Genomic DNA, 288,358 nt, shown 5'->3' with positions numbered 1-288,358 from the left:
TTCAGTTGATTGGCTTCAGAGAGCTCTAATGCTGGCCAGGCATTTTGCTGCAACCCCATTTAGACTCAGCAGGAAGAGCAGATTTAAAAGGCAGATTACGTTTTTAGCTTTTTAAAACCTGCTTTATTAGAGAGGCTAAAAGCCACAGTGGTGGTAAGCTGAATTCTTTTGAAATACAAGCAACTTCAAGACATCTAGGGAGCAGTTCCTTGCCTGTGGGGCTCCTCCCTTTGGGTTTCAATGATGGCAGGGACCAGCTGGCTCCAGGCATTATTCTTAAGGGTCTTTGTGGGTCCAACAACAGAATCCATAAAAGCACCAAAGAGGTTTCATTTAAGGGTCAGAGGTCTTTTAAAAGCAGCTCACCAAGATTCCCACCCCTGGACTTCTAGTAGGCCATTTTGTGTGAAAGGGTTGGTTAGGTACTGGCTTCCATTAATTATAGAGGTTGGCCAAGGGACAGTAGATAGAGAGGCATGGTGAGGATGTGAAAAGCCACTTAGAGAAGAAGAGAGAATACCTGCAGGCCAGACTCCTATGGCAGGCAGCTAGGAGTCTAAATGGATGGGTAGATAGATAGATAGATAGATAGATAGATGGATAGATAGGCAGTTAGATAGGCAGTTAGATAAATAGAAGCCATAGCACATATCACCTTAAAACAAGTTATCAGTGCTTTCTCTTTCACTTATTTGGAGCTCTGTTTGAACTATACCAGGAGCTGCTTGTAAAGTGGCTGAGGGCCTATGAAAGGAGGTGGGAATAATGAGATTTCAAGAGAGTCAATGAGATTCCAGAAGGTTTTGTTTAGAGGTTTTGAGATGAGATGAACACTACTGGGTTTCAAGAATGTTTACGGAGAGAGTGCACTGAGAAGCAGCCTGGGTCCTATTTAAAGGCAAGATACAGGCTTAAAGCAGAGATGCAGCTAATCAGAGAGGACAAATACATGGCATCTGTGCTGCCACCCACTCCCTCTGCGGCCAAAGAGAATATCAACAACTAATCGTAACTCCTGTGCCAAGCCCAGCCGGCCTTAGAATCCTTCTCAGCAGGCTGCTGCAGTCCTGGATTAGACTGCGGATACTCCTAAAGGTGTCTAGGGATAAGTTTAGAACCCAACACAAGTTTCCGTGGGTGGGGCAAACAGGTGACAGAACTGAGTGGAGCCAGCACAGTGGGGACTATCAGGATGTCCTGTGGAGGCTCCATGCGAGCAGGGGCAGCAGGTATTCAGCTCCAGATGTTACCCCACAGGAATCTGGGACCCGTGTCACCAGATTTTTCAAGAGTAAATAGAAATCCAGTTTTGACTCGGAATCTCTTGATTTTTGAATGTTGGATCCAGAAAGAGAGGGAAAAATGGGTGCTGTGTGGGCCAAACCGAATACATATGCAGAAAAAAATAAAATTAAAATACACCGGTGGGCTAGCGTAGCTTCCAGGCTTAGATGAACTCAAGGAAGATTCCAGTTTGCTCTTATCTTGCCTGAATTACCTTGCTACCATTCGCAGCTTAAAAACAAAAGAAAACCGTCTCACCAGGGCTTGAAGAGGGCATGTGACAAATTGCAGAAAATTATAGCCAGCGCTTTGTGGTTGCTGAGCTCCCCCAGGTTACACACTAGCAGAGTCCTGAAAAAATAGGCAGACTTCAAAGATCAAACTTTCCACGGCTTCAGAAGGGACCTCTCAACGAGCTTGCTTTTGTCCGGATCCTCCCTTACCCCAACCCTTTTTTTTCAATCACAAAGCAGTTGTCTCAAAGCTCAGATTCTGATATTGTCAGAGGCTAATGACAATGTCAGAGGCGTTTGCTCCTTGCTTATTTCAGTATCCCAGCCCTCTCAGTCTTGGTCTCCCTTTGGGCTGTTTACATACAATTTCCTTCTGGGTGGAACTTTGTTTTTCCTTTCCTTCTTTTGAGGCTGTTGTTTTTTCTTAAAATAGGAGGTCATTTCAGGCAGAAATGTGTTTTCGTCTCCTTGCTTCCTCTATGGCTGGGACTGGGGCCCTTTTGGAAAGAAGGAAATTTCCACTTTGTTTACAAGGAGGGATTGGTTTTCTTTGGATATCCCATTAATTTGCTGGGTAGGGAGTTTGGAGTTCCTAGGATTATCTAAGGAGATCAGGAAAGTTATTTTAAAGGCATTTCTTTGATTTTTTTTTTTTAATATTATACACTCTGCTTTTCTTATTCTTTTTCTCAAACCAGTTCATGTTTTTCCAATGAATCTAAGCTTCCCATGTGTCTGTCCCTGCATTTCAGCCTCTACGTTGTCTTCCCAAGATCTTTAAGCTTTAGTTGTCAATCTGGATAATTTGACCAACATTCTGGAACAATTCCAGCATGAGTCATAGTTTTATACTCTGGGTTGGAAAAGTAATTTTCCCTTTCCCTTCAAAATGCAGCCATGACCCATTACTGTTACTGGAAAAGACAGGCTTGATCATGCATACCTTTCTTCACCCCATCCTCACATCTTCACAGGCTACATCTGTCAAGCAATCCATTGCCCATGTCAACTAATGTAAATATGCACCCAAGTGGGTGTTCTAGGCACCATTGAGAGTTTAACCTGGACCTCTGGAAGAATACATTCTAAGACAGAACATTAACTAAAAAAAATTTTCCAAGCATCCCAAAGCCAAACAGAATAAAATTGCTCTAGGTGAATCTTGTGATGACTTTAGTAGGTTTGATGCAAAAGAAATATTAATTTTAAAATAATTTATTCAAGGCCACTCCCAATATGTGATTTATTTAAAGGACCATGTTCACTAACAAATAATGCCCCAAAACCTCATTAAATGGAGTCAAACTATCAGATCTCAATTTTGATTTTTCAGTGCCATTCCATTTCATAAATGCTTTGTTTATTCTAACCCTGAGAACAAAGGTAAATAACGAAAAATAGGATAGGTGATAAGAAGGGTTGAGATCAGGAAATATGTGACCAAACTGGCTAAGGATGGAGGTTAGGACCATGGATTTGGAGCCAGACAGGTGTGGGATGGGTTCTCAGCCACAGTGGTGCTAGCTAAGTGGCCTTAGGCAAGTTACTCATTTTGTCTATTTAATTTTCTCATCTGTAAAATAAAAATAATAGTAGTACCTGCTTCACAGAGTTGTTGTGGATTAGTATGTTAAAGACATAGTTAAGTGCTCATCACCACCAATACAGAAATAATTCTAACCTTTATAGGGCACTTACCATGCATCAGGTACTGCCTTTACTTGAATAACTCTGTGAAGTAGATATTATTATTATTATCCTAATTTTACAGATGAGAACATTAGGGACCCAGAGAAGTTAAGTAACTTATCCAGGGCCACAGAGCTACTAAGTAACCAAGCCAGGATTCCAACCCAAGTGGACTGGCATTGAGCCTAAGCCCTTAACCACTATGTAGATTTTATTATTAACGTCTTTTTAATTTGTAATGAGTCTTCATTATTCTAAGTGATGTTCTAAATGTTATTTCTTCGTTAATTCAATTTCTTATGTTGCCTGTGACTGTATATATAGTGTTGTACACTGAACAGAGAAGTTCAAAGTGTCAATTCTGTTCTCCAAAATATAATAATAATCTCTCTCTCTCTCCCCCCACCCCCTGCCTTCACACGCACGCAAGCACACACACATATACACACAGAGATTTGGTTATCCTCATTGGGCTCTACTTCCTAAATCAGAGAAGTAAATGATGTATTTCAAAAATATTGTCTACAGTATAAAAAAAGAAAGGGGTTTCTAATGCATTTTTGCCTTTTAGTTAACCAAGAATAAGTTATTTAAAACCTCTTAATCCTCTTAGCATTCTGGTTAACAGAGATTTTTCTGTGCAACAAAATAAATACACATGTTTGAAATTACAGTCAAATAGCTTCAATTCCAAAAGGTACAAACTGCTCTAATTTTTAGTTTTTAAAGAAGCGAACATTTTAAAGTAAATTGTTGGTGAAAGTCCAGTTTTCATTGTTCTGAGCAATGAAATTTGAAGAATTGGAAGGAGTAGTAAAGTATGACATCAGAAACAGAAATATGAAAAAAGGCCAGAAGTTTGTCCCAGTAACATATTCTAATAATCAAGAAATTAAACATCACAGGATGTGTTTGCATATGTATAACAATACGCTGTCCTTGAATAAAGCTTACATTTTATTTTACATTTTACTTTACCATGTGTGACCTCATTTGATTTCTACAGGAGAAATAATATTTAATATTAGGTGAGAAGAGAGTAGAAATAGTAGCAATTCATTTTATGTAGGAGGAAACTGAGGCTCAGAGATCCAATTGCTTGACCTAGGTCACACAGCTGGTTACTTGCAAAGCCAAGACTTATCATTTCCTGCTATTTCTGCTAAATCACAATTCCCACTGGCACTTTTGCTGAACTTAGTTTGACAGTTTATACTAAGACCAGGATGGCTGTTCCCCAAGGTGTGGGAACCAGGAATAATTTCTGTGTGGAAAAGTCCAGAAAAAGAGGTGGTAATGCATATGGGTACACCACTCCCAAACCAGTTCAGAAGGCCCAAGGCAGTGTTGGAAGAAAAGAGGTCACTGGCAGGAGAGAGAGACATTACAAAGGGCAAGTGTCCCAATTTTCCCACATCTGGCTACGCTCATCCCAAATTTTATTTTGTTTTAAAACTACTGTCTCTCCAGTCAAACTGCAGGGATTGAATCCTGGTTCCACTATTGTAACCTCTTTTTGCCTCATTTCTTTGTTGGTAGAATAGGATCCATAATAGTACTGACTTTGTGGGGTTGATGTGAGAATTCAACAGGAAAGCTTATGTAAAAGGTTTAGCATTGTAACTGATGTGTGGTGAGTACTTAAAGAACACCAACAATTGTCATCATAATTATTTCATGCAGAGATATAAGTGGAGGAGCCAGAATTTGAACCTAGTCAGCCAAACTCCAGAGACCATTTTCTTAACCACAGTCCTATACCACCTTTGTACTTGCTCTGTCCCTCTATCTGGAAAGCACTTTTCCTAGATACACATCGACATGGCTCCCTTCCTTTCTCCATTCAGGCCCCTGCTCAAATGTCACTTCCTCTGAATGACCTTTCCTGGCTGCCTGATCTAAAACAGTATTCCTGGTGACTCTCTATGCCTTTAATCTGCTTCATTTTTTTTATCACACTCATAGCAACCTGATACAAGATTGAATATTAATTTGATTGTTCATGGAAGGCTTTCTCCACCATTAGAAAGCAAGCTCCATGAAGGTAGGGAGCTTGGTTTGGCTCACATCCGTAGCCTTATTGCCTAGAATACGTCCAATTATTTGTTGCATACATGTATACATTAATAAGGAAAACACTCATTAGCAGCAGCAGCTAACACATTGAAACACTATCAACAGATGAACCAAAATATGGGTAAGATCTGGTTTCTACTCTTAAGGGACTTGCACTTCAGCTGGGAAGGGGCTGTGGAAAGGTGGACAGAAACACGCCTAGCCACTATAATAGGGCATGCCAGGCTGGTGAGTGGTGCCAGACCTCTGGGCACTTACATCCTGAGTCTTATCTTCTTGCTAAGGTGCTGACTTCTCCACCAAGTCAGTCTGATAGTCTAACCTTCCCAAATGAACAGTTCTGGAAGCAAATCTCATAAAATCAAATGAGATAATTTCGGAAAGCCATTTCAAAAGAGTTTAAGTGCTCAACCCCACTGTCTCTATGAAATCAGACATATCATTCTCTTGGGGGTGACATTCCCCAGAGAGCCGCAGATAAGGTACATTGAGGTCTACTCAAAATACATTTCTTCTCTGTCTAATCTACCCCCAAGAGTAAACTGGGGAAATAGATACTTTACAGTTGCTAAAGGTCCTGGGAGAGTGAAAAGCAAAATAGGCAGTCAGCCTCATTCAGCCCAAACTACTGGACCTTGTCTCCCGTGTGTGAGTCATTAATCAATCCCATTAAGTTCTAATCCTTTGCCAAGCTAAGAAAACACAACCCAAACAGTAGCGAACATTTCCTCCCCTTGCCACTTACCCCTAAATAGGAAGAGCAGCCTTCTAAAAACTTCAGTCTTCCTGAGATAAGCAGGTCTGCAAAATGTCCATAGGATTTTCCGGAGAGAGTATGTGCCACATTCGATGAAGTGAGAGAACACTGCTTGATTCTGACCACTCACACTCGAAACTATTTCCATAGCCCAGATAAAGCAATGCAGAGCTACACAGGATGACATGACTAAAATAAAACAAATCATTTAAAGCATGATTTCCCGCTGAGTGGTATTGTTAGCCGTCCAATGGTGGATAACTGTTAGCTAACACAGAACAGACCCCAGGCTCTTGAATAGCAAATCCTTTTATATGACAAATGACACTGTGTTGATGAATGGTGACCACAGGAAAACAGCATGATATAATGGAAGACTACACTGTATTTCATCAGAGAAGATCACCTTGATCAGGTGTGATGGACCAAAGGGATAAATAGCCACTGGGACAGTCAAATCCACACTCCCAAGCAAGGGCATAGCAGGGGCCTGATGTGGTTTATTTAAAGGGCAACACAACACAATGGAACATAATTGGTCAAGGGTCTGGTATATGCAACGTTAAGGGTTAGGGGTTAAAGAGATAAAGATGCACACGACACATGCCTGCTATTAAGGAAGACGAAAGTACTAACTTAAAACCTTATTTAATTTGGTTCTTATAAGAATCTAGTAAGGTAGACATAGCAGTTCTATAAACCCCATTTACAGATAATGAAGCTAAGGCTCAAAGTGATAAGTGACGTGATCAAGTCTTACCCTGAGTGAGGTCTGGAGCTGGGACTTGGCTCTGAGTCCTGGGCTCTTACTACTAAATCACCCTGCATCTGGCTCCATCTTTAGACAACTGGAAAAAAGGAAGCCTTCCTTCAAACCTAATCCTGAGGTATGTTAGAATCTGACAACTCTAAACTTTTAACCACTTCAATACATCATTGCAAACATTAATAACTTTCTTTCATAAAACTGTAGTATGCTCACATGATCAAAATAGCCAGATGATCTCAAAACAGAAGCTCTGGGCTTCCCTGGTGGCACAGTGGTTAAGAATCTGCCTGCCAATGCCCGGGACACAGGTTCGAGCCCTGGCCCGGGAAGATCCCGCATGCCGCAGAGCAACTAAGCCCATGCACCACAACTACTGAGCCTGCGCTTTAGAGCCCGTGAGCCACAACTACTGAGCCCGAGTGCCACAACTACTGAAGCTTGCACGCCTAGATCCCGAGCTCTGTAACAAGAGAAGCCACCCAATGAGAAACCCGCACACCGCAAGGAAGAGTAGCCCCCGCTCGCTGCAACTAGAGAGAAGCCTGCACTCAGCAATAAAGACCCAAGGCAGCCAAAAATAAAAATAAATTAATTTTTAAAAACAAAACAAAACAGCAAACAAACAGAAGCTCTGCTTCCATTCACAGTACAGTTCAGGATCCAAGGATGGCAGGCTGGATCCAAGGTGCCAGGGAGATCAGAGGGCTCCTGCCCTGGGTTGGATCCTAATCAGTTATAAGTGGCCCAGAATTAGTACATTTACTCTCTATGGTTTATAGTTGCATCTGTTTTTCACCTCCTTTACCTAGATTCCTTTCAGTGAGCTTTTATTGCACTTTTGGTTCAAATGCCATTTCCTGACATCTTTGATCATCAGAAGGTGTTGTGCCTTCATCATTGTGATCATAGTGGCACTTTTATCTTTACTTCTATTTCTAGTGAAACAATGTTTTCTACCCTGTATTACTGTTATTTATGTATTTGTTTATGTCACCTCTGAACATAAAAGTCCTTGAAAACAGTATCTGTAATCGAATATTATGTCTTAACTAACCAGCACAGAGTCTTGAATTTGGTAAGTATCCAGTTTGTTGAATAAATGAATGAATACTTCTCTGGTTTCCACTCACCCCTATATCTTCTTCCAAGGACTTCTGCCTGACTTGAGTCCAGTCTTATCTACAGAAGGTCTCTTTTTACTAGTTGTCCTTTTTATTTCTCCAGCTCCATGATATTTGTTTATTTTAAGCATTTCTTGAGCCCATCTTGAGGAAAAGTTTATAAAATTTCCAATTCTCCCAAAATGTTACTGATCATCCAATCAAACCAGGATCATCATGAGTAAAGAAAAATTGCCTATCAGTATTTGAAGCAGAGATGCTTTTCCCCAGAGTCTTGAAATGCCCCAGTGAGCAAAGGTTTTAGATTTCCCTCAGTCCTGAATCTTTGGATCTACTGGCCAATTAGGAATTCCTGGCAAAATACAACATAAGGAGAGAGATGGGTGTTGGGAGAGATAGTAGATCATGTAATTCAATTTCATCATTTTACATATGAAAAATAGAAGTCCAAAATGGTCATGTAATTTATCCAAACTTACCCACCTCCTTAGTGAAAGGCCCAGGACTAAAACCCAGTTGTCCTACCCACTGGTCCTCTGGGGTATATATTTTTTTTATCTACCATCTCATACTAATATTTTACTTCCTGTTTTTACTGGATTGGTTTGGTTCCTTGAATCCTCCTCCTGTTCTCATGCCTGTCCAAAGCACTAGGCCACTGAACTAACAGCCCAGTCCTCATGGCTCCAAGAAGCCCCATCTAGCGAGAAGGCACTCATCTCACTCCTTTGCGCAGTACCATTTTCCCTACTTAGACAGGAGATCCCTATTTTAAATCTGTCAGCCTGGAGTCCTACAATAACTAGCAGAGCTAAGAAATCATGCCCAGACTTATGTTGGCCAGGTAGAAACTAATCTACAACCTGTGGGTCAGGTAACGTTACACTCACTCGGGCATACCTTGATTTAAGAATCAAATAGTTTTATCAGAGTCCTTTGTGATTATATTACCATCTTAGCTACCTCATTTTTCTAGTCCTACCTTCTATTTTTTAATAGAAATATGCCTTTCTCATATGTAGTTTTATATTTATTCACTTTGAGATGTGATTATTTTGTGGACTATTACTTGAATTTAAAAGAAAAACCAAAAAAAAAACCCTATCTATGTAAAAAGGATGAATTTATCAAATTCAATATATTAGAGCAAGCTCTGGTCAAAAGAGCCCTAGATCTGAAATCAGAAGACTGGAGTTAAAATCCACCCTCTCACCAGCTCTGTGACTTTTGTCGATGACTGAACCTCTCTGAACCTCAGTGTGCCCATTTGTAGAATGGAGCAAATAATCCGATGGCATAGAGTCTGGGAAGTTGAGTGAAAAGTCATTCAATGGGTCAAGTGTGGTGCCTGTTATGGTACATAGGCTCTCACTACATTTTGACTGAATCTGAAACTGCAGGATTTTCAGGAACATAAGAGCAATTTATCAGTTTCTTTCACCGTTGCTCTGGTTTCTCTCTTCATCAGCACTTTCCATAGTGTTTTAGAAATGCCAATTAATTTTTAAAAATCAAATTTAAATGAAATGGAAAGATATCATGGTGCATATTACCAAAAAACTTATTACATATGTACCTCTTAAGAGCTTAGTAAAGAAAAGTATTTATTCAAGAGAAATAGACTAAATAGTTGTTAAAAAAAATAGTTGTTAAATTCAGGCAGGACTTACGTGGTGGCAGAGTGGTTAAGAATCCGCCTGCCAATGCAGTGGACATGGGTTCGATCCCTGGTCCGGGAAGATCCCACATGCTGCAGAGCAACTAAGCCTGTGTGCCACAACTACTGAGCCTGCGTTCTAGAGCCCTTGAGCCACAACTACTGAAGTTCGCGTGCCCTAAAGCCCACATGTCACAACTACTGAGCCTGCGTGCTGCAACTACTGAAGCTGGCACGCCTAGAGCCCACACTCCGCAACAGGAGAAGCTACCGCATCGAGAAGACTGCGCAGCGAAACGAAGAGTAGCTCCTGCTCGCCGCAACTAGAGAAAGCCCGTGTGCAGCAACGAAGACCCAACGCAGCCAAAAAAAAATTCAGGCAATATTGCACTTGTGAGGGCAGAAATAGAAGTTTGGATATCATTCAGAGAAAAACATTAAACAGCGTGAATACAATATCTTTCAGAGTGTATTAGAAAATAAAAAATCTACACTAAATTGAATGTTGAAGAGGTCCTGGATTCTTCTTCTTTTTTATGGGGATCAAAATGGCAGCTGAACAACCATTTTTCAGACTGAAAAAAAAGCAACATTAATGTTTTTAAATGCAATTCCAAAATAGTATTAAAGGTAATGTTATCAGCAAGCACATGACCACAATCCCCATATGTTACTACAGTTTACCTTCTGCGTGTACATAGATTTCAGATAATGTGCAATCGTATTTTGAATTATACTAACTCTCCCTTACATTATATTATAAATATTTTTCATTTATTTAAATGACTGCATAACATAGTTCATCATGCTGCTGAGTCTAAATTTAAGTAACTCCTCCCCTAATCCTAGACATTTATTTGAAAGTTCAATTAAATTGGGTGATTAAGAGGTGTATAAATAGTTCTTATAGATTTCATGTCAGAATTCCCCTGCATTCCCAGTCCCAGTGGCCATTTCAGTTATGCAGAGTATGACAGTGACGTGTAAAACAAAGAGAAGTAGAAGATAAGCCCCTAAAACTACTATTATGGTGGGGGGGGCAGTGAAGAGCAATAGAGGTACAATAACAAACCAAAAAAGCACCTTCTTTTAATGTTTGTCTTCAGTTATTGGACTAAATGATTATTTGGTTTCCTTGTGGAGATTTATTTCACCAGCCACTTTTTCTAATTCTGTATTCCTTTTGGCCAGGTAGAAATAGACTAAAAATATGTGCAGGGAAGAATTCTGGACATATTTTAATGTGTGTCTATCTGCATTGGTTTATGTCCTGTCTTGTTATAAAAAGGATTTAAGGCAGCTCTGAAGGACTTAAGGTCTTTAACAATGCAGTTTTCTCTGTTTTTTTTCTATTCCTAGAGCATTTCCATCAGTAATAGAAGTTGAATTATACTTCTTAGAGTCTTACCTCATATTACTAGTACATAATATTTTGATTCCTTTTTATTTTACTCTCTATAGAAATCAGCTGGACGTGAACAGTTTCATATCAACATTCAGAGGTTATTACAAATGGTCCACATTTGTCTTTGTTATATCTCTTGTGTAATTACAACCTGGATGGAGTATTATTTGTTCAAACTTCTGAGGTCACAGAGCAGTCTTTTCTGGTTTATGTCTGTGCTAATCAGCTAAGAAGCAGTGGGTTAAGTTATAAAAAAATAAAATAAAATAAAGGTAAATGTTGAAGTTTTCTGAATGCAGGCCTTGACAATAACATGCAACTAGCTGGGCTTTGGAACTCCAACTGTATAGGACTAGGACTATCCCATTGGTTGTTGCAATGTGAGATCATTCCATCACAATATTTGCTCTATAGCTGCATGATTTTTTTTGTTTCTTTGTTTTAGTATTTACTGTGAGTCAACCTTTTGTATTCTGTGCAGTGGCAGAGTGGCGTTTAGGAAATGGGAGGAAAGGTATCTGATCTCTAGCAAATATAAATCTTTGCACTTGTATGGAACTTTAGAATTGAAAGAATGTTTTCCACCTATGGCCTTCACAACAACACTGTGAGAGACATAGGAAAGGAATGATTATCCTCATTTTATAGGAATGAAACTGAAACTCAGGTTTTGTGACTTACTCAAATCCATCACAACTAGAAAATGGAAGACAATGGGCTCCATCCCAGATATTCCTGTTCCTAATCCAACCTGCTGGATTCCACCATTCACAGCTGTAATTAAGACTTTACTAAGTAATTTCCCCCTTTGAGAGTTTTCTGTAATTTCTAGTTGCAAATTAGTTTTACAACAATCCAAGTCAAGGACAAATCCGTGTGCTTATGAAATGACTTCTTCCTTTGATGTACCTTGACTCTCCATGGAATGGACCCAACAATTAGTTCTCTCCCCCACTAAAGAGCTCATGTTGTTTGTTGAGATGGTACCCAATAGAGAGTGAGACTTCTCAAAGCAGCTAATAGATTGGCTAAACCACATCTTGAGAGTCAAGAAACATTACCCTCCCTGGCTGGTGGTAAATCTTCAACAAATTCAGGTGGCTCTTCTCCTAGGTTCCCATATTTCCTCTCTTCACTCAGCCAAAGTCCACATTCCTTTCCCTGTCACCACACACAGTTTGACCCCAGACCAGCATGGCAGTTTCCTCCATCCCTTTGAGGTCACAGCCAGTGCTGCTCTGTGGACTCCCTGGCAGTGGGTATTTGGGGACAGCCACGGCCCAAGCCTTCTGCAGCAGCTCCTGAACCTTATTGACAATGATCTTGTGTTCTCCTTGGCTCCCTGGGAGGAAGACTCATCCTGCTCAGCCCAGGCCTCCCACCAAGTGTGTTACTTGAGGCCCTCAACCCAAACAGGATGGTGGTTGAGTGCTGGAAGTTACTTGACCACCATTACCTCCTCCTCGCCCCCCAGCTGCTCAGTTCAGCCAAAGATGTCAGGAACCCACATCAGAAAGGTTTGAGTTTACTGTGAAAAACTGTGAATATCTTCTAAGTCTTTTTTTGCCCCCATGCTGCTTTGAAAAGACATATGAGATAGGCCCAGTGCAAAGAGGTATTTTTGCATCTAGTCTGGGAAAAAAAAGTCCTTGCCCAAATAGCTGAGAACATTTTTATTATGAAAACCTGGGAGGAACAACTATGAGGAAGATTGATGTCCCCATCAGCAAGGTATACTGGACAGAGGACTGAGTTCCTTGGTGGTGGTCTGTGCAATGGCCCTGAGGAAAATATGGCTGACACTGTGGGCTAGTATACAGAAAGAGAGGCCATAAAAGAGGACCCTGCCACTTCTACCCTCAGAAAATCCCACAAGAGGCAACTGCTATGGGGGACTGTTCCCAAAACAAATTCCAGATCTTGAGAGGCACCCTTAAAAAAATTAAATTTATTCCCTATATATCCATACCACCACCATCTAGGTACTCTCATTTTTATGAGGCCACCTCCACCATCAACACTTATTAAACACCGTCTCACCTTGACACCCACATATTCATTCCTTTATTTATTCATTCAGCACCAGACTCTTTGCTAGGCAGTAGGGCCAAGTAAGACCTAACATCAAGCCTTTCTGTGGGCATCCAGGATTGGGCCTGGGCAGGAACCTCTGTTCCCACACTTACACTATCAACTTCCTTTCAATTCTTGTCTTTGCCTTCATTTTCCCTCTGAGATCTGTTCTCTGCCTAGTGGAATATTGGGGTGACCATATAAATTAACCAGGCTGCTATATTAACCAAGTAGTATATTTCTTCTCCCACGTAAATTCAAACTCTTGGGTCCTTAAGGCCATTCAAGAATTATCCTAATGTTAAGATCTTCAGGCAATTTGACAAATACAGGGAGGATAAGGGTATAACGTGTTGGATCTATGTCCCTCAACCAATCATTGTAGTCAGTGGCTGCCTTTTTAGTTCATGCAAATGGCCAGCTCTGGTCAACAGGTTAAAACACACAAAAAAGCTCAAATTTCCTTAGGCAGAATTACTTGGTATGAATGTATCTTTTTTTATTTTCCATTATTAATGAATGTGTGTGTAAAAATGTATAATCAAATCTTTAAAATCAAGTAGGCCACAATGATATCATCAGGAAGAGAAAATAAATAATGTTAATACTGAGGCAGAATACCTCTCTGCAGATGTTGGGAAAATGAAGGGAAATAAATATCTGAGCCATATCCACTCATTATTAGAATAAACCTTCTCCCAAATAGAGATTATTTGCAGAATCATAGAGGTTAATTGCCCAGGACTTCCTAACACTCAGATGAGGCAGAGTCCAAAGTATGGTACAGACTCAAGGAACTAAAAAGTTTTCAGGATCCCCTCTTTTTATGTCTCTCTAAGAGTCAAATCAACCCAGACCAATAATAGCAACCTTATTATTAAACATTTTCTAGGGAAATTGATTTTATATGTTGTTTTATAGTCCCATTGCAGTAGTTAAAATATATGCATCATCAAAAAATATTTCTTAACATCTAATTTAAAGCTCTAGATTAAACTTAAACCTGTATTCTGGGGGGGAAGGGGACTGAGAAGAGTAGAATAAAGATGGAGAGAAACAATCAGTTAGCCTCTTCTTTGTTATAGCACTTGTATTCTTTTTTTTTTTTTTTATAAATTTATTTATTTATTTATTTTTGGCTGTGTTGGGTCTCTGTTTCTGTGCGAGGGCTTTCTCCAGTTGCGGCGAGCGGGGGCCTCTCTTCATCGCGGTGCACGGGCCTCTCACTGTCGTGGCCTCTGCCGTTGCGGAGCACAGGCTCCAGACGCGCATGCTCAGTAGTTGTGGCTCACGGGCTTAGTTGCTCCACGGCACGTGGGATCCTCCCAGACCAGGGCTCGAACCCGTGTGCCCTGCATTGGCAGGCAGATTCCCAACCACTGCGCCACCAGGGAAGCCCGAGCACTTGTATTCTTGAAGCCTGTGTCTAATTCCATTTATAAAAATTTCTTTTCCATCATAAGTAATTCTAGATTAATAGGTTGGTTCAAATTAGCCATTGTCTCTTCAACTTTTCTTTAAATGTGTTAATAATAACTCACAGTGGTATGGCAAATTCTAGTCACAAAGCACCTTCTTAGGCTTTATCTGTTGTCCTTTCCATTTATTCAGAAAAAACTGATGGGTGCTTTGAATATTTGTGGACAGCTGTTAATTAATCCTTTCACTAACTTGTCTCATTAAGAGTCACGGGTTTCATAATTTGAAAAGATACATGCATCCCAATGTTCATTGCAACACTGTTTACCATAGCCAAGACATGGAAGCAACCTAAATGTCCATCGACAGATGAATGGATAAAGAAGATGTGGTACATATATACAATGGAATACTCAGCCATAAAAAAAGAATGAAATAATGCCATTTGCAGTGACATAGATGGACCTAGAGATTGTCATACTGAGTGAAGTAAGTCAGACAAAGACAAATATCATATATCACTTATATGTGGAATCTTAAAAAATGGTACAAATGAACTTATTTACAAAACAGAGATATAGTCACAGATGTAGAAAACAAACTTATCGTTACCAAGGGGGAAAGGAGAGGGGGATAAGTTGGGAGGTTGGGATTGACATATACACACTATTATATATAAAATAGATAACTAATAAGGACCTGCTGTATAGCACAGGGAACTCTACTCAATACTCTGTAACGACCTATATGGGAAAAGAATCTAAAAAAGAGTGGATATATGTATATGTATAACTGATTCACTTTGCTGTACAGCAGAAACTAACAAAACATTGTAAATCAACTATACTCCAATAAAAATTAATTTAAAAAAAGGAGTCACAGGTTTCAAATTAAGCCAGTTGATTTATATTTCTAATGTCTGAAAAAGATGTGGAATTTTGAGATGATGGCAGTAGTGTTGGTAGAAATAAGATTCTCCAGTTGTCTACATATTTTGAAAGGTGTTTATTACATAGAAGGGCAGTTTCTGTTGAAGGTAACTCTCCCATTTGTTATAGGATAGGTTTTCCTCCTGTCCTGGAGTTTCTGTGTTTGAGAGTCTGGAACAGGAAGTCTATCATCCACACTGATTCCTGCCTGCAGCTTTAACTTTCTAGAGATCAAAGTGGATCTCTTTTCTATGTTGTCAAGAGTGACAGGCCATCATTGTACAGCACAGTAGATGAATTCTTAACACAAAAATAATAGTACTTCTTCCTTAACTCATTCAATAATATCAAAGTGATGGTCTCAAACAATTTAGTTTCATCCTTCAGGGGCAAGTCATTGAGATTAGTAATCTCTAAGATTACTTAAGAGAGGGACATGTTGTGGTATAATTGCTTCTGGATTAAACATTTTCCCCGTTATCCATCAATTTAACCCTATTTTTGTCTGCATCTAATCATCATTTGAAAATATAGGTCATGTGAATATTTAAAAAATAAAAGAATGAAGGGAGGGAATTATTCTCAATGAACAAGGATAAGGTATTTGTATTCCTTAAGTTTCAAAATAGTTGTGAGCCTTAGAAATCCACTAAGTATTCCAGCTGGGGACCCAATCATATGGTTGTGTAACCATTTTCCTTAAGTGAACTTTTCTGGTCAGTTATTACCCGTTTCAGAGCATTCAGTTTGGTCCTTAATCAACAAAGACCAAGCATTTTAAAGTCAATAAAAAAGCATTTCCAAGAAACAATGTCATTCTTTTTTCTAATAAAATCCAAACCTTTCAGTATTTCCATACCAGATGCCACATATTACTACTATACGTCGTACCAACTTTTCTCATAGCCAATACTAAAACTGCACATGTGTGTACAGTTTGAGTTCCACTTTAAGAAATATATTCAATAGAAATAATTGGGCACTACACAAAAATATATGTACAAAAATGTTCATCACACTATTGTTTATAAAGGCAAATATTGGAAAAATTAAATGTCCTTCAGTGAAAAAAACCGATGATACATTCATGAATTGAAATACTGTATAACCAAAGAAGATGATGAAATCTATCTCTATAGACAGTGAAATATGTATATGTGTGTGTCTGTCTATGTATTTTTTTTCAGGATATGTATGTATTCAGGATATCTATAGTTGCATAAATAAATGTATGAGGTTATTTTTTTGCTTTTCACAAAACATGTTTTACATGATATGTAGCAGAGTGTGTGCATAGAAAAAGACTTCAAAGAAATATGTGGAAATGTTAACAGCAATTATACCTGATGTCATACACCAGCAGTTGTACCTGGGATCACAGGTAAATTTATTCTTCTACTTTATATGCTGTATAATTTTTTTTTAAAATATCTTTAAAAACTATGAAAGTAAGCATGTGTATCTTCAATAGTTTGTAAAGCTATTTTCACTTTGGAGGAAAAAGAAACTCTTAACAGAAAATATTTTATGAGGGTTTTGTTTCTTTAAAGGAAACCACTCAAGTCAGGAAAAACTTCTATGCACAAAATACAGTGAATTTTATTCATCAGGAATAATTAAAGAATGGGGCATTATAGTTAAATGAGAGTAACTACATGTACTTTATGGGAGTATAGGTCATGGGCATATCAAAAAGGGCACTACAAAGTGGCTTTCATCCAAACTTTTAAAACCTTCTTTTTAAAATTTCAGCTTACTTTGTTTTATCTGAAATAGTTTCTTTTTTTTATTGAAGTATAGTTGATTTACAATACTGTGTTAGTTTCAGGTGTACAGCAAAGTGATTCAGTTATATATACATATTTTTTCAGATTATTTTCCATTATAGATTATTATAAGATACTGAATATAGTTCCCTGTACTATACAGTAGGATGTTGTTGTTTATTTTATATGTAGTAGTGTGTATCTATTAATCCCATACTCCTAATTTATCCCTCCCCCCTTTTCCCTTTGGTAACCATACATTTGTTTTCTATGTCTGTGAGTCTGTTTCTCTTTTGTAAATAAATTCATTGGTATTATTTTTTAGATTCCACATATAAGTGATATCATATAATATTTGTCTTTGTCTGACTTACTTCACTTAGTCTGATAACCTCTAGGTCCATCCATGTTGCTGCAAATGGCATTATTTCATTATTTTTTATGGCTGAGTAATATTCCATTGTATATATGTACCACATCTTCTTTATCCATTCATCTGTTGATGGACATTTATGTTGCTTCCATGTCCTGGCTATTGTAAATAGTGCCGCTATGAACATTGGGGTGCATGTATCTTTTTGAATTAGTTTTCTTCTTTTCCAGATATATGCCCAGGAGTGGGATTGCTGGATCATATGGTAACTCTATTTTTAGTTTTTTAAGGAATCTCCATACTGTTTTCTATAGCAGCTGCAGCAATTTATATTCCCACCAACAGTGTAAGAGGGTTCTCTTTTCTCCACACCCTCTCCAGCGTTCATTATTTGTAGACTTTCTGATGATGGCCATTGTGACCAGTGTGAGGTGATACCGCATTGTGGTTTTGATTTGGATTTCTCTAATAATTAGCGATGCTGATCATCTTTCCATGTGCCTGTTGGCTATCTTTATGTCTTCTTTGGAGAAATGTCTATGTAGATCTTCTGCCCATTTTTGATTGGGTTGTTTGGTTTTATGACATTAAGTTGTATAAGCTATTTGTATATTTTGGAAATCAACCCCTTATCAGTTGCATCATTTACAAATACTTTCTCCCAGTCCATAGGTTTTCTTTTCATTTTGTTTGTGGTTTCCTCTGTTGTGCAAAAGCTTTTAAGTTTGATTAGGTCCCATTTGTTTATTTTTGCTTTTATTTCTTTTGCCTTGGGAGACGGATCTAAGAAAACACTGCTACGATTTATGTCAGAGAATGTTTTGCATATGTTCTCTTGTAGTTTTATGGTGTCATATTTTATATTTAGGCCTTTAAACCATTTTGAGTTTATTTTTGTGTGTGGTGTAAGTGAGTGTTCTAATTTCATGGATTTACATGAGGCTGTCCAGCTTTCCCAACAACACTTGCTGAAGAGACTGTCTTTTCTCCATTGTATATTCTTGCCTCCTTTTTCGAAGACTAATTGACTGTAGGTGTGTGGGTTTATTTCTGGGCTCTCTTTTCTGTTCCATTGATCTCTATGTCTATTTTTGTGCTAATACCATGTTACGTTGATTACTTTAGCTTTGTAGTATTGTCTGAAGTCTGGGAGGGTTATGCCTCAAGCTCTGTTCTGTTTTCCTTAGTATTGCTTTGGCAATTCTGGGTCTTTTGTGGTTCCATATAAATTTTAGGATTATTTGTTCTAGTTCTGTGAAAAATGTCATAGATAATTTGATAGTGATCACATTAAATCTGTAGAAAGCCTTCTATTTTTAATGACTGGACCAAAACCAAAAATAGGCATCTTTGGATTCAGCAGTTGTTACTAACGTGCATTGATTGGCTGTAAACATACCCAGTTCCTCCTCTCTCTTCTCACCCACAGATTCTCATATATGAAAACGACTTGAAGGACTCTAGCCAGTGGTATTCATGCTGGGTTTCACAAAGTTGCTGACCTGGGCTTGTCAGCAGAGCAGAGAAGGGCTGAGGTCCCTCTTTTCCATCTTTTTAATCCTAGAATGATGCATAATGCTTCTTTTGAAAGAAGGGGTCTATGGCAACAGCAAAAACAGAAAGCTTTGAGACACACCCTCATACTACAAACAGGGAAACTGATGCCTAGATGGACTAAGTTACTTATTCACCAGAATAGAAATGCCAGGACAAGAATACAGGATCCCTGACACTTGTTCTTTCAGTTACTATTTTCACAGCACCAATCAGGCTCCTCACAAGAAAGAATCTCTATAGGACAAGCAAAGAACAGAGCCAGTGAAAGAGGAGTGTCTTTGTCCCAAATCTGAGGTATTCATATTCTGGCTGAAAATAATTAGCAGTGTTTCAAACTATTAAGATTCCTATGGAAGGCAGCAAACCAAAATATGAAAGTCTTTAAAATATCTAATGCAAGACCTCTGAACAGCCATTGTGTTAAATGTCACAAGAGATTTTCATCTTAGTATTTAGTGGCTGGCAGGAGATGACTCAGTGCCATGGAATTTAATTTTAAATCATTTTCAAATAAATTCACAGAGTCCAATAGCATGAAACCTTGGAAGGTGACGGGGTGGCTTTAAAGATTTGAGAGTTTTTAAAGCCATATATCAAAGGTTACCTCTGACAGTTATGGGGATTTATCGTGTTCTCAACCCCAATTGTTTCTAAAAGCTCTCAACCATGATTCCCTGTGCAAGAAAATTAAGTTTGGATATCTTGCCATCTTCGCCTGCCTGGGACCTCAAAATATCTAACCCCATGTGCCTAGAAACTGCTCAAACATTCCTTTCTGGGGGCTGTCATTAAATCCCCATTTTCTGGATGGGGACACAGAGGGTGCAACCATTGGTCAAGGTTACCCAGTGAGTCAGCGGCAAAGCTGGGAATGCAACCCAGACTTTCTGACTCCCTTGCCCGTCCTCTGACCATCAAACCACATGCTCCTGACCAGGATGAAACAAGCTTGTCTGTCTCAGCGTTTGGAGGGAGCTGAGTGAAACTGCAGTTTATCCATTTCCCTTTCGAACATTCATATGCCATTTATTTCATCGGCTAATGGGCAAATGGCTCCAGATCATTTTTCACTCTAAAAAACTTATTCTTTATTAATTTTTCAAAGAAAGTCTATCTTAATTTGGAAAAGCAAGAAAGACCACTTTCCGCGCCCCCCCCCCCCCCATCGTATCACATTGTGTAACACTGGCAGTGTGGCTGCTTCGAAAACCCACAGAAGCTGCTTCCTTTGCCCTGCCGATGGCCAGTTCCTTTGCCAGCTTCTCCATGTGGCCTTCCTTGTACTGGGGTCGGGCGTCCCGTGGTTCCTGGCAAAAGCAGGTCCCATGGACAAGCCAGGCCTTGACGTGGCTGTTCCTTCTCCTGCTCTTTTTTTTTAATCTTTGGCTGCATTGGGTCTTTGTTGCTGCGCGCGGGCTTTCTCTAGTTGCGGTTCGCGGGGGCTGCTCTTCGTTGCGATGCACAGGCTTCACATGGCGGTGGCTTCTCTCGTTGCAGAGCACGGGCTCTAGAGCGCGGGCTTCAGTAGTTGTGGCACACGGGCTTAGTTGCTTCGCAGCATGTGGGATCTTCCCGGACCAGGGCTCGAACGCTTGTCCCTTGCATTGTTAGGTGGATTCTTAACCACTGTGCCACCAGGGAAGCCCTCTCCTGCTCTTTTGAATGCTCCTTGACCACAAGAGAACCCAGTTCTCCCACCAGCTACACCCCACATGCCACTTGAAATGTAGTCAGTGGTGACGATCCAAAAGGGCGCCAGCCAGAGTCCAGAGCAACTTTACTAGGGACTAGGGAAAAGCAATACCAGGTCTCCTGCCAGTGAGTACCATCTGCTGCCAAAGACCACAGGGGGGAGAAAGGTTTTTAACACTCTGAGCAGGGGTAAACGCTCTCTCTTTTTCTTGCAGCCCATAAAATTGTTTCTCCCAGCGTTTTATACCTGTCATGTTTAATCATAAATATTTCTTCCTCGAAATGAACTAAACTGTTTACTCCCAAAGACCTGTTGCCACTTGGGAGACAACTTTCCAAACTCTGGGTTAGGGTTTTTGACCAGCCTGCTCCATGCCCTCTCCTTCTGTTGGCAGCTAGTCATCATGCTCTGCCATGACTTTGCTCCAGAGGCTGTCAGCAGCAGCGTGGAGCAGAGAGAAATGCAATCGGGGAGGAGAGAGGTGTGTCGTTATGGTGCTGTCTAGGCTCCTCTTTCTCCTCCCTTGCCTTCGTTAAACCTGTCTAGTCCAGGCCAAGCAGGCCGTGGTCTGGTGACATTCCCTGAAGTCTCCTCAAAATGCAGTGCTGTCCCCTAGTGAAGTGCCGCACCTTCCTCGGCGCCCAGCTGCCTGTCCTCTGACTGCAAGAGACTTGAGGGCTGAGGCTATCTCACTACATTTCAGAGCAAAGTCCCCACAGACACACAGGGTGGCCCGAAGTCAGTCTCCCCAAAGGTCTTAAAATTGTAAACACTTAAAAAGCTGATCTGCTTGTCATTCCCTTCACACATGGCTCCAAATGCATCGTATCCTCCTATTCTCTAGCTCTTTCTGCACAAGCCATCAGGCACTGTGGTCCCACGAGAAGAAATAAGTTTGCTTAATGTGACAGCACTGGGATGTACTCCAGGGAGAGTGACAACATAATTTTGTTTACTATTCACTCCAAGTTCTAAAGAAGTAAACTTCATTAACTTTTCTGATAAAGCACAAAGACTCTATTATTTGCCTTACCCACAAAATTAAAAAAGGAAAAAAAATAACTTTGATGTCTCCAAGAAAGCAGGCTTTTTTTTGAAGTTTCTATTGCTCTACCCAGGTGATCTAGAGGCTGATATTGCTTCAGTTGGCCTCTGACCTGTGATGGAAACGCCCAGGTCGGGGATTCTGTGCAGTGCTCAGCCGAAGCCTGTCTGCCTATCCATGTAGATTTAATGGTCCACCTGGCGGCTCGACTGCTGGAACAAAGAGGTTTTACATCTCTGGCTAATATTATGTATATATTTATATAAAGAGAGATATAGAGATATGCATTTAGATAGAGATTTTTCACTCACAGGGTAACAAAACTATGCAGATAGGTATTCAAAGCAGCCTCTCAATCAGAAAATAAGGGACTTAAAAATATACCATGGCCCATGGAAGCCTGACTTAAGTCATAGACGGGCCTAGAGAAACTGAAGCCCCACGAGGGGAGAGTGGGGAGGACAAATCAGCCTGGCCCTCCACCTTCCAAATGTGATAGAAGAACTTATGGGCCCTGTTTAGGCTTGTGTCTTCTTGATTCTCTGTCCACAGGGTGGAAATCTGCTCTTACGATAAAAGATCATGGGAAAAACTATCTGGAAAAATGATAATTTTTAGAAACTGCTTTCAGTTAAAAAAAATTAGCTAGAAAACGAAACCAAACCCCCAAATTAGATATTGGAGCAGATTACTTTATTTTTTTATACCCCCTTTTTTTTTCTGCTGTAAGGAAACGGTCGTGTGTATGAGTGTGTCAGCAAGCACAGGCCCCAGCCTCTGCTCAGAGAAATTAAACTGCTTTCAAAGGGAGTAGCAGGCAAGACAGCCCAAGAAAAGGAGTTTAAGGCCTTTTGCATTCATTAAAATTTATTTGGAGCACGATAGATCTCCCATATATGTCAAACAGTCATCTTTTCTCCTTTATTTTAAAAGCAGCATTTGAAGATGTGAGAGTAAAGAACAATGTGGAAGTTTCTTTCACAGAACTTGTTCTTTTTCTTCCCCCAGCCCCCCAATGAAATGGTGTTTATGGCTTAATATTAATAGTTGGAAAGAAAGGCTGTGAGTGGGAAGGCATGGGATTTAAAAATCTACAAACTGTAGGAATAGAACTATATTTGGAGGTCGAACTTTTTTTAAAAAAGGCAAACTTTGTTTTTTGATTTTATTTTTTTACTGTGGTAAAAAAAAATATATAACATAGTATTCATCATTTTAGCCATTCATAAGTGTACAATTCAGTGGCATTAAATTCATTCACAATGTTGTATAACCATCACCACTATCTATACCCAAAATTTTTTTTACCATCTCCAATAAAAAAATCTATGCTCCGGGAATTCCCTGGCGGTCCAGTTGTTAAGACTCGGTGCTTTCACTGCTGTAGGCCCAGATTTCATCCCTGGTCAGAAACTAAGATCCCACAAGCCGCGTGGCACAGCCAGAAAAGAAAAAAAAAAAATCTCTGCTCCTAGTTATTATTTAACTAGCCCAATGCCCCTGGTAACACCTCTATTCTTTCTTTCTCTATGAATCTGTGTATTGTAGGTAACTCATATAAGTTGGAATCATACAATATTTGCTCTGTGTCTGATTTATTTCACCAAGCATAATGTTTTCTAGGTCCATCCATATTGTAGCATGTATCAAAATGTCATTTCTAAAAAAAGCAAACTTTCACCTGTAAAGAGTCAGAATTTTGATCTATTTTCTTCTTATTTGCAGCCCTTGTTCTCTGGAGCTTGTTAATGCTCCATAAAGGAAAGCAGAGGTCTTTGATCTTATAGGGCTTTGCTTTACTTACAGTCTTCTGAGCACTTGCAAGTCTTTCCTTGTTGACTGAGAAGCCGAAGAGGTTCTGGATTTTGTTTTTATTTTGCTTTCAGATCTTCTGGTATTGTGAACTGACAAACTCCTCTCTTAAAACCAAACGACTGAAAAATCTGACACTGAGGCACTTACGGTCAACCCCAAAAGCACATTTTTTGACCCTCCTTGACCTGAATACTTGTAATTTTCCTTCAGTTAAACTGAGGAGGGGTACAATGTGTAGGCAATGGGCATTTTACACAACCCACATTCATGACTCCTCCCTTTTTTAATCACCTAGTGATAAAAATGTCTAGTGTTTCTCAATCCCAATGGGACAAATGCCACCTTTTACAAATATTTTGTTAATCCCCCTTTAAAATCGTAAAATGAAATTCATAGGCAATATAACCTATATACTCCTATTACTTTTTTTTAAAAAATCAAGACAATGCCTTAAGCATGATATAAATTAGAAATAAAAGAACAATAATTTCTAATAAAATGATATATATTCCAGTAATATGTTTCCCAATTTGCTTGGGAATAACTACATTGAAAGACATAATAAAGTAGTCAGAAGCTGGCATTTAGAGGGAGAGTCACTCTTGAATTCAACAACTACAGATACAAATGAAGACAAATGTGTTATATAGACAACTAAATCCCTTGAGTAATGTTGCAATTTTCCAACAGTTATGCAAATTTCCAAATCAATGAACAACTTAGAAAAAACTTCTGGACAGAGTATAAAGTTTTATTCTTAGAAAGTTTAGGATATATTAAAGCTGTAATAAATATATTGTGCTTGTATGTAAAATGGAGTTAGATTTTCAGTTCAAATAATGCCTAAGTTTGTCCACATTCATGACTGTCCAGCTGGACATACGAAAGTCATATATGGAATGCAGAACAATTCTTTGTGCAGGACTGCCCCAAACTTGCATAACATTGACATCCCTAACATTTGCCCAGTAAATATGAATGGCCCCCAATCAGTGTGACAATCAAAAAACCCACAATTTAAAAAAAATAACCCGGAGGTAGAAGTATAACTGGTCTAGTCTTTTTAGAGGTGGGAAGCTAGCAGATAATTTTAAGTGCCTCTAAGAATTCCCAAGTATGTTTACATGCCCCATTTCCAGAGTGGGGTCTGGAGAGAGAAATGCTCCAGGGACAAATTCGGCAGGGAGGCTATTTGGGTAGTTGCCGTTTTTGGAGTGATTTTCTCATGTCCTTGCCCATGCCATGGGCCTGAGAGCTTACCCTTTGCCTTTCTCTTTAGACGCTCTGTCCACCACCACCTTTGCCAAGCTTCATAAATGTAGGAAAGTACATAAACAATTTTACTGTGGCATGGTGGAAGCTCTGGGGTTGAACATGCAAATTATGTCGTTACAGCTTCAAAAAAGGTTCAGGCTCTTTCCTCCATTTCATTTTCCCTTCTAAGTTCACCCTTAATTGCAGACTCCAGACCGAAGCTGCAAGTCTTGGCATAGCTCCCATACTATTAAAAACTCTAAGAATTCCTTTCTATATGTGTCTCCAATCCTACCTCCAACTTGGTTCCGTGCCCACACTAGTAGTTTGTCTGAACCAAACTTGGTGGCTTCCTGCATTCTGTGCTACAGTCACCCTGGAAACTGTACTTTCCACTCTCCAACAGGACAGCCCTGGGCATCTCTCAAACAATCTTGCCACATTTCAAAAATATGTTCTAAAAGAGCCAGATTCCTTCTATGCCTCCGCAGAATCTAAAATTTTTCTCCATCCCCCATCACTTATGTTGTCTGCTCAGATCCTCAAGATAATCCTGTAAAGTAGATCAGGGAGATAGCATCTTATCACTGAGGTCACTGAGGTACAGATTAATTGATTTGCCAAAGTTACACAGCTAATAAATAGCAGAACTGGGAAAATAACATAGATTTTGGGTTGCTTATTTGTTTTTGTCTTTAATTTTTTACATTTAATTCAGTAGGATTTTCAGGGATTATTTCACTAACTCCATTAAAATAAAAAACTCTTTGGTGAACTATGTCATATTTACCCTTTCCATACTCATTTGAAATTTTGCAAATCTCTCCAAAAGCCTTCTTGCTTTTCTTGCTGTCAGTACAGTCGGAAAACCCCTCATTTTCTAGTCTATCATCATATCCCCAGAAGTGCCTCTGCCCTTCAGATGGTTTAAGGTGCCCTTCCTTTGACCCTTTTCACCATTGTTATTTTTTCTGGATACACAGAAAACAGAATTGCCACACTGAAAGATATGTATGGCCTACATTTTGGTAACAGAGGAGTGATAATATTTTCTTTTTTATTTCTGAAGCATACTGTAGGCAGAAGAATACTCTGGACTTGAAACTTCTCAGAACGGCCATTACTCTGTTCACCATTCACTGAGGCCCCAACTTCCCATGCATTTCACCCTGTTCCTAAAGCCCTGACTGCTCTTCAGCCTTCTCCTGTCCTAAAATCCCACAAGACTTCAAGGCCTAGTTTGCGTGCTGTAGCCTCTATGAAGCTTTCTTTAAACTTCCAAAACAATCCCCCTATTTCTCACATAGCACATTGTTTAAAACCTGTTTACCACTTATTTAATTCTACAGGATATTATAATTAAATGCTCACAAAGTTTGTTTTATATTCATTCTTATTTTTGCTTTGCATTAAATTTCACACATTTCCCTGCTCATCATTGCAATTGTATCTCATTGCTTCTTCCTGACTTCATGTTTCTTCTTCCTTCCAGTATAAACTGTCTCTGAGAGGATCTGTAAATGGTAAATTTCTTGAATTCTATGTTTCAATTAGGAAATTTTTGGCTGCAAGTAACAAAAATCCCTACTCGAATTGTTTAAAAACATAAAGGAATTCAATTATCTCACTTACCACCAGGTCCTGAGATAAGTGCAGCTTCACAAGCAAAGACATCACATAAAGGAAAGTTTCTTCTCGCCATCCCACTCTGCCATCCTCCACCTTTCTATTCTGCTCTGGGGTTGACACCCTTCTTGGCAATGGCTGCCACAATCCCAGGAATCACTGGCAAACATGACAATGTCCAAGGGAAGGGCACTCTGCCTCTTTTCCCTATGATCTCTTGACAGGAAAAGAGACCTTTCATATAAGGCCCCTGGCAGATTTATCCTCACATCTTATTGGCCAGGACTGAGTCACCCAGCCCTTTCTATATGTACTAACCACTGTCAAGGGGAATGGGATTACTATGATTGGTATAGACTAATTAAGATTTACCCTTTGTCAGGCCAGAAGGTAGGGTAAACAACGCTATCAACTTGGGACATAGATAACACTTGGTTTTTGCACAACACTTACAGGAAGAACTTTCCAGAATGCACTTAGTCCCCATAAGAGAGTTCTTGAACCAGGCAAAGCAGGATGCACCATGGGTAGTGCCCTGGGGCAGAGAGCTGGTGCCTGTGCTGGTTTAGCATGTATAAAGAAGCGAGGGCAGGAATACTTAACCAATCCTATAGCAACAGTTTTCAGTCAGAGCACTGGTCTTGATGGTGAGAATATGTGGAAGCAGGACAGCAGCCGCCTGGAGGAGTTTTCTTTCCAGTTCTGGTGTCAGCTAGAGATCTCAGAGTTCTCCTCACTGAGCTAGCTTTTTGCTCGGTTACCTAAGGGAACAGGGTGAGAGAATTTGTCTTGCCTCATCCCTGAATCACATGGAGGAAGAATGTACACCTCAGTAAAAAGAAAAGGGCTCTACCAGCAAGAGAGAAAGCTCTTTTCAGTAGACTATTGATGTGCCTTATACCTTGAATACTTGAAACCCTTACCGACTATGGTTAAATCTTAATTTTAGAGTCAAAAGTTCTTTTCCTTCAATTCTCTGATGATTTTGCTTCAGTGTCTTCTCTTACCCAGTACTGCAGATGAGAAATCTGTGGGTTATCTGTTTTGATTCTCTGGAGGAGCTTTTGCAACTTTTTAAAATCTTTTAAGTAAGAAAATGTCATAATTTTGTGTGAATTTGTGAGGTTGTTCATCCTGTTTGGCACACGGTGTTATCTTTCAATCTGAGAGCTCTTTTTTTTCAGGTGTTATTTATTTGTCATTTACTTGAAGATTTCCTTCATTAGCTCTATTTTATTCCTTCAGACTGGCCCAGGGGAACCATGCATCATTAAACAGGCTTTAGAATTTGCAGATATCTCATCCAAGTCTCCCAACTTCTCTTGAACATTTTAACCTATTTGTTGTTTATGCTCTCTGCTGTAAGGACAGTTGACCCAGTTTTTAGCTTATTATTTAGCTCTTTAGTTTTTCTTTTCTGCTGTTCAGTCCTCCATTTAGTTTTTCTAATAAACCTCGTTATTGAAATATAACATGCATAAAGAAAAGTGAATAAATCCTAGGTGTACAGGTTGATGAAGAATCACTAAGTGAACACACATGTGTAACCCTCACCGGTGAAGAAAGAAGACAGCACCAAGAATGTTGTCTTTGCTTCTTTTTTCTTTTTTAAATTAATGAATGAATTAATTAATTTTTGGCTGCACTGGGTCTTCTTTGCTGCACGCAGGCTTTCTCTACTTGCAGTGAGCAGGGGCTATTCTTCGTTGTGGTGCGCGGGCTTCTCATTGCGGTGGCTTCTCTTGTTGCAGAGCACGGGCTCTAGGCACGCAGGCTTCAGTAGTTGTGGCACGAGAGCTCAGTAGTTGTGGCACACGGGCTCTAGAGTACAGGCTCAGTAGTTGTGGCACACAGGCTTAGTTGCTCCACGGCATGTGGGATCTTCCCAGAGCAGGGCTCAAACCCATGTCCCCTTCATTGGCAGGCGGATTATTAACCACTGCGCCACCAGGGAAGTCCTGTCTTTGCTTCTTTAATATATAGGGTATATATTTCCGATATGGAAACTTAGTAGATTGAAAAAATAAAGAGACAGTGGAAAGTACTGCTAGAATCATCTTTAACTTAGTTTGCAATTCAAGCCAAGTGTTCATTCTATAAGTACAGCCATTCTGGTCCTGAGGCAAAGAAGAGTTTTTGTTCAAATGAGATAAATGTGAGATCCTCCATCTCTATAATGATCCAGTTCACAATGATATTGCTGACAAATTTTCTAATTATTCCATCTTGCTCATATGATTATTTTCTCACTCATCTTCCCTCTCTATAATATTAGTTCATGATTTTTTTATGGCCAAACCAAAGAAAGTGGAAGTTTCTGACCACACCCTCTCCTAAAAATCTAAGGATGGATTATTGTGCGAGGACCCTGCTGTGGCTAAGCTCCAGCCTGAAAAGGGGAGTTGGGAAGGTTAAAAGAAAATGACTATCTCCTCTCAGTAAGAGATACATGGAAGTGTCCACTCTCCCTAGACCATCAAGTAAACTAGCTCGCCCATGCCCTCAGGAGTAATCTGGGAGGAAATGGTAGAGAGGTATACTGTCTTCCAAGTCTAATGCTCTGCTTGCTGCCCCCAAAGTTATCGTCATTCATTCTTCTTGTTGAGGACTGACCATCTCAAGAGAAGAAAGATCTCAAGGAATTGATCACAACTTGCAGCTCTTATGTGGATTCAGTGAAGTCTCAACAAATATCCAGGTCATTCAGTGGCTGGAAATCTATGTGATTAGTTCAATTCAACAGATGCTTTTTGAACACCTGTCATTTTTTTTTTTTTATTCATTCAACAAATATTTGTCAGTCACCTACTCTGCACCAGGCTCTGTTTTAGGAGCCATATAATGGATACAATAAATAAGATGAGACCCTGCTTTGAAGGAAATTCCAATTTAGTTGGAAGGAAAAGGCACACAGAAATAATGAAAACCAATAACAGGAATAGGCATGTACCCTGGAGCCGTATAAACAAATGACACTGGGGGCAGGAGGAGGGAGGTCAAGAAAGGGAGATCATACTCAGATCAGTAAACCAGGATGGCTTCATAGACGATGGCATTTAACCTTGAAGCTAGGTAGGAATTTGACAGAGATGCAGGAAAGAAGAGCATTCCAAGAGAGAAAACTGCATAAAGAAAGGCATGGAACTGAAGGTAGGCAAAATAGTTGGGTGTGGCTGGAATGAGAATAGAGACAAATAAGCAGAGGTAGATTGTTTTTTAAAAAAGAGAAAAAGTTGGTCTATGTGCACCATACGTATAGATCACAGTCCTAACCAATAGTCAGTGGAAGCTGTAACATCCTAAACAAACTATTTTATAGAAGATATAGAGCTCCTGGTTAAAGGTAAATGATATTTTTGTTAATCCAATATAACCTGGGTTAAATGCAAAGTGCTAAGACGAACGCTTTCCTTAAGGAATCCTCTTTTTAACAAGTGAATTAGAGGAACCAAAAACTTGCCCAGTTTTCCTAGATAAAAATATGGATAAGTTAAAGTAAACATTAATGATTGAAGGGTTAGTTCTCGCTGAAAGGAACATGGAAGGCTCTGTGGAAAATGCACATTTAAGCATGGTTTTGAATGATGGGCCAGGAGCTGGAGAAGATGGAAGTGAAATCAAGCTCCTGGTTCTATTTGTAATGCTCATGGACAGCAAGCATGGAGCTTGTGAATCACTTGCCCTCCATAGACATAGCTACAGAAGCACTCTGACCCAGCCAATTAACTGTGGGTATCTAATGAACGTTTCATTAGCATAAATTACTATGATGGATAGAAACTTTATGAATCCTATGCAGCTCTCTAGGCATTTAAATAGGGGCTTTGTTTGTCTTCTGAAATCATTATTACAAACTAGAGGAATATTTACAATACAGTAGTAGAGGAAGGCTAAAGGGGGGTAGTGACCATAGATGAGGTATGAGCGACATGTTCTAAGGCCTTAAGTGCCATCTTAAAAAGTTTAGCTCTTATTCTAAAGACAATGGGAGTCATCAAAGCATTTTGAACCAGGAGCAGGCTTTCACTTTAGAAAAGTCACTCTGGCAGTTGGAAGAAAGAAATGAGTGGTAGGTGGGCTGAAGACCTAGCACCCAGTCAATATTCCACTATAGCTGGGCAGCCGTGGCAGGGTGGGCTCGTAACATGGCATAGTAACTAAGACTGGTTTCAGAGCTGGAGAAAGCACTTACTGTGAACCGTCTGGTTATGTCATTAGGGTCCCTCACCACCCCTTGTTTGTCAGAACACTGCTCAAGCCAATTTTTTAAACCAAAAGGCTTAGGAATAAGAATATCACATGCACTGAGGAAATTTTAATTTAACTTTCCTGAGAGTGGGAAACCAACCTCTTGCAAAGTTCAGCACATTCCTCAAAGCTGCTCTCACTTTCCTGCCTCGCTGAGTCAGGCAGCAAAAGGGTTTCGTTGCTAAGACAACTCCATACAAGGCCCTCCATGCTGCGCCGCCCTCTGCAGCCATCGCTGGCCAAACCCTTTGGGGTTGCTTGGAAAATTACAAACCGAAACTAGCAAGCCTACTTCTTCACATATCTTTTACAGAAATCCCACTTAGATATCCCTTTCTATCAACCACTTTATTTCTGTTGTCAGTCTCTCCAGCCCCAAACTCTCTCTTCTTTGAAAGGAAACATGGGCTTTCCAGGCAAATAAGATTTTATTTCCTGATATCTTCAGACCTCATTTCCTATTCTTCTGTTTGTTTGTAACTTATCTAAGGAAGGAGTAGAAAGCGAGGGAGAGAAGCTGCATCTGATCTACTATACGTCACTCAGGGCTGGGTGCTCTGATGCATGAAAGTACCATATTTAAATGCATTTCCTTGTTGAAACATATGACATCATATATTGAATAAGAGCAATATAGAGCATCTGGCTTTCAAAAAGGTATCTGGCAAAGTTTCAGGTTAAGGAACAAGGTGAAGAAATGGGGACTGGATAAGGTTATGTGGTTAGAATGATTCAAATCTGACAATACCCAGAGGATGTTGATTAATGAACCACTGACATTTTGTAAGAAGGGCTCTATTCTTAACCCCCTCCTGTTCATCAAATTCATAATCGCTTGGATAGTAACATACGCTGTTAATTTTGCAGATGACCAAATACATTTAGTGCAATGCTAAGCACTTAGTAACTGCTCAATAAATGTTTGTTGAATTTAATTGAGAGGAAACTGTTGATACTTTACATGACAGAATCACAATTCTAAATTAGTTCGTTAGGCTGAAAGAAAGTAAAAATACAAATACAATAATATTGAAAAGGGATGGATGAATTTTGTGCTCTTGGGCTCAAATAATCAATGTTACAACGGTAGGACTGAGAAAGCCCAATTTAACATATGAAAAAAAAATTAGAATTTAGTTGACGATAAGCCAAATATGAATTAATAGGCTGCTTTCCTCTCCTTACAAAAGTAATACAGGCTACATAGCATCATGGACAAATCAAGGGAGATAACAGGGTTTGCCATTGCACTATTTAGACAACATCTGGAAATTGTGTTTCATATTAGGCACTGGGTTTTAAGAGGATCATTAATCAAGAAACTGTGTCCAGATGAGAATGGGCATAATGGAAAGGGGCTCCCATGAGAAAAATGTAAAGACATTTGGATTATTTGTCCAAATTATAAAACAAAATGTATGCAGGTGTAAGGGTAATGATAGGAGTCTTCATGATAGCTACTTGCACATGTTGAAAGGCTATCATATACAAGCAAGATTCACATTATTCTTGGTTGCTCCGGAGGGCTTAGCTTAACTAAACTAAGATTAACATAGCTTAACTAGGACCTTGAAAAGAGTGAAAACAAAGCAAAGTTTGGCTGTTGATAAGAAATAATCCTTTACCAAATAAAATAGTCAACAAATGAAGCAGTGAGTGCTACAAAGTAATATTGAAAATCAGGTTACTTTTAGAGAGAAGTATCACATAAAGTAGTTTGTTGGATTTTTAAAAGGACTCTATATTTTGAAGTCCCTTCTGTCTCTAAAACTGCCTGATTGTGATTATAATTATATTGTCTGAAAGCAAAAAACAAATAGTGGTAAACCACCATCAATCAACTAATCATCATGCAGATCAATATGACACATGAAATATTCATTCAGCTGAATTCCACAAGTAATTTTTGACTGCTTCTTTTGTACTAAGCACTTTGTAGGTACTAATTTTTTAATTGAATAAGACTTAGTGATTTACCACAAGAAGCTTACAATCTTGTGGTGAAGAATGACCTAAATAGATAACTTCAACATGTTTCTTAGGCACTTGCACTAGTTTCCAATTGCTCCTGTAATACATTACCGAAACTTAGTAGCTTAAAACATCACAATTTTATTGTCTGACAGTTCTGAGAGTCAGAAGTCTGAAATGGGTGTCACTAAGTTAGAATCAAAATATCAGCAGGGCTGGTTCCTTCTGGAGGCTCTAGGGGAGAGTCTGTTTCCTTGCCTTTTCTAGATTCTAGAGGTCACCCATATTCCTTGGCTTGTGGCCCTATTCCTCCAAGTTCAAAGCCAGAAATGTCAGGCATAGTCATTCTCACATTGCTGGTTCTCTATATTCTGCCTCCCTCTTCAGAATTTAAGGGCACGTGATTATGTTGGGCCCACCCAGATAATCCAGGATAATCCCCGCATCACAAGGTCAGCTGAATAGCCATGTAGTATTTAACTCAGTATTGTCACATACTGTAGTTTTTCAAGGGAAGCTGTAGATTTGGATAGTTATATATAAAATACCAGAAAATTTTACACTGCAACTCTTATAAAATACATCCGTGGACCAGATATGGCCTATAGGCTACTAGTTTGCAACCTCTAGTCTAAGATGAAGAAAGTTTTTGACTGATTAACCAGCAGTTCTTAACCTGGAGTCCAGGATAGAATTCAGGAGGCCAGGAGCCTGAATGTGGAAAAAAATTTATCTCCATTTTTATTTATATAACACGAATTACATATCTTTTAAATATCTTTATATTAAATAATAGAATATAAATTATATGCTTTAGTTTTTACTAATCTCTAATAGAAATTTAGCAACTCCTTATTTATGAATATCAGCGACAAACCACAGTAGTATTAGGAATACCTGTAGCTATCACCCATGGAAATTACAAACACTTTTATGTTACATTACAGTGTTGCAACATTTCAAAATATCTTCTATGCTCACCACTACCTTGAAATTATGGCAATTTGTAGATCCATCCTAGATCTAGTTGTTTAATGTATTAATAAAGAAGCACATATAATACCATTTCACGAATTTGCTTTTATTTAAATATTTTGATAACTGTATTTCATCATATTTGGTTACCTTTACCATGCTGTTTTATTTTATATATTTAAAAAGATTATTCTGAGAAGAGTTCCATATGCTTCACTGGACTGCAAAGGAGTCCATGGCACGTGCAACACACACACACACAGACACACACACACACACACACCCTTGAGCCAAATGAGGGGAATGAAGGAAAAAGGCAAGGAGAAATACGACTCAAAGCCAACACTCACAACTGTCCAGCTTAGTTTACACTTTGATAAAATGTTAGTATGTGCCCAGGGGGCACTTGTCAATCCCTGTCACTGAGGCAGTGACATTAACTCTTTCAGGCTTCGCAGGTACTGCAGTTAAGTCTAATTTCAACTACCAGGAGTGACTTGAGTCTTGGTGGAAACTGAAGCCTGCTGTTGTTAAGCTCTATTATTAAAGTAATAGCATCTTGTTCAGTTAATAGGTCGCACAGGAACGTCATGTAGTTAGACATGAAGATTTTTTGTTTAGGGCTGGCTGGGCTGAGGAGCTACTGAGTGTTTGCTCGCATCCCGTTTAACCAAAGCCTCTCTCTGCTGGTGGATGATGGCTGGTTGCTTTGCAGGTCTGGGAAATGTGTTTGGCCTACTCCAATCTGGGCTGTCTGCTCTGCTTGCTTTGGTTTTGCAAATCTGAGCTCAGCTGTGGGTTTATTTAGTTCCAGGAGACTGGCGTTGGCTTTTCACATTCCTAGGTCTCGTGTGTCTGAAGACCTTCAGTTTGGCTTTACAAATGATCCTATGGTGTAACACTAGCTCCTGAATGGTAACATAAGTTTGGTAATAATAATAAAACAGAAATAGGGAGCTATCAGAGATTATTAGTACTGGCATATGAATTAAACCATATTGCAACAAATCTGTTTCAAGGGTAATAATCTTAGTTTGGACAGAATTGAATTCAAGACCTCAGCCTCGCTGGCATTTCCCACATCCACTTCCTCTAACTTTGAAGATTTCCAGATCACTTAAATGGTGTACGCTCTCCGCTAGTCTCCAGATAGTCCTCTAAAAGGAAGTCATTCCTACCAAGCTCTGTTTGCAAATGTCTTGACATTTTTTGAGTTGCAGGTAGCTGAATGCTCCCAAAGTTATAAACAAGAGGGTCTCCATACCTGTCTGTGGTTCCTAAAGGCAGATATTTGTCTCTTTTGTTCATTGTGGCATCTCTGCCTGGCACACTGATAGGTGTTCAAAAAATATTAGTTTAGTAAATAAATGAATCAATGCAACACAAATACTTATAATTACAATGCTTCCTTCAGAGGTTATTGAAAGGATTATTTAAGATACCATGTTAAAACCTTCATAAACTCCTAAGTCCTACATCAGTGAGTAAATTGAATTCACTACTGCCATAAACCATGGTTAACCTCATCCCCTCCCTTCATGTTAAGTCCAACGAGAAATGCAGAAAATACATTTATACTAACTTTTGGTTGTATAAGAGTCTTTTGGTTATATAAAAGTCTGTCCCTAAGCAAAACTGTATAATTGGCATGCTGCCATTCCAGTCTCCTTTTATCAAGACTTTTGGGGAGCCCCCAACTTCCAGGGGTACAGGGCCTCCCAAAACCTTGTACATTTGACATAATTAGTTTTGAAGATACTTCCATCCTTATTCCAGACACAACACTTCTTAGCATTGCCGCGTCACCATCAAAACTTTTGTTTCCATGTACTATTCTTTCTCAGCATTACAAAGCTAACCTGAAATCCTTAATGTGTATCAGTGTGTCATCAGCAGGTTTCTGTTTAATGTGATATCTTGGGTGGTGCCCATGTCTTTCATTAGGATCAGATACTTCAGCTATCCTGGCAAAATGGTGGGAGAATATTGGCTCTTCAAGATCATTTAATGTTATACCACATTGGCCCACATTGTTATACCCATTTTATCTGTGCATAGATCCAACTGGGTAACACACGCTGAGGCTTATTTTGCCTCTGCTCTGCCCTCGGACACTGGGAGACTTGGGCAAATTGCCCCCCTCTCTTTCTGCCTGAGCTACTTTATCTAGAAATTGAAAAGGGAGGAGGGGAGTGCCCCAGATAATCTAGTCCTGTCTGCACCTAAAAGAGCAATAATTCTGGGGTTATCTGTACTACGCTTCAGATGAAATAAATCAGGTTAAAAGAGAAATTTATAAGAGATGCTGCTGTTTTTCTCACCTTCACTTGGCATCACACCCTTAATGAAATAGAGTAATTCAGGAGCCAAAGATACGATATATATACATACGCACACATACCTATATCTTAAAGCGATAAGAAGACAAAAAATGATTTTTGATTTTTGAACAATGACCAAACTCACATTCTGCAAAGAGAACTATATAAATTTACTGAACTAGAAAATATATACCTCACAGTGTGTTCTCATAACTGTTTTTACTTCCCCCACTTTCAGAATCTTGTGACACTCAGAATGGTTCTTCAGGCCAATTACTACCGGTCACACAGTTCTGCTGCAGGTTTCAGTATGTCTAGCCTGAGCTGTCTGAGTCTTCAGTCTCATCAGGATTATCATCTTCACTACCCATCAATGGGACAGGAAGGTCTAAACTCACATTTGTTGTGGAGGAATTACTTCCTACTTGAGATTCCTTCAATATGCAAAAGCATGGATAGCACCATACTTCCTATTTAATAACATTAAATATGCCTGTCATATTTTATGCCTGAAGAGCTTGGAGTGCTATTATTCAGTTGCTTTGTGTCCTGCATAGTGTACGCACATATACACATTTATGTTAGTGAGAGTAAGGCTAAATTTCTGCATCAAAGAGACACCCCCCCACACACACACAAAAAAGAATTAATGGCTTAAAGAAACAAATTGCCTTCTCGATCATGTACCAGCCTGAAGTAAGTATTGCCAGTTGGTGAATCTGCTTACATGATAATCATTCAGAAACCCAGGCTAACAGTGGCTCAGCTGTCTTCAGTATTTGCCTCCAAGTAACACCCTAAATTCCATTTATGACCTTAAAAATAGACCGCAAACTGATAATTTTATCACTTTGTAGTTTAAAATGTGACCCATAAATCTACCTATCTCCGCCTAAAATTTGCCTCTTTTTATTTTAAAATTTATTTATTTATTTATTTTTGGCTGCATTGGGTCTTCGTTGCTGCGCACGGGCTTTCTCTAGTTGCGGTGAGCGGGGGCTACTCTTCGTTGTGGTGCGTGGGCTTCTCATTGAGGTGGCTTCTCTTGTTGCAGAGCTCGGGCTCTAGGCACACAGGCTTCAGTAGTTGTGGCCCACGGGCTCAGTAGTTGTGGCTCACAGGCTCTAGAGTGCAGGCTCAGTAGTTGTGGCGCATGGGCTTAGTTGTTCCGCAGCATGTGGGATCTTACCGGACCAGGGCTCGAACCTGTGTCCCCTGCATTGGCAGGCGGATTCTCAACCACTGCGCCACCAGAGAAGTCCCTAAAATTTGCCGCTTTTTAAAAAAAAAAATCATGGCATAGTGACTAATTTAACGCTTCAGTTGTAGTGGGCAAACTGTTGATAAAACAGAGAATTTCCGTTTTTATTAGCTCCATTGACAACCTAATAAATGAATCTGGAGGCTTATTTATTATATATACAATTCTTCTTTATTATATGTATGATTCTTCTTCTGTTCAATAAAAAAGTCAAAATTGGTAATAAAGTCTGTGTTTTTTAACATCTTTTTTTGCAATCATGTTAATATGCCAATGTCAGGCTGTCCTTTCTATAGAAGGAACTAAACGTCAAAATATAAACAAAGGAGTGAGTTCCTTTGTGTTTCATTTTTGTCGACACTGAATTTTCCTTCTGAAAAAAAATAAAGTCCTTTTTTTCTCATAAGTAGTGACTTTAAATTGACCAGAAAGGAAAAATAAAAAGACAGCGATGTGTTGGCAAATGCCAGGAGACAGTGGTGACTGTTTGTATTTTTATAGTGCATTGTGAAAGACATTTAACGAAAAAAATTTGAAAGAATACTAAGAATAAATACTTCTAATGGTCTCTGGCTCCCTTTTAAAGAATGACTTGAAAGATGATCAGCATTCATCTTTGATAAATAGATAGTCAAGATAAATAGGGATAAATAGAAAGTCAAGAAAATAAATCAGCTTATAAATGAGCATATTTACCAAAACCCAGAAAATTTAAAAAGTTATGCTAGTCACATTGATAGAATACAAGTTTGTTTACTGCCATGGAGAGCCAAGATATTTTATTGGATACAACTGCCGTATGGTTTCCCTGCTGGCCTAGATCTCTTAGGCAAGTAGACCCACAGCAGCTGAGCAAACACTCTGGAGCTTTATGTAGCTCAAGACCACCGCAAGGTCTGCTGGAGGAGCGGAAGGCAGCCACCCTGTGGAATCTGAGGGAGAGGCTTCTGAGAATGAGGTGGTCTTGGGGCGTCAGAAGCCTGCTATGGACTGAGTGCCAAGGTGTTGAGATTCCCAGATGAGCAAGGTCCCATTCTCACAGACCCCTGAGATCAGATAAAGTCTCGGGACCCCTGCTTGCCTGTGTCAGACAGCCAACGGCACTCGGTGCTAAGTCCCAGCGAACTGCTTCTCCGCCCTCCCACGGCCCTCCCACAGTAGTTTTGGCCCAGTTTGTTTCCTGCTACATTTTCTTTCTCCATTGCCATGTAGAGAAGTGTGATGGGGCATGAAAAATAGTATTGCAAGCCAAATAATACACTCTATTTGAAATGACTGGCCTGGTATCTTTAAATAAAAAATAATTTTGCTTCTAATCTCAAATGCCAGTCTACAAACTTGCAAGCAACCCAAAAGACCACAGGATGGGGTGGTATAGACTACAGTGAGGTAGAGAACAGAAAAGGGAGATATCATAAGAGCCTGGGGAAAATGTGGATAATTAGAAAATGTAGCTGCTGTGTTGGGCTTTGAAGGCGTTCAGCTGTAACCAAGGCCTTCCCATGACACAAAAGTGCGAGACAAGGTTAGTTACACATGTAATCCCTGCTTCTATTAAGTTCGTGAAAGTTAATTATACCAGTGTAGCTTTTAATCTTTTTTAAAATGTGTATTTATTTATTTATTTATTTATTTATTTTGGCTGTGCTGGGTCTTAGTTGCAGCACATAGGATGTTTGTTGCAGCATGCATGATCTTTAGTTGCGGCATGCGGACTCTTAGTTGCGGCACACATGGGGGATCTAATTCCCTGACCACGGAGAGAACCCGGGCCCCCTGCATTGGGAGCGCGGAGTCTTACCCACTGGACCACCAGGGAAGTCCCCTAGTTTGTATTATTAAAGACAGTGATGATGCAGCCTGAAATCTTGTAGTGTATCCAATATTAACAGAAATAGTTGCAAACTAAGGTTATCAAATATATGAATACATAATCAATGCAAAATATTCTTTTTTTTTAAATTTATTTATTTCATTTATTTTTGGCTGGGTTGGGTCTTCGTTGCTGCGTGCAGGCTTTCTTTAGTTGTGGAGAGCAGGGGCTACTCTTCGTTGCGGTGCGCAGGCTTCTCATTGCTGTGGCTTCTCTTGTTGCAGAGCACAGGCCCTAGGCACCCAGGCTTCAGTAGTTGCAGCATGCAGTCTCAGTAGTTGTGGCTCACGGGCTTAGTTGCTCCGTGGCATGTGGGATCTTCCCAGACAAGGGCTCAAACCCAGGTCCCCTGCATTGGCAGGCGGATTCTTAACCACTGCGCCACCAGGGAAGCCCAATGCAAGATATTCTTGTCAGGTAATTCAGTTGGAAAGCAGTCACTCTCTTCTTCTGTAGCCTGTGCCCACATGTGCACTAGCGTGTGTACACACATGCAGAATGCTCAAGGAAGGACTGAAAAGAGAAAGATGAGTATAGAAAAATAACTAAGGAAAATGTGAGGCAGAATTGGAAATCAAAACAAACTTACATCTGAAATGATGTGATTAATTAAATGATGTGGCCCTCAAACATCAAAGTAATGCAAGAACAGGGATGTTTTCCAAAGCTCCTTTGTTGAATAAGGGAATCATTTCACTGTATGAATTACAATATACACGACACTAGTCCTCCTTACTAGTCATAACAAAAATTACCTGAAACATATACAGAGTGAAGGAAAGAATTTTGGTTTTGAATACTGAGAATTCAAGAAGAGAGAAGTTATTTCCTCTAAAGGCTGAAAATTTACCATATATATATATATATATATATATATTCTGTGACTGTAAGTAACATTTTTTTCTCCTTTCCCTTGAGAGTCTGAAATAATTTAATCTTTTTGTAATTATATTTTAGAAAACAGACTGTAAACATTCACATTATTAAATATATATTTAGTGGATAGAAAAGAACAAGAACAAAAATTTCAGCTGAGGAATTTCTGCCAAGAAAAGATCTGATTGAATTTTCATGATGCTTAGAAAAATAGAGTAGGCTGTATTCTGTACATTAATGCTCTTTGGAAAGTTATAGGCTAGATTTTAAATCCATTTTATGATAATAATGTCACTTTAAGTATTGTCATTATATGCTGTTAATTAAGTTAACTATAATTATTTAAATTAAATCATAAACCGAAGTTTCCTTCTTTTAAAATAGAAAAATCTAGCAGTTACCCCTTAACAAAGTGGTCAAATGTAGCATCCCTAGTAATGGGACAAATCGTCATGATGTTACTATTGATGGGATGCTATTGGAAGTACATAATACAACCTACATAGTATTCTCACCAAAATGTTTACCCTGAACATATTCACAAGAAAAAAACCAAATCTAGATTAGAGGACATTCTCTAAAAGAATTGGCTCTGACCCTTAAAAAAAAGTTAATGCCATAAAAGACAAACAGGAGACGGGACTATTCTAGATTAAAGAAAACTAAAGTGATATGGCAACCATATGTAAATGCATAATCATTGACTGGATCCTGGATCAAAAATAACTACAATAAAGATTATTTTGTAAACAACTGGAGAAATTTGAATATGGACTCTATGTTAGATAGATCGTTATTAAATATCTTGGGTGGTTTTGTAGAAGAAATAAGAAATACATTCTTAAGAAATACATGTTGAAGTGTTTAGGGGTAAAGGGTCATGTCTGCAAGTTGCTTTCAAGTGTATATACAGACGTGTGTGTGTGTGTGTGTGTGTGTGTGTGTGTGTGTGTGTGTGTGTGTGTGGAGAGAGAGAGAGAGGTAAAAGCAAATGTTGTAAAATGTTAAGAATTAGTGAATCCAGGTAAAGTGTATATTGTACTATTCTTTCAGCTCTTTCAAATTCAGTGGATTTGAAATTGTTTAAAGACACTGGGTTACTAAATCATAGATGAACGCTATTTCTCTTTAGAAAGCTTTCAGGTAATAAATGAAGGAATGATAGAATTAGACTGTCTCCATTTTGTAATCTTTAATATACTCATATATCTAAGCATTGAGCATCAATGGTCATAAAAGGAAAAACAATCAGATATTATACGCCTTTTAAAAGAACACACCACAATTATAAAGTGGCTTTGACAAAAAATATCAAACCTGAAACTAACCCTCTAGTTCAGCTGGTCTAAAACATCAGCAGAATCAGAATCACCTGAAACGCTTGTTAACCACTGATTGTGGGATTGAAAGCCCAGGGTTTCTGATTCTGTAGGCCTGGGGTAAAGTTCAATAATTTGCAGTTCTAACAGGTCACTGGGTAAAGCTGAGGCTGTGGTCCAAGACCACCCTTTGAGAAGAACCTCTCTAGATCAACATACTAATTTACAGGAGCTACAAATGACAGAGGAACATGTCAAATAATATCATGGAGATGCTATCAACAAAACCAGACTGTGGGTAAGTAAAGGAAAAAACACTGTTTCTTAAATAAATCAATTGCAATTTAAATAAAGATGAAGGGGAACGTACAGGTTAAAAGATATACCAATCAACTGCAATTGTAAATTTTTACTTGGATTCTTATTTAACTGCATTTTTAAGTATTTATTACATTTATGATGTTTAGAAATTTGACTATTGACTGGATGAATTATGGTTAATGTTTTAGGTGTATTATTGGTATTTTTTTAAAAGAGTTCTTATTTCTCAGATATACATATTAAAATATTCACGAATGAAAAAGTTAGAGGGGAAAAAAGTTTAAAAACATAAATAAAGGCAACAAATCTATAATTCTCAGTAACTTCACTGATTTTTATTCTCCGGCAAGAGTATTGTTATCCTGCTTGTTTCATCTTTAATATTCCTATTTAGCTTTTTTCTATCTTCCTTTCCCCTGCTGGTGACTCAGCTCTTGGAAATCTGACATAGCCATCACAATTATTTTCACAGCTAAATTCTCTTTGCTAATCTATGGTACACATGTATTGATTTCCTCATAATTTTGACATTCTTAAATGTCAAAATACTAAAACAAGAAGTACACCCATAATCAATATAAGTTCTATTTTAATTACAAGCAAAAATATCAAAAATTAAGTTTAGTTTTATTGTGAATATCAAATATAAAGCATGTATGATGAACATAGAGCTTAAAGGATAACAAATGATAACCTGTGCATCAACCACCCAGCTTAAGAAATAGGATATTATCAGTACCCCTAGAAGATCCCTGTGTGCCCCCATCTAAATCACCTCCCCTGAAAGTAACCACTATGCTGAATTTTGTGCTAATTATTCCTTTGCTGTATTATATAATTTTGCTGCCTAACACTATAGTTTTGTCTATTTTGATATTTATATAAGCAGACTCACACCATAGTCATTCTTCTGTGTATTTGTTGTTGCTGCTTACAACTTTATGTTTTTGAGATTCAGCCATAAAGATAGGTACAGCAGTAATCCATTCATTTTCACTGCTGGATTAGTATTCATGTGTACAGATACGCCAAGATTTATTTATCACTTCTTGTGTTGATGGATATTTTATCTCTCTTTCCAAATTTTGCACCTCCTTATTTGATTGTACTATTACCTCCATTACAAGGTTACCCTAAAATGGTGATGCAGAGCTACTTTTTAAAGTCAGTTCTTCCTAACTTGAGTAGCATGGCTGCAGTTTTTCCCCTTAATTGTGGTGCTGGCTTTTGGGCTCAAATATATATTTATATCATGTTAAGGAAATATTCACCTATTCTTATTTAGTTGAATGTTTTTGTCAAAAATCATTGCTGGATTCTGTCAGGTACCTGTTGAACATTTATGGAGATGATCATGTGATATTTCTAATTAGTTCTTTCAATTTAATAGTTTTTTAAAATATAAATGTTATTGATTCATGAAGTAAAGTCCCCTTGTTAATGATGTTTTAATCTTAAATTTTGTTGCTAGAGTTTATTTTAGAGTTTAGTACAATATTTATAAGTGAAATTGGTCAATAGGCCTTTTTTTATATAATCTGTCAGATTTTGGAATCAGTATCACTTCGTAAAAATAATTTGGAATAGAGCTTTTTTTTTTCTTAATGTTGTGGCTATCTAAATAGCACTGTTATTGTATTTCCTTTAAAGTTTTGGTATAACTTTCCATAGAGTCAAATGGCCCTGGAGTTTTTCTTTGTTGATTTTCTCTATTTCTTCTAAGGACATCATTTTTTTTTTTAAGTTTTTCTATATCTTCTGATCAGTTTTGCTATTATATTTTCCTAAATGAAAGTTATTCTGTTCATCCAAATTTGCAAATATATTTTCACAGAGCTGAGTGTTCTCTTATTTTTCTTTTAATTTCCTCTGTTTCTGCCATGATTTCTCTATTACCATTTCTTTTTTATTATACAATACTCTGTTAGTTCCTGGTATACAACATAGTGATTTGATATGTCTGTACATTTCAAAATGATCACCATGGTAAGTCTAGTTATAATATGTCACCATACAAACATATTACATAGTTATTGACTATATTTCCCACAATGTACATTTCATCCCTATGACTCATTTATTTTGTAACTGGAAGTTTGTACATCTTAATCTCCCTCACCTATTTCTCTCCTCTTCCTACTCCCCTCCCCTCTGGCAACTGCCTGTTTGTTCTCTGTATCTATGACTCTGTTTCTGTTCAGTTATATTTGTTCACTTGTTTTGTCTTTTAGACTCCACATATAAGTGAAATCATACAGTATTTGTCTTTCTCTGTCTGACTTATTTCATGTAGCAGAATACCCTCTAGGTCCATCCATGAGGTCACAAGTGGCAAGATTCCATTATTTTTTATGGCTGACTAATAGTCCATTGTGTATATATATATACCACATCTTCTTTATCCATTCATTTATTGGTGGGCACTTATGTTGTTTCCATATCTTGTCTATTGTAAATAATGCTGCTAAAAACATTGGGGTGCATGTATCTTTCTTATATAGTGTTTTCATTTTGTTTGGATAAATGCCTAGGAGTGTAATTCCTGGGACATATGGTAGTTCTATTTTTAATTTTTTGAGGAATTTCCATACAGTTTTCCAGAGTGGCTGCACCAATTTACATTGCCACCAACAGTGTACAAGTGTACCCTTTCCTCCACATCCTTGCCAAAACTTGTTATTTGTTGTCTTTTGGGTAATAGACATTCTGACAGATGTGAGGTGATATCTCATTGTGGTTTTAATTTGTATTTCCCTGATGATTAATGATGTTGAACATCCTTTCATGTGCCTGTTGACCATCTGTATGTCTTCTTTGGAAAAATGTCTATTCAGGTCTTCTGCCCATTTTTTAATTGGGTTGTTTGGGGTTTTTTTGTTTGTTTGTTTGTTTTTTGATGTTAAGTTGTATGAGTTCTTTGTATATTTTGGATATTAACCCCTTATTGGATATATCATTTTGCATTTCTATACACTAACAGTGAGCTATCAAAAAGATTAAAAAAGAAAACAATCCCATTCACAATCTCATCAAAAAGAATAAAATACCTAGGAATAAATAATATAAATAAATAAATAAATAAATCTAACTGAGAAGGTAAAAGACATGTACTCAGAAAACTGTAAGACACTGGTGAAAGAAACTGAAGATGACACAAACAGATGGAAAGATATACCATGTTCCTGGATTGGAAGAATTAATATTGTTAAAATGATTATACTACCCAAGGCAATCTACAGATTCAGTACAATCCCTATCAAAATATCAGTGGCATTCTTCACAGAAGTAGAACAAATAATTCTAAAATTTATATGGAAACACAAAAGACCTTGAATAGCCAAAACAATTTTGAGAAAGAAGAAAAAAGCTGGAGGTATCATGCTCCTTGATTTCAAACTATATTACAAAGCTGCAATTATCAAAACAGTATAGTACTGGCATAAAAACAGATACATAGATCCATGGAACAGAATAGACAGCCCAGAAATGAACCCATACTTACATGGGCAATTAATCTATGACAAAGGAGGCAAGAATATACAATGGAGAAAAGACAGACTCTTCAATAAATGGTGTTGGGAAAACTGGACAGCTATATGCAAAAGAATGAAACTAGACTACTTTTTCACACCATGCACAAAAATAAATTCAAAATGGCATAAAGACTTAAATGTAAAACTTGAAACCATAAAACTCCTAGAAGAAAACATAGGCAGTAAGCTCTTTGACATCAGTCTTAGTAATATTTTTTTTGGATATGTCTCCTCAGGTAAGGGAAACAAAAGCAAAACTAAAACAAATGAGACTACATCAAACTAAAAAGCTTTTGCACAGCAAAGGAAACTATCAACAAAATGAAAAGGGTACCAACTGAATGGGACAAAATACATTCTTAGGCCTTTTATTTATAAAAATGTCCACTTACATGTTCTCAGTAGAAACAGAGAAAAGGTAAAAATATGTAAAATTTTAACCTAGGGTAAGCAATGATCTGAGTGTAATTGTATATTGCCTAAGAAAGGCAACAAATATTACTTTAACCAAGTTTCCCATGCTTTTTGACAACTCAGCTAATTTTGGTTCTTTTGTTTTACTTGGCTAAAATATTTATTCTTGTCCAGACATTAATCATTTACTATGTATGTTACCTCCTTGTCAGATATTGCTCCTGCTCAATTTATTTATTTGTAACATTAGGTAGATAATATAATGATACTGAGTAGTTTTCATAAGTTAACAATCCTAGATTTCAATTTGCTTTAAAAATAATTAGTTAAAAATTATTTAAATTTTTAAACAAATTAGTTAAAAATATTTGTTCTGTTATCTAAAGTGTAGTGTAGTTTTAAAGCCACAGTATCTGGTCTTCTGACTAAGGCTCAAGAAATACTTGTTGATAATATGATGTAATGAGAAATAATCCAAAGTGATTTCCTTAATTTTGCGGGGTTACAGATATTTCATAGACTTTCAAATAAGAGAATAAATGACCACTGAAAATAACAGAATAAATACCACCAGCAGGAATTTGTGAGGAAAAAAGAGAGTAGTTTGAAAAAATGATGTTTTCCAAATGTTCCCCATATTTCGTTCAAGGCTCATCTCTCATTCACATTACCTTATTGTTTTTAAAAATGTTTTGTGCTTTTTTGTGTGTGAAATACTGAAGGTTACTTGGTTGATGAATTGTTTTTGCAAATCAAATGTTTCTTTAAAATTCAACAAATTTTCAATGAGGGTTAATTAGGCAGAGAAATGGTTCTGAACTCATTTTAAAACATGCATGATAATTAGGGAACATCAAAAAGTATTGTTAAATTCTAAACAGTAAACAACCTACTGTTAATGATTTAACAAATTCCAAACACTAACCCACAGAACAGAGAACTGACCTTGTTTTTTTAAGGCAAGTATAGATTAAGCTAATGATTTACTCAATTCCTCTTCTCAAAAAGTAGTTTCACCAAAGACTACATTTATCATTGCAAGGGTCAAAGTTCATGGAATTTTGGAGCTGAGAGAGACATTAGGTATCTTCCCATCCACCAGCAGATCTACCAGCAGCTGAGGAAACTGACATGGCCAATTCATATTTGGTTACCAACAGGCTGAACTAGGACACAGTTTTCCTGGCTCTCAACCTAGGTTACTTTCTACTATATTTTGCTGTGTCTGTATTAATATATGTAAAAGCACTCACAACACTATCTAATAAGTTTACTGTGGTGTATTATTTTCTTAATTGACATTTAAAAAATATTTTATGTTGAGAATCACTGTGATAAATAACAGGGATACACCAATGAATGAGAGGGAAAGTTTCTCTCTTTCAGGAGTCCATGTTCTGGTGGGAAAAGAACATACGCTTGATTAGAAAAGCATTAGAGCAAGAATGGGAAATCTTGCTAGGACTGATTAGTTTTCTCCCCTGGGCTTGTTAGGAGTGGTGGAATCTCTGGCTCATTATGTCGTTTTTGCCCCAAGATCTACCACATTTTAATTACAATTATAATCCCTTAAACTTCTGTGGCCCTTTTCAGATTTAAAAATATGTCTCCATTACTGTATCTGATTCTTACAGTAAAATGTGACACAGATATTATTATCTCCATTTTCTAATTTAAAATCTGTAGCTAAGAGTGGGTGACTTACCCAAAGCCTCACAGCCAGAAAGTTGTAGAACCGGTTCTAGAATCCCAGGCTTCTGGCCTTTAGTCCAATGAGTTGGTCATAATATTAATCAACCTGAATTTCCAAAATTCCAAACATTTAGTTTTCTGGGAATTCTGAGGTTACTTTAGAAGGAAGATCCTTCAGTGGAAGTTTGGGTAACCTAAATATCCAAATAATAGCATGCTTTCTTGGAAAAGGAAAATAGTAGCACCCAAAAATTCCATGGAAGTGCTTGTGGCTCTTAATGAACTGTGAGGATGGCGTTTTGCTAGAAGCGTGAAACCACAGTCAGCTTTGAGTTCCTCGGTTTGTTTGTTCCATTTCTTGTCATGGGGATAAGGAAACTTGAAAATAAAATATCACTGAAATTAAATGTGTCTGGAAAGAAGTTTACCAAAATGTTACCAGTCTCTGGGTGGTTGGATTACAAGTTAATTTCATTTTCTTTTTCTGCACTTTGCACATTTCCTACAATAATTGTTATTTTTATAATCAGAAATTATATAATTCATCTATAGCTATATATGATTCCCAACCTATTCAAAAAAGGAAAGAAATTTAAACTTTCTTAAGCTGGATACTTGGATGGACAGATATTTGGAAACTCTCCCAACAAATGAACACCCTTTAAAAAAAAAAAATCAATCTGTGAGTAAGCTAAAGAATTCATTCATACTCCAATAAAGATGTTAAAAAAAAAAAAAGAGTCTTTTCGACTCTGATGTCAGATGCATGTTTACTATATTTACTTACATTTCTTTTGTGGATTTTGAAAAACATGTTAATTCTTTAATGCGTCTGAAATCTATTTTGGCATAGGGGTATGAAATAGGGAAATACCTTTTGTTCTAAGTTATTAAGCAATTGTCCTAGTATCATTTAGTGAATAATTCAAACTTTTGCCATTGATTGGAAATCAGAACTTTATAAAAACTCAAGTTTTATATGTAACAGGGGCTGTGTTTGGGGTTTCTGTTCTTCTTCATTGACTGTTTATTCTTGTGCCATCATTGCTTTGGTAATTGTAGCTTCACAATACATTTTAGTGACTGGTGGTGCCCATTACCCTTCATTAATATACATTTTCAATTGTCCATGTCACAAGTATTTCATTCTTTCATGTGGACCTAACAATCATTTTTTTAAATTTCAAAAATAAATTCGTTGTTTTTTGTTAAAAAAAAAAAAAAAGAATTCATTCAGGCATTCATTCATTCTTATCTAACAGATATTTATTGAGCACTACAGTGTGCCTAGCATATGGCACATTGTAGTGGGACTGGGAATATAGCACTGAACAAAACGGATAAAAATTCTTGCCTTCAAGGACCTTCCATTTTAGAGGGAGAGACAGACACCCCCCAAAAAGATGAGTTTAATAGAACATGTTAAATGGTGCTAAATGATTAGAAGAAAAATTAAGCAGGAAAGGAGAATGGAGTACTTGGGGTAAGGGCATTTTGGATAAGGGTATTCATGGAAGGTGTGACTGAGAAGGCGACCTGAAAGAGATGAGGTAGTGAGCCAATGGGTTTCTGGAGGGAGAGAAATCCAGGTCGAGAGAGCAGCAAGTACAAAGGCACAGCGCAGGACTGTGCTTAGCATGTTCTAGAAACAGCAAGGTAGCCAGAGTGTCTGGAAGACCATGAGCAACAGGGAGAAGAGTAGGAGATGCCATCAGCAGGAAAGGAATGTGATCTGACCTATGTTTTCGGATCACTTTGGCTGTTGCGGTAAGGATAGATTAAAGGCAAGCAAAAACAGGCAGGGGGAGACAGACTGAGGACCGCTGCAAGACCTCCGCAAGTGGTGTTGGTGGCTTGAACCAGGATGGCAGGAATGAAGGTAGTGAGAAGCAGATAACCTCTGGATATATTTTGAAGGTGGGGCAAACAGGATTTGCTTATGGATTGAGTGAAGGTTTTAAGAGAGAGTTGACAGTGACTCAAAATTTCCAATTGAGCAACTAGAAAATTGGAGTTGTCATTTCCTAAAATAAGGAACACTATGGGAAAAGAAGATTTGAGGTAGACGGAATTGAGAGCTCATTTTTTGCCATGCTAAGTCTGAGGTGCCTATCCTCTACCAAAGTAGAAATGTTGATTTGACACTTGAATATACTCGTTGGGAGTTCAAGGGAGTAGTATGAGCTAGAGATAAAAAGTTGGGGAGTTGGGAGCACAGAGATGACATGTAAATCCAAGAGGCCAGGTAGGAGCAACAAGGAGCAAGTGACACTAGGTAAGAGCAGAGACCCAGGGAGAGCCCTGGGTCCCATCTACATACAGGGAAATGGGGAAAACCAAGGGACAGCACATTCCTGGAAACCAAGTGAACAACAAGTTTCAAGAAAGAGGACATGATCAGTTGGTGGTAAGTCAAATGCAGCTGAGAATGATTGTGCTTGAGGCCAGTTATTTCTCAGAAAAAAATGGATAGTGTCTGTTCCAGGGATTAACGATCCATAACAGTTATGCCAGAAGAAAAGCATTTTAGAGACTATGGTATCACTTCTTGACCTTCTGACTAAGATCAAGTGTAGAGGCCATGGTATAATGGAAGAATGAAAGATGGAAATATGGATTTGAGGACCAGCTTCACCACTTATTGGCCGTGTGATCTGGAAAAGTCATCTAAACGTTTCAATCCCAGGTTCCTGCGACTATAAGGTAGAAGCAATATTAGCTATCTCATTCTGTTGCTATGACAAATAATGGAAATAAAACTCCTATCACTGTTCCTAACAAACAGTAGGCACTCAATAAATGTTAGCTTCCTCTTTGTTATTAAATGGCATAGTTGTTGAGGTCAATGTAATGGGTAGGTGTATGGACAGAGCCTATAATATATTTTGGACTCCATGAAATTCGTCCTTGGTGATCCATCTCCCCATTTCTCCCTCTTTCTAATTATTCAGGTCCCAAATATGTGTCCCTTGCTAAACTTTTAACTTGGCTTCTAAAACTAAAAATCCCAAACTGAGGAATATTCATAAAATAATTGCCTAATGTTCTCCATATTCTTCATGAAAACAAAGAAAGGTTTAGAAACTGTTCTAGATTAAAGGAGAATAAACAGACATGACAAATAAATATGATATGTGACCCTGGACTGCTATTGGAGAAAAGGGGGCTGCTCTGAAGGACATAATAGGGACAAAAATGAAATATGGACTATATATTTGAATATGTATTTTTAATATGTTATTAATGCTAAATGCCCTGAATTTGATAATTGTGCATGGATGTCTATGAGAATATCCTTGATTTAGGAAATAGCACTAAGGCACATCAGAGTAACAATCATTAAAAGTAATTATATATAGAATGGAGAGAGAGAAAATGAAAAACAAAAGTGACAAAATGTTAAAAGTTGGTTAATCTGGGTAAGGGGTATTTCTGTATTATTCTTGCAACTTTTTAAGTTTGAAATGTTTTCAAAATAGAAAGTTAAAAATATCCCTGGAATATGCTTTTAATCACTTCATGCAAAAAGCTTCTTTCCCAGATCAGTTTTGGGACAATTTTTCTTTCACATACATTTTATATATTCTTTTATATATGTGGCAAATTTCACAACAACAACAAAATAAAAAATAATGAGGAATGTGTAAATGTCTGAATTTACATGGAAATGTTGTTAGGTGATGCAGGAAATTGTAGATCCTTGACTTGAACCCCTTTGGTTAAAGAAACATCACACAGATACACACACACACACACACACACACACACACACACACACACACACGCTAGTTATGCTCAGTTAATGTCTGAAAAGATACAAAAGTAATTTAAACAGTGATTACCTCTGAAGAGTCCAATTGTAATTTTCTCTCCAAAACTTTCTTTCCCCTTTGAATTTTTAAAATGATGATTGCTTTTCTAATTTAATATTTAATTTAAGGTGGTTAATAAATGATACTATTAAAATTTGAAAGCCAAATATCACTGTTAGAATTTGTGACCCAATAAGAAGGGAGTGGTTTTGAAAGAGAGAAGCAGAGCATTTCTCCTGCTGCAAATATAAAAATAAGAAAAACTAGAATTTGTCAGTCTTTGCCTTTTGCCTAGGATCTCACTGTGGCAGGAAGCAGAATTATCACCAATCATTGACAAAGCAACTGTTATTTAGGACTTCAAATGTTTAGGTAAATTATTCTGTACCCACAATTTTCTGGCTTCTGAAAATCCAAGCTTCCCCATGATTTCTGCTAATTCCCGACCTTCAGATCCTGTTTTTCTCTGCTCCTCCATCAAGAGCCACCTTGTTGCTGCCTAGAGTTGCTTTGCTGCCTTTTATGAGGAATCTCGGCACGTTCATGGTTTAGAATTGAGTAACTTGAGTAAAGGCTTGAAGAGTGGTGGAAGCACCTTCACTGGGCATTGCCAAGCCTTCCACTGTCCTCCTCTTTCACATTTCACTGACTTCCAAAAATGTGAGTCCCCACCCTGTGACACTGCAGATGTGTGCCTACACTCAGAAGTGCAGTCAAATTCTAGGCTTCACTTGTATCTCCCTAGTGGACCAGCCTGGCCCAGCCAACCTCCCAGTCCCAACTACCCTTGGAATTCTGGTGAATAAAGTGCTTGTCAATGAAAGTTTATGATTATGGTTTGTAAATGAAGCATTTGATCAGGCACAATTGTGGCAGGAAGGGAACTAATTCATGGAAGCCAACAGGTCTTTGAGTCATCTAAACACTCTTCCTGAAATGCCCTGTATCTCCTCTTCCCTGACCTCATCCCTCCTCATTCTTTAGGACATGAGTCTGGGCTCACTTTTTGCTGGAAGCTTTTTGTAACTGTCTTCCCCTTCTTCAGGCCCATCATCTTTAGACACACATATTAGTTGAAATCATGCAATTAAATGGGATGGTCCAAATGGTGCATGAAATACAGAACAGCAACAACAATAATAAAAATGAATAACTTTGTGATTAGAGATGCAGGCTATAGAGCCGAGCTGCCAGAATTCAATTCTGGATCCCCTACTGAATAGTTTCATCACTCAGACTTTTGCTAGACTAAGAAGAGGTGAAAGAGTACTATACATATTCCTTTAAAGATTGTGGGGAATTCATTTTATTTATTTTCATGAAAATGAGGATATGTAGGGAGTTGGCAGAAGTTTATAAGGATATGTACTGACAACGTTTAATAAGTCTTCCAATGAATTGCTGGCCTTGTTTCTCGTCCTTAAGTATTCCATACCTATTCTTCATCCTTTTCACAGTTACGGTCATTGACCAAAAACATCTGTGTTTGTCTCTCACCAGACCAGGAATAAAAAGTCATGAAAGGTCTTCAAAGATCTGTCTTAGTGGGAGTCTTGTAGCTAATTAAAATCCAAAATAGAGGGGCTTCCCTGGTGGCGCAGTGGTTGAGAATCTGCCTGCCAATGCAGGAGACATGGGTTTGAGCCCTGGTCTGGGAAGATCCCACATGCCGTGGAGCAACTAGGCCCGTGAGCCACAGTTACTGAGCCTGCGCCTCTGGAGCCTGTGCTCCGCAACAAGAGAGGCCGCGATAGTGAGAGGCCCGCGCACCGCGATGAAGAGTGGCCCCCGCTTGCCGCAACTAGAGAAAGCCCTCGCACAGAAACGAAGACCCAACACAGCCAAAAATAAATAAATAAATAAATTAATTAAGAATCTGTGCCTTTAAAAAAAATCCAAAATAGAAGAGTTAATATTTGCTTCCAAGTTGACATCTGTCCTATCCATCTCAACTATGAAACTCCTCACCAAGTATGGTAGGCAGAATAATGGCTCCCCAAACATGTCCTCATCCAAATCCCTGAAACCCATGAATATGTTACCTTACATGGCAAAAAGGAATTTGCAGATGTGATTAAATTAAGGAGACGGAGCGATTATCCTGGATTATCCAGGATAATCATAAAGTCCTTATAAGTGGAGGTAGGAGAGTGAGAGTCAGGGAAGAGATTTGAAGCTGCTGTGCTGCTGGTTTTAAAAATATTAGAAAAAGGAACTATGAGCCAAGGAACACAGATGACCTCTAGAAGCTGGAAAAGGCGAAGAAACAGATTCTCTGCTGGAGCCTCCAGAAGGAACATAGTCCTGCCAATACCTTGATTTTAGCCCAGCAAGATCCAATTTGGGCTCTTCTGAACTCCAGAACTGAGTGATGATAACTTTGTGTTGTTTTATGTTACTAAATGTGTGGTAATTTGTTATAGCAGCAGTAAGAAACTAATACACCAAGTCACTTACATTATTTCCTTCTCATACTTCTCTCTAGCTGAAACTTTGTTGTTCAGTTGATTGGTTTGTTAGTTGTTTCCACACCACTCCACTCCCTCAGGAATATAAACTCCACAAGGTGAGGAGGGGTAGCCCTCAGACTGAGCCCACTGCCTTTCCCACTGAGTCAAAGAATTACTAATGATGTTGTCAAAATTGTTTGACATTACTTACTAACACCAGAGAGCAGGAACATGGTATTCATTCTGATGTGTTCTTAGGAATCTACTGTGTCCAGGGACATGGGAAGCATCTGGATGAAGAGAGGTATAAACAGCTCCTGATACCCAGGAGATATCAATCCAATCACATGAAGTAACAAGGTAATAGTGAGGTAGGATTTGTTTGAGCAATTAAAATGCAAATAGAATAGCAATGTTTTAGAAGTCTGTGGTTTAAAAGAAAGGCATGATGGGGCATAGTGGTGAAGAGCAGTGGCTTTAGACTCAAGGCATTTAGTTGAGAATCCTGTCACTTCTTTCCCCAGGGTGACCTGGGGTACTTAATTTCTCCAGCCTGATATCCTTGTTAGTAAAATGGGGACGATGAGATCCATGCCACGGGTTGTTGCGATGATTATTATAAATGAGAAAATGTATACAAGAGTCTTTAGTGTAATGCCTGCCATAAAATAATAGCTCAATAAATCATAACTTAAAAGCCTGAATCATTTCTCAATATTCAAGAGCAATTTTTACGGAACTAGATCGTTTCTCAACATTTCCTCATCAGGATTCTCTAGAGCTGAGTTATCTTATTTTGAAGAGCTCTCCTTCCTTCCCACATCTCCCCACTCCTTTCCCCACTCCCAAATCCATAATTTCTGCTCAGTGCTGAAATGATTTGCCAAACCAGATTCTGTCAGTTAGAGTTTCCCTTTGCCTATTTTCCTTCAAGAGATGGACTCCAGCCAGAAAAAGGGTTTTGGAGGTTAGTTAGGAGACTCTCCAACTAAAAACACAAATGTGGTTTGGGGAGGGTACCATAAGAAGGCAGAAATATAAGACACAATGATTCTTTCTTTGTGGTCAAGATGGATGAGCTATATTTGTTAGGGCAATTTTGTTTGCCTATGTTCTTTTTTTTATGCTGTATATCAGTATAAAATCCCTCATTGTTCATTTTCTACTGGACCTTTCTCAATATAACTTTCACTGTTTTCTTTCCAACACCTCATTGCCAAGCTGATTAGAAAGGCAGCTGATTCTACCTCTAACTGTGCAGTTAAACATATATGCAAGATTTTCTCTTTAACACATAAAAATGCTTTGTTTTATTTCTCTTCCATCTAACCCAACACACAAAAATACTCAATCTCATATTCTGAATTCTCACCAGCTAATGAAAGGAATAATTAAGAATGATCAACAGACAAATAGACCTATGGAACAGAATCAAGAGCCCAGAAATAAACCCAAGCATATATGGTCAACTAATATTTGACAAGGAAGCCAAAATACTGAATGGAGGAAAGACAGTCTCTTCAAAACATGATGCTGGGAAAATTGGATATTCACATGTAAAAGAATGAAACTTGACCCCTATCTTACACCACTCACAAAAATTAACTCAAGTGGATTAAAGACATAGATGTAAGACCTGAGACCATGAAACTCCTCGAAGAAAACATAGAAAAAATCTCCTTGACATGGGTCTTGGTAATGATTTTTTTGGAAATCACACCTAAAGCACAAGCAACAAAATAAAAAATAAATAGATGGAACTACATGAAACTAAAAAGTTTCTGCACAGCAAAAGAAACCATCAACAAAGTGAAAAAACAACCTATGAAATGGGAAAAAATATTTGCAAACCATGTGTCTGATAAGGGGTCAATATCCAAAATATATAAAGAATTCACATCTCAATGGCAAAAAATCAAATAATCCAATTAAAAAATGGGCAACGGATTTGAATAGACATTTCTCCAAAGAAGATATATAAATGACCAACAGATACATCAAAAGATGCTCAACATCATTTGTCATTAGGGAAATGCAAATTAAAACCACAATGAGATATCACCTCATGCCTGTTAGAATGGCCATCATCAAAGAGATGAGATAACAAATGCTGGTGTGGATGTGGAGAAAAGGGAACCATTGTGCACTGTTGGTGGGATTGTAATTTGTACAGCCACTAGGGAAGCAGTATGGAGTTTCCTCAAAAAATTAAATATAGATCTACCCTATGATCCAGCAATTCCAGCTCTGGGAATATATTCAAAGGAAATGAAAACACTAACATGAAGAGATATCTGCATCCCCATATTCATAGCAGCATTATTTACAATAGCCAAGATGTGGAAACAACCTAAGTGTCCACTGATGGATGAATGGATAAAGAAATTGTAGTGTGTGTACATACACACACACACACACAATGGAATATTATTCAACCATAAAGAGAGAGGCAATCCTGCCATTTGTGATAACATGGATGGACCTTGAGGGCATTATGCTAAGTGGAATAAGTCAGACAGAGAAAGACAAGTACTGTATGATCTTACCTACATGTGGAATCTAAATAAAACAAAACAAACAAGCAAAAATGAACAAACAAGAAAAACTCACACCAAACTCAGAGAAAAAGAAATCAGATTTGTCGTTATCAGAGGTGAGGGTCAGGGAGGGGGAATTGAAGGAAGGTGGTCAAAAGGTACAAACTTCCAGTTATAATATAAATAAGTACTAGGAATGTGATGTACAACATGATAAATATAATTAACACTGCTGTATGAACATAGGAAAGTTGTTAAGAGAGTAGATCTTGAGTTCTCATCACAAGAAGAAAAATTTTTTCTTTTCTTTTTATTATATCTATATGAGATGATAGATGTTAACTAAACCTACTATAATCATTTCACAATATATGTAAATCAAAATGATCATGCTGTATGCCTTAAAGTTATACAGTGATGTATGTCACTTATTTCTTAATAAAACTGAGGGGAAAAAGAATGATCAAATCCTTTGATTCTTAGAGGGTTTAAATGCTGTTATTACACGTGGGGGCAGATGTATCTCCTTTCGTTTGTTTCCCAAATATGAAGAAATCAGGTAGCAGTCCCAGTCCTAAAGCCAGAGCTGTGCAATGGGAGTTTTCATCTGTAATCTCCTCATATGCTGGAGTCTTTCAGAAAATCCAACCTTCCCACTGAGTGAAGGGTCTCAGTAAATATGGCATCTCTCCCCCATTTATTTTGGCAGCTACCCAGAAATCTATAATAGGGTCATTTTCCTTTTGGAGAGGTGGGAAATTTGAGGAGAGTAGTCTGTGGATTCACGCTTGGAAGGATAGACCCCTTGAAGAGCTCTCGTAATTTATAATGGGTAGTGGCCGGGGGCTACTGTTAACCGTGGCACAGCCGCCCCCGGAGAACACAGTGACTCTCCAGTCGGCCTTTCTGGCTCGCCTGCTGAGACCCACGTGGAACCTCAGTAGGCGCAGTAGGTGGTATGTAATTCCTGGTCTCTCAGAAGGCAATGGAAACCAACTTCAAACGCTTGCAAAAGAATTCAGGCTGTTTAACAGTGGGGATCTTCCAGTGGAGGCGGGTGAATGAATGTCAGCCTCTCTCATTTAGAAATATAAACCGTGGTATATATTTTGCCAAGTGTGTTAAGTGTGTGTGAAGACTGGAATCTGTTCCTATCTCAGGCAACTAAATTCAGTTCAATTCATCATAACTATGTATTGAAAGCTTTTTGTGTGTATAGCTCTGTACATTATTTTGTGGCAAATATAGAAATGAGTAATGAAGACAGAAGGAAAGGAAAGTCATATTTATAGAGTTCATTCTATGTATCTGCTTTAATTAAAAAGAATTTTTCTCACAACAACAGTGAGAGGCTGGGCAGTTTAGATGAAAGGTCCAGACTCATGTAATAGAGGGTCAAAATTACAGGGAGTTAAATAAAGTAGATATTTCTCTTTTTTCAATGTCAGAGTCCAGAAGTAGGTGCTCCAGCACTGGTATGATGGTTCTGTTCCAGGGACCCAGACACTTTCTACTTGTTGCTCAGCCATCTCTAGGGTGTTACTTTCATCCACGGTCCAAAATGGCTGTCCACCCCATCTACATTCCCACCCCTTGCATACATCGGTTCTGCTCACAGCCTGTTTGCCAAAGATTAGCCTCATGGCTAAATCTACCTGTGTAATATAGACTTCATTATGGGCAGTCTCAGGCCAGGCTAAAAAGCAGAAATTCATTTACATGAGAGAAAAGGCAAAAGATACTGTGGAACATAGGTAGTTACGATGATTCTCATTTTACAGTTATGAAACTGAGATTCATACGGGTCAAATAACCTTCCTAAGATCCACGACTTCACTATACTATACTGCCTCTCTGCGGTGCTGCGCCATAGTCACTTTAGGCTTTTGGTTAAGCTATTCCTGCAAGAATAGAGCCCTGAAATGCCAGAATTATGCCTTTCCACAATAAGTTCTGTATCCTTTATGTAAAGGGAAATAACGCTGCAATGGAAATCATTTAAGGTAGAGATTTAAGATGCTCAAGATCTCTCACTTAGCAAAGGAAAATAAGGTTTTAAGTAAATGGAAATTCCACTGAACTATGGGAAGAAGTCCAACAAACCAAGCAGCCAGGGCAGCAAGGTGGGTGAGACTTGCCTGGGAGAAGTCAAGGCAGGGCCCTCCCTCTCTATGGTTTTATACCCTCATCGTGACAGTGGTCACTGTCACGACTACTCAACTCTGCCATTGTAACATGAAACCAGCCATAAATTAGACAATACAAAAGCAAATGGGTGTGGCTGTGTTCCAATAAAATATTATTTGTGAACACTGTTATTTTGCCTTTCATATGATTTTCACGTCACGAAATATTATTCATCTTTTGATTTTTTAAAAACCATTTTAAAATGTAAAAATTATTTTGAGCTTGTCAGCCGTTTAAAAACAGATAATGGGTGCATCCCTATAGTGGACTATAGCTCAGCAATAAAAAAAACAAACTCTTGATACACGCGACAACTTGGATGGATCTCAAGGGCATTATGGTGAGTGAAACAGTCAATCTCAAAGGTCACAGACCGTATGATTCCATTTATATAACATTCTCAAAATGACAAAATTATAGAGATAGAGACACATTAGTGGTTAGGGGTTAAGCGTTGTTGGAGATAGGGACATGGTTGTGACTACAAAGGGGTGGCATGAGGGAGATTTCTGTGATAATGAAATAGTTCTCTGTCTTTCTTGAAGTGGTAACTACATGAATCTAGGTAGGCATGTGATAAAATGGTACACACACACACACACACACACACATTGTGCCAATATTAATTTCCTGGCTTTGATATTAGACTATAATTATGTAAAATGTAACCATTGGGGGAAACTGGGTGAAGGGTACAAGACATCTTTCTGTACTATCTTTGCAATTTCACATTTATAATGAACCTATCATTATTTCAAAATAAAAAGTTAAACATAAAAAATTCAAAACAAAGAGTGGTTTGGATTTGGCATGTGGGCCATAGTTTGTCAACCACTGGACTAGAAAAAAAATTTTCAGAATATAATAGGAAAAAATTAATATGCATAAACATAGAATATATAAGTCAATGAGGGGACTTCCCTGGTGGCGCAGTGGTTAGGAATCCGCCTGCCAACGCAGGGGACACGGGTTCTGGTCCGGGAAGATCCCACGTGTCACGGAGCAACTAAGCCTGTGCACCACAACTACTGACCCTGCGCTCTAGAGCCTGCAAGCCACAACTACGAAGCCCGCGTGCCTAGACCCCCTGCCCCGCAACAAGAGAAGCCACTGCAATGAGAAGCCTGGGTACCGCAACGAAGGGTAGCCCCAGCTCGCTGCAACTAGAGAAAGCCCGCGCACAGCAGCAAAGACCCAACACAGACATAAATAAATAAATAAAATTTTTTTTCTTTTTCCTTTTTTTTTTTTTAAACATAAATTTATTTATTTATTTTTGGCTGTGTTGGGTCTTTGTTGCTGCGTGCGGGCTTTCTCTAGTTGCGGCGAGCGGGGGCTACTCTTGGTTGCGGTGCCCGGGCTTCTCATTGCAGGGGCTTCTCTTGTTGCGGAGCACGGGCTCTAGGCGCACAGGCTTCAGTAGCTGTGGCACACGGGCTCAGTAGTTGTGGTGCATGGGCTTAGTTGCTCCGCAGCATGTGGGATCTTCCTGGACCAGGGCTTGAACCCGCGTCCCCTGAGTTGGCAGGCAGATTCCCAACCACTGTGCCACCAGAGAAGCCCATAAATTTTTTAAAAACGACAATTTGATAGTTTCTATGAAAAATTTAAATAAGCATCCCTTTGGTCCACCAATTACACATCTCCGAATTAGTTCTATGAAGATACTTACACAGGACCACAAAGATATGAGTATAAGGATGTTCACTATAGTATAGTTGGTTTTTTAAAAAGGAAGCTTTATTGAGCTATAATTTATGTACCATAAAATTAGCTCATTTAAAATATACAAGTCAGTGATTTTTAGTAATTTACAGAGTCATACAACCATTACTAAAATCCAGTTTTAGAACATTTCCATTACCCCCGAAAGATACATCCTGCCCATTTTTAGTAGCTCCCTGTTTCCACCCCTAGCCCTAGGCAACCACTAATGTACTTTTGTCTCTATAGATTTGTCTTTCCTGGATATTTCATTTAAGTAACAAATTTTAGTTTTAATTGGGACATGCTCAATACCCAACAATATAAAATTTCTTTCACTAATGCTCTAGTACCAGCTATGGATACGATATTAAATCATGCTTAAATTTAGCTTAAAGGCCTCAAGAATACAGTTTCAATAGGGAGGAGATTAAAGGATATTAACACCATGTAAGAGAAATTGGTATTAACCCATTTGCATGTATACTGTCTTCCTTTAGAATTTGATAAGCAAAATCAGTTAAACTTTGTCCTAGAGAAATATCATGCAGCTGTTACACCGTTCCCCATTCATAAGGGTTGCAAAATTGATCTCTGTATTTTCAATGTGGGAGGCACTAGTACTTTGACAGAGTTCTGTTACAGTGACAGTATTCTGATTATGCCAAATGTCTAATGTACACCTAATGATTGTATTATACACAGAAAGCTGCTATGCACTGATTACCAACTGCTGTTTATAATTTTTTGAATACATTTTTCTGATGCTGAAAAAAGGATGGAAAAAGTCACAAGAGGGAGAAAATGGAAAAGAAAGTGGTCCATAAACAATGGGGCTTCATATAGCTGCATGGGGCTACATCAAGACTCATGATGTCTGAGAGTCTCTGACAAGTTTTAAGCGCATGATAAATGTCTAGGTTTAATAGCAATAAGCAAATAGTAGCCTCAGATTTAATATGTACATGGGTGTCAAGGTTATTGTAACACTTGATATCATGAATCCTTGGCGACTTAGGCCTGCTGGCAACTGCTGAGCCTACTACGCCCCAACCATAAATCATCAGTCAACATAATCAATCAGAGATCAATTATTTTCCTGTGGGGAAACTGCTTATTTAAATGTTCAGCGCTACTTTATATGTTTGTTACGATCCAATTATATTTTCAAATATTTGAGATGTTCAGTAGAGAAGGAAAATAAAGGACTTGGTTCCTTTGAGCAGGGTAGGTGTTATCAATACGGCAAATTAAGCCATCATGTGAGGAAAGCAAGAAGCAAAGGGTAGTCCCAAACGGGACTAGATTCTGAAACTCTACTATCTCCTTTCCATGTGGCATTAGAAGGCAATCATTTTAGAAGAAAGTGAAAGAGTAGTAGGAATAGAGGAACATCTTCCCCGTGGTGTGAAGAACATCTTCCCCGTGGTAAGAACCAAGGCAAGAGAGTGGGGGAAGAGTTTAAGAAACTGAAATTAGTTCAGCTTGACTAAAGCAGAGGTTGCAGTAAGGAAAGTGGCAAAAGATGAGGCTGAAGTGGTAGACAGAGGCCAGTAATCCGTGTTAAGGTCCTAGGAATTTATTTGAGGACACTGGGGAATTATTAAAAGATTCTGAGTAAAGGAGTGGCCTGATGAGATTTGGATTTTTAGGTTTCCCTTTGGGTACAGGGTGGAGAACAGTGTGGAGGAGAGTGATGTTGGAGGCAGGGAGCCCAGGTAAGAGATTCTGTCGAAATTCCCGGGAAGAGGTGGTCTTGCTCGCACTACCACAGTGGTGGTGTAGAGAGCAGAGGTAATTACATGAAGGAATCTACAGCACTTGAACCTACAGTGGCTGAACAGGTGCAGAGGGTGAGGGAAGGAGAGGAGTCACGGATGACCTCCATTTTTCTGGCTTGGGGAGTAAGGTGGCTGATGGTGCCGTTCACTGAGGCAGAGATCAGAGGGGAGGAATTGGTTGGGATAGTGTCCAATTTGGACATATTACAGTATTAATGACCAGAAGGCAAATACGTAAGTAATTATTATGAGTCTGAGGCTCAGGAAGAGAGATAAAGAAAGAGGTTAAAGATTTGAGAATCAGACGTCGAAGCTACAGAGGTAAATGAGATGAGACAAGACTGTAGGGAATCTGGGACCTAAAGAAGGTAAAAATGTCACAGAGATAACATTATTGGACCTGGGAGCACAGCCCAGGCCTTCAGACTCCCAGTAGAGTGGTCTTGCCTAAGAACCAGGTGGGAGAACAGCCCGACATGGTAGTTGAGAGCCCCAAGTCAGGAAGCAGAGAGAGAGCAGTTTGAATCCCAGCCTGGCTACACATAAACCAAATGATATTAGACAAGTGACCTAGTCTCTTTAAACCTTACTTTCTTAAGTTATGGTAAGGAGATAATAATAATATCAGCCACAAGGGTGCTGGAGATTAAAGGAAAAAGCATTTCTAGAGCATCTATCTCAGTGTTTGACATATAGCAGGGAATCAACAAATAATCTTACTATCATGTCCAATAAATAGAAGGAAAAAGTTGGTATTATATATAAAAACAATAAATTTCTCCAGAAAGAATAGGGTCTATATCTGGAGGGCAAAGTGCCAACAGCATGGCAGTACTGTTTGATATATTTTGGGGAGGAATAGGCCCATCCAGAAAGAAAATGATAAATATGCTAAGTTTATACAATATGTGCTCAGTGATAAATATTCTAAGCATGTACTTCAATAATTCTCTCATCAGAGCAGCCTTGTTACCCCCACCAGATACTGATAATTAATCAACTGAAATGAATCTTTCCAGAATAAACAAATCTGCTATACATGAATGATGATTATGTCTCTCTCAGTTGTGAAGGCTTTTCATAACTTATTCATGCCAATGTTACGAAGAGTTTTCCCTTAGGGAACAAAATCTTCTTTTTGGTGAGACCTCCTTTTAGACTGTTTCTGGTGATCATTTCAGCCATATCCACAGGATGTAGGTAATTGTAAGGATCCTAAGGGGGTTCTGGGGTGCTAGACCACTCTGTTCTCCAGGAGGCAGAGAGTGGGCCCCTTAATATGTTTCACAAACTCTTGAAGTCCTGTTGGCAGAGCTGGGATGGTTTGCCCTAACTGCACTCATGGACGTGGACACCACAACTATTGTGTCCAGATGCAAGCAGATGGCCCTACTGAGAAATCTCTGCATAAGCTGCAAAGGCATTCACTTCTGTGGCTAAGGAATATGGAAAGAAAGTAGATTGTGCCAGACAAAAAGAGACCTCAGCTTGGTCCTGAAGAAAATAACAACAGCCCCATGAATTAAATGTACACATACACTCTAACTAGTTCCTAATACCATCTTCATGCTCATATTAAAGAAAATTCTCCACAGGTCTCTTGCATTTTTGCACATCTTATGAGCAGAGGCTCTGATGGCCTTGCTCCAAATTATCTTATCAGTACATTTGTATAACAAAGGGCCTTGGAAGCTCCTGGACACAGAACAGCATACTTACTGTCCCTTATAAAAAGAGTCAGTTTCCCTAACTAGGGTTCCCCTCCTGTAATGCAACCCTCTGCTTGTGCAGGTATCATGTGGCCTCTTTGCATTGCCCTGTGGGAGTTTGGGTTTAGGGAAACCAAAGCTGATATTCCGGCTGTTGCTTTACTGTGAGTAATAATCTGTTCTTTGTCTCTGACCCAGGAGTCTCATGTCTTCTGCCAGCATCCATGAAACTTGCTAGCTTGCAAGCAGACTAAAATCTCAGACCTTTAACAGTTCTTAACACTAGATTTCACCATGTCTAATATTTAATATGAGTCATTTTCAGTTTTAATGTACTTTAAAATTTTGCCTTTGTGTGTTCCAGTCCTTCTAAAATGAAATTTAGGACACCAAGAATTGATCTGCAGGCAGTAGAAAGGAAAGATATTTCTGAAAGAGACGTGGAAAGCCAAATAGTCAAAGTATGTTCTAAATCATCCACAGTATAGAAAATAAGAAATCCTTGTCTATATTGTCTTTGACAAAAAAAAAGCCCAAAGAATGAAAAAAATAGAGGAATATTTTTCTAAAGAGTCAGCCATAAAGTTCAGAGTAGGAAAAGAACTTACAAAGTTGATTCACTGACGCCCTCCATTTAAAAAAAAAAAAAAGACTAACTCTCATTTTCTTCCTTTGCATTCTCCATAATGGCTTTTATAAACTTCTTCAATTTTCCTTAGAAACTTAAAAATTTGATGTACAAATGTATTTATCACATTCTACTTATGCTAGATAAAAGTGATGAATGACTTAAAACACCCACCCATTAGAGAGTGGTTGAGATGCTGGTAAATTCTTATGATATAATATTAGGGAGCCATTCATAATTATGTTTTTCGAGAATACTTCATAGCATGATAAAGTTTTTATGACATATTGTTAAGTGAGACAGTAAGATACACAAATTATGTTACCCCAGTAACATAACACATCGTTATAACACACACTCATGCATACAAAGAAAATGATGGGAAGAAAATTACTTTAAAATATTAAATTAGTTAAAACTGGGTTAGGGGAATATGGATGATTTTTTTTCTTTGTTGTCTTCTATGTTGTCAAAAATCCCTTATAGTCTAATCAAATACTTTTTTTTAATTTCCCTTATACAATAGAATCAAAATCAAAATCTTATTCTGGGATAAATAACTTACACTAAAGTTCAATCTTTGTTTAATCCACCATGGGGCTCATTTTAGCCTTTCTCCTTTCCATTTGTAACCCTCCTCACAGTGTGAAGTGCCCTGGGCAGTGCAGTTTTTAGGAGTGGGGTGGAGTAACGCCATCTAACTGATCCCTTGGCCTCCTACTCCGTCCTGCCCCTCCTACCCAACTCATCATACCCTATCCTCATGTGAAGTCATATATATGGAAAATCCCTAGAATTCCTACCCCTGGGAACTCCAGCCTGTGCCCTGGCATTGCCAGATTTTTCTAAGCTGGCTGACTAATGGTGCAAATGAGTGCACATTGGGGATATACTAGGCAAAATGTCTTTGTGACTCACTCCCATCTCCTCCATCAATCTTTGCTGCATCAACTCCTCCACTTTCTCTCTCTCTCCACACACACACACACACACACATAACTCTAGCTCTAGAACAGCACGATTCAAGAGCAATATAATGCAAGCCCCTAACTAATTAAAATTTTTCTATTAGCCACATTAAAGATATTAAAAGAAACATATGAATCTTAAGAATATATTTTATTTAACCCAACATGTCTAAATTATTACTATTTCAACATGTCATACATTTAAAAATTATTTAATGAGACATTTTATATCTGCTTTTCCATACTAAAATCTCTGCAATCCAATGTGTATTTTATATTTTCAGTACATCTCAATTCACACCAGCCATGTCTCAAATGCTCAGTAGCCACATATGGCTTGTGGTTATACTATTGGACAGCAAAGATCTGGAGAGATCTTTTCCCTCTACAACTTCTGTCCCATGTCCCTTAGCCTGGGGCTTCCGAAAGTGCAATGCCTCATGGTAGCTTTTGGGACCGGCTCCACTAGGACAGCTATCTACAATTAACCTGGGGCTTTAGAGGAAATTTCCTGCCACAGATTGTGACACACACCCCGAGGGAAATTGGGGCCTTTTGTGGTTCTGCCACCCAGAATAGGCAGTCACCTATCTGACCTATGAAACTTGCCAGGGTGGGGACTGGATCAAGTGGAGGTCTGTTCCCTTATTAAAGGACACTTTGGAACTTAAGTACAGAGGCCATCACTGTCCTTAATCGATACCACCCATCCCACCCTCTCCAGAGTAAGAGGATTCCTCTTCTTCTACCTCATGTCTGAGATTGGATGGCTGGCTGACTGGCTGGCTGTCTAAGCAAATCAGGACAAGGAGAATGTAAATTGATTGAGCCTCTTCAAAATCAAGTGCGCTCATTTCATTGGTGAAGCAACTGAGTGCTGGAGAGGAGAAGTGATTTGCCCACGGTGGCACGGCTGCTAAGTGGCAGAATTGGATTGGAACTACAGATCTCCTGACCCTCAGTCCATTACATCAGGCCTCAGGTCACTTGTTTGCACAATGTTGATAGAGCTAATGAATAAGGTCACTTACTAGCAGAAATTCCAGGATCTACCCCAGAACTATAGGCCATTTACCTGCCCCATCTAGGTCAGTTTCCCTTTCCCAAGTCATCTTTTCACACCAAAGTTAAGAAAACAAACAAACAAATAATTACTCATCATGATAAGTGCCAAAAGGGCCAGAAACAGGATGCAGAGATAGAGAATAACAAGGAGTTTCCTGCTTCAGAAGGGAGGTCAGGGCAGGTCCCTGAGGACCTGAGGGATGAGAAAGAGGGTCTGGAAGAAGGGCTGGCAGAGCTCCAGACAGAGGGAACAGCAAGTGCAGAGGCCCTGGGGCAAGAAAACAGCCTGTAGAGGAACCAATGGCAGTCAGGAAGTGAGGGGTGGGAGGACCTAAGAGGAAGGGGGGGGCCATGTTACATGGAGTCTTACACAGAAAAGCTAGACATTCAGTTAGAATTGGATTCTCCTGCCTCTTTTGATACATGGTGAGTTTCATTTTAATTTTAAATGTTGATGTTTAAAGATCTTCTTTGCTGTATTATGACCTTAAGAGAATTATCTCTGCCACCTGAAAGAGTCCTTGGGGGCTGAATGTGAGGGCCTCTATTTCTAGCAGTGGATCCCTAATGGATTCAGGCGGTAGTGGCAGGAAAGAAGATAAAGCACCACAAAAGCTAGTGGCCCTGAAGCTGGACTTGTGATTGTGTCCAACTGACAAACAAGTTCAGACATGAACGATTTGATCCAATCTCTTCAAATTGGAAACTGAGAACTAACACTAATAGGTTGTTCTTAAATACTCAAGTACTTTCATGTTCTCTGCCTCATTGGAGTTTCAATCTCCAGCTTCGAAAGTAGATTTTCCAATCTTTGTAAATTGATTTACCTCCCTCTCTTCCCCCACCTCTATACTTCCCTACCTTTAAAAGGTTCTGAGACAGTGAGCCTAGGCATAAATAGTCTTCATTTGTGTGATAGAAGGCTCTTAGAAGGAGTAACATACAATAGAATTATAGAATACCGGAGCTAGAAGGAATCTCAGAGGACAGCTGCTCTGACCCTCTCATTCTATTATTATTATTATTTGTAACATATTCCTATGTGCCATATGATTTATATACATTCAATTCAATATCTTAGCAACCTTGCAAAATGGGCGTTTTTATTTCTCTTTTACAGATCAGGAGACTGAGGCTCAGAGAGGTTGATAACTGACCAAGTGTTGCACAGCCATAAGTGGCAGAGCTGGGACTCAAATAGTCTGTCTGATTTCTTTTTATTTTTTAAAATTTATTTATTTATTTATTTATTTTTGGCTGCGTTGGGTCTTCGTTGCTGCACGCGGGCTTTCTCTAGTTGTGGCAAGCGGGGACTACTCTTTGTTGCAGTGCGCGGGCTCTCATTATGGTGGCTTCTCTTGTTGCGGAACACAGGCTTCAGTAGTTGTGGCACGCGGGCTCAGTAGTTGTGGCTCGCGGGCTCTAGAGTGCAGGCTCAGTAGTTGTGGTGCACGGGCTTAGTTGCTCCGCGGCATGTGGGATCTTCCCAGACTAGGGCTCAAACCCATGTCCCCTGCACTGGCAGGCGGATTCTTATCCACTGCGCCACCAGGGAAGCCCCATCTGTCTGATTTCTAACTCACCATGCTAGCTGAAGCTAGTTAGACAAACAGATAGAGAGATAGATCGATAAGGAAATAATAATAAGAGCCAGTGGTAGAATCTACATACTCCAACTTTTTTTCATTGTGATTAGCTGTAAAGAAGAATACAAAAGAGAAATAACGTCTGTGTAGGGTTTTACTGTTACTGCTGTTGCTTTATTTTTTTTAAATAAAAACATAGGTCTCATTAAACCAGTTTTGGTAAGATTGTCTTGCTGAGCATCTATTTCTTCAAAGATTATAGAGCTCCTGATAGTTTCAGGAATTCTTGCAAAAGAAACTGCTGCACTGGAAGCAATGCTGCAGGTGGCCAGGCCCGAAGAACTCACTGTATGAATCGCTGGCTGTTGCTCCTTCCTGCTGGTCAGACGCTGGCGGACTGAAGCACCTGCCTCTTCTGATATGTCCCTCCTGAGTACACTGAGGGGCCAAGGCGGCCTAAGCTTGATTCGCCACTACTTTGAGTGGATTGCTGGGCCCAGAGAACCTCAGCCAGATTCACAAACACAGACTTGGACTTGGTGCAAGACCCTGAGGTTTTCTGCTTCTGGGCCATAGAAACTGGGCTCATCCTCTTTAAAGACTTTTGATGTAATTCCCCCCCCGAGTAGTCAGTTTTGCTTTACTGGGATTGTGTGGGACTGTGGTAAAAGGTACCAAATATTCTACTCTAAGAACTCTCATTTCTCTAGATTTGCTACGCCAGTGAGAGCATTATCAGAACAAGGTGTGTTAGGCAGAATCATGGCTCCCCAAAGACGTTCACGTCTCTATCCCCAGAACCTGTGAATATGTTACATTACATGGCAAAAGAAACTTAAGGTAGCAGACGGAATTAAAGTTGCTAATTGCTATGGGCTAAATTGTCTCCCCCCTCAAAAGTCATATGTTGAAATACTAACCTCTAGTGCCTCAGAATGTGGCTATATTTGGAAATAGCCACACTCTGAGGCTAAATGTGGCATTTAAATTGGTAATTAAGGTTAAGTGAGGTCATTAGGGTGGACCCTAATCCAATATGACTGGTGTCCTTATAAGAAGAGAAGATTAGGACACAGATATGCACACAGGGAAGACCATATGAACACATAGGCAGAAGATGGCCATCTACAGCCAAGGAAAGATGCCTCGGAAGAAATGAACCCTGCCGATACCTTGATCTCAGACTTCTAGCCTCCAGAACTGTGAGAAAATAAGTTTCTGTTGTTTAAGCCACCCAGTCTGTGGTATTTTGTTATGGCAGCCTCAACAAACTAATTAATTGACCTTAACATTGGAAGGTTATCCTGGATTATCTGGGTAAACCTGATGTAATTACAAGGGCCCTTAAATGTAAAAGAGCCAAGCAGAAGAGGAAATCAGGGTGATGTGATATGAGAATGAAACAGGAGGGAAGGGAGCAGGGCACAACTTTTAAAAGAATGACATAGGGACTTCCATCGTGGTGCAATGGTTAAGAATCTGCCTGCCAGTGCAGGGGACATGGGTTCGATCCCTGGTCCGGGAAGATCCCACATGCTGCGCAGCAACTAAGCCCATGTGCCAGAACTACTGAGCCCGCACACCACAACTACTGAAGCCCGTGTGCCTAGAGCCCGTGCTCCGCAACAAGAGAAGCCACCGCAATGAGAAGCCCATGCACCACAACAAAGAGTAGCCCTTGCTCGCTGCAACTAGAGAAAGCCTGCGCAGAGCAATGAAGACCCAATGCAGCCAAAAAAAAAAAAAAGAATGACATAGCCATAAGACATGACTAAAACTGTTAAAACTAACTAGATCAAAATGGCGGAAAATTTGAATTCCAAATTTGAATTCCTCCAAACCTTGAGCCTCATTATACACTCATTGTAATACATTAGCGTCTAAATGACACACCCACCAGTGCCATGACAGTTTTGAGGCTGACCATCAAAGATCAAAAAGTGGGCGGTGGCCCAATTTCTGGAAATCTCTGTCCCTTCCCCAAAATAACTGGAATACTCCTCTCATTCATTAGCCTATGAAATTACCCACCCCTATAAAAACTGACAGCCCCGTACCCTCAGGCTGCTCTTGCCTTCTGAGATGGCCCACACTCTGTCTGTGGAGTGTGTTTCTCTCTAAATAAATCCACTTCTTACCTATCAATTTGTCCCTCACTGAATTCCTTCTGTGACGAGACATCAAGAAGCTGAGCTTCATGGACTTCCCTGGTGGTCCAGTGGTTAAGAATCTGCCTGCCAATGCAAGGGACATGGGTTCGATCCTTGGTCTGGGAAGATCCCACATGCCGCAGAGCAACTAAGCCCGTGAGCCACAACTACTGAGCCTGCACTCTAGGGCCCATGTGCCACAACTACTGAGCCTGTGTGCTGCAACTACTGAAGCCCACACGCTCTAGGGCCCACATGCCACAACTACTGAGCCCGCATGCTGCAACTACTGAAGTCCACATGCCTAGAGCCCGTGTTCCATGACAAGAGAAACCACCACGAGAAGCCCATGCACCTCAACGAAGAGTAGCCCCTGCTGCCTACAACTAGAGAAAGCCCGTGTGCAGCAATGAAGACCCAATGCAGCCAAGAATAAATAAATAAATAAATACGTACATACATACATACATAAATAAAAATTAAAAAAAAAAAAAAGAAAGAAACTGAGCTTCATTAAGTCCTGAGACCAGGTGTGTGATCTCAGTTAAAAGACTGTGGTTCAAGTCCCAATCTGGGTTCTGGCTGGTTCAAGTCCTGGCCCATGGGTTCAAGTCCCAATCTGGGTTTTGGCTGGATTCGAGTCCCAGCCCTGGGTTCAGGTCTCAATCTGAGTTGCACGGTTTCAAGAAGAGTTGGACCTGCTGTTGCCGGTTTTGCAGATGGTGAAGGAAGGTCATCAGCCAAGGAACGTAGGTGGCCTCTAGAAGCTGAAGCAGCAAGGAAATGGATTCTCTCCTATAGTCTCCAGAAAACAGCACAGCCCTGCTGATACCTTTATTTTACCCTTTTTGGCCTTCTGAAATATAGAACTGTAAGATAATAAATTTATGTTGTTGTGGTTTTTTTTAAATTGAGTTTTGTTTATTTACAATGTTGTGTTAATTACTCCTGTACAGCAAAGTGATTCAGTTATACATATATATATATATACATTCTTTTTTTAAAATATTCTTTTCCATTATGGTTTATCATAGAATACTGAATATAGTTCTCTGTGCTATACAGTAAGACCTTGTTGTTTAAACACTAAATTTGTGGTAACTTATTATAGCAGCAATAGGAGACTAATACTGTTACTGACTACAAGTTCATGTGCCTGATGCACAGTGAGGCCAAACAAACCAAAACATTGTTGTTTGGAGCAGAGAAAGGTTTATTGCAGGGCCAAGCAAGGAGAATGGGTGGCTCACGCTCAAAAACCCCTAACTCCCTGATGGTTTTGTGGGAGAAGTTTTAAAGGCAAATTTGGGGTGAGGGCTGCAGGGTGTGTGACTTTCTTCTGACTGGTTGGTGGTGAGGTAACAGGGAGGTGCTCCAGGAATCTTGTGCTGAGCCTGAAGTTACCATCTTCCACCTGGGTGGGGGCCTTAGTTCCTACAGGAGAACTCAAAGATATTATGTATATTATTTCAGGAGGAACTAGGACTGTGTTCCAAAGCTGTACTATTGTTTCTTGACTGCTTCTCCCTTGTTTCTGCATTCCCTCCCTTCTCTGATTAACAACTGTTTATTTTTTTATAAATAAATAAATAAATAAATAAATAAATAAATTTATTTATTTTTGGCTGTGTTGGGTCTTCATTGCTCTGCACGGACTTCCTCTAGTTGTGGGGAGTTGGGGCTACTCTTTGTTGTGGTGTGCAGGCTTCTCATTGCAGTGGCTTTTCTTTTTGCGGAGCATGGGCTCTAGGCACACGGGCTTCAGTAGTTGTGGCTCGCGGGCTCTAGAGCGCAGGCTCAGTAGCTGTGGCACCCAGGCCTAGCTGCGCCACGGTATGTGGGATCTTCCCAGACCAGGGTTCAAACTGGTGTCCCCTGCATTGGCAGGCGTATTCTTAACCACTGCGCCACCAGGGAAGCCTATTAAATTTCTTTTTTTTTTTGGCTGCATTGGGTCTTTGTTGCTGTGCACGAGCTTTCTCTCTAGTTGCGGTGAGCAGGGGCTACTCTTTGTTGCGGTGTGTGGGCTTCTCATTGCGGTGGCTTCTCTTGTTGGGACTTCCATGGTGGCGCAGTGGTTAAGAATCCTTCTTAGCTTCTGGTGGTAGCTGTTGACCCTTGGTGTCCTTTGGTTTGCAGCTGTGTTACTCTAATCACTGCCTTTATCGTGTAGCGTCTCCTGGTGTGTTTCTGTGTCTTCTTATAGGGACACCAGTCAGTGGATTAAGGGCCCATTCTACTCCAGTATGACCTCATCTTAACTAGTTACATCTTCAATCTCCAAATAAATCACATTCTGAGGTCATGGGGATGTGTTTGAGGGGGACACAACCCATAACATGGCCCCTTCAGTCAAAATTCAGTGCCAGCTACTTTTAAATGGTAGGGAAGAGGGTGGTCTGGGGACAGACAGGAGGGACAAGTATGACACAAGTCACTTATCAGGAGGGCACCTAAGCCTGTCAGGGCAAGACAAAGTAGCAGGTGCCCAGCCAACTTATACTTTATCCTTTCAGATGATGTTTCACATTGTTTATAGGTCATGTGGAAGTCAAGGAGCATCCTTCCTATTTCAGGGCGTGTGACAGTTTAACTTTTCAAAAATTTCACATTTTGAGGAATTCTAGAAGGAAGAAGAAAGCTTAATTAACTGAGTCTGACTCCAAATATAAGTTGAAATACACTTTTATTCATATGTGGTTACATTTGCATCCATAGTGTGGTAGGTTTGGTGGGTGGACTAATGTCTCCCCCCAAATGTCCACGTCCTAATCCCTAGAGCCTATGAATGTTACCTTATATGGCAGAAACTTTTTTGCAGATGTGAATATGTTAAGGATATGGAGATGGAGAGATTATCCTGGCTTATCTGGGTGGACCCTAAATGCCATCATAAGTGTCCTTATGAGAAGGAGGCAGAGGGCTATCACAGACAGAAGAGGCAATGTGAGGGAAGCAGAGTCAGAGAGAGAAGATGTTATGTATGCTGGCCTTGAAGATGGAGGAGGGGGCCATGAGCCCCTGGAAAAGGCAAAGAAACAGATACTCCCCTAAACCTTCTGGAGAGAGCACAGCCCTGCTGACACCTTGGTTTTTAGCCTCTTAAGACTCACTCTGAAATTCTGACCTCCATAATTGGAAGAGAATAAATTTCTGTTTTTGTAAGCCACCAAGTATGTGGTCACTTTGTTGAAGCAACCATAAAAAACTTACATACAGAATGTGATTCCTTGTATTTAAATTCAAATATGACTCTCTCTACATACACACATAAAGACATCAAGACTTGAAGAAAACAACAGTAAAATGTTAACAGTAGCTAACTGGTGGAAGAAATGTGAGTGATTTTCTGTCATTGCTATGATTTCCTGAATTTTCCAAGATTTCTAGAAAACATCTACAGATTCTTGATTCTTTTTCTATTTTTTTCTTTAGAAGTTAAGGGAATATTATTCAGTCTTTAAGAGTCTTGCAATTCTGACACATGCTAAAAAACAGATGAACCTTGAGGACACTATGCTAAATGAAATAAGCCAGTCACAAAAAGACAAATACTATATGATTCCATTTTTATGAGGTACCCAGAGTAGTCAAATTTATAGAGACAGAAACTAAAATGGTGGCTGCCAGGGGCTGGGGGGAGGGAGGAATGACAGTGGTTGTTTAATAGGCTTAAAGTGTTAGTTTTGCAAGATGAAAAGAGTTTTCGAGATTGGCTGTGCTACAATGTGAATGTGCTTAACACTACTGAACTGTACACTTAAAACTGGTTAAGATAGTAGATTTTATGTCATGTATATGTTATCAACATTAAAATTTTTTTAAGTTCATTTATATTATAAAAGGAGAGCTTCAGTGATACCCTGAATAGATATGCAGTATTCGATGTGATCTTGGTTACATGAGGTTGTATTTTCTCTGCACCTTTTAAAATCCTTTACAGCAGCCAGGGCTACCCTGTAAGTGACCTTTAGACTTGTCCTGCGCTATCCTTTTCTTTATCAGTTCTCCTGTTTTTGCTTTTGTCTTTATTCTTTCACTCCTTTCATCGTCTTTCTCTGCTGCCTATGAACACATTCGAGGCTTTTGGGTCTTTGTTAGACTTCTTGAGAGTATGTTAATAAATCACTCTTTTTTGAAATGCTTCTTTCTTTGGCTTTTACAACGTCATTTGTATATTTCACATACACTCTCCTTACAGAGAAGAGGCACACACTTCAAAACACTCCTCCTGTATTACTGATGGCTGGAGTCTTTCTAACATCTACACCGGAGGCCACTGTGAAAGACTGGGTGAGTTCCTTTCTCTCTCCCACCCCCACATAAAATCAGGCACCACGCTGACTAATTTTACCTCCTATGTGTTCCTCTAGCCCTATCCCATCTCTGGTTTCAGGCCCTCAGCCTGTCTTACCTGAATATTCCAATAGTTTGGTCTTACCCCATCGTCTACACTGGAAGCAGAGGGATCCATCTATACTGTAACCCTGGCCACACCACCTCCCTTAAAGCCCTTCAGTTAAGGTGCACACCCTTCAACATGGCACCCAACATCCTCCAAGACATGGTCCCAACCTGCCTGCTCAGACTCTACTTCCACCAGTTCCACAGCCTGTTACCTTTCATGACCAATCACTTTCATAACTTGTTGTGTTTCCTCAGCAGTTTCTGGACCTCCTGCTTCTCCTTATTTTCTCTGGCTGGAAAGCCGTTCCCCTCCACTTCGCTGGACTGATGCACGTCCACAGCTTCGGCATCATGTACTCTACGAGGCTTCCCCAGTCCTCAGCGTGCCCACAGTGCCCTGGGAAAAGGTTGTCGCCTTAACAGTTTATATGGACATTAACTGTTTGTGTGCTTGCTTTCCCACTAGCTCTTTAAGGGCTGGGACCATCTCTCAAGTCATTCTGGGGTTCCAACTCCTAACGCAGTGCCTGGCATATAGTAGGCACTCAGTCAGTGTTAATTAATTAAAATGATTAGTAATAAACACTTTTGTTGATAGGTTATATCCATAATCCACAAAACATTTAAAGCCCTTTTCACTGACCACCATTGCCTTAATTATAAATTTTGGTAGCAGGGACAAATGAATGAAATTCTTATAAAGAGGAAGAAGACCTCTGGGGATTATACATTCGATTTTTCCATTAAAATTTTGACCTGTTTATTTTAGTAGGGCCTATTTGTGGGCGTGTGTCTTTGACTTCTACCGCCCTACTATGCAGGGCTGAAATGAAGTAGCTCCATGTTCTGCAGTACATACAGCTGTTTGGTACTTCGGGTTTGCCAGATCTGACCTAAAAGTAGACTTGCCAGAGGCATTTATTTTGCTATTTCCGATCGACTAGTCAATGCTTCGGGACTCCTTATAACAGAGAGGAGCCCCTCTGAAAGGGAACACCTGGCTACACACGGCACCAAGTGTAGTTCTCAACTTCCCCAGGCTGTGTGCCCCGCCTGTGGGTCTCGAGGGCCCTGGAGCAGCCCCGAGAAGGAGCCGAAGCCAACAGCTTCCCTCGTGAGGCCACCTGATCCCAAGAGACAGGCTTGCACCCCGCCACCGGCCCTCGGCCCCGCTGCAGAGGTCGCCGTTGCTGGACAGCGGTGCCGGGGTCACGTGCGCCGGTCCGGTCCACCGCCCCCAGACCCGGGCCCGCCCCGGCAGAAGGGCAGAGGCCATCGGGATCACGCGCGCCCCGGCGGCCCTAGCCGGGCCCAGCCAATGGGCTGGCGGCGCCCGCATGACCCGCGCCGGCGGGAGGGCGTGGGGAGGCAGGCCGGGCGCGCACGCTGCCAGGCTGTATCGCCGCTCCCGCCGCCGTCGGGACGGGAAGTGAGCGGCCCAGACCCGCAGCGCCAGCGAGCCGGTGAGAGCGTCCCGCAGCCGCCCGCGCCCGGTGCAAAGCATGGCGGCCGCCAAGGTAAGCGTCGGCCCGTTGGCCGGTTGCCCCGGGGGGCGCGAGGGGCCCGGGCGTTCACGCGCCGGGCTGGTGCAACCGGGAAAGCAGATAGAAAGGGGCGCGGGGCAGCTGTTCCACCTTGCAGCAGAGGGAGGAGGGAGGTGCCCGCCCCTCCCGGGCAGCACAGACGGCCGGTGAGAAGAACGGGGACCGGGGCCCGACCTTGCAGCAGAAACTTTGCTGGCTAGACCCTCCCACTTGGCCCGGGCGGGGAGTCAGTGCCTGGCCTGCGCCCGGCGGGCTGAGCCAAAGCCGGTGAGGAGGAGCAGGCACGATTGCGTCCCGGGGCGGGGAGGGCTCGGGGTCTGCACGTCCGCTCTGCCACCCCAGCGCACAACTGCTCCTGACCCTGGTAGTTGCTGACCCGAGCTGCTTCCCGGGGGCACACACCGCGCAGAAGCCTAATCCAGTAGGTTTCAGAGGCTCCGCCCTCCCACGGGTGGGGAAGTCACCTTGACTTCCGTTTTGGAGACTGCTTGAGAGAGTTGGCCTGCGCGTGTGTGCGTAAAAACTCCAAAGCACCCCCATCCCCCCAGGCCCCCCGCTTCTCGTCCTTCTCTCCGCAGCTGACAACACTTACATACCGGCCTCGAAGCGTTTGAGAGGCTTCTTTTTAGAAATGACAAAACAGATTGTCTTGGGAGCCTGTAACTCCTGTGAAGTTCTACTTAAAAGGAATTCTGCGTAAGGTGACTCATTCACTAACCCAGAGGAAAGGCAGCTCCGACAGCTTGACCTTTACCCTTTTACCATTTCTTGAAACCTGGACACCATTTCAGTTTCTTTGGACTCCATTTCAACTTTTCTGGCAGAGTACCATATTTAGTCCCAATCACTTGAATCATTGGAATTTATTGCTTTTAATTTTAAGTTCACGAAGGCAGCCCTTTAATCAAGCCTATACAACTTCTTAGCTCATTTTAAGTGCAGTGAACTTAAATATACCCAACATTTCAAACATTTGTCCTTAATCAAAACTCTGTGATAACCCTCAAGAGGAAAACATGGCCAACACATCATATTCCTATTTATTCCAGCAAACTAATCACATTTGCAATGGAAATTGTAAGCAGACAGATATATTTAAATGCTGTTCTATGACTTAAGTTTCTCTAAGCTTCCCGGAATCTGCAGGCTTTTCGGTGTTCCTAGATTATGTGGCCTAAGTGGCCTCTTTTCCTTAATGACTCTGAGTTCCATCCTAAGGAGTGTGCTCTGGGTATGCATGTGCAGACACATGGGTATGTATATAACTGTTTTAGTTAGAGTCTCTGAGGATCACTGGGATTCATTGGAACCTACATTAGCCCTTTCAAACCCAATAGCCCTTGACCTTTTCTTTGCATTAAATTTGCATGCAATCAGAGTACAAGGCATGAATTATGTTCCCTCAAGGTGACTTCTTCCAGGAGAGTAGGTGGGAGTAGATACCCATACTTTACTGTCATTTTTATGTCTGTAGATGAGTTAAATAATTTTACTTAATTTGGAGATAAAGTGAGGAACTTACATTGAGGAGTATGCATGTAAATGGAGTATAAGACTGATTAACTAGTTTGAAATAAAATAAATGACATGGAGGGAGGTTTAACTTTTGGGTTGTATTTTTATTAAACTGTCACTTCATATCAATAAGTGCAGTTGAATTTTAGCCAAGTAGTGAGAGTCAGGGAAAATGAAACATTTCATTTTTACTCTTTGAGAACTTGTGTTTTTGTTTATTTATTCATTTAAACTTGCCTCTTTTCAAGATTTCTGATGGATCATGTCATATATACATATATTTATAAACCAACAAGACATATCAAAATCAAGTCAAAGTAGATGAGAAAAACAGGATAAACGGAAAATAAGATGAAGCCAGGACTAAGGTTACTGGAAAATAAGGATGTATGTACTTGCTGGAGGTGACTGAATTTTCTAGCAGCCAAAGCAAAGAGGAAGTGATCCGTGAGGTCAGTTACATGGGAGAGAGGTCTCCTTTTTCTGCTATCTGAGGGCAGTTTCTCCCCATCTCTTTTTATATGCAGTGAGCAAACTGCATTCAGAACTACCTCATGACCACAAATGTATGTTTGTGGATTCCATAAGGCCATTTCTTATAGTGTTTCTCATTTTAGCTCAAGGGCAGTAAATGTAGGTCCCCAGATGAGCTGTGCTGGTCCACCTTAGTCCAAGAATACCCCTTATTTAGTTGCCTTTGGACTCTTATTAGGGTGAGGTGATTCTGTCCTCTATTAGGCAGTGCTGGGCAGCCCCAATTAAAGGCCATGCTCTTTGCTTTTTCCTGGAGCACAGATATTCCATATTGAACACAGAGCCATAGGCTTAGCAATCTTATCTGGGGGTAGGATTGACATCCCCTCGTAAAACTTGAGGAGCCTGACTAGAAGAGAATCCCATCTCAGTGGAGTGTCTAAGATTCTGGAGTGCCCAGAATCAGAAACTGGTCTTTTATTTATTCTTTTTTTTTGGCCACACTGTGTGGCTTGCGGAATCTTAGTTCCCTGATCAGGGATTGAACCCAGGCCCTCGGCAGTGAAAGCGCAGAGTCCTAACCACTGGACCTCCAGGGAATTCCCTTTTATTTATTCAAACGTAACTAATTTTTCATGTCCCTCTTCCTTTAAATAGTATAAATAAGAAGGCTGAGAATCTGTTCTTTGATCTGCTTTTATTTTGATTTCTGCATGATGGTTACTACTTAATGCAAGCGGTATTTGTTTTTTCATGAAGTAACATTGATCTGAAACTTGGTATTTTGAGATGAACTCAGAAAACTTCCATTCTCTTGCTGCCGCCTTTTGTAGGAATAATCCTTATGGGTTCCCTTGATAGATGGTAGATGAGTATTTCTTTAAAAAACTTCCAAGCACTGCTCTACATGTATTGAAATGAAAATGAGTTTTTAAAATTCTATTTTATATATTTCCATAAAAAATTCATTTTTAAAAAGTAGTATTAGAGAGGTTATCCTTTTCTTGTAGTTGTAGTCAACATTCCCTTTTTGTCACTGGTTGAGTTTATCCATTAAGAATGATGAAATTAAACTAGGAGAAACTGTTAAAAGTTAGATATTGCTCACTGGAGTTCAGGTGTGAGAGATGTTCAGGTATAAAACTGGACTCCGATAATTTGGGTGAAATTAGCCTAGAACTAAAAGAACATTTGGAGACAAGCTAAAGCATTCATAATCATGAAAATTTGGTCTGTAGTGCTAGTACACTTAGTATTGCTATTCCATTGTTGGCTGAGTTGTTGCCATGATCGTCGACTCATTTAGAATTGTGTGTATTGTGTTCTTTCTAATGTTGCAAACGGGACTAAACTAAGGATATGAAAATGAACCGGACTCCGTTTGGACCCTCAAGAAAACCACAACCATACCACAGGCTAAATCCTCTCATGGAAGTGCCCCAAGTAGGGTTAGTGCCATAACAAGGGCTTATGGGAGCATCAGGGAAGGAGCCCGTTTCTGTCAGGGGAGGGGAGGGAACGTCTGAAAGGTAGTGGTATTTCAAAAGGAATAGTCAGAGGAAGAGGAAAAGACCATTCCAGTGACAGGAAACAGCAGATGAAAGAAAGAGAGGTGAGAGCACCTGCTGCTTTTAGGGGATAGCAGGTAATAAAATAAATAGGAGAGTAGCCAACACTTATTGTTTACTAGACGTGAGATTCAGTTCTAGATGCTTTTCATATTAACTCGCTTAATGCCCCTAACAGTCCTATGAGTTACATACTATCATTTCTGGTTTATAGATGAAGACTGAGACACCAAGGGGTGATGTAAGTGGCCTAAGATCTGATAATTAAAAAGTGAAGAAGCTGGGTTTCAAATCAGCCAGTGTGGCTCCAGGGTCTTTGCTCTTACCCTGTCCACCATATTGTTTGCCTGGTAGTTTAGCATAATGGAGAGTAGAGTTTATGGGAGAAGGGGGAGATGGCTTGGGAGGGGAAATTAGATGCCTCTTATTTAAGACTTTTATTTAGGTCTTGTAACTGTAAACCAGACTTTTATTTTTGAGAACCACTTACACAGTGCTTACTGTGTGCCAGGCACTTTCCCAAGTGCTTTACAAATAATAACTCCTTTATTTTTCATAATACCCAAAGTAGGTGTGGTCTATTTTTGTCCTCATTTTACAGGTGAGAAAACTGAGGTCTGGAGAGGTTAAGTAATTTCCTCACGGTTATACAGAGAATAAGCAATACAGCTTGGATTTGAACCCTGCCAGTCTGTGCTCAGAGTCTCTGCCTCACCTGCCCAGGCCTTAAAAAGAAGTTCCATTTGCAGAGGTGCATGTGAGAGTTCACATGTTATCAGTTATGGGCATGTGTATTTCCTGACCATTCCAGTCCAGTAGTTTGTATCTGTAGAATGCTTTGGCACTCAGTATATGCTTCATTGTTAAGTGGTTTTTGAACCAGATTGCACAGGCCAGAAATTGTCATATACTTTTTTTTTAAACAACTTTATTGAGATATAGGTCATATGCCATACAAGTCACCCATTGAAAGTGTACACGTCAGTGGTTTTTTGTATATTCACAGAGTTGTGCAACTATCATCGCTGTCATTTACCTTTGTAAAAATTTTAACCCCGTGTTCACTAATTAGGACTTGGGCTATATATTTAACCTCCATGTTTTTCATGCTTCTCATCAATAATAATACCCTCTTCAGAGGTTTGTTACTGAGGATAAAATGTGATTGAGTTTATTAAGGATATTCTTCAGGTTGAAGGTTTTCTCTCCCATATGGTAAAAACTGCTAGGTATTTGGTGGTATAATAATAGTATAATAAAACAGATCAGTTTTTTGTACTGGACAGGAAGGAAAGAATGTTTGAGTTGTTTTTATGCAGCCACGATGCTGGTAAGTTTCTGTGCTTCCACTGATGTTTGGATTTCAGGTTTCTTAAATTGATGGTGCTGGATAGGCCTTGGGGTTTACATAACACAATGTTCCTCACTCCTCCCCTCGTTAATCCTGTTCCCTTTTACCAGGTGAAGAAATGGAGTCCCGGAAAAGTTTGTAATTGGTCCAAGTTCCCTTGAAACCCTTTTGCTTTTTGCACTATTGTAATCCAGGGGTTCTCAGCACATTATAGTCCTCTGGACTGGTATAAAAGTGCTGATGCCTGGGTCTCACCCAGAGGTTCTGATTCAGTTGGACTTAGGTGTGGCCTGAGCCTCAAGGTTTCTGAAAGCTCCCCAAGTGAATCAAATCTGCTTCTGAGGCTGCCAGCCGCTGCTCTAGGCGGTTTTCGTGCTCTTTGCTTCAGCTCATCCTCTGATGATTCCTTCTTGGAATAAGGAAGGAATGCAGTGAGATAAATGCAAGTCCCTGGTGTGTCAATTCAAAGGAAGGATACACAGGGGTCCCTACAAGTTCTCTTCTTTCTTCACAATTTCTTTTCAGTCCTTCTGCCCCGTTTCACCTTCGTGCTTAGGCATCAAGTTTATATAGTTTTGTAGTTATCCTAGAATATGGGTTTTATCACCAAAGTGATTGAAAGCTCCTTTTGTCTCCTGTAAGTCTCAGTGGTTTTCTGTATCAGTGTAGGTGCTTGAGTGGGGAAGTGTTGCAAAGAGCAAGGTTACCCTGGTCTTGCAGCCTTTTCCCTGGCTAACCTAGTTGGGTGCCCATGTGTTGTCAATGTTCCCCAGTTGGGTCACAGGGCTTTACAAGTGTTGTTTAGCAAATAGAGAACTGGGAGTGGAGAGAGGGATGGGAAGGGTTGAAAGCCCTGTAGGGTAAGAAAATCAGGGAGCAGGTCTTCTTGGATATGGAGTTCTTTTATAATTGCTGGAGGAACTCTGACTCCTTCCGCCTCTTTGATCTTTTGTCCTACGACTGGCCTCTGCTTTTTTTTTTTTTTTAAATGGAAACACATCATTTTTTTTTTAATTTTTATTTATTTATTTATTTTTGGCTGCGTTTGGGTCTTCGTTGCTGCATGCGGGCTTTCTCTAGTTGCGGCGAGCAGGGGCTATTCTTCGTTGCGGTGCGCGGGCTTCTCATTGCAGTGGCTTCTCTTTTTGCGGAGCACGGGCTCTAGGCGCGCGGGCTTCAGTAGTTGTGGCGCGTGGGCTCAGTAGTTGTGGCTCACAGGCTCTAGACCGCAGGCTCAGTAGTTGTGGCGCACGGGCTTAGTTGCTCCGCGGCATGTGGGATCTTCCCGGACCAGGGCTCGAACCTGTGTCTCCTGCATTGGCAGGTGGATTCTTTTTTATTTATTTATTTATTTATTTATTTATGGCTGTGTTGTGTCTTCGTTTCTGTGCGAGGGCTTTCTTTTAGTTGTGGCAAGTGGGGGCCATTCTTCATCGCGGTGTGCGGGCCTCTCACTATCGCGGCCTCTCTTGTTGCGGAGCACAGGCTCCAGACGCGCAGGCTCAGTAATTGTGGCTCACGGGCCCAGCCGTTCCTAGGCATGTGGGATCTTCCCAGACCAGGGCTCGAACCCGTGTCCCCTGCATTGGTAGGCAGATTCTCAACCACTGCGCCACCAGGGAAGCCCCAGCCTCTGCTTCTGTTGAGTTCTTAGATGGAGGCATTCCTTCCTGTGTTCTCCACTCTCTGTGAGGATTAGCTCTGCTGAGCATGGTCCATTCCTACTCACCCTGCTCATCATTTGCTGCTTCATAAGCACTTATCTTTCCCACCATGTTTTCTTGGATCCCTTTGTGTGAATCTGCTGATGTGGTTCTTCTGCTTGGGCTGTGCCCTTGTCACAGTGATGTAATTCTCTTGGCAAAGTACTTAATAGCAACTGAGCAAACCCTTTTTTTCATGGCCTATTTAACCAGACCCTCTTGTTAGGTCAAGTCAGCCCCATCAATGGTGGCTCTGGTCTCTTAGCTCAGAATTATTCCCAGTGGCTGATTTGTAGAGTGGTGGTCTGGTTTGTTGGTTGGAAACGTTTAAAAGATAGAGTACTCGTACTCACCATTTCCTTTGGAAATTTGCTGTGTAGTTGCATGAGTGAATATAGGCCTGGTGATTTCTTTTGACTTTAGGTGCTGACAACATAGCAAAATTGGCAGTGTTGAAATTCTTAGCAATTCAACGTAAATAAACCACTCTATTTAATGGCTGTTATTAGGTTGGTAGCTTTGTCTTGATTTCCACATGTAGTCCCAGTTTCCACATGTTTTCCATGAAAACTGTTGACTTGATATGAAAGTCAGATATTTCAATATACACTTACTGTTTTATGGTAAAATGTCTTTTGCATAAGACATAAGACAGTAAAATTTGTAAGAAAATTGTCTAAGTAAGTGTAGGGGAGGAAGAAGTTTCCCTCAACTCTCTTAGGGTCCCTGGCTGGGTCTGAAAATTAAAATGACAAAGACAGATTAACGAAAGAAAAGTATACAAATTTTGCTGAATTTTTATGTGTTCATGAGAACCTTCACAAGACAATGAAAGTGACCAGAGCAGAAAGCTTTAAAACCTTTTGGACAATGAAAAATAAATTTGTAAAGAATTGACAAGACAAAGGGGTTTGGGCTAGGGTAGTAAATGGTGAAGAAGTAACTAGGAAGATAAGGGTGGGTTTAACAAGGTTTGTGTGTGCAGGTTTTTCGGCCCCAACTTCCCCATCTTTGGTGATGAGATTGTCTCCCCTCCTCCTGGAACAGGGACGGTACCCTTTGTAGGGGAGTTTATGACCTGTTTCAGGAAAGAAGGTTGGGGTTGTGTGTGGGGATGGTCAGAGTGACCTTCCTGTTTCTGCTGTTTTCTTAAACTCCTTCAGCTTAAGATACTGAATATGCCAAGGTGCCGCATTTTGGGGGTAGCATGTCCTGAACCTCGTCATAATCCTGATTTGAACAGGTTTTTAGACCTGGGTGCATATTTACTGGTTTTTCTGAGTTGGACATGACTTGTGTCTGTCTGATCCCAGCCACAGTTGTACTCTGAGATGTAGACGACACCCAACTGCTCAGTCAGCGCCACTTCCTCATGTGGGAAAACGCTTCAAGAACTTTTTTTTTTTTTTTAATTTTAAATTAGTAGCTCTGGTTTAGTGAAAGAGCCCCGGACTAGAAGGCAGGAGGACCTAGATTACAGGTCCAGTGCTTCCACTGATGGTGAGGACGTGGACAAGTCTACCTTCTCTGGGTGCTCTGGGCCGTCTGTGACGAGCAAATGAAGTATAACCTGGGAAAGCACTTTGGGGATTATGAAGTGCTCTAGGGACTGTCAAGTGATGTCTGTTGGAGACTGTGGGACATTTCTACCTAACTGAAAACTAGGGACGTAGGTATTATTTGACCTACCTGAACAAAAGATGGTGTGCTTTTCTTAAGCTCGTGATCTACTAAATAGTCACCATAATGGCTAGCCAGTCTGGCTGCTTCAGTAATCAGATTCTCTGAGTGGTCCCTTCCTGGAGCCTTGCTATTAGAAGTTTATGGTCCAAGGACCAGGAGCATTGGTTTTACTCCGGAGCTTGTTAGAATTGCAGCATCTGTGGACTCATCCCAAATATTCTGTTGCATCAGAATCTGCATTTTAAATGGATCCCCAGGGGATTGTGTACACATTAAAGTTTAAAGAATATTGGTCTGGAACTCTCATTACTGTGTAATTAAATGTAGCTGCCTTTCTAAACTAAGGGTACAGTACTTTTTGATTTGGTTGTAAGTCAGTCCAACTTTTTGCAGAATTAAATACATAGTGATAAAACCCAGTATAAATTTTAGGATTCTTTGGGTTAATTTTGATTCCATTGGGGCCAGGGTATTATTTTGGATGGTGTCTCTGAATTATTATTTAAGGGTTGTACTCTTCTCCATTTCTTTACTACCCACCTGTACTTAAAATTCCTGAAAATGAACTTATGCCTATTCTGTTTTTTGACATTCTCTCCTTTGGGCCACCAGTGACCTCTGTTCTAAAACTGTTGGCCTGTCCTCCTTATCTCTGGCCTCACAGGACCCCGTGTCCCACTCCTTCCTTCCTGGAGCGCCTTCTGTCAGCTTTCATGATGTGCCCTCTCCTGCTTGGTCCCTTAACTCATACTTATTCTCCTTGGCCGGCTTCTTTTTGTCCTTCTGGTCTCCCCTGAAATGTTGGTGTTCCCCAGGCCTCTGCCTGAGATCCTTTTCCTTCTGACAGGTGATACTCCATGGTACTCCCCATGGGGCAGCTCTCTCAAGCACTGGCCTTGCGTTTTTGACTTTTTGTTGGAAATCTCAACTGGTTTGTCTCAAAGATATTCCAAACTCTATTTACTAGAATTGAATTCATCTTCTTGGTCACTCCTTACTTTTAGCTGCAGTTTAATTTTCCTACTAGTTAAAGTTTCTGGTTAGTTCGCTGAGTACTTGTGTGGGCGACCAGGAGAGACATCATTGGCAGGAACTTGGATATGGGCAAAGAGATGGGTCAGTCAAACCCTTCTCATTCCCTGGAGCAGGTGTGTCCCATCTCCTCCATTTATGTTCAGGTCCTCATTCCTTTTTAGGTCCAGCATTGCCATAGCTCCAAGCTGGTTTTGCCTTTGGTCTCTTCTCTGCACTTTCCTCTCCATTCTGCCCAGAACTGTCAAAGGAAGCTTGTAAGATTGGCCCTTGTGTCCCTGTTAAGAGCAGTCCTTTGTTCATGAGCACAGCACTTAACAGTTTTTAAAAAGTGCATTCAAGTGTGTTATTGATTCCAACTATATGCCAGCTCCTATACTGAGTGCTGGGCTTCCCCAAACGAGTAAGCTATTGGACTTGTTTTCAGGAACTCACAATCTACAGAGATTAAAATGACCAGATAATGTGAAGACCCAAGCTTCATTATTTGATCTTTACAATCATCTACAAGATAGCAGGGAGGGTGTCATAACCTCATTTGACAGAGAAACTTATAAGGTTCAGAAAGGTTATGCAAGTAACAGTGACATCAGCAGCTAACACAAGCCAGATACTGTTCTAGGCACTCTGTATGTGAAGTAATTTAATCTTCACAACAATCCCACGGCATGTAAGCGCTATTATTGTCTCCATTATACAGATGGGGAAACTCATCTGTACAGAGTGGTTAAGTCTCTTGAGGCACAGAGAGATTACATGACTTGCCCAAGGTCACACAGCCTTCAGGTGGCAGAGCTATGACTGGAACACAGGCAGCCTGACTGCAGAGTCCATGAACATAACCACTGTACTACATTGCCCTCTTTAATTTACCTTGCTGCACAGTGTGGCGTCATTATGCCTAATATTATTAAGAATAATATTTAATCTCATTAGTCAGTTTATGCCTCTTTGGTCTTGGCTGTTGTCTAACTTTTCCAGTATTACCTCATGCCCATTCCCTTCTCATATCCTTCACAGGGGTTTGTAAATGTGACATGTCCAACCCCTGTTCAGATTCTGTGCCATAAAGCTATGGCAACAGTGTAGCAGGAAAAAAGGGAGCCTGTTTGTTTGTTTAACTTAGAGCTCAGTCAGAGACAAGAATGTTTCTTGTCATTCCTCTATATTGGTGGGCAGATTTTGTTTGTTTTTTAGTTCTTTCCTTCAGTTTTAGGGAAAGCGGTCTTAGTTTTATACCGTCATCCCTTGAAGTATCTGTAAGGATGTTAAATCCCATGTCCTAGTTTTTATAGTTGGTTTGTTCTAATCAAGATTCAGACACAGTCTGCGCATGGCATTTGGTCGATACGTCTTTTAACTCTTGTTAATCTCTAGGTTTGACTACCCATCTTTTTTTGTGTTTCCTTGCAGTTTATTTGATGAGTGAATTGGGTCATCTTTCCTGTAGTTTCCCACAATTTGGGATTTGCTGATTGCACCCCCCTGATGTTCGTCTGTCCCTAGTGTTTCCTGACAATTGATAGTTAGGTCTGGATGCTTGATCAAGTTTAAGGTTTTATTTATTTTTATTTTTTGTTTTTGGCTAGAATACTTCCTAGGTGGTTACTGGCTGCCTCTCTCAGGTTACTGGATCCTTGGTACTGGATACGCCCATCAGGAGGCACGTAATTCCTGGTTGTTTCCTACGTTGTTATGTTTGGTGAGTGGGTTTGGATGTTGCCTTCCTGCTCCACCAGCATTTTGCGTAATGGTTTATTTTAGTTGGCTAAGTTTTCATATTCACAGTTGTTCTTTGTGGTGCATTGTGATGTTCATCCTTTAAAAACACACACGTGTGCCTGTGTGTATACACACACATATATATATATATATATATACACATATATATTACAATGAGTGTGTATCACAGTTACAACAAATAGTGGCTATTAAAATCAATTGGATATTAATTAATGGGTACAGAGTTTGTGTTTGGGGATGATGAAATGGATAGTGCTCATGGTTGTACAACATTGTGAATGTCCTCAGTGCCATTGAATTGTACACTTAAAAATGGTTAAAATGTTAAATTTTATGTGTTTTATCACAATAAAAACAAATCAATTGAAACTGGATTGTAACATACTGAATTAAAAAAAAAAAATCATTCCATGACTATTATTCTTCCCCAAAAAGAGTCAAAGTGAGATGGAGGTGGGGAGGTGAAATTCTTATTTACTGAAGAATGCCAACTAATCAAGTAGAAGGTATGATAGAATTAGAAAAAGAAGACAAATTATTTGGCAACCTGCAGGTAATTGATTCAGGCACGTGTCCTCAGTGGATGCTAAAACCTTCAGTAAAAGATTGTTGGAATTCTCCCTGTCTCAAAGTATCTCCCTATAAATTACTAACTACAAAGGGGAAAAAGTACCGTTATAAGGGAGGGCTCGGCCTCAATCTGTGATCCAATTTAACATCATCAGAAAGAGGGAAAAGCTAGCATGGCGCACCCACTGGTGTGATGCGATGAGAAGTATACAGCGTGACCTTTAGAGATTTCTTGCCAAAAATGTTGAATCTGAATCTAATCATGAGGAAACAATTAGACAAATCCAGAAAATAAGACGTTCTGTAAGACCTCTGGTCTGACTTTAAAAATGCCAATGTTATGAATGAAAAGGCTAGATTAAAGGAGGCTCCCGAAGAGATATGACAACCAAAATGCAGTGCTTGAACGTGGATCCAAAATAAATAAAACAATGGCCCTGTTGGAGCAACTTGAATAAGGAGTTTATATTAAATTATACTGTAATAGTTGGCTAGGGCTGCCATAACAAAGTACCACAGAATGAGTGGCCTAAACAACAGAAATTTATTTTCACACAAATCTAGAGGCTAAAAGTCCAAGATCAAGGTGTTGAGAAGGTTGGTTTCTTCTGAGGCCTCTCTCTTTGGCTCATAGATGGCCTTTGTCTCCTTGTGTCTTTACGTGGTCTTCCCTCTGTGTCTGTGTCCTAATTTCCTCCTCTTATAAGGACACCAGTCTTAATGGATTAAGGCCCACCTTAATGAACTCATTTTACCTTAATTACTACTTTATATATCCTATCTCTAAATACAGATTCATTCTGAGGTACTGGGGGGGTTAGGGCTTCAACATATGAATTTTGTGGGGACACAGTTCAGCCCATAACAGATATTAAATCATTTTTAAATTGTCTTGGGTGAGATAGTGAAATTGATGTTCTGAAGGAAAATGGTCCTTGCTGTTTCTTGTATTTTATGTTTTCCACTAGATTTTAAACTGATGACAGGGACCTCAAAGTACCTGTTACATAACATTCAGACACTGTTTGTTGAATTGTTCTTTTACTTGGGGGAGCCACCCATGGCAAAGTGAAAGGGAGAAGGAGATTTTCTGCTGCATGCGTGTAGTTTGTTGGAAACTTCTCTTTTTCTAGTAAACCATTTTCTCAAGCCCCTCCATCCCTCACTAAACTAAAAAAAATAATAATTTGGAATACTTGAGGAGTTGTGCATGGGTAACCTCCAGGAGAGCGCATGATGGAGAATCATAGCTGCGGAGTAAACCTCGGCAGGGATTGGGCTGTTCAAGGTAGATGAATCTCCATGACTACAGAGAAGCTGCTTCAGAAGGAGGCTCCTGGAGAAATGTGCTTCCTTTTGACTAAGAAGGTCCAGCTGCGTTATAGCGAGACATTCCCAGCAGGTGCAAACAGTATGTCTGCTGTTTCAGACCAGCTGGTCCCAATAGCATACTGGGCCCTCCAGGTGGCTTGACAGGAAAGGCTGGTGATATATCCGGTCTCTTATCTGACTCTGCCAGGCCCACTGGCAAGGACTTTCATTCCTTGTGAGTCTTCACGAACTTATTTTATTGCAGGTTGCTGTTGACTCTGTGTTTCAAGATTCCACTTTCTTTCCATTGTGAACTGAGATGGGAATATCAGTTCCAAAGTAAAAGCTCAGCTCCTGGTTTCCTTATGGTGCTTCTTGGAGGTTTTTGTTAGCCCATTTTGGTGTCCACCAGCGGTTTAAGAAGAGCCTGGTCTTGACCTTTGCCCAGCTTTCCATTGGGTTATTTGCCTTCTCATATTGACTTGTTCTAAGAGCGCTTTTAAATTAAGAACCTTGGCCTTTTGTCCTGTTACACATTATTTATATGTTTATTTTTTGCAGTTGTTTGATGTTTAATGGGTTCATACACACTTTTGATTTTTAAAACTTTTTATGTTACATATTTATTAATCTTTTCCTGTATGGTTTCTGCATTCTGGGTTGCCTATCATGTTTAAACACAGCTTTCCCACTTAGTATTACATAAGAAACCACTCATGTTTGATGTCAGATGAAAGGTAGGAAACCAGTTTAATTTTTGTTGTTGTTGTTCAATCCCAGGAGGTCATGAACCTTCACTAGTGCCATTTCATCAGCCAGCGTGACCTGCTGCCAGACCCTCAGCCCAGACCCTCTGCTGGCTCAGATTCTTAAGAGGAACTCTGATTAGTTCAGAAAGCAAAGAGAGCCTTCCCGTAGGGCTCAGCTGTCCACTGATGACTCAGTCAGCTGGGCCGCTATGAATATGGAAAGGATACAACAAACTGGCAAGCAAGGCACTGCTAGATCCTGTCCCAGCGTATGCTACTTTCATTCAATCCTGATTCTCACTCACTCTCTCTCTGTAACAGGTGAGAAAGTAGGAAGTCATATTGCTGGTTAGCAATAGAGTCAGAATTCAGACATCCGTTTGCAAAGTCCATAAAAGTAGGTGTAAATAGCATTCTATGAGGGAAATCTGGTTAGAGAATCTGGAAAATCTTCCAGGAGGAATTGGCATTTGACTTAAGCCTTAAAAAAATAGTAGCATTTTTTAAACTTCTCATTATGGAAATTTTCCATAAAAAATTAGAACAGTGTAACAAACTCCCATGTCCCTTTCTAGCCAGTTTCAGTAATTATCAGTTTATGGCAGATGTTGTTTAATTTATACTACACCCTCTCTTGTCCTCTTATCCCTCTGAATTTTTCATAGCAGATCCCCAACATCATATCTGTAAATATCACTGTGTATATCTAAAAAAGATTTTTAAAATGCACAACCAAAATATCATTGTCACATCTAAAAAACTTTTAGTGCTTCCTCAATATGATCAAATATCTATTCTGTACACATTTTACATATTTCCCCTATTGTCTTACAATTTTTTAAAATTGTTGTTTGAATTGTCATCTAAATAAGGCCCAGGCATTGCAATTGGTTGATGTGACCTAATTTTCTTTAATCTCCAGGTTCTCTGCTTTCTTAATCTCCTGTTCTCTCTTTTTTTCCTTCTGAAAGTCATTATCACATATGATTAAAATCATGGACTCTGTTCAAATTATGGCTCTGGGCAAGTTACTCTACCTCTCTGTACCTCAGTTTCCTCATCTGTAAACAGGGCATGGTTGTTTTTACTTCCTGGGTTATTGGGAGGGTCAATGTGCTCATGTTTCTAAAGCTCAGAGCCGGGCCTGGACATAGTAAGCTTTACGGAAGTGTGGGCTTCCAGAGGGGTTTGGAACCAGAGCACTTGCTCAGAGTCATGTTGAAAATCGTGGGAGAGGAAAGAGGAGGGGTTGCTCCAGTGAAGTTGTCCCCAGTCTTTGGGACGAGGATCCCGGCTGTGCAGAGGGCTCCTGTTCATTTTCTTTTAACTTCCTCCTGGGTTCTTGACTCTTCTTCAATTATATGATGTTGACGCACAGCAGAATTTTGAACAGGTAAGGTATTATTTAGTGAAAGCAACTTTCTGTTGTCCTTTGATTTGCTGCTCTCTCTTCTCTGCGTTTATTAAGTTAGCTATTCTCTCTCAGCCATTTTACCTTTCTGTGGCATTATCTGGGCTCCAGCAACTTGTGATCTTCTAAGTAGAACCTTTCAGCACTTTATAAATATGTCATATACTTTTTATATTCCTTTGTTCCCCATCAGGAACATACACCCCAGTCTTCAGAACAGCACAATCAGTTTTTATTCATTTAAGGAGCAGTAGTCATTTGACACTTGCTAACATGTAACAAATTATATTGGGAGTGGTAATTACAATTGCAGCTGGTTGCTAATTACACTGTAACCTTGATGCTTTAAAAAAAAATGAGACTGAGTTCAGCATATAATACTGAGAATAATATTCTCCATTAGGTAAATCTGGCTTCCACTGAACCACGGGTATTTATGTATGATAATGCCAAATCAGAAAGACTTTTTTAAGTGGCTTTCACCTGTAATGTTGTCCAGTAGCACCATTCATAAGGATAGCTTAAAGTCCACATCTTTGATTGCCAAATTCCTGGCACATCCTCCAGGTAGTATAATTAGAATGAAGATGACCTGGGCTCTAGGGTCATTTTTGGCTCTATGATTTACTACTACTCATTGAAGACTAAGTGTCTTACATGCCGCAACTTCCTCATCTGGAGACTGGGATGTTAATGACTTTTCACCTTGAATAGTTTTAGTAACGTTTAAGTGAGATCAGGCATAAAGCCTTTAGCACATGCCTAGCATAGAGTTAAGGGCCCAGTAAAAGTTAACTGGTCTGTGTGAACTGCTGTAATCGGTAATAAATAACCCAGCTCCAAGACCTTACCTCTGCCACCCCTGACTCCAAGAGTTACCAGAGTTACCACTCTGATTTGTGATAGCATATAGCATCACACACTTTGTACCAACCACTCGTTGATAAGTCTGTCATTCCCCCTCAGGGGGCAGGGTCTCTGGTTATTTGGCGTTGTCCCCTCAGTGCCTGGTACATGGTAGGCTTCCCATAGGCGATCGTGTTGCGTGAATGAGCAAGTAGAGCAGCGCTGTCTCAGGCAGTGGTTCCCCACTGGGGGCAGGGTAGTTTTGCCCCCCAGGGGAGATTTGGTAATGTCTGGAGACACTGTTGGTTGTCACATCTGGGAGAAGGGGTTGCTACTGGCATCTAGCGATTACAGACCAGGGATGTTGCTAAACATCCTACGATGCACCCGACAGCCCTCTATAACAAAGAATGATCTGACCCCAAACAGTACGGCCAAGGTTGAGAAGCCCTGGTCTAAGGCAACTTGACTGTATTAGGTTGTGGCCCTGGGGGAAAGGCATGGGGCCTGGGGCCCATCAGCTCTTTGACCTGCAGTTTTCTTAACTACAAAGGAAAAGAATCCAACCTACTTCAAGGATTCAAAGAAAGGGAGATTATACAGATCTGTGCCTAGTGACTCTGCCTGCTTAGTTTCATCTTGATGGTCCTGGCTACCCATGATCTTTCTTAAAAATAGACTTTATTATTATTGTTTTGGAGTGGTTTTAGGTTCATAGCAAAATTTAAAGAAAGGTTCAGAGATTTCCTGTACTCCTCCTGGCCGCCCCCCGCACATGCATAACCTCTTCCACATTATCATCATCCCCCCCATCAGAATGGTGCATTTGTTACAATTGATGAACCTACAGTGACATATCATTATCACCCAAAGTCCGTGGTTTACATTAAAGTTGACTCTTGATGTTGAACAGTCTGTGAACACATTTTATAATGATATGTATCCATCATTATGGTTTCATACAGAGTCTTTTCACTGCTCCAGAAGTCTGTGCTCTGCCTGTTTTTCTTCCCTATTTGCCAACCCCTGGCAACTACTGATCTTTTTACTGTCTCCATAGTTTTTCCTGTTGCAGAATGTCATATAGTTGGAATCATACAGTATGTAGCCTTTTCAGATTGGCTTCTTTCACTTAGTAATATGCATTTAAGTTTCCTTCATGTCTTGTCATGGGTTGATAGCTCATTTTTTAGTGCTTAATAATATTCCATTGTCTGGGTATACCACAGTTTATCTACTCACTGACTGAAAGACATCTTGGTTGCTTCCAGCTTTTGACAGTTACGAATAGAGCTGCTGTAAACATCCATCCATCGAGGTTTTTGTGTGGAGATAGTTTTCAACACCTTTGGGTGAATACTAAGCAGCATGAATGCTGGATCATATGGTAAGAATATGTTTAGTTTTGTAAGAAACCTCCAATTTGTCTTCCAAAATGGCTGTGCCATTTTGCATTCTCAGTGATATTGTCAGTGTTCTGGATTTTGGCCATTCTAGTGGGTATGTAGTGGTATTTCATTGTTGTTTTAATTTGTATTTTCCTGATGACTGAAGATGTGGAGCATCTTTTCATATGCTTATTTGCTATCTGTATAACTTCTTTGGTGAGGTGTCTGTTAAGGTCTTTGGCCCATATTTTAATCTTAATTGGGTTGTTTGTTTTCTTTTTTTTTTTTAAAGATTGATTGATTGATTGATTGCTATGTTGGGTCTTCGTTTCTGTGCTAGGGCTTTCTCTAGTTGCGGCGAGCGGGGGCCACTCTTCATCGCGGTGCGCGGGCCTCTCACTATCGTGGCCTCTCTTGTTGCAGAGCACAGGCTCCAGATGCGCAGGCTCAGTAGTTGTGGCTCACGGGCCCAGTCGCTCCACGGCATGTGGGATCCTCCCAGACCAGGGCTCGAACCCGTGTCCCCCGCATTAGCAGGCAGACTCTCAACCACTGTGCCACCAGGGACACTGGTTCTTTGTATATCTTGGGTAACAGTCATTTATTGGCTATTCTTGTGCAAATACTTTATCCAAGTGTTGGCTTATCTTTACATTCTCTTGACAGTGTCTTTCACAGAGTGGAAATGTCTATTTTAATGAAGTCCAGCCTATCATGGATCATGCCTTTGGTGTTATATCCAAAAAATCATCATCAAACCCCAAGGCCATCTAAGTTTTCTCCTTTGTTGTCTTCTAAGAGTTTTACATTTAGGTCTGTGATCCATTTTGAGTTAATTTTTGTTAACGGTGTAAGGTCTGTGTCTAGAATCATTTTTTGCATATCGATGTACAGTACCATTTGTTGAAGAGACTATCTTTGATCCTTTGTCAGAGATCAGTTGACTATATTTATGAAGGTCTATTTCTAGGCTTTCTATTCTGTTAGATTGAGGATAATTATGTCTTTTTGGAGAATTGACCCCTTTATCATTATATAATGTCCCTGTTTATCCCTGTTAACTTTCCTTGCTTTAAAATGGGCTCTGTCTGAAAGTAATATAACTCCTCTGCTCTCTTTTGATTAGTGTGTGCATGGTGTATCTTTCTCTGTTATTTATTTTGATCTATATGTGTCTTTATTTAAAAAAAATTTTTTTGTAGATGGCATATAGTTGGGTCTTATTTTTTGATGCATTCTAACAATCTCTTTTAATTAATTGGTACGTTGATGTTTAAAGTGATTTTGATTATCTTCATTGGTGTATCTGATCTTTGTGTATCTGTGGTTTGGTATCTGACATTGATTGGGTGGAAATTCTGAATCATTATTATTTCAAATATTCCTTCTGGTCCTTTCTTCTCCTTCTGGTATTCCCATTACATGTATATTACACTTTTTGTAGTTGTCCCACGGTCTTGGATATTGTTCTGTTTTTTGTTTATTTGTTTACTTTCAGTTTTTTTTCTCTTTGCTTTTCAGTTTTGGAGATTTCTATTGAAATATCATCAGACTCAGAGATTTTCTCCTTGTTGTATCCAGTCTACTAATAAGCCCAGCAAAGGCATTCGTCATCACTGTTACAGTATTTTTGATCTCTAGCATTCTTTTTTAGTTCTTCCTTAGAATTCCCATTTTTCTGCTTACATTGCTGATCTCTTCTTGCATGTTGTCTACCTTATCCATCAGAGCCCTTAGCATATTAATCATAGTTGTTTTAAATTCCTAGTCTGATAATCTCAATATTCCAGACATATTTGAGTCTGGTTTTGATGCTTGCTCTGTCTCTTCAAATTGTGTGTTTTTGCCTTTTGGTATGCTTTGTAATTTTTTCTTGGTAGCCACACATGATGCACTGGATAAAAGGAACTGCTATAACTAGTCCTTTGGTAATGTGGGCATAGGGTGTAGAGGGAAAGGAAGTGTTCCTAGTCCTATGACTAGGTCTCAGTCCATTAGAGAGCCTGTGCCCCTGGACAGTGTACTTCACAAGTGTTTCTCAATTTTTTCTTCCCCTCGGGTGGGAGAGGATGGCTGGAGGTGGCTGGAGTTGGGTATTTGCCTTCCCTCTGGTCAGCTGGCTCTGGTATTAACCCCAGCAGGTTAGACTCCTCTGAAATAATTTCTTCTGAGGCAGACCTTCTTATAAAGAACAGAATGCTCTGATGCATTTCAACTTGGTTCCTTTTCCTTTCCTCCTACTGGAAATGCCAGGTGATTTTTCTCTGATATTCACTGAGAACCAGGTTGAGTTCCAAGAGGTAACATTCACAAAAGTGTGGGGAATCCACTATGTCTAGGTCCACCTAGAGTTTTTTAAGTCTTTTCTTGTCCACACTGAGCCTCCAGCAGTTGGTCATTGTGATCCTCTGGTTCTGCCTTTCTGTTTCTCCATTTTGGGGGACAGTGGTTTGCTTGGTGACATCACTCCTCTGATGGATCTGGGGAGAGTAGTTGATTTTTCAATTTTTAAGCTTTTTACTTATTTTTAGGACAGACTGGCAACTTCTAAGCCCCTTACATGCTGGACTGGAAACCAGAAGTCTCCCCATCATCTTTTGACTACCTTTCCTGTACTGGAGAAAATCCCCACATTACAAGGCCTGCCTGCTAGAACATATGAGTCAGAACTCAGTTCCCATCTTTCCCTGCAGCCAGGGCACAAGCATGTGATCTAGCTTTGCCAATTGGATGCTCATGTGTGACTTTGATTTGGAAGACAGCAACACAAGGAAGCAGCTTGTGTGTGAAGTTTCCATTTTGGCTGACATGATAGGCAGCCTAGGCAACCTGCTTTTGTTGTGGGATCTGAGGTGCATTTCTCACCAGGTGATTCTGGGATAGTTTTGGGCATCACTGGTGGTGCCTTAGCCTTAAGCTGATTCTCCAGGCTTCCCAACATGACTGTGATCATCTAATAGAATTTTAATATACTGTTTTTCTCCTTAGCCTGTTACCTTTTATTGCTTATTTCTAAGTTCGATACATGTTGGACCTACCTCCTCATCTTCCTTTCGTATTTGGGATTAGAAATATATAACTTGTGTTTACAGCTTACATTTTTTAAGAGTAGCTATTAATCACTACCAACCTTATGTATCATTTTAGGATTCACAGAGCACTTTTTCTTCATTCTAATGAATCCTTAAGATAACTTTATGAAACAGATAAGTAGATTTTGTCATTTTGCCCTTTTTATAGATGAGGAAACTAAAACTTGGAGATGTTAACTGACTTGTCCAAGATCACCAAGTTAGCAATACATTGGAACCCAAATCGTTAAACGTGGTGATGTTTGCTTATGACAGGGTGAGCAAGCATCTCTTTCACCATAAGGAGTTGAAAATATAAACAGACAAATGTCTATTTCAGAAAAGACTTATACTGTCTCTTGTCAAATTTTAGTCTTGGGAACATTTACTGGAATGTTAGCTTTAGCTTAATAACAATAATAATAAAATCTAAAATTAGAGCATTTAAAGTTATTTTGGCCTAACAGAACCCACAGCTAAAACACCACTGTTCATTTAACTGCTGTACTCTTCTTCATACAGAATTTTAATGGTGATGGCTTTATTACTGTTTAATGTTTGTCTACAACACATTTCACAAGCTACTGAATCCTTCTGATAAATATCGCCAACATCCCTGAAATTACCCACTTGCATAATTACTCAGCAGGTTAACATTTGTGGTGTGTCTGGTGCTTTATAAGTCAACTGTTGAGTGATATGAACATTTGAGAGTTGATTACACAGTAAGGTTGTGGTTTGAAGAATGCTTAACATGGCATCTTGTCTGTATATTAATTTATATTTCAGTAACTTTTTTATAATGACTGCTCTTCATTTATTTATTTTTTAACATCTTTATTGGAGTATAATTGCTTTACAATGGTGTGTTAGTTTCTGCTTTATAACAAAGCGAATCAGCTATACATATACATATATCCCCACATCTCTTCTCTCTTGCATCTCCCTCCCTATCCCACCCTTCTAGGTGGTCACAAAGCACGGAGCTGATCTCCCTGTGCTATGCGGCTGCTTCCCACTAGCTATCGGTTTTACATTAGGTAGTGTATATATGTACATGCCACTCTCTCACTTTGTCCCAGCTTACCTTTCCCCCTCCCCGGGTCCTCAAGTCCATTCTCTAGTAGGACTGCGTCTTTATTCCCATCCTGCCCTTAGGTTCTTCATGAGCATTTCTTTTTTTTTTTTAGATTCCATATATATGTGTTAGCCTGCTGTATTTGTTTTTCTCTTTCTGACTTACTTCACTCTGTATGACAGACTCTAGCTCCATCCACCTGACTAAAAATAAGCCAATTTCGTTTCTTTTTATGGCTGAGTAATATTCCATTGTATATATGTGCCACATCTTCTTTATCCATTTATCTGTCGATGGACACTTAGCTTGCTTCCACGTCCTGGCTATTGTAAATATAGCTAAAATGAACATTGTGGTACATGACTCTTTTTGAATTATGGTTTACTCAGGGTATATGCCCAGTAGTGGGATTGCTGGGTCGTATGGTAGTTCTATTTTTAGTTTTTTAAGGATCCTCCATACTGTTCTCCATAGTGACTGTATCAATTTACATTCCCACCAACAGTGCAAGAGGGTTCCCTTTTCTCTACACCCTCTCCAGCATTTGTTGTTTGTAGATTTTTTGATGATGGCCATTCTGACTGGTGTGAGGTGATACCTCATTGTAGTTTTGATTTGCATTTCTCTAATGATTAATGATGTTGGGCATTCTTTCATGTGTTTATTGGCAACCTGTATGTCTTCTTTGGAGAAATGTCTATTTAGGTCTTCTGCCCATTTTTGGATTGGGTTGTTTGTTTTTTTAATATTGAGCTGTATGAGCTGCTTGTAAATTTTGGAGATTAATCCTTTGTCAGTTGCTTCGTTCGCAAATATTTTCTACCATTCTAAGGGTTGTCTTTTTGTCTTGTTTATGGTTTCCTTTGCTGTGCAAAAGCTTTTAAGTTTCATTAGGCCCCATTTGTTTACTTTGTTTTTATTTCTATTTCTCTAGGAGGTGGGTGAGAAAGGATCTTGCTGTGATTTATGTCAGAGAGTGTTCTGCCTATGTTTTCCTCTAAGAGTTTGATAGTGTCTGGCCTTACATTTAGGTCTTTAATCCATTTTGAGTTTATTTTTGTGTATGGTGTTAGGAAGTGTTCTAATTTCATTCTTTTACATGTAGCTGTCCAGTTTTCCCAGCACCACTTATTGAAGAGGCTGTATTTTCTCCATTGTATATTCTTGTCTCCTTTATCAAAAATAAGGTGATCATATGTGCATGGGTTTATCTCTGGGCTTTCTATCATCCTGTTCCATTGATCTATATTTCTGTTTTTGTGCCAGTACCATACTGTCTTGATTACTGTAGCTTTGTAGTATAGTCTGAAGTCAGGGAGCCTCATTCCTCCAGCTCCATTTTTCTTTCTCAAGATTGCTTTGGCTATTCGGGGTCTTTTGTGTTTCCATACAAATTGTGAAATTTTTTGTTCTAGTTCTGTGAAAAATGCCATTGGTAGTTTGATAGTTATTGCATTGAATCTGTAGATTGCTTTGGGTAGTAGAGTCATTTTCACAATGTTGATTCTTACAATCCAAGAACATGGTATATCTCTCCATCTGTTTGTATCATCTTTAATTTCTTTCATCAGTGTCTTATAGTTTTCTGCATACAGGTCTTTTGTCTCCTTAGGTAGGTTTATTCCTAGGTATTTTATTCCTTTTGTTGCAATGGTAAATGGGAGTGTTTCCTTAATTTCACTTTTAGAGTTTTCATCATTAGTGTATAGGAATGCAAGAGATTTCTGTGCATTAATTTTGTATCCTGCTACTTTACCAAATTCATTGAGTAGCTCTAGTAGTTTTCTGGTAGCATCTTTAGGATTCTCTATGTATAATATCATGTCATCTGCAAACAGTGACAGCTTTACTTCTTTTCCGACTTGGATTCCTTTTATTTCTTTTTCTTCTCTGATTGCTGTGGCTAAAACTTCCAAAACAGTATTGAATAATAGTGGTGAGAATGGGCAACCTTGTCTTGCTCCTGATCTTAGTGGAAATTGTTTCAGTTTTTCACCACTGAGGACAATGTTGGCTGTGGGTTTGTCATATATGGCCTTTATTTGTTGAGGTAAGTTCCCTGTATGCCTACTTTCTGGAGGGTTTTTATCATAAATGGGTGTTGAATTTTGTCAAAAGCTTTCTCTGCATCTATTGAGATGATCATATTGTTTTTATTCTTCAGTTTGTTAATATGGTGTATCACATTGATTGATTTGCATATAATGAAGAATCCTTGCATTCCTGGGATAAACCCCACTTGATCATGGTGTATGATCCTTTTAATGTGCTGTTGGATTCTGTTTGCTAGTATTTTGTTGAGGATTTTTGCATCTGTGTTCATCAGTGATATTGGCCTGTAGTTTTCTTTCTTTGTGCCATCTTTGTCTGGTTTTGGTATCAGGGTGATGGTGGCCTCGTAGAATGAGTTTGGGAGTGTTCCTCCCTCTGCTATATTTTGGAAGAGTTTGAGAAGGATAGGTGTTAGCTCTTCTCTAAATGTTTGATAGAATTCGGCTGTGAAGCCATCTGGTCCTGGGCTTTTGTTTGTTGGATGATTTTTATTTTCAATTTCAGTGCTTGTGATTGGTCTGTTTATATATTTTTTTTTCCTGGTTCAGTCTTGGAAGGTTGTGCTTTTCTAAGAATTTGTCCATTTCTTCCAGGTTGTCCATTTTATTGTCATAGAGTTGCTTGTAGTAATCTCTCATGATCCTTTGTATTTCTGTAGTGTCAGTTGTTACTTCTTTTTCATTTCTAAGTCTATTGATTTGAGTCTTCTCCCTTTTTTTCTTGATGAGTCTGCCTAATGGTTTATCAATTTTGTTTATCTTCTCAAAAGAGCCAGCTTTTAGTTCTATTGATCTTTGCTATCGTTTCCTTCATTTCTTTTTCATTTATTTCTGATGTGATCTTTATGATTCTTTCCTTCTGCTAACTTTGGGGTTTTTTTGTTCTTCTTTCTCTAATTGCTTTAAGTATAAGGTTAGGTTGTTTATTTGAGGTGTTTCTTGTGTCTTAAGGTAGGATTGTATTGCTATAAACTTCCCTCTTAGAACTGCTTTTGCTGCATCCCATAGGTTTTGGGTCGTCATGTTTTCATTGTCACTTGTTTCTAGGTATTTTTTGATTTCCTCTTTGATTTCTTCAGTGATGTCTTGGTTATTAAGTAGTGTGTTGTTTAGCTTACATGTGTTTGTATTTTTTTACAGAATTTTTCCTGTAATTTATATCTAGTCTCATAGCGTTGTGGTTGAAAAAGATACCTGATATGATTTCAGTTTTCTTAAATTTACCAAGGCTTGATTTGTGACCCAAGATATGATCTATCCTGGAGAATGTTCCATGAGCACTTGAGAAGAAAGTGTATTCTGTTGTATTTGGATGGAATGTCCTATAAATATCAATTAAGTCCATCTTCTTTAATGTATCATTTAGAGCTTGTGTTTCCTTATTTATTTTCTTTTTGGATGATCTGTCCATTGGTGAAAGTGGGGTGTTAAAATCCCCTACTATGGGTTGAGAATCTGCCTGCCAATGCAGGGGACACGGGTTCGAGCCCTGGTCTGGGAAGATCCCACATGCCATGGAGCAACTAGGCCCGGAGCGACAACTACTGAGCCTGCGCGTTTGGAGCCTGTGCTGCGCAACGAGAGAGGCCGCGACAGTGAGAGGCCCGCGCACTGCGATGAAGAGTGGCCCCCGCTCGCCGCAACTAGAGAAATCCCTCACACAGAAACGAAGACCCAACACAGCCAAAAATAAATAAATTAATTAATTAAAAAAAAATCCCCTACTATGATTGTGTTACTGTCGATTTCCCCTTTTATGGCTGTTAGCATTTGCCTTATGTATTGAGGTGCTCCTATGTTGGGTGCCTAAATATTTACAATTGTTATATCTTCTTCTTGCATTGATCCCTTGATCATTATGTAGTATCCTTCTGTGTCTCTTGTAATAGTCTTTATTTTAAAGTCTGTCTTGTCTGATATGAGAATTGCTACTCCAGCTTTCTTTTGATTTCCATTTGCATGGAATATCTTTTTCCATCCCCTCACTTTCAGTCTGTATGTGTCCCTAGGTCTGAAGTGGGTCTCTTGTAGACAGCATAGAGATGGGTCTTGTTTTTGTATCCATTCAGCCAATCTGTGTCTTTTGGTTGGAGCATTTAATCCATTTACATTTAAGGTAATTATCGATATGTATGTTCCTATTACCATTTTCTTAATTGTTTTGGCTTTTATTTTGTAGGTCTTTTCCTTCTCTTGTGTTTCCTGCCTAGAGAAGTTCCTTTAGCATTTGTTGTAAAGCTCGTTTGGTGGTGGTGTGTTCTCTTAGCTTTTGCTTGTCTGTAAAGGTTTTAATTTCTCTGTCGAATCTGAATTAGATCCTTGCTGGGTAAAGTAATCTTGGTTGTAGGTTTTTCCCTTTCATCACTTTAAATATGTCCTGCCACTCCTTTCTGGCTTGCAGAGTTTCTGCTGAAAGATCAGCTGCTAACCTTATGGGGATTCCCTTATATGTTATTTGTTGTTTTTCCCTTGCTGCTTTTAATATTTTTTCTTTGTATTTAATTTTTGATAATTTGATTAATATGTGTCTTGGCATGTTTCTCCTTGGATTTATCCTGTGTGGGACTCTCTGCACTTCCTGGAGTTAACTATTTCCTTTCCCATATTAGGGAAGTTTTCAACTATAATCTCTTCAAATATTTTCTCAGTCCCTTTCTTTCTCTCTTCTTCTTCTGGGACTCCTATAATTCGAATGTTGGTACGTTTAATGTTGTCCCAGAGCTCTCTGAGACTGTCCTCAATTCTTTTCATTCTTTTTTCTTTATTCTGCTCTGCAGTAGTTATTTCCAGTATTTTATCTTCCAGGTCACTTATCTGTTCTTCTGCCTCAGTTATTCTGCTATTGATTCCTTCTAAAGAATTTTTAATTTCATTTATTGTGTTGTTCATCATTTTTTGTCTGCTCTTTAGTTCTTCTAGTTCCTTGTTAAACGTTTCTTGTATTTTCTCCATTCTGTTTCCAAGATTTTAGATCATCTTTACTATCATTATTCTGAATTCTTTTTCAGGTAGACTGCCTATTTCCTCTTCATTTGTTAGGTCTGGTGGGTTTTTACCTTGCTCCTTCATCTGCTGTGTGTTTCTCTGTCTTCTCATTTTGCTTAGCTTACTGTCTTTGGGGGTCTTCTTTTCACAGGCTGTAGGTTCGTAGTTCCCATTGTTTTTGGTGTCTGCCCCCAGTGGCTAAGGTTGGTTCAATGGGTTGTGTAGGCTTTCTGGTGGAGGGGACTAGTGCCTGTGTTCTGGTGGCTGAGGCTGGATCTTGTGTTTCTGGTAGGCAGGTCCGTGTCTGGTGGTGTGTTTTGGGGTGTCTGTGACCTTATTATGATTTTAGGCAGCCTCTCTGCTAATGGGTGGGGTTGTGTTTCTGTCTTGCTGGTTGTTTGGCATAGGGTATCCCGCACTGTAGCTTGCTGGTCATTGAGTGGAGCTGGGTGTTGGCGTTGAGATGGAGATCTCTGGGAGATTTTTGCCATTTGATATTACATGGAGCTGGGTGGTCTGTGGTGGACCAATGTCCTGAACTCGGTTCTCCCACCTCAGACGCACAGGCCTGATGCCCGGCTGGAGCACCAAGACCCTGTCATCTACATGGCTCAGAATAAAAGGGAGAAAAAAGAAAAAATAAAGTTATTAAAATAAAAAATAAAAGATAATTATTAAAAATAAAAAAACAATTTTAAAGTAATAAAAGAAAAGAATGAAAGAAGAGAGCAAGCAAACCAAAATACAAATCCACCAATGATAACAAGTGCTAAAAGCTATACTAAAAATACCAAGAAAAACCAGAAAGATGGACAGACAGAAACCCTAGGACAAATGGTAAAAGCAAAGCTATACAGACAGAATCACACACAGAAGCATACACATGCACACTCACAAAAAGAGAAAAAAGAAAAAATATATATATCGTTGCTCCCAAAGTCTACCTCCTCAATTAGGGATGATTCGTTGCCTATTTAGGTATTCCACAGATGCAGGTACATCAAGTTGATTGTGGAGATTTAAGCCGCTGCTCCTGAGGCTGCTGGGAGAGATTTCCCTTTCTCTTCTTTGTTCGCACAGCTCCTGGGGTTCAGCTTTGGATTTGGCCCTGCCTCTGCCTGTAAGTCGCCTGAGGGCGTCTGTTCTTCGCTCAGACAGGATGGGGTTAAAGGAGCAGCTGATTCAGGGGCTCTGGCTCACTCAGGCCGGGGGGAGGGAGGGGTACGGATTCGGGGTGAGCCTGCGGCGGCAGAGGCCGGTGTGACGTTGCACCACCCTTAGGCGCACCCTGTGTTCTCCAGGGGAAGTTGTCCCTGGATCACAGGACCCTGGCCGTGGCGGGCTGCACAGGCTCCCGGGAGGGGAGGTGTAGATAGTGACCTGGGCTCACACACAGGCTTCTTGGTGGCGGCAGCAGCAGCCTTAGCATCTCATGCCCGTCTCTGGGGTCCGCGCTAATAGCTGCAGCTCGCGCCCGACTCTGGAGCTCGTTTAGGCGGCACTCTTAATCCCCTCTCCATGCTCACCGCAAAACAAAGAGGCAAGAAAAAGTCTCTTGCCTCTTCGGCAGCTCCAGACCTTTTCCCGGACTCCCTCCCAGCCAGCTGTGGTGCGCTAACCCCTTCAGGCTGTGTTCACGCCGCCAACCCCAGTCCTCTCCCTGCGATCCGACCGAAACCCGAGCCTCAGCTCCCAGCCCCGCCCTCCCCGGCGGGTGAGCAGACAAGCCTCTCGGGCTGGTGAGCGCTGCTCGGCGCCGGGCCTCTGTGCGGGAGTCTCTCCCCTTTGCCCTCCGCACCCCTGTGGCTGCGCTCTCCTCCGTGGCTCCGAAGCTTCCCCCCTCTGCCACCCGCAGTCTCTGCCCGCGAAGGGGCTTCCTAGTGTGTGGAAACCTTTCCTCCTTCACGGCTCCCTCCCCCTGGTGCAGGTCCCGTCCCTGCTCTTTTGTCTCTGTTATTTCTTTTTTCTTTCGCCCTACCCAGGTAAGTGGGGAGTTTCCTCCCTTTTGGGAGGTCTGAGGTCTTCTGCCAGAGTTCAGTAGGTGTTCTGTAGGAGTTGTTCCACATGTAGGTGTATTTGTGGGGAGGAAGGTGATCTCCGCGTCTTACTCTTCCACCATCTTGAAGCTCGGATCTGCTCTTCATTTATTAGAATGTAGGGAAACTGTAGGATGAGGAATGAGTGACTCAGTGAAGTCAATGAAAAATTATTTTTCTTAAATGTGATGAGACCCCTCTTTCTTTTTTCTTCTCCAGTTAATGGTAACTGTGTTTTTGGGGAATTTCTTTTAGAGTTATTGATTCTATCAGTCAAGGGTCACTTGCAGAGCACAGAATTCACACTTTATCTTTCTGGTTTTCCTTGCCGTACTTCCCACTGCCCCCCTTTTAAACCAGTCATTGAAGTTATGTTATTTTTGGCTGTTTTTATTTTTGTATTTGGGATGTACCTAGCTAGTTTATGTGTTTTGCAAATGCTGTTGCTGTTATTTATAATGTTTGTCTTATCAAAAATTTTACATATTCAGTGATCCTCAAATTCTGCCCCGTGGAACATAGATTTGGGGAATTGACCTGAAATTTCTATACTGTCTTTAAACAAAGGTTAACTTCTCCCAGTTTATGGAAAAAAATATAATGCGTAGTTTTTCCAGTTCTACCCCCCTTCTCCCTTAACCTCCACTTGGTGTGAATGTTATGTGCTTGTGTATAAAATTCTCTATTAAGTAGCAAATGGTGATAATTCATAGTCATCTGCCAAGAATCCTTTTTCTTCTTGGTGATTTACTCCCTAACTATGTTTGAAAATTACTTTATTTAAATCTCTTGATATAAAAATTTTGTTTTAATGGTGGCATCTATTCTTATAAATGCAAATTCAGAAGAGTAATGATAAAGCAAATCAGGCAATCATATTGTAAGAATAGTATCTGTAAATATTTACATGCTATTAGTATATGAGAAATATATACATGTATATAAAACAATGGAAGTCAGCCTTTTGGAAAAAATCTAGAGTTTGATGAATCTTCCAAGAAGCCCAATGAACTAAGGATTGTCAGGTGATGCAACTTGCGCTTGCCGAGCAGGTGTTCTGAGTTGGCTTAAAAAGGGAGGCTACATTTCTTGGCTCCCTTTTTCCAGCTCACAGAACTTGCTAGCTCCTGGTTTTGCCACCAGGTAGACTTCATCTCAGTACACCTTCAGAACGCTGGCATGTCTAACTGTAAGTTAAGTGTAACTGTAACTTAACTATAACTATGAAGTGTTCTGTGCACATTAGGTGACCTGACTTAAAAGTGCTGGGCCACTCTATAGATTGTTTTCTCCTGTGCCCTCCACCCTGGGAGAGTTACAGAGTGAAAGCTTTCTTTCTCTCACAGAGGTGTAGTCCTGGTGGTGCATTTTGGGATTAGTAAGTAGAAGAACGCTGTGGGAATTTAGGGCGGGGGAAGTTCACTCTGAAACTGCGTTGCCCAGGGAAGGCTTTATGAAGTGTGTGGCATAGTGAATTAATTTGATTTTAAAGGATGTGTTATTCACATGGAGCAAGAATAGTTCACTTTGTGGAAACTGACCTTTGCTTTTAAAAAGAAACCCAATTAAGTGCTGAGGGTCACCATATGCCTTTTAAAAAAATGTTTCGGTCTTGAGATGTAGAACTCGAAGGGAATTTCTTTGCTTTTAAAGGAGAGGATAGAGGCATTTCATGCTGGCTCATCTTCTCCAATAGTGTTTGTCCTACCCCACCTTTCTCAGAATATAGACCCAAAGGGAGGGAATCTTCTGAGACTCTTAGCACTGTCATCAATCTTAGGTTGGTTAGCAGTCTGTTTTCTTCTTGTTAATTGAACAGCAAAGAACGCTCACTAACTGAGGATTTTAACGAGATTACAAATTCTTATGGATAAAAATAGCATTGGTGGTTACAAGTAGTCAGCTGAAGTTAAGAGTTATCAGTCTTGCTTTGGGAAACAAGGTGAGCAACTAACTGGTTTCAGGAAAACTACCTCTCCTATTCCAGTGATTAGTTAATAAAATTATTCCTGACAGTGGCAGGCCAAGAAGCTCAGGCAGTTACATATTTCGAGACAGAGAACCCATTGTCCAAAGATCTCAGAAGAGCCTTTGCAAACACACAGAAAGGATTTAGAACAATTTGCATAAACCTCCTCATGGATAAGCGACATGGCTCCAGTATTGGGGGGTGGTTCCAGGAACCCCTCCTTGGCTGTATCATGGGGTGACGCTGTGCTTGGTGAGAATTCAGTCTCCTGACGGTTTTTGCCAGCAGGATGGGGTGATGGGACGCTGAATAAGCCTACTGTTTGGTTCCACATAAGGACTCTTTTGTGTTGGCCTGGGGCAGTCATGTTCAAGTTTGTCTTCTTTTTCCCCAATGATGTTTTTGGACTTTGTGGGCTGGAGAATTAAGCACAACACCTATTCTGAGCTAATCTGTCAAACTTTGCTCTGAAAGGTAACCATAGCCCCTTGTATTCTAGAATGTGGTAAATAGTAGTCATACAAATGGAGACAGGATTTTTTTTTCGTTGAAGTATAGTTGATTTACATTATTAGTTTCAGGTGTACAACGTTGTTATTCAATATTTTTTATAGATTATACCCCACTTAAAGTTATTACAAAACAATGGTTATATTTCTCAATGCTGTATAATTGGAGACTTCTGGTTTCTTAAAAGTCGGAGAGAGGAGGAGACTGCTTGGCGTGACCAGATAGCTGGGCATTCACACCTGTCCATTGTGGAACTGTGGGAAGTAATTCCCTTCTGTTAATATTGTTTGCCTTACTCACTAACTTCTCTAAGAACTGTGTTCTCTTGCATAGTTAACGAACAAGTTGTACTTTAATATTCGCCCATGAAAGGTGTGGGTCACTCTGGAGTGTAGTTTAAAATGCCAGGTGGTTACAAATCTGTTTCAACTTTTCTTTTTTTCTTATTCATTTTGGGAAAAAAATGGTATATATTAAACACTACATATTAGGAGCTTTACTGGTTTCTTGCACGGAATGTTATCATTCTAGAAGCCACATAAGGAGTCTAATTTAAAATCCAGAGAGTAGTTTATGCACTGGGGAAATTTAGTGCCTTAAGTGTAAAAATGAAATCCACTGATTTCTAACCTGGAGTTTATTTTCTTTCAGTCTGCTAGCTTGATTTCTCAGCTTTGTTCTAATAATATAAACATTTTTATATTTATTTATAGGTGGCTTTAACCAAGAGAGCAGATCCAGCCGAACTTAGAACAATATTTTTGAAGGTCAGTATAAAGGAATCTGTTTTGTTTTTTGTTTGATTTGTGTTCTGTAACTTTGAAGATTATTTTTGAGCAGCTCTTAATTTCATTGTTATATTTTTAAAAAATCCCCCGAAGTGTCTTAAGACTTATAAAAGAGATCCTTTACAGTTATATCTATTTTTTAAAATGTATCAGACAGATCCTTGTACGCGACTGTTTGTGATGGCCGCATGGTTTATATTTTACTTTCTTTTGTCTCACATGGTATTAGGTATTGAAACAGAGTTGCCGGGGGATGTAGTCTCACAACCCATTTACCTTTCCAGGATTGACTTGTGCAGTTTGATGATACTAATGCTTTTCCTCCTAAGAAGTTTCAAGCTCTTTGTAAACATTTTAGTAATCCTTCTTTCATCCAAAGGGGACTAGCCTGGTCTCTCCTTAGAGATTGTTATTGCTGTCATCATCATCATCTTCATCATATCATTTGACTTCAACTGTGGTGCCCTTGAGGAGGTCCCAGTATGAGTCACAGTAGATACTACATCCCAACAGACACCACACAAGTTTATTTCCGTAGTTTCTTATGCTTGCACCTACTTTGTGATATTAGGCACTGAGTGATTAATACTCTAATAAAAGCCTACCTCAGGTCCCAAACACTGGACCACTTTTAAGGTTATTTAACTGGCAATGAAGTACGAAAAAAAGAAAGAAAAAGCCGCTTTTGTAAAGAAAATTTAAAAAAAAATATATGTGGACCTTTTCTAAACATGGTGAAAAGGTAGCTGTGCCATATATAAAGAGGATCAAGCCTTCAAGTGAGAAACTTATTATACTGCTATGTATCACATATATGGCTTAGGAAGTTATTAATTCTGTGAGCATCACTTTCCTCATCAAACTGTGTCACTATTAAAAAATTGAGGAATCAAGGAATTTGAATACTGATAGGATTATTTGATATTAAAGAATTGTTACTAATTGATTTTTTAGGCCAGGTAATGGTATTCCGAATATGGGAACTATAGAGTCTTTTTCTTTTAGAGATGTACACTGAAGTATTTACAGATGAGATTATGATATCTGAGATTTGCTTTTAAATAACCCAGTTTTGGTGAGGTGTAGGAGAAGTAAGTGGGCAGTATGAGGATAATTTTTGCAATTGGGAAATGGAATATTGGGTTTATTATACTATTCAGTCTACTTTGTATATATTGATATATGAACATTTTCATAATGTCATAAAAATTTGTAAAGATTCAATGAAAAACTTATTTGAAAGTGATATGCATTAGATATGCACGTGATATGCATAAGATATTGATTCAGTAAATGCTTGAAATTAAATAATTCAAAAAAAGAGACAGACTCCAAGAGAAAATGGTTAAAAATATGAGCAAAATATGAGAAAAAAAATTTGTAAGGTGGATTGTATTATGTATAAGAAAGCAGAATTCTTTATAAATTTGTTTTTTGCCCAGAAAGGTCAATAGAGTGTAGAGATTCTAAGGTGGAAAAGAATTCTGGATAGTGAAAGTCCAGAAAACAGAAACACATTTCTTTCTCACCTAGACTAGTGTTTGTTGCTGTGCACGTTGGGCCCCCCATGATTGGGCTGAGGTGTGTATGAGTGAACCATAGACATTTTAAAGGTGTGTATTTAAGGTCTACTCTTATGATGTAATTCTGGAAGACCACTTGCAGAAGAGCACGTGAGTGGGTTGCTAAAGAACCTAGAGAGATGCATAAAACTTGTTAACTCTAGCTGGCCAAGTCATAATCATTCCTTGAACTCAGGATCTGTGTACTTCCGTTTTCTAAACCAGCAATAGCTGTGGGCATCCTTCTCACAGGAAATGGGAACAACTTAGAGTGTCTCAGTAGGTGGTGCATCTTGGATACTTACTGCTTTTGATGTGATCCAGTGCAAAGGCTCCATGTAAAAGCCGTGCCCACCTTTTGATGGCACGTGGTGGCTGGTGAGGCTGGGTTAAGATTCTGCTTTGGAACAACGTATCTTTTCCAGCTGCCACATCTCAGTAGCAGGCACGTCTTTCTTTACTGGAGACAAATGAGGTTGGTCAGGTAGGCCCAAGGAGGGTGGCAGTCCATACAGAGTTCTGGAGAGCCACCTGTGGGGCTTCTGTGTCAGTGGGCCTGAAGGCTGGGCTGGAATCTTTGGGACCAGATAGGGGAGTGCTGTCTTCCCTTGGCGTGGCTGGGACTACGTGGCTTTTGAGTGAGAGTTCCGTATGACTTAGAGTCCGAGAGGATGATGTGGGGCAACTGTCCCCGAAGAAAACAGTGGTCAGCAGTTTCTGGAAGGGATTGTGGATCTGGCAGAGGTTCGGGTGATCTCATCAGGCTTGGGTAGTGTGGTACCAACACAAATCCACCTTGGCTCCGCATGCTGAGGATCTCTTGTTTACTCTCTGCCGCAGACGCTGTTATGGGGGAAGAATAGGGAGCGAGGCGCCTGGGGGCTGGACCAGGCGTGTCTCTGCTGGGGCTGGGCTTTTCAGTTAAGCTTGGATCAGCAGTGAGCATGCTGTAAACCTGACTGCTTTGCTGACTTTCTATGACTCTTTCCTGGCTTTCCTTATTTATAAATATCCCAGCCTTCTCTCTGCTAAACTAGTTAGATGATTCTTCTGTAGCTTAGGGGAGGTGGAGAGAAGCTTCACTGCACCCTTTGGACCAGATGTGCTGGTAACAGGGGAGTGGCAGCTGTGAAGAACAGAGAGAGCTAGCAGAACCAAAACAGATAAGGAGAGAGGGGTCCTGGAGGGCTAAAATGGGCCCAATTCTGGCTTATTTTAGTATTTTGAAAAGAGTTAAAATCAATTCCACTTCATTTTTTGAAGCCGCTTACTGTATGTTAAGTACAGTGTCAGGTCAGGTGTTGGGGATATAAAGATGCCTAAATCATGGCTCCTGCCCTTAACCCTCTCACTGTGTGTGTGTTGAAGTGTAAAAAAATAATATGGTTGATCTGCGTTATATAGCATTAATTAGCAGGGAGATGATGTGGGGCTAACTACATCTTCCTAGAGAGGGTCATTAAAAGTTGCGGCAGGTGGTGATATTTGAGCTGGTATTTATCAGATGGAGAAGCTGGAGGAGGGTTGTGGAGCAAAGGAAGACCGTTCCAGGCAAAGGAAATAGCATGAGCAAAGCAAAGAGCTCCAAGAGCGCCAGATGTGGCAGTGGCCTGCAACATAGGGTCTTAGGCAATGGTACTAGAATGGTAGGCAAGGTGGAACTTGGCATAAAGCATCCCCAGCCTAAGGTGTTTGAATGTCTTTATGCAGGCTTTTCTAGTGATATGTGGCGGGTAATGTTTTGTCTGGATGTAGAAGTTGAGGTCTAGGTGTAGTCACTTTTGTTTCTAACCTAAACGTTGACATGGGGTTTTCCTCTGCCTAACACTTTCCGTGCTGCTTCATGTTAAACAGGTGTGTATTTGAGTGCTTACAGTTTAAATGAAACCCCATGGAAATTTGCAGTGAGTGGGATGTGCAGAAAAAGGAGACCAGATTTACAGGCATGCAGAAGGTAAAAAAAAATCTTAAGTCAGCACAGTCAAGGGTCACTTGTGTGGTTAAAGCAAATGCCACAGGAAATGGGAGGAGGGAGCAGTCCCTGTGGCGGGGGAGAGGTCAGAGAAAGCTCCTTGGAGAGGGAACTTGAGGAGCCCCGGGATCGCGTGGGAGCTGGAAGGCACTGAGGAGGGCAGCTGAGGCTTCTGGGAAACAGGACTACATTGGAGGGAAGGCCTGGAGGTGGGTTTGGGAGCAAACAGCCTCCAGATTGAAGGATTCCTGCTCATTCTTCAAATGTTTATTTAAATTCAACTCTGTGCCAAGGAGTCTGCCAAGTATTACAGGGTGTGGGTGACAAAATTAGAAAGAGAATTGGGAGTTTGCTATTTCTGCTAAGCAATAGGAAGCCACTGAAGGTTTTCTGAGTTATCCAGAGACATGGAGTGTGGGTCTGAGGTTTGATTGGTGCAGCAAGACCATGGGTTAGGCAGCTATGGATGTAATTCTGATGTGAGACCCTAATAACTTGATGAGGGTTTTGGTAGCAGGGAGAATGGAGAATGGGCAAGTTAAAGACATTTTGAAGGACCATTTGATTGAAATGACTGATCTTGTATTCTTTGTCAACAGAAGCATAATATATACTTTAAAAAATGTTTGTAGGCAAAATTGGAAAAAATAATTCCTTCTTTGAAAAACTTTTTTCTTATGGTAAAACAGTTCCTATTTTTTGAAAATTTAAAAGGCAGTTGTGTGTAAAGAAATGTAACTTGTGACCCATCTATATTTATGTCTATATGTTTATATATACATGTATCCATTTCCCTCTCCCTGTTTCTTTGTCTCTGTGTATGAATATAATTATTTTCCTTAACAGGAGGAAAAATACTGTTTTGTATCCATTTTTTCCCTCACCTAAGATGCTATGAATACCTTTTCCGATAATTGAAAGCATTTCTGCATTATTTTTATTGCTATCGTATTACTGTATATGGCTGTTTTACCATAATTTATCTAGCCACTCCCTATTATTGGATGTTTAGTTGTCTTCTCTGCTCTGCTATTATAACAACACTGTAATGAATACCCTTAAAACTACATTTTTGCATATAGCTAGCATTTTCTTAAGATAAATTCATAGAAGTGGCATCTTTGGATTAAAGAGTGGGTTTACAACACTTTAAGGCTTTTGGTTCTTGGCACACTGCCTTTCAAGAAGATTGTGTCAGTACACGTTTTTGGCAGTATGGAAGTTTTCATTTCTCCACATTACGACGTCAACTCAGATTATTGAAAAAAATACAGCAGCAGCAATAAAAAACCTTTCTGCCAACTTGTTAGTTGAAAAATTGTATCTTCTTTTAAATTTTTATCAACAGTAATATATTTTTCTGTATTAACTTTGTGATAATTGTATTTAAAATTTTTTGTTATAATTTACAAATATACAGAAAATAGAGTAGTACAGTAAACACCCACATAACCACCACTTAATTTAAATTAATATTTGTCATATAGTTTCACATATATATATTTAATGACATATTTCAGTGTAAGTTAGCTGTCACCATGATTCAGCCGAAATACGTTGGCATACAGCTCCAAATAATAACAGTTTCCCTCATGGCCATAATATATATCACTGTGCACTTAATAAAATTAATAGTAATTCCTTAATAACATAAAATACTTGATCCATATGGGAATTCTTAATTATACTTTATTCCACCCCTATAACAGGGAATCAGGGTGAAGAATGGTCAGACGTAGTGATGAGGTGTGCACAGCATTTCTCAGTGGCTGGAAAACAGTCAAGGAGGATTTGCCCTTCAGCCCTCAGATGTGAATGATTTGTGGCAAAAACGGGTGGCTGGATGATTATAGTTCTGGTGTGTTCACAGTTGATAGACTATTTTGTTCCACCAGTGGTGAACAGGCCAGTTAGGCCCCCTGGCCTCTGAGCATACAGTGTAGTGACACATTCCTTTCCTTTGCTACTGTATTCATTGGGTGTGGTGGTCTTCATGTTGACAGCTGGTTTATTAGTCTTCATGTTGACAGCTGGTTTATTAGTCAGGGCTCTCCAGAGAAACAACCAGTAGGAGATATCTCCATCTCTAGCTCTAGCTATTTATCTATCTAATGAGATTTATTATGAGGAATTGGCTCACACCATCCATTGTAGAGGCTGAGAAGTCCCATGATATACTGTCTGCAGGCTGGAGACCCAGGAAAACCTGTGTGGTAATTCAGTCCCAGTCTGAAGGCCTGAGAACCAGGGGAGCTGATGATGTAAATCCCAGCCTGAGGGCCAGAGAAGATAGGTCCCAGCTCAAGCAATGGGGAAGGAAAGAAGGTGTGAATTTTTCTTTCCTCCACCTTTTATTCTATTCGGTCCCCAACGGATTGGATGAAGCCCATCCGTATTGGGGAGGAAAATCCACTTTACTGAGGCCACAGATTGAAATGCCAGTCTCATCCAGAAACACCTTCACAGACACACCCAGAAACAGTGATTAATCTGGGCACCTGTTGGCCAAGTTGACACATAAAATTAACCATCACAATTAGTATTTTACTAGGTTGTGCAAGGAATCCTAAAAGCCTTCCCATTTTATAAGTATATATGTTTAATCATATTAAAACTTCCAAAAATTGTAAGGGAGAGAAGCTTCAGGTCATTTGTAAAATGTATTACCAAAGAAGGATTAAATGACATTTCAAAGATGTGGTAGCTGTAAGGTATAGTCCACTCCCCAGACAGGGACCCTCTGTCCATCAGTCTAAGGAAAACCTTTGACATGTTTACTTTAATCACAGGCAGACCACCCCAGCCTTGGTGCTGAGCTGGTTTTTAAAACTGCAGAAAACTGTGTTCTTTGTGTCCAAATTAACATGTTCTTACATTTAGGAGATGATTTATCACCTCTAAAAAAATGAGGCAGATAAAATATCTGAGATTTTTAAATGTAAACTATTTTTTTTTAAAGATATGAATTGCCAGGTAATTGGTACTGTGGTTTGTTAAACTAGCCAAGGTATTTTTTAAAATTTATTTTAATTAATTTATTTTTGGCTGTGTTGGGTCTTCGTTTCTGTGCGAGGGCTTTCTCTAGTTGCGGCAAGCGGGGGCCACTCTTCATCGCGGTGCGCAGGCCTCTCACTATCGCGGCCTCTCTTGTTGCGGAGCACAGGCTCCAGACGCGCAGGCTCAGTAGTTGTGGCTCACGGGCCTAGTTGCTCTGCGGCATGTGGGATCTTCCCAGACCAGGGCTCGAACCCGTGTCCCCTGCATTGGCAGGCAGATTCTCAACCACTGTGCCACCAGGGAAGCCCAATGTAAACTATTTATTGAGGGTTAAATGAAGTGCACAGATCATAAACGTACAGCTCCATGAATGTTCGCAAAGTGAGTACACCCGTGTGCCCAGCACCTCCGAAGCCCTCTGATGCCCTTTCTAGTTAATACCCGCTCCTTCCAAGAGTAACTAGTTGTCTGACTTCTGTCACCATATATTAGTTTGCCTGGTTTTCAACTTTATATAAATAGAATAATACAATATGTATTCTTGTGTCTAGTTTCTTTCACTCTTGCTTTATTTGTAAGATTCATCCATGTTGTCGTGTGTAGTTGGTATTAGTTTATTCCATTGTGTGAATATACCACAGTTCATTTAAACTTTCTGCTGTTGACATTTGAGTTATTTTCCATTTCTTCACTGTTCAAAATAGTGCTGCTGTGGGGTGGGACCAGCTTAGCGCTGTGGCCCCGATCCAACCCCTCTGGCCCCAATCCAGCCTCTAACCAAGGTACACACATGGGGGAAAAAGTGAAACCCGCACAGAAATGCAGCCCTAAAGCCCTCAGGCCCTGACCATGTCCCAAACCAAGGCAGAGACTGCTGTCATACCCAAGAGAAACACAGCTCCCACCCCCAATAGAGCTGTGATGGCCACTGAGCAGAGAAGCCCTGGCTTGCTCATGGCTCTGGCTCTAGCCTCTCCAACTCCAGCTCCCCCACCTACCAAGGCGGTAGCTGCCAGTACACCCTGGAGAAGACGCAGCCCATGCTCACATCAAATCTCTCTCTCCCACCAAAGCCTCTGGGCACGTGCAGACCGCATATGGATGCTCCAAGGACACGCCTTCAAGGCCAGGAGAGGTAATTGTTTCACCTAATTTCATAGAGACAGAGAAAGTTAAACAAAATGAGAAGACAGAGGAAAATGTTGAAATGTTCTTTCAAATGAAAGAACAAGGAAAAAAAACCCTGGAAAAAAAGACTAATGAAACAGAGATAAGTAATTTACTTGATAAAGAGTTCAAAGCATTAGTACTAAGAATCTTAACTGAACTGGGGAAAAGAATAGATGAACACAGTGAGAATTTTAATAAAGAACTAGAAAATATAAAAAAAGAACCAGCCAGCACTGGAGAATACAATAACTGAAATGAAAAAAAAATACACTGGAGGGAATTAACAAGAGATGAGGTGATATAGAACATATAAGTGATCTGGAAGATAGAGTAATGGAAATTGCCCAATAAGAAGAGCAAAAAGTTAAACATTGTAAAAAGTGAGGATAGTTTAAGGAACTTCTGGGACAACATCAGGTGTACTAACATTTGCATTTTAGGGGTCCCAGAAAGAGAAAAGAGAAAGGAGTAGAGAGGGTATTTGATGAAATTAAGGCTGAAAACTTCCCAGATATCCAGGTACAGGAAGCACAGAGGGTTCCAAACAAGATGAACCCAAAGAGACCCACACCAAGACATATACTTAAAATGGCAAAAGGTAAAGATAGAGAAGTTTAAATGCAGCAAGAGAAAAACAAAGTCACATACAAGGGAACCGCCATAAGGCTGTCAGCTGATTTTTCTGCAGAAACTTTGTAGGCCAGAAGAGAGTGGCATGATATATTTAAAGTGCCGAAAGGGAAGAACTTACAACCTGGGATACTCTACCCAGCAAGATTATCATTCAAAATTGAAGGAGAAATAAAGAGCTGCTCGGACAAGCAAAAACGAAAAGAGTTCATCAATACTAAGCTGACCTTACAAGAAGCATTAAAGGGTCTCCTTTAAGTGAAAAAGAAAAAACTCCAGTAAGAAATTATAGGAAGGGAAAAATCCCACTGGTAAAGGCAAGTATATAGTAAAGGCTGTAGATCAGCCACTTAAATAAGCTAGTATAAAGGCTAGAAGCCAAAAATTGTAAAATTCACTAAACTACAATAAACAGTTAAGAGATAGACATGAAGATGTAAAATATGACTTCAAAAAACAAAATGTGGCAGGGAGGAATAGAAAATGTAGATCTTTTAGAATGTGTTTGAACTTAGATGACTTAATCAGTTGAAAACAAGTAGATATAGGTCAACATATATGAACTCCATGGTAACCACAAATCAAAAAACCTACAGTAGATACACAAAAACTAGAGAGAAGGGAACAGAAATATATCACTAAAGAAAATCATCGAACAACAAGGGACAAGACTAAAAGAAGAAGAAAAGAACAGAGAACAACTATAATACAAAACAACCAGAAAACAGGTAACAAAATGACAAATAACATACTTATCAAAATAATATTGCTGTGGACATTAAAATGCTAAAGCATGGGGTTTTTGTTTTTGTTTTTTGGTGTGAAATTGCTGGGTCTCTGCTTACGTGTATGTTCAGTTATAGTAGATATTGCCAAGCAGTTTTCTAAAGTGCTTCACCAGTTGCATTTGCTTCACATTTTGCAAACATTGGTTATTTCTTTTTAATTATCTTGTGTATGAGTAGTGGTATTGCACTGTAGTTTTATTTTCCGTTTTCGGTGGAATTTTTTTAGGGGTCGGTAGCTTGACAGTGATTCTAAAGATCATTTGGGGAAAATCAAAGAGTGATTATGGCCAAGAAGACTTGCAAGAGAAAAGTAATGCAATGTTTTGTTTTATTTTTATTGGAGTATAGTTGATTTACAATGTTGTGTTAGTTGCAGGTGTACAGCAAAGTGAATCAGTTATACATATACATATATCCACTCTTTTTTAAGATTCTTTTCCCATGTGGGTTATTGCAGAGTACTGAGTAGAGTTCCCTGTGCTATACAGTAGGTCCTTATTAGTCATCTGTTTTATATATAATAGTGTGTATATGTCAATCCCAGTCTCCCAATTTATCCCTCCCCCCGTTCCCCACTTGGTAATCATAAGTTTGTTTTCTACATCCATGACTCTATTTCTGTTTTGTAAGTAAGTTCACATTCATTCGGCAGATATTTATTGAACGTGTTTCACTATCTGCCAGGCAACAGTCTGGAACTTGAGGAGATAGCAGTGAGAAAGGAAAAAAGTCCTGTCCTGGCAGAGCTTTCCCTCTAGTTATAGCAATTAAGATGCATGTAATCTTGCAAGAGTAGACAGGTCAATGCCTAGGACAGACCTGAAACATTTCCTGCTTCAGTGATGACAGGAGCTGTCATTCCATCCTGGCATTCTCCCATGGAGTTTGGTCAGAGTACATCTTGACCTTAGGAAGCCATTGACGACTGATCAGAAGTGGTACTGAAGATGGACTTGTTTGCCAAGCCTTTCCCTGGTGACCATATGATAATTTAGTATGTGGTAAACATTACATCCTAAATGGGGGAAGAGAGAATGATTTGATGTATGATCCTAGGACAACCAAGAGAGTAAGCAGAAAAGACTCAAGGTGGAGGATCCTTTCTTCAGACCACATAGAAAAACAAAGTACCAATAATGTACTGAAGCTTAAAGGTAAAAGATAAACCTATTCAAGAAAAGCTAAGAGAAAACATGGGTGAATATTTAGTCTTGAGATGAGGAAGAACTAGTTTCTAAACTTAGAAGTAATGGAGGAAATTGCAAAGGAGATAAAAATCTACAGACTCAATTATATAAAAATATTAAACTCGAATAATTACAACAAGTATGATAGACAGAGGGGGAAAAGGCTATGTTCTCACACTGTTGGTGAGACTGTAATTGATACAATCTTTCTGGAGAGCAGTGTGTTAATAAGTATCAAGAGCCTTAAAGATGCTCTCCTTTGACTCAACAATTTCTCTTCCCAGAGTCTAGCCTTTGAAAGTTGCCAGGAATTTGGACAAATGTTACACACAAAGCTGGTTACCTTAGCTTTTTAAAAAAATACCCGGAACTGGAGATAATCCAGTAATAATCTAATAATGTCTACTGATGGGAGAAGAGTTAAACTGTGTTTTTAAATAAATGAATTATTCACTACTATAAGCGAACATAGGTATAATTCTAAATCATAGGATTGCTGTAGTTACCAGTGACATTTCCTTTATATTTCAGTCTTGTTTTGCCTCAGTTGGGAAAATCAAAGTATAATCCTTCTACGTTTGCAAAAAGCCAAATTCATTGCTAACTGAAGAATAGTAAGATTAGTGGGCCATCTTTGAGCTTTTCTTTTGTACTGTGCTAAAAAATGTTAAACAAAAACCAATAATCTAGAACATTTATAAAATACCTGTTGTGTATAGGGCATTGTGCTAAGTGTGTTACATGATTGTTCATTTATTTCTAGTTATCAACCTTAAGAGCAGGTAGTGTTGTTATCCCCATTTTACAGGTGAGGAGCCGGAGGCCCAGAAAGCTTTAGTTACTTACCTGAGGCCCTACAGGTGGTTAGATGCAGAGGCAGAAGCAGAGCTCTCTGCAGCCCAGGCCCGACAGACTCTAAAGCCCGTAACTGAGTATCTAACCAAGACCTTATCCCACATTGGAATGACTGAAATGTAGAAATGACAAGTGACTTTTTTTTTTAATTAATTAATTTTTTTTATTTGCTTATTTTTGGCTGCGTTGGGTCTTCGTTGCTGTGCGTGGGTTTTCTCTAGTTGTGGCGCGCGGGCTTCTCATTGCGGTGGCTTCTCTTCTTGTGGAGCATGGGCTCTAGGCACGTGGGCTTCAGCAGTTGTGGCACATGGGCTCAGTAATTGTGGCTCTCAGGCTCTAGAGCTCAGGCTCAGTAGTTGTGGCGCACGGGCTTAGTTGCTCCGTTGCATGTGGGGTCTTCCCGGACCAGGGATCGAACCCGTGTCCCCTGCATTGGCAGGCGGATTCTTAACCACTGCACCACCAAGGAAGCCTCGACAAGTGACTTTTTAAAACAGTTTTAATTGGGATTAACTGCAGTTACAGAGGGAACAGAGATGCTATCATTGCGCCTCTGTTCACTGTGCTCTCCCATCACTGTGGCTCCTGTCACCCAACTAGCTCTCTTCTTATAGTTCATGGTCCTCATCTCTCCACCCCGCAAATCACTGTTTGATCCCAAGGATCAAGAGGCCCTCTCCTGCCCCATAGGAATATGTGTGATGCCCATGTTGTTTCTCAGCACTTCCCACAGCCCCCGGTCCTCCACAGAACAGAAATGAGCAGGTTCCACTTATGTGAACTGGAACGTCTTGCAGGCAAGACCTGGGGGAACGCTGTGAAAAAGCATCACGTGCCACCTTATTCTTTTTTTTTTTGGCCACACTGTGCAGCACGTGGAACTTCCCTGACCGGGGATTGAACCTGTGCCCCCTGCAGTGGAAGTGTGGAGTCTTAACCACTGGACCGCCAGGGAAATCCCGCCACCTTATTCTTGTTGACCATTTCTGCTCTAGATGGAGAGGACACTAACCACAGCAGCATTTCCTACCTGCTTCCATAAAATCTCACAGCAGCCCTGCTGTGAACAGGTTGCTCTCCAGCTTATCCTGTTTGTCATCCTTTTTTTTTTTTTTTTTTTTTTAACATTGTTGCCTTTGAAACAGGAAAGGGGGCAAAAGAATTGGATTGTTTTCATTCATGATTTCAGAATTCTACTTTTTTTTTTTTTTTTTTAAAGCTACGTGTTCTTGCTAAAGAACAAGACAAAATTTGTCCTTCCAAATTTCTGTAAACCTGGGTTTCTCAAGCTCAGCGCTGTCGACGGTTGGCTGGGTGTCTCTGTTATTGGGGTGGAGGGTCGTCCTGTGCATTGTGGGTATTTAGCGGCATCCCTGGCCTGTACCAAGTAGATGCCAGTTTCTGCTTCTGCCTCTCCCCCCAAGTTATGACAATCAGAATTGTCACCAGACACTGCCAGATGTCCCCTGTGGGGAAACGTGAAAACAGAGGCAGCTCAGAGCTAGAGAACTCCACCCCAGAAAGTCAGGTAACGTACAGAGAAGGCTAGTCCTTGTGCATTGTGCTTGGCTACTGGGGACATTGGTGTTTGTAAGCTGGACAGTCAGGCTAAGCTGCCTGCAGCTGAGAACCGCTGGTATAAAAATAAAACTCGGCAAACTTAATGGGCTTTTGCTTTTTATTTGGAGCGATGGGAAATAACTGTCCTTACGAAGAGTATATTGTCATGTCTGATGTTTTATCCATTGAATATTCTCAGCTTTTTCACATATTGGTTATATACTTTTGAGAACAAAATATATTTTCTCTCTTTTTTTAAACAGTATGCAAACATTGAAAAAAATGGTGAATTTTTCATGTCTCCCAATGACTTCGTCATTCGATATTTGAATATTTTTGGAGGAAGCCAGCCTAATCCAAAGACTGTGGAACTTTTAAGTGGTGTGGTGGATCAGACCAAAGATGGGTATGTTTATTCTTAATTATCTCGTTTAATTGTTTTCTGTTTGAAACAGCTTTCTATTGCTTTAATGATTAGGAAGTCAGTGTTTACCTTCCCATCTCTTAAGAGCATTTTCTCTCCCTATTACAATTAATACGTTATTTTAGAAATAATACCCTTAACATTTCCTTTAGTGTTCTTATCACAGTTGGGGATTCTATATGTGTATTTCTTGACATAGTTTAAACAACTATTTATAGTTTCACGACTCTTGTAGTTGAATGGTGTGAAGATGTACTCAAGGGTATGTAGTACATTGGTACTTTTGAAGGCCACTGTAAAAATTGTGAGTAAATGTAAAACATAGCTCTGTGAACATAACTTTTCTACAGTCTTTCTCTCTGCTCAAGTAACTTTTAAATGTCACATATGATTAAATGTTCTAAATCTAACAGACAGAATAATGATTCCAAATCCCCAAGAAGGGCATTCTGCCCAAGCTGGAAGAGAGACACTGGACCATCTAAAATTAAATAGGACACTTTGCAAAATGCCTTTGGATTTTTTTTTCCCTTACCAGTCTTTTCTGTTTACATTTTAAAAAATGAGTCATTCCTAAGTTGTATAAGAATGCAGTTGGCTTTTACCATTAAGTGCAGAATTTTGGGCTCCGAAATATTGGTAATATGACCGCCAGTGTCCCCTAATAACCAAGTATAATATATAAGAAGTAGCCTTCTCTGTATAAACTGTAGAAGATCCAGCCGTCTGGCCTTGCCATGTGCCAGCACCCCCTTTGATAGATTAGCCACCTGCCATTCTGGGGTGGTGTTCTTTAGCTCTGAACGTTCTCTGTCGGTCCTGTGTCTGATTTTCCCACATGCATGGGTTTGAGATGCAACCAAAGTAAACTCCAGTGCTGCAGTGCGAATGCTCTCAGTTTTACCAGCACCTTCCTTTTCTTGCTTATGCACCTGTTGTTCCATCATGCATGGAGGTAACCTCCTCTAAAGTGAAAGTCTTGCAGATGGGAAGGGAGTGGGGGAGGAAATTGGCAGTTATACGTCTTGTAATATGCTGGCAGATTGCTGGATTATACTGTCTCTGTTTGTTCCAGTAGCAGTTACTTGGGTTACTTCTGTTTTCTACCTCCCCAAGGTGGGATTCTTTGCTTGATAGGAAAATGTCATATATGAGCAGGTCTTCCTTCCCTCACAGGACCTCTCTGGGGAGGTGCAGGGTGAGGCAGAGGTATATTTCACAGTAGTCCATTCAGGCTAAAGCTAGACAGAACATAGATTTATTCTAGCAAACATTTTTTTTTTTTTTTTGAGGAAAATTTGGTTGCTTACACATCCTCTGTGCTTACAAGATTCAGAAGAAGTGTGACCAAGCTCACATGCAATATGAATTATCAGACTCAATGTTTAAGATCGTTTTTTTCTTATTTGATAGTTAAATTCTTTAAGCTACAGGAAATTGAAAGAATTCAGTGAATGCCCAATAGATACCTTTCATCTAGATTGACTTAACATTTTTAACACTGGTGTGCCTTTTTTTTTTTTTTTTTTTTTTTTTTTAACACATACACTTTCTACACATGCACACACATTTCCTCTTTTGGCTGGACCATTTAACTATAAATTGCAGGCATCAGGATACTTCAGTGTTTATCTTCTAAGAATAAGAACATTCTTCTTACCATTATCATACTTAGGAGGATTCACAATGATGTGAAATATATAATATCCAGTCTATTTAAAAATGTACCAGATCTCTCCCCTCACTCCCCACCTCAAATGGCGTATTGCCTTTTGTGTCTTAAATCCAGGATCTAATCAAAGTTCTTGTATTACATTTAGTTGTTCTATATCTTTTAATCTAGAACAGAGCCTTGCCTTTTATTGTTCTTTCATGAAATTGACTTAAAACCCAGGCCCAGTTATTTCGTTGAAGGTCCCGCATTCTGGACTTGTCTGATTGTTTCCTCATGACTTGGATTCATGATAGATTTTGGGGTGCAGGTTAGGAGAGATTCTACTACCTATTGTATCTCCTCGGGAGGTACCGCGTCCCAGCATTGCTGACACCATGGGTATCCTGTTTCCCAAGCAGCCTTTCACCCAGTCGTTTTGGCATCCATGGTGATCCTTTTCTGAGTCAGTTATTTTTTTATTTTTTTATTTTTTTTAAATTTATTTATTTATTTATTTATTTTTAGCTGTGTTGGGTCTTCGTTTCTGTGTGAGGGCTGTCTCTAGTTGTGGGGAGCGGGGGCCACTCTTCATTGCGGTGCGTGGGCCGCTCACTATCGCGGCCTCTCTTGTTGCGGAGCACAGGCTCCAGACGCGCAGGCTCAGTAGTCGTGGCTCACGGGCCCAGTTGCTCCACGGCATGTGGGATCTTCCCAGAGCAGGGCTCGAACCCGTGTTCCGTGCATTACAGGCAGATTCTCAACCACTGCGCCACCAGGGAAGCCCCTCTGAGTCAGTTATTACATTGATGTTTGAAAAGTAGTGATTTTTCTAACTCTTTATTTGTCCTCTATTTATTGTCTACCATTCTTTGGTAAAGAAAAGCTTTCTTCCCTCCACTCCCTTTTCTTTCTCTCTTAATTTTTTATGTCAGTATAAACTCATGGAATTCTTTATTTTAAATTCAGTGCATTATAATCTATTACTGTGTTCTCTGAGTTGTTCACATTGTCCCAGTGAGGTCACTGGGAGTCCCTTTAAGCTGGCTTGTACCCTCAGCCTTTGAGTGCTCTTTGCTTTTGGTAAATAAGATGTTCCAGGCTCGCTTTGGATTTGTCCTGCTTCTGACCAGGAAAGTACTCTTTTCTCAAAGAAGTCCTGGTTCCTTTCGTTTGGGACTGGTGCTTGGAAACAAGGAGCTAGGCACTGGCTCATTGTTACCAGGGTAACTTTTCAGTGGAAAGAGCTGGGAAATATACTTTTAAAAAGTTCATAATGATATTTCCTATTTAAATTTAACATTACAGGAGTTTTCCTTCTCTTCCATTTTGTACCTCTTTCTTTCCGTGAACATTTTGGTTCCTAGATGCATTAATTTTGTATAATTGTAGTATCTTGTAATGTATTTTGCTTCCTTTCCATCCCACCCCCATTAACACACATGCTTTTCCTATTTCTTTTTACATATAGTCTTCAGAAATAGAGGCTTAAATTCATTAGACGTCAACAATGTAACATGCATTTAACATATATAAAGTAACATAACATGTATGTTTTTTCAAGAGTTTATAACAGATCTGAAACGTTGGCTTTCTTTTCCTGATTTCCCAGATGAGAACTGAGGGATCAAGCAGTTTGCTACCAAAAGATGCCCAGGCTTGTCTGGCTCTAGTCCTAGGCCTTTCCACTGTTCTGAGCTGCCTCTTCTCTCATAATCTCACAATCCTCTTTAACTTGACATTTTCTTTCTGATTTTTTGTTATCTTAAATCTTAGCATTTTACTGAATGGTCTCAATCCTCTGCCCTATGACTAACTTTTTTTTTTTTTTGCAGTATTGACAGTGCATAGCTCAGGGAAAAGGGAAAACCATCACCCACAACCTTCTCAGCTTGCCACAAATATTTTGAATTTTTTAGTATCTTCCATAATTTGTTAACCTGCATCAATGTTTTTCATAATTTGAATTCATTTTAATTGTAATTCTCTTTTATAATCTTTTCGACTTTTCATTTTTCCATATGCTGTTCATATGAACAGTGTAAATAACTTCATCATTTTCTAACAGATTAATATACCATACTTTATGAAATCATGCCCTTATAGAGTTATTTCAGTTTCTACTTTTCTATAATAGATGGTATTGGAGTGAATATCTTCATGTATATGACATTTTTACCTTCTGTTTAATTACTTCCTTAGAAAGAACTAAGAGAGGGATTCCTGGGTCTAAGGGTAGAAATATTTTATAGCTCTCCGTATGTATTGTGATAATTCTTGCCAAAAGGACTGAGAAATTGAAGAACTTGTCTCCGGTATTTAAGCTGACCGAGCTAGTAGCATAGGACCACTGTTTAAGACCCACGCAGATGTTCCTGTGCTATTTTCCCTAACCCTGACACACAGCCCCACAGTATTTACTTCAAAAATAGATATAATCATACATCTTTTCTCAGTGTAAAATGGTGAATGTCCTCATTTCCCCTTCCTTTCCCTTTCCGCAAGTCACACATCATCCTCCCAAATCAACTACTGTTCCTTGAAAAAATTGCATGACAGAAGCCACACAATGGCCCACAAAAGCACGACGCACACGCTGAACAAACAATGAGGAGGTGCTGGAGGGCGTGCCATTAATCTGGTCAGGCTCTCTTGGGGTGTGATCACCTAGCTTGACTGGCCAGAGGGATTTTAGTGCATAACTTTATTAAAATTTAAAAAGCTATCTGTAAATTGACAACTTTAGGATTTAAAAATAATGACAGCTGTGCTGGCCCAGATGTCATGGCAACTTGAAATACTCATTTTTAGTTAAGTACTGGCCCCCCAGCTGTGGTTTCTTGAGTCCAAGGTCCAGGTCCTGCATATTTTACTATCTCCAGTGTCTAGTCCAATATCTGGCCTCTGTTTTGCATCAGTTTGTTGACTAAACTTAGGTAAATGTACTGAGAAGTTTTTGCCCCCCTTATGTTATGAAAGCCCAGGAGTGCTGGGAGATGGAAGCTCTGGTTCAAATTCTAGGTTACTCATTGTTGGAGGCTCAATTATGGCCACCTGAAGATACCAAGATATCATAATCCCTGGAATTTGGAAATGTGACCTTGTGGAAAAAGTGTCTTTGCAGATGTGGTTAAATTGAGGATCTTGAGATGAAGAGATTAGGACACATCACTGGCAGGGGCAGGAGGCATTGTGACCACAGAGACAGAGATTAGAGTGATGGGGTCACGAGCCAGGGAACACCTGGGGCCACCAGAAGCTGGAAGAGGCAAGGAATGATTCTTCCCTAAAGAATCTCCCTTTGGACGGAGCGTGGCTCTGCTGACACCTTGATTTCAGATGTCTGGTCCCCAGAACTGTGACAGGACGAATTCCTGCTGTGCTGAGCCGCCCACTTTGTGGTCAGTGATTGTAGCAGCCCTAGGAATTGAGTACCCTCACATAGATATCTTCTTTGGGAAATGAGAAGGCCTGTAGTTGCAAAGAATTTTGGGGGGACAGAGACCAGCCAGCCTAATACCGAAAGGGAGCATTTTTTTTCAATAGTAGCTTTTGGCTAGAACCAGGCATTTTCCAGGCAGAGACCCCTGCTGTAGACTGTCTCCTTGAGGGCATGGCCCTTTCTGGAAGGCTTCAGCTCTGTTTAGGGTTGGGCTGAGCTTTAGCATGGAAGTTAAAACACCTGTGCACTGCATGAACTTACGGGCTTGTTGGCAAAGGGACCTTGTTTTTCTGGAGACCTCTTGACACTAATTTAATGACTCATGAGGCTGTGGCTTGGTCAGCCTTCCACGCTGGGAGCATCTTGTGGAGGCCTGTCCACTCAGTCATCCAGCAGCTATTTGAGAACCTCATCTCTGTGCCTGGCACCGTTCTGTATGTGCAGGATACCATGTTGAGTGGGAAAAAGAGTGCTTGCCTGCTTGGTGCTTCTAATTTAGTGGGACAGACAGGTGTTCATCAGAGAACCACAAATAAATGTGAACTGATGTTGTGATGGGTGCTATGTAGGAGAGACATGGTGTGAGAGATAGCAAAGGGGGCTTCATGCCAACCGGGAGGTCAGGAAAGACTTCCACTGAGTGACATTTGAGCCATGGGAGTTGGGAAGGTGACAAGAGGTGGGGGACAGAGGACAGCATTGTAGACAGAGGGAACAGTGGCTGCAAAGTCACATTGTGAAATGCAGAGGCTGGCAGGCCTGGAGCATGGGAAGTGCAGGGCACGGGGGGCGGGGGTTGGTGGTAGGGCGTGGCCAGACTGTGTGGGAACTTGTCCTTCATATTAAGGATTGGGGGTCTTTGTCATAAGAGCAATGGAGAGCCATTGAAGGATCGTGTGAGTCTGGGGATTGGCATGCTCTGCCTCTGTTAAACATGATCCTTGCTGTTAATATTCTTTGATTTCACCAGTTCTCACTCTCCCTTCTAATAAATAGCCTGTTGTGTTTAGATTTCCCTGCATTCCACTGTTTTAATAGATTTAATGATGAGTTTAATCAGTTTGTGAAGTTCCTGGAGGGTGCCCGGGCCTGGAAGCCTTTTGTAGGTGGACCTCTGGGTGAGGAGGGATTTCCGCGCCTCGGAGGAGGGAGAGAAGGGGAGGAAGTGGGTTTCTCAGAGCTCCTCCCACTCAGACCCTCTTACCTTAGCGAGACAGTGTGTATTCTCCCCTTGTTGTTGGGTTTGTGTGTATAATTTTTGAGATATCTTTTACGTTTGGTTGTCATTATGTTTTTGTTTAAAATGGGAATGAAGTTTTTTTAACTGCAATTTTAATACATCGTTCACATAGCTATCTACTAAGAGCAAGGGAAGAATAAATTGTGTGTGTGTGTCCCTTTGAGCTTTGCCAACATGTTTCTAGTTGTTGTTCATTAACTGAAGTCTCATTAGAGAGGCTGGGGCTCAAAAGCTATTTGACTAGTACCTGGCCTCACTTGGGAAGACTAAGCATGGCCTGAATCAGCCGGAGGTATTGGCTCCCTGGCCTCTTGGGCTCAGGATGCTCTCTGCCTGTTACAGGTCCGACCCCTGTCTGTGTGGGGTGGGCCCTGGGCAGCCCTGGTGTCTAATTTGTTTGCTAGGATTGCTATTTTCCATCTCAAGGGTGGAACCTCTTTGCACTCCACGCAAGAACAAAAGTTGGTTCTTCTTTTGAAAAAGGGAATTTCAGAAATCCTGATTTCTTTGTTCTTTTTCTCGGACATTTTAATTATGAAAAATTTCAATCATACACAAAAGCGAAATCCTGATTTCTTAGTGACAAGCTGACGCATCCAACTTAACACCTTGTCAGCCCCTATTCCTCATTGAATCAAAATGATAATGTAATCGTCATCCACAAATAAGTCTTTTCTCTTCAGAGTACAGAGAATCAATCCTGGGACAATTCCCATTTTGAGGCATGAGGAATAAGGGTGTCAAAGAAGAAAAGATAAAAAAAAAAATCTCAGGTTTTAAAATGTGTGGCTATATAAAGTGTGTTCTCTGCCTTTCCTATGTTCGCTATTTATCTTTCTGAGAAGGAAAAAAAAGAGCTCCTTTAAATACTTCACAAGGTGAAGGAGGATATAATAACGTTGTTGATGATAAAAGCATTTTTATATACCTGTTTTCACTTTGTGAGGCTGTGGCGATGAAATCCAGGCCTTGGCCGCATGCTGGGAGTTAATGAGGTTTACAATTGGCAATGGTTACAGAGTATTAGGGTAATGTATTTACATCAGCAGTTCACAGTCTGAAATGCTCATCATCTGTCAAATACAGTCCAGAATCAATAAGAGGAGGTCTTTCAGTTTGCTAATGAGGAAAGTTTTCTACACTACTCGGGTGGACACAGATTTCAGATAAACGCCTGCAATTCATAAACCGTAGAATTAAGCAAAGGCATTTCTTTAATTAAAAAAAAAAATTGGTACTAATCAACAGCAGTCACCTGAGAAGCTTAAATTTTCTTCTTAGTCATCAGACTCCCAAATTAACCTACCAAAACAAAAAGCCTCATTAGCAGCTCTCGTTGAATCAGTGTCATTTTTTTCTTTCTCTCAAAGTGTCTGATTAACCCCCTTTCTTTTTGCATTACTCACTTTGTGTTAATATTTGATGTCTGAAATCATAGGGGGGGTGCGTGCAATGTGGCGGCTAGACGCTGTCTGTGCAGAGTAAATTAAAAAGAATTCTTAAAAAGGTTTCTATTATGTCGCTGGTATATTAGAAAACCTTTAGGGGTGTCAGGTGCCTGGGTTTATTTTTCTTCTTAATTCCTGAAAGCATTGATTAGTGAGTAGGTGCTGATTTCACTCCTCATTCATATGTAAGGATAGCCCTCCTTCTCTTCCCCCTTCTCCTACTTACCAAGCCAGGCCCTCATTTGGAGAGTTTTGCTTTCAAGGGAAGGTGAGAAATGGGCCATAGCTGGAGGTGGAAGGGAGGTGAAAGGGAGGGTCTTTTTAAAATGGGTAGAGGGCAGTGTAATGCATGCTGATGGGAATGACTGCAGAGAGTGGAGAATTGACAGTGTAGGAGACAAAAGGAGGAAATTCTGATACATTCCGAGAGGGAGGTGGCCTCTTGGAAAGTTCATCTACAACAGCTGCTCTCAGAGTGTGGTCAGTAGACCCCCGGGGGTCTCGGAGACCTTTCTAAGGAGTCCGTGAGGTCCATACTGTTTACATAAAGATACTAAGACATCATCTGCCTTTTTTTGTCCTGTTGTATTTGAACCGATGGTCGTAAAAGCCACGGTTTATAGAACTGCTGGTTAGTGCCAATTCAGCAGCGACCCCAAGCCCGGCAGTATGAGCAGTCATCGTATGCTTCACCCGCACGTGTTCACAATCATGGTAGTAACGATGATGCCAATTCTGTTTCAGAGTGCCCTTGAAGAAGCAGTAAAAATTACTGACTTTTTATTAAATCTCGCCCTTGAATACATGTCACTTACAAATTCTGAGTGACTAAATGGGAAGCATCCATAAAGACTGCTGGTTACTCTCCTGTGGTGGTTGTCAGAGGAAAAGCAACTCAGGTGCTCGCTGAGCTAGACATTTTTTAAATGGAACACACTTTTTGAGAGAATTAAAATGTTCACGTGACAGCCTTCTGATACTTACAGCCTTTTCTGATGTAATTAGTGGTGATAGTAATAATGTGGTTTTTTAATACAGTGTAATGCAACGTGCCAACGTTTGGAAGATCTGCATAACTCAGGGAAACATCTTTTCCAGTTGACCAGTACATGGTGTTAGAGAATCATGTATGAGTCAAAGGTCTATTCAAAGTGCAAGATAGACCCATGGATTTTAATGTAACCAGGTGGGAAAAGTTCACTGAAACAGTTTCAGATTCCACATTGCAGCTAATCTTTAAGAAACTATCCCTTGTTGGGATTTGGTGTTGTATCATAGAATATCCACAAGTATCTAAAAAGGCTATTAAAATGCTCCTTCCTTTTCTGTGAATCTGTATGAGGCCGAAATCCTTCATATCCTTCAACCAGAAAAACATATTACAGCAGATTGAATGCAGCTGTCTTCCATGAAGTCCGATATTTAAGAGATTTGCAAAGACATAATACTGCTTTTTTCTCACTACATTTTTTTGTTTTAGAAAATAGTAATTTTTCATATAAATATGTTATTTATATTACCATGTAATAGGCTTATTCACTTTTTAACGAATTAATGTTTTAAGAATTTATCAGTTTTAATTTCTCACACAGTAAATACGATAGATACAAACCACATAAATAAAAGCCCTTTGGGATCCTCAATAATTCATAAGCACGTAAAGGGGTCCTGAGACTTGAAAGTTTGAAAAATACTGAGCTAGAAAAATGGAAGATAAGGTACTATATGGGCCAGAGGTGTTGTATCGATGTGGTGGTGGGATTTGGGGGAAGTTTTCTTCTGATCTCCTTGGTTTTTCTCTGGGAGATAGATGAGAGGGAGGATGCTGGTGAGGTATTGGCAGTTTGAGGAGAGAGGAGAATATACTAAATATTCATTTAGAAGTGAATGGATAAAGGAACACAGCATGGCTGCTGGGTTGGACCCACTTGAGGTCCCACCTGAGGGCTTGTGGTCACGAAATTCAAAGCGAGACCAGTTAGTGTGGCTGTTTGTTTTCTAGCTACTGAGGCCAGCTGCTTATCTGCTGTCATGGAGCAGGAAGTGTTGGCTATGACTAAGGTTGAGGGCTTGGCCATTGATTAACCCAGAGTAGGTAAGGGCATGCAGGGGAGCAATTACAATGATTGACTATAGATTTAATCTGGATAAGGGGCAAAGAAAGGACATTGGAATAGCAGGCAATGAGAAGGTGGTAGGCTCAATGAACTGTTGATTTCAGTGAGATTGAAGATTGTTGAAGTTGGGGTATAGAAGGGAGTGAGCAGGAAGACTAGAAGGTAGTGGCCAAAAAGTGAGATGCATGAAATTGAGAATAAGGAGGTATTGCAGTTACTGGTGATGGCAGAAGTCTAGAGTCTGACCGTGGGACTGAGTGACCGAGAATGGATGGAGAAAAGATCATTGGAAGAGGCAAGTTCAACTAATTGGGAGGCCTGGGTGTTTGAAATTATTGAAAATATTGAGAATTAAGGTAGGAGTTGGGTTGGAGAGCATGTCAGTGAATCAGGAGTTAAAACATGGTGGGGAGGAGATGTGAATCTGGAGTTATTAGGTGATAGAAACAAGTCGGGGTGCTGAGTGCTAGTTATATGGTGGGAGTATTTAAACTGGGGGTTAGGAAGGAAGGATTGGGGGATGGTCTGGGAGAGGCAATGGGAAGGAAGAAGTATACTTCCCCTGCTTATAAGCTTGATGCAACCCAGGACTGCAGAGGAAAGCCCCTTGCCGCTTCAGAAGCATGGGCCTCAAATTGGTTACAGCAAATAGGTGAAGGGATATTTAGAGGACTCCTCGGAAAGGAATTCCCTTTAGAGATGGGATTGAGGATGAGATTTTGCTCACCATGTGCTGTGAATTCTAGGGGGCACATCTGGGGGGGGTGGTTTCTGGGAGATGGTGGGTGACAGAATAGGGAAAGTGCAGAGCCCCTGTGGGGATTAGATGTGGGTGTTAAAGGGTAAGCTGGGAATCTGGGGCTGCTGGCGGGCTGCTGTCGACATGTACAGGATAAAGGGCACACTGAGATTAGTCCTGATGAACTCCAGATTGTGCCTGCTGGGAGACAGGGATCTTTGCAGAGAGGCAAGGAAGCTTGGGGAGGGGCAATCTTATTACTTGAAGAATTTTTAAAGCAAAAATATTCTGTGGGATTAGAGCTCTGCTGATGTTTTTATCCTAGATGGTTAGATTAAAGGATGAAAGAAGCAAAGAGTTACTGAGCACATATAGGGTTCCAGATCTGGTGCTAACAATTTCCACCCTTTCTCTTATTTAATCCTCATAACAAGTCCTTAAAATAGATACTTTTACCTCTGCCAACCCTAACCTTACAGAGGAGAGGTGCAGAATCAAAGTTTAAATAGTTTTCTTGAAGTCATATATCTAGTGCTGGAACTAGAATTTGGACCCAGTTCTCTTTGGTTTGTGCCCAATCTGCTCTGGAACTTTGTGTGTTTAGAGAAGAATATTAAAAATGGAGCTTTGAATGAGAACTTTGCATATGTCTTTGCTTAGTAGTTGTGATGCCCTTTGCAAAATTCTTAGTCCCTAAGACTGATTATTTGACCAACTTAAGGTGGACCTAAAACCTTCATGAGAGCTATCCCAGCTATCATCCACACCCACAAACTTGGGGAAAACTGTCCTCACATTCCTCACATTTTTATTTGTTAGGCCAGGAATACTTTTTGGTATACTCTTCCCCTTTTACTCCTCACGGACTGAACCTTGAAGGTACCATTGCACACCGTATTCTCAGAAGGCTCACCATTATTGGGCCAACTGAAAATACCAACCCTTCTTCCCAGCATGTCAGGATGCTCAGAAAATGTTTGAAGAGCAAATACTGTTCCTTCCCTCCCCCTTGCCTTGTTTGGTTGTCTGGTTTTGCTTTACCTGTACCATAGGTGTTTAAAATTCAAATCTAAGATTTTAAAGGAAAGGAAATCAAATGTAAGCTCTGTTTCCTGGCTGCTTGCAAACATATTTCTCTACAGATGTCAGTGTCATTGGCACAGGATGTGGCAGTTGCTTAAATTAAAAGTCTTGCATTAAGCTGTGAGGAATTCCTGAAGTGAAATGTGAGGAGATAGTGCCTATTAACTTTCCCTTTGATTGTGGCATAATTGTCAGTGAGTCACTTCCTAATAAACAGAGTGAGATTCTCAGACTTTAATGAAGGTTTTGGAGGGTAAAGCTGCCATAGCAATCTGGTGTAGAGATTTGGGGATCTTCAGTCTGGAAAAGTAAGAGGTGAAAGAAGATAACTGTTTAACTTTCATAGAAATTCTAGAGAAACTTTATTATATTATTTATTTATATTATTTATTATAGAGTCTCTGTAATAAAGGATATATGATAATGTGGGCTTGTGTTCTATACCTGAGAGAACCTTGATACTTTAAAAATATATGTCAATTTCAGATTTATTAATTCATTCAACAAATATTTATTGACGCCAACTATGTGCCAGGCACTGTTCTAAACAAAACAGATAAACGTTGCCCTCTTATATAGCAAATAGACAGTGTAAACCAATAGACATGTGATAGAGAGGCAGGTGGCTGTATCTGTTTATGCAAGGGAAGGAGATGGTGAGTGGCCATGGGCTCTGGGGTACTACAGTCGATAGGGTGGTCGGGAAGACCTCTTGGAAGCGACATGTAGGCAGAGACCTCAGTGAAAGTGAGCCATGTGAGAATCTACGAGTTGAGCTTTCTGGGTAGAGGGAATGACAGATGCAGAGAGCCTGAGATGAGAGTGTGCTTGATATCTTTGAGATGAAGCAGGGAAACCAGTTTGATTAGAGGCTGGTAATGAGCAGGAAAGTGGAAGAAGTCAGAAAGGTATCCAGGAGCCAGATTATAAAGGTACTGTAGTATTTTATTTCAAGTGTAGGTAGAAGTCACGAGAGAGTTTTGAGCTCTGGACTGACATGATCAGAATAACAGTTTGAAAGGATCTCCCTAGCTGATTTGCAAAGAATAGAATGAAGTGGGCAAGAGTGGAAGAAAGAAAAAAGATAGTAGGACTAGAGGGCTAGTTGTGGAGATGATAAAAGTGATTGGATTTGGGATTTTCTTGATAGATTGGATATGAGATATAGGAAAGAGCAATCTAAGTGACTGAGGGGATTCTGAGGGAGGAATAGGTTTGGAAGCAAAACTAAGCGTTCTTTTAGGACATGATAATATTCAGATGCCTATTAAACATGTAATTGGAGACAGACTGATAGATGTTGAGATCTGGATTAATATTAGGGGAGAGGTCTGGGTTAGAAATGGGAGTCAACCAAATTACTTCCTTCACCTGAGCCAATTTTCAGCATCAGGAGTTGATGTTGTAATAACTTCTGAAGGTTCAAGGAGTTGTGTGTTATTTTTTTTTGTGGGAATGGGGGCCTTTTTTATACTGAGTATTATGAACTCAAAGGGCTTTTATGCATTTGGTGTTTTTTAAAACTTGAGGTATAGTTAATTTACTATGTTGTGTTTGAAGTGTACAGCAAAGCGATTCAGGTATACATATATATATATTTTAGATTCTTTTCCATTATAGGTTATTACAAGATATTGAGTATAGTTCCCTGTGCTGTACTGTAGGAACTTATTGTTTAACTGTTTTATGTTTAGTAGTGTGTATATGTTAATCACAAACTCCTAATTTATCTCTTTCCCCGCCCTCCCACTATCCCCTTTGGTAACAAGTTTGTTTTCTATGTCTGAGAGTCTGTTTCTATTTTGTAAATAAGTTCATTTGTATCATTTTTTTACATTCCACAAATAAGTGATTTCATATGGTATTTGTCTTTCTCTGACTTACTTCACTTAATATGATAATCTCTGGGTCCATCCATGTTGCTGTAAATGGCATTATTTTATTCTTTTTAATGGCTGAGTAATATTCCATTGTATATGTACACCACATCTTCTTTATCCATTCATGTGTCGATGGACATTTAGGTTGCCTCCACATCTTGGCTATTGTAAATAGTGCTGCTATTTACAATAGTGAACATTGAGGTGCATGTATCTTTTTGAATTAGAGTTTTCTCCAGATATATGTCCAGGAGTGGGATTGCTGGATCATATGGTAACTCTATTTTTAGTTTTTTAAGGAACCTCCATACTATTCTCCATAGTGACTGCACTAATTTACATTCACACAAACAGTGTAGAAGGGTTCCTTTTTCTCCATACCCTCCCCAGCATTTATTATTTGTACACTTTTTAATGATGGCCATTCTGACTGGTATGAGGTGGTACCTCACTGTAGTTTTGATTTGCATTTTTCTAATAATTAGTGATATTGAGCATCTTCTCATGTGCCTGTTGGCCATCTGTATGTTTTCTTTGGAGAAATGTCTATTTAGGTCTTCTGCCTATTTTTTAATTGGGCTTTTTGTTGTTGTTGTTGTTGTTTTGATATTAAACTATATGAGCTGTTTGTGTATTTTGGCAATTAAACCCTTGTCAGTAGCATTTTTTGGAAATATTTTCTCCCAGACTGTAGGTTGTCTTTTCATTTTGTTTATGGCTTCCTTTGCTGTGCAAAAGCTTTTAAGTTTAATTAGGTCCCATTTGTTTATTTTTGGGGTTTTTTTCCCATTACTCTAGGAGGTGGGTCCAGAAAGATACTGCTGTGATTTATGTCAAAGAGTGTTCTGCCTATGTTTTCCTCTAGGACAGTGGTCCCCAACCTTTTTGGCACCAGGGACTGGTTTCGTGGTAGACAGTTTTTCCACAGACGGGGGTGGGGGGTGAGGGTATGGTTCAGATGGTAATGCGAGCGATGGGGAGGGGCAGATGAAGATTCAGTCTCTCGCCTGCCGTTCACCTCCTGCTTTGCGGCTCAACTGTTGGGGACCCCTGCTCTAAGAGTTTTATAGTATATGGTTTTACATTTAGGTCTTTAATCCATTTTGAGCTTATTTTTGTATATGGTGTTAGAGAATGTTGTAATTTCATTTTTTTACATGTAGCTGTCCAGTTTTCCCAGCACCACTTGTTGAAGAGACTGTCTTTTCTCCACTATATATTCTTGCCTCCTTCATTGTAGAGTAATTGATCATAAGTGTGTGGGTTTATTTCTAGGCTTTCTATCCTGTTCTGTTGATCTACATGTCTGTTTTTGTGACAGTACCATACTGTTTTGATCACTGTAGCTTTGTAGTATAGTCTGAAGTCAGGGAGCCTGATTCCTCCAGCTCCATTCTTCTTTCTCAAGATTGTTTTGGCTATTCAGGGTCTTTTGTTTCCATACAAGTTTTAAAATTTTTTGCTCTAGTTATGTGAAAAATGCCATTGGTAATTTGGTAGAGATTGCATTGAATCTGTAGATTGCCTAGGGTAGTGTGGTCATCGTAACAATACTGATTATTCCAATCCAAGAACACGATGTATCTTTTCATCTGTTTGTGTTGTCCTCAATTGCTTTCATCAGCCTCTTACAGTTTTCAGAGTATAGTTCTTTTGCCTCCTTAGGTAGGTTTATTCCTAGGTATTTTATTCTTTTTGATGCGATGGTAAGTGGGATTGTTTCTTTAATTTCTCTTTCTGATCTTTCATTGTTAGTGTATAGAAATGCAACAGATTTCTGTGTATTAATTTTGTATCCAACTTTACCGAATTCATTGATGAGCTCTAGTAGTTTTCTGGTGGCATCTTTAGGATTCTCTATGTATAGTATCATGTCATCTGCAAACAGTGACAGTTTTACTTCTTCTTTTCCAATTTGGATTCGTTTTATTTCCTTTTCTTCTCTGATTGCTGTGGCTAGGACTTCCAAAACTATGTTGAATAATGGTGGCAAGAGTGGACATCCTTGTCTTGTTCCTGATCTTAGAGGAAACGCTTTCACCTTTTCACAGTTGAGAATGATGTTAGCTGATGTTTGTCACATATGGCCTTTATTATGTTGAAGTATGTTTCCTCTGTGTCCACTTTATGAAGATTTTTTATCATAAATGGATGTTGAATTTTATCAAAAGCTTCTTTCTCCATCTACTGAGATGATCATATGGGTTTTATTCCTCAATTTGTTAATGTGGTGTATCAGATTGATTTATAGATATTGAAAAATCCTTGCATCCTGGGATAAATCCCACTTGATCAAGGTGTATGATCCTTTTAATGTATTGTTGGAGTTGGTTTGCTAGGATTTTGTTGAGGATTTTTGTGTCTATGTTCATCAGTGATATTAGTCTATAATCTTTTTTTGTGTGATATCTTTGTCTGGTTTTGGTATCAGGGTGATGGTGGCCACATAGAATGAGTTCAGAAGTGTTCCTTCCTCTGCAGTTTTTTGGAATAGTTTCAGAAGGATAGGTGTTAACTCTTCTCTAAATTTTTGGTAGAAATCACCTGTGAAGCCATTTGGTCCTGGACTTTTGCCTTTGGGGAGTTACAGAATTACTGATACAGTCTCAGTACTGGTAATTGGTCTGTTCATATTTTCCATTTCTTCCTGGATTCAGTCGTGGGAGATTGTACCTTTCTAAGAATTTGTCCATTTCTTCCAGGTTGTCCATTTTATTGGTATATAGTTGCTTGCAGTAGTCTCTTATGATTCTTTGCATTTCTGTGGTTTCGGTTGTAACTTCTTTTTCATTTCTGATTTGATTCATGTGGGCCCTCTCCCTTTTTTTCTTGATGAGTCTGACTAAAGGTTTATCAATTTTGTTTATCTTTTCAAAGAACCAGCTTTTAGTTTCATTGATCTTTGCTATTGTTTTTTTAGTCCCTATTTCATTTATTTTTGCTCTGATCTTTATGATTTCTTTCCTAAGAAACAAACTAAGTTTGGGCTCTGTTTGTTCTTCTTTCTCTAGTTGCTTTAGACTTAAGTTAGTTTGTTTATTTGAGATTTTTCTTATTTCCTGAGGTAAGCTTATATCACTATAAATTTCCCTCTCAGACCTGCTTTTGCTACATCCCATAGGTTTCAGTTTGTCGTCTTTTCATTTTCAGTTGTCTCTAGGTACGTTCTGACTTCCTCTTTCATTTCTTCAGTGATCCGTTGGTTGTTTAGTAGCATACTGTTTAGCCTCCATGTGTTTGTGTTTCTCTACAGTTTTTTTTATCCTGTTTCTAGCTTCATAGCATTGTGTTCAGAAAAGATGCTTGATATGATTTCAGTTTTCAAAAATTTACCGAGGCTTGCTTTGTGGCCCAGCATGTGATTCATCCTGGAGAATGTTCCATGCACACTTGACGAGACTATGTATTCTGCTGCTTTTGGATGGAATGCTCTGTAAATATCAGTTAAGTGCATCTGGTCCAATGTGTCATTTAAGGCCTGTGTTTCCGAATAGATTTTTTGTCTGGATGATCTGTCCATTGATGTAAGTGAGGTGTTAAAGTCCCCCACTATTATTGTGTTACTGTTGAATTCTCCTTTTATGTCTGTTAACGTTTGCCATATATATTGCGGTGCTCCTGTGTTGGGTTGTATTTGGCATGTTTTAATCAATTGTATGTATCTCATCTTTGGCCAGTGGGAACCTTTTTATATTTTCTCCTTTGTCCTTTTTGATAGGCTCCATCAATACTGGAGTATTTCCTTGCTTTGTGGCAAAGCAGGATGTTATTCTGTGTATTTCCTGCTCCAGACCTGGACTCAGCCACACATCCATGGAGCTGTATTCTTTTTCATGGGCAGCTGTATATAGAGACCTGCTTTGAGGCCTTTTTCAGTGGATAGAAGGAGGAAAAAGTGTTCAGTTTATACTGGTATTTCAAAGTTAAATGGACAAAATTAAAGTGAAAATATTTTTAGTTCTCTGATTTTTAAAAATATTTCTCTCTTCTTTCACTGAAAATCTTGATTACCAGCAACATCACAGGATTACATATTTGCAATATGTAGGATATATTCAAAATAAAAACACCAGTATTGATGCTAACAGTTAGATACTGAAGGAAGCTTAAGATTTCTTTTCAACTCTATTTGTGCTTAGACTTCATACCACTAAGTATATACAGTGAAAATACTGTGTTCTAAGGTTATTTGAAATAATTCATTTCTCTGTGCGGTTTTGCCACCAACTTGATGTATGGTTAGGTTCATTCATTTTAGTTTGTTTTCAGTTTTTAGGGACTGCTTTTTTTCTTTTAGATCTAATTTAATTGTTGTGTATATAAAACAAATGTCTCCTAAGTCAAAACTATATAATAGAGGCAAGGTATACTCAGAGAAGTCTGGCTGGAGATGCCTGTCTTCTTCCCCCTGTCTCCACCCTCCCCCTTATAGCTCACTCTTTTTTCTTTTAGTTTTTGTATTTTTCCTCCACAGGGTGTTTCTCCCCCAAATATAAATAAATTGGTATGCATGTATATTCATGTTCATATTTCTCTCCTCATTCATACCCAAAACCAGACATGTAAACTCTCTCTATACTGTATGTATACTGTAGTATTTGAGTTCTTTACTACACTATATGCTACAGTGTATATAGTATATGTGCATGTGTGTGTGTTTTAGTCAGGGTTCTCCAAAGAAACAGAATTAATAAAGCGTATCTACAGCTGACCTTTGAACAACACAGGGATTATGGGCACTGACCCTCCTAACAGTCGAAAATTTGAGTATAACTTATGGTTGGCCCTCTGTACCTGCGGTTCTTCCATATCTGCAGTTCTGCACCCTTGGATTCAATCAATCTTGGATCATGTAGTACTGTAGTATTTACTATTGGGCTGGGGGAACTATGTATAAGTGGATCCTAGCAGTTCAACCCATCTTTTGTTTTTTTTTTTTTTTTTAAATAAAAGTCTCTCCAGATTCGTTACTTTCAGGCAGTAACAGATTGTCACATTTAGCAGCTGTCATATATACACCAAAAATTCCAGAGAAAATAAAATTTGAAAAACTATAATAAATGGAAAGAGAACTTTTCCCAGTTACCTTATACCATTACATAGATTGTAAGAGTAGAAAACAGTAGAAAATTGTAATGTATTGACTAAAATTATTAGTCAAGTGAATGGACATCTCAATTTATCTAGATTATTTAAAATCCTTGCATCTGTGAAATTTGTAGGGAAATTTTTCACTATCAAGGCCCCCCACCATTTCACTGTGTTATTCAAAAAACTAAACTGATTTTTCTTTTGTAAAAAATTGGATTTTTGAATCCTGATACTAGCAGGTTTGCAGAAGTTTATTGGGTTGAAAAGAAAAATTATTTTTTATAACATAATGAGATATTTTTATAGACTATTCAAGAAATAAATATAAACATTTTACATTGTAAAAATTTGGTCTAAATGTTGTAATCTTGATCTAAACAATTCCTATTTACTTCAGAGGAAATCTTTTTTGTATTGGTTTCACATGTTAGTTATAAAAGTTTACACCCCTTCAAACGTAACCTTCTAAATGAAAAATATTCATTAATAGGAGTGAAGAGAGTTTTATGAATGAATGCTAAAAGAAGGTAGCTTCAAAGTTAGATAAAATGTAAAAAGGCCTTGGCTTTTATTCAAGTGTATTGTTAAATTTGCTAAATTCCAAGTAATTGATCAAAGTTTTATTGGTTCTTCATATAGTCTACAAGTGGCTAAATAAAAAAGGGGGGAATCAATAATTTACTCAATTGGCACTATTTACTTCTGAAACAAAGGAAACTTTTAATAATTCAGCAAGTGGCCCTGATAATCTGCCACATTGTACACAGTCATAATGTAGATCTTAGTTAAAAATGGACAGAAGTCCCACCAAAAGTGGTGGGTTTAGAATGATTTAAATTAGTTAAATGTCTTGAAGATACAGTATTGGAAGATGAATAAGTTCTAGAGATATGCTGTACATCATTGTGCTCATAGTTAACAATGATGTGTACTTAAAATTTTTTTCCAGAGGATAGATCTCATGTTGTGTTCTTTTTTTTTTCCTTTTTCTTTTTTTTTTTTTTGAGATTTATTTTATTAAAGGGTGATTTATTTTACTTAAGGGTGGCAGTGGGAATAGTCATAGATTTCTAATACAAAGCAAATACAAAAATCAAATTTTTTAAAAAGCCAATTTTTTCTGCTATTCCACTCAAATTTTAAATTGAGTTTTACATTGTTTCTTTTTTTTAATATTTGAATTTTATTTATTTTTTTATACAGCAGGTTCTTATTAGTCATCAATTTTATACACATCAGTGTATACATGTCAATCCCAATCGCCCAATTCATCACACCACCACCACCACCCCCCTGCCACTTTCCCCTCTTGGTGTCCATACGTTTGTTCTCTACATCTGTGTCTCAATTTCTGCCCTGCAAACCAGTTCACCTGTACCATTTTTCTAGGTTGCACATATATGCATTAATATACGATGTTTGTTTTTCTCTTTCTGACTTACTTCACTCTGTATGACAGTCTCTAGATCCATCCATGTCTCAACAAATGACCCAATTTCGTTCCTTTTTATGGCTGAGTAATATTCCATTGTATATATGTACCACATCTTCTTTATCCATTTGTCTTTCGATGGGCATTTAGGTTGCTTCCATGACCTGGCCATTGTAAATAGTGCTGCAATGAACATTGGGGTGCATGTGTCTTTTCGAATTATGGTTTTCTCTGCATATATGCCCAGTAGTGGGATTGCTGGATCATATGGTAGTTCTGTTTTTAGTTTCTTAAGGAACCTCCATACTATTCTCCATAGTGGCTGTACCAATTTACATTCCCACCAGTGGTGCAAGAGGGTTGGTACCCTTTTCTCCACACCCTCTCCAGCATTTGTTGTTTGTAGATTTTCTGATGATGCCCATTCTAACTGGTGTGAGGTGATACCTCATTGTATTATTGATTTGCATTTCTCTAATAATTAGTGATGTTGAGCAGCTTTAATGTGCTTCTTGGCCATCTGTATGTCTTCTTTGGAGAAATGTCTATTTAGGTCTTCTGCCCATTTTTGGATTGGGTTGTTTGTTTTTTTGTTATTGAGCTGCATGAGCTGTTTATATATTTTGGAGATTAATCCTTTGTCCGTTGATTCGTTTGCAAATATTTTCTCCCATTCTGAGGGTTGTGTTTTGGTCTTGTTTATGGTTTCCTTTGCTGTGCAAAAGCTTTGAAGTTTCATTAGGTCCTATTTGTTTATTTTTGTTTTCATTTCCATTACTCTAGGAGGTGGATCAAAAAAGATCTTGCTGTGATTTATGTCAAAGAGTGTTCTTCCTATGTTTTCCTCTAAGAGTTTTATGGTGTCCGGTCTTACATTTAGGTCTATAATACATTTTGAGTTTATTTTTGTGTATGGTGTTAGGTAGTGTCCTAATTTCATTCTTTTACATGTAGCTGTCCAGTTTTCCTGGCACCACATATTGAAGAGGCTGTCTTTTCTCCATTGTATATCCTTGCCTCCTTTGTTATAGATTAGGTGACCATAGGTGCATGGGTTTATCTCTGGACTTTCTATCTTGTTCCATTGATCTATATTTCTGTTTTTGTGCCAGTACCATATTGTCTTGATTATTGTAGCTTTGTAGTATAGTCTGAAGTCAGGGAGTCTGATTCCTCCAGCTCTGCTTTTTTCCCTCAAGACTGCTTTGGCTATTCGGGGTCTTTTGTGTCTCCATACAAATTTTAAGGTTTTTTGTTCTAGTTCTGTAAAAAAATGCCATTGGTAATTTGATAGGGATTGCATTGAATCTGTAGATTGCTTTCGGTAGTATAGTCATTTTCACAATATTGATTCTTCCAATCCAAGAACATGGTATATCTCTCCATCTGTTGGTATCATCTTTAATTTCTTTCATCAGTGTCTTACAGTTTTCTGCATACAGGTCTTTTGTCTCCCTAGGTAGGTTTACTCCTAGGTATTTTATTCTTTTTGTTGCAGTGGAAAATGGGAGTGTTTCCTTAATTTCTTGTTCAGATTTTTCATCATTAGTATATAGGAATGCAAGAGATTTCTGTGCATTAATTTTGTATCCTGCAACTTTACCAAATTCATTGATTAGCTCTAGTAGTTTTCTGGTGGCATCTTTAGGATTCTCTATGTGTAGTATCATGTCATTTGCAAACAGTGACAGTTTTACTTCTTCTTTTCCAATTTGTATTCCTTTTATTTCTTTTTCTTCTCTGATTGCCATGGCTAGAACTTCCAAAATTATGTTGAATATTAGTGGTGAGAGTGGGCAACCATGTCTTGTTCCTGATCTTAGTGGAAATGGTTTCAGTTTTTCCCCATTGAGAATGATGTTTGCTGTGGGTTTGTCATATATGGCCTTTATTATGTTGAGGTTAAGTTCCCTCTATGCCTACTTTCTGGAGGGTTTTTATCATAAATGGGTGTTGAATTTTGTCAAAAGCTTTTTCTGCATCTATTGAGATGATCATATTGTTTTTCTCCTTCAGTTTGTTACTATGGTTTATCACATTGATTGATTTGCATATAATGAAGAATCCTTGCATTCCTGGGATAAACCCCACCTGATCATGGTGTATGATGCTTTTAATGTGCTGCTGGATTCTGTTTGCTAGTAGTTTTGTTGACAATTTTTGCATCTATGTCCATTAGTGATATTGATCCCTATTTTTCTTTTTTTGTGACATTTGTGTCTGGTTTTGGTATCAGGGTGATGGTGGCCTCATAGAATGAGTTTGGGAACGTTCCTTCCTCTGCAATTTTTTGGAAGAGTTTGAGAAGGATGGGTGTTAGCTCTTCTCTAAATGTTTGATAGAATTCACCTGTGAAGCCATCTGGTCCTGGACTTTTGTTTGTTGGAAGATTTTTAATCACAGTTTCAATTTCATTACTTGTGGTTGGTCTGTTCATATTTTCTATTTCTTCCTGGTTCAGTCTTGGAAGGTTATACCTTTCTAAGAATTTGTCCATTTCTTCCAGGTTGTCCATTTTATTGGTATAGAGTTGCTTGTAGTAGTCTTTTAGGATGCTTTGTATTTCTGTGGTGTCTGTTGTAACTTCTCCTTTTTCATTTCTAATTTTATTGATTTGAGTCCTCTCCCTCTTTTTCTTGATGAGCCTGGCTAATGGTTTGTCAATTTTGTTTATCTTCTCAAAGAACCAGCTTTTAGTTTTATTGATCTTTGCTATTGTTTTCTTTGTTTCTATTTCATTTATTTCTGCTCTGATGTTTATGATTTTTTTCCTTCTGCTAACGTTGGGTTTTGTTTGTTCTTCTTTCTCTAATTCCTTTAGATGTAAGGTTAGATTGTTTATTTGAGGTTTTTCTTGTTTCTTGAGGTAGGCTTGTATAGCTATAAACGTCCCTCTTAGAACTGCTTTTGCTGCATCCCATAGGTTTTGGATCGTTGTGTTTTCATTGTCATTTGTCTCTAGGTATTTTTTGTTTTCCTCTTTGATTTCTTCAGTGATCTCTTGGTTATTTAGTAACGTATTGTTTAGCCTCCATGTGTTTGTGTTTTTTATGTTTTCTTCCCTGTAATTCATTTCTAATCTCATAGCGTTGTAGTCAGAAAAGATGCTTGATATGATTTCAATTTTCTTAAATTTACTGAGGCTTGATTTGTGACCCAAGATGTGATCTATCCTGGAGAATGTTCCGTGCGCACTTGAGAAGAAAGTGTAATCTGCTGTTTTTGGATGGAATGTCCTATAAATATCAATTAAATCTATCTCATCTATTGTGTCATTTAAAGCTTCTGTTTCCTTATTTATTTTCATTTTGGATGATCTGTCCATTGGTGTAAGTGAGGTGTTAAAGTCCCCCACTATTATTGTGTTACTGTTGATTTCCGCTTTTATAGCTGTTAGCAGTTGCCTTATGTATTGAGGTGCTCCTATGCTGGGTGCATAAATATTTATAATTGTTATATCTTCTTCTTGGTTTGATCCCTTGATCATTATGTAGTGTCCTTCCTTGTCTCTTGTAACATTCTTTATTTATAGTCTATTTTATCTGATATAAGTATTGCTACTCCAGCTTTCTTTTGATTTCCATTTGCATGGAATATCTTTTTCCATCCCCTCACTTTCAGTCTGTATGTGTCCCTAGGTCTGAAGTGTGGGCCTCTTGTTGACAGCATATATATGTATCTTGTTTTTTTTGTTTTTTTAAAATTTATTTATTTATGGCTGTGTTGAGTCTTCGTTTCTGTGTGAGGGCTTTCTCCAGTTGTGGCAAGCGGGGGCCACTCTTCATCGCGGTGCATGGGCCTCTCACTATCACGGCCTCACTTGTTGCGGAGCACAGGCTCCAGACACACAGGCTCAATAATTGTGGCTCATGTGCCCACTTGCTCCGCGGCATGTGGGATCTTCCCAGATCAGGGCTCGAACCCGTGTCCCCTGCATTGGCAGGGAGATTCTCAACCACTGCGCCACCAGGGAAGCCCCTGGATATTGTTTTTGTATCCATTCAGCAAGCCTGTGTCTTTTGGTTGGAGCATTTAATCCATTCATGTTTAAGGTAATTATCAATATGTATGTTCCTATGACCATTGTTTTAATTGTTTTGGGTTTGTTTTTGTAGATCCTTTTCTTCTCTTGTGCTTCCCACTTAGAGAAGTTCCTTTAGCATTTGTTGTAGAGCTGGTTTGGTGGTGCTGAATTCTCTTAGCTTTTGCTTGTCTGTAAAGCGTTTGATTTCTCCATCGAATCTGAATGAGATCCTTGCCAGGTAGAGTAATCTTGGTTGTAGGTTCTTCCCTTTCATCACTTTAAGTATATCATGCCACTCCCTTCTGGCTTGTAGAGCTTCTGTTGAGAAATCAGCTGTTAATCTTATGGGAGTTCCCTTGTATGTTATTTGTCGTTTTTCCCTTGCTGCTTTCAATACTTTTTCTTTGTCTTTAATTTTTGCCAATTTGATTATTATGTGTCTCGGCGTATTTCTCTTTGGATTTATTCTGTATGGAACTCGCTGTGCTTCCTGGACTTGGGTGGCTATTTCCTTTCCCATGTTAGGGAAGTTTTCGACTATAATCTCTTCAAATATTTTCTCAGGTCCTTTCTCTCTCTTCTCCTTCTAGGACCCCTATAATGCAAATATTGTTGCGTTTAATCTTGTCCCAGAGGTCTCTTAGGCTGTCTTCATTTCTTTACATTCTTTTTTCTTTATTCTGTTCAGCAGCAGTGAATTCCACCATTCTGTCTTCCAGGTCACTTATCCATTCTTCTGCCTCAGTTATTCTGCTATTGATTCCTTGTAGTGTAGTTTTCATTTCAGTTATTGTATTGTTCATCTCTGTTTGTTTGTTCTTTAATTCTTCTAGGTCTTTGTTAAACATTTCTTGCATCTTCTCGATCTTTGCCTCCATTCTTTTTCTGAGGTCCTGGATCATCTTCATTATCATTATTCTGAATTCTTTCCTGGAAGGTTGTCTGTCTCCACTTCATTTATTTGTTTTTCTGGGGTTTTATCTTGTTCCTTCATCTGGTACATAGCCCTCTGCCTTTTCATCTTGTCTATTTTTCTGTGAATGTGGTTTTTGTTCTACAGGCTGCAGGATTGTAGTTCCTCTTGCTTCTGCTGTCTGCCCTTCGGTGGATGAAGCTATCTAAGAGGCTTGTGGAAGTTTCCTGATGGGAGGGACTGGTGGTGGGTAGAGCTGGCTGTTGCTCTGGTGGGCAGAGCTCAGTAAAACTTTAATCCACTGGACTGCTGATGGGTGGGGCTGGGTTCCCTCCCTGTTGGTTGTTTGGCCTCAGGCGACCCAACACTGGAGCCTGCAGGCTCTTTGGTGGGGCTAATGGCAGACTCTGGGAGGGCTCACGCCAAGGAGTACTTCCCAGAACTTCTGCTGCCAGTGTCCTTGTCCTCACAGTGATCCACAGCCACCCACCTCTTCTGCAGGACACCCTCCAACACTAGCAGGTAGGTCTGGTTCAGTCTCCCCTGGGGTCACTGCTCTTTCCCTTGGGTCCTGATGCGCAGACTACTTTGTGTGTGCCTTCTAAGAGTGGAGTCTCTGTTTCCCCCAGTCCTGTCAGAGTCCTCCAGTCAAGTCCCACTAGCCTTCAAAGTGTGATTCTCTAGGAATTCCTCCTCCCGTTCCCAGACCCCCAGGTTTGGAAGCCTGACGTGGGGCTCAGAACCTTCACTCCAGTTGGTGGACTTCTGTGGTATAAGTGTTCTCCAGTTTGTGAGTCACCCACCAGCAGTTATGGGATTTGATTTTATTGTGATTGTGCCCCTCCTACCGTCTCGTTGTGGTTTCTTGTTTGTCTTTGGATGTGGGGTATCTTTTTTGGTGAGTTCCAGTGTCTTCCTTTCGATTATTGTTCAGCAGTTAGTTGTGATTCTGGTGTTCTCACAAGAGGGAGTGAGAACACGTCCTTCTACTCTGCCATCTTGGTTTAGGCTCCTCTCAACCCATGTTGTTGAAGGGTCAACTGTATAGAGGGATGAGGAGGAAAGGGAGGGGAGTTGGGGGTGGGGAGAGAGGGAGAGATTTATTTGGAGGAATTGCCTCATGCAATTATGGAGGCTGAGACCTCTCACTGTCCACCATGTACAAGCTGGAGACCCAGGAAAGCCAGTAGTGTAGTTCATTCTGAATCTGAAAACTTCCATGCCCTCCCCAGGCACACCATCCTCCCAGCCCTGTCATGTGCTCACCAACCTGGAAGCTGCCTGAACCCTGTAGTTTTGAAATCTTTATGGAGGCCTCATGATCAGTTATTTAACTGCATTTCTAACCCCTCCCCCCTTTTTAAATTGGAGTATAGTTGCTTTACAGTGTTGCATTAGTTTCTGCTCTACAGCAAAGTGAATCAGCCACACGTATACATATATCCCCTTTTCCTTGGATTTCCTTCCCATTTAGGTCACCACAAAGCATTGAGTAGAGTTCCCTGTGCTATACAGTCTGTTCTCATTAGTTATCTATTTTATACATAGTAGTGTATATATGTCAATCCCAATCTCCCAATCCATCCCACCGCCCCCATTTCCCCCCTTGGTATCCATACATTTATCCTCTATGTCTGTGTCTCTATTTCTGCTTTGCAAATAAGTTCATCTATACCATATTTCTAAATTTCACATATATGCGTTAATATACGATATTTGTTTTTCTCTTTCTGACTTCACTCTGTATGACAGTCTCTAGGTCCATCCACGTCTCTACAAATGACCCAGTTTCGTTTCTTTTTATGGCTGAGTGATATTCCATTATATATATGTACTACATCTTCTTTATCCATTCCTCTGTTGATGGACATTTAGGTTGCTTCCGTGTCCTGGCTATTGTAAATAGTGCTGCAATGAAAATTGGGGTGCATGTATCTTTTCAAATTATGGTTTTCTCTGGGTATATGCCCAGGAGTGGGATTGTTGGGTCATATGGTAGTTCTATTTTTAGTTTTTTAAGGAACTGCCGTACTGTTCTCCACAGTGGCTGCATCAATTTACATTCCCAGCAACAGTGTAAGAGGGTTCCCTTTTCTCCACACCCTCTCCAGCATTTATTGTTTGTAGATTTTTTGATGATGCCCATTCTGAGTGGTGTGAGATAATACCTCATTGTAGTTTTGATTTGCATTTCTCTAATACTTAGTGATGTTAATCACCTTTTCATGTGTTTGTTGGCCATCTGTATGTCTTCTTTGAAGATATGTCTGTTTAGGTCTTCCACCCATTTTCTGATTGGGTTTTTTTTTGTTATTGAGCTGCATGAGCTGTTTGTATATTTTGGAAGATTAATCCCTTGTTAATTGCTTCATTTGCAGTATTTTCTCCCATTCTGAGGGTTGTCTTTTCTTCTTGTTTATGGTCCTTTGCTATGCAAAAGCTTTTAAGTTTCTTTTTTTTAAAAATAAATTTATTTATTTTTGGCTGCATTGGGTCTTCATTGCTGCGCGTGGGCTTTCTCTAGTTGCGGCGAACAGGGGCTACTCTCTTCGTTGTGGTGTGCAGGCTTCTCACTGTGGTGGCTTCTCGTTGCAGCACACGGGGTCTAGGCATGCGGGCTTCAGTAGTTGTAGCATGCAGGCTCAGTAGTTGTGGCTCACGGGCTCTAGAGTGCAGGCTCAGTAATTGTGACTCACGGGCTTAGTTGCTTTGCGGCATGTGGGATCTTCCTGTACCAGGTCTCGAACCTGTGTCCCCTGCGTTGGTAGGCAGATTCTTAACCACTGAGCCACCAGGGAAGCCCTGCTTTGAAGTTCCATTAGGTCCCATTTGTTTATTTTTGTTTTTATTTTCATTACTCTAGCAGGTGGGTCAAAAAACATCTTGCTGCAATTTATCTCAAAGAGTGTTCTGCCTATGTTTTCCTCTAAGAGCATTATAGTGTGCGGCCTTACATTTAGGTCTTTAATCCATTTTGAGTTTACTTCTTTGTGTGATGTTAGGGAGTATTCTAATTTCATTCTTTCACATGTAGCTGTACACTAACAACGAAAGATCACAAAGAGAGATCAAGGAAACAGTCCCATTTACCGTTGCAACCAAAAGAGTAAAATAACTAGGAATAAACCTACCTAAAGAGGCAAGAGACCTGTACTTAGAAAACTATAAGATGCTGATGAAAGAAATCAAAGACAACACAAACAGATGGAGAGATATACCATGTTCTTGGATAGGAAGAATCAACATTGTGAAAATGGCTATACTACCTTTTCCCCTTTCTAGAGAATAGGGGATGGCCTGAAAATTTCAAGCATCTAATCATTCCTTGGCCTTTGTGGTAACCAGTTCCCATCCAGGAGTCCACCAAGAGATGCTTAGTAGAAGACTCATCAGATTGATTTCTAACATAGAGTCCATGTTCAACCTACACCAGAGAAGTTGGCAATGAACCAGCTGCTGGTAAAGATGAATTAAAAGGGGAAGCAGGATAGCAAATGTACATACCACTGTAGTTCTGCTTCATTTTATTTTTATTTATTTATTTTTAAAATATTTATTTATTTCTTTATTTTCTTTAATTTTTTGGCTGCGTCAGGTCTTAGTTGCGGCACTTGGGATCTTTTCGTTGCGGCGTGGGCTCTTCGTTGTGGCGTACAGGCTTCTCTCTAGTTGTCGTGCGCAGGGTTCAGAGCGCTCGGGCTCAGTAGTTGCGGTGTGCAGGCTCTCTAGTTGAGGCACGTGGGCTCAGTTAGTTGTGGCTCGCGGCATGTGGGATCTTAGTTCCCCAACCAGGGATCGAACCCACGTCCCCTGCATTGGAAGGTGGATTCTTTACCACTGGACCACCGGGGAAGTCCCTGCTTCATTTGAATTTTCTTTGCAAGTTCATCTAAATGTACATTTTCAAAAAGAAAACTATATTAAACGAGCAAAAAAAAAAAGGGAAAATATGAAGAGTGTCACTAATTCACCCTGTAACGGTGCAAATTCAGGCTCAGCACAGCTGGTGATTGGCACATGGCCCCCAGGGTGGCTAGTTCTATAGATTCATTCCTGGTGAATAATTGAACTCCCAATAAAGTGACTCTTCATTTTACATGATTTAGTTCTTTTGATTCCATTTGTAGCATTATGGAGGGATGTTACTCTGTATACAGAATGTGACCACTTCTTACCACCTTTGCTGAGAGGCATGACCATCTCTCACTGAGATTATTGTAGTGGCCTCTTAACAAGTCTACCCGCGTCTGTTCTTGCTTCCCTGTAGTCTGTTCAGCACAGCAGCCGGAGTGATCCTGTTAAGACCTAAGTTGGGTCGCATTGCTCTCTGGCTCACAGTCCTTTATGGCTCCCCATGTCACTTCAAGTAATAAGCCAAAGTCTTTACTGTGGCCAGCAAGGCCTTACGGTGCCCACTCTCTCCTTCCCTTACCCTTCTACTTCATCTCCTACAATTCCTCTCCCCAGTTAGTCTGTTCCAGCCCCAGTGGCCTTCTTGCTGCACCGTGAACACACCATGCTCAGTCTCACCTCAATGCCTGCGCACTTCCTCTTCCCCCAAGAAGTAGGTCTTCGTGCTGATGACACCTTCTTAGGGAGGCTTTCCCTGAACATGCTGTTTTAAATTGTACCCCCAACATGCCTTTTTCCTTATAGGGCAGTGTATCTCATAGTGGTTATCTTGTCACATAAGGATTTTATTAATTGGTTTATTGTCTCCCCCTCTGCCTTCTCACACACACTTGGCTGAAGCTCCAAGAAGGCAGGCAGGGATTTTTGTCTGTTTGGCTCACTGCTGAATCTGCAGATCCTAGACGGTGCGGCTGGCACACAGGAGCACTCTGTCTATATTTATTGAATGAATTTGAATGGATTGGACACATAAAGTGCTATGAGTGTGGGAGGTATTATTATCAAGCTGATGAGGGGATGGGATTCTCAGGCTGTCTTCTGGTTCCATATTGAAATTCAACATATTAAAACCCCTGGTTTTCATTTTTTCCTAGGAACTCTATGACATTTTATGCAGTCTCTCTCTGTGACAGGTGCTGAAACTTCTAGCTAATCTTTTTTCTTATCCTGTTTCACTTTTATCCTCTCCAAATAGGCTGGTACCACAGTAGTCTGGGGTCAGTCTTGTTTTTGTAAAATTACTGTGAGCGATTCTTTGTATTGAGAAAACCACCCATATGATTAGGTTCTTGATCCTTTTGAGACTCCTTCCCCTCCCTTTCAGCACCCTATGAAGGCCAAGGAGTTGGCTAGCTGGGGACCATTTGGCTCTGCCTCTCTCTTCGCTGCTTATGGGCTGGTGAGTTACAGCTTTCTTCAGCAGAGTCGAATAAATGCGGCCACGTCTCTTCTCTTTTAATAGATTTTAGTTCACACGGTTCTTCCAGTTATTAACTTAGAATATAATTTTTGCAATTCACTAAGGGTTTGCATTTCCATCTAGGGAAAACCTCCCTTGAAAGTACCTGGGATTCGCTGAACATGGAAAACCTCTTTTTGTGGCTTTATGATTTCCTGATTAGTGCTTTCTTCTAGAGTTTTTTTTTTTTTTTTTAATTTAAATCAGGAAGTAAAAGTTACCAACTTAACGAAAAAACATTAAACCATTGATGTTGCTTTTCCACAATTAGCAGTAATTGTACCTAGAAAAAGCAAAAGAGTCTCAAAAGTCTTGTAGCTCAATTTGCTTTTGCAAAAATATAAAAGTACTCCCAACAGTTTCTAATTTTGATTATTATTTTTTCTTACAGTTGCTATTCTGTGTTGTAATTGCCTGCTTTAAAAAAACTTGATATTATTATGAGACCTTTAGAAATAGGACTTGCTAATGAATGCAGAGATAGTATGGAATAGGATGGGGAAACATATTGGACAGAAAATTTTTATTTTCTTGCCTTTTTTTGGAATTTATATAGATTCTTCCAGACAGTAAAATAAACTATAAACCTAAGTAGAGCAGACTTACATAGCTATAAGAAATGCTTTGGGTTATTTTAATGAGAATCTACGTTCATGGGTGGCCTGTGTTAATAGGTGTATTTATTGTGTTTTGTTAGTGATTATTTGTATAGCAAAACATAATTAAATATGAAAAACTTACATTTTTCTCTACCAGATCTTGTGCCAGTTCTTAAGTGAATTATGTTCATGTAGTAAAATTTAAATTAATCTGTATCAAGGATAGGGGTGGAAATAGCATTCTGTTTATTGTAGGTATTGGGTAAAATCCAGAAATACTACTTAATCAGAATATTGTAAGCAGAAATCACTTTTTTGTTTCAATTCTCATTAGTAATGTTTCTTAAATTTTTAGGCTACTTTTCTCAGCAATGACAGTTTATACAATTTAGTTTTAATTTTTTAATTTTTATTTGAAATCCTAGACTGTCTTAGATAATCATTTAGAACATGAATTGTTACAGAGGCATCAGAGATGTGACTGAATCTATACTGATCCCAGTATATCTTGAACATGTTTTGCCTTAAGATTTATCTGTGCCATCAATTTGTTTCTCGTGATTTACCTCATTTCAGAGCAGAATGTTGAAACCAAAATGGGGTATACATTTAATATCAAATAACTTTTTCCTTGCCAACCACATCTCAGCCCCTGGACTGAACATGGTGATTGAGGTTTTATTCAGTTACGTGAGCATTTGTGGAGCAGTGGGAGGTGGAAGCATGGCACCTGAGGCTAAGTCATTCCATTTTGTGTGGCCATTTCTTCCTTATTTTGAATTAAGAAACAGATGTGGGAAGGAGAAAAAAGATCCCAGTTCATCATCATAGTTATTTCTGGTACCTCAAGGCTCACAACCAAGAACTTATTTGTTCTTGGCCGAGCTGTCTCTTTACTCTTAGGTTGACTGAGGACAGCTTTGGGGCTGCCTCCTGAACCTTACTTGATCAGTACCCCCAGCCCCACTTCCAGCGTTTTGGAGCCCGCCTTTCTCCCTTTTCTGGGAAAGGTGAGAAAGCACGTTAGAGATGGCCGTGCCATTTGATGATTCGTTTTCTTTTTGCATGTGTCCTTTAAAATTAACATTGCAAATTTAGAGGCCCTTTGGGATGCAGGTGATAGAGGACAAGTTGTTATTGTTTACAGGCTGAGAGATTAGGCTTACATGGAGTTATGATGTGTCTCAGAAAGTCATAATTCCATGGTTTAGGAGCGATAATCTGCTTGGGAATGTGGGTGGGGAGGGGGAGGCTCCAAGTGTTAAGACTATGTTTGTGGAGCCAAGTACATTGTTTTTCTTAGACAAGGATGCTTATTTGGGGTGGCATGGGATGGAGGGCTGATGGAGATTATTGGGGACAGCTGCCATTCTTAATGCAGGCGTTGCTCTAGAACATCCTGTATAAACTGCATATTACCGTTTCTAAACTATAGAACACCTCATTAAGTTTTTAAATTTAAAATATTTTAGATAGTGCATGATTTATCCCATACGTTTTCTTTCTTACTATGTGCCTTGATTTTTAAGGATCTTATTCTTTAAATTAATTTTGTTACTGAACTTGAGGGCTTTCTCTCTCCTTGTTAGAAATGAGAGTAAAAGTATTTGATGGTCTGAGATGGAATTGATGCAGTTATTTTACAACTTCGAGTAAATTTAAAGTAAAATTTAAAAACCTAATCCTTCTTTGCTTGCACTGAAATATTATGACCGTAGAGATGAGAAGTGTTGCCCCTGAAACTTGGTCTGAGTTCTCTTGTTAATATAAGAGAAATTTCTGCAAATTCAATTTGGAATCAACACGTGGGCACTTTTAAGATTTCTTTTTCATGGTCTTAAATACAGAAAATCATAATCTATTTTAAGCTTCTGATAAATGATGGAGCACTTGTTTACATGTGTAAAATGACTCTAAGTAGTGTGTTGAAGTTCATGTTAATGTTTGCTATTTAATGACACCTAATGATATTCAATGAAGGGTTATGCTAAACCAAAGAGAAAATGTGTTACCCAGGCAACTGCCTCAGGCAGACTAGAGATTCAGACATATGGCTCTGTAGTACACATTATTTCAGCATCTTTAAGCATAAAGAACCACACATGTAATTGACTGTGAAAAATTACTGCTCAGTTACTGTATTGTATGGTCATAATAGAAGTAAATGAATACGTCATTGTTATTGGAACAAGTCTGTTGGGAACCACTTGTAGACTCTACTATTTAAGAAGCAAAAATACAATAAAAAGAAAATAGCTGGTTTAATTAACATGTAAAATTGGGTTAATTTGAATTCAGCTGGCACAGCAGATATTAATGTTGGCTTTTTTTGTGTGCGTGTGATATTCTGGCTCAAGCCTATGTACTTCTATTTCTTCTTGCCCACACCATGAATAATTTTATTTAAAAAAATATGATAAAGGCTATTTCAGTCATTGAATTTTTGCTTTGCTAAGGGCTTATGTTCTGATCACATCAAAAAAGGTTTTTGTGTGTATCCATAATGTAAGTTTTATAAGTGAAAGAAAATGTTAAAATATTTGAGTAACTGATAATGTTTTTTCAAAGGGCAATCAGTAAAACTTGATTTCATGTATTTTTAAAAAATTTAGTTTACTACTTTTTAGTCAGAGTGCCTAGCTGGACAGTTACTGCATTGGCAGATGCAAGACAGTAGCACATTTGCTTTTGTCACTTTTTGTGTGTCTGTGCTTATTTAGATGCTCCTTACTTGTTTCCGAATATCATTTTAATCATCGTCACCTTGCTTCAGAGTTCCAGAAAAACGCATTGAGAAAGGCATTGTGTTCCGATTACAAAATGATTTAACTCAATCAATTTTTGGTGTTTTAAAATGTTATTTGGGCAAAGAACACCCATAGATAGTATGGGCATGCGAAGATTGTTCCTTGAGCTGTCTACTGTGCCTTAGGTACTCACATAGTCTCTGGAGTGCAGGGCGCTTTTGTGTTTTTCAGCTCTAAACTAATCAAACTGGAGACTGAAGTCAGATATGCAAAGGGTTTAGCAGCATGTACTCTACTGGAAGCATTTAAAGTATGTAACTGGTTTCCAGTGGCAATCTAACAGCTAACCTGCTACTTTATGCAGTGATAGGCCAGTGTACAGTGGTCCTTAAAAAATGCTAGGTAACAAATTTACTTGCCTGCTGGCTTTTCAGTTACTGATTTATCGGGCTTATCTGCAGTTTATCTCCCCGTTATCCTTCTTCATTTGCCATTTTATTTATTTTCATTTTTATTTATTTATTTGTTTTTGGCTGCTCCGTGCAGCATGTGGGATGTTAGTTCCCCGACCAGGGATCAAACCCATGCCCCCTGGCACTGGAAGCATGGAGTCTTAACCACGGGACTACCAGGGAAGTCCCTTTTTTAAAAATTTATTTTTTTTTTATTTTTTGGCATTTGCCATTTTAATAATGTTGAAAGCCTTCTCATCCAGCCTTGAAAGAATAAGGGAAGATCTAGGAAACCTAGATTTAAAAAAAAAAAAAAAATCTACTTTGCTTACCCAAGTGGATTTTCCAGTATGGTTTATAACTACTTTTCCCTTTTTTCACCACTGGTCTTTCTCCTTTTCAACTTTTCCCCCCATTAAAGGCAATCCCCAATTTAAAATGAGTTGCTCATAGTGTTTTTAGTAACTTTGTACGCATTTTATTTTTATAGTTATTATAAAATATTGGCTATATTCCTTGTGTTGTATAGTATATCTGTGTAGCTTAATTTTTACATGATAATTTGTACCTCTTAATCCCCTACCCCTATATTGCCTCTCACCCCTTCCTTCTCCCCAGTGGTAACCACTGGTTTGTTGTCTATATCTGTTGAGTCTACTTCTTTTTTGTTATATTCACTAGTTTGTTGTATTTTTTATATTCCGCATATAAGTGGTATCATACAGTATTTGTCTTTATTTGTCTGATTTATTTCACTTAACATAATACCCTCCAAGTCCATCCATGTTGCTGCAAATGGCAAAATTTCATTCTTTTTTATGGCCGAGTAGTATTTCACTGTGTATGTATATTTGTGTGTGTGTGTGTGTGTGTGTGTGTGTGTGTGTGTATCTCACCTCTTCTTTATCCATTCATCTGTTGATGGACACTTAGGTTGCTTCCATATCTTGGCAATTGTAAATAATGCTGCTATGAACATTGGGATGCATGTAACTTTTTGAATTAGTGTTTTCTTTTTCTTCAGATATATACCCAGGAGTGGAATTGCTGGGCCACATGGTAGTTCTATTTTTAGTTTTTTGAGAAACCTCCGTACTGTTTTCCACAGTGGCTGCACCAATTTACATTCCTACCAACAGAGTACACTTTTCTATTAACAAAAACCCAAGTCTTTGGATAGATCTCAAAATGCTGTTTACCCCATGGTGTAATAAAGAGTATCTGTGGTACATATTACTGAACTCAATATTGGTAATTATTCAGAATAGGAACAATGTAATATGATAAGACAGCTTTTTTTAGTTTTTTTTTTTTAATAATGATAGATTTAAGAAATAACAGGGTAGAGTCCTATGGAGATAGAGAATATGATTTGTCTCTAGTTTTAAAAAGCCTGTGGTGGTTCCTTTCCTTGATGCAGCCTCACTCTTGTGGGGATTGTTCATGATTAAAGCTTTTTTATAACTCAAGGTTAAAAGATGGGAGGTTGGGGGAGGTGGCTGGACACAGGGACAGATTCTCCTGAAGTTATTGGGCGGTATTATTTAGCAGGGAAGGAAAGAAGCGATGGGGTGTAGAGCATGTGTAGGTGAAAGACACTTTTCAGTGTGTAATTGAATGAACTGTTGGCAAAAGTGAAGTAGAGCGGGGATGGATCGTACTTGCTCGACATGTTTGATCCCGCTGATAAGGAAGAAAGTGTTAGAGGTAGAAGAACACCCTGTATAAACCCCAGCAGTTGGCACAGTCTGCCTTGGGCAGCTCGAGTACTGTTTGCAATGAACTGCAAAGCAGTGGCCAGGCAGGTAGATCTGGAAGCATGGGCATATCACTCAACGAGTTAAGCTCGTAATTACGAGAGCCTATATATTTACCTTCTTTTGGCAATATGCGGGCAGTGATGTATGCAGAGGTGGTATTTATAAGCTAAATTCATGATAACAATACCGTAAAATTGCTAATAAAATCTTTAATAGGTTTTTAAAGCCAGGCAGTAGCCTGCTTGTCTGAACAACATTCAATCTGTCGGATTTCATTGGAGCCAATGAATTTAAATAGCCCCTTGGCGAACGCTGCAGTGAGATTTGAACCTGAATGCATGGTAGGGCTGAGGAGCCCAGCTGGCCTCAGAACAGATGCACTCCCGGGAATGCCAAGCCGGTGCCGGAGCCAGGGTGGACACGGATCCTCCCTCTGACTGAAGATGGAAGAAAATGGGATTGTAGCGTGAAAAGCACTGGAGAGAGCACCTGTAAGACATCAGGAAACGGGGTCTGTTCCAACTTGCCCAGCAAGATCATGCTGCCAGTTAGGCAAGGGAAAACTACAGCTCGAGCCTCTTTCTACCTTATAACTGATGGTTTTTAGAGTATAAAATGAGGTAATAACTCATTGTCTCTTTCTAGAGTGTGTTAAGAACAGTTGCGTTAAATTTACATAATTAGGGCCGTTGAGGCTTAGTTTGTTTGCTCACTGACCATCAACTGGAATATTAAGTAAAATCTTTATTTATGACCTCTTTCATCATCTGCCTAAGTAGCGGTTTTTGTAACCTCAGTAACTTCGGGGCCTCAGAGTCTGTGCTTCCCTGGCGGCTGCAGGCCACCGGGCATCCCCAGGGCACACCTGACTTGCTCCTGGGCTTTAAAAGCTGTGTGCTTTGACTTCTAGGACAAGCCCCCCAGCTCTGTCTAGAGAGCGTATCCTGGATTTGATCACTTCTGTTTTTCTCTCTCCTGCTATGACCCCGGTCCCGCCCACTGCAGCCGCTTCTAACTGGACTCGTGCTGCAGGGTGTCCTGAGTGTTCTTTCCAGGAGCTCACATCACCCCCCTGCATAAAACCCTCCAACACGGCTGTTTCCCATGTGTGCTTGGAATGAAATCCACACAGCCTGTATGCCCTGCGCCCTCCTTCATCCCCATCTCTCTCCCTGCCCCCCACCCCTCTACTCTCCAGCCACTCAGGTGCCTCCCTGTGCCATGGAACTTGGCAAGGTTGGCTGGTCGTAGGTCCAGCCCTCACACTGAGGTTTCTTCCACCAGAATACCCTTGCTCCAGATCTTCCCGTGCTTCCTCCTTTTCATCATTCAGATCTTAATGCCACCCCCCAAGAGGCATTTCCTCACCACCTATCCCCATCATTCTCTAGCTTGGCTGGGTGGGAAGTTAAAAAAAAAAAAAACAACAACAAAAAAACGGATGGTTGCTCTGATCCCTCCTTATACCCATTAAATAAGCTCGCTGGGGCTAAGAAGCACTATCTTAATGTATTCCTCAGTTTTGCCCTCTACACAGCAGTTATCTGATCTAGAACCATCTCATCTTTATGTAGGTATGTTTGAGCTCATTGCCTGCCTTCTCCACTGGAATGGAACTCCTTGAGGACATGGATTCTGTCAATCTTATTCATTTTCATAGTACCCTTAGTGCCTAGGGCATTGCCTGGCATATGATAAGTGCGGGGTGTGTATATGTTTGGGGGCATGAACAATGTATATTTCCAGGGCATTTGGGAGGGAGATAAAAGAACTGGAAAACCCCCAAAGCTATTAAAGATGTTAAAGTCATGGAGGCCAAAACTCTTTTGATAAACTGGCCATCACAGGAGAGCCCAGTTCTGTTTTTGTTTTTTTTTTGGTTTTTTCTCTTGACATTCACAGATTCTTGAACCTGGGTGGTCTGGTGGTTGGAACCCAGTTTTTGGCGTTAGATTTTACTTTTATCTCTGCCATTAATCCTGGACAGTTGTTTGGCTTCTGTTGTAGCACACGGAAGAAGGTAATAAGGAGAAGTTATTTTTGTGAAGCACTCTTGTGGTTAGGAACCTTAAGTAAAAGTGGAAATTGGATTTTGATATGGTGCATTGTCTATTACCAAACTTCCTAAAGTCTAAACAGATCAGCTCTTTACGTGCAGTTGCTTAAACTTTCATAGCCACAGAGTTGGCCTGGAGATAGGAGCCAGGCGGGAGATGAGAGGGACCACACATGATACAAGCCATTGCTGAGCAAGAGTAAGCAACAGCAGGGAGGAAGAGAACTGGAGCTTATCCACCTTGGATGGCCAGAGTTAGTGTGACTCTTTCAATTGTTTGCTTCTTTTTTCAGCTCTCCCCACCCCCACCCATTTTATTCAGTCCTTCTGCCACTACCCAAATTTAGGTCCTTGCTGTTCTGTTTCATAGAAATTTTTATTCTCTTTCTTACTACACAGATATTTCAATATGTATGTTATTGAAAAGATTAGAAAATATGGACAAGCAAAAATAAAAAACCTTAAATTTCTAATATTTTAACTACCTGGAGGTACACCCATGACTAACACTTTGGTGTTCATCCTTCAGACTCTTTTTGTGTGTGTATAAGATACCATTTTTGTCCATTTTTAACAGAATGGGCTTGTTTTCTACATACATTTGTGTAACTGATTTTGTACTTAATAACATGCATTTGTTTATTGCAGTTTGTAGTGGTTGGATAGTTCTCAGTGTATGAATGGTCCTTTATTTAATCAGTCATGAATTGTTGCATATTGAGGTTGTTTTCACTTTTTTCACTGTTATCAACAATGCTGCTTGAGCATTCCTGTAGATAAAAGTTTGTGCACATTCACTGATTATGTTTTAAGGTAAATTCCTGGAAGTGGGATTGTGGTGTCAAGGAGTGTGGGCATTATCAAGACTCTTGGTGTATTGTTGGATTGTCCTCTGGAGAGTGTAGTGCCATAAACTTCTATCCCCTTGTCGTAAGGAGCCTTTCTTTCTCCTTCAGATCTTCATGATTCTTCCCTGGATTCAACCAACAATCTCCCCAGCTCCAGGCTCTTCTCCCTCCAGTTCATTTAACTCTCCTCTGCCAGATTTAAGGGTCTGAAGCACAAATTCATCATGTCACTAAAAGTTCCAGATTTTATGTGCCATTATGAACTCCATACCTTCCTTTGTGCTTGCCCTCCCTCCAGCACACTTGCACTTCTTGTGGCTCTTCATCTCCAGCCTTCCTTCCTTGGTTCCTGGCTCACCGTCTACCCCCCCAGACCTCCAGTTGTTTGGGGCAGAAATTGTACCTTTTTTTTTTTTTTTTTTTAAATCATTATTTATTTATTTATTTTTATTTTTGACTGTGTTGAGTTTTCGTTTTTGTTTTCTGTGAGAGGGCTTTCTCCAGTTGTGGCAAGCGGGGGCCACTCTTCATCGCGGTGCGCGGGCCTCTCACTATCGTGGCCTCCCTTGTTGCAGAGCACAGGCTCCAGACGCGCAGGCTCAGTAGTTGTGGCTCACGGGCCCAGTTGCTCCGCGGCATGCGGGATCTTCCCAGACCAGGGCTCGAACCCGTGTCCCCTGCATCGGCAGGCAGATTCTCAACCACTGCGCCATCAGGGAAGCCCCAGAAATTGCACTTTTCATCTATGTGTTCCCGGCACTGGCCTGTGCTCAGCACATAGAGCAGGCGCTGAATTGGAGTCTATGGCCTTTCCTTTCCCCACCTGCCGCCTCTACGTGATCATCTCCCCTCTTTTACAAGACTGATGTTACATGACCACATGGTCACATCTTCCCTCTGATATCATGTGTTCCTAATTTCACAGACTTTCTCCATCTCCTCCTTTTTCTCAATATAACAATAATCTTTCCCTCCTCTGAATTTGTGGAGTAATTTATCTCCAGTTCTCTTATATTACCTACCATTTTTTCTATAATATCATAATTTTCCATCTATATTCTCTACTATAAGTCTTTCCAGGCCGAGAGCTCTTTCTTGCAAAGTTGAGAAGGGCGGGGAAGGAAGCCTACAGTTATGCTACTGTAAAGAAGCACTGACATCATTTTGGTATGTATCCTTCTAGTATCTTCCTCTGTCTATAGTAGACATGTAATCTTACATCATCCTAAGCATAATGTCCAGAGGCACTCCACTTTTAATCCTTTCCTCCTTGGCTCAGTATGTGATTGCAGTATGTGGTGCTTTAGCTGTTTTACCGAGACTTTAAAGGACTTGTAACGTAGCTGCTGTTATAATTGCCTTTCAGAAGAACAGTAGCTCTGGTGGTTTGGAGAACAAAAATTACTTGCTTAAAAAAATCTCTGCTCGTGTCAGAACCATGAAATAGAGTAGTTGGAAACCTACTCTCCCCTAATCTTTTTTTTTTTCCCACTGGTTTGTGCACTTTCTCATAGATGTACTTTTTTTTTTTAACATCTTTATTGGAGTATAATTGCTTTACAATGGTGTGTTAGTTTCTGTTTTATAACAAAGTGAATCAGCTATACATATACATATATCCCCATATCTCCTCCCTCTTGCGTCTCCCTCCCACCCTCCCTATCCCACCCCTCTAGGTGGTCACAGAGCACCGAGCTGATCTCCCTGTGCTATGCGGCTGCTTCCCACTAGCTGTCTATTTTACATTTGGTAGTGTATATATGTCCATGCCACTCTCTCACTTCGTCCCAGCTTACCCTTCCCCCTCCCCATGTCCTCAAGTCCATTCTCTGTGTCTGCGTCTTTATTCCTGTCCTGCCCCTAGGTTCTTCAGAGTCATTTTTTTTTTTTTTTTAGATTCCATATATATGCGTTAGCACACGGTATTTCTTCTTCTGTTTCTGACTTACTTCACTCTGTATGACAGACTCTAGGTCCATCCACCTCACTACAGATAACTCAGTTTCATTTCTTTTTATGGCTGAGTAATATTCCATTGTATATATGTGCCACATCTTCTTTATCCATTCATCTGTCGATGGACACTTAGGTTGCTTCCATGTCCTGGCTATTGTAAATAGTGCTGCAATGAACATTGTGGTACCTGACTCTTTTTGAATTATGGTTTTCTCAGGGTATATGCCCAGTAGTGGGATTGCTGGGTCATATGGTAGTTCTATTTTTAGTTTTTTAAGGAACCTCCATACTGTTCTCCATAGTGGCAGTATCAATTTACATTCCCACCAACAGTGCAAGAGGGTTCCCTTTTCTCCACACCCTCTCCAGCATTTATTGTTTGTAGATTTTTTGATGATGGCCATTCTGGCTGGTGTGAGAGGATACCTCATTGTAGTTTTTCTTTGCATTTCTCCAATGATTAGTGATGTTGAGCATCCTTTCATGTGTTTGTTGGCAATCTGTATGTCTTCTTTGGAGAAATGTCTATTTAGGTCTTCTGCCCATTTTTGGATTGGGTTGTTTGTTTTTTTGATATTGAGCTGCATGAGCTGCTTGTAAATTTTGGAGTTTAATCCTTTGTCAGATGCTTCGTTTGCAAATATTTTCTCCCACTCAGGGTTGTATTTTTGTCTTGTTTATGGTTTCCTTTGCTGTGCAAAAGCTTTTAAGTTTCATTAGGTCCCATTTGTTTATTTGTGTTTTTATTTCCATTCCTCTAGGAGGTGGGTCAAAAAGGATCTTGCTGTGATTTACATCATAGAGTGTTCTGCCTATGTTTTCCTCTAAGAGTTTGATAGTGTCTGGCCTTACATTTAGGTCTTTAATCCATTTTGAGTTTATTTTTGTGTATGGTGTTAGGGAGTGTTCTAATTTCATTCTTTTACATGTAGCTGTCCAGTTTTCCCAGCACCACTTATTGAAGAGGCTGTCTTTTCTCCATTGTATATTCTTGCCTCCTTTATCAAAAATAAAGTGACCGTATGTGCATGGGTTTATCTCTGGGCTTTCTATCCTGTTCCATTGATCTATATTTCTGTTTTTGTGCCAGTATGTCCCCTAATCTCGAGTGGTGTAGGCCTGTGAAAATGTGACTTCTGTGTTTGCTTCCATGTCAGCTGACCTGTATGGCACTATTAGTTGCTGCAGGTGAGCATTAGTGTCATATCGTGACTGTTCCTCTTAGATGCTAGTTGCAGAGCTCATCAGAGTTGTGTGATTTATTTTAGAGGACATCTAACATTGTCAAAGAGGTTTGGGAAGTTGAGGGCGGAAAAGGAACTAAGTGAGCTCCCCAGCCAGGTCTGAACTTGATTAAGCTTGTATCCTTTGTTGTCACTTACGCTAATACCCATTAAATCTGTAAAGCAAGACTGGAATACTGTTTACACAAGAAAATATATATACATATATAAATGTTTTTAGATATCACGCTGTAAATGAATATAGTACTATATAATTATTCTGATAGCCTTTTAGTCAGATAACCTTGAAAATCCATAATGATCTTGATGAACAGTAAAACATTATGATTTTATAGTTTACCTATATACCTCCTACATAGATGTATAATACTTGTATCTAACAGGATTACCAAATTACGTACTTTTTTGGTATCTGTAACATGCCTAAAATACCAGAGCATTCATTGGCCAGTTATGGTTATGAAACCACACTGACATTGCCAGAGGAGGATTTGTTCACCCATATAGATGGGCTTCAGGTTTCTCATACCATTTTGAGAGAGATGAGATTCTCTCTTTCTGGTATTTAAGCCTTTCTTAATTCAGATCATTAAATTTAAGAAATGTCCTGTTTCTACATAACACTGTGCGATTCGTCTTAACTCACCCACCGTCTGTGCAGAGATAATATATCGAATGTGATTGTTTTTTTGCCTCGACAAACTGCCAGCAAGTTCAGCCGATCAGTGTGTGACTGTATGGTTGTTGGTGCTGCCCTGAGGAGGTCCTGGGGTGTGAGGAGTGGTGGCGAGAAGAAAGCAGACAGTCAGAAACACATTTCTCCTCTGTGCTGCTGCTTCAGTGGTCTGGAGCTGGGCGAGCATGCATCCCTAAGTGAAATGCTTCTGGGCAGTTTCATTCACAGCTTTAAGTAGCCTTTGTTTAAAAACTCCTAGTTCTGTGTTTCCAATCTTGGCCTATGTATTAATATTAGTTTGCTAGGGCTGTCATAACAAAGCACCACAAACTAGGTGGCTCAAAGAAAAAAAAAAAAGAAAAGAATTTTATTGTCTCACAGTTCCAGAGGCTGAGACCAAGGTGTTAGCAAGGTTGCTTCCTTCTGAGGGCCTGTTCCATGCTTCTCCCCTAGCTTCATTCGGGTGGTTTGCTGGCAATCTTTGGCATTCCTGGGTTTGTAGAAGCATCACCCTGATCTCTGCCTTCATCTTCATGTGGCACTCTCCCCGTGTGCATGTCTGGGTCCAGATTTCCCCTTTTTATAAGGACTCTAGTCATTTTGGATTGGGTGCCAACCCTACTCCAGTAGGACCTCATCTTAACCGATTACATTTGCAACGATTGCATTCTGAGGTTAGGACTTCAACGTGAATTTTGGGGGGACATAGTTCAACCCATATTCACCCTTCTCCTGAGGTCCACACTAGTCCTTTTGGTTTCCTGCTGGATACCATACTTCACTGTTCCACGGGTATCTCCAATTTAACACAGTTAGAATTGGTCTTACTCTCTCACAATTCCCTCCTTTTCCTTTTTTATTCTTTATCTTTGGTGGTGGTATCATCATCCCACTCAGTTACCTAAGTTAGAAGTCTTGGAGTAACTCTTTTGTGGCTCTCAGCCTCTGACCTCCAATTGCTACCACGTTTTGTCATTCCTGCCTCAGTTGTATTTCTCCACTTTTCCCCTTTCTCCAATCTTAGTGCTTCAGCTCTGGTTTAGACCCCTGCTGTCTCTAGCTGTCAGGCTGTCTCCCCACATCTCGTCTTTCCTCTGTTAAATTCATCTTCCACAGCAGTTCCTTTTCTAAAATAAAGATATGAACCTGCTATTTATTAACCCTAAAAACCTCCAGTGACTTCTCACTGCCTGCAAAAATAAAAAGGTCAGGATTCTGTAACTGTCCTTTAAAGGCCTTTACAGGTGGCTGGCATGATAGCTCAACCACTCTTTTACTCGGCAGGACCGTTAGATGCAGGGTCAGTAACACCTTTGTCCTTCTCTAAATACAGCACACCCCTCTGTACTTAGTTCTTTCCTCGGTGTAGATCGTCCTCCCCCTACCCTTCTCTCTTCTCTCCATCCTCCCATACCGATTGGAATTCTGTCTCAGTCAAATGGGAACCAGGACACTTGGTTTTCAGGCCAAAATGCCAGAAGCCAATTGTTTCACCGTGCACAAGCCCTAACTTCTAATAGTTTTCTCAAAAGTAAAATGAGGAGGTGGAAGGAGATGATCTCTAAGATCTTTTCAGCTTTAAAATTTTTTCTTTGAATGCCACAGCTTCATGGAGCATTCCTTAATTTCCTTAAATTTATTCCTTAATTTATTATTTATTTATTTATTCCTTAAGGCAGAATAAATCACTTCTCCTCTCTGCCCCTTGATGCTTTATTTCTTCTTTTACTTTTGATACTCAGCTCGCGTTCTGGCGGGGTTATATGCACATGACTACCTCTCCTTCCCCCAGCAGGCTGTCAGCTCTTTGAGGCCAGCCGGGAACCTTCCACTCAAATGTGTTTCCCTTGCCATCCCCACCTGCCCCTGGTCCTGCTCACACACACAAGATTCTCAGTGAGACAGACTCTGTAGTCGAGGAGAAAATGTTCTGGGCAAGTGTTCTTCTGTAATACGTGCTGTTCCTGAATGTTCCCCTGCGTTCGGAAGGATGTGTTTTTGGATGGTGAATGACATAGAGACAGTGTAATGAACACACCAGAGTTTTCCTTTCTTTGTGGCATTATTATAATCAGGTGACATTCTGGGAAATAGCTAAGTTAACGTTGTAGCACTTACTTTGTATAAAAATGTGTTCTCTCTATAAGATTTTAGAGGTAATTAAGTGTTCTGTGAAACATGGGAAAGCACGTCTGTTTTCTTTCTCCTTCTGTATCCTCGAGACTTGGACTATCCCAATGTATCATTGAAATATTTGTACATTTAAAATACAAAATAGGGGAAAAAACTTAGTTCTAAGACAGCCTTTGTGGATTTATTTACTCCTTGGAAGTCAAAGCATCTGTGGCCTGTTCTGTTCCTCCTAATGGATAGACGTGATCGTATCATGACCTTGCTCAGAAACTTGCATCTCTGAACCTCTGATCTCATTTCACAGTGTTCTCTTATGTACTTTTCTGTCCAGATAAAATTAGTTCCTCACATTTTCCTTGCACACTCCCTAGCTTTCTTGCACCTGCCTTTCTGCAGGCATTTCCCCTACCTAAGGTGACCCCCTTTCTATGCCCATTACTGCATACCTGAATTTCACTAATTTTTCGAGACCCAGCTCACATTCCATCTCTGCCACAAAGCTTTCTTTGGTTTCCTACCAAAATTCTGTTATCATCATCTTGGTTCCTGTCTTATGATTTGTCTTTCCTGTATAGTATTCTAGACTAGTGTTATCTGTCTTACCAGACTAAAAGTGCCTTGGGGTCACATTTCATGGCCAGTTTATCTGTATTCTATCCCCCACCCCAATATCATCCTCCAGTTCAATCCTCATGTGGTCAGTGGATATCAGTAATGAATGAATCTTTGTGAACCATTTTTACATGGTGTAGGAAGGTATTAATGAATGACTGAGCTGGTCTATTTTGTTGTTAACAACCATATATTAATCTAAAGTGTCTAAGCTTTATTTTTAGAATCTAACAACATGCCTGAAACAAAAGTGATATGTTGGATAAAAGTTACATTTGAAATTGTAATGCATTTAATGTGTCACCATATCCTCAAATCTGTTGTGTCTTTTAGATTCTGTGTGTTATTTCAGTCCACTCTATGTAAAAGGAAATGCTAAGTGTTTATACATGTTTTTAGGTTTGAATTTTATCTTTTGACAGTGACGTTTTATTTTTTCCCTTAGTGTATATTTGTGTATGCTTTTGCCTTCCACAAGCTACTGACTTTATGCTTTGTGCTTGTTTTGTGTTGCAGATTAATATCCTTTCAAGAATTTGTGGCATTTGAATCTGTCCTGTGTGCCCCAGATGCTTTGTTCGTGGTGGCCTTCCAGCTGTTTGACAAAGCTGGCAAAGGAGAAGTTACTTTTGGTAAGGGGTGTGTGTGTGTGCACACCTAAGGAAGTGCAGACCTGTGTGAGCGGTTTGGGTTTCTTTCCCAAGAATGAAGTGTATGGAAATGGTTTTAAGAAGTTAGCCTGTCCCTTTTAACAAAGATATCTCAGTGTTTTGAGGCTACAGTTCTTGAAAAAAATGTCTCCCTTCGTGAAAAATTAAGTTTCTGGCTTAGTAGTTTTGATGCTCTGTTTTAGTTGTAAGGCGAGGGAGGATGGAGCACGACTGAGTCACAGGGTCGTAGAAGGTGAGAGGCAGACAGGATTTGACCGTGCACTTCATTCCCTTCACAGTCAGTAGTGCTTTCCATGGTTAGAATGAAGACGTTAATAAAGTGCCTGAGAACAGAAGGGATTCATGTTCCCAGTACCTTGTGTCCTTACCTTGTCCTCATGGAGTAGCTTGAGTCCAGAGGCAGCGCGCGAGATGGTAATTTGGAGCAGTACGTGGAGAACCCTATTCTTCTAAATAACACGTTCCCCTCTGGCTGGGCTGGCAGTGTCCGCTGTGCTGCCCCCGCCTTTATTTGGGGAGCAGCACCATCTTCATGGGGCTCAGCTGCCAAGCTGCAGAAAACCCTGAAGTCTCCTAAGCATTAGGAGAAAGGGAAAACCAGGACGTGGTGGGGCAGTGGTACGTTCTTTTTTAAAAATAAACTGGTTACTGAAGATACATTGTGCAGAAGACACCACATTTCCCTCGGACTGTGCAGTGTCCAGCATATGTTGTCTGTGCCTGTGAACCTGGTGTAGGAAGCATTGCCGTGGAGAATTTTGGAGCCCTTTTGGGGCACACAGATTGTGCATTCAGGGGAAGTGGGTAATGCACCCATTTTAAATGTCTTTGTTCCTTGTCTCTAATTTATTCAGACTTCTTGGTCTTGTCTTACTTGTACGTCATGAGGAATGTACAGATGGGGGAAATACAGTTGGTGTAATAGAGCACCATCTGTTCTGGATGGTTTTGGAATTGGAGAGACTTAGCTCCTCCCAGCTCTGCCACTTTTGTCTCTGAGTCAAGTTAATTATCCTTTCAGGTCTTTATTTTCCTTATCAGAAATGAAGATAAAAACTACATAAAGTATAGGTAAGGCAGCCTTCCTCCTCCCCCACCCATTCCTCCACGTTCATTTGACATGACAGTTATTTAAGGCTAGATCAGCCAGGGCAGAGGCAAAAACACATACATTTACCAGGTTTTGTTTCATGTACTCTAGAAGCGCAGATGCTTTCCGTTAACACTTCATGAGGATTATTTAATATTTAAAAATCCCTAGAATAATTTTAGTTTTTTTCCTCTTCCATCACCCAGTTCCTCTAGCCACAACTTTTCAATGGAACACCAATAAAAATGTTCCCATTAAAATCTCCAAATAATAAATGAGCAGCTAGCTCATGGTGGTGTTGATTTACCCAGTGGAAGTCAGTTTGGTGAGAACGTTATGATTACGTTTCCTCGGGGTGAACAACGAGGGGAACCTGTAAGTTTGCGTGAGTTCAGCACAGGTGTGCTCGCTCTCTCGTCTTCCTCCTTTCTGCAGCAAATCTGGAGGGAGGGCTGGAAGAGAGCTGGATTGGAGATGGGGGGCTGAGGAACGGACTTCCGGCGTTTTCCCGACTCCGATCAGTCTTCCGTCCATGGGCATGAAGTGGCGGGGCTGATGTTGCCACCAGGACACCACTGGCCTGGCGGAGGAAAGAAGCAAGAGGCTTTGCCCGTGCTGGGAGGGCTGTGTGTGTGGTAGTGTGATTAGGAGAAAAGAACAGGTAAAGCAGCAGAATGTGGGAGATGGGAGTCATCTGTGAATTGTAGAAAGAACGTGGCATGACAACTGTTTCTGCTTCTCACTAGCTGTTTGTTGATGGACAAGTCACTTCCGATTTCTAAGCCTTATTTTCCTTATCTACAAAATCAGGGTAATAACCTACCTTCCAGGACTATTGCACATAAACGGGCCATGTGGAAAACAAAGGCCTTTATAAAAATAATATTACTAAAAGAAATAATGTGAGAGAACAAAGGAGGATTTTCTTTTTCTTCTTTTTTTTTTTGATCCTTGAGAAGCCCTTTATTTTAACTTGAAGTTTAACCACTGGCCAGGTAGCTGGGAATTTCGCTTACTCTCTGTGCTGTGTTGAACAATGTCCCATCTCTGAAGACATACGAGAGCGCGTAAGAAATTGGGGCTTCCAGGGGGCTACAATTCTGCTTCTGTCCTCAGTTGCACATGACTGTGGTGGAAGAGTGCATAGCCCATCTCCCGCTACCCTGCCTTCTGCAGGTAATTTGTTCCAGAATCTGCCTGTCTCACAAAACACAAACAGGGTATGTCCTGTATCTGTTTATGATGAGCCAATGGCGTCCTCGCCCTGTGGGTGTAATAAAATGTAGCCTGGGCTTTTCTGAGCTATTAATCCCCATTTAGGATTAAACTGAAAGAGCTATGCGTAGTACAAAGAAGATACTCAAATGACCATCAAATTGCAAAATAATAGCTGACTTAACATTTTTCATGAGGTCGGGTAGAGTCATTCAGTGGAGTTGAGTGCTGTGTACAGCAGGCTTTTGCCAAGTGAACACAATCATACGGGAGGTGTGGCAGCCTTAGGAGTGTTTTGTCAGCAGGTACCTTTAGAAGAAGCTAACAAATAGGTACGTTTTTCAGGCAACTTGTAATGGGGTTGAAGAAATTTTTTAAAAAATGGAGTTGGGGGGCTTCCCTGGTGGCGCAATGGTTGAGAGTCTGCCTGCTAATGCGGGGGACGCGGGTTCGAGCCCTGGTCTGGGAAGATCCCACATGCCACGGAGCGGCTGGGCCCGTGAGCCACAACTACTGAGCCTGCGCGTCTGGAGCCTGTGCCCCGCAACGGGAGGGGCCGCGATAGTGAAAGGCCCGCGCACCGCGATGAAGAGCGGTCCCCGCACCGCGATGAAGAGTGGCCCCCACTTGCCGCAACTAGAGAAAGCCCTCGCACGAACCGAAGACCCAGCACAGCCAAAAATAAATACATAAATAAATATAAAAAAAGTAGCTAATAAATAAATAAATAAATTACTTTAAAAAAAAAAAAAAGTAATTTCCAGGGCAATTAAAATCTTAAAAAAAAAAAAAAAAAAAAATGGAGTTGGGCAGAAAAGTGGACTTACCTAGTCAATCCTGGTCTCATAGCCCACAGTATTATAAGGGAATCCAGATCTGTGCCCTGGCTGTTCGTCCATATGAAGCTGTTTGAGAGACACACAGTGGCACTCCTTGCTCTGATTGCCTCCTCAGCTCCCTGTAAATCCTTCACTCAAGAGAGACCCTTTTGTATATCAGAAGGTTGCCCTCCTGAGTGTGCATCTTTGGGAGGAGTAGGCATGGAGTGGCGAGAGAGGAAGGGCTCCTTTTTTAACCTTCCAGGTTGGCATGGTCAGCTGTGGTCACGGGGTGAGCACTGCTTTTGCACTAAACAGTGGGTCATCTGGGGCCTTCCCATGGGTTGCAGGGAAGGCTGGCAAGTGGCCTCAGATCCCCCATGTCTCCCGGCTTTGCACTTCATCCAGAGGAGAGCAGTTACACTCTTTATCTGTTTACATATTAGGTTTCCACAGAAGAGCTCATTTGAAGCAGGGCTTCTAGGTCTAAGCCCAGTAAGCACCAGTATTTGTCAACAAGCCGGCAGTGTTAATGCTCCCACTAATGCTGATTCTGATACACACTAAACAAAAATCAGATGGAGCGTTTCTGTGTCGCATTTCAGTGAAGCCTTGCCCCGTGTTCTCTGAGGCCTTGTTTATGTTTACCGTATTTTCATGTCCAGATCACTCCCTGTGTTTGCTACAATGAAAAGATCTTGATGAGGCCAATTTTGTTCCTTTGATATCTAGTTCATTAAGTTCTCCTGTTTCCTTTGAGGGAAAACTTATCTCCACTATTCTTGTTCTCACCATGTTTTCTTATTTTGATACCCGATATTTGTAAGTGCATTTTATGATGCCAACAGGTGTATAACATGATATCAGTATAAGTAGAAAATTCTACTTAACAATTTACAATTCTGTGTGACTGGAGAAAAAAGTATTTTGTTCTAAATCTTTTCATTTGCATTTTTAGCCTATTTTATATGATAGTGATTTTTTACTCTTAATTTTTTCAAGTGTACTTTATTGAAGTAGAGCATACATGCAGAAGGATGCACGAATCCTAAGTGTACATTTTGATGACTTTGCACAGTGTACATACTTGTTTTACCACCATCCAGATCAGAAAGAGAATGGTACCAACACTCAGTAGGTCTCTTCCCAGTTACTGTTCCAATGGTAGCAAGGGATATTTATCACCACCAATTGATTTTGCTTGCTTTTAAACTTAATAAAAATGGAGTGGGCTTCCCTGGTGGCGCAGTGGTTGAGAATCTGCCTGCCAATGCAGGGGACACGGGTTCGAGCCCTGGTCTGGGAAGATCCCACATGCCGCGGAGCAACTAGGCCTGTGAGCCACAACTACTGAACCTGCGCGTCTGGAGCCTGTGCTCCACAACAAGAGAGGCCACGATAGTGAGAGGCCCGCGCACCGCGATGAAGAGTGGCCCCCGCTTGCCGCAACTAGAGAAAGCCCTCGCACAGAAACGAAGACCCAACACAACCAAAAAAAAAATTAATTAATTAAAAAAAAAAAAGAATAGCTCTTTTAAAAAAAAATGGAGTGATAGAGGATTTATTCTTTCATTCTCACTTCTTTTGCTCAAATTTTATTTGTGAGATTCATCCATGTTTTTGCTATGTGTATTTTTATTTTGTTCTTTTTCTTTGCTGTGTAGTATTCCATTGCATAACTTTACCCTAATACGTTTCCTCATTCTACAGTTGATAGACATTTGCACATTTCCAGTTTTGATTGCTACAAATACACTTTGAACATTCTTTTATGTATTTTGGGGTGTGCATACGTGTAGGCATTTCTAGGAGTAGAATTGCTGGGTCGTAGAGAGCTTCCCTGGTGACGAAGTGGTTAAGAATCCACCTGCCAATGCAGGGGACATGGGTTCGAGCCCTGGTCCGGGAAGATCCCGCATGACGCGGAGCAACTAAGCCCATGTACCACAACTAGTGAGCCTGCGCTCTAGAGCCCGTGAGCCACAACTGCTGAGCCAGTGTGCTTCAACTACTGAAGCCCACATGCCTAGAGCCCGTGCTCCGCAACAAGAGAAGCCACCACAATGAGAAGCCCGCGCACCACAAGGAAGAGTAGCCCCCGCTCACTGCAACTAGAGAAAGCCCATGTGCACAGCAACAAAGACCCAACACAGCCAAAAATAAATAAAATAAATTAAGAAAAAAAAAAATTGCTGGGTCTTAGAAAATGTATATATTTAGCTTTCCGTAGATCTTACCAAACAGTTTTCCGAAGTGGTTGTACCAGTTTACATTCATACCATCAGTGTATGAGAGTTCTAGTTATTTTACTTCTTTGCAAACACTTGCTATCATCAGTTACTTTCATTTTAGCGATATCTCACGCTGTGGCTTTAATTTGCATTTTTCTCATTACTTATGGGTTGTACAACTTTTAAAAAACTGTTTATTGGCCATTTGAGTATCCTTTTTAGTATGTGTCTGTTTTCTAGATACAGGGGCTTTGTGGGTTATATATTTCCTGATGTTTTTACTCTGTGACTTGCACTTTTACTCACTTCATGGAGTCCTGAGGAATATAAGTTCTCAATTTTAATGTGGTACAAATTACCAGCATTTTCTTTTATTGGTAGTGCTTTTTTTTTTAATAAATAGATTTATTTCTTTATTTTTTTATTTTTGGCTGTGTTGGGTCTTCGTTGCTGTGCATGGGCTTTCTCTAGTTGTAGCAAGCGGGGCTACTCTTCGTTGAGGTGCGCGGGCTTCTCAATGAGTTGGCTTCTCTTGTTGCGGAGCACGGTTTCTAGATCAGGGACAGCAAACTTCTTCTGTAAAGCGCCAAAGAGTAAATATTTTGGGCTTTGTGGGCCATAGGATCTCTGTCACAACTACTCAACTCTGCTGTTCCTATGGATGCATGTGGCTATGTTCCAATAAAACTTAATTTGCAAAGACAGCTGGTGGCCAGTGGAACATAGTTTGCTGACCCTTCCACCAGAGTATTAACAGGAACATACACAAGTTGATGATAAGACTGGGGATTAAGACACTTAGTAGAATGGGTAGGTTGTGGTGATATTTGGGTATTTGTAATGAGCTATGAAACAAAGAAGGTTCTCTTCTTTGTGTCTAATATGGTTTGGTTAGCTTCATTGAGAAAGTGACTTTTGAACACAAATTTGAAAGAAGTAAGGCAATTGATCATATAGAATAAGGAAGAAGGAGGGGAAGAGACTGTCCCAGGTGAAAGGAATAGCCTTTGCCCAGGTTGGTAGGCTGGAGTGTTCTTGGCACATTTGAGGAACAGCAAGGAGGACTCATGTGAATTGAGTGAGGCAGGGGGTCCTGGTAGGAGAGAAACTCAGAGAAGTAATGGATCTGATCAAGGAAGGCCCTGTAGGCCAAGGTTAGGACTTGACTTTGATGGTAAGTGAACTGGGAAACCATTGCAGGGGTTTTTTTTGTTTTTTTTTTTTTTAGCAGGAGAGTGTCATGATCTGGTTTATATTTTAGCATCATTCTGGCTGTTGGTTGAGAATAAATTATAGAAGGGCAAGAGCAGGAAGAGAGAGAACAGTTAGGAAGCTATTGCAGTAATTCAACATCATGGTGGCTTGGGCGGGAGTGAAGTTAGGGATATATTGAAGAGAGAATCAATAGGGTTCTCTGATAGGTTGGATGTGGCCTGTGAAAGAGAGAAGAGGCAAGAAAGATTCTAAACTCTGGCCAGATCAACTGGAAGGGTGGAGTTATCAACTGATAACTTGGAGGGCTGCAGGCTTGGGGATGGTGGGAGAAAGAACAGGAGCTCACTTTTGGATGTGTTAGTTTATGCCTTTGGATATTTAAGTGAAGATGTCAAACAGGCACTTAGAGATCTGAGTGTGGAATTTGGGAGATAGAAATTTGGTAGTTAGCAGCAAATAGATAGTGTTTGAAGCCATTTAACTGGATGAGTGAGTTAGAGGAATAAGTAAAGATAGGGGTGTCTGTTGAATGCTTACTATGTTGTAGGACTGGAGATACAGCAGTGGCAAGACTAAAAAATCCTGATCAGATGTTTTAGGGAGAGAGACAGTAAGCAAATAGAACATGACATCATACTATATATTCTCTATCTACAAGGTAAAGCAGGCTAGGTAGAGAGGAGGGTTAGAAGCTATCCAAGCAGACCTGGAGGAGTCTTTGCACCAAGGTGACGTGATACAGGCTGTGTATTGCAGGAGGAGATGGAGCTACAGGGTCTGGAGGTGATGGTCACTTGAGAGGTGCTTCGACAGTCTAGGCAGGGGTAATGCAGGCCTGGACTGGACCCCACCAGGGCCGTTGCAGAGGATGAATCCTATATGACTTGGCTCCTGACTGACTGTGGTAAAAAGGAGATCAAAGGAAAGAAGAGAGACCCAGTAGTAGCTACTGAGTTTGTTCTGTTCCAATGACATGTGGTTTTACATAATCTCTTGAGAGAAGGGATATAACTGTCATTTTAATCTTGAAGTTTATTGATCACTTACTATGAACTCGCCCTGAGCTAAGTGCTTTATATGTAATTGATTATTTAACCCTCAGAACCTAGGCGGTCTGTACTATTCTAATCCTCATTTTTCTGATGAGGAAATGGCCTTGGGGAGGTTAAGTAACTTGTCTGTGGTCCTGGAGTTGCCTGTGGTGGAGCCAAGGTAGCAGCCAGAGGACGGCCAAGCGTTACTCACTGTGCCACACTGCCTCCCTCTGGTGATGGCTGTGCTCTGTGAGGACGGCCTGCCTTTGTAATCTAGATAGGTGCCGATTCATCCTTTGTGGTTTCAGTCTGTATCAGACGTTAGAGGGATTTAATAATTTTTCATGAAGAAGTAAAGAACAATACACTAATGAATTAAGATTTTGTTTATATGACCGTACTGGAAGGTAATTATAAGGAAGACTGTACCTGGATTAGAGTTCTCAGTACATGTAGAAAGTTGCCTCGGTTACAGAGACGTCCAAGGAATTTGTTGAAATGCACTTGTCGTGGGCTTTACCCAGGAGGCTTTATCTTTTGATGTGAGCAGAATTTTGAGTGGAGGGGGAATTACAGAGTGGTGGGAGGGGAAGGAGAGTTGGCCTTTGTGCAGATTGAGGATAGTAGAGGAGACCCTTGATTGAAATGTGGGTGCTGGGAGCCAGGGCCCCATGTGATGGTGCACCCACCACAGCCCTCTAAGCAGGAGTTTTAATTTGATAGGAGAGGCAATTGGGAGTCCTGCAGGGTTGTTGAGAGGACAGGGACAGGATCCGAATGATGCTTGGAAAAGGTGGGTTTTGTTGCATTGGTTGGAGTGGGGCAAAGCCGGAGGCAGACGTGTCTGTGATCCTCGTGTAAGCTCCCCATACCGCTGTGAAACAGGCAAGTGGATGATCACTCCCATTTTGTGAGTGGAAGAACTGAAAGTCAGGGTTTGAAAGTACTTACTTGCCCTCTGAGCAAGTTGGTACAGGGTGGTTTTCCAACACTTTCATTTTCCCAAGTTTCTTATTTGTTGATGCTGGGAAAGCAAAGCATTATTGTTAGGAATTTTAAGAATGTGTGTGTGTGTGTGTGTGTGTGTGTGTGTGTGTATTTAGTGAAACTGTTAATCTGATATATTTAGTGCGCTCACCAGTGATTGGTTTTTTCATGATGCTAATTTAACATTAACTATTCCTGTTTATGAATATTTCTTCAGTAGTTGTATCTGCAGTAGGCGCCAGTAATAGCCTAACTCAATAGTAGTGGAGGACCTGAATCTTACCTTTGTCTAGTGTAAGTCACAATTGACCTTCTGAAAATTCAGGGTATGTTGTATCCCGGAATACTTCCTCAAGTTGAAATGTAAAATTTTTATTTGCTTAATGCCATCACATGTTTTTCTTTTCCTTTGACTTATCTCTTTCATTACTCTTCAACAAAATTTCATGAAATGTTTTATATGCAGTTGTAAAATTTCCATTCTTAGTATGCACCCAGTTTCATTATCGTGGTGGTGGTGGTGTGTGTGTGTGTGTGTGTCCGCCTGCAGTTTTTCATTGAACTCTAGCAACAGGGATTCTCAACTCTCTGGTTCTAGATAAGTGTTAGGAAGTCCATGAATGGCCACAGTTGTTAGTTGTGTTTTGTCTAAATGAGCATTTGCCTTTAGCAAGTCTGAAAGGAGTCCTGCCAAAAGATAGGAACTGCTTTTTAAAGAGGGACAGCTGAATGAGTAGACATATATCTTATTTAAGACTTTTCCAGCATTGCTGTTTAAAAACTTCAATTGTAAAATAGTCTTTGCCCTGAGCTACACTGGGAGACTTGGCTGCCTTGCTGCTTCAGCTCTGTCAGTTGGCCTGGAATCCAAAAGAAACGAGCACAGTATTGATTTTGTATTATAAGCTGCTGTGGCCTCTTGTCCTTTAATCTTAACTATTGAGTGATATTGTGAGTTTGGATACTTTAAAGTGGTGTCTCCTTGTTAACGTTGTGTAAGAGAGGATTCTCCTATTAGACAGTCATAAGGCCCCAAAGTTTTAGTCTACGAAGGCTCTGAGAAGTCCTGCAGAAAAAGTAAATTAACTTTGTCAAACTATTTGAACAGAACCTACCTTTCTTTTGTGTGTGAGACGTAAACAGAATCCACAGAACTACCGAAGCGATTTCTAATGTCCTTCTCTAGTTAATTCTTTGACGTGTATGTTGGTGTTTGGAGGGGCCCTTCCTGGGTTCACAGTTGGATTTTGTGCAGGAACACCTGCTGTGATGAAAGTGAATTGGAATGCTCTGGGAAAACGAACAGGCTAGATGACACGAGGAACTATGTGGAAACAACCCCCTTCAGTCATTCTGATTCAAGTTGCAGAAAATGATGAGAGCTAAAAGTACGCAGATAAGTTTTGAAGGTAGACACTCAAATTTAATAATAAATGTAAAAAACTAGAGGAATGCAGGTATTGGACTAGAAGAGGACAAAACTTTAGCCATAATTTTTTAAAGCTCACTGCAAAGAAGGTCATTTATTATTACCTTTGTAAAGACACTTGGAAAATGAAATATTCAAAATGATAACTGAGGGGAAAATGGTTCTGAGAGTCAGAAGGAGCAATTATTTGAGCAAAGTTCTTTGTTAATATTCATTCTGATTTTGATGTTTCACAAAAACAACAAGTTATTTTGGCGAGAGGACGTTATTACCCGATAGTAGATTTTATTTCATATTTTTGGGGGACCCACGTATATTTTCTTAAGACACATTCCAATAACGAATGAGAATATTGAATAAGAGCAGTGTGAGTTTTGAGAGGAAATAACCTCAATATTGATGAGGATTGTGGCGTGCCCAGGGACTGAGTGTCTTGTATGAGATCCTAGAGACTGTGCAGAAGCTGTTCCAGTTCATTGGGTCAAAAATCCACTACTTACGAAAAGCTAAATACGGATTTGCACGATTGACCATAATGGCTTCAATTTTGAAAGATAGTGGTATCAGAGAGCACTTCCAGTTGGTGGGATAATTTGAGAATCATCTATGCTCAAATGGCTAAAATATTGTACTTTTTGCTACTTCATCACCCCATTTTAAAAATAGGGAGGGGGGAAAAAAGTCCTGTTGAGAAGGTGGAGGAATGTCAGTTGGAGAGAATATCACAATAACCATGTGAAGCCACTCCTTAGTTAACCACCGCCTGAAGGTTAAGCGTTCTTTAGAAGACTGTCGGTATGGAGAGGCCGAATCAGGGGATGTCTGCACCTGGGGGGGGTGTGTGTGTGTGTGTGTGTGTGTGTAAGATGAAGGGAGAAGAGAACTTGTGAATAGGAAAGAAGGTATGGAGAACAGAAAGCTAACGGTAAATCCTAAAACTTGGAGCACTGGGAGAATTTGACTATTTTAAACTGTACTGCTCACTTAAAAATAGTAACATTATACCATTATTCTTTCAGTATAAGAGGAGATAAAAATATTGTTTTTCTAATTTGGAAAATTTGCTGTAATCTTGCTGCTAATGACTGATTTCTTCCAACAGTTGCAAGGCTGTTTTTGCTCTGATAGGTTGATAAAGGAAACAAAATCAAGAATGTATTGGAAGTTCTCAGAGAAAATTACAGTTTAGGTATATGTTGGGGGTGGATAGTTAGACATTTTAATTGAAATAAAACAGTTTAATACTAATAAGGGATCACTGTGGGTGTACATTTGTAGTACATTTGCTCTTGAGCATTTAAGTAGAGTTAAATGTATGTTAATGCTTTTGCAAGAAAATTATTTTTGATAACATCCGTCTAAGGAAACTAGCTTAGGAAATCGGTGTTTTAAACAATAGAGATATTATACTTGCATTTAGGGAATGAATTAGGATTCTTTGTACTGCTTTAAAAATTCCAAAGAGTTGGAGTCTTTTGGTGTGTTCCTCTCTAGTGGTAAGGAAAGTTAACAATAATTAACACAACAGATGATTAAAGCAAGCTTACACATCTGGAGAGTGACCACAGTGTGCTGTAGACCTCCAAACACCATTTTAACTGACCTACTTTTGATTTTATGAAAGACTGCTAATGATTTATTCTGTCCAATTGAAAGTAACTTTTTTCTGGCAGATAGATTGAAAACATCTCAGTTGGCCTCTCTTGCTGTTTGATTTAGATAGTGCATGTGATAGAAGATTAATATCAAATGCTAAATAGCTGGTAGCCTTTAACATTTTTCATTGTTAACCAGCATTCACTATGATGACTTAAACAGTGAATTAATCTTGAGGATTTATAGATCCATTAGGCTTTAGAATAGGAAGGATTCTTATCAATAAGGCAGAGCACGAGTTCTCGTTGTAATAGCGTGGGAGGGGTGTTCATGACAACTGCGGGCTCCCTGGGTCCATCGCAAATCTGCTGAATCAGAGTATTTGGGCGTGGGGCTTGGGAATGTGTTTTGAACAAGCTCTCCAAGGGAATGCGTTTCACACTGCAGTTGAACAACGGCTGGTGTCATTTATGGCTTTATTTCATGGATGTGGAAACAGGCACAGAGAGGGGACGGTGACTAGTTTCGTAGGAACCACAACTTTGTCTTCCAGCACTACTAGACGGGTGACACTCTGTTCTAGAATGCCACGTGACCTCATATCAGGGTAGTCCCATCCCTCTCTACGTACAGAACTGGAAGAGGTTTAAGTTAGCCCTAATTTCTACATGTACCATCACCATATATGACTTCGAAATAATATTCAGCTCAGCTTGACTGTGTGTGTGTACGCAAGCGCTTTGTCTGCGTGTGTGCTCATTTTTTGAAAGATACTTATCACCACTGTACCCGCATGTTCAGAATGATAGTAATAATAATACAAAGTTTACAGGGGCTTATAGAGATCTCAATTTAATGAGAAGAGCTGAGTGTGTGAAGTACTTATTCTGTACTTACTCTGTTTTAATGGCACCCATTTTCCCCCTAGAACTTCCTTGAGCAAGTCTGAATTGTAGGCAGAATACTTCTTTCCTCTTCAGACCCTTAACTGTGATTAATAGAAAAAGGCACTTGTCAAAAGGGTTTGAAATGGCAAACCTTGATATTGGCGCATGTGGCAGTAGAGATAGGTCTGTATCCACTTACTCCATTATGCTATTTAACTTCCGAATTCAACAATTTGTCTTGTGCTCCCTGCTTAAAAGACGATGGCCATATAAGCTGTTGTTAACCATATCAGCAGGATGAAATATTATTTCCCTTCGAACGAAACCACAACTTTCTTTGAGGATTTAGCCCACATTAGAAAAAGCACCCCAGTGAAGCTGCCGAGAAGTAAAGGGCACTGTTCAGCAACTCTCCCTTTGCCTCTGAGAGGGATGGATTACTTTCGGGTTTAACTGAAACATCCTTTTTGTGTTTATTGTATTAATGAAATTTTTAGGATCCATGAGAGAGAGATTGTGGTTCAGTGTTTGAAATAATGTAGCTTGATGAACCTTTTTTATTTTAATGGGAAACTTGTTTTCCTTGATTTGCAGCTTCAAAGAGTGAATCTTTTGGAAATTAAAGTGCATTAATTTAGTTATTCTGTATGGAAACAAAAACACAGAAAGTAAAAATTTGCATAAGTGAAGACCTCGATGATTTCAGATTATAGTGTGGTGGAGGTTAAGGAATAAGAGGCCATAGAATTTGTAAAAACAAATTCAATCTAACCACTTAATGGCATGTGCAAGTAATTTGCCAATTAAATATTTCTAGTATCTGAAAGATCTTCAAAGCAAAGAGTGGTGGTTCTTAATCTTTCTTAATTTCATACTTTCAGAAACATAATGGAAAATTACTTAGTTTTTTATCACTTTTCATTCAAAATTTTAATATATGAGCTAAAAGAGGATGATTTTAAGTATTTGAGGAAAATTATTGCTTTTTGAGACATGTATAAACTATGATATTTCCAATCACACTGTGCCTGATTTTTTTTTTTTTTTTGTATCTTTTGTAAATATTTGGTGCCCAGATAACAATCTTCATTATAATTAAGACTTTAGATTTTGGAATTTTACCATTTTAATGGTCACCTACTATGTTTAGAACATTGTACTGGGCACACTTGGCTACAACCCTCGAGTTATTTTACTCCCATTTTACACATTGAGAGAATGGAGTCAGAGTAAGTAATTTGCCTAATATCACTCATTAGTAGGAAGCAGATTTGAGGGTTCCAGGTTTTTTTTAAAACACAGCTTTATTTAGATATAATGCACCCATTTAAAGTGTATGATGCAATGTTTTTTCATCTGTTCACATATTTGTGCAACCATCATCAGTTTTAGAATATTTTCATCACCCCAACAAGAAACCCCGTACCTTAGCAATCCTCACTCCCCACTCCCATTTTCCCCAGCCCCTCCAGTCCTAAACAACCACTAATCTACTTTCTGTCTCTCTGGATTTGCCTATTCTGGACATTTCATATACATGGAATCATACAACATGATTGTATGATTCATCATACAACATGGTACATCATACAACATACAACATCATGGTCTTTCATGACTAGCTTCTTAGTATAATGTTTTCAAGGTTCATCCATGTTGTAGCATGTAATAGTACTGTATTCCTTTTATTGAGGATGTCACATTGTTATAGATATACCACATATTGTTTATCCATCCTTCAGTTAATGGATATTCTGGTTGTTTCCAGTTTTTGGCTATTGTGAATACTGCTGCTATGAACATTTGTGTACAAGTTTTTATGTGAACATATGTTTTCATTTCTCTTGGATATATACCTATGAGTGGAATTGCTGGGTCACATGGTAACTATGTTTAACTTTTTGAAGAACTACCAAACTCTTCCAAAGTGACTGCACCATTTTTACATTCCCACAAGCAGCGTATGAGGGTTTCGGATTTCTTCACATCCTCACCAACATTTGCTACTTGTGGGGGTAAACTGGTATCTTATTGTGATATCTCGTTTGATTTGCATTTCCTTAAAGGCTAATGATTAGAACATCTTGTCATGTGCTTATTGGCCATTTTGTCTTTGGAAAAATGTCTGTTCAAATCCTTTGCCCATTTTAAAAATTAGATGAATTGTCTTTTTATTATTGAGTTGCAACAGTTCTTTATATATTCTAGAGTTGTTTACCAGATATGTGATTCGCAAAACTTTTCTCCCATTCTGTAGGCTGTCTTTTCACTTTGTCGATGGTATCCTTTGGAGTACAAAAGTTTTCAGTTTTGAAGATGTCCAATTTATATATTATTGTCCTTGGTTGCTTGTGTTTTTGATACTATATCTAAGAAACTATTTTCCAATCCAGAGTCGTAAAGATTTATGCCTACGTTTTCCTTTAAAAGCTTCAGTTTTAGCTCTTATATTTAGATCTTTGCTCCATTTTTGAGTTAGTTTTTGTATGTGGTGTGAGGTAGGTTCCCACCTTACTTCTTTTGCATGGTTGTCCCAGCACCATTTCTTGAAAAGACTAATCTTTCCCTATTGAATTGTCACCCTTGTTGAAAATTAACTGACCTTAAATGTAAGGGTTTATTTCTTTACTCTCAGTTCTATTCCATTTGTCTTATATGTCTGTCTTTATGCCAGTACCACACAGTCTTGATTACTGTAGCTTTGAGGTAAATTTGAAATTCAACTTTGTTCTTCTTTCTCGAGATTGGTTTGGTTATTCTGGGTCCCTAGAATTTCCATATGAATTTTAACGTCTGCTTGTCAATTTCTGCAAAGACACCAGCTGGAATTTTGATAGGGATTACACTGAATCTGTGTATCACTTTGGGGAGTATTACCATCTTAACAGTATTAAGACCTCCCATCTATGAACATGGAATGTCTTTGCATTTATTTAAATCTTCTTTAATTTCTTTCAACAGTGTTTTATAGTTTTTAGAGTACAGGTTTTGCATGTCTTTTGTTAAATTTTTTCCTAAGTATTTTATTCTTTTTGAGGCTATTGTAAATTGAATTGCTTTCTTAATTTCATTTTTGGGTTGCTTATTTCCAGTATGTAGAGATACAGTTGATTTTTGTATATTGATCTTGTATCCTTCAACAGTGCTGGACTTATTAGTTCTAATGGTTTTTAAGTGGATTCCTTAGGACCTTGAATACACAAGATCATGTCATCTATGACCCAGCTTTTAAAAATCACAACTCTTTCCACTACAACCATACTGTGTAGCCTGGGAAACTTATTGGGGGAAATAAGTTGACTTTTTGAGGCTATATTTAGGTAAGAAATGATTACCACTTTGTAATTATCTTTTTATATTCTTAAAAAAAAAGTGCAGCAGACTTTCAGCCTAGAAACATTTGTGGAGAAAGCAAAGTCCCAAAAAATAAACCCAAAGGTTTTTTGAGCTTATTTGGTGAAGTCTTGCTTTAAATACTATCACCATTATTTGGTGATATTATGGGAACTATAGACCTTCCAAACATAGTTTGTTTGGCACATATTGAAATAACAATGATTATACTTTGAGATAAGCACTCTAATTTGTTTTTACTTTCAGGAGGAGTGGCTGAGCTAAGAAAACTATGATTTTAAATATCCAAAATATATATCTAGTGCTTCATTTATATTTCATTGCTAATTCAGTTTTGCTTCTTTGCCTATATGACCTCAACCTGGGGGTAAGATTTTAAGACCTTGTGCTTTAGACTAGGAGAGACCTTCTAATTTTTTTAAGTTAGTAATAAATCTGCCAAGTGATGCTTATTTGAAAGCCATCAGCAGGTGCGTTATGAATTATAGTCGTATTTATTAATTTATTAATTTATTTATTTCACGGAACCAAGGGACCAAAAAGCGTAAAACATTTTTCTCTTTCCTCTCCAGTACTGCAAGTTAGGAAGTTAAGTTTGGAAAGCTCAGGGAATGGTAAAGGTTTAGTGATAGGATGACCCTACGATCGACTCCTAGAGTCTTTTATGGTAAAGCTCATGGAATTTTCCATGAAAGCGAGAGTACAGAGCAGTTTTGAAAATCACTTTGGTTTTTAGTTTCTGATTTTCCAGCTATATGATGGAAGGAGTACTCTTACCTCTCAATCTTAAAACAATCAAATGTTAAGTGAGAAAGCTATTTGAGCCTCCTAAAAGGAGAAGAGAATATTAACCTGAGATGATATTACAGTGTCTTCCAAAGTGAGGGGGGACGTTCCAGAACCCATTGTGACTATTGGGCTTAGAGATGTTTGTTTTCATGAACGTACAGGAAAAAGTTGAGGCCAAGCATTTCAGGAAATCAGTTCCCCACAATGACTTCTTGGAGCAAGATGAAGTGTTCAAAGACTTATGAATCTCTAAAATATTTTCAGAGAAAAAATGTAGGTTTTCCAGAGTGACAAAATTTAATATTTTAATTTCTTAAAAGAGTTTATTAGCCTTGAAAATGACTATAGAAATATTGGTAGTTTTCCTCTTTATCCATAATAATAATGCTCATATCATTTGATTTGTCCAATTATAATGACTTGGTAATCTTATGATATTTGAGTACACAAGCCTCTGTTAGGTAAGTTAGGAGAGTGAAAAATAAATTTTGTAAAGGTTGTATCAAGTGGTAAAAAACTCCAGGTCTTTTTTTTCTGCAGAATTCCATGACCAGCTGTTCTTCCCGTAGCAACCTTTTCTTCACCACAAATGTAGCATCAAGTCCTTAGGGTTTGAAAATAATATTTGCTGCTGGCAGGTGATGCCAACATCTGTAAGTGCCTAGACCAGGATCTGTCCTGTCTCAGTGGCTTTGGTCCAATATGTTTTGATTGGACCCTTAATTCACTTCAAAAGAAATGAACCCTTCTTCATGCTGTTGCTCTTTACTGAAAAACTCCCTCACAGATTCATCTGAATAAATCCTCCACGGCCTTTAGGACCCAGATCAAGTTTTACCTTCTCCAGAAAGCTTTTTTTTCTCCCACTGTTGTAAATGCATCCTTCCTTAAACTTCCGTTTCCTTGCCAAGAGGACTGTTGCTGTTTAGCACTTAATCCAGTATACTGTTTTGATGTGTTGTTTAGTTATTTCTTGTGGATTAGACTTGGATTCAGCACCGTGTCTTCTCCTGCCCTTCTACTTCCCGCAGGACCTGATACAGTGCTCCCAGATGTGCTGGCTAACTAAGGACTGGCATTCTTACAGTGGCCAGTGTGTTAGAACAGCTGAGAACTGAAAATGGACCCCATTCTCAGGGTCGTGTAGTTTGTAAACTGTCCAACTCCAGGGAGTACTGGTCACATAGGCCATGAAGTGAATGTCAGTCACTGGATTGTACAACTTGCATGTCCCCTTGGGTCTACAAGTGGCCTGTGTGTACACTTGCTGCATTACATTAGCTAGTCTGGAGAATCTTTCCTACCTCCTTCCTTTCATATTTTTTTGTTTGTTTCAATGGGGAGTTTAAAAACCCTTCTATAACTCTTTAGGACAACGTTTTTCAAAATGAGGTTCTGGACCCTTGAATTAGAAAAACCCGGGATGCTAATTAAAATGCAGATTCTTTAGTTCACTTGAATCAGCCTAGACCTGGGGCTGGAGACTTAAATAAGGAAGACTGACAATTCTTTGCACTTCACTGAAATCTTAGGAAATGATTGGTGAAATGGCTTTTCAGTAGGGTGGAAACTGTAGTGCCTCAAAGGGTTAATACCACTGTCCTGAACCTGGTGCACTATTGTAAACCTTTTCTTCCTCATTTAAGTTCAGCCACAAGTTAGTGAATAGTTGCTCTATGCCCACCATTGTGCAGGCACAAGGGGAGAAGCAGATGTGAAAAATATGGCCTTTGTTCTCAAGGTGCTAATGATCTATGTAGAAAGAAAAGATGTATAATTAATGTGTATACTCACACAGACCTATCTGCATACCTATACAATACTATATAGAGATATCTTTTTAAAAACACATCAGTAGTGCAGGTCTGTAGGATTGACAGTTTGTAGAGTTGAAACATGTTTTAGAGATCACATATAGCTCTATACTTCAGGGGGACTAGATTTCAATACTTCAGGCAGGCATTTGCATAAGAGAGACAAGCTCTCATGGAATAGTGGAGAAAGCTCTAGACTTAAGGTTCAAAGTTCACAGTTTTGAATTCAAGTCAGAGCTCTAGTAAGCAGTGAATGATAGTTAATTATAGGAAAAATAAGATTGTTGGTTAGAGTCAGTCACATTTTAAATTCATTTACTAAGTTTTGAGTAACCTAAATTTATTATATATATTTATAGTTTTATACCATATAAATATTCAAATAGATAATAAATGCCTTAGCTTTATATGCCAATATTGGGTTAATACCTTCTGTTACTTTTCTTTGTATTAATACATGTAATTTGCATAAATTTAGCCTAAAACACATTTTCACTACATTTAATTGATTTGAATATCCAGCTGACACACCCTTTTTATAACATGCCTGCTTTTGTAAATGTCTGTCATCTTGCTTACGGTGGTAGCAGGAGATATGGAGGGTCTTTTTGGGTAACTTCCTCATCACTGCTGTGGGAGTTCCTGTTGCTCATTGTAATAGTTTGCTGAGGTTGCCATAACAAAGTGCCACAGACTGGGTGGCTTAAACGACAGAAATGAATTATCTTACAGTTCTGGAGGCGAGAAGTCCAAGATCAAGGTGTTGGCAGGATTGGTGTCTTTTGAGACCTCTCTCCTTGGCTTGTAAATGACAGTCTTCTCCTTATGTCTTCACATGGTTTTCCTCTGTGCATGTCTGTGTCCTAATCTACTTTTCTTATAAGCATGGCAGTCATATGACATTAGGCCACCCCCCCACCACGACCTCATTTTAACTTATCTCTTTGAAGAACTTATCTCCAAAAAATAGTCATATTTAAGGTCCTAGGGGCTATGACTTCAACATATAAACGCAACACAGCATGTAGATCTCATGTCCTGTCACCTCTGAAGTCTTCTATTACAACATACCAAACTTTCATCATGAACTTCTGTCTTTCCAGCTCTATCACTAACTTCATCAAGATTTCCAGTGTTGGACTTTTTGTTCTCCAGAGTCATCATTTCTTTATGACTTTTACTTAAACTTCCATCCACCCATGTCTCCAATATTGGGTTAATACCTTCTGTTACTTTCTATAGGACGTTGAAGGAGAGGTCAAGAAAAGGAAGGACCTCATTTTTGACAGCTATCCCATGATTATTGCATTGAAAAGTTATTTTACCAGAATGCTTGGCAGAGAGGAATCTTTATTTCACCAGCTTGGCAGAAGAATGGCCACAAAGTCATTTTTGCTTGTATATTTCTCTAAAATTTTATTATAGTATATAAACGTTTTTTTATAGAGTAAAAAATTGTGGGTTTTTTTTGTCTTTTGGTCACATCTTTGTCATTTGAACATCATTTCTCATTAGATCATTTACTAGTCTTGATTAGAAGATTGTGGGCCTTCCTTGAATCTATCCTGGGCCTGCTTCATACAGAGGCATAAAAATTTAGAATGGGAAAGGAACTACAGATTATCTAGGTTAATATCTATTCCATCACATATAGCCACTAGAATAATACCTGGCACATGGTAAGTGCCTAAGAAATTTTAGCTACTATTAGTAGTAGAATTTGAACCCAAGTAATTTGACTTTCAGTTCGGTAATTCCTTCTCAGAGGTTTTGGAGCCAAAAAGAAACTTGCAGAGTCTCCTCCTACTTAGTTCATTTCATTCATCACCCCCCACTCAGATCCTCAATTCTTGATTCACTTCATTTTTCTTATGTCCTCTCTCTCTTTTTTTTCTCTTTTTTCCTAAAAGTGGAGAAGACAGAATAAATTCAAAGAAATTGAGGGTTACACTTAAAAACTTCTTATTTTATTGTCCTTATCAGGGCCAGCCTGAGGTTTTCTGCCATCTTTTATAAAATTTATGCATGGCATAATTCTGATTTTTTACTGCCTTCTCCGTGCAGATACACACCCAATCTTATACTGATGGCAGCACTACTGTTTCTTCATGGCAAGACTTTTAAAATTTCTGGAAACTTTAAAAGCATGGAATAAAAACTTGTGAGTGTAAGGGTGGATGGAAGCAGGAAATTTGGGGGAAACAGTGGAAACACGTGCCAAGGTTTTTGGCACCCTTTAGAGTATTAAAGAATTTACTTCTTTTTTTAAATAGTTGCAAAGGGAAAAAAACAAGGTAGCAGGCACAGTTTGCTCATAAAAGTGAGCAGGTTTGGTAGATATATTTAAAGATGTGAAGGCCAGGACAAATTCATTAATATAATTTGTGACCCTTTACCTTCCAAACATACACTCATGTTGGGAGGCGGGGAGACTAGTAAATAAAAACGTGAAGCTTTAGAAAAGTAAGGTTTTTCATGTTGTTTTCTGTTCTCTGTCAGTCCTCTTACAGTTTTGTGGTAGAGGCTAAAAAGAGGGGAAGAATCAATACTACAGTACATTTGGTAGCCCATCTTAAAATGGGATTATTTGGACCATTTGAGAACTTCTGTTAAGCCAGAGTGTGCAGGATAAAGTTAAAGGATTGGGCTGTTGGCTCTTCTTCCCATTACCTTTTAAGTGTGGCCTGATGAACAGTGGAACTTTTTAAAGCTTAAATAGAGTCTTAGTGCTGTTGAATATATGCTTCAAGATTTATATCTAACTGATTTCTAAATCCTCAAAAACATTTTAATAGCTTGTTAAAGAGGACTATATATTTAAGACTTGTATAGTGTTCTATGTGTTTCTGTATGTATAAGTGTGTTTCCTGCCACTAAAGATTGAATTATATCCCCTGTGCCTAGAAAATAATATTTGTTGAAACAAAACAGATGATGATATGAGATTTAGCTTATTACTTTGTTTTGTGACTACCTTTTAGGGCCTTTTGTGTGTGTGTGACTTCTTGATTATTTCCTTTTATTTTATTGGATGGCATTATTAACTTTGACTTCATGAGACTCCCAGTTCTATTTCTGCCATGATTTTATAATCTGTGTTTTTAAAGTTGAGTTACTTTTTCTACAAAGAAAGTAGCAATATCCATTTAGTAACAGGTTTTATAAGGAAGAACCCGATTTGCTTTGTTTTAATCAACCTTTCCTTTTCTCTTTTCAGAGGACGTTAAGCAAGTTTTTGAACAGACCACAATTCATCAACATATTCCATTTAACTGGGATTCAGAATTTGTGCAACTACACTTTGGAAAAGAAAGAAAAAGACACCTGACATATGCGGAATTCACTCAGTTTTTACTGGTGGGTCTAGCCCTTATAAAAAGTTAAAAAAGAGTGAATAAGTAAAACTAGGATCTTGATGCACATTTGCTAACCCTGGCCAAACCATCCATTTGGAAGTATTTCTTTATTAGTATGTAGAAACTATAGGATTGAATAGACTCTTACAGACTCTGCAGAACCCGTTCCTACTTAAATGGAATACACATTGAGGACCCAGGAAATCAAGTGATTTGCTGAAAGGTCACATAAATCAGGAGGGGCAAAATCAGAACCTGAACTCTTGGCTTATGAGTGGTTCCACCACTACTTACCAATGTTTTGTTTTCCCTTGGGAAATGGCCAGGTGTCATCATCAGCATCTAACCATAGAATCATTTCACCTGAGGCCTTTTTATAGACAAGACACTGGATCTAGACCTTGACTGCATATTGGAATCACCTGGGGATTTTTAAAAACTATTGTTGTTTGGGTCCCCCACCTCTAGAGATTAGATTTTGTATGTGTGTGTGATGGAGAGCAGGGAGGGACTGCTTGGGCCTTGGGGTATTTAAAGCTTTTCAGGCACTTCTGTTGTGTTGCCAAGTTTGAGAATCACTATTCAGAGCACTTAGCTGTCCGTATCCGGGGTTCAGCTCTGTGGGAGTTATCTGCATTTCTGGGACACCCCTGGCCCAGTCCCTCCTGACTTCCTCTCTTCACTCCCTGCTTCGTGATAATTTCACTAGGCCACTGATGATACTAACAGAAGGCTAGTAACAAAATATGATCACAGTTTAGTTTTCCTCCTGAAGCATAATTTTAAGACTGTTGATTCGGATATTGTTTAGTCACTAGAGATCAATATCTAGATAATGTATAGGTCTATGTGATAAACCACTCTTTCTTTCAGATTTTTATGCGTTTGTTTTGTTTCTCTAACAATTTTATTTTATTAAATATAATATTTTAAAGACTTGTTTAAGGGAATTAGTTTGCTGTGTGTAAGTCGTGGGTCTTGAGGAAAATTTGCCAAGGAAACCATCTTTTTCTTCTTTTTTTTAAAAATTGAAATGTAGTTGATATACAATATTATGTTAGTTTTAGGTGTACTCTATAGTGGTTTGACATTTGCATACATTCTGACATGTTCACCATGATAAGTCTGGTAACCATCTGTCCCCATACAAAGTTATTACAATATTGACCGTATTCCTAATGTTGTGTATGACATCCTCGTGGCTTCTTTGTTTTATTACTGTAGGTTTATAGCTCTTAATCTCCTTTGCCTATTTGGGCTCCGCCCTCCCCCATCCGCCTACCCTAAACACCTTCTCTTCTTTGTTGTTAGTAACATCAGCAGTAGGTATCTTGGTGGCCCTGCTTCCTTCACGTGCCTGTGACCTTGCCAGAGTCTTCTGAGGAGTGGTTGGAAGCACAGCTGTGGGGCGGCGGAGGTGGAGGGTACAGGGGCACACGTGCACCGTGCCGTGTGCTCTTCACTCAGCATTTTGTGGTCTCCATTCGTAGGCACAGTGTATGTAATAGGTTGACTTTAATAGGTGCTTCTCTTTTTGACTTTCACTGGTATCATTATGATATCTAAAATTTGTCACGCTTTGTAGTTTGCTTTTATTTTCCCAGTCTTTGAAAACTTAAAAAACAAGATGTCTTAAACATGCCTTTGTATTTATTTTAAAATGTGTTAATGTCTATGAATTTCCATTTGCAGTTCTATATAAACATAAACCTGCTTAAATAACTCAGGTGAAGAATGGAATGTGAGTTGTTAGGTTTGTGCTGTTGTTTATACAAGACATCACGCGCAGTAGGAGGTGGTATTCATTTTGATGAGGAATAATTACAATAATGCTATTGAGACAAATGCCTCCAATTGACTTTATGGAACACAGCCTAATTAACTTTTAGTCTTAATGGGATGTTAGCAGTAGTAAGGATGATCGGGTTTCCCTTTAAGCAAATATCAATTATGCCGAATTGAGTCAGCTGTAATCCACTCAGCTGCTTCTAGGCCTTCCTCAAGATATGGACAAGCCAGAGGCAAAGATGAGATGACTCAGGGATTACTGATTAGGTTTCCAGCGCTGCAGCTTGTGGGACATTCACTTGTATTGGACTCTGTTCTATACTGGTGAATACACTCATCCCTCAGTGTCCTACGTGGGACGATTTTGACTTTGTAGCCAGAATGCAAGTGCTAAACTTTTACTAGATTAAAATGGTCTTGGTAGGTAATTAGGGCTTTGCTGTTGTGTCCCACTCCAGGCCCAGATATAAAGGAATTAATGGATGTATCATGGTAGACTTGCTATGAATGCCGATGAAATGCCAGTTTTGGTGTCTACCATTGGGTCACTGTCCCACTGCCCCCATTCAAATGCTTCCTTTGCTTCCTTTGAAGTCTTTTCTGAATGAAGGTAGAGCCTCAGACCTCAACTTCAAATACTTTGTTCTTTGGGGCTCTTTTCTGGATACAGGGACCTTCTTAAAGATGTAAGTAAACGTAATCTCCTATGTTTGGGGCTCTTGCTTTATCAAGCATGTGCCCGCCTTTCTGCTGTGGGGCAGAGCTCAGAAACACAGGCACCAGCTCCCTGTCTGGCGCCAAGTTCGTGAAAGAACTGCCACCGTGCATGCCACTTGCCTGTCACCTGAGGATGAAGAGGAGCAGCCAGCCGTAGGGTCAACTTCACGGTGCTTGTGACCTCAAGGAGCCTGTTGTCGAAAACACCGGTCAATCCCACTGAAGGGCCTAGAAGGTATCAGCCTCACACTCTTGTGTGTTAACCTGTGCTTATGTATGTGCACGTGTTTGTGCCTGGTGAGCAGTGCAATTCTCTGCAAGGTCAGTTTTTTTTCCCTTCATTTAAAAAATATTTTATTTTATTTTATTTTTATTTATTTATTTATTTAAATAAATAAAAAGCCAGTCTTTGTGGCTGCGCACAGGATTTTCTCTAGTTGCAGTGAGGGGGGCTACTTTTCGTCGCAGCGTGCGGGCTTCTCATTGCGGTGGCTTCTCTTGCTGCGGAGCACGGGCTCTAGGCACGCGGGCTTCAGTAGTTGCAGCACGCGGGCTCAGTAGTTGTGGCTTGTGGGCTCTAGAGCGCAGGCTTCAGCAGTTGTGGCGCACAGGCTTAGTTGCTCCGCGGCATGTGGGCTCTTCCCGGACCAGGGATTGAACCCGTGTCCCCTGCATTGGCAGGCGGATTCTTAACCACTGCGCCACCAGGGAAGTCCTAAAAAATATTTTACTATACGGAAGCTGGTGTGAGTTTGTTATAAGCCACCATGTGGCTGTGAGGACTCCACGTGTTCACATGTTCGTCTGGGTACTGTCTGACGTGGTTGGCGCCGGTCATGGGCATCGATTGAATGCTGAGCTGGAATGTTGTTTTCTGTGATTTGGTTATAAAATTCATAAAGTGGTGAATCAGTTTGATATACTTGGAGCTAAATTTGCCTTGTTTATACTTTGTATCTAAATGATAGTGTTGAAGCAAGTAGCAGGGATGCAAATCCTCCCTTCTAGAGTCTTGGTAGGGAAGGATTTCAGAAGGGAGTGGAGCCATAGTCCTGTTTCCCCCATCCTTAATACTGTTGCATCCACTGCTGCTATCTTTTTTGTACCGGGTTCTATCATCTCCACTTAACTGCATGAGCGATGGTGTGTACATGTGAATGTGAATGTAGTTTTATATGTTGCAGTGTATGTGTGTGTATTTTAAAATAGTCTATAAGCCTTTCCAACATATCTGTACTCTCAGCTCTTAGGGCAAAGCTCTCATTTTATGGTTACTAGTTGAAAAATGGATTTTAATGTACTGAAAACAGTATATTTAGAAAGCAGTTCTGAGAAATTTTCCTATTCTATACCTGATGGAACTCCTGTTCATAAATGATATTAACATAGAACTCTCTACCCTGTTTTGAAGTATTTTTGTGATTGTTACTCGCAGGAGGCAAGCCACCCAGTTCATCAAATGTTTGCTGAGGATGCAGGATTTGTCGAGAGGGCTTGTGCAAAAGGCTCAGAGGTGCAGAGGTAGCAACTTTTGAAATACTTAAAATGTACAAGTCTGGGCGGGTGTTCCTATGTTTAGTCGCCTGACAGCTCAAAAGGCACAACTGCAAACAGATATAAAATGTATACCCTATGAGGATGCTCTTTTATAACAAAAATCCTTAAGGGTTTGTAGCATAAACCCTTATGGCAGGTGTAAACCCGAAACCAACATTCAAAGTGTGGTTAGAGCAGCTGTCCAAAGTACAAAATTAAAGGGCCAGGTACTACTATAAGGTCTAGTTAACAGACCCATTTTACAGATGAAGTCTGAGGCCTTTTACTTTAGAGTCTCTTAGCAGTATCTCATTTGTGATTTTGATTTCCACTTCCCTAATGACTGATGATGTTGAGCATCTTTTCATGTGCTTGTTGCCACTTGTATGTTTTCTTTGGAGATGTGTCTGTTTAAATCCATTACCTTTTTCTTATTGGATGGGAGTCGTAGGCAATTGTGAGCACAGAGTGAAAGAAAGGCCTCTTAAGTTTTTCTGCCAAATTATTCTGTAGAGTCGGTACTGAGAGTCACTCTCAAAAAAAGAATAATAACAATGACCTTTATAATTTACAAAGTAGTTTTAAATATCCTGTTTCTGATGCTAGCATCCCCCAATACCCTGAGAGGTAATTATAATTATTCCCTATTATATACAAAAGAATAAACAGACTCTAGGGTAAAATTTTGCATTTACAGGTAATTTTATGGGGAAATGCTCATGGCTTTCAATAGGGTCCCAAAGGAGTACCCCAAAAGAGTACAGACCCGCTGTTCTAGAGCTTAACTTCTTCCATAAGATCACAGACATGTGAGGGATTAAAAAATATGATGCCATTACCACTATACTCCACTATATTGTCTCCAGGGCCATGGCTATGAGGTTAGTTTCTGTTCCTGGAAGGGGCCATGTTTCTGAATGGGGGTGTACAGTCATGCATTGCTGGACATTTAGCATTCCTGATCCCTGCCATTAATTGCCAGATATGATTATAAAAAAGCCGTAGTAGGGGTACGTGTTACGGTTGTTTCCAGTTACTTTTTTTTTTTTTTTTTGGCCACACCGTGCGGCTTGCAGGATCTTAGCTCCCCAACCGGAGATCCAATCCAGACCCTGGCAGTGAAAGCGTGGAGTCCTAACCACTGGACCGCCAGGGAATTCCCCTCCAGTTACTTCTTGATAATGGTTTATAATCATGGGTATATATTTCACATATAATTATTACAGTTTAAAAATCATCTACACATAGGAGTTTCTAACGGCTCTGGTCTCAGGATAGAAAAGTCTCAGATTACTACCCAATGCGATACGCTTGTTAACTAGAAAACTGTTGCTGTTAACTACCTCTCCTGTAGCATTTTCTAGCTTAGAAAGTGCTTTGGCTTGTGTTGGTCTTTACAGTTGCCTTAGGTGTTAAGCAGTTGCTGTTGTTTCTGTATGAAAGATGAGCACGTAGAAGCTTGGAGGAGTTTTTGTCCAAGATGAAACAGGTGGAACAGAAGTTGGTTTTAATTTTCCTAAATCTCTAGCAGTGTTTTCAAATTTTGTGTAAAATCTTTCTGAAGTGATTATTTTAAAAGGCGGTGCCCTGGGCCTCTGTCCCCACCAAGGGTCTGATTCAGTAGGTCTGGATAGGGCCTAAGAAATTGCCTTTCAGACAAGCATCCTGAATTGTGATGTTCCAGATGGTCCGAGGGCCACACGCTGAGAAACATTGGTCTAGATGACAAAACCCTGACTGTTTAAAAGCACAGAATCTGGTGTTCAGGTCTCATCCTAAGGCTGATGGGGAGCTAGGAGAGGCAAACATGATCAGATTGGTGTTTCAGAAGGACTGCTCTGGCTGTTGTGTGGACAGTCAAATGGAGAGGGATCTGACTGGGAGAGGGAGACCATCTGGCCATTTTCCAATCCAAGAGAGAAATGACTGTGGCCTGGGTTGGATGGTGATGGTGATGAACTGAAGAAAATGGGTTCAAGAAAAGTTCAAGAGATGGGCCTGACCAGGCTTGGTGATCTGTTAGGATGGGGACAGTAAAGGATATGCAGTACTCATAGTTCACTCCTGGATTTTAGGCTTGGGCAAGTGGGAGGATGGTGGTGATTTACCGAGATCGGGAGCACAGGGGGATGGGATGGAGGACATGTTGGTGAAGGCCTGTGAGGAGTGCTTTGCATGTAATCACCATTGACGTGTGTGGCTGGGTTGTTTCCACCTCATCACCTCAGTTCCTTGGGGTTAGGATCCCATAGGAGCCCCACCTATGGCCCCACAGACTTGAGCATTTTTCCAAGAAAATTCTCTTCTTCATTTCATGGAGCCAGGAAATTTCTTCTGTTTCCAGAGGCCTTCCTCCTATTACTGTAGGAAGAAGAGTCATGCAGAAATCAGCAGTGCTGTAAACTGGTGGCGAGGCCAGATTTTGAAGGTGGGATTCCATTAGTTAGCCAAGAAATGGGATAGCTGGCTTGGGAGGGAGTGGGGCTAAAAATCCTCTCTAATATCTTCTCATCAAATAGAGTTTAAGAATGAAGTTGCCTGACCCAACAGAAAGCCCTCATCACAAGGGTGTGAGTGTTTTACCATAACTTTATTCAGGTCCTCCTTTTGTCAGGAGATGGATGGTGAGACCCAGAGAGGTGAATCATAGTTGGTAGAGCTAGGAGTAGAACCTGGGACTCAGAGCTGTGTCTGGTGTCCCGACCAGCCATTCATATTTGTTAGGACCCTTGTCATCAGATCACGTGAGCCCCAAGATAGCCCTGTTGGATGCCAAAGCATATTCATGCAAATAAGGCAACTGAACAGTTTTGGTTCTTTTTGTTAAATCAAACCAACCAGTATTTTGGCTTATGGGTCAACATGGCATACAGACCAACCCAAGTCTTTTGTGTGAAATGGACATTTTGGTTTTCAGGTTCTGCACCCTAGAGAGCAGAGTTCTGGAAGTCAGCAGCCCCAGGTGCTGGTGGTTACCACGTGTCCCTCTGGAGGCCAGAGATTTGCTGCTCCTAGTCAGCTGTTCTGAGTCATAGGGTTGCGACTATGTATGTCAAGGTATCCTGGTTTAAGGCAAAACTTTCAGCACAAAAGGCTGTGTTGTTAAAAAAGAAATTGTTCCCCCTGCCAGCCCAACATCACCACCAAACAAAAGAAAACATAACCTTCAACCATGGCAACATCAAATTCTCAAGCTTTGGAATTGAAAGAGCATTTCAGGTGTTAACAAAAAACAATCCTTTGTAGTAGAACTTGCTGAAGCCACAATTGTTTAAACAGGTCAGTGGACCACTAACAAAGTCCTTACTTAGGATTGAGTAACCCAAGCCATTTGTGCCCCCCCACCCGGGTCCCCCAACTTGCCATCTGTATTAGTTCAAATATCTAGACCCTGGATCTTTAGTATCCAGAGACCATGATTATATTTGCATTCTTAACATGGGCGTGATTTTTATGTTGATTTTAAGTTGGACCAGATGGGGTCTGTGATACAGCTTTGGTACTGCTTCATAAATACAGCACCACTTGATGTTCCAAAATGAAATAATGAGTAAAGGTAGCTAATGTTGTTTTGCCCTCAGCTTCTCCAAGAGATGAGATTGTGTTTTGTGTCCAAATGGAAACCACTGCTAGTTTGGCGCCGAGTGACCAGAGATGGGGGAATAGCCTGGTCACTTGGAGAATTAGACGCAGGATTCATTTCATTCTCACTGCACTTTCTGCTCTCTGGGCAAAGGAAATCAGAATTCATTGTGCTCTTGTGTCCGTGGTGTTCATCAGCTTGCTGTTTTGTTGAGTAGCCTGTTGTGCAGGCTTTTACAGTAACATCCTGGTAAAAATGAACACACCATATAGCTGTTACCCACTGTGAAGTTTAACGTTGAATCAGAAGAGCAAGGAAATTGAGATGGAAAAACTCTGTACTTGGTTGTTGCCAAGGTGTTGCTGTGTGTGTAGTGTTACTAAAGACCCTTTTAATTAGAGACCCCACCCAGTGAATTGGGGATGAAATTTCACGCTGAACTCTGGAAGTCTGACTGCATAGGCTGAATGTGGGGAGCACAGAAAAATGTTGAGAATGGGAACTACTTATCTCTCTACCTATTCCATTGCCAAGTTCCGTTTTTCACTCAGTTTAAAAATATGTGGATCTTTATTTTAACTAGAATTTTTTCCTCCAAATTAGCATAGGATTATGAAAGTGATACTTATATATTAAATAGTAGAGGTCCTGATACTTGATGTAATATAGAATTTATTTGAAATAGGGCTAAATATAATACCATATTTTATAAGCAAACCTTCTTTATACATTTTTATTCCTCATTTTCATAAATAATTACCTGCATTTTCCCCAGAATTCTTCTACCACCACCCCTAAAATGGAATTCTTTTATATCTTTGTTGATAACCCGTTGTTATTAAAGTTTTAGATATATATTTTTTAATTTCAAAACTGTACAAAACACAAAAATGCAAAGTAGTCGGGTGTTTTTTGGTGTTCTTGGCTTTATAATATAGGTCTAATATAAATCATCTGGATCTGCTGCTTGTTTTGAGGGTCTATTGGTCTTTTTTTTTTTTTTTGGTTCCTGATAAATTGTTTTCAGGTTGAAGCACAAACTTGCACGTCTGAATAGAGGTGGAGAGAATTTTTGCATTCAAAATATACCCACTTGAAAATTGGAGATTATTAAGGAAATGACAGGCCTGGAACTCTTAGAAGCATGAATGTTAAACCAAAAGTGGTGTAACCCCTATATATGTGTATTTCTGTACAGCTAGCAATTCCAAAGAGTTTGATTTTTTTTTTTCCCCTCCTGCAGCATTCTGAATGGGTGTGTTAAAGTAGTTGGAAACTGCTACAGTAGAAGCCTAGTCCATTAATCATCACGTACCGGAATAGAGGGAACAGAAAACAGTTCACTGGCAAATGTAGAGAGAAACTGGGCCTCCTTTCACGTGCTGGAGCAGGACTTCCTTAGAGGTGGCCGTCCAGCTCCTTGCTCTGCGAACTTCTGGCCTTAGGTGAAGGAGGGCCCTTTCTCTTTACAGTCCTTCCTGGCTCCATCAACAGCGTTTAGGAAGCGCCCTGTGGCCTGTTACTGATAAGAGCTCTCTCGGGAGAGCCATGCCTTCATCCCAGCTCTCTGGGTTTTCCACAGGGTCTCAGGCCGTCGATTTTATTGTCTCTACTCACTTATTTAGGTATTGCTTCCATTTTTGTCATCTGCCTGCTCTTTCTATGCATTGTAAGATGATCTCATCCATTTTTACAACTTTATTTATTTTTTTCCTTCTGGTTTTTGGTAGGCCTTCCCCTAAAAGGAACGGGCAGCCCATGTAGGATAAGGATATGGCTCTGAAGCCAGACCGCCCGGCTGCATATCCAGTTTCATCCTTAGCGTCACGCGACCCTCAGCTGCTCTTTACCTAATTTTTCCATCTACAAAATGGAGGTGGTGGGTAATTCCACCTTATAAGGTTATTGAAAGATGAAGCAGGAAAATGCCGCTGTCCCTGGAGCATAGCCTGCGCTCAACAACAGTAAATGTTAGCCTTTTGGGGGTTTTTTTCCCCCCTTAAAATCCTGTTGTCTGCATTTCTCAGATTTACATTTCGACCTGTGCCTCTGGCTTTCTTTTGTTTGTAGCTGGAGGCAAAGCTCATCTCACTCCAAGTTTCTCCCCGTGGTCAACTAACTACCTCATCTCTTTCCCCTTAAGTATTTTCTTTTGTGGTAGATTCTCCTATCTCTCCATCATCCAAGGTGAGAATTCTTTAAGAAACTCTTGTTCCATTTTTATATATCAATCACCACCCAAACTTTTCTTAAAATCTCTTTTCCAGTTATCTGTCCAGATCACTTATGATCCCCTTACTTATGGTTTTACCCAAGGCAGCATAAGTTAGTGGTTGGATTTCTCAGGTTTGGAATCCGACAGTACTTTGGTAGAGATCTCAGCTCTCCCACCTCCTAGCTGTGTGATGTTGGACTAGTTACGTAACCTCCCTAAGCTTCGGGTGCCTCTGGGAGATGAAGGTGTTACCACTTCACAGGACTATTGTGAGGCTTGAATGAAGTCCTGTCTTTGAAGTTCTTGGCGGAGCCCCTGGCCTGGAGAAGTGTTCAGGCACTCAGCTGTCACTGGTATCCTCCACCCTAACTGGTCTTCGTTGCTCTGTTCCTGTTGTTGGTTCAGAATGACTTAGCAGAACCGCTGTTCCTTACTTACTAGGTGATTTTTTTTCAAGACTCCAAGAACTTACATTGGAACGGACTTTAGAGGTTTTTAAACCATTCACCTTGACCAAAATCAAAGCTACTTTTTATTAAGTGCTGGTCGCACGTGACGTCTAGTTTTTACCACGCGGTGCAATCAGGTGTTGCTGAGGCTCTGAGATATAAACACATTTCCCTATGCCCTCCCAGCTAGGCGCGCCATGACTGATACTTGAGCTCTGCCCATTCCGGTCCCAAACTTCAGATTTGTCATTATAACAGATTGCTTCCACAACCCCCTGTATAAAATGAAATAAAATAAAATATGAAAAAATAAATAAATAAAATAAAATTCCTTGACGTATGTTTCTCAGCCAGTAGTTGAACAGGTATGTCCAGTGACTGGGAACCCCCTACTTTGCAAGGTAGCCCATTTCATTGCTGAATAGTCAGGTTAAGTACTTCTGTGTTTTGTGCTAAAACCTGATCCCTCTATCTTCTCTCCATTGATTTTTTTTTTTTCTTTAAGAAGTACAGAGAACCAGTCTAACTTCTTTTTTAACTTGATAGTCCTTTAAACCTTTAAATGTTTGAATGTAACTATTGCTTCTCCCATTGTTCTCCTCTCCCACGCACGAAGGACGAGTTTATCAATTCTGGTCCCTTTCGTTTTGGAAATGAACGGTAACTACCCATGCTCTATACACCATGCATGCCAAAAGCTCGCCGTCCCAGCTTTACCCCTCTGGACTCAGATCTAGGATGCTTCACCGTCTTGGTAGCCCTGAATAGGGTTAGGTTTTCCTTAAACAGCTGTAGAGGTGTCAGTGGAGAGCTCTGATGTTAAGTCAGTCTACCATGAGTAGTGAGCCTGGCTATTTGTTTCAAAGGTCATTCAGTCTTGAATTAAGTATTTATAGAGAACCTGTGTGTGAGCTCCCCCAGGCCTCCTTATTGGTCTTTCTCCTCCTCAGTCTCTTGAGGGGGAAGGCCCTTTAGATTTGGTTTCTCTCCTCCATGGTCTCTGCTGTTGTTAGGAGGACAGTCCTGGTGTTTGAGAGCGCATCAAAGACTTTTTTGCCTTAATGAAAAAGTGTTGGGAATTTTATTGTTTTCTCGTGAAAATAGGCTACAGAAAAATCTAGAGCATTGGAATACTTTAAAAGCAAATTGACTGTTTATCTTTTCATAGCTATGAAGACTCCTAAGTGTCAAATAAGATTTTTAATCAAATTCCTGACAGCAGCATTATCCAGGCTTCCCGTGCAGTATAGTGAGGTATTAGGAACAAGGTCAGTGCAGCGGGACTGCCTGGGTTTGAATTCCAGCTTTGCTGCTTCCTGTCAGTGAGACATTCGTTTCCTCAACTGCTACAGTGGGGTTAATAATAGTTCCTACCTCATTGGGGTGCTGTGAGCATTAAATCAGTTTATCACTACAGAGCACTTGAGAACACTGGCAGGTAATGTATGCTTACAAAATGCTGTTACCGTGGCTGTTTTATCATTTGAGGTAATAGTTTTCATTTCCTCACCCAGAAGACGAAATAGTCATGACATAAACAGATGTTCTTCAGAAGGCAACCCCCATCTTCAGTAAGCTACTTTCAAGTTTGGGGAAACACATAACTGAACGTTTTTACTATACTCTACTATTAGAGAACTACCTGGATCTACCTTGTTTTTCATGGAATTTAGTGTCCCCAATCTTTAAGAACTGTTGGAAATGTGTTCTCAAGTTGTTCTTTGTTAGGGTTAAAAGTGCTTTCTTGTACCGTGATTGCGGGATTCCCGCTACTGAATGTTTAAGCGTGCACAGAAATGCGTAGTGATGCCGTTTGTCCTCATTACAGACGCACCCCGTGTCCTGCCGTGGGAGCATCAACCCCCACTTGGGTGTCTGTTTCCCAGTTAGACATTCTGGGTGGATTGGTCTTAGTGTTCCGGCTTCCTGCTCTCTGAGGAGTTGGAGTGACCAGGGAAACTGATGCTGCTTTTGATATAATGATCTGAGGAGCCCCGAGACTATTTTAGTTATAAACTAGGGGCAGTGGTAAATAACTGAACGCACTTTCTGGTATTGTTGAGAGTAATCTTGGCTTACGATAGCTTTAGCCGTGGGTCTAGCAATTCAAAGAAGACTGTGTTCATTTACTTTCAATTGAATACATACTGTGGTCATTTTTCGCTGCAGGGTGTTTAACAGTTGGTTTCATCCTTCCCTTTAAATTGGAGACACTTGTACAGAGGACCCCTTTTCGTTCAATACATTGTCATTTGTTCACTCAGTTGGTTCTATACAGTACCTGTCACTGAGGATTATGTCCATGGTTTATTGAGTACCTGCTATATCTAAAGCATTCTGCCTGCACCATAAGTAGGATGAAGAGGACACAGTCTCTTTTTCCTGGCAAGGTGGGGGAAAGACAGGAATGTAAATAACTGATTATAATGTAGGATGGAGTCAGACAAGTCTTATAATTGAGGTTCAAGCAGGAGGCCACATGATCAGTTATTTTCAGTTAGGAGGCCTGGTTATATTTACCTAAGTGGTGGCATTTGAGCCACCAAGTGGTAGGATTTCAGGAGCTAGAGCAGGAGGCTATAATCTCTGCCAGGTGGAGGGAAGAGTGTGGACAAAGGCCCGGATGTGTGGAAGGTCTGGCCAGGCTGGGCATGGGGTGCCAGAGACCAGGCTGAGAGTAACTCCTTGTAGGGTCTGGAGAGCCTTGCTTTGGAGATAGATCTTTACGACGAAAGGTTTCAGCTGAGGGTGATTGAAGTCAGGTTTGAGATGCTGAAAGGCAGCTGTCGATGTGTGCAAGGTGGATGCAGAGGTCAGAGAGGAGTGCCAGACTGACAGTTGGGCCCATGGTGACCATTCAGCTGTGGTCTGAGGAGGCCTTGAACCAGTGGTCAGGAGTAAAAAGGAAAAGATGCATTTGAGTGAACTTTCAAAGGTCCAAGTGGCTTAATGTAGTAACTGGTTTACTCTGGGGGAAAGGAAGCTGGAAGAATTGAAAATGACAGGTTTCTAGGGTAAGTGACGGGGAAAACAACATGCTAATAATTAAGCTTTGAACATGGGAGAAGGACCAGGTTTGAGAGCTGGGTGGGAGACGTATAGTAGTGGATTTAGCGAAGTGTAATTTTATGGCCTTTACAAGATACCCCCATGAGTATATTCGCTAAGCAGTTAGAAATTCTGGCGCAGCAGATAGGAGTGAGAGACTTGGATCTGGGAGTCAAGCCTTATGAGAAATCTTAGAAGAAGACCTAGGGAGGGGAGGTCTTTGCCTAGGAGCGTTGAGTGAGGAGACCTGAGGACAGAGGGCTGACAGGTGCCTCCTATTTAAGGAGCGAGTAGAAGAAGCACTAGAAAGATTAGGGTCCCGGATGAGAGTTCCAGCAGGGCTGGGCTGGATCAGCGCTGGCAGGTGCTATAACCGAGAAGAGGCTTTTGAGTCGGATAAGAACTCTGATGCTTATTATTGTTTTGTCTTTAAAAATGTGTTATTGTAGACACTTTCAAGCTCCATAAAAGTAAGGATAAAGGTATGATGACCCACCGTGTTCCCACTATACAGCTTCAATTATTATCAATATTTTATCAGTCTTCCTTTATCCCCCCACCTTTCTGCGGGAGGAGAAGGGAGATAGGATACGTCAAGGCATTTTCAGATTCATGTCATTTCTCCCACGCTTTAGTTTGCACTACTTCATGAGGACAGTTAGTTTTCATAAAACTGTAAGTCATTATCTCACCAAAGTTAAAAAAAAAAAAAGTTAATTCCTCAGTATCATCTAATAGAACTTTTTTAAATTTAAATAATTTAAAGTCCTTGAAAGCCACATCTGGGATGCCTTTTAATTTCACAGAGATTAGATCTCACCCTAAGGGCCCATTTGGGAAATGGACAGAGTGTCTTGAGGAAGAGAATATAATACTCTCTGCAGAAGGCATGCTTCTCCTACACAGCATATGATGGGTTTTGACGGGAGACCGTGTTTTATTTTTTGATACACTTATCCCCTGAGAATAGCAATAGAAATCTAAGGTTGGGCTTCCTGTCCTTAGATCATATGAATTAAAACATATATCCAGTGGCACTGCCACAGTTTTGCCACCTCTGATGCACGTACCATCCAGTTCCTAATTCTAGAGTGTTGGTCCTCAATCGGGACATATGGTCCTCTCTGGAGACATTTTTGATTGCCATGGCCTTGGGGAAAAGGGGCCACCAGCATCCAGTGGGAAGAGGGTAGGGATGCATAGGACAGCCCCCATAACAAAGGCTTAACCTACCCCAAATACCAGTAGTGTAGAGGAACAGCATATTCCTGAGCAGAACCACCCTTTTCAATCTGCTGTTACATCACGTGTCTGTGAACCAAGTTACCGTTAAAAATTTTTCTCTGTTCCTTGGAGAGAGGTTCATGTCCCTGTAGGTGTTTTTCCTTTGATCATCTGCATCCCCTAAGCAGGGTTTGTCCAGATCTTGGAGCCTACCAAGCTTCATTCTAGTTTTTATTTTCCTTGTGTCTTTGGACTAGAGCAGAACATGGAAGTGATTTGGTTTCTTTGGGTAAGAAATTTAAGGAGTGTACTTTCTCAGGACATGTTCACCAGTCTGAACAAAGTTCTGTCTTTGGAAGGAGGTAACTTGGGAGTGCTATTGAACAGGTGTGGGGCTTAGTAAATCAAGATTTAATGTATATATTTCTTCACCCCGATTTGAAATTGAGCAGTCATTTGTAGTAAATGGGAAACATAAATGAAGTCTTTCACCTTCTTTGTTTGCAGGAAATACAATTGGAGCACGCAAAGCAAGCCTTTGTTCAAAGGGACAATGCCAGGACCGGAAAAGTCACAGCCATTGACTTCCGAGACATCATGGTCACCATCCGCCCTCATGTCTTGACACCTTTTGTAGAAGAATGTCTAGTAGCTGTAAGTTGTTTTTTAATTTCTATTAGAGTATAGTTAATTTACAATGTTGTGTTAGTTTCAGGTGTACAGCAAAGTGAATCAGTTATACATATATCCACTCTTTTTTAGATTCTTTGCCCATATAGGTCATCACAAAGTACTGAGTAGAGTTCCCTGTGTTATACAGTAGGTCTTTATTACTTATCTATTTTATATATAGTAGCGTGTATATGTCAATTCCAATCTCCCAATTTATCCCTCCTCCTAGGTTGTAACTTGCCATAATGAAATAGCTTATTCTACCTGGTGTAAGCTCAGTAAATAAGGGATTGTAAGAACAAGTCTTACAGATTGTGTAGAGTTTCTTCTGTTTAAACACTAACATTTTTTTATTTTCTTAGTGATATTGCATCCATTACCAAACTTACAGAGAGTGCTTTGCCAGTTTTAGTGGGTAGGTTAACTTGTTACCTGGATGATATGGACTACCTTAAAGAAATGGTATTACCTGGCTTTTTTAAAAAGGAAAAACAGACATATAATCGCACATTAATTTGCTTTATATTTTGAGGTATGTCAAATGCTGATCTTTGCTTTTACCTGTTCTCCAAGGCAAAGTGGTTTTTCTAAACAAGTAGTGCGCATAGATGTATTTGAGGAGTCAGCAGAACAGGAACTCTAACGCTTGGATTCACTCATTCATTCAGCATGTGTGTGGAGGCGACAGTGGCACATGCAGTGTGTGGAGGCGACACTGGCACATGCAGTGGGCGGAGCCTTGCTGTCCTGTGTCGTGGAGCTTCCCTCCTAGTGGATGTCCAGCCACTCTCCTCCCTCATGGACCCTGAGGGTGTCCTGGAACGTTCCGTGGTGGTGGTTCCCAAGCCTTGGTCACGGAGCTTAAGAATCATCAGGGATAGTTATTAAAAGTGCAGATTCTGAGGTCTCTTCCAGGCCTACCCATTCACCATCCACAGGTGGTAAGGTCCTATAATCTAATTTCTGAGGCTTCCTAGGTAATTGTGATGATCCCCCAGATTTGGGACCCTTATGCAATGGTAACTCTTCCTTTGTTAATCCCAGGGAGAGGACTTTTTGGGTGTTTTCACCATCACCTGAGTTTCCCACAATGCTTACCATAAGGAAGAACTCAGGGGAGCTTTTCATTTTTCCTCTTTTTTTTTTCTGGTCCCTCTCTTTGGAGATGCGGTGATCTGACAAGGCCTTTTCCACTCCAGCACTGTGTTAATCTCGCTCCTTTTCTTGGCCCCCCTTCGCTATCCCAACTCTCACATCAGCTATTTCAAACGAGTAGTAAGTGAAGATTTATGTGGTCGTTACCTTATAAAGAAGTGCTTTGCTAATAAAAATATTTTGCCTTGTTAGGGAAGGTAAAATATTTGAAACCTCAAACTGAAGTTCCATTCATAATGGACATGCTGTCTGTTTTCCTTGTCCCCATGAAGAAATATGGTTTCTTACAAATTCTGATTATCAGAATTCTGACCAGTCTTAACCCCCATCAAAGCGTATGACATCTCATAATTTTACCATAATATGCTTGTTTGCTAGAAATCCTACCAATATAAAGTCTGTACTTAAATGCTGATTTATTACTACTTATAAGTAACATGACAAATGATGATATTAATGTTAGACTGACCACTTTTCATAGTATGTTTGTGTTGGTATAATAGGGTTTTGCATGTATAAGTATACACATGTATGCATGTGTATAATAGAGTTTTGCATGTCTCAGCTTTTAAGAATTGCTCATTAGATGAAATAAACAAACTTATGAAACATTTCCAATTGAAATTTGAACTCTGTAAATTACTACTGGTCCTGTTGTTATAATCCTACACATGTATTTAGTTTTCTAGGACTTTGTGGAGAGTACAAGTTCTGGTCATGATTAGTTGCAGTTACTTCTAAAAATCATTTATAGCTTTTTTTTAATGTGAAAGAAAAATGCTTATAAACATTTCTTTCTATACACGCTTTCTTGATTACTTCCAAAACTAGCATTTGATGTACATACTTCTGAATCGTCTTCATTCTATAAATGCTTTGTTTATTTTTCTTCTCCCTCCTCTTATTTTCAACTTATTTGAGGCTGCTGGAGGTACCACGTCCCATCAAGTTAGTTTCTCCTATTTTAATGGATTTAATTCACTGCTTAACAACATGGAACTCATTAGAAAGATCTACAGCACTCTGGCTGGCAACAGGAAAGATGTAGAGGTGACTAAGGGTGAGTGAGAATCTGAACTCTTGCCTGCAACTATCTTGGTGAGTTATTATTAGGGTAAAGAAGGCAACTAGGAGTTTACGTTTTAAATTTTTCTGTCCCACTGACACATATTAACCATATGGTACATGTGTGTTCTCCACCCTTACATCAGACAAAACAATCTTCAGCACATTTTAAATAAACCCAAGACAGTCTTTGAATGAGGGAATCATGTAAAGTTTCTTAAATGTTTTCAAATCTTACTAAAACCTGAGCTAAATTGGCATCCTCTAAAGTGACCTTCAGAAGTACACAAGGAATTCCATAAACTTGCACTGCTGACGGTGTGTGTTGATTGACGATCTCTGATCAAGATACCAGCATTTTAATGGGATTTTTTTTTTTTTAAACAGAGAATTCCCTTCGGAATTCCACAGCTTCATTAATATTACGTCCTGGGACCTATGCATATTGAGTTTCATATCTCCTTCCTGGTTTTCCCTGACCTGCAATTTGAATGGCTTCCTGTGTCATTTATTCAAAGCCTTTGGATGACACCAAGCTTTTAGAGTCAGTATTAGAGAAACTATTCTGCACACTCTTTCCAGATAAATGAAAGAACTGCAAAAATTCTTACCCTATTTGGATTGAGTTGAATTCTACGACTGTTAATAATAAAGTTTGGTGATGTTCGCTCATTCCTGTGCCTTGAGTTAATGCTGCATTTAGTGGCTATTCCTTCTTGAATCTTTCCCTTTTAACTCTTTTTCCATACAGAGGAGTTTGTTCTGGCAGCTCAGAAATTTGGTCAGGTTACACCCATGGAAGTTGACATCTTGTTTCAGTTAGCAGATTTATATGAGCCACGGGGGTAAGTTGCTCTTTTTTTTTTTTTTAATTAGCTTAATAAAGGGAGGTTAGGAGGTGGGGTAGGAGGACGGCAGCAAACCTGGAGAAGAAGGAGCCATATTAAAGATGACTCTGAAATACGGGAAACAAGAAAAGAGACGTTTTAAAATTCCATAATGTAAATTTTAATAAATTTGTATTTTGTTGTTGCTTGTGCTTGCTTTTCCCTCTAGACGTATGACCTTAGCCGACATTGAACGGATCGCTCCTCTGGAAGAGGGAACTCTGCCCTTCAACTTGGCCGAGGCCCAGAGGCAGGTGGGTAAAAGGGAGCACACTTGCTTCCTGGTGTTTCTTTGATAGGGTCACCCAACCCCTTTTCACGTGCAATTGCCTTTCCGACACTGGTCTCTGACCTACCATTTCTTTGCTTTGCACCAAAAATCCAGACCATTTCAAAAGGCTGGAAAGAGAAATTGCTTAGAGATGTTCTGAGAAACAGATAATCGGCATTTGCTTTTCCTGTGAAAGATGGGGTGATTTCTTAACCGCCTTAGAAGCCTAACCCTCCCAAAAGAGGCAGAAGATCTTTCCTTCTTCCCTCAATCTTGTGCTAGGAGAGGTGGGGCCGGAGTCCCGTTTTGGTGTCACCGTCCCAGCGTCGTGTTGCGAAATGAAAGCTGGGCTCTGCCCCACAGAGAGGCACTTCATCAGGGCATCGCCCAACTGCCATGCCTGCCGGTTTTCTGAATATCAAAATGAGATAATTTTGTTTAGTCTGGAGTCATAGTCTGAAGGCTTTTAGACCTATTTTCTTTGTGAAAGGACTCATAAGTTACGTGGAAACAATTTGAGGAATGCTACATTTTATTTTATGGTTAACAGAAACCAACCTCTTGAATTTGTGGAAGTCAGAAACCGAAGACCCGGGACCTCTTACATTTAACTCTTACTCGGCTTTCTACAGGTCAGGGTTAGAGAATAAAAGCCTCCAGAGCATGTGTTGTGCTTCCATGGTGTTTGTAAAATAAATCCACTCACAGACCAGCGTCGTTTTAGAAAAATGCCTCCTTTAAGGCAAAGCCATCTCCGAATCCCGTGAGACTTAACAGTTTTTGGCTGGGAGCTCCGGGTCTGTACAGAGACGCCAGTTTGACCACGATGGGTTGATGCGGTCTGCACTTTTAGGACGGGCAGCCCTCGGGCCAGGACGCCCTCCTTTCAGCTCTTTCCCACCCGACGGCCGCGGCAGGTTTTGTGTGCAGCATGTAGCTCAGAACGGTGGGTGTGAGCTCAGTAAACCCTAACTAGGCACCTCTGGAAAACCAGCTGGCTGCCGTTAAAAGAGGAAGCCGATTTCCCCGAGTGCAGGAGATTGAACTATATATAATCACGTGCAGAGGTGGAAGCAGCTCCTCTCTCCTCTGCTCTGATTTTTAAACACTGCTTACCAGATGATTATCTCCTCGTCTCTGTGCTACTAGCTCCTGTGGAAATTTGGGGATTAAGAAAAAGCAGAGAATTTTTTTTTTTTTTTTTTTAAAAGATTCCTCCTGTTCTCGAGCTGGCAGTGGTATCCCACAAGTTTTCCTCTACGCACTCTGCAGCTTTTGAGAGTTTCAGATGATGGGTGCTTGTGGATCCTGGCCGTGAAAGGGTTAGACGAGATTGATGAGATTTACAGCAGGAAATGATCGGCTGCTGCTTTAAAGCAATTCACTGGGGTCTTGCCTGGAATATTCTTTACTATGTGAACCCCAGTGGACCTGACAACATCGACAGACTGAAGCAATGGAGGTCATCTACCTGGTAGGCTAGGTGCTAGCATTTCTCCTCCACAGAGGAGTGCAGGAGGAGTCGTCTGCCTTGTGTCGTTTTGTGAGCACACCACATTTCTAGCTTTAGAAAAGTTAAATGAAAGTCTGGGATTTCATTTATTTTGTCTTTGGATGAGTTAGTGATAGTGGTAGGTTCCTCTCCCCACCAACCTATTATTTTCAAAGTATTTTCACCCATCGTTTTGATGCCAGCACCTTTCTAAGTACTGCATATTTATATCCGTGTAAATAGAACAGTGCCTTTCTAACGGATGCATCTGTCAAAATGAAGTTACTATAGTTAACAGATATAGATGGAAATCATCCATCTATACGGAGATAGCGTTGGATGCACCCCGTGGAATCTGCAGAAGAGATGTTTTACTTTCTTAAAGATGCATATTTCTATGTAAAGCTGTTTTCAGTTAAATAACTTTGAAGGAGATTCCAAATTATCTCATTGTATTAGAATTGTGCTACATTGACAGCAACTAAAATTCAGTGGGTTGATAGCTGGTATTGGTCATTATTTTCATTGTTCACCGATCTTAATTATCGTGGCTTTTGAAAAAACAAATGTTACTGAATGTATTTATTCATTCAACAGGTATTTATTAAGCACCAGCTATATGCCACCCTCATGTGACAGCTCTGTGTGACATAAAATTACTATTTTATTTATGTAGACAGAGAATTGAAATACTCTGAAATGTTCTGGCATCAAAAACACTGTAAGAATAATAGGGCAAAAGAACAACCATAATACAACAACTGACTGGCCTGAAGTATGAATTTAGAAAAGATGGACAAAAAAGGGGAGAAAGTATCAAATCACCTGTAGTACAACCACCTAGTTGTAGCCACTGTAAACATTTGGATATCTGGGGGATGAGATAGCCAAAATGTTAGTGTTATTATTATATGCATATACATACCCAAATAATTTTTTTAAAAATCGCATATTCACACACAGTCTTTAACATTGGTTTTAAAAGATTATCATGAAACATTTCAAACATTTTAAAAGGTAAAGAAAATCATACCATGAATACCTGTCTACTCACCATATTCTTTTTAGCCTGTTTTTGCTTTATAATACCTTATGAACACTTTTTCTGAGCATCAAATATCTTTTACAATATTGCTTTTTAATGACATACAATTTTGTTTTAAAGCTATAGCATTATTTTTAACCAGTCCTCCCATTATTGGACATTTAGGTATCCTTAGAGTTTTTGCTCTTAAAACAGTACTGCTTTTTAATATTCTTGTAGCTTGATCCTTGTTTATATATATGATTATTTTCTAGCCTAACTTTTTATAAGTAGAATTGCAGGGCTGAAGTTCATGTACATTTTAAGGGTTTGGGTGCGTATTGCCAAGTTTCCCTTCAGTTTATGCTTGATTAAATGGCAGATTTGAGAAGCTCTGTTTTTTTTTTTTATCATCTCTTGCCAGGTTGGATATTGCCATTAAACAAACAAACAAAAAACCCCAAAACCTATCAATTTGACAATTTGATTGTTGAAGAATGATGTCTCATTAATGTTTTTAAATTTGTATCTCTTTGATCACTAATGAGAATTGAACATTTGAAAATGGGTTCATATTCATAACATTTTGGGGGGCACATAACGGCTTTCATTATATTCAAACTTGATTTTAAAAATTAATAGCAATAATTACTTTTTATTAATAAGAACTTACAAAATCTAATCATACCTTCCTCTTTGACATTTTAGTTGTATCATGAGTTTAGAACCTAGTTGTAACTTTTAAAAAATAGCACGTGCTCATTTTTGTTCTGTCTTCCTTTCTGTCTCCTGTTTTCTCACTCTGCAATTCCTGTGCGTGCAAAGAAGAAGGCCTCAGTCGATACATCTCGACCAATTCTCCTACAAATTGCAGAGTCGGCCTACAGGTTTGGTCTGGGTTCTGTTGCTGGAGGTGAGTCATGGATGAGTGCAAATTTTTCATTTTTGTTATTCCTCTTTTTCCTCTGATTTTCCACCTTGAAATATTGAAGGACAAAGCCTCCTCTGGTCTTTCCCTGAGCTAGTTACCAGTCTGTATCTGTGTGATAGGATAATAACAAAGGGAACTTTTTCCTCATACCTACATCTGATCAGAGACTTAGAAGTGACTTTTTTCTCTTATTTATCTGCAGATAGGCTTTCTAGAGACAGGTTAATAATGAGGTTAGGCTGTAGTGATGTGCTTTTTAAAATTTGAACTGTCTGTGATATCCTCTTATCAGGAGACACTTGAATGAAAATCCACAGTTATTTATTAAGGGTGTAGAGAGTTTTAAAACTTGTATATACAAAATTTGTTTTTTTCTTCCATCCATCTTCTCTTTGATGTTAACCACCTCCCCCTTTCCTCTGACCTTAATTTCTTCTGAAATATTGTTATTCTTTGATTTTAGCTGTTGGAGCCACAGCTGTGTACCCTATCGATCTGGTAAAAACTCGAATGCAGAACCAGCGATCCACTGGCTCTTTCGTGGGAGAACTTATGTATAAAAACAGCATGGACTGTTTTAAGAAAGTGCTACGCTATGAAGGCTTCTTTGGACTGTATAGAGGTTAGTGCCATGTGCTACGTTCATGAAAGAGGAAATAGTAGTCAGAGGTTTGGTTTTTCCATCTGAATGCCTGAAATGTATTAGAGAGACTGTGTTAAAATGGAAATACAGCAGATTCTCAATTATCCATGCTAATGGGTGTAGGCTGGAGGCATCTAGGGCATGGCTAATCAAAACAGCCCATAATCTGAAAGCCATTTATATTGCTCTGCCATATGTTTTATTTCTTAAAAATAATTATTTTCATAAACATGTCTAGTGAGTTTTTAAAAGGCTTGTATTGTTTGTGTTCTTGAACTAACTCGACTCACCACCTAACAGGGAAAGGCAGCTGGGGGACAGGACAGAGCCTACTTGGGACTAATGATTCTCCTTGAATATTCCACAAAAATGCCTATCAAGCGAGTACCCAGGGGTTCAGTGCAGCACTCGTTCCTTGACTGTCTCTTTCTGAGTTAAGGTTGCCCCTTTCCCTTCCTCTGACTCTGTTCCCAATGGAGTTGATTCACATACCTTCTCTATCCAGCTGCTTCTGTAATCATCTAAGGCTCATTAATCAACAAGCACAGTAGCAAGAAGTATGTCATCACAAATGGAAAGGATCCCACAGACCCTGACTGCTTGACCACTGGCACTGGCCTAAAGGACATGACTTAACTTCCCGGCCACTCCCTCTGTGATTGCCTTCTACGAAGAGAAGTAACTGTATTTGCATCAGCTAAAATCCAGTATCGTGAGGCAGTTCCAGCTGAGCCACTTTGCCATTTGGCGACTGCAAAGCAGACGGGGTCTTCCCTCCCTACCCCTACCAGGAGATAGTATTTAGTACTCTGCAGAGACAGACCTTGAAGCCAGCAGCCGTGTAAGCCTGTGCCTGTAGGCCTCTTCTGCCATCTGCTGACTCTAGTCTTCCTCTTAAGCACCCAAGTTAAAAATAAAACAACAACAAAGAGACCCCTCTTGAAATCTCTCACCTTAGCAATGAGGAGGTTTCAAACTCCAGAGAAGCTCCGTCTCGCAGGTTCTTTTGTGTAGGGAGATAACCCCCATCAAAGGCCTTTTGATCTTTCCTCTGCCCTCTTTCCCTCACCCCCTGCCTCTTCTCACAATTGGGAAGGTCTTTGACCCCAGGTGATTGATGATGACCCTTACAGGGTCACTGCCTTTCATTTGAAATACTTTTCCCTCCTGGTGACAACAAACCTCGCAAATGAAATGTCTCCCGAAATGTCTCCCGAGTAGTACAAGGTTAATGTCACAGTTGCTGCTTTGCAGTGATTCAGGCAAAGGCTACTACTACCTGTTCATGTGGGTTGTCTTCTGTGGGGAGAGCTTTGAGCCTCGAACCGGACAAATGTCTCAGCCTTGGCATTGCTTCACAAACTACTTTTATGGGCTTCCCTTGGTGTTGGATTAAACGTCAAGGGTGCCTTCAGAATTGTGAGAAATGATTTTTGTCCTGCTGAATGCCTTTAATGTGCTTGTGTTGACCTGGTTTGTTTGAATTTTGAGTCCCTTCTCTTTCCTCTTTGACCACACCTGGCGGGTCTTGATTCTTGGTTGCATCTGGAATTCCTTCCTCAACCTATCCTTTTGACCCCATGGACAAAACAGCTTAAAGCGTACCTGAGTACTGAGCTACTCTGGGCCATCCCATAAACCTCATGCTGTTTCAGTTATATCGGTGAGACTGGCGGAACTGGTTTTAACTCCTCAGGGAAGGGGAGTAAGCCGGCCTGTTAGACAGACATGGAGGCTCCCTTTGAACACCAAAGAGGCAGCTCCTCATCCTTCTCCTGGTTTAGAAAGAGCCATTTATCTAACCTGTTTTGGGTGCCTGATCCCTAAGGGGTTCTCTTGTCAGAGGATGATAAGTAGAGTGTGAATATAAGGTGATTAGTGCTCGGAGTCACCTGTGTTCATTTCGCCCTGACTTCTTATCTCTTCTGGTAGACAATTTTAGAACAAAAGATGTACTCTAAAGCTTTGTTTAGTTTCTGTTTCGTAATTTGCATCTTGAGAGCAAAGAGGTGATTGGCAGTTTAGGTTTTTGAAAAAATGGTATATAGTCTTGCTTCATAAATGAATTATTCCTATTCTTGATTGGTTGGGGACTAATTCCCTTTAGTGCCTTGCACATAATCATTGATTAATAATTGTGTGTAACTGTATATTTGTAAATGCTTATCATTGGACAAGAGAGGGATCAGATGAAAACGGGAAACTAAATTACCAGCAAAAAATTAGAATAGAAACAAAAAAGACCCCAACTGTTTCTGAGAATCAGTATTCTAACCTTCGTGTAGAAAGTCAAGATGTAAAACACCCAACATGTGATTCTTTGACTGTAAATTTCTTACTAAATGTAATTTTGTTTAAAAGTTTAATATTCCAGGGGAAAACAGTTCAATTTAAATTTTGAGAATTTAGAATTGCTGCTGTTCACACTCTACCTAGCAATACTTGAGAAGGTGACAGAGTACATCTCTAATTTATAAACATGTTTCAAAATATTGAGCCTATTTTTTCCTATTATGGAATTTTGCTTAACGTGTAATTTTTCTTCATCAAGACATATATAATTGCTAATATTTCCCGAAGAGTATAACTTGGGAATGTTGCATAAGTAAGTTCTCTCCCCTATTTTAAAGCTATATTTGGAGGAAAAGTTGGCAGTTGGCCCTGAAAGAAGGTGCTTGCAGCATGCATCCTTATTACAAGGTTAATGTAACATCGCTCTCCCTCTCTTTTTTTCCTTCTTACAACAAGAATATGGAACTCGAAAGGAAGCGGTTTTGTATTTAGAAATAGTTCCCTGTGGAGGTCCGAGAGCGAAGGCTCTTTTTTTTTTTTTTAATTTTTTTATTTATTATTTATTTATTATTTTTATTTTTGGCTGTGTTGGGTCTTCGTTTCTGTGTGAGGGCTTTCTCCAGTTGCGGCGAGTGGGGGCCACTCTTCATCGCGGTGCGCGGGCCTCTCACTATTGCAGCCTCTCTTGTTGCGGAGCAGAGGCTCCAGACGTGCAGGCTCAGTAATTGTGGCACACGGGCTTAGTTGCTCCGCGGCATGTGGGATCTTCCCAGACCAGGGCTCGAACCCGTGTCCCCTGCATTGGCAGGCAGATTCTCAACCACTGCGCCACCAGGGAAGCCCGAAGGCTCTTTTTGAAGAACTCATTCGGCGCGAGTTGTTTTCCTCTGTCCTTTCTCTGGCAGTTGCCAGCATCCGTGGGCGGTCCTGGAAGTTATCCCATCATAAGCAGGGACCACGCTTGAATCACGGCCCCGTCGTCAAAAGGCGACTGATAACACAGCTATGGGGATTGTTAGCACTGTCTTCAGTTGATGCTGAGTCCTGGGAATTTTTGTGTTGTGAGTTGGTGAGGTCTTCTCTGCATGTTTCTGTGCAGCTCCCTGCTTCTTTGTCTCTCAGAGCCTCTTATCTTCGGGGGTAAGTTTGGTTGTTAGAAATGATCCCCTTAGAAATCCTATGAGACTGACTCTGCAACCCTTCTCTGTAATGCGGACTACTTTCTTTACAAGAAAATTATTGATTTTCCTAGGTTTTTCTGTAATTTTTGAAATTCAGACCCTTTAGGCTAAGTCTATCTGTATCACAGGAAATAACACCCAAGAAAATCCAGATCTCCCTGAAGTCACTTGTAAAAGTCTTCCTCTATTTCCTCCCCAGTCTCCAGATTGACTTAATGCACTCAGGTGTTTAAAATCCTTAATGAATTACCTGACAGCTCATTTGGTTTGAATGAACTACATGACCAAACGAGTCACTTATTGGCTAGCTGTAGACTTGGCATATCAAAGAGAAACAATTGATTCGGTAATCATCCATAATTAAATGCTCTTAACGTTCCAGGAATAACTAATTTCTACCTCTAAATTTTTGCTACACTCTCCTCTCTCAGATGCTTCAGGTAATGAGATGAGTACCCTTAGAAATTGGAAAATGTTATGGGGAGGGAGGACCATGGGGAGAAAGATGGATTCAGGAGAAATACTTCCTAAAGGAAGGTTTTAGTTTTTATTTCTGTTCGTGGGAAAATAAGAAAACCTGCCAGGAAGGGAAATTAGATCACTTTGTGAATTAAACTTAATTTGGAGTACTACTTAGTCTTTGAGGCAGTTGGAAAAAAAAAAAAATTTTTTTTTTTTTTTTTAATCAGCCCATTGACCAGGCTTGCAGAGTTTTAAATGTGTCTATTTTGGGTTGTCTATGTGGTGCAAAAGCAGTCGTCTTCCATCCTGGAATGTTCTCAAGGTGACATCTAGAGGATATTGTGGTGATATCTCAGGAAGTTTTGTCAGATAGCTAGTTTAAGCTACATCTCTTGGGTGGTTAATGGTTCTATAGAAGGCAGTATCCAAATTATGTGGATCCACAGTGAGATTCCTTCTTGCTTAATTCTTGTAGATAAAAATAAGTTTAAAAATTCTATCACCAAAATAAAGCAATTGGAAGTTGTACAAGTCTGTTTTGCATAACTTAAGAAGCCATGCATCTTGGCACAAACCACAGTGAATCCGTACACTGCACTGAGTCATGATGTCCATTCATGTCCACCAAAGCTTCTAATGAGTGCAAAATGGTTTGGTTTGAGTCTTATTTTCTTGGCCAATTTCTGCACATTTTCATTTAGGGTGTTAAGTTGTGAGTAGATCAAAAAGCAGATATTTGGTTATAGGAAATCAAGTGAAAATGAACAAAAGACTTGGACAGTTCCTGAGTTGGGTAATCAAATCTCCAGAAATCTACCGTGAGCACAAAGCATTAAAAGGGGAGACTAAGGTGACACAAACTTGGAACTGAAGTGGGTGGGAGTATCGTCAGAGGCTTGAGAGGGCCGGATGAGAACAATGATGAGCTTAGAAAATTGGGAAAGATGGAACTAGCCATAACCTGGAGAAGAGAAGATTAATTAGTGAACGAATTAGTTCTAGGCCTCAAGAATGATAATTTATTACCAGCTACTGCCAATGCTGAGACTGAGACAAGGGAAATAGATTAAATCTCAGCAGCGAGGAAATTTAGATAGAAGAGAAGATAACCAGGACCCTGAAAGTTGCCATATACTAGAGTGAAAAACTGAAGGAGGAGAGGGTATGATTCTTCTTCCCAATGATCTTCACTTCTAGAAATCCTCCAAATAGAGGAGGAGTCACAGGAACCAAGGTTTTTCTAGACCATGACAGTATCATTCCATCATGCTTTAACAATCAGTCTCCCAAAGGCATCCTGAGCCATAGCTAAAATAATAGACGGTTCTTGACATGTTGAGCAAAAATATTTAACCCAGATAAACAAGCATTTAAATCTTAATATCTGCCATGCCCCCAGCTCCACTGTACACTCAGCTTGGAGTGATATCCTGAGAGCTGGTGGAAAACTGGATAGTAACGAGGGCCATGAAAGGGGATAGTGTAGTTGGGAGAGGAGGGGCATGCCTCATGCCCGGGAGCTGTATGAGTCAAAAGCAGAGAGACATAGGGGAGGGGTCGGGGTGGGAGGGGAAGAAGAAAGCTTGAACAAGTGAAGAGAGAAGGCCATGGAAATAGGAGCAGGAAGAAAAGCTGTGAGGCAGGGCACACAGAGTGCTGATAGCTCCAGAATAAAGGTTAATCTGATGTTGAAAGCAAGGAGGGCTCTCTGGGAAGATGGGGACAAGCGTAGGGGCCTCCGTGGCGAGGTCAGGAGGCTAAGAATTTAACATCGGAGGGGTCGCCTCTGGGTTGAAACTAGATAACATAGAAGAGTGCTAGATGTGGTTTCAGCTACAGCAACAGGAGTATTTTATGCATTAATATCCCCTGCCGAGCTCTACTGCCTGTCTCTGCCCTGGATGGCTTGGACGCTGTCTTACGTGCTTTAAGCTACCTTTCTCAGGGCCGGGCTGGCCACTCTTGAGCTTGTCTTCTGTCTGACCTGAGACAGAAATGCTGCTTTAATGACGGGTCTCTCCCTTGCTGTGGCCCGACGTCATCTGTGCTCCTCCGTGTCTTGTCCAGTGTGGCCTGTCGGGACGGCTGCCGCACGGCGGTTACAGTTGTTCGTGGACCCTCAGCCCGGCTTCTGACCCGCTGCTTTCTCTGAGCCTCGTTCCCCAGTTGAGCCGTGACTCCCACTTGCCCGCCAGGTTATAGTCTGCAGCTCAGCTCGGCAGGTCAGCGCCTTCTCCTGTGAGAGCCTCGTATTCCCTGGAGAGGGAGGCGTGGAGGCAGATATGGGTGCCCACCACATAGCCGCCCTCCTCTTGCTGTGGGAAAGGGCCCAGCCCTGCAGCCTGCTAGCCCAGCGTGAGCCGGCACCCAGAGAAAAGTTTCAGAACGTTCTGGGCTGGAAAACAATGCCTTTGTTGGAGCCATAAATCCACTAGAGTGCACAGGGAGAAGCTGAGCATCCCGGGGCCGAAGAGCCCTGCTTTGGGAGGCATCATGGACCCGAATTCAACTCAGCGCCACAGTACGGTCACCACATAGTGAGGGACTCGGGAGAAGCTGCTTAGCCTCTCTAGAGCCCAGTCTCCATGGAAGAGGGAGAGGATAGTGATGCTGATGGAGGTGAAGAACAACAAAAGAACACCTCTGTAGTACTTACTATGTGCTTGACACCCTTCTGAGGGTTTTGTGTATATTGTGTCATCTTCGAAACTACCCCATGCACGTGGTACTGTGTTTATCCCTATTTTACAGATGTGGAAACTGAGGTACAGAGAGGTTGGGTAACTTAACCACAATCACACAGCTACTAAATAACAGTCAGAATTCAAACCCAGCAGCCTGGCTGCAGACTCCACTCTCTTAGTCGCCCGGCTCTTCTACTCCTCAGGAGAAATGACGTGGTAAAAAGTTGCTTATCATCCGAGGTGGAGAACTGTTTTAGTTCTTAACTGAAACATTTTATTTTAGCTTAAAAACGTAGTTGAAGATGTGGTATTACGTCTGTACTGCTTCCTTATCTTTGCCTAAAGTAAGTGGTGCTGCTAGACACTGTCAGACCGCGTGTGCCCTCGCTGCTTGGCGACAGCTCTCCTAAGGATGGGCACGATGCCATGGGGAGCAACATTGTACGCCTAACCTACCTCCCTAATTCCTGTACTCCCATAGTCGCTAATTCCGGGCTGTGAGCGTTATTCAGGATGAATTGCCTCTTGTAAGCAAGAGGATAATCAAGAATATGCCTTGAACAAATAGGTAGAAAGAAACTTTCATCGCCTTTTTTGAATACGTAATATAGGTTGTGAACAGTGTCTGGCTGTTTGTATACATTTACTCATATCATTATCATAATAAACCAATGAGTCGTAATTAGCATCCTTGGTTTACTAATGAGGAACTTAGAGTTCAAAGAATAATGTCCCCAAGATCACTCAGCACAAAAGAGGTGCAGACCTAGGATTCCCGCCCAGGTCTGTCTACCTGCATGGCCCGTGCTCCAAGCCATTCATTTTGCTGCCGAGCCGTTGGAAACAAATAGCTTTAATTAGGCCAGCATTATTAATGAGTTTCTTTCGTAGTCCCTTCTAACTCTGAGATTCTAGAATTATATTTCTAAAAACTTTTTTGAGCAAGACTACAGCTTAGTGGCCCTCTGACCGGCACACTGCTCTCGGGAACTTCCTGTTGGGGGTTCTGTGTGAAGCCTACAGTGGAGGTTCGTGGTATGGGCTTAGTTCCCACACCTCCAGCTCAGTTCTTTCTCATTGGGTTGCATGAAGGATGGGAATCAGAGGGGATAGTGTGATTTATAGCTCAACCCCATGAAATCTCAAGACAAAATACTGTATTAATATTGTACCCTGTAAATCTTTTCTCGCATTAGCAGCCTTCTGGTGAAGTTTGCCAAGGAAGCATTGCCATATGTGCTGATGGAGCTGAACTAAAATGAGAAGATTAGAAAACTAACCACACTAATAAATTTCATTTGAGGCAGTTGGAAAACAGACTGCTGTTTTGACAAGTTAGAAACAGCACACACATCCATTCTCTGTTTCTGATGGTTAAAATGAATTTCCAGAATCCAACAGAAACATCTTGTATTAGAAGCCTAATTTTTCTGCTGAGTTACCCAGATGTCAAACATACATGTGCTTTAAACTCCAGTGTGATGGCGTTGAAGTGCCTTCACCAGACTGGCTGTTTTAGGCATTACTGAGCCACACTACCCTTCCTCCCTCTGAGGTCAAGGAACCGGGAGGTTTATTGAAATTCCCACCTCTCTGACTTTCCTTGTCCTGCAGGTCAGGGCCCCTCCCCTCCCAACGGGCATTTGCCCACGACTAATGGTGTCAAGGCCCACATCTCTACTGGCTCTCAGATTGTCATCCACAGCTACCCTTTGTTCCCTAGTTTGCCAGGGTTGTCACCACAAGAATGGTACTTAGCCAGTACCTCACTGAGTGCCAGCATCTGGCCCACGTCTTAGGAATGGATTTGTACTTTGGTTTTGTTCTTACTGGGTTGAAGTTACTCATTTAATACAGTGGAACTCAGGGCCTTAGATTAAATTACTTTAGCCTCCTAATTACTCTTCGTGCCTTGGTTCTCTGCCCTTACCATCTGTCCTTCACCTGCCTCCAGAACTTTTTACTTTTTGAACTTGACTCTTTAAAAGCCACCCCATGTGTCTACAGAATTTTTTCCAACCCCCTTAGTGTGGCCTGGGGAGAAGCAGCGCAGTATACCGGCTAGGAGCACCCCCTTAGAGCCAGACCACCTAGGGTTGAACCCCACTGCCCCACCTAACAGCTGAGCCACCTTGGGGCAGGCTCCGAGAAGTCTGCCTCAGTTCCTCATCTGTTGATGGGATAAAAATAACATGTGCTGAGTTATTGTTATTGACTACTTGTGGTGTAGATTAAATGTGTTGATTCACATAAAGCGCATAGAGAAGTGCCTGGCATGTACTGGCTGTTGTCCTTATCGCTGCTACCATTGTTTATTACAATGTCTGTGATCTCACCACAGCCTCCAGTGATCTCGCCCTCACCCTGGCTGTGCCATGGTCTTGAGAGATTTTGGTGCCTTTTTACGCTCTGTCCTCTCTGCCTGGATCACCTTGCCCTCTGTTCTACTCATGTCTCTCTTCTCCAGTGAACCTCTGCTTAGCCTTAAAGAATCAAGTTAAGTATCTCCTCTTCTTTGATGCTTTTCTCCCTCCTGCAGGCAGAATAACTGGTTCTCTCCGCTGTGTTCCCATAGTACTTTGGTGCCCCGGGGCTGTGATACTCAGCACTCTGTTTTTAGGTGGTGTGTCTCCTTTCTGGCACACACAGACACCTAGGGCTCCCTTTTCTTCTAAACTGACACTGGCTCCAGGGGATGCCACAGATCTTACTATGTTCATCCCAGTTTCTTCCAGTACCAGGCACAGAAAGCATTTGGTAAATGTTTGCTGAACAAATAAATATTTGCTGCCCTATATATAGTCTTCAAAGCAGGGTTTTCTCTATTGTTTTGTTTTGCTCTCTGCTGTTCACAGTGCATTACTAAATTTATAGTGAGAAATACAAATCTCGATAGCTTAGAAGGCTGGCTGAAGTGATTGTATCTAACGCTCTAGTCATTTGGCTCTGTGGGCTGTTTTTTAGTAGTCATTTAAAAAGACCATCACAGGGTAGTTAAAGAGACAAGAGATCATCATTTAAATCACAGTGCTATCAGCCCATCCATGGCTTGGTCTACAATTTAATGATGGGAATAATACATCTAGCAAGTAAATATTTAACTAAACATTTTGGTACTTGACCTGAATGCAGAGAGTAGAATGGAAATTGTAAATGTTAAGATGTAGTTTAACCAGCTTATCCCTGAATTTTACTGGTAGAAATTAATGTTGTACTTTCATAAAGTAATAATAAAGCCTTTCTCCTCATAGATGTTATCTCATGGTATAAGTAAAGGATTAATAAGTGTGCACAGTTTAGGAGGAGAGAATTCTTACTTTGAATAAGAGGCGTTTGCTTTGCCCAGATGGTTCCATATTCACATTTTCTGTGCTGTTTCGGTTCATTTAGATTAAAAAGAGTATAGCCCGTACTCAAGCTAGCAGAAGCATAGGGGAACTTTTGGTAAGAGTTCACATGAGAGAGAAGGAAATCCGAGATCTCATGGGGATCCCAGGGCAGGAGTTTCACTGGAATCTGGCCTCAGTGGGACCGGAAGATGGTCAAGGCCGTCCCTCCCGCCTGTGCACCTTTCACGGGCTGTGTGTTTTCTCTCTCTCGGGTGTCTCCATTCTGTTCGCTACGCATTTTCTCCTGCCAGTCTTCTTCCTTTTCGTATCATAGTTGCTACTTCCTTGTGGCATTATCACACACGTGTCTTCAACTGGCCACTTTCCCCGCCCCATCTGGCACCTTCTCAGTTTGTGCCTTTGTGCTGACTGGCTCATTGCCTTTGAGAACTCTGTCACGCTCCTGGGAGAAGGATCCTGACTGAGTAGCTCTACTCTTGGTGCCAGGTCACAGGGCCCAGGTTGCTGAACTCATTGGCTGTACATCTTTTAGGTGTCTTGCCCTTGGGGATGAAACAGGCTCAAAATATGGCCGCCTAGAGAAGACGTTGCAAACCCAACTGTTTATAGGATCCGGGCAGCTTCGTTATATCAGTGAACAAATGAGGCTGGATGTGAAAGGCAAGCACACATCTGCCTGTCAGGCAGAGGACAGAGTTGGGTGTTGTCTAAAGGCAGAGACTCTAGAGGAGGATGGCTTATATTTGAACCCCAGTCTCCCTACTTATCATCTGGGTAACTGAGAACAAATGACTTAATCTCTATAAGCCTCAGTTTCCACTCTACAGGGTGGTTTTAAGGATTAAATGAGTTAGTAAAGTGCTTAACATGGTGCCTGACACATAATAAACCATATGTTGGCTGTTTTTAGAGGAAATTCTGATTAGCATCAGCATCCTTCTCATTTAGCTTTACAATGAAATGAGCTTTCTCCAATTCTGCCTAAATCATGAAGCTGTCTTGGTCTATTTAGTTTCTCCCTTTTTGTAAAGCCATAAGCCCAGAGAGATATTTCTCTATTGTGAGGATATCAACAGAGCAAGAAATGATGAACGATAGTTGGCACTTGTCCTTATTGCCATGCTGGCATTAGGGCGTGGCGAGGACCTTGCTGAATTGATGCTTGGGTCCTGTCTAAAGGGCAGAGCCTCACCCAGCTGGAGATAGATTGCTGTGATGTCAGAAGGAGGCCCAGAGCTGTCAGACCCATTAATCAATCAGTTGATCAATCTAGTCATCCATTCAGCCATCTGTCTATCTATCTATATAATCTCAAATTATGTTTAAAACCTGTGCTACTCAGCAAAACACATCTGCAAGCTGATGCACACATCCCTCGAGCTAGTGACTTTTGGCTGTAGGCTGTTTCTTTAAGAAGATGACGTGGGCAGGGCTGGTCTCTCCGAAGAGGCTGAGGGTGGACCTTTTAACATAGCGAATTAGGAAAGTGTACTTACTGGTGACGGATAACACCATGAAGACCCTCCCAAGGACAGCAGCACGACACGGCAACAATATATTCTGATCCTTGGGGTTAGCTTACTGAGTGTTTCCAAGGAAAGGCATCTGTCTTTGATTCGATTTTCTTAGAAAGAACAGATGAAAAAGGTAACTTTTTTTTTTTTAGTTCAAATATGTAGGTCCACTACTGTCATAACTGCCTTTCCTAGAAGTGGCCCTTTCCTGTCAAAGACCACACCTCCTCCTTGTGCCCTGATTCTTAATTTCCACTCCACCTATCTTGTCCAAAACTGAGCTCTGCCATCTTCATGTGTACCAGGTGTTAGTGCTAAAAACTGAGCTCTAGCAGTCGGAGCCAGTTACACACACACACACACACCCCCCACACACCCCACACGCACACACACACACACCCCCACACAGACACACCTCACACCCCACACGCACACACCACACACACACACCCACACCCCACACACACACACCACACACACACAAACACCCCACACCTCACACGCAGACACCATGCACACACCACACACACACACAAACACACCCCACCACTATGCCCTGTTTTCTGCACCACATCCAGAGTGGTGTTTTGAAAATATGAAGTGACACATCACTCTCCTCCTAATGGAAATGCTTCTTACCTGACTTGGAGTATATCGGGCTTCGGGGTCCTGGTCTGCAGCGTGGCATCAGGCCCCACCTGTGCCTCTCCCTGTGCCTGCCTCCTGTGAGGCGATGTACTGACACTCTCCCTCATTTTTGGGCACACCAGGCTTGTTCCCACTCTGCTGTCTTTGCCCCGTCTGTTCCCCTTCCCGAAATGCAATGCACGTTTCCCCAACTTTTTCAGCAAGGCCTCTCCCCTCCTTCCATCTGAGACCAGTCAGAGGGAGCCTCGTTTGTCTTGAGCTTGTCACAGAGTCATAGTTGCTAAATGTATGAATGGCTGAACCGTGGGCAGTGGAGGGGGGGGGTGAGGAGCTGAGAAAGGTGTTAGAGAAAAAGAATATTTTCACTAAAGTCCACTGATTTAAGAGGCGGGAGGGAAAAAAGCAAATCTGTGGAATAATGAGATTTCCTGTATCACTAATACTGTTGATTTACCCAGTGTGCAAACGATCCAGAATGTGGGGGGGAATTTACTCAGGCCTGATGTGGCTCTTAGACATTAGTACCTAAACATTCCATTTCAAGTACTCTCATTCAAGGTAAGAGCAGAAAATGGCAGCAAAGATTGCCCCAGTTTTTACATTGTGATCCCCCTCTTTAGAGCTGTTGATGTGTTTAGTTAATGTTAATTTATTTAATATGCTTCTACTTTTGTTGTTTTTCAGGTCTGTTGCCACAGTTATTGGGAGTCGCCCCAGAGAAGGCCATAAAACTTACAGTAAGTCTTTTGATTTGATGCTTCAGATGAAGGGAGTTTGCACATACTCAGGAATCTAGCAGAGATTCTTTTTTTTTTTTTTCCTCGTTTTTAAAGTGTTTGTTTATTTATTTATTTATGGCTGTGTTGGGTCTTCGTTTCTGTGCGAGGGCTTTCTCTAGTTGCGGCAAGCGGGGTCTGCTCTTCATCGCGGTGCGCGGGCCTCTCACTCTCGCGGCCTCTCTTGTTGTGGAGCACAGGCTCCAGACGCGCAGGCTCAGTAACTGTGGCTCACGGGCCCAGCTGCTCCGCGGCATGTGGGATGTTCCCAGACCAGGGCTCGAACCCGTGTCCCCTGCATTGGCAGGCAGACTCTCAACCAGTGCGCCACCAGGGAAGCCCTAGCAGAGATTCTTATGTGAAACAGCAGGTCTGTGTTTCCTCAGAGGCGCTAACGGATTTGAACATAGAGGTGCTCACCACACATAGCTTTTTATTATTCCCCATTTAACAGCAAACATCTGGGAATGTGATAATATACTTGAACAAGGTTTTTGGTGGTTGCCACCACCGTCATCATTGTCAGCATCATTATAGTAGTGGCAGCAACAGCAGCTAAATTTCCTTCAGTACCTACCATCTTAGGTGCTTTCCGTGTATTATCTGTTACTGTTTTAATCTCAAGCAAGGTGTGACCCACAGTTTACGAGTCAGGAAAGTGAGGCCCACGGGGATTAAGTATTTACCTGTGTTTGCACAGGTCATTAGTAGGAAGACTAGAATTCAAAACCAGATTTTTCTGACTCCAAAGCATATTGTTCAAGTACACATGCTATTTACAGAATTCATGTTTGGGGTGTATTCTGTACACATTTGCCAAAGTGACATGTTGAGGGGTCTGAGTTCTAGTTTAAGTTGATCCTCCATCAGATTGGTTCTCCAGTGCCTGACTCCTGTCTGACAGGTGGTAAGTATTCAGTATGTATTTGTGCAATGGATAAATAATTGCATTTTCATCACCAAGGTCATAAAGCCCCAGAAAGTTAAACTTTACTTTTGGATTGGGCTGTGTAGCATTGGTGCTGAAATTCTTCTTTTACCGTCTTATTTTGTGACCTTGGGACAGCTAATCTTCTGACTGATCCTTAAAATTGCTTGTAGTACATACCATTTTGAGAATGTTATACTTAATTAATTAATGCTCTTGATGTTCTCTGAGAATCCTTGAGAAATTTTTTAAATACTGAATTTCTACTAAGCTAAAAGATCTGCTCAGCCAAATTTGTCTCGATGATGCTGTTTTAGATTAAATCTTGTCGGAAGACTTGAAAGTGATTTTTTAATCAAATCCTATAAAACAGTTTTTAAGTTATAAAAATGTATGTTTTAATTTTGTCTCTATTGTTAATATGTCTCTCTTTTTATGCTATTGTAATTGCAGGACATATTTGAATTAAGCTTGTAAGCCACCTCTCTTAATTGTTTTCTCCGTGAAACATCAGGAATACGTATTTATATATTTTACCTTTCAAAAACTATGTATATGCTATTAAGAGCAAACTCTTAAGATACTTCATTTATTCAGTTTATGATTACTCCAGTACAGTGACAGAGAAAAATAACATTTATTTACAGTTGTATATTTGTATGTGTTTAATGGCTTTCTCTATATTTTTCATCATCTTCTATAAATATTTTTCTTCAAGGTGAATGATTTTGTGAGGGATAAATTTACACGCAGAGACGGCTTAGTCCCACTCGCAGCAGAAATTCTTGCTGGGGGCTGTGTAAGTACCTTTTGCGGATCTCTACATTGAAAAGACTTGTTTCACGTACATATCACGACCGTGCTACACAAGTGTGGACTAAGGCTTCTGTTCACCACAGGTCCCGTTCAAGGGCAGAGTCTACTAGGGGACCTCGGCTTTTCCTAGACAGGCGGACCACTCCTGAGGTGGAAGGGTAAACGTCTCTGGCCTTACTGCCTGTTAAGTCATGCCTGTTAAATTCGCCATTGCTTGCAGTTGGTTCTGCAGGAGAAGTCATTTGTGGCAGAAGTGTTTGGCCTTTGAACAGATCTTTGCTAACCTTTTCTAGAGTGTATTTTTCGTACATTCTTTCCTCATGGCACCCTCTGCTGGGTCAGGCACTGAAATTTGTAGTTTGAAGTCAGCAGCCATAGCTCTCTGCTTTGCTTTACTTCACCAATGCCAGCAACTCTTCAAGTTTCCCAGTGCTTCCAGGGGAAGGATGTGGGAGGTGACTGGCTGAGTGCGCTCCGCATTGTCAAAAATGCTTGGAACGAGTATTTCTTTATATGCATGAACAACCTGCATCTTGTTCTTGAGCTCAGCAAAACATCATGTCTTGTTTTATTTCATGTACAGGTTTGTTCATGTGAATGTAAATACCTTAAGTAAGTAAAACTCTTATACAAAGACTGGTGCTATTTAAAGATAAGGTTGGTTAAATAAACGGTCTTTGATCACTAGGGCAATAAATATTGGTATATTTTCCATCTACACCTGTGTTTCTTGTACAAAAGATAAGGTCACTTTTTTTTTTTTTTTTTTAATTCGCTTGTTCTGTGCAGGAAATGGTGTTCATAAAATGATCTTTTCTTGAAAAGTCATTGAGTTTAGAAGTTGGGAAAACACCCGAGAATATTAAACCTTTGTCTGGAAAGGGCTTATTGTCCTAACATTGAATGGGGTTCCCTGAATGTAGCAGGAGCTACAGAGTCCTAGCTCCTGGTAATTCTTAAGAGATGGACGGAATTTGGCTACAGCCTGACTCTTTCTGTTTGATCACTGACCTGTCAGAGACGGCCAGGTAAGATCCTCTTGTCCTGTAACTTTAGGAGCATTCAGGATGGAAAAAGGGAGCCTTTAATGTCCTAAATAAAAAGGGCACACAATAATAATCAAAAAGAATATTAGGAGTTGCAGAAATGGCTCTTGCCGGTAAGTACTCGTCCTTTAAAACAACTGTAGTTTCCAGTTGAATAACTAGATTTTCTAATTTTCAATAGGCGTAACCATGGGCTATACCTAGTCCATCCTTGAGGCTATTACAAGGGTCCCGAGAGAGCAGGGCATTTCAGTAGGTCAGGTGGGTTTGTTTGTTTTTTTTAGAAGTCAGGTTTTAAACTTGCTGAAAAGACATGATTACACATCTCTGTAAGAATTTAGAATGGAAAACTATGTGATACTACTCAAGATTTTGGCAATAATCTTGAGGCTTATTTTCTTTTTAATGAAAGCATTTTGCCCGCACACAGGCCTGGGTGCCAAGGAGATTGGTCGTGGCACGTATCGTCTGCTGTAGGTGGTCTTGTTTTCTCGTACGTGGTCGCCCATTTCTTACACAAAGCACCGATTGGCATCAGACGCGGTGCCTAGTTCTTGCAAAGTGGTGCAGCCCTTTTCAAACCTGATCTAAACACAGGCTTAAAATTGGAGCCACTGGGGCTTTACAGCTACTTAAAATATCTGTGAAATGAGGTTTGCCATCCTTCATCTCAAAGGTGGGGAGACAGTGGTCCTCAGTGTTTCAAGTCTTCTGTTTTGACTCCCCCCTACTCCTCCCTCCCCCCGAGTCATTGCTTTGAGAAGTAAGAGTTTATCTTTCAGGTAAGCAATCCTGTTGGTGGCAAACAACCCAGGTCCTTTAGATCTCTGAGTAGTGGGATGGCTGGTTCCATTTCGGCACGTGTTTTTAAAGCAGTAGCAGCATCTTTCTCTGCAGGCTCTGGCGGAGTTGTCCCTGCCGTTCAGAGCCAGTCACACACCTCCTTAGAGAGCCCTTGTGAGTACCTCTGCCTCACTGCCCAGTTAGGACTACAGAGGGGTTAAAAGGTAGTGTTGCATGGGCAGTTCCCCTTAATTCACCCAAGCGTTGCCAGGCAGTACCTTTTAAGTCCCCGGGGAGCTCACCTTACTTTATTATCACCGAGGATTAGGAATATGGCTGACTTTTGCACTTATAACCTCAACTGCTGATTTCTTTGAAGATGGCTTTTTTGTTTATTTTATAATCTGTTTTCTACAAAAACAGGGAAAAGATGCAAGGAGGTCCTAGCTAAATCGTCTCCTAGCTAAACTAAGGCCTGTTTTATTATATATATATATATTTTTTTTTTTTTTTTAGAAAAACAACAAGAATGATAGTAAATTTGAAGGAAAATGTTGGAGGAAAAAGAATAAAATGGATCTCATTCATTAATTTTTGATATAATGAAATCTGTGACTGAAGAGATTAAAAAATACTCTTCTGTTTCATTGGTGTATGTAAAAGGATGAATCTAGCATTAAACTCACTTTTTACACTAGTTTAGAGCACTATTAAAAATTTGACCAGATTTCTGAGCATTTTTGTAGATTGACACTTAACAGTAGTGATATATTCAGCACAGCCCAAGGCTACACTAGGTGCCAAGACTGGGGTTTATAAACTCTAATTCTGAAAGGTGTCTTGTGGTTTGTGTTTTCTGCGTAAGTTGGTTTTCTACTTCCTGAATTAGACCAGGAGTTGTAGGAGTTTCGGCAACTTGTTTGACAACAGTTTTGACAAGTTGTACGAGTTTAGGTCTTTGACAAAGACCTGGAGCCTCAGGTGTCCCTGCACAAGATACATATATACCTTCTCTTTTTTCCATCCTTTCTTTCCTTTCCTGGGTCAGGAGCTCAGCCCTGGAGGGAGATGTGACTTAGGGTGGTCACTGTCAGCAACGGTGGAGGCTCCCAGTAAATGGGGCAGAGGACAGAGGGCCTGTCACCACTACCCATCTCCAGTTAGGTTCCCAGTGACTTTAAACCTGACATGTTACCTCTGGGTACGTTGTTGTGATTGCAGTGTTGCTGCTACTTTAAGAAAAAATAACATATGTAATACCATGTGGTCTGTAGGTTGCAGTCCTTAAATTCTACAAAGTAAGTCTTCTTTGCCTCTAGTGGAATAGAGGGTTGAACTCCTGGGGGCACTGGGATCTTTAGTTTTTGATCCTTTGATCTTAAGGTTGTCAGATAAGGAAATACAAATGGTGCCATGACTGGTTTCAGGGAAGATATAAATATGATTAATTTATTTGGCATGAAAATCTACATTGAAATGAAAAGAAAAGAAATGATATTCACTGGGTGGAAAAATATGTCAAAAAGGGATAAACCTCTGTCTTATGAAGCTTGTATTTAGTAAAAGTTATTTGTGTACCAATAAAAATTAATAGTATTCTGTAATAATTTTTGGAAACACAAGTGAACATGCTTCCTGAACAATAGTCCTTTGATATTGGATCCACTGTATTTTTCTTTCTTTTTTATGTTTATTTTATGTTGGAGTATAGTTGATCAACAATGTTGTGTTAGTTTCGGGTATACAGCAAAGTGATTCAGTTATACATATACATGTATCTATTCTTTTTCAGATTCTTTTCCCCTTTAGGTTATTATAGAGTATCAAGCAGTTTCCTGTGCTATACAGTAGGTCCTTGTTGGTTACCTATTTTAAATATAGTAGTGTGTACATGTCAATCCCCAATTCCCAATCTGTTCCTCCCCCCCTGGTAACCGTAAGTTCCTTCTCTAAGTCTGTGAGTCTGTTTCTGTTTTGTGAATAAGTTCGTTTGTATCTTTTTTTTTTTTTTTTAGATTCCACACATAAGTGATATCCTATGATATTTATCTTTCTCTGTCTGACTTACTTCACTTAGTGTGATTATCTCTAGGTCCATCCATGTTGCTGCAAATGGTATTATTTCATTCTTTTTAATGACTGAGTAATATTCCATTGTATATATGTAGCACATCTTCTTTATCCATTCGTCTGTTGATGGACATTTAGGTTGCTTCCATGTCTTGGCTATTGTAAACAGCGCTGCAGTGAACATTGTGGTGCATGTATCCTTTCGAACCATGTTTTTCTCCGGATATATGCCCAGGAGTGGGATTGCTAGATCATATGGTAGCTCTATTTTTAGTTTTTTAAGGAACCTCCATACTGTTCTCCATAGTGGCTGTACCAATTTACACTCCAACCAACAGTGTAGGAAGGTTCCCTCTTCTCCACACTCTCTCCGGCATTTATTGTCTGTAGATTTTGTGATGATGGCCATTCTGACTAGTGTGAGGTGGTATTTCATTGTAGTTTTGATTTGCATTTCTCTACTAATTAGCAGTGTTGAACATCTTTTTATGTGCCTCTTGGCCATCTGTATGTCTTCTCTGGAGAAATGTCTATTTAGATCTTCTGCCCATTTTTTGATTGAGTTGTTTGTTTTTTTGATATTGAGCCGCATGAGCTGTTTGTAAATTTTGGAGATTAATCCCTTGTCAGTTGCATTGTTTGCAAATATTTTCACCCATTCTGTGGATTGTCTTTTCGTTTTGTTTATGGTTTCCTTTGCTGTGCAAAAGCTTTTGAGTTTAATTAGGTCCCATTTGTTTATTTTTGTTTTTATTTCCATTACTCTAGGAGGCGTATCGTAAAAAATACTGCTGTAATTTATGTCAGTGCTCTGCCTGTGTTTTCCTCTAAGAGTTTTATAGTATCTGGTCTTAAATTTAGGTCTTTAATCCATATTGAGTTTATTTTTTGTGTATGGTGTTAAAGAATGTTCTAATTTCATGTTTTACATGTAGCTGTCCAGTTTTCCCAGCACCATTTATTGAAGAGACTGTCTTTTCTCCATTGTACAGTCTTGCCGCCTTTGTCATAGATTAATTGATCATAGGTGTGTGAGTTTATTTCTGAGTTTTCTCTCCTGTTCCATTGATCTATATTTCTGTTTTTGTGCCAGTACCATACTGTTTTGATGACTGTAGCTTTGTAGTTTAATCTGAAGCCTGGTAGCCTGATTCCTCCAGCTCCGTTTTTCTTTCTCAAGATTGATGTGGCTATTCGGGGTCCTTTGTGTCACCATACAAATTTTAAGATTTTTTGTTCTAGTTCTGTGAAAAATGCCATTGGTAGTTTTTCTATCGAGATACATACATGTGCATTTGGGTGTGGGTATATGTGTAAATATATCTAATGCTTATGGGAGCTTATATTCATTTTAAGTGGGAAAAATAATTGACATGCTCACATCACTGGTTCTGAAAGGGATTGGTGAGAATATCACCATGGAAAAACATGGCATGAAGAGCAATCTTAATTGCTCTCCCCTGCAAGTAAGTGTGACCCTAATATTGTGGCCTATGTTCCCATTATTGTGGTGATTCTCATATACATGGTATTTTTTGCTTGTTTGTACAGCCATGTATCAGATACCATTTTTAAGGAACGTTTTTATAACTCATCTTTTTTTTTTGCATTACGTTCAATTGCAGTTAATTTTTATGATTTTTGAAAAAGAAAAAGACACAGACACCCATGTGCCTGCCACTTAGCTTAAGATGTCAAACTTGACAAATGCAGCCAGAGGCCCTCTTGTATTTACCTGTCCCAATAGATTTTTCCTCCCTCATCTCCCAAGAGATAAAACTATCCTGAAATTGGTGTTTTTCATTCCCATGCCTGTTTTTTATACTTTTTGTGACATCTGAGTGTATCCCTAAGCAAGATGAATGTTTGCTTTTGGATGCTTCATTCTGACCCAGTGCTACAGGAACATAGACCCAATGATTCCCATACTGATGCCTTTGCATTTTTTTCTTACCAGTGCCTTGCTTGGAAGAAAAGGATAGTAAATGGGAATATTATTTTCAAATGCTGTAATGTGGCTGGCATACAGTGAGTATGTCTTATAGATGTGTGGATTTATACGATTTTATATAAATATAGTTGGAATGGAATATTTATTTAACCAAGTTTTATGTAACTTGGAGTTTCTTCGCTAAAGTCATTTCTTCAATCCTACCATTTAAACTCATGACGAGTACAGAGTAAATTTAAAATCGTGACCTTCCCCACTGCCAATACACACGCTCCCTACCTGCCTTACTGTCCCCACTCCTCCTCTTCTTCCTGATGGGAATGATTTCAGTGTTTCTCTATCACTGAGGAGGAGAGGTGTTCTAGTTATCTATTGTTGTATAACAAGTCATCGTCCAACTTAGTGGCTTCAAACAGCAATTTATTATTATCTCTCCTGGTTCTCCGGGCTGACTGGGTTCACCTGGGCAGTTCTCCATTGTGATCTCCATGTGGTGATAGGCAGACAGGAGCTGGGGCTGGAATCATCTGAAGGCTCCACAGGAATAGATGTCCAGGATGGCTCACACTTGGGCTGGCGGTGATGCTCACTGTTGCCTGGGAGCAGCTGGGGCTGTGGTCCAGAGCACCTACTACGTTCCTCTGTTATGTACCTTGAACTTTTCAAACCTCGGCAGCTTGATTCTAAGAGAAAGCTTCCCAAAAGCAGGCATTCTAAGATTCCTGGGCAGAAACTGCAAGACTTCTTATGACCTAGCCTTCAACAGCACTTCTTCTGCATTCTACTGGTCAAACAAGCCACTTAGCCCAGCCCAGATTCAAGAGGAGAGAAATTAGACTCTACTTCTCAATGAGAAGAGTAGCCAAGAATCTTTAAACTACCACTGGAGGGTTCAGTAAGCAGTGTTGTAGGATGGGAACATCCTCGTTGCCCTCCACTTTATGAAGATTTCATAGTTAATCACATGTCTTCTCCAAGGACCTGTTGCTGATTCTAGAACCCATCCCTGTCCCACATTGCTCTTGGTTGAAGGGAGCAGAAACTCACTAAAAAAAAGCAATAACTAAATGAAAGTCTTCCTGAAGGGTGTACATGAAATGAAATCGAAGGCGCTTGAGAATTGAGGCAGCTCTGTGCACTGGCAACTTTCTCTATTTTCTCTGGGCCTTCTTGGTCTCTCTCACAGGGACTTTGCATCTCTGCATATTTTTTTAAGACTTGACTTTAAGAGCAGGTTTAGATTCACAATTTTGAGAGAAAGATACAGAGATTTCCCGTATACTCCCTGCCCACCCCCCCACATGCATAGACTCCCCATTACCAGCATCCCCACCAGAGTGGTACATTTGTTACAGTTGATGAATCTACATTGGCACGTTAGTCATTTAAAGTCCATAGTTTACCTTAGGGTCCATTCATGGTGTCATGCATTCTACGGGCTTGGACAAATGTATGATATATATCCATCATGATAATATCATGCAGAGTGTTCTCACTGCCCTGAAAATCCTCTGTGTTCTGCCTCCCTGCCCCACCCCTAGCAACCGTTGATCTTTGTACTGTCTCCATAGTTTTACTTTTTCCAGAATGTCTTATGGTTGGAACCATACAGTTTTGTAGTCCTTCCAGATTGACTCCTTTCACTTAGTAATGTGCATTTAAGGTTCCTCCATGTCTCTTCATAGCTCATTTCTTTTCAGCACTCAGTAATATTCCTTTGAGCATACCACAGTTTATTTATTTGTTCACCTACTGAAGGACATCTTGGTTTCTTCCAAGTTTTGGCACTTGTAAATAAAACTGCCGTAAACATCCTTGTGCCAGGTTTTTGTTGAAAACGTAAGTTCTCAACTCCTTTGGGTAAATACCAAGGAGTGCAATTGTTGGATCTTACAGTAAGAGTATGTTTAGTTTTATGAGAAACCTCCAAGCTGTCTTCCGAAGTGGCTGTACCGTTTTGCATCCCTACCAGCAAGGAACGAGAGTTCTGTTGCCCCACATCCTTGCCAGCATTTGGTGTCGTCAGTGTTCTGTGCATCTTTTTACTTCGCTGATCCATCTCTTCTCGTCCTCATGGTGTTTACTTCCTCAAGAATTCCCGTCATGTTTTTGCTGGCCAACTGGGCTGTCACCCTACAGTATGATCTTCAGCTTCTTTTCATCCTCAGCCCTAGCTAATTGCTCAATTTTCTTTTGTTTTTCATTTAATTTTTGAGAGGAAATTTGATTGGCAATCCTCATCTTTGTGTGCCCGGTTTAGAGCAGTAGTCATGACCCACCCAGATGTTAATAACTTTGCTTAACAAATCCATTTGTTTCAACTATTTATAAATGTGTTCAAACCCTTCTTGTACCATTTTGGTTTTAGCTTGAATTCTGTAAGTATCCTGTGAATAGTAGTTTAGGTACTTTTGTTATAAAATGTACCCAAAGCCTTATTCCTTATGTCTGAGCTTGAAATCACTTGAGATTTCAAACCCAGTCATATCAAACCAGGAAGAAAATTTCCTCCTGTAATGAACACATATGCTCTGGCAATCAGAGCGGGTGAGTCAGAGTGCCTCAAGTGGATTTAAGTCGTACTTTTGTGATCTTTCTCTTCCCAGGGATTTCTGTGGAGATGTGGCCTCATGGTGTAGTTTTCTTAGGGCAGAATTTTAATTTCTCTGTGCAAGTCTCTGTGCACATATCCTACTTAATAAATATAGAATTATATGAGGCTCAGTCATTAAGTTGAATTTCTGTGAGGTTGCTGCTGTGTAACGTGTCAAGTAGCCATGATTTATTGTGTGTTATAATGATGCTATGGACATAAGGTTATTATTTTTTTAATGTTTAACATTATTATAATTTATTTGTAGTTTAATGAAAATCTAATGGTTAATTACATTGTTTTCAAATTTTGTTATTATTATTTGGAGTATCTCTGGGAGATTTTTTTGCATATCCCCCAAAATGTAAGACCATATTGTAAGGTTTTTTTCCCCCCCAATGGTAATTTGTAGTTTAGTAGATGACTTCTAACAAGATTCTAGTGAATTAAATTATCCATGTTTCATAAGCTTTACATTATTTAAAATACTTTTCATTCATTTCTGTATTTTTACAAATGAAAATAGTACCAAACATACATATTTTATTTTATTTATTTATTTAATATTTATTTATTTATTTGGTTGCACCGGGTCTTAGCTGTGGCTCGTGGGCTCCTAAGTTGTGGCTCACTGGCTCCTTAGTTATGGCTCGCCGGCTCCTTAGTTGTGGCACATGAGTTCCTTAGTTGCGGTTCGTGGGCTTCTTAGTTGCGGCTTGCCGGCTCCTTAGTTGCGGCATGCAAACTCTTCGTTGCAGCATGCATGTGGGATCTAGTTCCCTGGCCAGGGATCAAACCCGGGTCCCCTGCATTGGGAGTGTGAGTCTTAACCACTGCGCCATCAGGGAAGTCCCCAAACGTACATATTTTAGTCAAGGTCATATTATAAACATTTTCTGTCTTTCAACATATGTTATAATTGTGATTATTAAGAAAAAAAAATAACCATATTAAAGCTAGGGTAGAAAACAAAGCAAAAGAAACTGCCCATGGTTCTTCAATTCTCATAGCATAAGTTTTCTTAATCTGTACTTAACGCTTTATCCCTGACTTCCAGCTCTACTGACTGCAAGGCTTAGAGACTATATCAGGTATTATGTATGACCTGTTGTCTTTGTCAAATGTGGTCCTGCTTTGCCACTTGAGCTTTTCTTTTATAACTGTGCTGACAGCTAATTGTATCCTGGGGACCTTGGGTAAATGTTGACGGAACTGAGACATCTGTAAATGTGCAGGACAGGACCCGTGTCTCACTGTTATGCTCTGTATCTAGCCTTGTGCCTGACACATGGGAGAGGCTTAAAAATAGTTGCGGAATGAATAAATGCTTGACTAGAAGGTGTTGGTGATGAGGGCAGTAAACATAGGGTAGTCATTTGATACACTCTGTTGCTGTTACCTTCGTTACAGATGGGCAAGGAAGACACAGTGCCTCCAGGGATTGGAGCAGGGCACAGGAATTGATGGACCTTAGGGAATAGCTGTAACATGCCTACATATGTACATACCCAGGATGTTTCGCAAGTAATGTTTTCATTGGTCACTCAGGAAAGGAGCCAAAAAGCTTCTATTTATTTTATTTGGCTTCATTTCTAAGAATGGTAAATAAACTAACACACAAATATATGCAGAACCTTAAGAACAGGATGAAGATAAACAACTTGGGGCACTTGGTATAACTTACTCATTATTGCTTATGTTCTTAGTAGAAAAGATTTTATCGAATGGTTAACATGTGAAATTATGTCAGAATCATGAAGGAATCATACAAAAGAGTGGCTTTAAAAAAAAGACTAACAACAGTGAGATACCACTATACACCTTTTAGAATGGGTGAGATCCAGAGCACTGACGGTATCAAAGGCTGGTGAGGATGTGGAGCAACAGGAACTCTCATTTGTTGCTGGTAGGAATGCAAAATGCTGCAGCCACTTTGGAAGGCAGTTTGGAAGTTTCTTACAAAACTAAACATACTCTCATAGTAAGATCCAATCATTGCATTCCTTGGTATTTACCCAAAGGAGTTGAAAACTTATGTTTTCAGCAAAAACCTTTACAGCTGCTACAAACTGTATGGTTTGAACTATAGGACATTCTGGAAAAGGCAAAACTATGGAGACAGCAGAAGAATCAGTGGTTGCCAGGAGTTGGGGGGGAGGGAGGGATGAATAGGCAGAGCACAGAGGATTTTTAGGGCAGTGAAAATACTCTGTATGATATTATAATGATGGTAATATGTTGTTAAACATTTTTCTAAACCCATAGAAGATGCAACTCCGAGAGTGAACCTTAATTAAACTCTGGATGTTGGAGGATTATGAAAATAATTTTGCTCCATCACAATTTGCCCAGTAAGTCTTCTGGGGGATAGGACTAAGGCACTGGGCTGTGATAGGAATTCTATGGCCTGCCTGCTTCTATGAAAAGTTCTTTCTCCATACTTTTACTTGAACTTGGAGCAAAAATAAAAGGTATCTGATGGCAGTAAGGGTTCATAGCACTGGCCTACCTGGCTAACGGCTGCCTTTGGTGGCTCAGAAATGTCATCTTACTAGAAGCAATTCCATCTCGTGATAGACACTGAGCCAGCCAGATGTCTCTCTTCTGTTTTCCTCCCTTCCCCTTCTTTGTGAAGGTCTCAGAGCTATTTGGCTCAACACAGTTCAAACGCTGAACCATCCTTCTGGTTTTCTAATAAATAGGGGAGGGATTTGTTATGATATGAAGATATGAACAAAGATTGGGTCACAGCTTTCATACAGTTAAGATACTTTAGACATTGAAGGTCTGTAAATCATTAAGACATTCTGGTAGTAGTAGTCAAAATAGACATGTATAACAGGCAGAGCCCAAATGTGAACGTATTTGACAGCTCTGTAACTTAACTACTTTTTAATGTCAGCCGAACAGATTCCACTTTGGTTTCTTGGCCAGGCTTCTATAGGCCTGTTAAAACCCGATGAAGTTGAAAATTTGAAACTTAGTATTCGTAAAACACGTAAACAGAGTACCCTTTTTTTCTGTCTTACCATGTAGTTAAGAAATTAAGAATAGGAAATTTCAATTTGGTATCTGTCTCAAAAACAGTTAAGTGGTGAGAATCTATTTTCAAAGTTCTTAACAGTCAAATCACAGATTTTTTTTACTTAAGAGCTTAATTTACACATCAAATCAAAGGAGAAAATCCCATACTGCTTTGTGTTTGGAGGCGTGCATTTAGTCAGTTTAACTAGGTGTATTAGTTTTCTAGGGCTGCCATAGCAAAATGCCCCGGGCTGCATGGCTTAAACAACAGAAATTTTTTTTCTCACACTTATAGAAGCAGGAAGTCCAAGATCAAGGTGTCTGCAGGTTTGATTTTCTTCTGAAGCCTCCCTCCTTTGCTTGCAGGTGGCCATTTTCTCACTGTGTCCTCACATGGTCACCCCTCAATCTGTGTGTTATCTTTATCCTGATCTCTTCTTCTTCTAAGGACTCCAGTCATGTTGAATTAGGGCACACCCATATGACCTCATTTTACCTTAATTACGTCTTTAAAGGCCCTGTCTCCAAATATAGTCACATCAGAAGTACAGGGTTAGGTCTTCAGCATATCAATTTTGGAGGGACACAATTCAGCCCATAACACTAGGGGTTAAGATAAAGGTTCTTTTCTCAACTGCAATAAGGACTCAAGTTCTTGACTGAAGCAGGGTGATGACCCCTCGTGAGGGCACTGGGTCTGACACTTTCCCTTCAGAGCTTGATAGAGTGAGTGGCGTCTTGGCCTCATGCCCCTCACATTTGCCGGCTTCTCTGTGAGGTTGCTGAGCGCCTTCCTGTCTTCAGTATTTGTGAACAGCAGCTGAGTGCTATTGGGCGCTGTGTTCTAATTTAATTCACCCACTGTTATTTGCGGAATATCTGTTTTGTACATGTGATCTTTATATACCGTGATAATACCTGCACTGCGTACAAATTATTTTCATGTCTCCATTTAACATTGGAGTAGAGAGTAAATGGAAAATATGTTGAAGCTTAGATTTCTTAAGAAATCTTTGTTTTCCAATTTATTCAAATATCACATTCCATTATCACTTGAGTATTCATTTTATATGTAATGTAAGTCATTAGACATTTACTAGTGTAGACCTTTTTTTGTAGTTACAATTTTATTTGTATCAAAATAATCAAAATAATGTACTTGGGTTTTAGTTTAAAAAAACTTAAATTCCATATCTTCATATTAATCTATTTTTGACACATTTAAGCACACATTTTAGAATGTCACTGTGCAATTAGATATTCTTAGCACATGTCACTTGTGAAAAGCACTTTAAATCTAAGTACATTCAATTGAGCATAATTAGAATATCAAGATACATATTCTTCGTATACATTTTACCACTTAATTTTTTAAGTAGCTGTAAGTATCTACCATGTGAATTCAAATTAAAGGGAGGTGATTAAATTACAGTTATAGTTAATGCTTTTAGTTTAAAATATAGCAGGAATAACACTTTTTTAAAAAAAATACACTGCTACGTTTTCTGTGGACAGCAGATTGATGACAGAATCGACTTTTTGTTGCTGGTGTTGCATGCAAGACGGTTAATATTCTCTGCATATTCTCAAGACTGTTGCCTAGAATGGTGAGGGCAGAAGCAGGAGTCATAAGGGCTTTTTCATCTTGTGAGTTCTTTTGACTCGACCCCCCCCCCCCAACCCAGTCCCAAGAAAGAATGTTCAAGGATAATATCTTGGTTAGTAAAGAAGCATTAGAGAAAGGCTTGTTTAGTTCATAACAGGTGAGAAAAAATGGATTATAGGGAAATATGAACTGGGGCTCCTGAACTGATCTTTTAGATAATGTATTTAGGCTGCTGATATGTCCTGTGATAGTAATAGTGAGCAGACGACCTTGGCAAGTCATTTTTAATTTCCGTGTAACTTTTCTTTTTTTTTTTGGTGGGGGGCCATGCCACGTGGCTTGTGGATCTTAGTTCCCCAGCCAGGGATTGAACCTGGCCCCAGCAGTGAAAGCGCAGACTCCTAACCACTGGACCGCCAGGGAATTCCCTAATCCCATGTAACTTTAAAACTTACTTGTTCACAATCATTGGGCCTAAAGTATGTTAAGATCATTTTTGGGAAGATCACTGTTCTTGGAATACTTAGAGAAATTGGGCAGTACATTGAGATTCTGGATTATGTTGCCTTTCTAAATATTTGATTTCTTGAAATTCTACTTTTAAGAAAGAAGTAAGTATCACTTCCCTCAGTAAAGTTAACTATGCAGAATCAGAAGTGTTAACGATGAAGTTAATCATTACATAATATGGCAAAAGGAATTTGGGTGACAAAAGTGGGAGATAGAGAAGAAAAAATCAAGCTTACAGAAGCACCTGGGCACTGAGCAAAAGCTATGATAGACGCCACATTTCAGGTTCTTTGCAGACTATCTGTCTAGCCCATTTCAGAAAGAGGGGGTATTAGAAGAAAAAAACCTGTATTTTACTTCAAGCCCTGAGGACCGTATCATGTGAAAAATTCGAGCATTTGGAAAGAGTGATGCTTTGTGTTGGTAGAGTGCCATTCACCTGAGAAGCTTGGTGCTCGGGCTTCATGCTGACATAGTTGTAGCTTCCACAGCCCTGCTTCCCTTTCTGGTTGCTCTCAGCCCTCCTGGATGCAAAGGTGAATTTATGAAGGTCGTGGACTTTAGACAGGACTCACGCAGCTAGAACTGTCATATGGAGATGTGCACTTTCATTTGTACTGGTGGCAAGACGAGGCGTCTAGCATCCACTTGGGATAGTTTTAAAGTCCAAATATTAGGACTTGATCTGGAACATTAAGGGTGATTGTGTTACCTTTTCCTTCTAGCAGTCGTGTTACCTGGTTAGAAGGAGTGCACGGTGCGTCATTTTCAGCAGTGGGGAATCTTCTATACTATACCCTATCTAGTCTCTCTCGGTCCCTTTCGTGACCAGCAGTGCACATTTCCAAAGTGGCTTGCCAGTGTTGAGGGCAGCCCACACCTAAATGGAACAGAGATCAGTCCACAAACATGGTGTTGTAAATTATGCGGGTTATCTATCTGCCCATTGTCATTTTTACCGGGACATGATTATTAACCATTTCTCAGTAACAAAATTTCAGAATTTAAAATACCCACAATTTATTGAATGTCATCTTGAATTTAATTAAATAAAATTGAATGAATTTAAATTAAATAAAAACCATCTGGTTATGTAGAGCTCTGTGACATCACCCATCACTCACAGGAGTTCTTTTTTTTTTAATTAATTTATTTATTTTGGGCTGTGTTGGGTCTTTGTTGCTGCACACGGGCTTTCTCTAGTTGCAGCGAGCAGAGGCTACTCTTTGTTGCGGTGCATGGGCTTCTCATTGCAGTGGATTGTCTTTGTTGTGGAGCGCGGGCTCTAGGTGCGCGGTCTTCAGTATTTGTGGCGCGTGGGCTCAGCAGTTGTGGCTTGTGGGCTCTAGAGCAGAGGCTCAGGAGTTGTGGTGCATGGGCTTAGTTGCTCCGCAGCATGTGGGATCTTCCCGGGCTCGAACCCTTATCGCCTGCATTGGCAGGCGGATTCTTAACTACTGCGCCACCAGAGAAGTCCCACGTGAGTTCTTTTCTTCCTTTTTTTTCCTTTTTTACCTGATACAGCTGCTTCCTACCAGTCTTCAGTGTGACTGTGCTTTCCTCAGAAAGAAAGTTTAATTTGCAAGTTTCTAGGGAAAGAAAAATTTGAAAACTGAATTGTCCTGGCTTTGAAGGAGTTTGCTAAACTGAATTCACCTAAACAGAGTTTCGTCATGTATTTATTAATGGTAATCAGTACCACTGGTTGAGCACTGTGGTGTGCTAGGCACTGGAATCAGTGCTTTATACACTTGTTTCCGTTTACTCCTCACATAATCCTATAAATAACAGCTAGAATATGGGCTCCCTGAGGGTGGGGAGCTTTGTCAGTTTTGTTCCCTCCTATATACCTGCCCCTGGAGTTGGCACGTTGAAAGCATGAAGAGCATTAATGTCCCTGTGCCCATTTTACAGGTGAAATAAGTTTGGAGTGTGTAGGTTAAGAAGTTTGTCAGAGCCTAGGCTGTCAACCATGGGCCACGCTGACTCGCAGCAGTGCCCCCCATTTCTCAAGCAGCTGCTCTGTGTCAGGCAGTGTGCTAGCTGTGGTACATGCTACTCTATTTAGTCCTCACAATGAGTCTGTGAAATGCTTTCATCTCTTTGGTATAAATAAAGAATCTAAGTCTTAGTAAGTTTGAAGAATTTGTCCAAGGTCACATACAAGGAAATTATGAAGCCTGAATTAAAATCCAGGTTTCTCTGCTTCAGTTGCTCCTATGCTGAACCACTGTGCTATATTTAGGTAAAACCCACACTAGTGTAATTATTTTCTAAGCCCGTTTGAATAAAATTGAAAATAGGTCACTAGTTATGCATTTCTGAGTCTGAAATATTCCTCAAGGATTCAGATTTGGCATGATTGGGGGATTTTACCTCCTATTGGCCGGGCTTCCTCATGATTTATTGACTAATCTACAGAGAAAAACTTGATGCATCTGATGAAAATCAATGATACTGTACCTGGGAGAAAACCTCTCTTACACATTTCTTGATGGACTTCAGTGTCTCTGAAGCATTTGCATATCTGGATCTTTTCGCTTATCTAGTCTTGGCTAAATTTTTAAAAGTTACCGACACTATAAATGTGTGTTAATGTGGCACAGGATTCTCCACGTGACTTTTTGTTCAGAATATTCCTATCTTCAAACATCTTCATGAAACCTGGTTGGGATTTTATTTAGGAAGACTGCTCTGAATTTTAAATTAGTTTATGAAAAAATTGACACCTTTACAACCTTGGACTATTACATTCATTTATAGGAAATTGACATTTTTTACATTTGCATTTAAAATTAATTTACAGGTCAAATGACACCTTTATAACATTGAGTTTCCCAGTTTAAGAACAATACTTGTTTCACTAGTATTCAATCTGTATGCCCTTCGTATTTTAAAAGTCTATATTTTTCTTCATTTCAGTTCTATACATTTCACATTAGGTTATTTCTTGTTAATGCCACTTGTTAAAAAAGAAAAAAGTTAATGTGTAAGATTTTTTTTTTGGTGTAGCAGTTTCACATTTCTCCTCTAAAGATATATAATGTTTTTGAATGTCGGGCTCTGTTTTTTTTTTTTTTTAAATGCTACAGAATTTTTTGTCACACTGATGCAGGTATTCAGTACAAGTAGGCAATAAAATATTCTTGTGCAGTACCTGATAATAGCCTGGGTAAGAGTCCACATAGCGCCAAACTAAATCATTGCTCACCTACAGTCCTGTGCATACAGTCAGCTCTTAATAGAGAACCTAGAGAACCACTGTGGAGCTGCCCATGGCTCTGGGTACCCTGGGGCGGGCACAGATAAACAGCCCTACGCAGTGTTTAAACACTGGCTGCGTGCTGCATCTAACAGCCTGTTTCGAGTTGAGGGATAGAAGGCATGAGCAATTGCATTGGGCTCATCCTTAGACGTCATTAGCTGCTTCATCCTCTTGTCTGTGTTGCAAATCAGACTGACTTCACCATAACTTCTACTTGAGAGCCAGAGTATAATTTCACTGTTGCTTCTGAGGGCTCTTTTGTTGTTGATTTGGTTTATGCTTCAGAACTTTAGTTGTGGTTCCTAATGCCAAATCCTGATCCATTTGATTCTATTTTCTTTATCTTTGAAGACTGTATAGTAAGACTAAGACTAATAGTTTCTGCTCTGAAACAAAATCATCCCACAACTCTGTATGTGTCATTAAAGCAAATCTGCCAGCTTTACAAAACTATCTTCCACTCTTCCTCCTCCTCCACTCAGAACTTGTGCTGTTTTGCTTAAGCGAAACACAATTATCCCCAGTTCTGTTTATCTTTTCACTCTCCCTAGATCTTTTCTCCTTAATTCCCTAAATTTTCATTCTGCTTTGCTTGCTTCCATAAATGACTGTCCTTCTCTCTTTTCCACTTCCCTTGAGAAATGTAGCTTACAGGAGCTCTCTCATTCCTCAGCATCCCATCCCCAATCACAGATCACCCCATGCGCTGGACTTCACCTCCTCCTCCTTGTGTCAGCAGCTACTGTTGGCCTTCTTCTCCCTTTGGGAAGCCCCTTTCTTGACTTCTGAGCCTGCATCAGTGTGCACTGTGGTGTATAGCAGAAGATTGTCATCACTTCTTAGGTCTCCACTCTTGGTGTTTCATCTTCCTCCTACCCCATATAAGCTCCTGCCTTCAGTTAGCACATATGTGGGGTGACGCCCTCATCTGTGTCTCTGTCCTTAATAATTCCCAACTCACCCTTCTATTGCCTTCTGGGTGTGTCATCTCTTTAGGTTCTTTTGTTCTCCTCTTTTACATATATGCAAAAACTCTGTTCCTTTCTTCAACCCTACCCACTCCTTTTGCCCCACATTCAGCATCCAAGCCCTGCTGATCTCTGTTGCATCTGCCCACCCCCTACTTCATTACCAATGTAATTGTTCTAATTCTGGCCTTTTTTCGCTCTCACCTAGTCTGCTAAAACCCTATTTTTTACCCCTGCCCCAGGACTCTCCCTCCTAATAAACTCTCCCCTCTGCTGCCCGGTCATCTTTCTGAGACACAGATACTAGTCACAGCACTCTCCAGCTCCTAAGCGTCATTTGCCAGCTCTCTTCCCACCACAGGCACACACAAAGGCACTTCCCCAGAAGGCAGCCCCATTCCCGAGTGTAGCATTCTAAGCCTTCCATAATTTGGACCCAGTAGTCTTATTTTTCACCATCCTCTTTCATACCCCTTCCAGGCCATCTGAAGCAATGATTCTTCCATGCTGCCATGATAAGCAGTGGAAATAAATGCTCAGGCTCTGGCGTCCAGCAGGTCTAGCTTTGAATCCAGGCTCCACCTTCCTAGCTGTGTGACCTCAGGCAAGTTACGTAACCTCTTTTCAGCCTTGGTTGCTCACTTATAAAACAGGAATAATATTATTACCTACCTTATATAAAGAGAAAATTCTTTATATAAGAAAGAAATATATAAGAAAGAAAATTCTTACAAAGCTCTTAGCACGATGCCTGGTACATAGTAAGTACTCAGTAAATGCTACGGGAAGATAATGTTGATCTCATCATAATTATCATTCTAATTAAAATCTCTTTGGACAGATGTGCTGGGTCTCTTTACCCTCTAAGTGTAGCAAGATCTTGTCACTGTTGCTTTGTGTCATTCTTTGCCTGGATTACCTAAATCCTAATTGCACTTCAGTTACCAGTTGATGCATTATCTTATGTGTTTTAACCACCTCCCCAGATTATCCAAGTCAGCAGAAATCTCTCCCTCCTTTGAATTGCCATGGCAATGTGTCTGGACTTTAGCTTTTATCTCATTTATCTTTTCTCACGTGCCATTTTTTGTATTCATAAGGAGTCTATTTCTTGGACTCAGTCTTTCCTCTGCTTGCTGGTTGTGTAACCCTAAGGGTAAGTTGCTGTATTAGTTTGCTAGAGCTGCCATAGCAGAATACCACAGACTGGGTGACTTAACATAAATTTATTTTCTCACATTTCTGGAGTCTGGAAGTCGAAGACCAAGGTGTCAGCAGGGTTGGTTTCTTCTGAGGCTCCTTTTCTTGGCTTGAAGATGGCCGCCTTCTTACTCTGCCTCACATGGTCCTTTCTCTGTATATCTCGGTTTCCTCTTGTAAGGACACCAGTCACGTTGGATTAGGGCTTACTCATAGGATTTCATTTTACCTTAATTACCTCTTAAAAGGTCCTATCTTCAAATACAGTCATATTCTGAGGTACTGAGGGCTAAGACTTCAATATATGAATTTCGGTGGAACACAGTGCAGCCCGTAATAGTTGCTTTAATCTTTCTATGCCTCAATTTCCTCTTATGTAAAATCTGGAAAAACATGTTTTGAGTAGCCTGAAGATATGTATACATGCAAAGCAACACCCTAATAGCCTATGATGGATGCTTAAGGAATATTTATTATCTCTACTCCTGTTTCAAACTCCTTGAGAACAGGAATGCTTTCTCACTCATCTTGTGTCTTTATTGTTGCTAGGACAAACTTTGAACATGATTGCTTATAAATATTTGGTGGATAAATATATGAATGAACGATCAAGTAGGAGAAGTGAGCCTGCAATAGGTATATGTGTTTCTCTTTAGATGGATCCATATACTGGATAGCAACTAAGATTTCAGTCACAAAGACGATACTGAGAAACCTGAAGACAAGTCAGTCTCCCCACTGTAAACATAATATGCCACATGGAGCCAGTTCCAGTATGGAAAATCGTCACCTGGCCTACTTGTCACAGACTCCAGAAAGTCACAGGGAAATGATTTGTGACAAAATTGCCCACATACAAAACGCAGTGTCTTCACACAGCCAGAGCCTTCAAGTGATGAGGGACGCAGAGACATCACGTGCACAATAGGTGTTCCTGTCCACTGTCTGCAGATTCGGCTCTCTTTGATCTCTGCAGAGGAGGGACGTGGGTAAGGTACTGTGAATGGATAATAGACCAGGAGACTGAAGAGCAGCAGTAGTGCACTGCTCAGCGATCCAGTCGTGATGGTGCCCAGACATCATGCATCTTGATGATAAGCATCTTCTCTTGGTGCCTTGGAGTCTCTCATTTCCTTCTAGCTTGACTCCAAAGAGCCGATTCATCTTCAGCCCCTCTACAATGTGCCACTTTGAGTCTGTAGGTTCTTTCTTTCTGAGCCCACCAGAGGTAACTAGTATGACATTATTTTTTTCTTAGTATCACTGCACTCTTTCTTCCCACTGCCTCTGTTCCCTGCAGCTCTCTGAAGGGAACTTTTGCATCATCCTTAGTGATTAGACTTCACGGTGCGATGCTAAAAGATTGGTATCTATCAATTGGCTTGGAGTCAAGGGAGTTGAGTATAATTTCTTATTTTATTGTATATAATATTAACTTTTGTGGGTATTAGTTATGATACCAGATAATGAATAAGATAGCAATTCTATACCTAACAATCATACCCTTTAATAATGTTACCACTTGGAGATGTATAAAAGGTTTGTTATGAGATCAGATGTAAAACGTATGAATGTTACTCTCTGAAAGAATGTAGAAAAATGGAATTAGAAATCACAGCTTTAAGCCCTTTAAGCAGCCTCTCAGAGTTGAAAGGCAGCCTAGAGATGATGTAGTGAAGTAAAATGATTCTCAACTCTCACCACACGTTTTAGTCACATAGGAAGGGGCAAGTGTAGAAATCTTATTTAATTTATCAGGAGTAAGATCTAGAAGTCACTATGTTTGAAAAGCTCTGGTAACATGCCACCAGGGAGGAGAGCCATCAGTTTGGGAGCTAGAGGAGAGGAAACCAGTGTGTTTGGAGTCACTGTTTGAGCGCCGTGCTGGCTGCTGTACATTCGCCATCTCTTTGATCCTCGTAACAAGTGAGATGGTACGACCAGTAGTGACTGAGGATCAGTTGTCACACGTGATACTCAACTGCCCCTTAGCCGCTGTTGGCAGCACTTGGTGAGTGTGCGTCGTGTTCCTTCTGTTCTTCAAGAAGATCCATGTATATGTACGCTGACTGCTCGCCATTCTACCCGTGGTAGACACGGTCTTACCCACTTTTGAGCTTTTAAAAGTCAGCCTCAGGTTAATTCCAACTCAGCGAATCTTTCCCAGCACTTCTGCCCCATGAAACAATTTTTAAAATTGTATTCATTTTCGCAACATGAGAACTCAGGTCCAGAAGCACAGACATAATCCTTACTGTACCCTCGGTGCTGTTACTAGGCCAGGTCCTTTTCATCTCTTCATTATGCCTCCCATCAGCAACCCCCTCCGTGTCACTTGGAAAGATGCAGGTGCCAACTCACAAAATACTCAAGGGCTGTAGACTGGCAGGGGTTGGTCTTCCCACCTGCCTGCGGGTCACAGCAGCCTGGGAGCAAAGCATGGCTCTTCTGAGCCCTGGGAGCAGTGGAGGCAGAATGGCTTCGTGTGGACCAGAAGAACACACCAGCCTCTCCCTCCCACTTTAGAAGGGCCTTTTGTGGGCCTTCTCATGAATACAACCCAGGTTTTTTCTACCACTTCTGTAGAGTCACTCAGGAGAGATGAAGGTGATGGGTGAAACATGATTTAAGCAAGTACAGAGAGGGAGTCTGTGGCAGTCTCAACACAGGGGAATACTGCCTTCTCCGTAGTTTGAATGTGTGGAGAGAGGGAAAATCCTAGTCTGTTTTTAGGAACAAATGTGTCTTGACTAAGGTATCAAGTTGGTAAAAATGGAAAAACGATTTGATTGAGTTAAAGGATGAACATTTTTCTTTGTTTTTTTTGGTTAACATTGCTTCTCATATTAGATAAAAATGAATACTGCTACATAACTTCTTTGTAGAAGTAACACATGATCTATGCAGAAGAAACAAAAAACACAGCAGAAAAGATATCTGTAACCCTACCACCTCAGAAGCACTACACTGGCGTCTCTCTTCTACATGATGGTCAGGGATAGCGGGGGAGAGGCGTACGTGCATTTACGCATCTGAGGGTTTTTACTTCACAATGTGTATTGAACATTTCCCACCTTATTTTAATTGGCAGCATAATATCTCATTTCAGGAACATACTCAAATGCATTTAATCTATCCCTTGCCAGTGCATGTTTATGTTTCTGATTTTTATTTCCAGGTATTAAACAGTACTTTAAAGACCATCCTTACAGCTGGTTTTGATTAGCACAAGCCATTTTGTGAAGGCACGCACGTTGGTTGATAGGATCAGAGGATCTGGCAAGAAGTAGTTTGGTATGATGTTGACCCAAATTGTGCATGTTACCATGATAGCATCTGCTAAGCTGTAAATGTCAGCACCATGTCTGTGGTCTGGTTCGGTGACGTCGCTGTATAATGAAGATTCTGAACTACATTCTATGTCAGCCTTAGTTTGGATGATATAAAAATATATTTGAGACAAGGAATAACAAGTTGAAGTATAGTAAGAATGTAATTGCTTATAATAAATATAGGCTTAGCTTCAAAATAGCTAGCTTAAAATTCCCCTTATAGTGTGCACTTTAGAGATTTCCACTGATGATCTTAGAGGTGAGGCACCCAGCCATTTGCTGGAATGAACACACATTGTTCAAAGTTTGGGTTGTAATTGATTTAATGCATATTTTTACTACTTTGACATTTATCTTGTATGAAAAGAGCAATTCTATACACAGGTAATACGTAAATATAATACATAAGTCCATAAAATGGTGTTTGATGAGCGATCTGATTTTTTAAGAGAAGAAAAAATAGCTTTCATCTAAGTTTGCATGTCCTCTGGCAATTGTTGAAATACTGACAGAATTATGAAGTACATCATGCGAGAGCCTGTGTCCTCTCTGCCCCCCTCCTGTTCTGACAGGCAGATTCGTGTCTCTTCTATCTTTATTTGGATACCACTTGACTTTCATTTTATGGCTGCCTTTGTGTGCTTGGCTTTGAGTCCTGTGGCGGCAGTTGATTGTGCTTCAAGGAATGTTTGTCATTTTAGTGTGAGGACTTGGGTGAGGCCAACAGAAGCCTCTCTGTGTTGGGCCAAGTCTCTGGTCTTTGCTCTCTTTCACCCTCCACATGAAGGAAATAGAGCCTGACCCAAGTCCTCCCAGGCAGTAACTATATTTTGATTCAAACTCATAATCGCTGTTTTAATTGATGGGACAAGGATTGAAATTACAGTCTATTGAGAATAGAACATTCTGAGCTCCTTTGAGGAGAATCACTCTGAACCACCCCGCTTTATACTAAATCTTTTCTTTTTCTCCCTTTTAGGCAGGAGCCTCCCAGGTGATTTTCACAAATCCTTTGGAAATTGTCAAGATCCGTTTGCAGGTAGCTGGAGAGATCACCACTGGTCCCCGAGTCAGTGCTCTGTCTGTCCTAAGGGACCTGGGCTTCTTTGGGATCTACAAGGTAACTCTTTTCAGTCATTTATTTGAGTATATGCTCATCTCCTAAACTAGTAACTGCTCATAGGCATGAAATTGATTCCTCACATTTCTATACCTAGAGAAGATCTCCTGCTGGAGCTCATAGGGTACCTTCATGCCAGTTAGAAGGAGGTGTCCTTTCCTACCATCTGCCAAATAACTGTCCTTAGAAAACATAAACCGAGGATGAGTATGATGTCATGACCCCCACAGACACTGTTCAGTGCACAGCTCTTTGCCACAGCACTGGGTGGAGTTTTGTTTGGATCTGTTACTGATACAAAAACCGAATTCTCAGTGCTGTTGTCTATGAAGGATAGCTGCCAGGATCACAGGGCACCATCTTTCGGGAGACGGGCTGAGCTCAGTTTACCCACGCGTGCGAAGCCCATACCAGCTCAGGAATTTATGTTCTGATCCTGTACATTCCAAACGTATCCCTATGCGTGCCTTGTCATAATTATTTTGCATCTTAACCATTTATCATTTAGAAAATAGTTTTTCAGAATGATCGCAAAACCAAAATTTTAGAAAATTCTTGAAATGTGTTATTTACACTCTTTTACCAAAGAAGTTGTAATGAACTAGAATTAGCTTCATATATGCCCTGTTGTAAGGCTTCATCAGACATAAGGTGTTCACCGTTTTTCAATGAGAAGATTAAAAAAAATGTTTCATGGCCAACATGAATAAGTAAACCTTTAGGGATATAGGAAGGTAAGTCAAACAACTACTTAAAATGTTGGTTTTCATTTATTTACACATAGATATATAAAATCACATTACATAAAATTAATATTGCTTTTTTCTATACACACATATCAAGAAATATTTTATTCAAGTTTCTCATATGAATTTTGAATCAGTGTCTTGATCACCACTTAATCCACATTTTAAATCAGCCATTCACATGGTTTTGCAAAGTCCATCGTCTTCATTTTCGTTCCAGGCTGGCAAGAGGAAGTCACTTTTGGACTCTGTGCAATATTGTCCCTAGAAATTTTGTCCCACAGACACATAACATTACGACAGTTGCTTTCTTTCTTTTCTATTCCCTATTTATCCTGAATGGATATTTAATGGTCCCATATGTAACATATTGCTTTTTAGAGTGAACTTTAAATGCCTTGCTCTGACATTCAGCACAGCATTTGTAAAAGTATTCCCCAGGAATACTTTTTTACCCTTTTCTTTTTAACTCAGTTTTTTAGGTGACCTTGGTAAATATACAGTGTTAGTAATAACTGAGGTTGTTTCAGGTAAATCTGCCTTCCCCAAATAGAGCTCTGTACTTCTCAAGGTCAAGTGGTTGGAAGAGTACCCCAAGATCTGAGACTTTGTGAGCATCAAATATTATGTGACACCCTCTTTTCTGGGGTTAGTTTTTTGGGGGAACCTTGCCTTATATTTAGGCATCTTGTAGTGTTTAGGAATAGACATACTGATTTTTTTAAGTAGCACTTAAAATGCTCAAGGTGATTGTGCAGTGGAACACAACGTGATAGCTGTTTCATTTACCAAATTGTTATCCAGCTGTAAGAGATAAACAGTATTGTCATGAGGCATAGCATTCATCAATTTGAAGAAAAATCATCTTCTGTTCTGAATTTTTAGTCTCTTGCAGACTATCACACGATGTAGCAGCATGTCAGTTTGACAGGCTGCCAAGCAGTCTTTCAGTGGGTTGTCTGGTAAAAAGCACTTAGGTACTATGGCAGTGACTGCTATCGAAATGTCTAGATGGATAAAATGGTAAAAACTTGTTTGCTGACACACAAACAGAGACTGTTAAACTACCTGCAAATGAAACAAGACTGAGTTTTAGTCCTTTTCATCTTCACAGTGTTTCATAATCTTGATCCCCTTTAACACCCCTTGGAAGTAGTTGGTCTCCTAATTTTGTAGTTAGGAGAATAGAGCTGCCAACGGTGGTATCTGAGCTGAAATTGAGGCTCAGAAGTTTCTTGTTTCCACTTTTGTACCAAAATGGCTTTCCTGAAATGAGCAGGATTGCTCAAGTTTGAGCAAGAGACCTCTACCATATAAAGTTAGTTTAATTACTAGCCTGGTGGTTTAATCTAGTTCAGAGGCATTCCACAGGCCTGGGTGCTGCCTTTCAAAACACTGCTTTTGGTGTATTGGTAATTACCAAGTGAAGTCACTAACAATTTGAGCTTTGAGCTTCTGGAAACTTGATTGCATTGCGAGAGAGTGACCTGGCAGGCAGTCTCCTCCGTTCTGCTGGCCATTTGGTATCATCAACTAAACTCCCTGAGACCTGTGAGGCTGGACTTGATTCAGCAGAGTTCCCCTCTCCACTCAGTCTGATTGGTCTTGTATTACCACCCTAGCTTATCCTCGTTTGTTTTATCCCACCTTTTAACCTCAGGTTTGTTTCTTGTGAGTTTCCTTTCTCCAGGCTCACCTACCTTGCCCCACCCCTCCATGGTCAGAAATCACTTTAGTGGTTCTAGATCCCACCTTTTAGGGACATCACAGCTTTAACATTGCTATGTAGTTTACTACATTCCCCCCCCCCCCCCCAGATAGCGCTCTTCAGTAATAAAGCTTTTCTCTGTTTCTAGTCTTGGTTGGGTAGAAAAATGCAAATGAGCTGTGGTGACTAATACTTTTAAATCTGGTATGTGTCCCTCTGGGTGGGTCTTGAAAAAGAGAACTTCTATCCTAGTTTAAGGTGGGACAGGTAATCTTCATTTTCTCTCCCTTGGACCTTTTGTTTGCTGTTGTTAACATGACAATGCGGGACCCAGGAGGGGTTGAGTGTAGGCTCTGTCTGTGTGTTTAGACCTGCAGTGCTTAACCTCACTTAATTGGACTTAGCCAGGCTTTCTGTTTTTCTCCTAAATTGACTTGCAAAATACCCAACTATTCTGCAACTTCCCAGTAAAAGGTAATTAGAATACTTGCTTTAGAAATACATTTACAACTGAAAAAAAAAACAGTGGACGTGGTAAACATTTCACATTCCTAAAGTTAGAAATAGTTTAGAGCAGAGAGCGCGAACTCTGTAAACAAAGTACCCCCCATTATAGAGACATTGTTATAGCCTAGAGTAGGTAGGTGATTGAAGTAAAGGCAGGATAATTAATTGCCTTTGAAAGAGCTGTTTGAATATAATGTAGTTTTTTAAAATCTGCAACAGGTACTACTTTTCTTAAGAATATGTGAGGTGGTATTTCCCTTTCACTAGGTAACTTTTGTTTTATTACATAAGCCCCTAGAGTATAAGTAAAATAAATTCTTATCTAAGAAAGTGATACACATCTACTTTTGAATGGTACCTTTTCCTTAGGAGCCAACAGAGCTTTAATGAGGAGAAAGATTACACCTTCTGAATGGAATAGAACTTATTTAACATTAAATGGCAGCACAGCTCAGATAGACTAAAAGATGCATGCTTATGAAGCAAGGGAGTAGTTCATGGCTATTTTTGAGAACAAAAAATGGTCAGTGAAGCAATAATGGCAAAGATCCATCAAGCTTTGTTGAAAATTGTTTTCAGATTGTATAATCACAAATTAAACATGTCCATCTAAAGCATGGAAAGTCACCAAGGAATAGGAGCTCTGTCTACTGTTTTCTAATCAAAGGCCTCTGTCCCACTGCATTTGACAGAGAAAGTCATCCCTTGGTACCCGTGAGGGACAGATGCTCAAGTCCCTTCTATAAAATGGCGTAGTACGATGAATACAGTTGGCCCTCCATATCCACAGGCTTCACATCCAGTTGTATTTTTCATCCACATACATGCGTGTTGTGTATGTGTGTTCATTCATCGTGTGTATACAAGTGAATCATTGGCGCTACTGTTCATAATATCAGAAAGCAAGTGATGGCATATGTTCTTGATTATTCTGCTAGTTATCTCAAAGGGATATTGTTTGGTCTTTTAAAGTGAAATACAAGTTTATGTTTCCAAAAAATGAAATAATTCAGAAATGTCTTTAAGAAAGTAAAATTTTCTCTTTACCCCTTACCACCCTATTCTCTCTTTAAAGGATTACCACTGCTTATGTTTTTTATATATCTTTAAGAAAAGAAAACCTTTCTATTTAAATCTGTATTTATTTCTCTCCTCCCTCTCTCCCTTTTCTCTATCAAAAATTTTACACACACACACACACACACACACATATCAATGGTGTATCTGTGTGTTTTAACAAAAACAGAATCCTCCTAAACACACAATATGTCTTAATTCTCTTTTCTCATTTTATTTGATAACTGTATATAAGTTTCTTTTAAGTTTCTTTTTCTTTTTTTTTAAAGCACTTTCCTATTGATGAGTATTTAAGTTGTTTCTAGTTTGGGGACATTACAATGACAGGGTGAACATCCCTGCATATAGTGTGACATACTTTTGTGAGTATATACAATGAATTCTTAGCAATGAACTTGTTAGGTCAAGGGGCATGTGCATTTTTTAGTGTTAGTAGATTTTGTCAGATTTCATCAGTTTACCACTTTTATCTTGGTAGCATACAAGTACGTAAGAATAATTTCTCAAGATAGCAGCTTTTAAAAATACCTGCTTTTATGAGCTCATGGCCCCATATGAAGAAAACAATTGTTTAGTTATGGTTTTGAGGACATCATGCCACGCTAATTTTCTAACACCAAGGGACTACATGGTTTTACAACCACCCGAGTGGCAGTTCTCTTCTGATTCATCCACCTTTCCCTTTCACCCAGACCTCTGTGAAAGCCTCCTCGTGGGTTTCTCTATTTTGACTCTTGACTCCGTCAAAACCGTAGTCCCCACAGCAGCCAGAGTGACCTAGTTAAAATGTAAGTCAGGTTAATTCATTCACTCGACACACGTCTCTTGAGGTCTGACTGTGTGCCTGGCACTGGTCTAGCCATTTAGAATGTCACTGTGAAAAGCCAAGCCATTGCTCACTTTGGTGAGTAGAAGTCAGCCGTCAAGAAACCAAATATATGACATGAGGTGGAGCTAAGGACCTTGAAGAAGAAGGAGGCAGGGTGAGGGGATGGAGAAGGGCCGAGGCTGGATGGAATTGGGATGTTGCCTTTTAATAGGGTGGCCAGGGAAGGCCTCTCCGAGGAGATGATATTTGAGTAGAAACCAGAGGAAATAAGAAGCTAGTGTGCCCTACAGAAACTGTGTCTCTGGTGAAAAACTGTCTAGCAGTTAGACTAGAACCTACTGCGCTTAGACTAGAACCCCAACTCCATCCCTGCTGGCCCCGTCCTCTCCACCCTCCATTCTGCACCACCCGCCTACTCTGCAAGCTATGCTGGCCACCTTTCCTTTTCAGATACTCCAGGCTCATCCCCTCATTTTCAGTTGCCTGAAGGCTCTTCCCCTCACATCTTAGCTCAGCAGATGCCTGTTGAGAAGGACACCAGGTCACTCGCTGTCACATCCCCCTCTTCCAGGTCTCTACGTAGCACCCATCACCATCTGATAGTTCCGTCTGTCTCTCTGTCTCCCTCATCCAGAGTGAACTGTGATACCAAAGACCTAGCTTGCTCAGTGCTGTTTGTAACAGCTTCTGGCACATAAGTAGACATTTGATAAATATTTGTTGAACAAATAAATGGTAAGCAAAAGCCAGGTGTTTCCAAGTTACTAGCAATGATATGAAAGCATGGAGAGAGAATAAGTTGACAAGTAACGACCACAGAAGACCAGGATACTGGGGAGGTCAAACGTAAAGGAAACAGCCAATTAGATGAAAGATCGCTTTCCCAGGTTCCGAGGCCTCCATTCATTCACCTGGCAAGCTCTGCCCTGGGCACTGGGAAAATGAAAATGAATTATGGCACATGTTTTTATAAAGAGTTTACCATCTCATGGGGGTGGTCAGACAAGTAAAGAGACCCTTGGAATACAACACATGCGGTTGAGAAGGGCTGTCAGAGTGCTGCGCACAGAGTTCTAAGAGAAATGGAGCTGACTCATAGCAAGAAAGCCAGGGGGCTTTGGAAGGGGAGATGGCGTTAAAAGATGAGTCATAGTTAACCAGGTAGAAGGCAAAGACAAATGGCATGATAGGGTTTGTGTTTAAGGAGGGGTAATTCAGCGTCAGTGTGGGGAGTGCCACATGGGAAAGCAAGACAGAAGGCTGGGAGGCCAGTTAGGAAGATACAGGCTGGGGATGGCAGGGAGGAGGGATGACCATGACCTCAACTAGGGCGTCATGGTGGGGAGAGGCAGTGGGGGGATATATTTAAAGGATGTGTGAGAGTTAGACTCACAAAGTCTTGGAAAGTGATAAAAGGTGAAAAGTAAAGAAAGATTAAATCAGCCCAGATTTCTGGCCTGAGCACCTGGATGGACGGTGATACTGTAAATTTTATAATTTCATAATATTTGAGAAGCTGCAAGAAACCTTAAAAGACCTTCTATCTGGTGTTACCTTTATAATTGAGGAATCGAAGCCCAGAAATCTTAGGAGAATCAGCTAGGTGATTGGTAGGTGGGGCATGGCTAGGCCTGAGACTGTCTCCTGACTCCCTGTCTGGTGTTCTTCTTACTCTACCCTGTTGAATGTAGGACTAGAGCCTTGTCAGAGGGATGGGAACTTTAGACGGTCTTTTAAGGGTCGTCCATGTGCATGAAGCTATGGGAGTGGGTAAGATCCCCAAGCTGATGGGACACCAATGATGGAACTCAGAAACTACCCTCATTAGGGTGGCAGGAGTAAGTGAGTATGGGGGAGAAAATAGCAGAAGCAGCTGTCAGGTGGAGAACCAGAAGAAGCAGTGCTGTGGGAGCTGGTAGAGAGATGAGATGTAAGCGGAAGAGGAAGAAGTTGAGTTGGTATCAAGTGCTGCAGACCAAGGGGACTGAAGTCCAAGAAAAGGCCTTTGAATTTAAAGATGGAGGCCACTGGTTATCCTTAAGAAGTCAATTTAAGGAGAACGGTAGAGGTAGAAACCTGGTTGAGAAAATATTAGCAGATACAGACCATTCAACCTAAAGATCTTACTGTGAAAGAAACAAAAGTGAAAGCATACAGCAACTGGAAGAAAAAGTAGAGGCGAGGGATAACGTTACAGGGGAGAAGAGGTTGAGAGATTTGTGGTTTGTTTTGATTTGTTGGAAGAACCATGCCTGTCTGTAGACAGAAAAATGAGACACTGAAAATGGAAGGATTTGAAACATCTGAAGATATAGCAGGATCAGACATTGTGGGAGGACTTTCAGGAGGGACAGAGGCAGGGCCCAGGCTTAGAAGCATGTGTGTGTGTTCACATGTGCGCGTAAGCTCGTTAGAGCTAATGTTTGACGAGGGCTCACTTTGTGCTAGGCCCCATGTTTAGAGCTGTATACACTTTACATCATTTAATCCCTACTACAGCCTATGATGCAGATAGTTTTTGTTTTTTTTTTTTTCAGCTCCAAGTTAACAGTTGAGGAAAGGAAGGCTTGATGGGTTTAGGTAATTTTTCTAAGGTCATATACCTTGTAAGGAAGTGGGAGGCTGGGTTTCAAACTCAGTGCAATCTCTCTTTGAAACATGAGTTATCGCCTAGAGATATCTTGAACCAGATGAGAGAGAGCATATGTCTGATAGATAATTCAGGGAAGTTCAAAGACAAGGTTCTATGCTACAGACGGATATGGAGCAGTTGGCAGTTTTGGTGTCGTTGATGCGAGCGTGCTAGGAAAATGGAGATTAAAAGAATTGAGAGGACACCAAACAGCATGAATGTGTGATAGCTTAGGTCAGGGTAGTTACATGATCATTTTTTCCTCATTCCTTTTAGTACCCAATACTTTTTAAAAATGTTAGTTAGAATGGCTCAGTTTTGCTTTGTTTTGTTTTTTAGAATAAGCACATGTTACCTTAGATCTGATATCAACTCTTTAAATTATAGAAATTAAAGTGATTTTATCCATTGCGAGGCAAGAGGGCCCTTCTGTTTCCTTAACTCTTGCATTAACCAACATAACAGTGCAAACCCCACGTGCCCTGCAGAGAACCGCATAACCTGACAGTGAGCCAAGCTGCTACCCAAATGATAGCTATTTGTGTCCTTTGAAAAATAACTTTGTGCCTTCCTGATAACTTTGTCATAAATATCTGCTGTAAAATGAACATTTGGGACATTTTGTCTTATTAAAAGACAGTTATTTTAGAAATTAGTGAGAGGGTATCAAGTACCTCAAGGGGCCAGGTTTTGTATCTAACATGGTGTGAACTTGCGACTAATATTGGAAATGATGTAATACTGTCCCTATTCTGCTTAGAAGTTTGCATTAAAAGAAAACAAACTGGAAAAAAAAAAAGACTTAAAAAAACCTTTCTGTCCCTGTGTTTCAAATGCATTATCGGTAAAAGAGGATAGTAATGATACCTACATTTGGAACAGCAAATAAAAGGAGACATCCTGAAAAATATTATTTTTATTGAACAGTGCTGGAAGGAATGGAGTGTGCTGAAGGGGGCTAGAAAATATTCTTTAAAATATTAAAAAATGGTTAATGTTTTATCATTCTCCCATTCACTCACCAAATATTTGTTGAGGATTAACAATATGAGGTGTGCTGAGTTACAGAGACGAGTATGGCCTCATTGCCTTCAAAGTGATCGATATTAAGGGAGGTGAGAGAATAATTCTAGTGCCATAAAGTTCTTTCAGAAATTAATTTTAACAGGTAGTATAGCTTTTAAAACAAGAAAATTCAGATACAAAAAAGTATGTAATAATAAAACATTAGTCTCCTAGCCTCATGCTGTGGGTAACCTTCTAGAGGCAAACGTTTTTATCCAGTTAGTGTTTTGTTTTGTTGTTGTTGTTTTGTTTTTTGCTAAGTGCCTGCAGGACTGGTTTCAACAGCTCTTTTTTTTTTTTTATAAATTTATTTATTTTATTTATTTATTTATTTTTGGCTTCATTGGGTCTTCATTGCTGCACACGGGCTTTCTCTAGTTGCGGCGAGTTCGCAGTGTGCGGGCTTCTCATTGCGGTGGCTTGTCCTTGCGGAGCACGGGCTCCAGGCTTGCGGGCTTCAGTAGTTGTGGCACGCGGGCTCAGTAGTTGTGGCTCGCAGGCTCTAGAGCGCAGACTCAGTAGTTGTGGTGCACGGGCTTAGTTGCTCCGCAGCATGTGGGATCCTCCAGGACCAGGGCTCGAACCCCTATCCCCTGCATTGGCAGGTGGATTCTTAACCACTGCGCCACCAAGGAAGCCCTCAACAGCTCTTTTTTATTTTAGCTCAACCTTTGGAATGTAATGTGCTGTTCTTTATATTTAGAAGTACTGGAAGTGGTGCTACTACTAGTCCACTGTTCACAGAGGGCTCTGAATATATTTTCCAGAAGTGACAGATAGATTTCTACTAATCTGTCCTTATATTTCTCTGGTTTCTAATTGTGACCAAGTTCTGTATTTAAAAGATGGCTAATTTGAGAAATGTGCATCTACTGTAAAATTAAGGAGATATGCCTTGTGGCAGCCAGAGTCCCATGTGGGGTATGATCAATTTAGCAAACTACTTTAAGCTTACTTGATAGGATTAGGTCTTCTGCCAAATAAAAGATTTGCCCTTAGCCTGATAAATGTAGAGCTCTCCTGTGATTCAGGTATGAAACCATATAGGAGTCACACTCCAGCTGCCAGTTGTTTAAAGACTATATCAGCTAATTCTGTTTTCCTCCCCGACAGGACAGTGTGCTTTTCGTTGATAGTAGTAATTGTCTTTATATCATCACTTTTTATTGAAGATCCTTGTGCTACGTATTATACTAGGTACTTTATATTAATCATTGAATTTAAATTTAATTCTTATGTCAGTACAAATATTACTCACTTTTTTTTGGAGAGGAACTTGAGGTACAGAGATTTTAAGAACTTCGCCCGACATCAGGTAGCTAAGTGGCAGAGCAGTGATCTGAGCCCAGGTCTCTGACTCCAAAGTCTGTATTCTTGCTCCTGCAGTATCCTGCTGTTGATGTGGAGTGGCGGAATTCAGATATAGATCCATATTTAAGATGATACGTTTTGACACATATGTGTGTGTGTGTGTATGTGTGTGTATATATATATTAAAAAACTGAATCATTTTGCTGTACAACTGAAACTAATACAGTATTGTAAATGAAATATAGTTCAATAAAAAAAATTTTTTTTAATGCTCCCTCATACTATCTGGACAGCAACGAAAATTGCTTTGTTTCTGAGTGGAGGGAGAGAGAAGGGGGAGGGGAAAACCCACCCCTAAGAATCAGGAACTCCAAGCTTGTCTCACATAGGTTTGCAGACTGAATTTATATTTCTTGAGTGATATGAAAACTCTCAAACTGGGAATTTATTTTAAATAATCTTGAATTGATAGTGCCTCCAGCTACCTGGCAGAAGCAAACACAAGTTTCATTAAGAGGAACCCACCTTCAGCCCAGATGTTAAAGAATTTCATAGATAATGTTCCAAGGAAAATGGGCAGCTCATAAACAAAAGTCTCAAATCACACAAGGAAACAAGGCACTTTAAAAAGAGATGGCAAAAACAACTGACAGCATTTGAAACCTCCAAAGATTTAAAATTTAAAAATTATCATAGCTATAAAGTGAATGTTTTTGCTTTAAAAATTAAAAAGGTGAACATATTTATGATGATTGAAATTTAAAATTCAGCATTTCAAAATTCTTGCTTTAACAGCAGATTAAACACAGCTGAAGAGAGAATTAGTAAGAGAATTACTCAGAGAGACAGAGAGTGAGACACAGGAAAGTGTGAGGAGGTCTAATGGGTATAAAAGAAAACCAGGAGGAAAGGGGAAATGATGGCTGAAAATTCTCCAGAACTATTGAAAGCTATCAATCCGTAGATTCAAGAAGTACAGCAAATCCCAAGCAGGATAAATAAAATTAATCCAGACTAGACAATCAGAATGAGACTGCTGAACACTGAAGCTGAAGAGAAGCTCTTAAGTGGCTAGAGAGAAAAGCAGATTGTCTTTAAAGGGGAACAGTTGAACTGATGGCTAGCTTAGAAACAGGAACATTGGAAGCCAGAAGTCATTTGAATGGTATCTTCAGTGTGTAGAGGAAAAAACCTTTCAACATAGAATTCTATACCCTGTAAAAATGTCTTCCAGGAACAAGGGTGAAATAAAGACAATTTTTAGACTAGCAAAACTCAGAAAGCATATCACTGGTAGAACCGTACCAAAGGAAATTCTAGAATGTACTTCAAGTAGGAGGAAAGTGATTCCAGATGGTAGTTTGGAGGTGGAACAGGGGATGAAGAGCAAAGAAAAGTGGTAAATATTTAGTCTAAATAACATTGTCTGAATTTAAATGTGTGTGTGTGTGTGTGTGTGTGTATGCATACATATATATGTATGCATGTATGATGGTAATTACAATGCTTAATGTTATCTGAGCTAGAATTAAAGTCCATAACAATGATAAGATGGAGGGGTTGCTTATAATTTAAGTAGTCTAATGTGCAAGTATTATATAAGAGGAAGGTAAAGATAACAGACTGTAAGTTAAGTATTTATAGTAAAAATTTCAGGCTCTAAACCTTGGGACTAGAAACAAACCATGCAACTTGCAAATAGGTAGCAGGGAGAAGTTGGGGAGAAAGCAAGAAGGGAAAGAAAAGAAAAATTGAAAAGATGGGACGTATTTTACAGATTAGCTTTGTGAAGGGGACAGAGCTTCTCAGAGACCAAAATTCCATGTAATAAAACTCTGAGCCACTTATTGGATTTCCAGTCCATCTAAATGATGAGCGTCACTGATGGCAAAGCAACATGTAATAGTAGAACAGTAGAGAATTAGACCTGGCACACGAGTGGCATTTCCTAACAAAAAACCTTGAGTTACCAAGGTGCTTTTGTTAGAATTGCGATGAAATTAAGGAGACACCAATAACCTAAAAGTCCCTGGACTGAAGAAAGAAAGTAGTAGGCATTGATATTTTATATTCAAATTGAAGTAATTTCAGTGTCACTTATATGGAGTCTCCAATTGCTGACTGGTTGATTTGGCTTTAACGCCAGTGACACAACATAACGGAGCTTGGCACCAGTAATGTTTCTCAGCAAGATACTGAAATGCACCCTGTTCAAATCCCTAACTGTCCCTTGACCAGGCAGGAGAGGTGCTGCCAGGCTGTGTATACAAGGGTTAACTCGCTTGGGAGAAGCCAAGAGGAATGCTAAGGGATCAAGACATGACATGCTGCCCATTGTTTGTAGCTCCAGGATCAAAATATACAATTATACATGCCAAATAAATTCTAAACCTGTAAGGTAGGAAAAGAGGGGTGGCTCTGACTACAGGTGCCAGAAGCATTAAATAACCTTCCCAGACAAGGTGCACCACTGTTGTCTTGAATGCTGCAGGGTCCCCCCCCAGTCTGGCATTTTCCCCCATGCTAGACAATGTGCATTCACTGCAGGAGTCTCTGTTAAGCCTCTGTCTCCCAGACCTGCTGGCTCCTGGTGCCCAGCCCTGACACAGAGGTGCCTTTGTGAGTGTAATTACCTTCCCCTGTATTAGAAATAGTCTGTTTCAAGCTGTATTTGCAGGTACAGCTAGAGTAAGCAGGAATTAGCATGTGAAAAGACCTGCCCTGGGCCCTGACTTCTTTATCAACCACCATCCTTCAGGATGGTTTTTTTTGCTCAGATTGATTGGGCAGGTGTGATACCATCCAAGATGAAGAGCTTTAAAAGAAGGAAAAAGACACTGGAGATAGCAGCGTATGTGTGTAAGATACAAATCCTGTTGTGTTTTATCTTTTGACAATTTCATGCGAGACAGAGCTGCTGGAGTAAGCTTGGGTGGATGATTCCAGCAACTTAAGAATTGATTAAAGCTCCTTTGGGCTTTCACCATAGTGTCCACATCCAAAAAAGCATGAGAAGTAAAACAGATATTTCCTTTGCCATGGCGATACCGTGGCCAGCGTCTCTAAAGCTGTCTAATTGGCCTCTGTGCATCATGGACCACTGAAGTTAAATGAAGTTCCTAGACCTTAACTAGAATGGTGACGGAGAGACTTTGGAGGGATATGGAATTGGAACGGAGCCAGAGTTGATAATTAAACTAGATCTGAGTTTTGATTCTAGTTTATTCACATATAGGTCTCCCCTGAGATGCCTTTTATTGTTCCTGTCTGTTATTAGTGGGCCTTTTATTAAAAAGGAAAAAAAAAATAATAATAATTTCCCCTTTTTGGAGAAAGAGTGCTTTAACGAAGAGTAAGAGATCAGGTGATTGCATTTTTCATTTATTAATTTCCCCCAAGTGATTTTACTGTGTGTACAAAGGAACTTCAGGGCCAACCAGGGAACGTCCAAGGGCAGGGCTGCCTAGAGCAGGGAAATGTGGGGATTTTTCTTAAGGGGAGGAACATTTAAAGATTTATTTTAGGTGGTACACACTTTGTCATTTATTAATTTTTTAATGGCCAAAGTACTTCTTTTCGTGTTGCTGACGCAGGCTCTTGGGCAGCGTGGAATGTTTCCCTTTATTATAACGTTGCCTGTTCAGAATGGCTGGTCACTTAGTAAAAATGGTACGTGGGGCAAGTAGAATTCAAGTCAAACAGGTTTACGTTTTGATGTAGGACTGGAGGATGGGTGTTCACTGAGAAGCGAAGGATTTATCAAGGAATCTGGGGAACATTCTCACTGTTGGAACTTTAAATGCCTTTCTCACATCCTGTCTCCCTTTTCATTGTGCCAAACTGGCACCTGCCTTTGTGCCTTAGGCCTGGAGGAAGTCGGTGGGTGGGGGAGGAGGTGGGGGGAGGAGACCAGGGAAATTTAATAAGCCTGTGCCTTTTTCTTCAACCCTTTGCAAAGTTAGCTTTCCTTGGGAACTGGGCTTTGATGCCTGGGGTGTGAGAGAGGTGAGAGACACCTCCTGACTCAGGAGAAGTGATGTGCTGCCGGGAGATGCCTGAGCAGGTGCTGGGCTGTGGGAGGATGCAGGCTCCGGGAGAGGAGGCAGGGACCACAGACCTCCTCATCCCCACCGGCCCTCACACTTGTCCTGGACTCGATAGTTTACATGGGACTTTTAATAATTATTTCCTTGTGTATTCCTAAACCCCTGTCCCCCTCCCTGCCCCGAAGAAGGCAACCTTTGGCCGTTTTGACAGGAGAGGAAGGTTCAGAGCTCAGTTTCCCCCAGTGCTCTTTCATTACACAGCCACACAGCCATAGAGGGGAGGGTACCTCTCTCAGGTCCCAGGGCTGCTTCATACCTTGCTCAGTGGAAATGAGCGTTTCTAAATGTTTTCACTTGCTGGCTAGATGGTCCTGCCTCTGTGGAGCAGACAATAGTGGCCATTCCACAAGGTATCTTTCTTCCTTCACTTTCCCTTTCCTTCCTGTTTTTCAGATAATCAAAAACCTGAAACGTCTTACAGAGTCTCACCTTGGCTCCAGCATGCGTAAATTATTTAAGCACATTGTCTGATCCCTGGTAGGAAAAATACAGCATATTTCCGACCATTTTTCCTTTAGTGTTTCACAGTGTAGCTCTGCCTTTTCCTTAGATGTGGTCTTTCTTTGTTTGTTTGTTCATCTGTGTTTTGATCAAGTCATTTTTCTTCTTAGTCATCTGGAACTGTTTTCAAACATCTCTTAAAGCATATCACACCTCTTATTAGGCTCTATTCTCACACTGATACATGATTTACTGTCACGATTTCAGGAAAGCAGAGTTCCTTCTTGGGAGAACCCAGCTGCTTCTTCACTTGGCCTTACTCTTCTTGTGTCACAGGGATGTTTCTAATTTCAGGTCACGTATCAGTGTATCCCAAGCCTCTCATTTCTCTCTTTAGTTGTGGTGTTTTCTGTGGGAGTTGGCAAAGCCAAATCAGTGTCACCAGGAACATGTCTTAGGCCCTAACAGCCCAAGATTTTGTTGTTTTCTAAATTAAATCAGACAGTAGTTTCTGGCTCCTGGTTGCTTACACTCTGAAATAGGCAACACTGACGTAGGCAGATACACAGCATTGAGAAAGTGTAGACAGTGTGGAGCCGTGTGGAATCTACTCCTTGTCTATCTTCTACTTACTTGGAAAGGGTGGTGTTTGGGTTTAAATGAATGAAGAGGAGGTATCTAAGAGGTTGATGTGCCTAGCTTAGCAGTCATCAAAGACGATGTAGAGTGATAGGTGTGCCTTGATTGATCAGATGAATGGGGCATTGAGTAGCTTTACCTGAGAGGAATCAGGCCGACCAGGAGAGGAAAATGGGAAAGTGAAGTCATTACAAAGCTTTGACAAGGGTGACAATACCGGGCCTAATCCACAGGACAGCCAAGACCATGATGATGGTGGAGTTTTTAAAACAGCATATAGAAAAGAAATTTAGGCAGTATGGCTGAGGAGATGTTAGACCGTACCGCCCCCTCACTCTCCCACAAAAAAGAAAACCAAAAAACTGGATAGCATGAATTTAAGGAGGAGAAAAGCATAACTGAACCACAGAAGCATGACCCTGACTATGGAACGGTTGATAATATTACTGTTGAAGGCGATGCTCCAAAACATATATGGTGGGTGCAGTGTTTATCTCTTGCTGGTGAAAATTAAGGGCACTTTAAGTTTTTAATACTTTCCTATTTTGTCTGTGAGAGGCACTTAATATTTTCTAATCAGGGGGGAAAAACATGTTAAAGGGAAAATATTACCAGCAAAAAAAGAAAAAAAAAAAATGAGCAGAGCATATAGACTGAAGTTCTATAGATGCAGAAATTTGGGAGATGAGGGCCATAGTAAAAACTAATAGATTTAGTAAAAAAACAAAATTTGTGTGAGGAGGAATTTTATCATCCTAAAAATTACTCCAAAGTGATTTGTTTAGTAAGTCAGTAATATGGCAATTTTTTTTACTATATTGAAGGAGCCAGACATGAAGAAGATTTAACTGATCTTAATATGAGTTAGTCATTTGGTATTTAATTTGAATGTCTCCTGGACAGACTCTGCATGTGAGCAAATAGTGAACAGAACTTATGGGAAGGTTTGTAGGCAAAATAAGGAAAAGGAAGTGAAAATAGACAAACAAATGAGTGATAGTATTGCCCTTACACAGTAACTCCCTGGATTATAACTTTTTGAAAAACTAATCATCAGGAAAGGATTGGACGCTACATGGATACTGGTGTTATACTGTACTTTTTCCCCTTGAAAAAACTGGGAGAGGTGGAAAAAACTTGAGCGTCCTGAGTTTTGGACCTGTCTCTGGCACTGCCTCCAACGAGGTCCCTTAAGCAAGCCAACAGCAAGGCCCTTAATAAATGTGTGATTGATAGGTTAACTGTCCTGGGCATCAATTTACACATGTATAAAATGAGGAATTTGGGTGTGGTGAATTTTGTAGTTCTTCTTTTCAGTTATGCATTTAACAGTTTGGGTGTTAACAGAAGTGTGGGCTGATTGGCCATACGTGATGGGGGATCTGCACTCAGAGTGGCCAGAGGCAGCTTAACACATCCATGGGTGAGTTGATTGAAGAATAGCCGACATGACAGAATCCAGATTCCAAGCATTTGTTCTGGTTGGAAGGATGGGCCAAACTAGGATGAAGTTTAATAGGATTAAACACAAAGCCCTGCTTATGTTACTTGTTTAGGACAACTAATTAAGTTACAGTAGACCTAGTTTAATAGTGGTTCATATGAAAAAGACTAAGGGCTTTATTACCCACAAGCTCAGTGTGAGTCGGGAGTGTAATGCGGGTGTCAGAAAAGCAAAGGCTGCAGTAACAGATGTGTAGTGTTAAGGAACTTTGACAGATTAGAGGCTGGCATCAGGCAAATACCCGAGAGCCAACATCGCTAGACCTCAATAAATGTCACTGGGCTTGGCTAGATCTGTGGAATCTGGATGGATTCATTATTTTCCTTGAAGAATCTCTAAATTTGATGAAAATTTTTAGGCATTAGAAATCTGTGAAAGAAATGGTATTAGATCATTAAGTGTTGAAAAGGGGGGCTTCTGAAGGTAGGTAGGTTTAGCCTACCTAAAACACAGTATATGTCTTGTGGTTTTCATTAGAATTTTATATCATATTTCTGGGCATGCATCAATTTTCAAGGCCTCCCCATGGCATTATTTTGGCACCAGAAATTATTTGGTGAAGACTTTGCCTTAGTTGCTAATTTTTCTGCACAGAGCTCTTGAATATATAGGAATTATTATAAACATTTTAAGGCTTTAGGACAGGCATTTATCAATGTTTCATAAACCCTGCGGCAGTCAGGCTAAGTATATGAAGAAATTGGGGGAATCCATGAACCCCTTGAAAAGGTGTCTAATTTTTTACATATGTGTAATTTTTTCTGGGAAAGAGTCCAACATTTTCATCAGAGTCTCAAACAATATGAAAAACAAACCCCTTCCCCTACCACCTTTATAATTTGTCCACTTTCTAGTGTGTAAACACAGAGGTATCTTGGTTGTTGCTGCCCATCTAATGAGAACAGATCCTCCTTGAAATGCCAGTGACCTGCCGTCAATTAGGGGTTTAAAAGGATGTGGCAGGCAGAGCTCCGAAAATGTTTTCATCGAAATCTTACCATTAGAATAAACAAGAACTCTCCCCTCGCGCTTATACCACACAGTAAAATGTTTTATTTTAAAATACAAGATTCTGATTTATTACTTGCAGAATTTGGGTTATATATATATTTTTTTCTGTTCCCCTTTCAACTTGTAAGTACAAATTTCGTCTTCTCCAGGAATATTTTGTTCTGAGGGAAGTTCCAAAGAAGCTTGATCTTCTCAATGGGATATGTGTTTCATGTGGTTTTTCTTCCTTTTCAAACGTACAGGGTGCCAAAGCATGCTTTCTGCGGGACATTCCTTTCTCGGCCATCTACTTCCCATGCTATGCTCATGTGAAGGCTTCCCTTGCAAATGAAGATGGGCAGGTTAGCCCCGGAAGCCTGCTCTTAGCTGGCGCCATAGCCGGTGAGTGTCCTCAGAGCTCTGTTCCCACCGTGCCACTGCACTGGAATTTTTGCTTATAGTTCTCGACAGGGTACATGTGAGATGGCTTTAGATTGCTTTGAAGAGCTACTAAAATGAAAGGGAAAGAAATGAATCTTACTTCTGGCGGGTTAGACTATTAGACAAGCTTAATTTCTCAACTCCAAAAAAAGCTCGTTAACAATTGGTGCATTTGTAGTATTGTTGGATTCCAATTCAGGTTCCATGTCATTTCATAGTTTCACTTCATGGTGTAAGAACAAGAACTGTTCAGTCAGAAGTTTTTAAAAATGTTAATACTTATGCCTTAAAGGTGTCTAACCAAAATAGTACATAAAACTTGTCCAGAATTTAAGCAGTAGTTATTGTCATTGAGAGAAAAGAAATGTAATAGAACTAGAAACAGCTTGGGTCTATTAGATACCTGATTCCTGCTAGCTGTGTAAGGTTGTAAGATTGGGGTGTGTGTGTGTGTGTGTGTGTGTGTGTGTGTATTGAATCTCAGAGAGAAATGACTGTCTTCTATAGTGCTACAGTGAAAGTATCAACAGAAGAAAATAGATGCAGACGTTGGCTTCTACATTCCCAGTGTAAATCCTTAGAGGAAATTTGATTATAGCCCCAGCAGGAATGAGTTCATTCTTTGATGCTTCTCCTTGTTTAGAGACCCTAAAGGCTAGAACAATCTGGATTAGCTCTCCAGGTGGTGACAAACATTTAATGAGTTAACAGACCCTAAGGCAGTCATGGGGTGCCTGGGTCCAAACAATTTTGATACAGGTGTTGTTCTCTTCAGACATGTGGCTTGAGTCTCTTGAGAACTACCCCCTGCTTTGAGAAGTTGTTTGCTGTTTTGTGAGCCCCGTGTCCTGCCTGTAGCCTGGGGAGCCCTGGAGGCGGGAACCCATGGAGCTCCTCTGTAATTCTTGGTTAATCCCTTTTCTTCAAAGGTGGTGATGTTGGTGTATGAGGCAGGTCTGTCCTTTCCTGGCTGCTCAGGGAGCCTCGTTGTATGAGTAGCAGTGAGACCACTCTACCTAAATCAGAAAAGCATGATCTCAAGACTCAACCATAGAATTCCCTGTTTTAATCCCAGTTTGGCCGTTGACTCACTCACTGTGTCCTTTATATGTCGTTTACAGATGTATAAACGATAATATCTTTTGAACCAAAAGGGTATAATATAATTTATTTCCAGTTATTTACTTGAAATAAGGTAGGACCTACTGGGGAGAACTAACATACCACTTAGTAGTATGTGACCTCGGGCAAGTTACTTAAGCTCCCCGGGCTTGGTTTCCTCAGCCATAAAAGGAGATGGTAATTGTACTGACTGGAGAAGAGTGGTTATGAGGCTCTAGTGAGAGCACCCATGTGGAGGACTTAGCCTGTAGCCTGGCAGAGAGTAAATACTCAGTACATGTTAGCCATCATTATGTTGAATCCAAGAGAATCTGTCTGTAAATAACTCCAAAAATCAATTGCGAAATCAGAAGATAAGTATTAGAGCTCAGATCAAAGTCTAGGACATTCTCCAAGCTTTGTTTTCTTTGAACCACAAAAATATTGCCTTTAACTCTTCCTTTGGAGAAGATAGCTACCCAGACATAATTTTTGTCTCTGGGTACAAGTTTTCCTGGGTGATCCGTGCTGCCAGAACTGTAGAAATTATGAGTGGATTTTTTTTCCCTTTTAAAGTTTATTGTCTTCTATTTTTTGTAGGATTATGAAAATATTGACCATTGTAAAATATTTGGAAAGTATCGGAACACGTAAATAAGATAACAGTATCCATTATTCCATGACTCTAAGATAATCACCATTTAATATTTTTGCTAATTTCTCCCCCCCTTGGATGGTTTTTAACAGAACTGTGATCACATTATAGGTATGTGGTTTTCACTTCGTTTTGGAAGCGTTGTTCACCATCACAGCAAAATGGTTCATGGCATGTGCTGTGGGGTCAGACTATCTGGGTTCAAATTCCAGTTTCCCTGCTGAGAACTGTATGACCTGAATGAGTTACTTAATGCCTCTCGGCTTGTTTCTCCACCTCTATATGGAAATAAGAATAGTCTTAGTCTCATAAGATTATTATGAGGATTAAGTGAATTAATGGATATAAAGATCCAGGAAAGCACCTGGCACATAATAAGTATTTTTAAATGTTCAATAATAATATTAATTTTCTTATGTCATTTAAAACTTTGTAAACAAAATTTTTAATTGCTGCATACTTATATCATCTTCAATCTTAGATAACAAACTTTTTTTTCAAAAAAAATTTAAATACATGGTATTGTTAAAAAAAACATCTTTGTGCATAAGGCTTTTCTCCCTATTCTGGATTGTTTTCTTGGGAGAAATAAATTCTCTGAAGTGAGTTTGCTGGTTAAAAAAAAAAAAAAATTATGATTGTTTTTAAGGCATTGCCATGTCCTTCTTGAAAGTTTGAACTGCTTTACATCCCCATTCTGCTATTATTTTAGCCCTCTAGCCATCCTGTTGTCTTTCAGAGTTGTTTTCCACATACCTTCTGTATTAGTTATTTGTTGCCACATAACAGGTTACCCCAAACTTAGCAGTTTCAAACAACAAATGTTTATTATCCCAGTTTCTGTGGGTTGGGAGCAGCTTATCTGGGGACCTGTGGCTCGAGTCTGTCATGAGGTTGCAATCAAGACGTCAGCCAGGGCTCTAGAAGGCCTGACTGGGGTCGGAGGACGCACTTTCAAGACGGCTCTGTCGCACGCACGGCATTGGCAGGACGCCCGGCATTGGCAGGACCGTCAGTTCCTTGCCACAGGGCCTCTCCATAGGTCCTTGCATGTCCTCATGACACAGCAGCTGGCTTCCCCCAGAGCAAGACCAGAGAGAGCGGGAGGAGGGAGAGGGAGGGACAGGGCAGAAGTTGGGGGAAGAGGGAGAGAAGGAGAGGAAGCAAATAGAAGCTGCAGTGTCTTTATGACCAAGGCTTGTAAGTCGCACTCCTTCATTTCCACACCGTCCTATTAGCCCTACTGATCAGCCCTCCGTAACGTGCACGAAGACGATGGAGAGGTATGAACACCAGGAGGTGAAGATCACTGAGGCCCATTTGGGAGCGAACTGCCACGCTGACTATAGAACGTTTACTTTCATTTTATTGTCCATCTTCCCCTTCCCTGTAAGGCAGGATAATGTAAGACAGACTTTGTCATTGGTTTTTTCTTGAAAGGACAGATAAGCCACAAAGCTTGATGGTCTTTATCTTCCACAAACCTGTATAAACTATGTAATGAGAACTAAGCTACTTTCTTAGTTTCATAACAGATATCAGAAGCCAATGGCAACTGTCATAACCTCCATTCTCATTAAAGTTAGGGATGTTTCTGTTATCCAGTTTTTTAGCCTTATTTGGAGGTTCCAGTCAATGTGGTAAATATGAAAAGGAAGTAAGAGGCATACATATTAGAAAAGAAGAAATGAATCTATCATTATTTGAAAATGATTGTTTACCTGAAAATCCAAATTAAAATGCCTAAAAATGTATCAGAATTAATAAGGAAGATTAGTAATGTTTTTTTTTTTTTTGTAAGATAAACACAAAAATCTATATCCAGTGATAAGCAGTTAACTGATGTCCTGGGAGGAAGCAGGGCCACCATCTGCTGAGTGTAGAGCCTTGCAGGCTTGCTCGGCCAGGGAGCTGAATTCGGTATGGAAAGGGCAAGAAGACTGTGGTCAGAAGTGTGCCCAGTGCAACACCATCAAGAAGGGCAGTGAGCACAAAATGCACCACACGTGTGTGGGCTGTTGGCTGCAAGCCAGATCAGACCCCCATGTTCCTCTTGTGGATACGAGGGGAAGAAAGGCATTTCCTCAGGAGAGGACACAGTCATGGGGTGGGTATGCACAGAAGCCCAGGAAGTAGGTCCTAGGGCCAGAGTGATCTTTGTTGTCATTAAGAGAAAGGAGAAAAGCTGATCTCAAAATAAGCTATGAGGAATAGTAATTGACCACTAACTTATTTATTATAAGAAATGTCTTAATACTATTTTTTATATGTTATATAAAATACACATTTTAATATAAAATATAATTTTTATATTTTATATTTCAATTTATCTCTTACACAGGATACGTATATTTTTTTGTTGAACAATACTATTATACATAAGATGGATCTGGGTTCAGTGAACATGATTTTTACCTTTTATGTTTTGACAGGAATTTCAGTTATTCAGTAAGTATTACCTTACTTTCTCCAAAAATTTGATTTGATTTAAAGTTAGATTGCTTTAGTAATATACAGCTTTTTAACAGGTGGTTGTTAGTATCTTAAAACGTAGAGATTAAATTTTTTTAGGTCTACGTATCTAGAGATAAACTAGGAAGATCTTTAGATACTGGGAACGTCTCCATTAATTCACAGGATCGAGTTAAGACCAACAGATATTTGAATTTATGTTCATCAGCCAAAGTGCCTCATGTGTCAGAAGGTGAGGGTTGAAGCAAGGGGCCTGAAATTAAGGGACCAAATTCTGACTCACTCTAATTAAGTGTTACTTTTTCGATTAGTGAAGGGCATTTCAGTATGGTTTAGGGATAATATCAAATGAAGGCTATCGAATACTTCTCAAATGTTATAGACTGACCGCTCATCCCAGATGATCTTGTCAGAGTGGTGAGGTAGGGGAACAAGTCAGACTGCAGCGATGGTCTTGTGATCTTGTCTTTGAATTAATTAGCTTTAGACTAAGTAGTAATTCAGGAATATCTTTAAAAGCTGTTCAAAACACAGATATGGAAGAGTTATGTGTGTGACTGATCATGATGCTTTTACAAATGTATTAGAAGAATTAAGTTGGGAGAAAAGTACCATTGGCACATAATTATATAAAATGTAACAATTTTTTTAATTATGTGGACATAAAGCTTAAGATAATTTAAAAGCAATTCTTAGATCCTTAAAAAAAAAAAAGAGTAATGGAGAGGTTGGATCAAGGTAATGGACTGAGCATGTTGATCCGTCTCTCCTCCCAAATACCTTAAAATGTTAGAAAATACGTGTTAAAAACTCCTTATTAGCACCAGCCTTCAGAAGATAGGAACCAAAACCTGAAACAAGTGAAAAATGCCACAGCCCAAAACACCGGCAGGAGAAACGACTTTTATTAATGTAAGAGCAAAACCAGATAATTTTAACCTCGGAGTGAACAATAGATAAAATGCCTTGAGTGTTGGGGGAGGTTTTAGGGTAAATCATTAACAAGAGTTAAGGAACTGCATGTACTGCGGGAAGGTCGGCTTGCTCCTCTCTCTTCTCCTTTTTATATGGAACTTCAGGCAACATTTGAATCGAGGCTAAAAGCCCAGAGCTGTATTCTAAAGGAAGGGAACACTTGCCTGGAGAGGGCAGTTGTAAAGAACTGAAAGAAGGCAGGGCAAGCCTTAACGGTAATTCCAGACCTTTACCACAGATGCAGGGGGAAAAAAAAAAATGAACTAATAGCAGCTCTTCCAAAGAGGGGTAGAAAATAATTCCTTCTACCTCCAGAGTGAAGCACCCCGCATTGCAGGATTTGGAAGGTCCCTGCCCTGCCAGCCTATCTTAGCCCCGGCATGCAGTTACGGGCCTCACCCATTTCACAAACTCTCTCCATTCAGGAGAGAGGCCTGTGGGTGAGGCTGGCCCAGAGTGTGGTGGAAGCTGTCCACAGCACAAATCAGCCTGTCCTTTGAACTTGAATGTCAGTAGACAGCCAGGGGTCCCCTCAGACAACAAGGAGCAATAAGGTAAGTAAACAGGAGAATTACAGAGAAAACAGGCAATTCAGGGAACAGAGGAGAACTTTTAAGAACTATAATTAGGGTCCTCAGATTTGAAAGAAACACTCAGTAAGGAGGCTTTCTTGAAAGTTAATAAAAAGATTGCCAAAATTAGAAATCCATAAAAAAAAACACACACCAAATTTGACACATGGAAAGTAAAGTCATGGGAAAAAACAAACAAAAAACTCTAGAATATGGATCACAAATACAGAGATGAAAAATAACAGAAAATTTAAGAGATATGTAGGATGAATCCGAGAGGTCTAACATCTGTTTAATAGGAGTTATCCAGGGAGAAGCAATAAGGAAAAGAGGACAGAAAACCAATCAGTAATGGAAGATTGGCTTCTTGTCTGCGGTGCTGGCTTCCACCAAAATGCCGAGGAGAGCAGGTCTTGATCTGCAGTTACGTTCCCAGCAGGCACGCTTGCCTTCAGGAGCAGGGGCCAAACCAGGGTAGTTCCTCCCAGCCAGGACTCACAGGTACCCCTCACAGACCTCTCGGAGGCAAAATGAAAAGTGAACTTAAGAAAGAGGACAGTGTGGGATATATGAAACAGAGCAGATAAAAGTTAAACCCGAGAGTTGGTCTGAATGACTGCTAACCTTGGCTTATGTGTTTTTGTACAAGAAGCATTGTTGGGAGGCAGGTAATAGAAAGGGAGACAAAGGCAGGGGGCACCACCTCCTCAGCTTGCAGAGATGTCAGTGCTCATTCGTTGCACACACTGTAACTCACACCTGTGTAACAAACGCTTATGATATTTAGACAAATTGAATTAGTCAGGAAAGGGTGGAAATCAAAAGGGAAACACCTAGAAGCAGAGAAAATAAAGACCGTAACTAACACAGGATGGCAGAAATCAGTCTACAAGCCACAACTGAATGCGTTCAGTGCCCCTAGTAAAAACAAACACTTTTAGCCAAGTTGTGAAAGAAAATCTAGTCACCTGAAATTCGAGAAAACAGTGACATAGAAAGATGGAAAGAGAATGGATTGAAAAATATGTACCAGGCAAATACCAACAATAAGCAAGTGTAGCAATATTAATGTCAAACTAAATGGAATTCAGGAGTTTAAAAATAGCATTCAGAAGCACAGAGGCATATTTTACACTTGGAAAAGATAAAGTTCACTAAGAAACCTCTCTGTATTATCAACATAATGTCGTCTTATAAAACCTCAAGTTAAAAGTATGACGAGAATGTGGTATTTTCTCTTTCTAAATGAAAATCATTACACTTTTCTTAGAAACTGATACATCAAGTAGATAATATAGATAAGGGTGCAAAGGGATTCTGGCAAACTTAACCTTGATCCAAAATACATAGATATTAACTCTGTGTCCCATAAACAGAGAAGCACATTTTTTTTTTTACAAATACTAATGGGATATTTGTGAAAATTAAGGCTGACTTACCCCAAAGTTGTATTTTTTGTCATATGATATCTGTTTATTGGTCTTTGCTGGGTTTTCTTTTTTTTTTTTTTTTGACGTACAGTTGAGGTACAATATTATATAAGTTTCGGTTGTACAGCATAGTGATTCACAATTTTTAAAGGTTATATTCCATTTGTAGTTATTGTAAAATATTGGCTGTATTCCCTGTGTTATACAATATATCCTTGTACCAAAGCTGTGTTTTGCCAATCATGCTTTCTTTTTGTTGTAAATGACCTTCTACTCTCTAGCTGCTGGGCACCCCCTTAAGGAGTTATAATTTTTTTATTGACTGGAGAACACCCAAGTTGTTCCAGTCACACAGGTAGCAGGTGGCCCCAAGGTCTCACCATTTGTCTCATCACTGAAGCACCAGCTGGGCAGCGGTCCCCTTCCTGTTGAGGAACCTAAAAGCTGCCTCCCTGTTGCCTAGCCTTCTCTTGCTCTCCCATCTTTGGGAAGAGAGAAAACTTGACCTCTTTTTGTTGTTGTTGTTTTTATTTGGTTGCACTGGGTCTTAGTCGTGGTACGTGGGCTTCTTATTTGTGGCATGCGAACTCTTAGTTGCGGCATGCATGTGGGATCTAGTTCCCTGACCGGGAGTCAAACCCGGGACCCCTGCATTGGGAGCACGGAATCTTAACCACTGCACCACCAGGGAAGTCCCAAGACTTGACCTCTTGCTCAGCGTTGTCTTTACCCTTTTGCAAGCCGGGAGAGACCAGGCAAATTGACTCAGAGTCTTTGCCATCCCTGACCCCCCAGATCAACACATCTCCGGTGGCCAAGCTCTTCCTGGTAGATGCTGCCTTCCTGGCCTTGCTCTGGAGCAGCCTGATGCTATTCTCCAGGTGAATTTAGCAAATCTCCACACCAGAAATCCCCTGTCCACAGGGATATCCACAGTCCCTCCGAGGCCCTGGCAGCTGTCCTCCTAGGAGAGGTGGGAGCTGGGGGCGGAGAGGATGAGAGTCATGTGCAGGCCGCCATGTTTCCAGTACCCCGCCCCCCCCAACACACACACCAATCACTTTTTACCAGACAACTTGCTAAACATCTTACACGTTTCTCTTGGCATTTTTATTCCACTGATCAATGTCTTTCCTCCCTGCCCTCCCCAATACTTCTCTCTTTTTTCATAACAAGTAGCTATTTATGAAAACTGCCCTAACTGAAGGAAACTTTTTACCCATTTTATTGCTTGTATGTCTTTCACATTCACACTCTGACATGCCTGCCCATGGTTATAGGGAGGATTTTATTGCGTGTCTAAAGCAGACAGCCTTGCTAAACTCTTTCTAAACCAGGAAGTGAAACAAAATTGGTGGTGTGAACACAGTGGGTTTCTAAGCATTTTTCATGTTTCCTTCCATTATGCTGGAGGATAAAATCCTGGCTCAAAGTTGAAATAATTCCTCTAAGCTAATAGGAAATTCAGTATGACTTATCCAGTGAAGCACTGGATATAAAGTGAGCTTTCTCACATACAAAAACGTGATGCATTTTATAAAAACTGTTAGGATGAATGTTTGAGGAGCTTAGTGTAGATGGAAGAGGAAAAGATACAGCTTAGTGATATAAATGCAAACGTGTACTCTGCAGATTTCCCCCGGGCACATACGCACACACTGTAACTTTAAAGCTGTCTGTTAGAAGGATGAGATGGAGTTGTGAGCCAGACCACGTTGGTTTGGACAGAAATTCTTACAGAATTATTAAGCCTTAAAAAAAGCAAAGGAGATTTATGCATCTGCATTTGACCAGTTTGGTTTGGAATAGGTTCATAATGGAAAAGTAATAAAACCATAAGAGACAGTGTCTTCTGAGTACAGTCTCGCTTTTAAAATATCTAAACATGGGCTGCCCCAGTTTGGATAAAATGACTGTAGAAAAATTTCCCATTGGTAATTTTGGGAGGGTTTTTTTTGTTGTTGTTTCTTTTTCATTGATTATCAGCCAATATAAATTTTAAGCTTTCTGTCATATTTTTTCTGGAGATGTCAGTCATAGGAAAGAGGAATCCTGAAGTGTTATCTGTGGGCGCCTCCCCTGCAGGTCACTCCACACACAGACACACACACACACACACACACACACACACACACACAGTGTTTGTTTAGCTGTCAGTAAAGTCTTTTTCTGATGTAAATGAAGAGGTTAGGGTTTGGAAGGTGGGGGGGGGTGGTTGAGTGTGTGTGAGAAGGCACCTCCGGTGACTGTCAGAAAAGCAGGAAGAGGAAACGGATAACAAGCTTCACCTCTGAAAAATCAGACCTAGTAACTCTGATTTCCACGGGAAAGCAAAAGAAAAAACAAACAAACAAAATCTTTCTCCGTTTGTTCTCAGCCACTCGAAGTCATCGTCTTGATAAATAATTCCTTAAAACTATTTAGGAATGTAAGCGCAACAAACAGAGGCTGGTGATCTGGAGACGAGGCGTGTGCTCCTCTAGGTGTGCTGGCGCCTCCATCACTGCGGACGAGAGTCACAGCTGTGCTTCCCAGAGGGGACAGCAAAGAGGCATTTGATTTCATCCGATTCTTAATTTTCTTTCCACGGCCGGCAGTTCAAAGCACAGTTCTTTTTATATAGTGAGAATGTGACCGGACTGCGAAGGTGTTGTCTTTCCTGCAGGTATGCCTGCGGCATCTCTAGTGACCCCCGCTGATGTTATCAAGACACGATTACAGGTGGCCGCCCGGGCCGGCCAGACCACTTACAGCGGAGTGACAGACTGCTTTAGGAAGATCCTTCGGGAAGAAGGCCCAAAAGCTTTGTGGAAAGGAGCTGGAGGTATGGAAATAATTTGCTCTTAACTAAACCTTTGGTGTCAGGTGAATTTTAAAAATCTAATTGCATCTGTTATTTCTTATTTTTTTTCAAAGCTCGTGTGTTTCGTTCCTCCCCCCAGTTTGGTGTAACTTTGCTGACCTATGAGTTGCTGCAGCGATGGTTCTACGTTGATTTTGGAGGAGTGTAAGTATCCTGCTAAATTTCAGCTGCTTCTAATACTCTGTTGTCATTGAGAAAGGTATGTCAATTTAGTCCCTATGATGAAGTAGAAAAGATGTAGGAAAATCCTGAAGTCATGTTATCAAACTCATTTCAAAAGGGAATATACAGCTAACTAGAATTCCACAATTCCTCTCTGATCCAGACGTTAGCAGTTTCTGAACGTTGTTTTTACCAAGTTAAAAAACAAAACAAAACAAAACCTCAGATTCTCGCTCTATTTTCTCTCCTTTTAGGAAGCCCATGGGATCAGAGCCAGTTCCTAAATCCAGGATCACACTGCCTGCTCCCAATCCCGATCATGTCGGGGGCTACAAACTGGCAGTTGCGACGTTTGCAGGGATTGAAAACAAATTTGGGCTTTACCTACCTCTCTTCAAGCCGTCAGTATCTACCTCACAAGCCATTGGTAGAGGCCCGTAGGAGGACCGTCCCTGGGCTATTGCTGTGGCTTTGTTGTTACTGCAATAAAGAATGCCCCATCTTGGACTGAAGCAACACTTCATTCCTTTCACTTCCATCTCCTGTTTAAATTCAAGTCGAGGCTTTTTATAAGGTGAAATCATTTATTTTCTGTGTGGTTTCTTAACCTAGGTCATTGTGAAATTTTTCATAATTATTCTTTGGGCCTCTGCTCACAAACCTTTGTGTCTGACATTTGCTGGGATTTGGTCAACACTAACCTGATTTGGAGGAAGAAGCAAGTCTGAAAACAAATTAGAACCATTCTCCTTAGGATTAGGATTATAGTCCCGAAGAGGCGATTGAGAGGGGATCATGGTGCTCAGAGCAAAAGTGTTCCGTGTCTGTTTAACCTGGTAGGAGACTGGGTGCATATTTATGAAAGTAAAAAATACTGGAAGAAATGAAAACATTATCAGAAATAGCCAGCCTGGCTTCAGATTTTAAGCATGCACTAATTCTGTCTCTGGATTATATTATGAAGCTTTTATGTGAAACATGTTTTTTTGTAATGAAAACCACATTGAAGATGTTTAATAATCATATTCTGTTACTGGTACTAAGACTACTAGGGAGAAGTCTTTTGTGCTTTAGCGAGAGTACTGTTGGCACTGTACTCTGTAGATGGAGAAACCAGGATACGCAGCATCTCTCCTGATCTGGGGTGACTGCTCATATGAGGCACATGTGCTGATTGCTGCCTATTTCAATAAACACTGTAGAAAAACGCGTGCCTGCCTGTTACTGGTACCTACCCTCGCCGCCTCCCAATCCCCCGTAATTGGCATCCATCTGCTTTTAAAATCCATTTTATCTTGAATCATGGAAGAAAAATACATTGCAATACAAGTTTTTATTTCATTTGTGGTGCCTTGCACAATGGTCAGAAGGCTCATGTGTTTGTGAAGAAGGAAATAAACTATTTTTAAAGCTACTGAATTGTTTGCTCTTGTTATGTCATGTGGCGAACGACCGCAATAATTGTCATCATTGGACTCTCTGTGTTTCATGTTGAGGGCGATTTGTTCGTATTGGCACGGATATGTCCTCGTCTTTCAAGGTGACGTGTACCCTTGTCTTCAGTACGCCAGTGTTCGGCGTGAATAAGAGAAACTACATTTAACCCCAGATGAGCGAGGAACCTAGCAAACTGACACTTGTTCTAGTCATTCTTGGTGCTTTTGGCAGTTTCTTATCGTGAGAATTAATATAAAGCTTCACTGGCAGTTGGGCGTGAAAACTGGTATGAAATGGCAATGGTATTTTCTAATTTTCTCTGACTCTTCCTCATACCAAAACCATATACCACTGTGTCTGACCTTCCGTAATATTTGGCCAACACTGTAATGACCGGTGGAAAGGTGTTATTCTTGAACAGAACTTAGGGCTCTTCTTCTTAGGCTGCAATCATGCTCCTGAGGAGGCTGCTGAGTAACTTATCAGCAGTGAGTTTGAACTTTCTGTTTCTCCAAAATTCACCTCCAGATGGCACAGCCATTTTCCAGCCTCTTGTCTTGCTGTAGGTCAGCAGGTTGGCATTCAAAGTTATTGTTCAAAATTGGAAAGTGTAGACACCATCCATGAGTCTGTTTTGTTTTGTTTTTTTCAGTGAACAAAAGCTTTGTTATTCTCACCAGAGATAGGACAAATACATACACGGCTCCCTCATGGTTTGGGTTTGGCAAACACCAAAGAGAAACCCCTCCGTCTCCCTGAACTCACCCCTAATCCCTGCTCAAAGTGACAAGTGGTATTTATATTTTAATCTCAAAGACCAGTCACAAGACTCCAAATATGTCTTAGAAATTTACGTGGTGTTACAATAACAAAGCACTCAAGCTTTGGTGTTTTGAATGTGGAGAAAAGTCCCCGAGTGTAAATCACTGCATTCCTTTTCTTCACGTGCTTGAAATTTTATAGAAGATCAAATTTTCGTGGTATAAACACTGACCCAAATCTCAGACATGGTGCATTGCCCTGCTTGCTTCTTTAAGAGCCGCTGCATTTGTTGGGAGAGTGTCTTGGCTTCCCTTAGAGGTACCTGTAGCTGAGGGCGATTGTCTTTAGTAAATGAGAAACCCGAGGTACCAGGAAGCCAAAGGAGATAGGGCCACAGGGCTGTGTTTCTTTAAAATCCTCGGCTTAATCTGTTCAGGGATAGGCAGTGACTTGAGACACTTTGAAGGAGACCTAATTTCCATCTGAGTTGTGCTCAGTGGGTGGTGTGACTGTGACATCCTTGAATAGAACTGCAATCACCGTGTGGTGAAAACCACGTCAAATTTGTTCTGGGTTTTTCTTCTTCCTGAAGTGACAGCACAATACGTCGGCAGTGCTGTGGCTGCCGTTTGCAGCTGCTCCTTTTCCTCGATGCTGAGGAACTGAAAGCTGTGTAACTCCCACCCATGGGGACCAGCCTCCCCCCATGCCCTGCCAGTGCTGGAGTGTCCCCCTCTGCCCTTGGTCCACCCTCGTGACTGCTTGGGGGGTGGGGAAGAGGCCTGACTTTTGTAGCAGCTTTTTTTTTTTTCTAGGAGGGGAAAAAATGTGGAGCTGACCACAGAATGAACACACTGATTCTTGGGTTCCAGTCGTGGCTGGGTTTCTTGAGGCTGGGTGGCATGCTGTCGCCAAGCTCATGCTACACCTCATAACCCACAACCATTCGCTGTGCTCCCTGGGGTCGCCTTAATCCCAAGCAGCCGGGGTTGCACAGGGGAAAATAAGAATTCTGGCACAGAGAGGAGTCATTTAAGTGCTTATTGCATTTCAAGCTTCAGTTTTTACTTAGCTAAAATATTTACCATTGCTGGAAAACAATGTTTAAAATTTTGTGCTTATATGTTATTTAATGGTGTGGCCTATGTAAACCTCAGGATGCTTACATTTTGACAGTCTTCTGGAAATGTTTAACAGCACATAACTCAGTGAGCAGGGAATAAAAACCGGGAACAAATTGTGCTTGAAACTTTGTAACCTCCCCTGGCTAGGTATTCGGCAAGGCACGTTGGAATTCTCCAGGTAGAGGCAGGGAGATCTCCAGTAATGGAATTTGGCGAATCCTGTCTTGTGGCCCCATTTATCAACCTTCTAGATAAACCCTAAGAGTCATCATGTGCTTTTTACCGCAGAGGCCATCCTTGTGGGGATGAATTTGTGTCTTTGCCACTGAGCAAAATCCCATTTTAAATTCAGGGTAATCAGACGCTTTCAGGATGTGGATTTTTCCGAAGATTTTTAGAAGACACGTTCCCTGGTAAGAGCGGTGAAATGTTCTTTCCACAAATGGTACTGCCCACAAAGGGGGCGTGCCTTTTGTTTTACCTTCTGGGAATAACCCAACCCTCACCAAAGAGTTCTGTTTTTGATGTTATGAGGACCACGGTGGGGGGAGGGGGGTGTTTAATGGTTTCATTTTAAGGTCTGAGGCAGCAAAAAGCATTGCCACTTCTATCTTTTAAAACAGTGGCAGTCTTCAGCTTGAAAGCCCAGATTGGGCTCCATGAGGGAAGGGACTATGCTTTGATGCTAGTTCCATAGTGCCTGGAACTTTTAGTAGACTCTTATTATTTGGATGGATGGATGGATGGATTTTTGAGAAATGGTTTTTTTTTGCCTATGAGTAATCTCTATTATTTTCCTATTTTATAGGCCTTTTCAGTAGTGGTTTTAATGGCTGGAGTTAAAACCATAACTGAAAACAATCATAGTCTTATGTATTGTTCAGTTACTTTAGAAGTCGTAAGTACTTCTTTTATTAAAGCAACTACAGCTATTTATTTAAACTGATTTTAATTAGTTGCTTACTTTGAGTCAGAAACTTTCATATGAACTATATGATATTTAAATTTCCTGGTCATGGTTAAAAATAAAGAGTTAAAAAATCATATCCTTTGAGATTAGTGTTACATTAGGGTTGAGCTATATCATTAAAAAACAGTTTTTATCAATAAGTGTTAATTATTTAGAACTCATTCTCTGTTCTTCACTGTCTTGACGTTTGTGTCCTTAGGAGCATGGGGGCGAGCTTTCCTTTAGAAGCTGCCGAGGACAACGGGAACTCTCTTTCAGAAGGGTTTGTTTTTAGCTAATGCATTAATTGACTCCAAAAAGAGTCCAAATGGAACACTCTGCTTTCATCTGCTGGGGTAACCTAATAAAATAATGTTGTTTGTTTTTAGATTCCCGGCTGTTAAGGGGGTTTTGCTCAAGGCAAAACCACCGTCCCCTCGAATAACTTTAGAAGGAGAGTTAAGAAGACACGCTAATTGTGTCTGTCTGAGGTTTGCTCCTTCGAGGGCCCAGACACACCCCTTGCACACTGGTCTGGCCACCAGGGCTCCGGTGCCCACCGCTGAGTTGATTCCATTGGACGGGGCTCCTGCCCCTTTGGAAGATGCTTGATTTTGCTGTGAGCAGTTCTTAAGCGGATTTAAAAATGGACTAAGCTCTCGGAGCAGACTTGGGCGAGCACGCTGTATATGCTATCCGTCTGTCCTACAGAATGGAGAAAGGGAAACACAACTTAATGAAAGAAGACTGATTATAACAAGCTCCTTACCTCCCATCACCCCCTCCTCCATCCTTTGCTACTTAGCCAAGCTCTTGCTCTGGTGTCTTATTGGGCTGCTTTCAAATGAGAGGGGAACAAGTAATCCTGCCCCACCCCTGGAGTTCTTTGGCCAGGAAGAACTCACTAAATATGAGTATTACATGCCAGGCATGCTCTCATTAAATCCTTCACACGTCCCTTGAAGTAGGTACTGTTCTTTTCCCTGTGTCACAAATGAGGAAACCAAGGCTCAAGAGAGGTTAAGTATCTTGCTCATGGTCTCAGCTAGCAAATAAGGATGCTAAGATTTGAATCCAGGTCTGATGGCCCCCCAAGCCCTGTTCCATATGAGGATTTCTCAACAAAACTCAGTACAGGAAGTTTTTATGATAGTCTATGCCTAGAATTTCTTATTGTCCCCTGGTTCTCAGTATCAGATGTATCATTCCTAGCTTAGAGGAGAAGGGAAGGGTGATCTCAGATTATTTACCATAGTAAGTGCATTTGCTATCTCAGAGAATTCCAGAGCCTGAGGACCTGGTGAATCCTGACAAGCCTTTTGAGGTTCATCTTAAACTATTTTACAGCCTATTAAAGTCAGTAAAGAGAGAATTAAGGTAAACTTGAAGCATTTGCCCCACGGGTTTAAAATTGGAAGGTAATCTGGAAAAAGCAGAGATAAATTTACAAACTGTTACAGTGCAATATGATATGACGTGAACTGAATTGGACCATCTTAAAAATCTCTACTATAATTAGAAAATGCCGTTCTTCAACAAAAGTTGGAAATAATGGAAAACCAACTTAAAAGTAAATATCTATGGGTACTTGGCCTCAAAGTGTGTCTGGAGGGAATGGAGACAGTTTACAGAATGTGGGATTTGCTGGAATTACTTTTGGACATAAAATCTCCATCACGCCTAATGGTGGAAAAGTCTTACTCTATTCCCAACAAGTTACCTGTTATCCCTAAAGTTAAAGGCGGATATCTACCACTGCGTTTTGCTGCCCCCTCACCCATTCTTAAATAAATGAAAGCATATTACTGACTAACCCACACCAAATATTTATAGCATTTTTTTCCTCGGCAAAAGGGATAAAAATACATACATATATATATACACACACACACACACACATATATAAATACATATGCATATAAACACATATAAATACATATACGTGTGTGTATCTATGTATATGTGTATTAAAATGTCATATTCCTTTTTCAAAAGAGTGATATATTTCAAAATGTGAATTTCTGTTTTGAAGCTGAATTTACCTGTGTAAGTTCTAACTATACAGATATGCTTTATCAGTTTGAGAATTTATGGAGAATTAGCCACTCCAGGTAAGAGGCTGCTTTTTCTGATGACCTCTTCATTTGGGCCAGCTCCGGTGTTATAAAAAGCTTACACTCTGTTAGAGTAACATCAGAAATAAGAAAGATCGGGGATGACGGAAAATGAAACAGGCATTCTTTTTTCTTCTGAAAACAGAAGTGAAGCGATTGCCAATGTTTGTTGAATTTTATTACAGTGAAAGCAGAGATTTCTCCACACTTTCGGTCTCAGCCTTTGTCCAGCCTCACTATGCAGTGTATGTATCACCTTCTGAACTAAAGAAGCAGTTCACACTTGACCTAGAACTTGAAGTTACCTGTGACCACTACTTATAAAGTAAGTGACTTCTTTCTTTTTTTAAATAGTTTGCCTGTCTGAGAGTGAAAGTAGAGAAACCATCATTTCTGTCCTTTTCTGGGACTTGGAGTTAAGTGTGGCATTTTTTCCTTTTACTCCATTTAGAAAGTGTCTTGATTGGCTTAATAACTAACCCTTCTAACACCACACATATCTGGCTAAGTTATTACAAATTATAATGGCATTTGACATGAGTTGGTTATAAAGGATAACCACTATCTTTTATCAAAGCTGTCTAACAATAAATTTCAAAATAATCATTATTTTCAGGACCCTGAAGTAATTATTAAATAAATGCTTTAACCTCTATAGACAGTAAACTCTAGTTTACTTTTTTCTACCTTAAAAATTATACCTTTGGGAGATTTCTGCTTCTGGCCATGATGGAATAGTAGGGAAAAGTAGAAAACTGGGTGAAACATATGACACAGTAGTTTTAAAACATTAAATATTAGGCAAAATAGGCCTGTGAACTCTGAGGTGGGAAAGGAAACAAACAAGGTGAGACCTATCATTGCACCAGCTTACTGCCTGGGGGCAGGTTCCAGCCACTGTGCAGAGAAGGGGAATCCAGACAGGGCCCAGCCATCTCCCCGAATTGAAAAGCTGGAGCTCAGAAATCAGGGGGCCAAGATAGCTAGAATTTTAAGACAAACTACCAAACAGGAGGGAGCTGCTCTGAGAGCTCTGGAGTTTTGTAGAGAGTTCCCCAATCTTTGAGTACTGATCTGTGCATTTGTGGGAGGAAACGATACCAAACTTGGGAAAGAACCACTGGAAAGGAAGAAGCAGAAAAATTCTGGAGTTCACAGAGGAGAAAGAGTTTGTGTTCCCACCAGCAGGAGTAGAAATTCCTCCATAATACATAGAACATCAGGTAGAATCCTCAGAAAAATGTCATATTATGAATAGCGCTAAATAAGAACTACGATGAAGGCGGCTTTGCCCTTAACAAAGCTTAAAAGCAGACCTCACAAAGATCTGATTCCAAGTAATTTAACTGCTTGTCAGAACACAATTTGATACTATTTCAAACAATATAACAAAAAAAGCCCACAACCCACTATAACAAATTTAATTTAAAAATCACCCATCATAATAAGGAAAATATAAACCATAAAAAAGTGAAAAAATCAACCAACAGAAATGTATATCATGATGAAGATGGTGAAAACAAATGATAAATAGAAAATCTTAAAAGTTGCCAGAGGAAAACATCCCATAACTTACAAGGAAGGATGATAATAAGAGAAGATTTCTACTTGGAAACTATTTAAGGCAGAAAGCCACAGAGTAACATCTTTAAGGTATTTAAAAAAACAAGGCCAACCAAGAAATCTACACCCAGTGAAAATATCTTTTGAAAACAAAGGCAAAATAAGGTAGACAACAAGTAAGAGAATTCACAGGGCAGCTAGAATTGCACTAAAAGAGATGTTAATGATAGGTCATCAGGCAGAACAAAAGTGATATCAGATGGAAATTTAGATCTATACAAATAAATGAAGAGTTCCAGAATTGATAATAAATGGATAATTAATTTTTTTTCTTATTTTTAATTTTTTTAAAAGATATTTGAGTCTTTAAAGCAAAATCAATAATGATGTATTGTGAGGTTTATAGCATACATAGCAGTAAAATGTACAATAACAGCACAAAAAAGAAGAAAGGAAAATGAAAATACACTGTCAAAAAGTTCTACTACTACTATACATGAAGTAGTATACTATTATCTGAAGGTAAAATGTAGTAAGTAAAAGATGTATGTTGTAAACCCCAGAGCACACTAGAAAATGAAAACCAAACAGATTTAGTTAATAAGACATTAGTGGAAACCTTAAAAAAAGAAAAATCCAAAAGAAGACAGGAAAAGAAGAAAAAAGAAATAAAAAAACAGATGGAGTAAATAAAAAAGAGCAAGATGGTAGATTTAAACCTAACCATATTCATAATTACATTAAATGCAAATGGCCTAAACACTCCAATTAAAAGGTAGAGATCAGATTTGAGGGAAAAAAAAAAGCAAGGCCCAACTATATGCTATCTAAAGAAACTCACTTTAAAAACACAGATAGATGGAAAGTAACTTGACAGAAAAAGATATGCCATGTAATCACAAATTTCAAAAAAGCTAGAGTAGGCTATGTTGATATCAGCCAAAGTATATTTTAGAAAGAGAACTAGTAATAGGGATAAAGAAGAACATTTCATACTGATAAAGATGTCAATTTATCACAGAGACACAAAATCCTAAATGTATATGTACCTAATAACAGTGCTTCATATACATGAAATAAAAACTAACAAAATTAAAGAACAGAAGAAATACACAATTATACTTCCAAATTTCAACACACTTCTCTTGATATAACAGGTAGAAAATCTACAGTATATAGAAGACCTGAACAAATTTATCAAATAATTGACCTTATTCATATTTATAGAACACTCCACTCAACATTAGCAGAATACACATTCTTCTTAAGTACATGATATATTTTACCAAGATTAACTATAATCTGGGCCATAAAACAAGTTTCAATAAACTTAAGAGGATTGAAATCACACACATTACATTCTCTGGCCATGACAGAATCAAATTGGAAATGAATAACTAAAAGATACTTGGAGGGGCTTCCCTGCTGGCGCAGTGGTTAAGAATCCACTTGCCAATGCAGGGGACACGTGTTTGATCCCTGGTCCAGGAAGATCCCACATGTCACGGAGCAACTAAGCCCGTGTGCCACAACTACTGAGCCTGTGCTCTAGAGCCCACGAGCCACAACTACTGAAGCCCACATGCCTAGAGCCTGTGCTCTGCAACAAGAGAAGCCACCGCAATGAGAAGCCTGTGCACCACAACGAAGAGTAGCCCCCGCTTGCTGCAACTAGAGAAGAGCCCACGCACAGCAACGAAGACCCATCACAGCCAAAATAAAAATTAATTAATTAATTAATTAATTTAAAAAAAAAGATACTTGGAAATTCCCCATATATCTGAAAAATCATATAGTTCCTAACAACACTTGAGTCTAAGAAGAAATCACAAGGATAATTAGGAAATATTTTAAACTAAATGAAAAGAAGAACACAACATATCAAAAATTTTACAATGCATTTAAAACAGTGCTTAGAGGGAAATATATACTATTAAATGCTTACATTAGAAAAGATGAGAGGTCTCAAACAATTATCTCATTTTCTACCTTAAAACAAGAAAAAGAAGAGCAAATTAAATCCCAAAGATGCAGAAGATAATAAAAAGCAGAAATCAATGAGATAGAAGACAGGAAAACAATAGAAAAGAACAGTAAGACGAAAATATGTTTCTTTAAAAAAATCCCAAAATTTAGAAACCACTAATCAGACTGATCAGAAAAAAAAAAAAAAAAAATAACAACAACAAAAATAACAACTAATGTGATAAAAAGGGAATGCTATGAACAAATTTATGCCAATAAATTAAACTACGTAGATGAACTAGATTTCTTGAAAGATATATACTAGCAAAGTCACTGAAAAAGAGATATTGTTACTACCTCTATTTCAGTAATCAAATTCTTAGTTAAAAAATCTTGTCCCAAAGAAAAATCCAAGCCTAGATGCACATAAAAGGGACAATCCCTTATGACCAAATAGGGTTCACCACCAGGATGTAAGTTAGGTATAACACTCAAAAATAATGTACTATACTGATTAAAAAGAAAAATCATGATTATTTAAATTAGATT

At 40.1% G+C, this 288,358-nt stretch overlaps 1 protein-coding gene across 4 annotated transcripts; it reads left to right on the top strand.

Annotated features, from left to right (window-relative positions):
• The first annotated feature begins 75,679 nt into the window (after window positions 1-75,679).
• SLC25A13 (solute carrier family 25 member 13) lies at window positions 75,680-279,307 on the top strand. Of its 4 annotated transcripts, none has more exons than XM_036863129.1 (18): window positions 75,680-75,846; window positions 107,631-107,684; window positions 120,690-120,832; window positions 166,881-166,996; window positions 188,712-188,851; window positions 203,918-204,064; window positions 206,159-206,297; window positions 207,054-207,147; window positions 207,359-207,443; window positions 210,805-210,889; window positions 211,371-211,529; window positions 224,366-224,418; window positions 226,104-226,184; window positions 249,529-249,669; window positions 267,488-267,626; window positions 277,536-277,694; window positions 277,787-277,877; window positions 278,150-278,336. In XM_036863129.1, exons 1-18 carry the CDS (start codon window positions 75,832-75,834, stop codon window positions 278,334-278,336), a joined length of 2,028 nt encoding a protein of 675 aa, XP_036719024.1. In that variant the 5' UTR covers window positions 75,680-75,831. The 4 variants fall into 4 exon arrangements, with proteins under 4 accessions (XP_036719024.1, XP_036719022.1, XP_036719023.1 ...); XM_036863127.1 differs by having other exon boundaries at window positions 75,681-75,846; window positions 210,802-210,889; window positions 278,150-279,307; XM_036863128.1 differs by lacking the exons at window positions 75,680-75,846; window positions 107,631-107,684 and adding an exon at window positions 120,297-120,394 and having other exon boundaries at window positions 210,802-210,889.
• Window positions 279,308-288,358: the final 9,051 nt, after the last annotated feature.

Source organism: Balaenoptera musculus, chromosome 9, assembly GCF_009873245.2.
Source record: "Balaenoptera musculus isolate JJ_BM4_2016_0621 chromosome 9, mBalMus1.pri.v3, whole genome shotgun sequence".
NCBI classification, from domain to species: domain Eukaryota; kingdom Metazoa; phylum Chordata; class Mammalia; order Artiodactyla; family Balaenopteridae; genus Balaenoptera; species Balaenoptera musculus.
Note: the sequence above shows the minus strand (reverse complement) of the source record. Positions and strands in the feature narration are given on the sequence as shown.

Coding starts and splice junctions, on each gene's coding strand:
- SLC25A13 (XM_036863127.1), top strand. Junction 207,148..207,358: donor GATTTATATGAGCCACGGGG/GTAAGTTGCTCT, acceptor TTTTCCCTCTAG/ACGTATGACCTTAGCCGACA. Junction 277,878..278,149: donor TACGTTGATTTTGGAGGAGT/GTAAGTATCCTG, acceptor CTCTCCTTTTAG/GAAGCCCATGGGATCAGAGC.